At 47.9% G+C, this 259,807-nt stretch overlaps 2 protein-coding genes across 7 annotated transcripts; both read left to right on the plus strand.

The window, feature by feature from the left end:
• Positions 1 to 15,459: 15,459 nt before the first annotated feature.
• mlphb (melanophilin b) lies at positions 15,460 to 222,210 on the plus strand. Of its 6 annotated transcripts, none has more exons than XM_038788445.1 (18): positions 15,460 to 15,605; positions 16,963 to 16,993; positions 41,439 to 41,609; positions 71,082 to 71,303; positions 88,744 to 88,880; positions 99,901 to 99,954; positions 109,173 to 109,258; positions 115,085 to 115,213; positions 128,766 to 128,976; positions 141,782 to 142,026; positions 143,159 to 143,242; positions 178,278 to 178,514; positions 194,582 to 194,785; positions 195,443 to 195,613; positions 200,185 to 200,277; positions 204,058 to 204,124; positions 213,847 to 213,944; positions 216,832 to 222,210. In XM_038788445.1, the coding sequence occupies exons 3-18, from the start codon at positions 41,500 to 41,502 to the stop codon at positions 216,856 to 216,858; spliced, it is 2,175 nt and encodes a 724-aa protein (XP_038644373.1). In that variant the 5' UTR covers positions 15,460 to 15,605; positions 16,963 to 16,993; positions 41,439 to 41,499; the 3' UTR covers positions 216,859 to 222,210. The 6 variants fall into 6 exon arrangements, with proteins under 6 accessions (XP_038644373.1, XP_038644397.1, XP_038644392.1 ...); XM_038788450.1 differs by having other exon boundaries at positions 15,498 to 15,623; XM_038788469.1 differs by lacking the exon at positions 200,185 to 200,277.
• Positions 222,211 to 248,789: 26,579 nt separating this feature from the next.
• On the plus strand, positions 248,790 to 255,782 carry prlh (prolactin releasing hormone). The gene is made up of 3 exons (XM_038788477.1): positions 248,790 to 248,965; positions 249,224 to 249,380; positions 254,348 to 255,782. The coding sequence occupies exons 2-3, from the start codon at positions 249,287 to 249,289 to the stop codon at positions 254,509 to 254,511; spliced, it is 258 nt and encodes an 85-aa protein (XP_038644405.1). The 5' UTR covers positions 248,790 to 248,965; positions 249,224 to 249,286; the 3' UTR covers positions 254,512 to 255,782.
• The last annotated feature ends 4,025 nt before the right edge of the window (positions 255,783 to 259,807 follow it).

Below are 259,807 nucleotides of genomic sequence, written 5' to 3' on the forward strand. Positions count from 1 at the left end.
AGAGTTACCACATTTTAAAATTAAATTTCCACAACTTTTACACAAGGCAACATTGTGGTTTGCTTGCTCCATGATGCAACAAGATTAAAGATTCCCAGGAGATGCAGTACTGCTTTTTAATAAAGTATTAGGGGCTTATTTTAAACCAGTTACACAAGGATACTAAAGCAAAAAAGTGCCGATGCTGAAGTCAGAAATCAAAACCAAGATGCTGGAAATGCAATGCAGATCTGACAGTGCGTATGGGGAGGTAAACTTGACTTAACGTTACAGGCTGATGACCCTGAGATGCAATCGTTTTGAAACAAGGTAGGGAAAGGAGAGAGGGGAGGTTGGAAGGTGGGATAGATTAAACGACAATGTTGTTGCAGGGCAAAAGGCGATGGTAATGGAGTAAGATGCAATTAAAGATTTGTAGTGATTGTCCCTTTAAGGGCAACACAGCAAGATGAGGATCACCTGGCCTGCGGGATCAATTGGGGCTCAGAGTGGGTAATCACCCCAGGGGTGGAGTCCTATCAGGCAAGAGATATGCAAGGAATAAGCTGCAGCCATGCGGCTGTTGAACAATTGTTAGTAGTAAATCCTTTTTGCATTCATTAATGAAGCCTGTGAAAGTGCTTCATTACAAGATTGTATGAATGTGAAAGCAGAATTATCGGACAACAATTGTTCAAAAACAAAATGAATACAAATAAAAAGAAGAGAAAAATCAATGAGACAGAGGTTATGATCTGAAATTGTTGAAATCAATGTCAAGCCTGAAGGATTAAATGCCTAATCAAAAGATGTGGTGCTGTTCCTCAAGCTTTCATTGAGCTTCATTAAAACAATATAGGAGGCCGTGTATAGAGAAGAGTGGTAGGGAGAATTAAAATGACAGATGGCAGGAAACTCAGTTATGAATTTTTTAAATTATTCATTCTTGGGATGTGGGCTTTGTGGGCTAGGCCAGCATTTATTGTCCATCCCTAATTGTGGTGTGAGCTGCTGTCTTGAACCGCTGCAGTCCATGTGGGATAGGTACTAGGTACACCCACTGTGTTGTTATGAAGGGAGTTCCATGATTTTGTCCCAGCAACAGTGAAGGAACGGCAATTTATTCCCAAGTCAGGATGATGAGGTTTGGAGGAGAACGTCCAGATAGTGATGTTCCCAGGTGTATGCAGCTCTTGTCTTTCTCGATGGTAGCAGTCATGACTTTGGAGGTGCTGCCGAAGGAACTTTGGTGAGTTTCTGCAGTGTATCTTGTAGATGGTACACACTGTGGCCACTGTGCATCAGTGATGGAGGGAGTGCAAGTTTTTGTATAAGGTGCCAATCAAGCGGACTACTTTATCCTGGATGGTGTCAAGCTTCTTGAGTGTTTTTGGAGCTCTAAACTTGTGCCATTCAGCTAGTGGACAGGCTTTGGGGAGTCAGGAGTTGAGTTACTTACTGCACAATCCCCAGCCTCCATCCTGCTCTTATAGCCATGCTATTTATAATGCGAGGCCAGTTCAATTTCTGGTCAAAAACCCCAGGATGTTCAAAGTGGGGGATTTAGCAATTGTACTGCCATTGAATGTTAAGAGGCAATGGTTAGATTCTCTCTTGTTGGAAATGGTCATTGCCTGGCACTTGTGTGACACGGATGTTACTTGCCACTTGTCAGCCCAAGCCTGGATATTGTCCATGGCTTCCTACATTTGGACATGGACTGCTTCAGTATCAGACAAGTCGCAAATGGAACTTTGAACATTGTGCAGTCATCTGCGAACATTCCCACTTCTGACCTTATGATAGAAGGGAGGTAATTGATGAAGGAGTTGAAGATAGTTGGGCCTAGGACACTATCCTGAGGAACTCCGACAGTGATGTCCTGGAGCTGAGATCATTGGCCTCCAAACACCACAACCATCTTCCTTTGCGCTGGAATATGACTCCAACTATTGGAGAGTTTCCCCCCCCTGATTCCCATTGACTCCAGTTTTGAGAAGGCTCCTTGATGCCATATTCGATCAAATTCTGCCTTGATATCAAGGGCAGTCACTCTCCCCTCATCTCTGGCATTCAGATCTTTTGTCCATGTTTGAACCAAAGCTGTAAGGAGATCCGAAGCTGAGTGACACTGGTGGAATCCAAACTGAGAGTCAGTGAGCAGAATATTGCAAACCAAGTGGCACTTGATTGCACTGTTGATGACACCTTCCATCACTTTACTAATCAAAGGGTGGTATTTGGCCCTCTTTATTGAAGCAAGGTGTCATGTGAGAGTACCTTTAGAAAATGGGTGTTTAAGAAGTGTACCTTTAGGAAATGGGTGTTTATCAGTAATGACAGAGTGTGGGTGGACCTGGGCTGTCTGTCAGCTTTTTACTTTTGTTTTAGGATGTTTGCTGCAGGGTGTGTTTCAGTTTCATTTTCAGTGTTGGAGCTGAAGCCAGACAAAACAGGTGTACTGCTGTTCTCTCTGCCATGAAAAGACTATCTCTAGATCATTTAGTGAATTCAGAATTATAAATGTTCTCCGTAGTGAATGTAAACCTAATGTGCTTCTGTTAAAAGGTGTTTCTTTTGTCTTCTGGATGTTGTTGGGAAGTTATTAAGGATTACTTAGTGTTGTATTCTTTGGGGGTTGTATTTGAATTGATGGTTGCTAAGATGTTCACTGTATGTTTTAAAAAGGTTAACTTGAGTTCATAGAATAAACATTGTTTTGCTTTAAAACATACTTTTCCATTTCTGCTGTACCACACCTGTAGAGTGGGCTGTGTGCTCCCCATACCACAAACTATTAAGAGTTGTGAGTTAGGTGAACTCCATGATACATTTTGGGGTTCTCTAAACCCTGGTCTATAACAAATTGGGGGTTCATCCACGATAAAAGTCTATTGGATTGGCTTAGTGAACTTCAAGACAGTGAGGGGTGAGCATATTGTCGTTGCTTATCAGGTGTGGTATTCTAGTTTAAGTAGGGAGTGTGTTGTGGACAATGGCTCTTTCAGAGGCTCTGAAGATTTTGGGAGTGGAGACGGTCACACGCAGTACCTTATGGACAGAGATTAAAAGCAGGCTGTTAGATTTGGCAAAAACATTGCAACTAACATTACCTCACAAAACGCAAAAAGATGAGGTAATTATGGTGGTGGCTAAGCATTTAAAGTTGCCTGAGATACAGTTTGACTAATTGGAAATGACAAAAATTCAGTTACAAATTAAACAAATGGAACATGAGAAAGAGTTAAAGCACCTTGAATACAAAAGAGAGGAAAAAGAGAGAGCAGCAAAAGAGAAAGGGAAATGAAAAAGAGAGAGAGAGAAACAAGAAAAGGAGAGAGAAGAAAGGAGAAAAGAAAGAATAGCCCTAGCAGAACAAAAAGAAAGAGAAAGGGAGATACAGATCAGAGAAAATAATAAAGAGAGAGAGTTTGAACTTCAGAAAATGGCCATGAAACATGACAGTCAGTTAAAATTGGCAGACGTAAAGGGAAACGTACAGTTGGATGATAGAGGTGAGGATAGTGAGAAAGAGGTCAAAGTCGAAGGCTTGGTGGGAATCTATTTAAATATGACCAAGCATTGCCAAGGTTTGATGAGAAGGAGGTAGAAGCCTTTTTCATTTCATTTGAGAAGGTAGCTAGACAAATGAAATGGCCACAGGACATGTGGGTATTACTGATTAAAACAAAGCTGGTAGGTAGGGCGAGTGAAGTGTTTGCATCACTACCGGAGGAGGTATTTGGGACATATGAGGAGGTGAAAAAAATGCATCTTAGGTGCATATGAATGAGTGCCTGAAGCCTACAGACAAAGGTTTAGAAATTTAAGGAAAGAATTTAGTCAAACATACATGGAGTTTGAAAGGCTCAAACAGAGTAATTTTGATCGGTGGATAAGGGCTTTGAAAATAGACCAAATGTATGAAGCTCTCAGAGAAATTATAATTTTGGAGGAGTTTAAAAATTCAATTCCTGATGTAGTGAGAACTCATGTGGAAGAGCAGAGGATTAGAACTGCGAGGTGAGCAACAGAAATGGCAGATGATTTTGAATTAGTTCATAAATCAAAGCTTGGTTTCCAACATCAGTTTCAGCCTGTGAGGGATAATAACTGGGGACATGAGAAATACTCAAGTGGTAAAGGTAAAGCTGATCTGATGGGAGACAATATGGTGAGTGTACCTCAATTTAAAACAGAAATCCAGGAGGGTGGAAGAGACATGAAAAGTTTCAAATGTTTCAGTGCAATAAACTAGGCCATGTAAAGTCACAGTGTTGGTGGTTGAAGAAAAGCACTGGGAAGGCTGATGTGGTAAAATAGGATAAGACAGTGGGGTTTGTGAAAGTGGGAAAGGAAAGCCCAAGTGAAGCGAAGGAGGTGCAAAAGATTGTGCAGCCTGATCAAGAGATGATTGATAAGAAGGTGCCAGATCTCTTTAAAGAATTTACTTGTGTGGGTAAAGTTTACTCATGTGTACCAGGAGGAGCAGGTAAAGAATTCACAATTTTAAGAGATACGACTGCTCGTCAATCTTTAATGGTAAGAGATTAGGAGTTGTGTAGTTTGTGAAGAATGTTGCCGGATAAAGTGGTAATATGTGGAATTCAGGGTGAGAGGAGTAGTGTTCCATTATATAAGGTAAGGTTGGAAAGTCCAGTGAAGAGTGGTGAAGTGGTAGTAGGAGTAATAGCGAAACTATCTTGTCCAGGAATACAGTTTATCTTGGGTTATAATATAGCTGGATTGCAGGTGGGAGTGATGCCTACTGTGTGAGCCAGTGCAGCACGGTAGCACAAGTGGATAGCAGTGTGACTTCACAGCGCCAGGGTCCCAGGTTTGATTCCCCGCTGGGTCACTGTCTGTGCAGAGTCTGCATGTTCTTCCCGTGTCTGTGTGAGTTTCCTCCAGGTTCTCCGGTTTCCTCCCACAGTCCAAAGACGGGCAGGTTAGGTGGATTGGCTATGATAAATTGTCCTTAGTGACCAAAAAAAAGGTTAGGAGAGGTTAGTGGGTTACGGGGATAGGGTGGAAGTGAGGACTTAGATGGGTCGATGCAGACTCGATGGGCCGAATTGCCGCCTTCTGCACTGTATGTTCTATGTTCTAAAATCAGACAACTGAAGTGTTGAAGGACGAATATCCTGGGATTTTTCTGGATTGTGTCGTCATAAGGTTGCAAAGTCACAGGTTAAGACAAGAGGAGAAATCAAAGAGTGAAGATGAAGTTGAAGTGCAATTATCAGAAACGATTTTTGATCAGATGGTTGAAAAAGAACAAGAATATGTGGAGGATGAGGCGGATATTTTTAGTTCAGGAAAATTGGCAGAGTTACAACACAAAGATATAGAAATAAAACGGATGCATCAGAAAGCATATACGGAAGAGGAATTAGAGTGTATACCAGACTGTTATTACCGTAAAAGTGATTTCTTGATGAGAAAATGGGGACCTTTACATATGCAGGTGGATAAAAGTGAGCAGAAGTTCATCAAGTAGTATTGCCAGTAGGGTATAGAAAGGAGGTGTTGCAAGTTGCACATGAGGTACCAGTGGGAGGTCATTTGGGAATAAGGAAAACTCAAGCTAAAATCCAGAAACATTTTTATTGGCCTGGACAACATAAAGATGTAGTTAAATTGTGTCAATCATGTCAAGTAATGGGGAAATATCAAGCAGTGATAAAACCAGCGCCCTTAATACCCATTCCAGCATTTGAGGAGCCTTTTACAAGGATTGTGTAGGACGGCTTCCTAAAACAAAAAGTGGAAATGATTATCTTTTGACTATAATGCATGTGTCTACTAGGTTTCCAGAGGCCATTCTAGTACGTAATATTACAGCTAAAAAGATTGTCATAGAATCATAGAATTTACAGTGCAGAAGGAGGCCATTCGGCCCATCGAGTCTGCACCGGCTCTTGGAAAGAGCATCCTACCCAAGGTCCACACTTCCATCGTATCTCCATAACCCAGTAACCCCACCCAACAATAAGGGCAATTTTGGACACTAAGGGCAATTTAGCATGGCCAATCCACCTAACCTGCACATCTTTGGACTGTGGGACGAAACCGGAGCACCTGGAGGAAACCCACGCACACACAGGGAGAATGTGAAGACTCCGCACAGACAGTGACCCAAGCCGTAAATCAAACTTGGGACCCTGGAGCTGTGAAGCAATTGTGCTATCCACAATGCTACTGTGCTGCCCTGTGGAGGAGTTATTTAAATTCTTTACTAGATATGGACTACCCACAGAAATACAATCGGATCAAGGATAAAATTTTACCTCAAGGTTATTCAAAGAAGTTATGGACAGCTTTGGAATAAAACAATTTAAATCAACTGCGTACCATCCAGAATCACGGGGAGCGTTAGAAAGGTGGCATCAGACATTAAAGACAATGTTGAGGGCTTATTGTCACGATTATCCAGAGGATTGGGATAATGGAATTCCATTCATATTGTTTGCAATTAGGGATGCACCTAATGAGTCAACCAAATTCAGTCCTTTTGAACTAATTTTTGGTCATGAGGTAAGAGGACCACTTAAATTGATTGAGGGGAAAATTGGTGAGTGAGAAATCAGAACTTTCATTACATGTCAAATTTTAGGGAACGATTAAATAGAGCAGGTGAATTGGCTAGACAACATTTAAAAGTTGCACAAAATATGATGAAAGGGTAGTGGACAGGAAATCCAAAGTTCGTAGTTTTGCCAGTGGAGATAAAGTTTTAGTACTGTTGCCAGTGGTAGGTGAACCTTTAAAAGCTAGGTTTTGTGGACCTTATCAGATTGAAAGGACATTAAATGAGGTGAATTATGTGGTAAAAACACCAGATTGAAGGAAAACTTACCAAGTGTGTCATGTGAATATGCTTAAAAGGTACTTTGAAAGGGAAGGAGAGAAAAAGGATGTTTTAATGATTCGAACTAAAAGTGACGAACCAAATCCAGATGACTGAATTTGTCTCAAATTAAATTGGACCACGAGGATGTTCTTAAAAATTGGGATAAATTGTTGAGTTAACTTCCAGAGGATAAACGGACTGACCTGAAAGAGTTATTGATATCACGTGGGCCAGTTTGTAGAGATAAATTGGGAAGTACTGAAATGGCTATACATGATGTAGATGTGGGAAATACTGTTCCAATCAAACAACATCCATATAGACTTAACCCTTTAAAATTGGCACAGGTTGACAAAGAGATTGAGAGTATGCTTAAAAATGACATAATTGAAATGGGTTGCAGCCAATGGAGCTCACCCATAGTGATGGTACCAAAGCCAGACGGTACCCAACGGTTGTGTGTGGACTATAGAAAGGTTAATGTAGTTACAAGAAAGGACTCTTATCCTATCCCACGTTTGGAGGATTGCATTGAGAAAGTGGGACAATCAGTTTTTATTTCCAAACTGGATTTACTTAAAGGTTACTGTCAGGTACCTTTATCCGAAAAGGCGAAGGAGATTTCAGCTTTTGTAACTCCAGATGGTATATACCAATTCAAAGTTATGCCATTTAGCATGAAAAATGCACCAACCACATTTCAACGGTTAACTAACAAAGTTGTTTCAGGATTACCCAATCGACAATCTGATAATTTTCAGCCAGACATGGACAGAACATTTGAAAGATCTGATGGAGTTATTCGATCAACTTCAGGAAGTGGGTTTGGTGATAAACCTAGCTAAAAGTAAATTTGGAAAGGCCCAAGTCACTTTCCTTGGCCATACAATCAGACAGGGTTCAATGGTCACACGGGATGTGAAACTAACATTATTGAGTAGTTTTCGATACCCTCAAGAATAAGGGAAATAATGCGATTTCTTGGCATGAGTGGATCTAATCGAATATTTGTGCAAAAGTTTTGTCGCGTGATTGCTCCACTGATGGACTTGCTGAAGAAACATCGAAAATTTCACTGGACAGCGGAGTTTCAATAGGCATTTGACTGCCTGAAAGCTGTGATAACCAATGCTCCTCTGTTGGAGAATTGCAAGGGACTCTGTGATCAGATTGAACTAAAGTATCTGACTTTAAAGAGACATGCCAAGGCGTAGATAAATGGATGGATCGTGCAGGAACCTTCTTGTTCAATGAGACTGTCAATCGAGAAGAATTTCAAGTTGGAGGAAGACGAACGAAAAACAAAATGGACTACATTATTATACCTGATTGTGTGTGTTGTTTTTTGAAACAAAAAAGTATATTTACTGTGTGCATTTCTTAAATGATAGTGAAAAGGTGAAAAAGAAATAATCTCGAAATTGATAGGTTTTTTTGTTGGGGAGAGGTTGCATGTGAGAGTACCTTTAGGAAATGGGTGTTTAAGAAGTGTACCTATAAGAAATCGGTGTTTATCAGTGATGTCAGAGTGTGGGTGGACCTGGGCTGTCTGTCAGCTTTTTACTTTAGTTTTAGGTTGTTTGCTGCAGGATGTGTTTTGGTTTTGTTTTCAGTGTTGGAGCTGAAACTAGACAAAGCAGGTGTCCTGCTGTTCTCTCTGCCATTACAATACTATGTCTTGATCATTTGGTGAATTCAGAATTATAAATGTTCTCCGTAGTGAATGTAAACCTAATGTGCTTCTATTAAAAGGTGTTTCTTTTGTCTTCTGGATTTTGTTTGGAAAGTTATTAAAGATTATTTAGTGTTGTATTCTTTGGGGGTTGTATTTGAATTGATGGTTGTTAAGATGTTCACTGTATGTTTTAAAAAGGTTAACTTGAGTTCATAGAATAAACATTGTTTTGCTTTAAAAATACTTTTCCATTTCTGCTGTACCACACCTGAGCCGTGTGCTCCCCATACCACAAACTATTAAAAGTTGTGGGTCAGGTGAACTCCATAATACACTTTGGGGTTCTCTAAACCCTGGCCCATAACAAATGTCAATTTCTTGGTTTGGATTTATCTTATTTTGTGTTCAGAACATACCAGGGCAATTTTTTATCTTGCTAGGGAGATACCAGTGTTGTAGCTGTACTGGAACAGCTTGGCTAAGGGCGCAACAAGTTCTGGAACACAAGTCTTCAATACAATTGCCGGAATATTCTCAGGGCCCATAGCCTTTGCAGTATCCAGTGTCTTCAGCTGTTTCTTGATATCATGTGAAGTGAATAGAATTGGCTAAAGACTGGCATCTATGGTGCTGGGAATCTTCAGAGGAGAGCGAGATGATCATGCATTCGACACCTCTAGTTGAAGATTGTTGCAAGTGCTTCACCCTTATTTTTTGTACTGGTGTTCTGGGCTCTTCCATCATTGAGGATGGAGATATTTGTGGAGCCGCCTCCTCCAGTGAGTTACTAATTGTCTACCACTGTTCACAACTGGATGTGACACGACTGCAGGGGTTAGATCTGGTTCACTAGTTGTGGAATTTATTAGCTCTGTCAATCACTTGCTGCTTATGCTGTTTGGCATGCAACAAGTCCTGTGTTGTAGCTTCACCACGTTGATGCCCCATATTAAGTCTGGGTGCTGCTCCTGTCATGCCCTCCTGCACTCTTTATCAATTTCTTGGTTTGGTGGCAATGGTAAAGTGGGGAGATATCCCAGGCCATAAGGTTACAGATTGTGGTTGAGTACAATTCTACTGTTGCTGATGGCCCACAGCATCTAATCTTTGCCTAGTCCTGAGTTTAAAATCTATCCCATTTAGCATGGTGGTAATGCCACACAACACAATGGAGGGAATCCTCAATGTGAAGACGAGACTTCATCTACACAAGGTTTTGTGTGGTGGTCACTTCTGTCATGGACAGATGCATCTGCAGCAGGCAGGTTGGTGAGGATGAGGTCAAGTATCTTTTTCCCTCTTATTGGTTTCCTCACCACCTACTGTAGTCCCAGTCTAGCAGCTATGTCCTTTAGGACTCGGCCAGCTCAGTACCGAGTCATTCTTGCCCTTGGACATTGAATTCCCCACTCAGGATACATTCTGCACTCTAGGCACCCTCAGTGCTTCCTCCAAAAAGCGTCCAACATGGAGCAGTACTGAATCAGCTGATGGTGGACAGTATGTGGTAATCACCAGGCGGTCTCCTTGACCATGTTTGACTTTATGCCATGAGACTTGGGCCAGCACGGTAGCACAGTGGTTAACACAGTTGCTTCACAGCTCCAGGGTCTCAGATTCAAGACCCGGCTTGGATCAATGTCTATGTGGAGTCTGCACGTTTCCCCGTGCCTGCATGGGTTTCCTCCGGTGCTCCGGTTTCCTCCCTCAGTCCAAAGATGTGCAGGTTAAGTGGATTGGCCATGCTAAATTGCCCTTAGTGTCCAAAAAGTTTGGGTGGGGTTATTGGGTTACGGGGATAGGGTGGAAGTGTGGGTTTGTGTAGGGTGCTCTTTCCAAGGGCCGGTGTGGACTCAATGGGCCAAATGGCCTCCTTCTGCAATGTACATTCTATGGTTCTATGATTCTATTACTTCATAGAGTCCAGAGTTGATGTTGAGAATTCTGAGGAGAACTCCCTCATGACTGTATATCACTGTGCCGCCACTTCTGCCGGGTCTATCCTGCTGGTGAGATGGGCATACTCAGGAATGCTGGTAGTGGTGTCTGCGACAGTGTCTGTAAGGTATGATTCCGTGATTATGACTGTGTCAGGCTGCTGCTTGATTAGTCTGTGAGACAGCTCTGCCAATTCTGGCATAAGCCCCCAGATTTTAATAAGGACGACTTTGTAGGTTCGGCAGGATTGAATTTGCCATTGCCGTTTCCAGTGCCTCCATCGATATTGGGTGGTTTGTCTGCTTTCATTCCTTTGATTTTTTTTAATGGTTTGAAGCAACTGAGTGGCTTGCTAGACCATTTCAGAGGGTGTGGAAGAGTCAGCCAAATTGCTGTTGGTCTGGAGCAAAATGTCAGCCAGACCAGGTAAAGACGGCAGATTTCCTTCCCTGAAGGATATTAGTGAGCCAGATAGGGTTTTATGACAATGGATAATGATTTCATGGTCACCATTAGACATTTAATTCCATTTTTTTTTGTAAATTAATAGAGGTGTTCCAGAAAGCAGTCATCTAATCTACATTTGATCTCTCCAATGTAATGGACACACCCTCCTGAGCAGCGAACACAGTATGCTAAAATACATGAAATACATACAAATCGCTGTTCTATCTGGAATGGTTGTTAGGGCCTTGGACAGTGAGGAGAGAAAAGGTGAAAGGGCAGGTGTAGCATCTTCTGTGATTTCGCAGGGAGGCATCATGGGAAGCGGACAGATTCCTGGTGTGATTGAAGAGTGGGTCAGCATGTCACAGAGGGAATGGGTCGAAGGAGGGGTGAAGCTATCTAGTGAAGGAAGACACCCTGTCTGGAACATTGAGAAAGGTAGTGAGGGAATGCAAGGATGCAGGGACGTGGGATGAAGGGAAAGGTCTTTCTTCTTGGGTCTGAGGGTCCTGTGGTTGGGTGGGGGAGGACTTATCTGAACAGGGATGGTGGGAGAAAGATAATCTTAGAGGGTGGGGACCGTTGATGCCTCATTTTAAGCCTGGTGCTGTTCGGGTCCTAGAGGTAGAATTGAGGATTCTAGGCAGTGGAGGAAATCAGTGAGCAGGGGGAGTAGGACGTAGGGTGGCATGTCCAAGGTGATAGTCAGGTGACTGAAGGTTTCATGAGGAATCACTGAAATGGATTGAACAGCAGCTCGGAATACGGGAGTGGTCAGGGTGGGTATCGGGAAGGTAACGAGTGTAGGTTCAGAGGGGAAACAATTGTTTATACAGACCATAATCCATTAAAGTTTTGAATGAAGTTTAAAGATTAAAATGCAAGACTGTTTAGATGGAGTTTATTTCTACAACCATGTAACTTAATTATACATGTAGCAGGAAGGTAAAAACATAATTGCAGATGCTTTATCATGACTTTGAGTTCTGAGAAGAATGGAACATTTAAAGACGGGAAAAAAAGACTAAAATGAACTATACATGCATGAATATGATGAGATATGTATCTTATAGTGTAATAATAGTGTTTAATAATAAAGTTAATAAAGTTGAAAAGGCTTTGGAAAACAAAGCCAACTTTTCATGTTTTTTAAGGGGGTGGTGTGATGAATGTAAGAAATTGTCCTATTTCATGTTTTATACATTTTTGCAAAAATGTTATTTAAACCTGGGTTAAGATACAGACAGACAAGTATGACTGCTAGAGCTGTGGTTAAGGTGCCATAAAAGTGGGGTCATCATTTATTTACAGATGAAGGATTCTGCTAATAGGTATTCTGCTTAGAACTGTTTACCCCTGTTTACAGATAGCTAGCGAATGGAATATTGTTTATGTTTGAAGGGACCCCTGGTGGTAGTTAATTTATGAAGTCATTGGATTGGATTGGATTGGATTTGTTTATTGTCACGTGTACCGAGGTACAGTGAAAAGTATTTTTCTGCAAGCAGCTCAACAGATCATTCAGTACATGGGGAGAAAAGGGAATTAAACAGAATTCAAGAAAATACATGAGAATGCATAATAGGGCAACACAATATATACAATGTAACTACATAAGCATTGGCATCAGATGAAGCATACATGGGTGTAGTGTTAATGAGGTCAGTCCATAAGAGGGTCATTTAGGAGTCTGGTGACAGTGGGGAAGAAGCTGTTTTTGAGTCTGTTCGTGCGTGTTCTCAGACTTCTGAATCGCCTGCCCGATGGAAGAAGTTGGAAAAGTGAGTAAGCCGGGTGGGAGGGATCCTTGATTATGCTGCCTGCTTTCCCCCGGCAGCGGAAAGTGTAGATGGAATCAATGGATGGGAGGCAGGTTCGTGTGATGGACTGGGTGGTATTCACGACTCTCTGAAGTTCCTTGCGGTCCTGGGCCAAGCAGTTGCCATACCAGGCTGTGATGCAGCCCGATAGGATGCTCTCTATAGTGCATCTGTAAAAGTTGGTAAGGGTTAATGTGGACATGCTGAATTTCCTTAGTTTCCTGAGGATGTATAGGCGCTGTTGTGCTTTCTTGGTGATAGCGTCGACGTGAGTGGACCAGGATAGATTTTTGGTGGTGTGCACCCCTAGGAATTTGAAATTGCTCACCATCTCTACCTCGGCCCCGTTGATGCTGATAGGGGTGTGTACAGTACTTTGCTTCCTGAAGTCGATGACCAGCTCTTTAGTTTTGCTGGCATTGAGGGAGAGATTGTTGTTGTTACACCACTCCGCTAGGTTCTCTATCTCCCTCCTGTATTCGGACTCATCGTTATTCGAGATCCGGCCCACTATGGTCGTATCGTCAGCAAACTTGTAGATGGAGTTGGAACCAAGTTTTGCCATGCAGTCGTGTGTGTACAGGGAGTAGAGTAGGGGGCTAAGTACCCAGCCTTGCGGGGCACCGGTATTGAGGACTATTGTGGAGGAGGTGTTGGTGTTCATTCTTACTGACTGTGGTCTGCTGGTCAGAAAGTCAAGGATCCAGTTGCAGAGTGGAGAGCCAAGTCCTAGGTTTTGGAGCTTTGATATGAGCTTGGTTGGGATTATGGTGTTGAAGGCGGAGCTGTAGTCAATAAATAGGAGTCTGATGTAGGAGTCCTTGTTTTCGAGATGCTCTAGGGATGAGTGTAGGGCCAGGGAAATGGCGTCTGATGTGGACCGGTTGCGACAGTATGCGAATTGAAGTGGGTCAAGGCGTTCCGGGAGTATGGAGGTGATGCGCTTCATGATCAGCCTCTCGAAGCACTTCATTACAACTGACGTCAGGGCCACCGGGCAGTAGTCATTGAGGCACGTTGCCTGGTTCTTCTTTGGTACCGGTATGATGGTGGTCTTCTTGAAGCAGGTGGGGACCTCGGAGTGGAGTAGGGATAGGTTAAAGATGTCTGTGAATACCTCTGCCAGCTGGTATGCGCATTGCATTTTGTGTTGACTAAACACGTTAAGGGACATCTTGTAAGAAGAGAGAAAGGAATGCCTTATGCTTTGTGTACAGATAATGTAATTAATAGAAGGAGCCAGGTCTGCCTGAAAAGGTAGTTTGTCCTTGAATTCTCAACTGGACAGAAGTGTTTTTGGTCCCTCCAAAGATTCTACACAGAGAAAAGAAAGTAGAAATCTGGTTGTTAACTTTATTCATGAGTGATATTTGAAATATATTGGTTTGCTTGATTGGAATCAAGTAACAGTTTTGGGAAGTAGGTTAAGGTTTTTCTCTTTTTCTCGAGAACTGTTATAACTTTTAACTGTAAAGCTGCTAAAGTGCTTCATTTGGTGCTTAAATTAAGATTTGTTTTACTGAAAAGATGCCTATTGGTCAGTGTTATCACTCCTGTCGTGCACCAACATTTCCTCACAGTTTTACAAATTACAAATAATTGCGTTCACATCCAGGATCCTAACAGTGCCCCATGTAAATCAATCTCCCAGCTCCAGGTTCCCATGTAAACTTCAAAACCCAGCTCCGAGCACTCCAGTGTATGTCATTCTTGAACCTTTGAGTTCTCCAGCTTTTACCAGCTCTCACAGCTGAGTTCCCCTGTCAACATCAAACACCCAGCTGAGTTCCCTGTGTACATCAGACACCCAGCTGAATAATCCTGCATACATTAAACTCCCAGCTGAATTCTCCTGTGTGCAATCATCTCACGACAGTGCTGAGTTCCCCTGTCAACATCAAACTCCCAGCTGAGTTCCCCTTTGTACAATCATCTCACGACAGTGCTGAGTTCCCCTTTGTACATCAAACTCCCAGCTGAATTCCCCTGCACAAATCAAAATCCCAGCTGAGTTCCCCTGTGTACAATCATCTCACGGCAGTGCTGAGTTCCCCTGTGTACATCAAACTCCCAGCTGAGTTCCCTTTTGTACATTGAACTCCCAGCTGAGTTGCCCTGTATACATCAAGCTCCCAGCAGAGTTCCCCTTGTGCAAATCAAACTCCCAGTTGAGTTCCTCTGTGTAGGTCAACTCCCAGCTCTTGAGTACTTCACACATCAAGATCTGAGTAACTCTGTGTACGTTCACTTCCAATTTGAGTACCTCTGTGTACGTCACACATCCTGCTCTGAGTTCCCCTGTGTATTTCAATCTCCCAGCTCTGAGTTCCCATGTGTTCATTTAACTCCCATCTGAGTTCCCCTGTGTACATCAAACTTCCAGCTGAGTTCCCTTGTGTACATCAAACTCCCAGCTGAGTTCCCCTGTCTACATCAATTTCCCTGCTGTGTTCCCCTGTGTAGATCAATCTCCCAGCTGAGTTCCCCTGTGTACATCAAACTCCCAGGTGAGTTCCCGTGTACATCAAACTCCCAGCTGAGTTCCCTTGTGTACATTAAACTCCCAGCTCTGTTGGACGTTGCACCAGAGGCTGTTTCTGTTCATTCCTTTGTTCAGGACTGGTCTGTTGCGTCAACATCATGTGGTTAGAAAATCATTTGAAACATTCCTGCGGCTGCATGTGATATTTTCTTGCCGGCGAGTGTATAGGCTGTGACCCTGTGGCTCAAGATCTGAGCCGTGACATGTGATCATGTGGTGCAGGGACACAGAGCTCTGTAACTGTACACACTGAACACTGACTGAACAGTGATACTGCAGGAGTTCGGGAACGTAGTTCACCAATGATACTGAGTCCTCATGAGCAATTTTTATTGAAATTCATCCTTTTCGGTCAGTTAATTGCACCTGGTGAGACTTTCTCTAAAAGTGGTAATGTATAGAATTCAAAATAAAATCCGGAAAGTTACTAGCAAGCTTATTGCTCCAAGACATTATTAAGATTTAATGTGTCAATGCCTGGTATAAAATTGTTATAAAAATGAGAATTCATTAAAATAGTGTTATTAAAATATAAAATCCTCAAAATGTAGTGTTATTAATGCATAATCTTAATGCTGTGGTATAATGTATTGTGTTTTAACCAGTGACATTAATTAATAAGAGAACAGTGAGGTCTTATCTTTCATAATGAACATTTTGTGGGAATAATTGAGTTATATATGTGTCTTGTGGCAACAAATATTTGGATAAATTTTCTTCTACTTGCTATTTCGAAAATAACAGATACAACTACACCAGAAGCATCAGAGTAAATCTTCACACATGCCCATACAATGTCTTAGAGAACTTAGCGTATAATAGAAATCTAGTGAGGAGTAAGTCAGGAATGGGTTACAGTTTTTTTTTTACTCCTATTGAATGTAAAGTAAACCCTTTTTTTTAAAGAAATCACATGAATTGTAAAGGGTTTACTGAGTGTTTCTTTATATGTTGCTGTTTAAAATGATTCTTTCATGGAATTTGAACATCTCTGACCAGGACAGCATTTATTGCCTATCCCTAACTTCCTTTGATAAGGTGGTGCTGATCGCCTTCTTGAACTGCTACAGTTCATTCAGTGTTTCCTCTGCTGAAGTCTCTCTGGACACCGCCTCTGTCACTTGAAATCTTGCCTCAGTGGCTGGTGTGTTCTGGGTGTGTCTGTCTGTGACAGCTATTGTTTCCATGCCCAGTACTTTGCATTTTTAATGTCTCTTCCTTCGTTAGTTATAAGTTTTAATGGATTTCTGAACTCTTCACCCTCCCTTCAGGGTGATTTGTTGGTTTCTCATCTTCACCTTGGAATGTGGCCTTGCACTTTTAAGCAATTTTCTCTGTCTCAGTTCAAATTACAAAATTTCCAGTCAGTTGAAAGTTGAACAATCACATTGTCAAAAATATAAAAAGATAGCCTTGTGACAGATGTTAAACTGAAGCTCCATTTGCATTCATAGGTCCAGATCACTTTCCAATGTAAAGCAGGGTTTTATTTCTCATTATCCCAGCCAATATTTTTCCATCAACCAATATCACTTGACGTTATCTGGTAATCTACTCATTGGCATTTGTGGGACCTTGCTGTATCCAACTTCTGTGTTTCCTATTATTACAACAGTGTTTACAGTTCAAAAGTAGTTAATTGGTAGTTAAAAACTGCAACTGGAGCTTTACATAGCTATTCATACCTTATGTTTTTGGTCTTTTTTAGGTTCGGCAGCAACTTCTAGCTCATTTTCCAGGTTGGTGACATTCTGTGGACTGCTTATGTCAAACTATTGCTATATTTGCCCCTAATTTCTTATTTCAGGATGTTCCCCTTTGAAAAACCTATTCTCATGTTTCTACATTGCATGGATGGTTAACTCTTTACAGTTAATGACAGTGTGAGAGGTGACCTAGTTAATGACAGTACGAGAGGTGACCTATCTTTCATGTATACAAGATGGAGAAAATGTGATTGCTGACATTGGTGAGGGTATGCAGTGGTTTTGAGGCCAGTATGAGGGGCATTACAATATATTCTATGATGAATCTGACAAAGGAGCAATGTTGGAAAGTTGGATCCTGTTGACTCATGCTTATGTATGAATGTGTCTAATCTATCGTCAAGCCACTCCTAAGGGGTGGCTTATGTTTATTTATTAAATTCCAACCATTTACAGCTAATAAGTTTTTGGCATACCAAATAGTATTTTCTGATTATACTTACAAAGCATTGTTGACACATAGTAAGGTGGGCCACTTGTTTCATATGTGAAACTGAATCTTTGTAATTGAATTGATTTTGCTCAACCTTGGGAAATGGCGATGTATTGGTAATATCATTGGATTAGCAATGCAGAGACCGAAGCTAATACTCTGGAGACACCGGTTCACATCCCACTGTGTAGAATTTAAATTCAATTAATTGATGGGTATGGAATTAAAAGTCAGTCTCAGAAATTGTGAACATGAAACTAATAATAATAATCTTACGGAGTTGGTTTAGCACAGTGGGCTAAACAGCTGGCTTGTAATGAAGAACAATGCCAGCAGCGCGGATATCAGCCTCTCCGAACAGGCGCCGGAATGTGGTGACTAGGGGCTTTTCACAGTAACTTAATTGAAGCCTACTTGTGACAATAAGTGATTATTATATTATTATTATTAGGATTACAGCGACTCTGCAATGAAGTTACTGTGAAAATCCCCTTGTCACACTCTGGCGTCTGTTCGGGTACACTGAGGGAGAATTTAGAATGTCCAATTCACCTAACAAGCACGTCTTTCAGGACTTGTGGGAGGAAACCGGAGCACCCGGAGAAAACCCACACAGACACGGGGAGAACGTGCAGACTCCTCACAGACAGTGACCCAAGCCAGGAAACAAACCTGGGTCCCTGGCGCTGTGAAGCAACAATGCTATCCACTGTGCTACCATGCTGCTATCATCCACTATTGCATCAGCTTGACGTCAGTGATAGTGAAATTGTTGGAAAAGATTCTCAGAGATAGGATCTATGCACATTTGGAACTGAATGGTCTTATTAGTGACAGACAGCATGGTTTTGAACGAGGGAGGTCATGTCTCACTAAATTTTTTTTTTAATTTAGAGTACCCAATTCATTTTGTTTTCCAATTAAGGGGCAATTTAGCGTGGCCAATCCATCTAGCCTGCACATCTTTTGGGTTGTGGGCGCGAAACCCACGCAAACATGGGGAGAATGTGCAAACTCCACACGGACAGTGACCCAGAGCCGGAATTGAACCTGGGACCTCGCGCCGGGAGGCCGCAGTGCTAAACCATTACGCCACCGTGCTGCCCTATGTCTCATTAATTTGATTGAATTTTTTGAGGAGGTGACAAAAATGATTGACAAGGGAAAGGCTGTGGATGTTGTCGACATGGTCTTCAGTAAGGCATTTAATAAAGTCTCTCATGGCAGGCTGGTGAAAAAGATTAGACCACATGGGTTAAGGGGTGAACTAGCTGGATGGATCCAGAACTGGCTTGGCCATAGAAGACAGAGGGTAGCAGTAGAAGGGTTTTTTTCTGAATGGAGGTCTGTAACTAGTGGTGTTCCGCAGGGATCGGTACTGGGACCTCTGCTCTTTGTAATATTTATAAATATTTAGAAGAAAAAGTAGCGGGTCTGATTAGCAAGTTTGCAGGTTATACTAAGATTGCAGGAGTTGTGGATAGTGATGAAGATTGTCAGAGAATACAACAGGATATAGATAGACTGCAAAATTGGGTAGCGAAATGGCAGATGGAATTTAACCCGGACAAATGCAAGGTGATGCATTTTGGTAGATCCAATTCAGGTGGGAGCCATATAATAAATGGCAGAGCCATCAGGAGCATAGAGACACAAGAGACCTGGGCATGCAGGTCCACAGATCCTTAAAAGTGGCAGCACAGGTGGAAATGGTGGTAAAGAAAGCATATGGCATGCTTGCCTTCACAGGACGGGGTATCGAGTATAAAAGCTTGAAAATTATGTTACAATTATATAGAACGTTGGTTAGGCCACATTTGGAATACTGTGTCCAATTCTGGTCACCACACTGCCAGAAGGACGTAGAGGCTTTGGAGAGAGTACAGAAACGTTTTACCAGGATGTTGCCTGGTATGGAGGGTATTAGCTATGAGGAGAGATTTCATAAACTGGGATTGTTCTTCCGAGAGAGATGGAGGCTGAGGGGCGACCTGATAGAAGTTTATAAAATTATGAGGGGTATAGATAGGGTGAACAGTTGGAGGCTTTTTCCCAGGGCGGAAATTACATTTACAAGGGGGCACAAGTTCAAGCTGAGGGGGGAAAGGTTCAGTGGAGATGTGCGGGGGATGTTTTTTATACAGAGGGTGGTGGTGGCCTGGAATGCACTGCCAAGTGAAGTGGTTGAGGCAGATACGCTAGCGACCTTTCAGACTTATCTGGATAGAGATATGAACAGACGGTGTATAGAAGGATACAGGCAGTTGGTCTAGCTGGGACAAGTGATGAACGCAGGCTTGGAGGGACGAAGGCCTCTTCCTATTCTGTATCATTCTTTGTTCTTATTGTATAAACCTTGGTTCACTAATGCCCTTTAGGGACGATAATCTGCTGTTATTATCTGGTCAGGCCTACATGTGACTCCATACACACAGCAATGCAGTTGACTCTAAAATGGCCTAGCAAGCCATGCAATTATACCAAATGCTACAAAGTCAAAAAGAAATGAACCCAGACAGCCCACCCAGTGTCAGCCCTGCAAAATCCTTCTTACTAACATCTAGGGGATTGTATCAGCATTGGGAGAGTTTGCTAACAGACTAGAGTCAAGCCACAGCCTGACATAATCATACTCACTGATCATACTGTAATAACCCTCACGAGACACATGGGGACCCCAATTGGTCTCCCCATAGGGCTCATGGAATACAAGCTCACCCACTACTGGCAGAGACCCAACAGCTGGAGCTTGTAGAAAATGACTTCTAAAAGCCAGCCCAGAATGCGACCGGAGCTGTAAATCGCATTGTGGCCCTTACTTTTGTTGCTGAATCAAACCTCTTTTGGATTTACCTTCTCTGGCCTCCTGAGCTATTATACATTCGTTACAGACAATGGGCGGGATTCTTTGGCTGCGCCCGCCCGGCAATCTGAAATTTCCTCCCGAGGTCAATGGATCTTTACGTGGTCTGAGTCCCGCACATGGCGATCCTGCAGTGGGTGGGCCGGAAGAAACCAGCACAATGTCCCAGACACCACCATTACCATCCTCCATATGTCTGTCCCACCAGCATAGCAGGTCCACCTGAGGTGGCAGCACAGTGAGAGACAGTCAGGAGGGACATGCCTTGGGAGTCTTCAACACTAACTCTGGACTCCAAGAAATCTCATGGCATCAGGTCAAACATGGACAAGGAAAACCCCTGCTGATTATCACCTACTTCCCCACCTCAGTTGATGAATCAATACTCCTCCATGTACTGAACATAACTTGGAAGAAGCACTGGGGGTGGCATGGGTGCAGAATGTCCACTGTGTAGAGGACTTCAATGTTTACCAGCAGGAGCAGCTCAGTAAAACCACTACTGACAGAGTCCTAGAGGCCATAGCTGCAAGACTGTGGCACGTGGGAGGGAACCGAAAAGAGCAAAAACCTACTTGGCCTTGTCCTCTCAATTCTTTAAAGAAGTAACTAATAGAGTTGACCAGGGAGAACCTGGTTCTGTTGACCAGGGAGTGGGCGGCACGGTAGCACAGTGGTTAGCACTGTGGCTTCACAGCTCCAGGATCCCAGGTTTGATTCCCAGCTTGGGTCACTGCCTGTGCGGAGTCTGCACGTTCTCCCCGTGTCTGCGTGGGTTTTCTCCGGGTGCTCCGGTTTCCTCCCACAGTCCAAAGGTGTGCAGGTTAGGTGGATTGGCCATGCTAAATTTCCCCCAGTGTCGAAAAAGGATAGGAGGGGTTACTGGGTTACAGGCAAAGGGTGGAAGTGTTGGTTTCAATGGGGTTGGCTTTCCAAGGGATGGTGCAGCCTCAATAGGCCAATTGGCCTCCTTCTGCACTGTAAATTCTATGTTCTATGTTCTCACTGGTGGATGTGGTTTATTTAGACTTTCAGAAGGCTTTTTACAAGGCCTCCCATAGCAGATTACTGTGTTAAGTTAAAGCGTAAGGGACTCTGGGTAGTGCCTTGAGATGGACAGAATGCTGGTTAGCAGACAGAAAGCAAAGAGTTGGAATAAATGGGTCTTTTTCCGATTGGCAGGCAATGACTAATGGGGTACCGCAGGGATCTGTGGTAGGACTCCAACGTTTTGCATCATATATTAATGATTTGGATAAGGGAACCAAATCAGAGCTGTGAGGAGGATACAGAGATGTTCAGCGTGATTTGAACAGGTTGAATGAGTGGACATATGCATGGCAGATGCAGTATAATGTGGATCAATATGAGGTTATCCACTTCGGTAGCAAAAATAGGAAGGCAGATTATTATTTCAATGGGTGTAAATTGGGAGAATGGGATACTCAGCGAGACCTTGGTTTTCTCATGCACCTGTCGCTGAAAGTAAGTGCGCAGGTGCAGCAATCAGGAAAGAAGGCAAATGGTATGTTGGGCCTTCATAGCGATAGTATGAGTAGATAAATAGGGATGTTTTATTGCAATTGTATAGGGTATTGTTGAGGCCACACCTCTATTATTGTGTGCAGTTTTGGTGTCCTTTTATGAGGAAGGATGTTCTTGCTATGTATGGAGGGAGTGCAGCGAGTGTTTACGAGGCTGATTCCTGGGATGGTGGGACTGTCATATGAGGAAAGACTAAATAGGTTAGGATTATATTCATTGTAGTTTAGAAGAGTGAGAGGGGATCTCATAGAAAATTACAAGATTCTAACAGGATTAACTAGGATAGATTCAAGAAAGAATGCTCCCGATGGTGGGGGAGTCCAGAACTAGTGGTTATAGTTTAAGGATAAGGGGAAACCATTTTAGAACTGAGGTAAGGAGAAATGTCTTCACCCAGAAAGTTGGGAATCTGTGGAATTCACTACCACAGAAAGTAGTTGAGGGCAAAATGTTGTGTAATTTCAAGAAAGAACTAGGTATAACTCTTGGGGCTAAAGGGATCAAGGGATATGGGGTAAGATCAGGGTATTGAACTTGATGATCAGCCATGATCATAATGAATGGCGGAGCAGACTCGAAGGACGGAATGCCTCCTCCTGCTTCTATTTTCTATGTATGTTTCTATGTAAATGCTACTAATATCTGGGGGATTGAACCAGCATTGGGAGAGTTTTCTGACAGACTCGAAATGTTAGCTCTGGTTTTTTCTCCACAGACACAGTCAGAACTGCTGAGATTGTCCAGCAGTGTCTGTTTTTGTTTCATATTCCAGCATTGGCAGTAATTTACTTATATCTGAATGTACAAGACAAGCCTGAAGCATTTGTAAACATCTTCAGCCAGAAATGCCGAGTGGATTATCCTTCTCAACTTCCTCCAGAGGTCCCCAGTATCTCAGGTACCAGTCTTCAGCCAAATGGCTGAAGGGACTGAATACTGCAATGTCCATAAGTTTGACAACATGCTGGCAATAGTACTGAATACTAGTGCTTCAGAACAAACTGTGTGTCTAGCTCCTAGCCAATACAGCTACAACACTGGCATTTACTTGATAATGTAGAAACTTGCCCAGATATGTCCTGTAAACAAAAAGCTTGTCAAATCCAATGCGGCATATTCCCACACTTGCTGTGTTTTATCGTCTGCCCACCAGCATTGCGTGAGTTAACGTTTTTGGCTTATTGTTGCCACTTCATCAATCCACTTGCAATCACAACAAAGTGACAGAATTAAAAATGCTATAAGTGACATTTACACAGTAAAGATGGGAGAGTCTGCCCTTGACATCAAGGTAGCATTTGACCGAGTGTGGCATCAAGGAGCTCCAGCAAAACGGGAATTCGGGAGAAAACGCTTCATTTTTTTTTGTATTTTGAATCATCCCCCTCACAGGATCATGTGGCCCTGCTCACCCGAACCATCCTCCTCACAGCATCATGAGGCCCTGCTTGCCGAGAACATCCCCCTCATTGGATTATGAGGCCCTAATCTCCATGAACATCCCCTCACTGGATCCTGAGGCCCTACTTACATAGATGCATAGAAGATAGGAGCAGGGGCAGGCCTTTTGGCCCTTCGAGCCTGCTCCGCCATTCATCACGATCATGGCTGATCATCCAACTCAATAGCCGAATCCAGCTTTGATCAAAGGCTATGGGGCTATGGGATTGAAGGTGGATAAATCCCCAGGGCCTGAGAATCTGCATCCCAGAGTGCTTAAGGAGGTGGCTCTGGAAATAGTGGATGCATTGGTGGTCATCTTCCGGGATTCTCTAGACTCTGGAACTGTCCCTGCAGATTGGAGGGTAGCTCATGTCACTCCGATATTCAAAAAGGGAGGGAGAGAGAAAGCAGGGAATTATAGACCAGTAAGCCTAACATCGATAGTGGGGAAAATGCTTGAATCCATTATCAAGGACTTTATAGCGGAACATTTAAAAAGCAGTGGCAGGGTCAGTCAGAGTCAGCATGGATTTATGAAGGGAAAATAATGCTTGACAAATCTGTTGGAGTTCTTTGAAGAGGTGACCAGTACAGTCGACAAGGGGGAGCTAGTCGATGTGGTATATTTGGACTTTCAGAAGGCGTTTGACAAAAATCCCGCATAAGAGATTATTCTGTAAAATTAAAGTGAATGGGATTGGGGGAAAAGTATTGAGATGGTTAGGAAACTGGTTGGCAGAGAGGAAACAAAGAGTAGGGATTAATGGGTCCTTTTCAAATTTGCAGTAACTAGTGGGGTACCACAGGGATCGGTGCTGGGACCCCAGCTATTCACAATATATATTAATGATTTGGATGAGGGAACAAAATGTAACATCTCAAAGTTTGCAGATGATACCAAATTAGCTGGGAGGGTGAACTTTGACAAGGATGCAGGGACCCTATAGCAAGATCTGGACAGGTTGGACGAGTAGGCAAATTAATGGCAGATGCAGTATAATTTGGATAAGTGTGAGGTTATTCACTTTGGAAGCAAAATCAGGAAGGCAGATTACTACCTGAATGGTTATAAATTGGGAGAGGGGAGTGTGCAGCGGAACCTGGGTATCCTTGTGCATGATACGCTGAAGGTAAACATGCAGATGCAGCAGGCGGTAAAGAAGGCTAATAAAATGTTGGAAGAAGCAGGGATGTGTTGCTGCAATTGTACAGTGCCTTGATGAGGCCACACCTGGAGTATTGTGTTCAGTTTTGGTCTCCTCGGAGAAAGGATGTTCTTGCTCTCGAGGGAGTGCAGCGAAGATTTACCAGACTGATTCCAGGGATGGCAGGATTGTTGTATGAGGAGAGATTGACTACGCTGGGATTGTTCTCGCTGGAGTTCAGAAGAATGAGGGGGATTTCATGGAGACTTATAAAATTCTAACAGGACTAGACAGGGTAGATGCAGGGAGGATGTTACCAATGATGGGTGTGTCCAGAACCAGGGGTCACAGTCTGAGGATTCAGGGTAAACCATTTCGGACAGAGATAAGGAGACATTTCTTCACTCAGAATGGTGAGCCTGTGGAATTCGTTACCAGAGGAAGTAGTTGATGTAAAACTTTGAATATTTTCAAGAGGCGGCTGGATATAGCACTTGGAGAGAATGGGATCAAAGGCTATGGGGAGAAACCGGATTAGGCTATTGAGTTGAATCATCAGCCATGATTGTGATGAATGGCGGAGCAGGCTCAAAGGGCCAAAAGGCCTCCTCATGCTCCTATCGTCTATGTATCTATGTATGTGAAAAATTCCACAAAATTAGTTAGGCACGACCTGCCCTTAATGAACCCACGCTGCATCTGTCCAATGGGCCAATTTCCAACCAGATGCCTCGCTATTTCTTCTTTGATGATAGATTCCAGCATCTTCCCTACTACCAAAGTTAAGCTAACAGGCCTATAATTACCCACTTTCTGCCTACCTCCTTTTTTAAACATTGGTGTCACGTTTGCTAATTCCCAATCCGCCATGACCACCCCAGAGTTTAGTGGTAAATTATCACTAGTGCATTTTCAATTTCCCTTGCATCTGTTTTAGCACTCTGGGATGCATTCCATCAGGGCCAGGAGACTTGTCTACCTGTAGCCCCATTAGCTTGTCCATCACTACCTCCTTAGTGATAACAATCGTCTCAAGGTCCTCACCTGTCATAGCCTCATTTCCATCAGTCACTGGCATGTTATTTGTGTCTTCCAATGTGAAGACCGACCCAAAAAATCTGTTCAGTCTCTCAGCCATTTCCTCATCTCCCATTATTAAATCTCCCTTCTCATCCTCTAAAGGACCAATATTTACCTTAGCCACTCTTTTTTGTTTTTTATATTTGTAGAAACTTTTACTATCTGTTTTTATATTCTGAGCAAGTTTACTCTCATACTCTATCTTACTCTTCTTTATAGCTTTTTTAGTAGCTTTCTGTTGCCTCCTAAAGATTTCCCAATCCTCTAGTCTCCGACTAATCTTTGCCACTTTGTATGCTTTTTCCTTCAATTTAATACTCTCTCTTATTTCCTTAGATATCCACGGTCGATTTTCCCTCTTTCTACCGTCCTTCCTTTTTGTTGGTATAAACTTTTGCTGAGAACTGTGAAAAATCGCTTGGAAGGTGCTCCACTGTTCCTCAACTGTTTCATCATAAAGTCTTTGCTCCCAGTCTACCTTAGCCAGTTCTTCTCTCATCCCATTGTGATCTCCTTTGTTTAAGCACAAAACACTGGTGTTTGATTTTACCTTCTCACCCTCCATCTGTATTTTAAATTCTACCATATTGTGATTGCTGCTTCCGAGAGGATCCCTAACTATGAGATAATTAATCAATCCTGTCTCATTACTCAGGACAGATCTAGGAAAGCTTGTTCCCTCATAGGTTCCATTACATACTGTTCGAGGAAACTATTGCGGATACATTCTATAAACTCCTCCTCAAGGCTGTCTTGACCGACCTGGTTAAACCAATCGACATGAAACATAAACTGAAATTTTGCCATGATGCAGGGAGTCCAGCTGTTTATCCTTTCCAGATATGTATATCCACAAATTTCTGATATCATCCTTGTAAATCTTCTCTGCACTCTCCCTAATGTCTCTATTTCCTCTTTATATTAGAGCAAACTGGACCCAAACAGTACTTTATTGTGTGATTTGGCCCAGGTCTGATACAAGTTTAGAATAACTTCCCAACTTTCCACTTCTCTTTCAAAATAAAGGCCAATGCTTGGTTTACTTTTTCTTATGGTCATGCAATGACCATCGACCTTTGGTGATTGATTGATTTGTACTCTTAGAGTTCCCTTTTTCCTAACCCTACACTTGCATCTTCCAAATAATAAGTGAATTCCTTATCGTCTGATCAAGAGAAGCTAGAGAAGCCGAATGAGGCAAGTGAGACTGAGTAATGTTGTCAAATGCTATTTTATACCAAAACAATTACTTGGTTTATTGAGTGGGCTGAAACTGCAGATTAAGCTTTGAAAGGTTGCAAAGTCACCTCAACAGCATGTCTGAACAAACAATTCCATAATTACACCTGACAATTTACAAAGCTCTCAGGGCTGTCTCGGGAATAGACACTCATTGAGAACAGTAAGCGCAAAGGAGTGTGAACTGCCATTTCCTGAATCACTCATAAAGCATTCAGACATAATCATAATCAGCTGGATGAGGAATGGGCCCCTGCTGAAGACCAACAATGTTAATTTGATTATTTTAAACAATGGACTTGAAATGAGCTAATTCTGACTATGTTTAGCAACTGGTCAGTTTGTAAAGGCAGGTCATGTGACAGCATGCTAGCCCTTTTTTAAAGTAGATTTCTAGAATTGCTGAGCAACACAACCAAGGGTGGAATTGTCCCAGAATTAGTGAGTATGGAAATTGGTGCTTTTCCCACTGGCCGCAATGGTGGGTTTTCGCTCCATACCGTCCCCGTCCTGCCACATAAATTATGTAGCCACGTGAAACTTGCTGGATCACGGGCGGGTGGCCTCTGGTTCACTAGCCCGAGGTGATGACCTCACCACTTCCTCAATCTGGACGCCATATTTAAACAGGCACACAGCACACAATTCTCGGAAAGCAGGGCCTCATGATCTAGTGAGGGGATGTTCTCGGCAAGAAGGATGTCATGATCCAGTGAGGGGAGTGATTCGGGTGAGCAGGGCCTCATGATCCAGTGAGGGGGATGGTTCAGGTGAACAGGGCCTCATGATCCAGTGACGGGAATGTTCTCAGCAGGCAGGGCCTCAAGATCCCGTGAGGGATGTTCTGGGAGAGTAGGGCCTCATGATCCAATGAGGGGGAGTTCTCGGAAAGCAGGGCCTCATGATTCTGTGAGGGGAATGATTCTGGTGAGCAGGGCCTCAGGATCCAGTGAGGGGGGTGGTTTGGGTGAGCAGGGTCTCATGGTCCAGTGAGAGGGATGTCCTCAGCAAGCAGGGCCTCATGATCCTGTGAGGGGAATGATTCGGGTGAGCAGGGCCTCAGGATCCAGTGAGGGGGGTGGTTTGGGTGAGCAGGGCCTCATGATCCAGTGAGGGGGATGGTCTCAGCAAGCAGGGCCTCATGATCCAGTGAGGGGAATGTTCTCGGAAAGCAGGGCCTCATGATCGAGTGAGGTGGATGATTCGGGTGAGCAGGATCTCAGGATCGAGTGAGGGGGATGATTCGGGTGAGCAGGGCCTCATGATCGAGTGAGGGGGATGATTTGGGTGAGCAGGAACTCATGATCCAGTGAGGGGGATGGTCTCAGCAAGCAGGGCCTCGTGATCCAGTGAGGGGGATGTTCATGGAGAGTATTACCATTGATGACATTACCAGTGCAGTAGACAACAGGGATGTTGTATATCTGAATTTCCAGAAAGCTTTTGACAAGGTGCCAATCCAAAGGTTGCTGCATAAGATAAAGAAGCACGGCATTAAAGGTAAAGTAGTAGCATGGATAGAGGATTGGTTAATTAATAGAAAGCAATGAGTGGGGATTAATGGGTGTTTCTCTGGTTGGCCATCAGTAGCTAGTGGTGTCCCTCAGGGATCAGTGTTGGGCCCACAATTGTTCACAATTTACATAGATGATTTGGAGTTGGGGACCAAGGGCAATGTGTCCAAGTTCGCAGATGACACTAAGATGAGTGGTAAAGCAAAAAGTACAGAGGATACTGGAAGTCTGCAGAGGGATTTGGATAGGTTAAGTGAATGGGCTAGGGTCTGGAAGATGGAATACAATGTTGACAAATGTGAGGTTATGCATTTTGCTAGGAATTAAAGAAAAAGGGATTATTATTTAAATGATAAAATATTAAAACATGCTGCCAGGGAGCGGGACCTGGGTGTCCTCGTGCATGAGTCGCAAAAGGTTGGTTTGCAGGTGCAATAGGTGATTAAGAAGGCAAATGCAGTTTTGCCCTTCATTGCTAGAGGGATGGAGTTTAAGACTAGGGAGGTTATGCTTCAACTGTACAAGGTGTTAGTGAGACCACACCTGGGGCGAAATTCTCCGCGGACCGACGTGACGCCCATTTCCGGCGGTAAAAAGCGGTGTGCATGACTCCGGCGTCCGGGCCTTCTTTTCTGGCAATCTCCGTTCCCGGAGGGGCCAGCAGCTGACTGACGCGATATGCGTCAGTTTCACCAGCTGCGGAAGTGGTGAGACCCGGCGTTTTTTGGAGGAGGAGGAGAGAGACAAACCCGGCATTTGGGGGGGGGGGTTCCGGCATTTGGGGGGGGGGGGGTTCCGGCATTTGGGGGGGGGGGTTGCGGCATGTGGGGGGGGGGGGGGGGGTTGCGGCATGCGGGGGGGGGGGGGTTGCGGCATGCGGGGGGGGGTTGCGGCATGCGGGGGGGGGGGTTGCGGCATACGGTGGGGGGTTCCGGCATGCGGGGGGGGGGGGTTGCGGCATGCGGGGGGGGGGGATTCCGGCATTTGGGGGGGGGGGGGGGTTGCGGGCATGCGGGGAGGGGGGGTTGCGGCATGCCGGGGGGGGGGGGGGGTTGCGGCATGCGGGGCGGGGGGGGGGTTGCGGCATGCGGGGGGGGGGTTGCGGCATGCGGGGGGGGGGTTGCGGCATACGGTGGGGGGTTCCGGCATGCGGGGGGGGGGGGGTTGCGGCATGCGGGGGGGGGGGATTCCGGCATTCTTGGGGGGGGGGGTTGCGGCATGCGGGGAGGGGGGGTTGCGGCATGCGGGGGGGGGGGGAGGTTCCGGCATCGGGGGGGGGTTGCGGCATGCGGGGGGGGGAGGGGTTGCGGCATGCGGGGGGGGGGTCCGGCATTGCGGGGGGGGGGGGTTTGCGGCATGCGGCGGGGGGAGGGGTTTGCGGCATGCGGGGGGGGGGGGTCCGGCATTGCGGGGGGGGGGGTTCCGGCATTGGGGGGGGGGTTCCGGCATTGGGGAGGGGGGGTACGGCATTTGGGGGGGGGGGGGTTTGCAGGCAGCGGCGTGCAGAGAGGGGGGGCGACGGATGCCCGGGGCCAACGCACCATCGCCCCCCCCTCTGTACGCCGCTGCCCCCCTACCCCAACCCCCCCCCCTCACCACCCCTACCTCCCTCCCCACCCCTACCTCCCTCCCCACCACTCCTACCCCCCTCCAACGCCGCCCCCCATCTCTCGCAACGCCGCAACCCCCCCCCTCAATGCCGGTACCCCCCCCCCAACGCCGGTACCCCCCCCCCCCACGCCGGTACCCACACCCCCCCCTCCCTCTGAAGGCCGGTACCCACACCACCCCCCCCTCTCTCCTCCTCCCCCCCTTCCTTCCTCCCCCCCCCTTCCTTCCTCCCCCCCCCCACTTCCTTCCTCCCCCCCTTCCTTCCTCCGTTAGTGGGGGGGGGGGTGCGGCGTTAGTGGGGGGTGGGGGGGTGCGGCGTTGGAGGGGGGTAGGGGTGGTGAAGGGGGTAGGGGTGGTGAGGGGGGGTTGGGGTAGGGGCAGCGGCATGCAGAGGAGGGGGGCGACTGATGCCCGGGGCCAACGCACCGTCGCCCCCCCTCTGCACGCAGCTGCCCCTACCCCAACCCCCTCCCCTCACCACCCCCACCCCCTTCACCACCCCTACCCCCCTCCAACGCCGTACCCCCCCACCCCCCACCCCCCACCCCCACTAACGCCGCACCCCCCCCCCCCCCCACTAACGGAGGAAGGAAGGGGGGAGGAGGAAGGAGGGGGGGGAGGAAGGGGGGGAGGAGGAAGGAAGGGGGAGGAGGAAGGAAGGGGGGAGGAGGAAGGAAGGGGGGAGGAGGAAGGAGGGGGGAGGAGGAAGGAGGGGGGGAGGAGGAAGGAGGGGGGAGGAGGAAGGAGGGGGACGGAGGAAGGGGGGGGAGGAGGAAGGAAGGGGGGAGGAGGAAGGAAGGGGGGAGGAGGAAGGAAGGGGGGAGGAGGAAGGAGGGGGGAGGAGGAAGGAGGGGGGAGGAGGAAGGAGGGGGGAGGAGGAAGGAAGGGGGGGAGGAGGAAGGAAGGGGGGAGGAGGAAGAAGGGGGGGAGGAGGAAGGAGGGGGGGAGGAGGAAGGAAGGGGGGGAGGAGGAAGGAGGGGGGGAGGAGGAAGGAAGGGGGGGAGGAGGAGGGGAGGAGGGGGGGAGGAGGAAGGAAGGGGGGGAGGATGAAGAGGGGGGGGTGTGTGGGTACCGGCCTTCAGAGGGAGGGGGACGGGGTTGTGGGTACCGGCGTTGAGAGGGGGGGGGGGGGTTGCGGCGTTGAGGGTGGGGGGTTGCGGCGTTGCGAGAGATGGGGGGCGGCGTTGGAGGGGGGGTAGGGGTGGTGGGGAGGGTGGTAGGGGTGGTGGGGAGGGGGGTAGGGGCGTTGGAGGGAGGGTAGGGGTGGTGGGGAGGGGGGGTAGGGGTGGTGGGGAGGGGGGTAGGGGCGTTGGAGGGAGGTAGGGATGGTGAGGGGGGGGTGGTTGGGGTAGGGGGCAGCGGCGTACAGGGGGGGGCGACGGTGCGTTGGCCCAGGGCATCCGTAGCCCCCCCTCTCTGCACGCCGCTGCCCCCAAAAACCCCCCCCGATGCCCCCCCGATGCCGCAACCCCCCCCCCCCGATGCCCCCCCCAATGCCGCAACCCCCCCCCCGATGCCGCAACCCCCCCCCCCCCGATGCCCCCCCCCCCAGATGCCGCAACCCCCCGGATGCGGCAACCCACCCCCCGATGCCGCAACCCACCCCCCGGATGCCGCAACCCACACCCCCCCATGCCGCAACCCCCCCCAATGCCGCAACCCCCCCCCCGCTGCCGCAACCCCACCCCCCCCCCCGATGCCGCAACCCACCCCCCGAAACTGAACGGCGTCAACCATCATCAATGGTTGACGCCGTTTTAAAGCAACTGTGATTTTCGCCGACGTGACCCATGGCCACGTCGGCGGGACTTCGGCCCATCCGGGCCGGAGATTTGTGGACACTAAAAAAAAAATGAAATCCCGCCGGCGCCAGCTGTTTTCAGAGGCTGCCGGCAGGATTTGCACAACGCCGGTTTTTGGCCGGTGGGAGATTTAAAAACCCTGCGGGAGCGGAAATAACGCCGCTGCCCGCCGATTCTCCGACCCTGCGTGGGGTCGGAGAATCCCGCCCCTGGAGTATTGTGTTCAGTTTTGGTCTCCTTACCTGAGAAAGGATGTACTGGAGCTAGAGGGTGTGCAGAGGAGATTCACGAGGTTAATCCCAGAGTTGAGGGGGTTGGATTACGAGGAGAGGTTGAGTAGACTGGGACTGTACTCGTTGGAATTTAGAAGGATGCAGGGAGCATGTCATAGAAACATATAAAATTATGAAGGGAATAGATAGGATAGATGCGGGCAGCTTGTTTCCACTGGCAGGTGAAAGCAGAACTAGGGGGCATAGCCTCAAAACACGGGGAAGTAGATTTAGGACTGAGGTTAGGAGGAACTTCTTCACCCAAAGGGTTGTGGATCTATGGAATTCCCTGTCCAGTGAAGCAGTTGAGGCTCCTTCATTAAATGTTTAAGAGATAAAGATAGATCGTTTTATGAAGAATAAAGGGTATGATGTTTGGGCAGGGAAGTGGAGCTGAGTCCACAGAAGATCAGCCATGATCTCATTGATTGACGGAGCAGGCTCGAAGGGCCAGATGGCCTACTCCTGCTCTTAGTTCATTCTTATTTAGGTCTCATTATGGGCAAAATTGCCAATTCTTCTCCAAAGGTTGAACATGGGTTTGTAGGCTAAAATTAGAATGTTTAGCTCACCGTATATACTGCTAATTTCATGCTTTTTTTAATGTGAACGCAGCTGGGAATGAGAAGATCTATACCAACGTGAATTCAGGCATTCAGTTCAGTTTCCATCATAAAGTCCTTTTCATGTTTCACTGAAATTATCTTCTCAAAATAAATTTTAGTTGCTGTGCTGTACAGAGTTATTCAAAGTTGTTGGAGGGAAGGTAGTTTGTAAACACTGCTTCTGAGATGTTGGATGGAAAGTGATTAGGCGTGGGTCTGTTAGATGACCCTGTCCCTTAATCACAACTCATTAATTACTCATAGGTGAAGAAAGCCAATCAGCGAAGTCATGGGTGATTGTTGTCATCCAGGTATTCCAGCATGAGTCACACCTTTGGCATAAAAGAGAAAGGTTAAATAAATGTATGAGATCTACTATGAGTTATAAGTAAAGTATGTGGGTGGATCTACCACAGACTGCCATTTTGCAACAAACCTTTTGTTGAGAAACCTGAAGACTGACGCCCATAGTGCAGAACACACCCACTCTTGAAAAAGGAAGGAGAGAAGACTAATTTAAAATAAACCCTGTGCCCATCATATGATCCAGCTTGGGTCCAACTGTGGGCAAGTACACACCACTTTTTAAAGCTATGTCAGTATCCATCATGTTTTAAGCTGGGTCTCATTTGTGTGCCCTTCTTCTCAACCTATATCAAAGTCTCTGGGCGAAATTCTCCGCCCCCCACGACGGGTGGGAGAATAGCGGGAGGGCCTTCCCGACTTTTTTGACGCCCTCCCGCTATTCCCCCCCCCCCCCGCCGAAATCCCGACAAGAATCGCTGCCGCCGTTTTTTTACGGCCGGCAGCGATTCTCAGCTGTTAGAAGGGCCGAAGTCCCAGCCCTTTACGACCTTTTTACGAACGGCAAACACACCTGGTCCTGCCGTTCGTAAAAACGTCGTGACAAACTCGCAAAAAATAACCATGGCACCGATTGGCACGGCAGTACCACGGCCGTGCCAAGGGTGCCATGGGCCCGCGATCGGTGGGCACCGATCGCGGGCAGCGGGCCCGATGCCCGCGCACTATTTGTCCTTCCGCCGCCCCGCAGTATCAATACGCGGGGCGGCAGAGGGGCAACCCGGCCCGCGCATGCGCGGGTTTCGCGCAAAAACGCGATGACGTCACCCGCGCATGCGCGGGTGGAGTCTTCCCACCTGCGCATGCGCGGCTGACGTCATATGACGCGTCAGCCGGCGCTCACTCCGGCAAGCGGGTTTAACGATTTTCGTTAAGCCCGACTTGTCGGAGCCTCCGACGTCGGGCTGCTAGCCCCGACGGGGGACCAGAATCGGTCCCCCGTCGGGAAGGGGCGCGCTGCCGTAAAACCCGCCCAGGTTTTACGGCAGTTTTACGATTTCTCCCGTTTTGGGAGAATTTCGCCCTCTGTATTACCTACCATGTGAGGGGAGGAAAACGAGTGCAGTAGTGAAGCCTAATCACAGTCTCATACAAGAATTATATTGAGTCATTCGGGCAATACAACCTCATACCCTACTTGTTTGGTTATTACTTTATAGCATTGCTTGTGAACCTTAGGTAAATGATTTGCTACAATACTGAGATCTTTTACCTTGACAATACAGGATTAATGCTCTGGAGAGGTTTTCAAGAATGTTGCCGGCGCTAGAAAAGCGTAGCTACAAGGAGAGATTGAATAGGTTGGGGTTATTTTCTGTGGAACAAACAAAGAACAAAGAAAGCTGAGGGATGACTTAATTTTTAAAAACATTTTAAAAAGAAATTTAGAGTACCCAATTATTATTTTCTTTCCAATTAAGGGGCAATTTAGCATGACCAATCCACCTAACCTGCACATCTTTGGGTTGTGGGGGTGAAACCCATGCAGACACGGGGAGAATGTGCAAACTCCACACGGACAGTGACCCAGAGCCAGGACTCGAACCTGGATCCGCAGCGCTGCAGGCAGCAATGGTAACCATGTGCCGCCCTAGGGATGACTTAATTGAGGTGTACAGAATTATGGGGGGGCAAGAGATAGAGTGGTCAGGATAAAATTGTTTCCCCTGGTGGAGAATTCTAGAATTCGAGAACCAAGGGACAAAGATTCAAGGTAAGTAGCAGAGGGCGTAGAGGGGACATGAGGAAGAACCTTTTTATGCAGAGGGTAGTGGGAGTCTCGAATTCGTGGCCCAAGTTGGTGGTGGAGGCACAAAACTCTAAACTCTTTTAAAATCTACAGCTTAAGTGCTATAATATACAAGGCTATGGACCGGCTGCAGGAAGGTGGGATGAGAAAGGGCAACTTGGTGTCCTCCGGCTGGCATGAACAAGATGGGCTGAATGGCCTCCTTCTGTGCTGTAACTTTTCTATGGATTCTAATAGACTTCAGTTCTATGCCCGGCAGGATGCATATATACTCACTGTTAGTCCACCTACCTATGTCTTATGGTTTTATGGTCTACATAACCTTACATTTATTTAGGTTAAATGTCATTTTGTAGATGGAGGCATATCGCCATCTCATTAAGATTTGCATACAGCAGTCTATTTTTGTTTACACTCTTATCACTTGCACAGATCATCATATCATCCTCAACCTTTATAGATAATTCCCCTTTGTTTACGGAGAAAATAAATGGAAATCACCCTAAGACTGATCCCTATGAGATATAACTATGTAGAGTCTGCAGGCAGATCCATAACTATTAAAAACAATTTTTAACAATAAGAATTTAGTCAATTATTCATCCATTAAAGAACTTTCCATTGATTCAAAATGATTCTATCTTGTGGAGTAAGCTTTCTGAAAATCTAGGTAGAGAACATCGATCAATTTATCTTCATCCATCAACATTGTAACTTCTTCAGAAAAAAATTCATCAAATTAGAAAGCCAAAACTTTCTCTAGAAGCCAAGTTAAATAACTGTTTTCTGAAATAGTGATATCACATTGTGAGCTATGATTAGCAAAACTTGGACAAGGAGGATGATACATGAACAGAGAGAATGTTATAACATTTTTGGGTATAAGATGGTTGAGGAAAAAATGGATGGATATAAATTGACTGGGTATGAAATGGCCGTGTATAAATTGACAGCTATGAAATGCCTAGACCACGCTGAGAACTCGATTGCCATCAGTAAAACCTCCAGCTATTAATTCTGACTGGTTTCTCTAATCATGGAACTTGAACAGAGCAGCGTATGTATTATCATACACTCAAGCTCAGATCTTGACTAAACAATTTGTGTTTAATGTTTTTTCAAACTTTCAATAATTTGTTTCAGGTGGATTTTACTGCTCCTCTGTTTGGCTGGCGTAACAGTTTAAAATAAGAATAATCGGTTTAATTATCCTAAATAGCAGTATGTTGAACATTTTTATACATTTCAAAATGATGATTTGTAACAGATGGCTTATTTTTTAAAAAGCTTAAAATGATAATGGGAAGGATTTCTGTAAGTTCGAGACGATTTGCAGCAGATAATGAACACAAAGTTCCTTTAATTCAAATCTGTCACATGCTGGACTCATGATGCTTTTCCCCACTGTGCTGGACTTGATCAGTAAATGTTACTTGCATTTGTACCGCGTCTTCCACATCAAAAAGCATCAAAATATTTTATAAAATGGATTAATGTGCAGCAAAACTATAGGCCATCAGTGTAAGAAAGCAACAAGCGATTAGGGATGGGCAATAATCTCTGGTGATGCCAGCAATGCCAGCATGCCATGTGTAGTATTTTGGAAACAGTGGCGTCCATCAATTCTAATACTGCTATCCATGACTCTGACTCCAGTTTACTGACTGGCAAGGAAAACCCCCAATTAGCCCCTTGATTTGCGTGTTCCGCCCAATTGGCTAAATGGGTCACTTGACCCTATGAAAACTCGCCCCTTAAAGGGACACGCTACCACATCCCTCCCTCTTTCTTCTTGGGCAATCCCTCAGTGTCGTGGATGAGGTGATTGGCGCCTTTGCTGATACTTCTTCTCCAGCTTGTGTGTTCTAAGGCAAGCGATTCCCACATATCAATGGGATGTTGCATTGATTTAGGGAGGCTTTCAGAGTGTCCTTGCAGTGTTTCCTCTGCTTTCCTAGTGATCACTTGCAATTGCGGAGCCCTGAATAGAACACTTGTTTCCAGAGTCTTGTGTCAGGAATGTGGACAATGTGGCCCACCAATCACAGTTGGTCGAGCGTGAGCAGTAGCTCGATACTGGAGATATTGGCCTGGCAGTAGACACTCCTGTTGGTACGCATATCCTGACAGTGGATTTGCAGGATTTTGTGGAGGCAACGTTGGTGATATCTCTGCAAGGATTTGAGTTGTCTGCTGCATATTGTACATGTTTCTGATGCATATAAGAGGATGGGGCCACAGTTGCTCTGTAGTCCATGAGCTTGGTGCTGGATTTGAGGTCTCGGTCTTCTTCAGGCATCCGAAGACTGAACTGGCACATTTGAGTCAATGCTGGATTTCATTGTCAATGTCTGCTCACATTGAGAGGAGGCTCCCGAGGTATGGGAAATGTTCCACATTGTCCCGGCGCTCACCATGGATCTTGATAGTATGGGGACAGTTTTGTGTGGCAGGAGCAGGCTAGCGGAGAACCTTTGTTTTCTGTTGGCAGAGAACCTTTGTTTAGCATGCAGCCCATTCTCCCATATGTGTCGGTGAATGTGTTGACGATGGTTTGTAGTTCAATCTCTGAGGGCTTCGTAGGCTTTGTCTGCATACTGCACCTCAACAACAGAAGTTGGGGTGGTCTTGGTTCTGGCCTGGAGGCATTAGAGGTTGAACAATTTCCTTCCTGTCAGATACTTTAGCAGGGACCTTCAGGGTAATGGGATGGAGTGTTGTTGCAAAGAAGATGGAGAGGAGCTGTGTTATGACACAGCCCTGTTTAACCCAGTTCGCAGAAGTATTGGGTCTATGGTGGTTCCATTGGTGAAGATCATGGCTTGTATGTCATCGTGGAGAAGGTGGAGAATGGTGACGAACTTCTCCGGGCAGCCGAATTTGAGGAGGCTGCACCACAATCCCTCACGGTTGACAGAGTCAGAATCCTTTGCGAGATCAAAGAAAGCCATGCACAGAGGCTCCTTCCTGCACTTTTCCAGGATTTGGCGTGTGCTGAAGATTGTGTCCATTGAGCCTCGTGGTGGGCAGAAGCCGCACTGCGACTCAAGGAGGAGCTCTTCAGCCACTGGGAGGAGGCGGCTGAGGAGGATTCTTACGATGACCTTTCCCATGGCAGAGAATAGGGAAACCCCTCCGTAATTTCCACAGTCGGACATGTCCCCTTTCTTGAAGATGGTCACAATTAAGGCATCTCTGAGAGCACCCAGCATGCTCTCTTCCTTCCTGATAAGGCTGATGAGGTAGTGGATCCTTGTCAAGAGTGCATCTCCGCCATATTTTAATACTTCTGCAGGGATTTCATCTGCGCCAGATACTTTGTTGTTTTTCGGCTGTTGATGGCTTTTTCGACCTCAAGGTGAGCTGGGGTTGCACTGAGATGGTAGTGGGTAGGTTGTTGCGAGATGGTGTTGAGGGAACTTGTGTCAAAGGCCATTTTTGGTTGAGGAAGTTATCAATGTTCCCTCTCCAGCGGGCGTTGACTGTCTCTGTCTCTGCTGAGCATCTCTGTCTCTGGTGAGCGCCTCCTCATTTTTGGGTCTCAGTGGGGTGGGACCCTGGGTACTCAGACCGCAGATGGTTTTGATTGTGCTGAAGAAGCCGTGCACATCATGGTTGTCAGTGAGTTGCTGAGTCTCCTGTGCTCTTTCCACCCACTCATAACAAGGAACTATTTATAATATTATACAATAAATGGATCCCAACTCAGTACATTATAAGGTAAGTTGGTCCGGGGACTTCCTGTTCCTTTGGGAGCATCGTAATTCATTAGCAGGCACTCCTGATGTAGAAGTAACTTCAGTTTGAACCTCAATGGGTTGACTCCTGACTTTCGAAGGTGCATCAGTGGATATAACTTCTGCATTCCCACTGGAACATTACTTAGTTCTTCCTTGGGTAGCTTTCTGCAGCATTACTTTCATCTGTAGCAATATCACCGACAAGTATAATAGGGGCGGGCTGTCCCACTGGTTCTGTGTACGGTTCCCCTCCTCAAATGGTCCAGGTGTTTCTTCACCTTCTTAATCGGGCCATCTAATTAATATAACACTGGACCGCTCCTGTAAAAACTTTCCCCCCCAGAATGAAATTACTGCCCCCACACTCCCAGCGGAGAGCAACACCCATCAAGGGTTAGAGCATTGGCTGCAGTGTCATGGGCCTATCCCAATATCCCTTTGAAGGAAATTTCCTCACTCCACCTCTGCAGCAACCCACGGAGTACAGAATCAGTGAATTTGCTTTTACCTTGTATGTTTGATGCAATGAAATCCTGAACATTGATGTGTTATTTGACATGCAGTCGCCACAGTGTGTTGCCACTGATCGGTTAGAAGACCGATTGGAAGACCGTCCTGCTGACCCTCCGGTCTAGAAAACTCCAAGTCTCCCAATGGCAAGAAGTCCTCCCAGACACGCTCCACGCAATTAGATCCCTCCTCTGTACAGCTACAAATCAAACCCCTCATGAGCAAATCTTCATTTTTCCTAGGAGCACTACCACGGGAGTCTCACTTCCGGCATGGCTGAGGACACCAGGCCCAATCCTCCTGAGGAAGCACGTCAGGGGGCACAAAACTGACCCCCTTGTTGAAAAGGTGCGCCTCCTCCATTCCAACCCCCAGTATGCATTCGTGGAGTTCCCGGACGGTCGCCAGGACACAGTATCCCTTCGGGACCTGGCACCCACTGGATCCAGCCCCCCCCCCCACCCCCACTGAGGAACCCCTTACCCCGTTCCCTATGCTGCCGCCCCCTCGCGCCCCCGATCCCGCAAGCTCACCCCACCTGTTCCACGCGCCAGCACCAGCCCGCCCCCAGCGCCCCCAGTCTCCGGTCGAGCCAGAGGTGTATAAAGTTCGGACGAGACCCGCCCCGGAGTCTGCCATCGTACCCCAGCTCTCAACACCCACACAGCCACCGCAAGAGGCTGCAACCCCGGTGCTCCGCAGATCGAAAAGAACAATTCGTCCACCGGACAGACTAACTCTGTGAGCCACCACCCCCGCTGGACTTGATTTCTTTCACAGGGGGTGAATGTGGTGAATGTGATTCACACCGGATTATAACCTGTATGTACATGTGTCTATATTGTAAGTACAGTTTCACTATCTGACCTCCAGGGGGAGTAGCTCTGGGAATGCTTGAGAGTTGTACGTGGCTTCTCCCTTGGCTCCGCCCAGGACTCCTTCCCCGGGAGCTGCTGTATAAAGATTAGTGCCACAGGGTCAGCCGGCCAGTTCACCGAAAGTTCAACGGCTAACAGGCTGGCTCTGTTGTAAGTATATTAAAACCGCTATTCTAATCCTACAAGCACGTGTCCGTAGAATTGTTGGTTCCAACAGTCAGCAAAAGAAATGTCTGAAGCTCTCTGATAATCTACCCAGGTTTTTTAATCCCAAATACGTGGTGCTGAATTCTCCGCACCCCGACACCAGAATCGCTTCCATCGCAGGGGTGGACGATTCAGTTCCACGCATGGAATTGGGACTGGCGCCAGTACCTCGATTCTCTGGCCCCCGAAAAGCACCGTACTCGAGGAGTATGCCACGCTAGGTATCCCCCACCTGCGACCATTGCAAGAGGCCCACCCTGCTGTTCTCCGCCCACCTCCCACCCCCCCCGACCGGCCGAATTCCCGATGGTGTGGACCACTCATGGTCCTACCCAATACTCAGGGGGGGGCCAATCAGAGGGCAGGCGGGGCCTCATACGGGACCAGGGTATTTTTGATCTGGTGGTCCGGGTCAGGCAGGTGGCAATCGGGGGTCATGGACCACGGCGCGGCCGCTGGAGGCTGCCACCGTGCGCATGCGCGGCCTCTGACCTGGAAGTGTGGGGGCTCATATCTGCAGCTGAAGCTGCGAGCATCACCACGGCTCCTTGCTAACCCCCTGCAGGGCTGTGAATATGAGGCCTTTTGACGCTAGTTTTTCTGGCGTAAAAGACCACATTTTTCATGATGGCATGAGGACATAGTCTCTGAAACGGTGAATCCAGCCCATGTTTTCTGCAGGGAAACTGCGCGAATTACCAATCAAGAAATTGTGAGACACTCTTCAAAATCCTCCATCTGTTAATTTTAATGATGTGTTCTTGCAGCAGGTGAGGTTGTCTGCTGTAAACTGTACTTGTGAAATGTGCCTTCATGGTATCTGCTCTCGACATGTACTGTTATTTAAAAGGACTCCTAAAACATTATAAGCTATCAAAAAGTCATCATACTTACTCTGTCTCTGGCCTGCTAATGAATAGAAGTGCATTATTCGGCTTGGGAAGATACAGGGACAAGTTACAAAGACAGTTCTGCTAATCAGGAATTTAAAATTTGATAAAACTTTAAAATGTTGACTTGTTTTCCTTCGAAAGAGGAAGACTTTATCCAAAATGACCTAATTTCAGGATTATAAAGAGAATTTGGAGCGCTAATCTAGAAAACAATATTAATTCTGGTGACGAATGGAAATATGAAGTGACAAATCTGAAATGCAGGGGTTAGGAAAGAAAATGCCAACTTCTTCCATCCTAAAGTTAGTCCAGTTTTGAAATAGCCCACCTGGGCAGAATTTGAACCAGAGAGGAGAAATAAATACATCTTTGAAGAGATAAAGGGAGAATATGAGAAAGTGAGGTTGAATGATATTGTTATTTACTGATTCTAAATGTTCTTATCTGTGCAATGATTTAAAACAGTGTAACCAGGATGGATCTTGATACAATTTATGAAAAGATTTGAAATATGTTTTTACACAGATTTCTTCACTTTGTCCACTGGCATACGTGTGAGTATTAAAGCCAAGAAAATACTGAGAATATGGCAAGGAAGCTGGATCTATCAAAACTAACAGAAGACGAGGCCCAACATGTCTTGCAGGTTGTTCAAAGGGATCTGGATCTGCGCAAGCAAGAAGAAGACAGACTTGGGTAAGTAGAGCTAAGTAAATGAAAAGAGAGAAATCCAGGCGGTGCACCACAACACGAGACATAATGATGGTTGAGGAGAGCAGGAGGGAAATTGAACCTTTTGGTGGCAGAAAGCTGAGATTCTTAAATTCTGCACTTGTAAGAAGATGGAAAGACTGAGGCAGAGAAGGCGTTCCACGGATTTGATGTCCAATGATAAGATATTAAAGTAAAGGGGTGAAATTTTGTAAGAGACAGTGGGATGGGATGGAGGGACCTTGAGAACCGTGCATTGTGAGTGAAATAAGACTAGTTCTAAAATATCAAGTTTTAATGATTCCCTTGTGGTGCTCCGGTATCATCACAGCATTGCCACAAGTTGGGAGCCGCCTGTTCTGCTATTCATAATACCTATACAATTCAGGTATTCAGTGGGCACATAGTCCAGTACAACGTGTATCTCATTTGCAGATTCAGATGTTCACAGCACCCAAAACCCAAAGTTTTCTCATTCCTGATTACTCGTGAGGTTGGGATTAGCCTGAGTTCTCAACATTGTCTTGTTTAGATTCACACACAAAAATCTAGTTATTTAAGTGAAACACTGAAGGTGAAGCTCTAGATCCATACCCACCAGAAGGAGAGAAAAAGAAATTAGGGGAACAAAATAAATTACAGCAGCTGTGTCAGTAAATCAAAAGAAACCTTGGGAGCGATTCAACTAAAAGGGAACAAAGACCCTTAGCAAGCGCGTTCAGTCGCTTGTTTTCCGGCGTGTGCAACCCTGGGAAACACATGGCTATACAACGCCACATCAGCCTATCACCAGCAGATCATGCAAAATACAACACAAGATGCATGATTAGACCGTGGGATGGGTGGGGGTGGGGTGGAAGGGATTGTGTTGGGGAGGGGTGCGTTTGGGAGGGGGGAGTAGGGGTGGTGGTGGTGGAGTGGGGGAGTGGGAATAGTGTGGGTGTGGGGGTGGTTTCAGAGTGTTGTGGGGGTGAGGGGGTGGTGTGGGGATGAGGGTGTTGTCGGGGTCAGAGGGTGGTGTGGGTGTGAGGGTGGTGTGGGGGTGAGAATGGGGTGGTTAGGGGGTGGTGTGGGGGTGGTGTTGGGGGTGAGTGACACAGGTGTCATGAGGAACCGCAATTAAGTGGGGTCTCACTTCCTCGCCCGACATCGACCTCCACCCCGACGACTTCCTTTTTCTCAGGCCCACCGACCACTGCTGGTCCCACTGCTCTACCGCAGTGAGGGGCCACAGGTCCGGCAGTCCCCCTCCTGGCTTTTCCCGCTCCTGGCGATTATGGGCAGCCTTCACTTGCCTGGGGAAACAGAAAAAGCAGAGTGTTAGACAGTCTGACGCATGTAGCCCAGGGGGTGGGTAGCTGGTGGCTTCAGTGGCCATGGAACTTGGACATGGCTGCCGGTATGGGTGTTGGCATGTGGTGCAGGGTGGGGGTTCGGCTGGGCGGGTAGGTTGGGTAGCGTTACGGGTGTGTGGGAAGGAGATTGGAGCCAGGAGCACAGTGCTGCCTACTCACTCTGGCCACCCTGAGGAGGTTGTGCAGTTTCTTTCAGCATCGCTGGCCGGTCCGGGAGGTATTGCTCACATGGGGTGCTGGGCAGGCTAATCTGGAAGTGGCTGAACGTGCTGCACTTAGCATTCTCAGGACCTCTGGCTTCTGATTTCCTCAGAGCCAAACTTTCGCCCACTAACTGAATAGAAACACAGTAAGTGGATAAAAATATTTGCTAGTGCTTGTTTCTGCTGGATTTCTTGCAGAAGTTATGAAAGGAGACCAAAAAAACATCGAATCATCAAACAACGCATTTATACATGTGGACTCCTGGCAATAACCTACCTTAGTGCTGGAAGAATGCTGCCAGAATTTCCAGTGTTCTTTTTAATCCACTGAGTTTTCCCAGAATTTCGCAGCATGATTTAATAATGCAGCATTTTCTCAGCCATGCCCTCAGAAATGAGGTTGCTGAAACTCATTTGATGTCACACCCTTGGAGCCAGAAGACAGAGAAGACTTTTGTTTGTTGCAGGCTGATATTTGGAATTGCACTTAAGCAACTCTGCTTGCTTTGGGCATGTATTGATTCAGCGATAAGGGCAACGTAATGTTTACGAAAAATTTTATGATATTGACTGACTGTCCAAGGACCCAAACCACCCAGTGAGTAAACAAAATCCTTCCTTGTATTCTTGGAAGAGGCATGAGTTGTTCCTGTGACTAACTTAAATCAAAAGAAAGTTTTTGCCTTCTTGTTCTTTAAACTTCAAAAGGACACGTGGATGTTTAACAGGCCTGCCTAAAGCTCTCTAATTTCATTTTGGTCTAGCAGTAAATTTAGTTTTGAGTTCTTGTTTTACCAATTCCCATTGCTTAGCCAAAGTACTTAGAAGAGGGAAACATTTAACCTTTAGCTGAGAAAGCAGCCATTTCTTATCAGCTTGGCTCAGTTAGTGTATTGTGTATGAGTCGGAGGATGTTTGGTGTTCAAGTGGACATGGGTGGGGACAGAAAACATTCAGAGACCCTGGGCGCGATTCTCCGCACCCGCGGAAAATCGCGAAGTTGGCCGTGAAAACGGCCGACTTTTGCGACGGCCCGACATGGCCCATTTCCCGAGGTATTCACGTCCGGGAAATGGGCTAGGATCGGGGCCGCGTCAATCACGTGCACGATGACGCCGGAACGCGGCGACGCTACGAACACGCCCACGTGATGCCGCCCGACGCTGTAAAAGGGCGGGGGCGAGCACAGAAACTAGGCCAGGATGTCGAAGCTCAGGAGAGCAGCCCCGCGATTCGTTGAGGCTGACGTGGAGACGCTGCTCGAATCAATCAAGCAGAGGAGGGTTATCATCTGCCCGCGTAGAGGGCATCGCCACCCTGCCAGCGCGGTGCGCCAGAACTGGCGTGAGGTGGCTGCTGCCGTCAGTGCTGTGGGGAAGACCCCTCGCTCTGCAGAGCAATGTCGGAAGAAGATGCACAACCTCACCAGGGCTGCCAGGGTAAGTGCCAAGAGGGTGCCCCCGGGTGACAACCATCCCTCCCCCCTTAACTTAATCACCCACCTCCCCCCCCCCCCCCCAACCCGGCACGGGGGGTGGTGGGGGATTGGGGCAGAGTGAGTTGAGGGTGGTTCACAAAGTAGTCACAGACCCAGCGCTCTGGCCCCCATGGAGAGATGCAATGGTCTCATTACAACTTGACCCCCAAACTGTGCCAGTATCTGAACGGCCTGCTGATACCTGCCGTATTGTAATGATCTACCTATGCCCCCTCCCCCAACAGGACAAGACCGCTCACAACACCCATGAGCGGAACAAGACTGGAGGGGGTTCGCCCATCCTGCACCCCCTCACCACGTTTGAGCAGAGGGCACTGGACCTTGTTGGGGGATCTGCCACCCGGGAGATCGCGCAATGCGAGGTTGGCGGAGCTGCAACAAGTAAGACAACGCTGCATGACAAACAACCCCCCCCCCCCCATCCTCTGTCCCTTCACACACCCTGCCCACTTGGAAACCTCCCCCATCCTCTGTCCCTTCACACACCCTGCCCACTTGGACACCTCCCCCATCCTCTGTCCCTTCACACACCCTGCCCACTTGGACACCTCCCCCATCATCTGTCCCTTCACACACCCTGCCCACTTGGACACCTCCCCCATCCTCTGTCCCTTCACACACCCGACACCTTCCCCATCCTCTGTCCCTTCACACACCCTGCCCACTGGAACACCTCTCCCATCCTCTGTCCCTTCACACACCCTGCCCACTGGAACACCTCCCCCATCCTCTGTACCTTCACACACCCTGCCCACTTGGACACCTCCCCCATCCTCTGTCCATTCACACTCTGCCCACTTGGACACCTCCCCCATCCTCTGTTCCTTCACACACCCTGCCCACTTGGACACCTCCCCCATCCTCTGCCCCTTCACACACCCTGCCCACTTGGACACCTCCCCCATCCTCTATCCCTTCACACCCTGCCCACTGGGACCGTCCAGCGCACGGCCGAGCGAATCTAAATAACCCATTTCATTCTCTTCCCTAGGACGTGATGCCGAACGACCAGGGCCGTCTGCCTCCAGGCAGACACAGGCATCTGCCCCCACCTCACCCAGGGCCGCACAAGAGAGGGTGCCCAATCAGCGGGGAGTCCCATCCTCCCCAAACAAATCTGTGGAGCAGGACGCCCAGAGGGCGGCGACAGAGCAAGAGAGAGAAATGGCCCGCGAACGCCCTGCGGCCTCTCAGCGGGCCGATGACATAGAGGAGGCGTCAACCCAAGACGACCTCGAGCATGCGGCACAGCTATCTCCCACACCATCCACCATCCCAGAGACACTCACCCCGGCGGCCCTATTTAGTGATGAGGCTCCTGGGTCACAATCTGGGTCGCACATCACAGCTGAGCAGGTACAGCAGGTGGAGGTCGGAGCAACCGAGGGCCCGGACTCGCAGAGGCCAGACCAGGCCCAGCATGCAGCTGGCTCCCAGACGTTTTCCGAGTTCCTGGACTTTCTCAACCCACCCGCACAGCCGATGCATCAAGAAACCCACGGAAACAATGACGGGATGAGGGCTGTCTTCCAGACTCTGCAGACACTGTTAGAGGAGTCGAACCGCGTCCACGAGCAGGGAGTGGTGCCGCTCATGGCAGCAACCCAGGCCAACACCGCACGGGTGGCATCCGCGGTGGAGGCAATGGGTCAGGTTATGCAAGGCGTTGGGCGTCAACCTCGGCCCTGGACAGGGTTGCTCTCTCACAGGCAGCAATGCGCCAGAGCCAACACGACATTGCCGGTGCGCTGCGGGCCTTGGCCGAGTCTCAGCAGGTCATGGCCCAGTTGCAGCACGCCATGGCACAGTCACAGCAGTCGATGGCACAGTCCCAGAAGTCGATGGCACAGTCCCAGCAGTCAGTCGCGGAGAGGATCAACCGCCTGACACATGTGCTGGATGGTGTCGTGCACTCACAGGTTGAGATCGCACAGTCCCTGGCGGGAATGCCTAACTCCCTGGACTCCGTCTCTGCAAACCTTCGGATCCTGGTGGATACCGTTGCAGGTCTCCAGGACTGGCAGCGCCAGGTGTCGGTGGCGTGACAGGGCACCTCCCCGCTCGCACCTCTGTCCCAAAGTGAGGCCCGGGGGCTACCGGGCTCCCCGAGGGAGGAGGAGGTTTCGGGGCCCGTCCCATTAACTCCAACACGGGCCGTCCCGGAATTCTCGGCCTCCCCCCGTCCTATCCCTGGTGCATCGGGTGGGCAGCAGGCAGAGCAGGGTGGCACAACGTCACCCGAGACGCCCGCAGAGCAGCCTGGCCCATCAAGGCCGGGTCGCCCCAGGAAACGCTTGCCGAAGGAGAAACAAGTCGAAGGGGGCGATTCGCAGCAGTCCTCCTCCACTCCTGCTGTATCATCTGGGGAATCACTTAGACGTAGTGGTAGGGCCCGTAAGGCAACAAAGCGAGACACTGAGTAAGTTGCCATGGGTGAAGGGCACAGTTTAGTTGTAGGGGCTAGGGCACCTGTACATTTTTGTTCACATTAAACGCACTGTTCCACCTTACTTGTAATACCGTGTGATTGTTCCACAGCCACAGGAATCGTGATGGTGACCGGGTGTCGCTGGGGTTGACGAGCGATGAAACTTCGGTGCTGGGTGTGCAGTCCCTTCCCCCCCACCCCCTCCCACAGCTAGCCCACGCGGGATGGAGTGTCCATGACGAACTCAGCGGCCACCAAGGTGGATGGTTCAGCTATTGCCATGGGTCAGACTCTCTCTAACGATTCTGAGCTCACAGCTCTTCGCAGAGCGGCTTGTCATCATTCCACATGGCACTGATCACACCCGCTGACACAGCCATCAATGTTGTGCCATACCGTCTGGACCCAGTGGTAAGGGTGATGTCGAAGTAGAGCAGTGTACACTGAGAGGGGGTGGGAGGGAATTTGTGGTGGTGGCAGTTATGTGTTGACCCTCTGCATGACTAGCGATGCAGGTGGTGGTTTGGTGTTCAGCGGGGACGTCGCATACGACGCGTGAACCGTGCTGCCACCGTGCCCGCCGTCCTCGCCGGGTCCGTCGTTCCGCCTCCTGGACATCACCAGCACCAGGGTCGTGTCTGCGTGCTGCGCCCGCCACTCCGCCAGCCTCCTCCTCCTCCTCCTCCCTCTCCTCCTCCTCCGCCTCTTCCTCCTCTGTGTTGGCACCACTGCCACTTGCTTCTCCCTCCGCCTCCTGCAGCAGGTCATCTCCCCTCTGCATCGCGATGTTGTGCAGCGCACAGCAGACCACAACAATGCGAGCGACCCTGTCGGGTTGGTACTGCAGGGCACCTCCGGAGCAGTCCAGGCACCTGAATCTCATCTTCAGGAGGCCAAGGCAGCGCTCCACCACACCCCTGGTTGCTGCATGGGCTTCGTTGTATCGGGTTTCCGCATTGGTCTGAGGCCGCTGTATAGGCGTCATCAGCCAAGACCTCAGCGGATAACCCCTGTCGCCTAGCAACCAGCCCCTCAGCCGGGGGGGACGTCCCTCAAACATCGCAGGGATGAACGACTGCGCCAGTATGTAGGAGTCATGCACACTCCCTGGGAACCTTGCACAGACGTTCATGATCCTCATGTGGGGGTCGCATACCACCTGGATATTCATGGAGTATGTCCCCCTCCTGTTTGTGAACACGTCCCTGTCCCCTGCAGGCGGGCGCATGGGGACGTGAACACCATCGGTATCCCGGCCACGCTGGCAAATCCACGAGCTCGTGAGTTTTGACTTGCTCGGTCCTCGGGAAAGGTGATGTAGCGATCGGCGATGGCATAGAGGGCGTCGGTCACATCCCGGATACACCTGTGCACTGATGACTGGGAGATCCCGGAGAGGTCCCCGCTCGGGGACTGGAAGGAGCCGGTCGCATAGAAGTTAAGAGCGACCGTCACCTTGATGGCTACCGGGATCGCGTGTCCTCCCCCCGTTCCACGTGGGGCGAGGTGCGACAGGAGTTCTCAGATATGTATCACCGTCTGCCTACTCAGCCGGAGTCTCCTCCTGCAGATGATGTCCGTCATTGTTAGGAAAGAGACCCGGACACGGTACACCCTCGGCTTTGGTCGTCGCCTCTGGCGCCGTGGCTGCACCCTCACTCTCTCCTCCTCCCCCTCCTCCTCCTCCTCCCCCCCATGCTGCTCGACGACTGGCAACTCCTCGGCCCTTCCCTCTGCTGCTGCAGCTGGCCCTGCAGCCACTGCGGGTTGTGGCTGTGGATGCTGCTGCATCGCCAAATGCAGTACAGCGGCCCCAACCACTGCGCAGAACACAGCCGTTCTGTTCGCAGACATTGTGCTAACCTACAGAAGGGTGGTGGGGGGCAGAGAAACGGGACATGTTGGACGGAGGTTAGTCGACCCCGCGGCCGTGTCCTCGTGACCGGCACGCCATGGCATGGTGGCAGACATTTTGTAACCGGGGTTGGATGGGTCACTCGCTCACTCTCTCCCTACCCCCCCCCCACTCCCACTCCCCCCCGTCTCCCCCACTCCCCCATCAGTCTCCCCCATTCCCCCCTCCATCTCTCCCACTCCCCCCTCCGTCTCCCCACTCCCCCTCAGTCTCCCCCACTCCCCCTCCGTCTCCCCCACTTCCCCCTCAGTCTCCCCACTCCCCCCTCCATCTCTCCCACTCCCCCCTCAGTCTCCCCCACTCCCCCCTCCGTCTCCCCCACTCCCCCCTCCATCTCCCCCACTCCCCCCTCAGTCTCCCCCACTCCCCCCTCAGTCTCCCCCACTCCCCCTCCGTCTCCCCCACTCCCCCCTCAGTCTCCTCCACTCCCCCCTCAGTCTCCTCCACTCCCCCCTCAGTCACCCCCACTCCCCCCTCCGTCTCTCCCACTCCCCCCTCAGTCTCCCCCACTCCCCCCTCCATCTCCCCCACTCCCCCCTCCATCTCCCCCACTCCCCCCTCCGTCTCCCCCACTCCCCCCTCAGTCTCCTCCACTCCCACCTCCATCTCCCCCACTCTCCCCTCAGTCTCCCCCACTCCCCCCCTCCGTCTCCCCCACTCCCCACTCCCCCTCCATCTCCCCCACTCCTCCCTCCATCTCCCCCACTCTCCCCTCAGTCTCCCCCACTCCCCCCTCAGTCTCCCCCACTCCCCCTCCGTCTCCCCCACTCCCCCCTCCGTCTCCCCCACTCTCCCCTCAGTCTCCCCCACTCCCCCCCTCCGTCTCCCCCACTCCCCCCCTCCGTCTCCCCCACTCCCCCCCTCCGTCTCCCCCCACTCCCCCCTCAGTCTCCCCCACTCCCCCCTCCGTCTCCCCCACTCCCCACTCCGTCTCCCCACTCCCCCCTCAGTCTCCCCCACTCCCCCCTCAGTCTCTCCCACTCCCCCCCTCTGTCTCCCCCACTCCCCCCTCCATCTCCCCCACTCTCCCCTCAGTCTCCCCCACTCTCCCCTCAGTCTCCCCCACTCTCCCCTCAGTCTCCCCCACTCCCCCCTCCGTCTCCTCCACTCCCCCCCTCCGTCTCCCCCACTCCCCCCTCAGTTTCCCCCACTCCCCCTCCGTCTCCCCCACTCCCCCCTCCATCTCCCCCACTCTCCCCTCAGTCTCCCCCACTCCCCCCTCCGTCTCCCCCACTCCCCCCCCTCAGTCTCCCCCACTCCCCCCTCAGTCTCCCCCACTCCCCCCCTCCATCTCCCCCACTCCCCCCTCCGTCTCCCACACTCCCCCCGCTCTGGACCCCCTCCCGTTCTCGGGAATGCCTTCCCCGTTGTGGCCAGACTCCAGCAGTGCGCTCACCTAATCGAAGCTCTCGTCAGCCAGCACGACTGGTTGACGAACTTGAAAAGCAGGTGTGTTGGCCGGCGTGAAAACAGTGCATGATGACGTCGGGACTTCGGCCCATCCGGGCCGGAGAATAGCAGGGGGCCAATAAGTAGCGATTCTGGTCGTGCCGGGGGCGCGTTCGAGGCCTTTGCCGGGAATGCCGATGTGTAGTTTGTGCGGGGTTCGGAGAATAGCGGGAGGGCGTCGGACCTGCGTCGCCGTGAAAATTTGCGCGGCACGCTATTCTCCGAACCGGCGTGTGTGTGGAGAATCGCGCCCCCTATTTACCAATTTCCGTACAACACATCCTTTTGAGGTTAGTGGAACTAAATATGGGGCAGTGGATTGAACAAGCAACCAATGTAATACCTTCTTTTGCAATTCCCCCGCGACCCTGCCACCATTTGCAGTTCCACCTCCCATGTGTTCAAACTTCACTTCAGGATTAAAGCTGGTGATTGTTTGAAGTTTTGAATAAGAAACTAAATTGAATGGCCCTACACTCAAACTTCCTTCATGGCTTTTCAGGTGTCTGCACCTCCCTGCTTCTGAACAGGGTGTGGTCTTGTCAATTTCATGCAAATGATTGTGAAAGAACTTACTCACAGATTGCCAACAATAGTTTAGGGGAAAACTAACAACATAAAAACCTGGTCATATTAATTGCTCAGTTGCTAACTGAAATTATATCAGCCTTGAGGAACATGTTGATCTTGTGAAGAAAGGCTTTTGTTTTAGATATTTTTGAATAAAAAGTAGTTTTGTGACTTCAATGCTAGCTGCAGAATTCTCTTAGTATTTCAGTAATGGAATCATGCTCAGTATGGTGTGACTGCCCTCAAGCCTCTTTTGAAACAGAACTTTTGTTGAGCTAAACAAGGTAAGGGAAACAAGAGGGGCGCGATTCTCTGAAACCTGGAGAAATCGTGAGGCTGGCGTCAAATCCGGGCGGGTTTGACGCCAGCCTCCCCCCTCCCGACCGGGAACCGATTCTGGTCCCCGGTCGGGGCTAGCATGCCGCGGCCGTGAACTCCGGCATCGCGGGCTTAACGAATTTCGTTAAGCCCGCTTGCCAGAGTTTGCGACGGCTGACGCGTCACATGACGTCAGCCGCGCGGATTGGAAGACTCCAACCCGCGCATGCGCGGATGACGTCATCGCGCATTTGCACGACACCCGCACTTGCGCGGGCCGGGATGCCCCTCAGCCGCCCCACGAATGGATACGGCGGAAGGACAAAGAGTGCGCGGGTATCGGACCCGTTGCCCGCGATCGGTACCCACCGATTGCGGGCCCATGGCACCCTTGGCACAGCCATGGTACGGTGCCATGGTTCCCAAGATCCCAACTTTACGGCCGTTTTTACGAACGGTCAGACCAGGTGTGTTTGACGTTCCTAAAAACGGTCGTAAAGGGCTTGGACTTCGGCCCATCGGCCAGCTGAGAATCGCTGCTCGCCGTAAAAAAATGGCGAGCAGCGATTCATGTCGGGAGGCGGGCGTGGGGGGGGGGGAGAATAGCGGGAGGGCGTCAGACTAGCGTGGCCGTAAAAATTTACGAACCCCGCTATTCTCCGCACCGTCGTGAGTGCGGAGAATCGCCCCCGAGGTTTTTTCAGCTGCTAATTCTGTAATTTTCGACCTCCCCAATCTACTTTTTCCTATTTGCTCTCTGATGGAGTGGTGTAATCCTATATTTTTCTCATTATTGAGTCCATTGCGATCTGTTGATCTGCTTGCAGAAAAATACTTTTCACTGTACTCGGTACGCGTGACAATAAACAAATCCAATTCCAATCCAATCCATTGTTAGACTGAGGGACACAGGGGTAGTGTCCCTGTCTCTGAACCAGAAGCTCTGGGGTCAAGTCCCATGTCAGGACTTGATGGTCACAGAAGGTACCTTCGTAAGGTTTCCAAACAGCCTGTAAATCTTTCCAATATGCCTGATGGAAGGCTGTAGGAGCAGGACAGTTTCCGGTTGGTATGGAGCAGCCTCTCATCTGCAAGTGTTCTCCGCAGGCATCCCACTGCCCGGACATCCTGGTGGGCTTGGTCCACATTGAAATGGATTCATTGTGCCAACTGGATGTGACGGCACGGGATGCACCTGTGTACCGAGCTCTGTGAGATCCCGTCAGGTCCCCACTCACCGCCTGGAAGGAGCCTCTGGCGTAAAAGTTCAGGGCAAATGTCACCTTGACGTTCACCGGGAGTGGGTGTCCTCCCACATTCCCACGAGGAGTCAGGTGCTCCATGATCTGGCACATATGTCCCCCTACTCAGCCGGAGTCTTCGATGGCATCCCCGGTCCAGTAGGTCCTTGAATGATTGGCGCTGCTGGTACATGCAAGGTCTCATGCGCCATCTCCTTTGCACCTCCTCCTCTTCGGCCTGTTGGCTGGCCTGATCTCCAACCTGGGTGGCTGCCTCCAGTTCCCCTGGGGCAGGCTCCGCTGCTGCATGCTCTCCTACTGCAATTTCCTCCTTCTCGAGCAGCTCCAGCCCATTCAGTCAGAGGGAATCTCCCTGGGCTATGACGGCTGGCAGGAAGGCCACCATTGTCTGCAAGGAGTGAAAGGCCAACATGTTAGCACCGTGCGTACCCTGCGTTCAACCAGGTCCAGTGGGCTACACAGTGCCCCAGTTGGCACTCTAGATTTTGCCCCCGTATGCACTCCACCCACCAGTCCCGCATCACTGTCCCTGTTGCTACCCAGAAGCATGGGGACTCTGGTCCTGGTGCCCATGTCTGCTGCCAGGGGTACCACCAGCTGATGCTGCCCTTGCCAGCGGTACACTCCGTGGCCCCTGCTCGGCCCCCCTGTAAGGGCTCCGGTGGGCATTGCCCTGGGCGGGCTGCCTGATGTCGTGCTTGTTGATGGTAGCCGGTGGATGCTGGAGGGTGTGGCAGAGGGTGTGGCATGGGGGTGGGGAGGTTGGGGGCACCCATAAGGCCACTCTGCAGAACTAGGAGCGAAGGTGGGTGGTCAGTGGGGCGCACACCAAGATGGCTGCCTTGGAGATCGTGGTAATGACGGTCCGTGCCTGATACTGTCCGAGTCCCGAGGGGGTCACCTGGCCACACGGCCTGTTTCCCCCATCACCACCGCCCCGCCCGCCCCACCCCCAGCGAACCGGGCCCATGTCCGGCCAGGCAGCCCACAGTCGCACCTCTCTGTGTCCTACTTGCTCTATTTCACTTATCAGCCATACGCCGGTTTCACAAATTTTAAAAGCAGAAGTAAACCTCACCATCGGGAATCTGATCCATCAGAGGCGGAGAATCAGGGAGGCCCCGGAGAATACTGTCTGATTTGGCATCAAATCGGCACCCGTTGGAATCAAAACCAATTCTCCGCCCAGTCACGTTTCCCAATTGTGGCGTCAGCCGACGGAGAATCCCGGCCCATATACTTTGGGCGTGATTCTCCGCAAATGCGGCGAGTCGTAAAGGCTGCCGTGAAACTAGCCGTGTCTCACAGCAGTCTCCACGCCCCCTCCCAGGACCCGATTCTCCCCCGCGGGCGGGGCTAGCAGCGCGGCCCCGTGAAGCACGGCATCGCGGGCTTAGCAACCGTCGCTAAGTCCGCGCGCCAAGTGTCACGGCGGCTGACGTGCACGATGACGTCATCACGCAGACGCGTCAAACCCGCGCATGCGCGGGCCGTCATGCTCCTCAGCCGCCCTGCGGACTGATCCTGCGGGGCGGCGGAAGAACAAATAGTGCGTGGGTATCGGACCCGCTGCCCGCGATCGGTGCCCACCGATCGCAGGCCCATGCCACCCTTAGCACGGCCGTGGTGCGGCCGTGCCAATCGGTGCCATGGTTGTCCAGGATGGCACTTTGCGGCCGTTTTCACGAACGGTGAGAGCAGGTGTGATTGTGTTCATGAAAATGGCCGTAAAGGCCTGGGAACTCGGCCCATCGGCCTGGGGAGAATCGCTGTTCGCCGTAAAAAACGGCGAGCAGCGATTCGTGTCGTGGGGCGGCAGTGGGGGGGGGGGAGAATAGCGGGAGGGCGGGAAAATTGTCGGGAAGGCCCTCCCGCTATTCTCCGACCCGTCATGGGCAGCGGAGAATTGCGCCCTTTGACTCTCTCAATATGTCCTTCAATCATTTGTGCCAGGACCTCCCAGGTTTCCTCTGTCCCTGCACAATATTTAGCACTGTGCTATTCATTATATATTGCTTCCCGTACTCCTTAAATCAAAATGCATAATCTCACACTTCTCTGGACTAAATTCCATTTGCCATATTCTGTTAGCCTACCTATATCCTGTTGCAGTCAAGTTGTATCATCCTTATTTTTGCCACATTGTGCAATCATCAAATTTCAACATCCAAGTTATTTATATATATATCAAAAAACACCGGTCCACAGGATGTTTGTCAGACGTGGAATATTGAGCACAATACATCTTCTCTTCATTACCCTAGATCTAACGGCCTAGCTGAATAAATGATTTACATGGTGAAATCCCTAATCCTCAAATGTAGACAGACCAGCAAGATCAACACGTTGTAGTGCAACAATTCCAATACTGCAGAAATTATATTTGACTGTGCACTAATTTACCTACTCTACCAATTCTACCTTATAATAGTGATATATTTCCAAGTCAGGATAGTGAGTGACTTAGGGGAACTTCCAGGTGGTGATGTTCCCAGGTATCTGCTGCCCTTGTCCTCCTAGATGGTAGTGGTTGTGGGTTCGGAAAGTGCTGCCTAAGGAGCCTTGGTGAGTTCCTGCAGTGCATCATGTAGATGGTAGAAACTGCTGCTCCTCTGCATTACTGGTGGAGGGAGTGAATGTTGGTGAATGGGGTGCAAATTAAGTGGGCTGCTTTGTTCTGGATGGTGTAGAGTTTCTTGAGTGTTGTTGGAGTTGTACTCACCCAGGAAAGTGGAGCTTAGTCCATTACACTCCTGACTTGCACCTTGTAGGTGGTGGACAGGCGTTGGGGAGTGGGCAGGTGAGTGATTCGCCACAGGAGTCGTAGCCTCTGACCTGCTTTTCAACCCACAGTATTTATATGGCTAGTCCAGTTCAGTTTGTGGTCAATGGTAATCCCCAGGATGTTGATGGTGGAGGATTCAATGATGGTAATGCCATTGAATGTCAAGGGACTATGGTTAAATTCTCACTTATTGGAGAAAGTAATTGCCTGGCACTTGTGTGGCATGAATGTTACTTGCATTTGTCAACCCAAGCCTGGATATTGTCTAGGTCTTACTCCATTTGTATGAGGACGGCTTCAGTGTTTGAGGAGTCGCAGGTGGTGCTGAACATTGTGCACTCATCAGAGAACGTCCCCACATCTGACCTTATGTTGGAAGGAAGATTACTGATGGAGCAGCTGAAGGTGGTTGGGCCTAGGACACAACCCTGAGGAACTCCTGCAGTAATGTCCAGGGACTGAGAAGACTGACCTCCAACAACCACAACTATAGAACATAGAACATAGAACAGTACAGCACAGAACAGGCCCTTCGGCCCTCAATGTTCTGCCGAGCCATGATCACCCTACTCAAACCCACATATCCACCCTATACCCGTAACCCAAGAAACCCCCAACCTTACTTTTATTAGGACAATACGGGCAATTTAGCATGGCCAATCCACCTAACCCGCACATCTTTGGACTGTGGGAGGAAACCGGAGCACCCGGAGGAAACCCACGCACACAGGGGGAGGACGTGCAGACTCCACACAGACAGTGACCCAGCCGGGAATCGAACCTGGGACCCTGGAGCTGTGAAGCATTTATGCTAACCATCATGCTACCCTGCTGCCCTATCTTCCTTTGCACTGAGTATGGGTGGCATGGTGGCACTGCGGTTAACACTGCTGCCTCACAGCGCCAGGGACCCGGGTTCAATTCCAGCCGTGGGTGACTGTCTGTGTTGAGTTTGTACATTCTCCCCGTGATTGCATAGGTTTCCTTCAGGTGTTTCTTCCCACAGTCCAAAGATATGCGGGTTAGGTGGATTAGCCATGCTGAATTATTGTCTAAAGATGTGAAGGTTAACTTGGGTATGGGGTTATGGGGGCAAGGTGGGGGGGGGGGGGGGGGGGGGGGAGGGGGTAGCCTTGGTAGGGTGCTCTTCCAGAGGGTTGGTGCAGGCTCGATAGGCAGAATGTCCTCCTTTGGCACTGTAGAGATTCTATGACTCCTATGACTCCAATCATTGGAGAACTTTACCCCTGATTTCCAATTAATTCAGTTTAGCTAGGGCTCCTTGATGCTGTCTTTATGCCAAGGGCAGTCAATCTCACCTCACCTCTGGAGTTCAGCTGTTTTGTCCATGTTTGAACCAAGGCTGTAATCCGGTCAGGAGCTGAGTGATCCTGATGAAACCCAAACTGACGTCCGTGAGCAGGGTATTGCTGAGTAAGTGCTGTCTGAATGTACTGTTGATGATCCTTTCCCCTTATGATAGGGTAATTGGCTGGGTTGGATTTGTCCTGCTTTTTTGTGTACATAACATACCTGGAAAATGTTCCACATTGCCGGGTAGATTCCAGTGTTGTCGTTATACTGGAATAGCTTGGCTAGAAGTGCGGCAAGTTCTGGAGCGCAAGTCTTCAGTACTATTTGCCAGAATATTGTCAGTGCCCATAACCTTTGCAGTATCCAATGCCTTAAACCATTTCTTGATATCACATGGGCTGAATCGAATTGGTTGAAGACTGGCATCTGTGATGCTGGGGACCTCTGGAGGAGACTGAGATGGATCATCCACTCTGCACTTCTGACTGAACGTTATTGTGAATGTTTCAGCCTTGCCCTTTACACTGATGTGTTGTAATATGCCTTTAAGGGATGGCAGCATGACATCATTAGAAGTGAATGTACCTTGTGATCCGGTCTTCAATTCACTATTACTTTGAGCAGAGCACACAGCTCTGTTGTCTTCAAGATTTATACCTAAGTCTAACTGTTGACATGTGCTGAGTCTTAACAAATGAATCTACAACATGTTTACCCAACCCCTTATGAGCAATTGGGTATTATGTTATTATAATAACATGACAGTGGTGAATCTATGTGGTGGTGGGGCTGTAATTGGTCAGATTATATTTGTCCTGTCCTTTTGTGGATAAGACATATCTGGTCAGTTGTTCACATGTATGCCGTGTTGTGGCTGCAGTAGAAAGCTTGACTAAGGGGCATGGCTAGTTCTGGAGCACAATCTTAATTCAGTACGACAACTATGATGGTGTCAGGCCCCATATCCAGTATCTTCTGCAATTCCTTGACAACGCATGGAGTGAATCAAATTATCCGAAGACTGGCATCCATATTGAAGTGGACCTCAGCATGAGGCTGAAATGAATCATCCATTTTCAAAGTTTCAGTCTTGTCTTTTCACTGATGCGCTGGGCTCTGCTATTATTGAGGATAGGAATGTTTTTGGAGTATCCTTCTGTTAGTTGTTTATTGGCCACCTTGATTCATGACTGGACTTGTGCTTTCAGAGCTTTGACCTGATCCATTGGCTGTGAGATTGGTTAACTCTGGGCAAAATTCTCCCCCCCCCCACGACGGGTGGGAGAATAGCGGGAGGGCCTTCCCGACTTTTTTGACGCCCTCCCGCTATTCTCCCCCCCCCCCCCGCCGAAATCCCGACACGAATCGCTGCCGCCGTTTTTTTACGGCCGGCAGCGATTCTCAGCTGTTAGAAGGGCCGAAGTCCCAGCCCTTTACGACCTTTTTACGAACGGCAAACACACCTGGTCCTGCCGTTCGTAAAAACGTCGTGACCACCTGGAAAAAATTAACCATGGCACCGATTGGCACGGCAGTACCACGGCCGTGCCAAGGGTGCCATGGGCCCGCGATCGGTGCCCACCGATCGCGGGCAGCGGGCCCGATGCCCGCGCACTATTTGTCCTTCCGCCGCCCCGCAGTATCAATACGCGGGGCGGCTGAGGGGCAACCCGGACCGCGCATGCGCGGGTTTCGTGCAAAAACGCGATGACGTCACACGCGCATGCGCGGGTGGAGTCTTCCCACCTGCGAATGCGCGGCTGACGTCATATGACGCGTCAGCCGGCGCTAAGTCCGACAAGCGGGCTTAACGATTTTCGTTAAGCCCGACTTGTCGGAGCCTCCGACGTCGGGCTGCTAGCCCCGACAGGGGACCAGAATCGGTCCCCGGTCGGGAAGGGGCGCGCTGCCGTAAAACCCGCCCGGGTTTTACGGCAGTTTGACGATTTCTCCCGTTTTGGGAGAATTTCGCCCAATGTCTATCATTTGTTGCCTCCCCTGCTGAGCATCCTGTGTTATAACTTCACCACTGCTTCTTCTCATTTTTAGTATGCCAGGTGCTGGTTCTGACATCTCCCATATTCATCATCGACCCAGGGTTTGTACCCTGGTTCCATTGTAATGGTAGAATGAGGGATGTGTCCGACTAGAAGTTACAGATTGTATTTGAATGTAATTCTACTCTGCTTCTGACTGCGAAGGACGGGAAGCTGGCCAGGGAACTATTGGAATAGTCATACCTGGATGTAACAATGGTGTGAATAAGGGTTTTAGCCACAGATGAGCTGAGTCAGGTGATATTATGGAAGTGGAAGCAGGTGTCTTAGTGACGGAGCAGATAAGTAATTGGGAGCTCTTCTCATACAGATGGATTGCATTGTGTCTGGGCCAGGAATTGATAGAATTAACCAATTAGTCCCAGTTTCCACATAGATATTTCCCCTCCTTGTATTTCCGTCAAATATATCTCCAGGTAAGCAATATACTTCCACCACCAAACTCTACTTAAATGTGCTTTTCCTCCTTTTCATAGGTTGCATTGAAGCATTCAGGATCAGCGTCGCTCTGCCCTGTGCTGTAACCTTTATTCTCCCCTGGTGTTACAGCACAATCCTCATATGTGATAGAGTTATGTATGGAAATGTAAGACATTAAAGAATAAGGTTAGGTGAGGTTACTAGGTTACAGGGTTATGGGGATGGGGTGGAGATGTGGGCTTGGGTGGAGTGCTCTTTCCAAGGACCGCTGCAGACTCGATGGGCCGAATGACTTCCTTCTGCACTGTAAATTCTATGAATAAGGAAAGATGATTAGGGTTATCCGATCCCTTCCATGTATTTGGATCATGATGAGGATTAGTTGCTCTCCTAGACCATGGGCACTGAGGCTAAATTTAGACCAAGTATCTTTACTACAAAGCTTAGATTCTATTGCTGTATATTCTGTAAAATTACTGGTGTTATTTCCTGAATTTATTTTTAGCTGCACGAAGATTGAGAGTTTGGATGCGAAGTTTAGCTGGAAAATCATTTATTAAAGATATAAGTCATAGGGAGCAGTAAACATCACATGTCAATGCTGAGCTGTGGTTTCTTCACTCATGATTTTCCCGCTTTATCGGAACAGAAAGTGCTTTATTCATTCAGTCCACAAAGCTAATCCGTGCCTTTTGATAGTTTATAGAACACAAGGTCAGCTTCAGTATCAGTAATGTAGGGCTGAATTTTCAGGAGACGTGAAGTCAGGAACATGGGTACTTGGGGGTGGTGGGGGGGGGGGGGGGGGGGGGGGCGCAGGTGGTGCAGGAAGAAAAGGGAGTTGGAAAGACTGGAAATGGCCAGCACATCAGCTTTTTAAAATTCTTTCATGGGATGTGGGTTCACTGACTAGGCCAAAATGTGTTGCCCATCCCTAATTGCCCTTGATCTGAGTGGTTTGCTAGACCCAGAGCGAGCAATTAAAAGTCAACCACATGACTATAGGTCTAGAGTTACATGTAGGCCGGACCAGTTAAGGGGAGAAAATTTCCTTCTCAAAAGGATATTTGTGAACCAGATGGGTTTTTAAATCAATGTTTACCATGGACTAAATCTCAATTCCAGGTTTTTATTGATTGAATATAAATTCCACCAGCTGCCATGGTGAAACTTGACTCCATGTTCCCAGAGTATTAGCTTGGGCCTCTGCATTACCCCTCTGACCTTACCACTATGCCACTGCCACCCGTACAGGAAGCCATTACAACTGGAGTGTAGAATTTTGAAGGGGGCACACCTGTTTCACAGGCTGTCTGCTTGAGATTAGCTGATGGGGTGTGGATGAAGAGTGGGGTTCCAACAATAATTTCCCCAGGAATTTCCCTCCCCACTCCCGGCTTAATAAGAGAGTCAGCAGGACAAGAGAGTATATTGCATTTGGTAAGGGGGGTTGACCTTGACGCTGCATTTGGTGGCTGTGGAAAGTGTGCACTCAGTGCTGGGGCATCGAACAGGCTTGATAAGCCATTGGCATCGTGGAGCCAGAAGAGCAGAAAGCAAGTCAACCAACCACGGTGTGGGAGTAGCACTTGATTGGTCCCGGCATCAAAATGTTGAGAAACCGATGGCCTGCTGTCCAAAAGCAGTTGGCAGTGAGGATACAACTGTCTGATTTTGGGCCCAATGGCGATGATTGGCAGCTCCATCCACAAGAAGGGTGACACTCCAAGCAGAAGGAGAGCAGGGGAGAGGAAAATGAGGCAGAAAAGCAATAGAGGCTAAACCCTCAACACAGCATTGCATGCCAAATTTGGAGCTACCTGGAGATGATTTGGATCCGGTGCTGCAGGCGACTACCACTCTTGAGGTAGATGGTCACAAGCATCTGTGCGCTCTTCACTGAAGACCTCACAACTTGCAATACTGAGCATAATGCTCAGGCAGTGGCTGTCAAAGTCACTGAAGCTTGAACTTCTTTATTCTGGCTCTTTCTAACGATCAGCTGCACACTTTGGTGGCATCTCGCAAATGGAAGTACACTACTTCATTCCGAAAGTCACGATGCCTTTTCCTCCAGATTTGGACAGAACATTCCTTTAACGGCAGACATGGCCTCACAGGGCCAAAGGGTTTTGACGCTATCTCTACATTCCCCCACATGCATGGCATCATCGGTTACACTCATGTGGCTATCAGGGAACCCAGCAACCCATCAGTCAGGTTAATAAACAGGGCAGACTTCCACTCCATCAATCTCCACCTGGCCTGCAACCATAGCAAGAGCTTCCTTGCACGTGTGTGCTCGCTTTCCTAGCAGCTGCAATGACTCCTTTATGCTCTGGCAGTCCACGCTGCCTCAGATCTACACTCTCGTCTCCAAAGTGTGTGGATCAATCCTCAAGAGGCATGGAATGTCCCTTCCAGAGATGGATACTGGCCTCTTGACAGCAACCTAAGACAGAGATAAAAAGGCGATAAAACCAACACCATCTTCTTACTAATGTTATAGGCCAGCGTTTAGAAAACCCCAAAGTGGATCATGGAGTTCACCTGACCCACGACTTTTACTAGATTGTGGTATGGGGACCACACGGCCCACTCTACAGGTATGGTGCAGCATAAATAGAAAAGTAATTTTTAAAGCAAAACAATTTTTATTCTATGAACTCAGTTAACCTTTTTAAAACATACAGTGAACATCTTAGCAACCATCAATTCAAATACACCCCCCAAAGAATACAGCACTATAAGTAATCCTTAAACTTTCCTTTTACCATCCATAAGACAAAAATCCTTTTTACAGAAGCACAACAGGTTTAAATTCTCTACTGAGAGCAGCTAACACTCTGAATTCACCAAATGATCTAGAGATAGTCTTTAGATGGCAGAGAGATCAAAATTATATCTTCTTTGCCTGGCTTCAGCTCCAACACTAAAACGAAGCCAAAGAACACAGACACACCCAAGCTTTTTCTCAAAGCGAAACTAAAAAGCAGAGCCAGAGACGTCACGACGGCTGATGGCTCAAACCCGCGCATGCGCGGTGGCCGTCTTCCCCTTCGCTGCCCCGCAAGACGTGGCGGCTTGATCTTGCGGGGCGACGGAGGGAAAAGAGTGCGTCGCTTTGAGACACCGGCCCGACAATCGGTGGGCACCGATCGCGGGCCAGTCCCCTCCCGAGCACGTCCGTGGTAGCGACCAGGTGTGGTTGCCGCCGTCGTGAACCGGTCGCGAACGGCAGGCCGCTCGGCCCATCCAGGCCGGAGAATCGCCGGTCACTGTAAAAAACGGCGAGCGCCGATTCTTCCGAGCGGGGGGTGGGAGAATTGCGGGGGGCGCCAGGGGGGCGTGAAATGAGTCTCCCGGCCCTCCCGCGATTCTCCCACCCGGCGTGCAACTCTCCAATACCCTCATTTTGGTCATTGTGGTGGTATGCTGCATCAGCCGTAGAAAGTAAGTGCGGAGGTACAGCAGGCAATAAAGAAGGCAAATGGTATATTTCCCTTCATAGCAAGAGGATTTGAATATCGGAATAGGGATGTTTTATTAACATTGTGTCGGACAAAAGTGAGGCCACACCTGGAGTATTGTGTGCAGTTTTGGTGCCCTTGTCTGAGGAGGGATGTTCTTGCTATGGAGGGAGTATAGTGAAGGTTTACCAGGCTAATTCCTGGTGTGGCAAGACTGTCGGATGAGGAGAAACTAAATCAGTTAGAATTATATGCATTGGAATTTGGAAGAGTGAGGGAATCTCATTGAAACTTATAAAATTCGAACCGGATTATACAGGGTAGATTCAGAAACAATGTTCCCGATAGTGGTGGAGTCCAGAACTAGGTGTCATAGTTTGAGGGTAAAGGGTCAACCTTTTAGGACTGAGGTGAGGAGACATTTCTTCACCCAGAGAGTGGTGATATCTGTGGAATGCACTACCACTAAAAATAGTTGAGGTGAAAACGTTGTGTGATTTCAAGAAGAAATAAGATATAGCTCTTGGAGCTAAAGGGATCAAGGGATTTGGGGGGGATATTAAGGGATAGCGAGTCAGGGTATTGAAATTGATGAACATGTTTGTTTCTATGTATGTTTCTACATGGTATGGCTCTTTAGAGAAGTATGGATCTTGATGAAGGTGAGAACCTGAAAGGGGACAAACTGTCTGGGGAAGAAGAGCAGACAGTAAGAGAGGAAGAGAAGGTAGAGATGAAGGGTGATGACTTTGAAGAGAGAGGTGGCTCTGCTGCACCATCAGATGGAAAGGCCTGACTTGGAGCACAAAGGTGATAATGCTGAGAATATCAAGATCCCCCGATTCAATGAACTCTCAACTAGGCCCCTCTATGGCTTGGCATTGAAGAGAGTCCAAAATATCTGTGCTAATACACTGTAAGGATCCTTTGTTAATCACTGTCTGCTCCTTGTTTTTTTCCTTTTAGTTTCCGTTGTTCTGCTATTTCCATTTTTGTACCTGGACAATTAAGGGGCCTATGCCTTTTAGATGGACTTCACCTTTAAAGTACAAAAGGACACTCCAGCAGGTTGTACTGTTTGGTCTAACATCAGTGATGACACCTCTTGATGGGCTTGGCTGGTGACCAATGAGCTGTTTCAGATTACCGGGGTTTAGTTGATAATCTATGCTGGTTAATGCTGACCATTCTGGAATTCTCTGCAAAGGCAGGAAGGCTTCATTTTGCTTTAAATTTCATTTTGATCAGAAGCTGAAGGGTCACAGCTCAGATTTTTCTCTCTCTCATCTGATGGATTTGGTCTATAGATCCAGAGTAAAGACCTTTCTCTTTGCACAGCCAGATTGAACTGCAGGGAATACCCAGTCCAGCAGCAACTGAAGGCAGGGTCAGTTGTTTAAAACCCCTTTTAAAAATGTTGTGTGGGCAACTCTGTGCTTATCTCAAAACGGCTGTTAGTCATTCCGGTGGAGATGGAAACAAGTCAGAATTACACAAGCCTGAGGCTTTTCTGTTGGAGCGAATTCAATAAAAATCTGGAATTAAAAATCGAAAGGTGACCATGAAACTGATATTTGATTGTCATTAAAAACCCATCTGGTTCATTCATGTATTTTAGGGAAGGAAATCTGTTATTCTGACCTGGTCTGGCCTACATGTGACTCTCAAATGTTCTCAGGAATGGGCAATAAATGCTGGCCCAGCCAGCGATGTCCACATTCCATGAATGAATTTTTAAAAAAAATTTAAACGGGAAAGGGCCAAGACGGGGGATGGAGTCCCAGAGATCAGAGTCGTCACCCAGTATGAGGAACAGGGCCCTGGAGATCGCAGGGTTGACCAAGGAGTGAGCAGTCACCAACAGCTAAGTTGTGCCACAAAGGTGAGGATCCATGGCTCTTTCACACAGATGTCCTGTCTGAATTGAGTAGTTCATGTCAGACAAAATGATGCTTCCCTCTCATTGAGCACACGTCAATTGTCCCACAGGATCTCCATCTGATGAGGCCGGGCCATCTAGAGTAGTTACCCCCCCTGCCACCCAAGGAATATCTTGGAGGAGAGCTCCGAGGAGACCACCATCGAGATGTCACATCTATCACCCCTACCTTCCACCAGCGCAGAGACATGCATCTTGGGAGCGACATTAGTGGACAGACTCCTGGGACTATCTGATGAGCACACTGACTTGCTGATGCACATCAGGTGGAGGCAGGAAACCCCAGGGGAGACAGCAGTTGGAGGTCTGCTGGATCCCAGGTCCCAGCTGGGTTCCAGCCTGATGCTGAGCCTGTGGACAAGGTTCTCCCAGGGCTGATGCAGATGGTAGGCCACAGCTGTGACATTCAGGAGGGGATATCAAGTACATTCCAGTGACAGCACAGCTGCTTGGAAGAGACCCAAAGGTTTCTGTCGCAGTGGCACTGAGGCCAACACTGCTAGGTTGGTGAGCACAGTGAAAAACCTGGAGCACAATGTCCAAGCCTTGAGTGATAGTGGCCAATGTACGACTCAGTCTGTGACGACCATGGCTGAGGGCCTCGAAATTATGCCTCAGTCAATGAGGGACATGTCCCAGACACAGGTGGACATTGCCTAGGCATTGCAGAGATTCACCCAGTTACTGAAGAGCACTGCTGAGGGCATCAACAACATGGCGCAGACAATGGGGACCCTCCAGGACTGGCAGAGTCAGATGACTCAGAGGCCTCTGGAATCCTCTCCAGTCCTCTGGTGCCCCCTCTACCCCAATCCCATGGAGTCACCCAGGGCCCCACGGGCACCATCAAGGAGTGCTGAAGGCCAACCCAGGGTTTTCCACCAAGGAGATGACGGCAGTCTCCTGTTCTTCCGAATTCCCCCCTCCTGACACCGGCATATCTCAAGGGCAGCGGGCAGAACAGGGTGGCACGGTGGCACCTGTGACACAAGTAGGTTGGCCAGGGCCCTCTGGCTCAGGCCCTCTAGAGGACGTCCGCCAAGAGCATCAAAAGCCACAGGGCGCAGAAAGCAGCGGGCTGCCTCCACCTCTGATGTGCATCTTAGAGACACGTCTAGACGTAGAAGTAGTACAGTTGTAGAGGACCAAGAAGAGTGAGGAGCACTGAGTGGGCACTGCGAGGAGGGGGAACGGGGCATAATCTGTAGGGGGGAATGAAAAGGTCAAACATTCACAATTAAAACATATCGCACTTCACACATGTGAAGCCTCTGTCACGTTAATCTTCACAGCTGCCTGCCTGCACCCCCACCCCCTGTTGCCCTACACTCCCCCTGTGCACAGTGGTCCAAGATCAAACACCCCGATGCAGACCCCGTTCAGAGGATGGGTGTGAGCGCGCTGTCAGCAGAAAGACAGGAGTCAGATTCTGGCATAAACTGAGGAGCACCAGAGCTTTCCTCACAGTGAGTTATCATAACTCCCCTGCCTTGTATATTGACCCAATAACAGTGCCAACATCAGGGCAGCATGGTGACGTAGTGGGTTAGCACTGCTGCCTCACGGCTCCGAGGTCCCGGTTCGATCCCGGCTCTGGGTCACTGTCCATGTGGTTTACACATTCTCCCCGTGTTTGCGTGGGTTTCACCCCCACAACCCAAAGATGTGCAGGGTAGATGCTTTGAACATGCTAAATTGCCCCTTAATTGGAAAATAATTAATTAGGACAGTGCCAACATCACCTTGGGCTGATGTTGCACAGACCCTTCGAGGGTGGAACAACAGGGTGGTCAGTGGGATGATGCGGGGGTGGGGGGAGGGGGGGCAGGGAATGGGGGGGAGAGAGATGAGGGAAATAAGAAGGAGGCAAGGGGAGATTTGGGGGGAAGGAGGTGTATCCGGGTGTTAGTGGGAAAGAGGGATTGATGGTGGTCCGCTGATGGTCATAGCCTCAACCTATGAGAATTTGGTGAGGATGAGGGCCTCCATTCTCTGACCCCTTCTTCGGCTCCTCCAGGAGCTCGTCCTCCAGATCCTCCTGGTCTGCATCATCTTCCTCCTCAGATGAGGCCATATGTCCCTCCTCCTCCTCCAGCATGCCGCTCCATTACTGTTCCAGGTTATGGAAGGCACAGCAGACCATCACAAAGTGGGAGACCCTCTGGAGGGTGTACAGCAGGGCGCCACCAGAGCGGTCTAGGCATCAGAACTGCATTTTCAGCAATCTATGGATTGCTCACTGACAGCACGGGTGATAATGTGGGCCTCATTATAACGGGTATCCGCACTGGCATCATGAGCCAGGACCTCAGCTCTATCCCTTGTTCCCCAAGAGTCAACTGACCATCCTGGGGTGGTCCTTGAAGACGCTGGGGATCTCCGAATGCCCCAGGATGCAGCTGTCATACACGCTCTCTGGGTAGTGGGCACACACATGCATGATCCAGAGGTGGTTGTCGCACACTATCTGGACATTCAGATGGTGGAACTCTTTCCTGTTAATAAAGGGCACATGGGTGCTGGAGAATCCTGCAGCTTTGGCATCTTGGTGGGCCTGGTTCAGGTTAAAGGTGATAAAGTCTGATGCCAAGCATACAGAGTATCTGTGACCTTACGGATGTGCCTATCGGCTGTAGATTCTGAAATGCTGCACAGATCCCCGCTCGAGCCCTGAAATGAACCATTGGCATGGAAATTGACTTCCGCGGTGACATTCACGTCCACCGGGGGCATGTGTTCTCCTCCTCCACGGGGTGCCATGTTTGCAAGGACATGGCACAGATGCCGCACTATCTCTTTGTTAAGACGCAGTCTTCTGCGGCACATGCTTTCCATCATCTCATTGAATGACCTTAGCTCATCACTGACAACCCGCCCGGTGTTCGTCCTCGGCCTGTCGGGCTGCCGGGTCTTCAGGGTGTATGGCAGCCCACTGCTCATGAGGTGCCGCCTCCAGCCTGTGTCAATGCTGCTGCCTCCTCCAGTTTCTGGCTGCCTGGGCTGCCACCAGCAATGTGAGGGAGACTGCAGAGAGATCAGCGCCATTTTGATATCTGTAAGGAATTGGAGAAAGAGCGAGACAAGTGGCAGGAAGACAGAATCCCGTGTCCAGCAAATGGCGCGCTGCCCAGAATCACACGGCTGGAGAAACCGGAGTAACCCGCCCATAATATGGGGAGAAAGGTTCGACGAGAAAGAAAGAAATGAAGGTAGAGGGCAAATGGGGAAATGTGCAGTGGAAATATATGCTGCTTAAAGAAAGAAAATAATGGAATATTTGGTGATAAACATGAACTTAAATGAAGTGCGGAATTCTCCAGCTGTCAGGGTTCACTTTTCCTGCTGGCAGCGCACCCTGTCCATGGGTTTCCGTCAGCATGGGGTGACATCAATGGGAAATCCCATTGACAGGCAGTGGGAGTATTGAATCCCGCCGCCAGTGCGCCATCAAGAAACACGGGGCTGGGGGAACAAAGAATCCCCACCCGTAATTTTAGAATTTATGTCATGTCAATGTACATCTCAGTATTGACACAAACGGTAGAAGAAGCAATTAGCTACCTTTCTGCAGAGCGACTATGCCATTGGACATACGCTGAGAGGCGACCATGCTGTTAAAAATCTGTGTGTTCTTAGCAATAATGCTCATGGTTCCTCGTTAAGATCATATATGATTAGGATTAAACCTTGATCTGCAGAATTCTGAACTTTTCATTGATCTACATGTCATATAATCGTAGATTCCCTACAGTGCAGAAGGAAGCTATTTAGCCCATCAAGACTACATTGACCCTCTGAAAGACCACCCTAACCTTGGCCCACTCCCCCGCCCTATCCCCATAACTGCACCTATATCTAAGGGGCAATTTATCATGGCCAATCCACCTAACGTGTACAACTTTGGACTGTGGGAGGAAACCCAGGAAGAAAGTCTAAACTCCACACACACCCAAGGCTGGTATTGAACCCGGGTCCATGCTGCCTTGTCAATGGTCTTATACATTTTGTGGATAGAAATACATAGGCGGGATTCTCCGACCCCACCGCCAGGTCGGAGAATCGCCGGGGAGCGGCGTGAATCTCACCCCGACGCCGGCTGCCGGATTCTCCGGAGCCGGTTTTTCAGCGGAGGAGGGAATCGCGTCGTACCGGTCGGGGCAGTTGGCAGTGCCCCCCCCCCCGGCGATTCCCCGCTCTGCGATGGGCCGAGTGGCCGCCCTTTTTTGGCCAGTCCCACCGGCGTAAATCAAACAAGATCCTTACCGGCCGGACCTGGCTCGGCGGGCGGCCTGCGGAGTCCTCGGGGGGGCGCGGAGGGATCTGGCCCGGGGGGGGAGGGGGGGGGGGGGGCACGGTGGCCTGGCAAACGATCAGGGCCCACCGATCTGCAGGCGGGCCTGTGCCGTGGGGACACTCTTTCCCTGCGCGCCGGCTGCTGTAATGCTCCGCCATGGCCGGCGCGGAGATGAACCCCACTGCCCATGTGCTGGGATCACGCCAGAACACTCTGGCACTCCTGTGCATGCGCCAACTCATGCCGGCCGGCGGAGGCCCTTTGGTGCTGGTTGGCGCGGCGCCAACCCCGCCGGCCTAGCCTCTGAAGGTGCAGAGGATTCCGCGCTAAGAATTGCCGTGAACCACTCTGGCGTCGGGCTGCCTAGAAGGTGCGGAGGACTCTGCACCTTCTGGGCGGCCCGACCCCAGCGTGGTTCACGCCAATCCTTAGCGCCGGTACAGCCCGCCCCGCCAGATAGCAGGTCGGAGAATTGCAGGGGGGCGGCGTGAAACCCGCCCCCGCCGGCTGCCAAATTCTCCGGCGCCTGGGATTTGGCGGGGGCAAGAATCGTGCTGTGCCGGTCGGCGGCCGCTAACAGCGGCCACCCCGGCGAGTCTCCGGCCCACGATGGGCTAAGTTGTCGCCCGTTTTCGGCCAGTCGCACTGGCGTATATTACACCAGGTATTTGCTGGTGGGACCCGGCTGCGTGGGCGGCCTCCAGGGTCCTCGGGGGGCACGGGGTCATCTGTCCCCAGGAGATTCCCCCACGGTGGCCTGGTCCACGATCGGGGCACACCGATCCGCAGGCGCACCTGTGCTGTGGGGGCACTCTATTCTTCCGCGCGACCGCTGCGGTCCTTAGCGATGGCCGACGCGGAGAACCCCCCCGTGCATGCACTGGGATGACGCCAGCACATGCTGGCGCTCCCGCACATGCGCCAACTCGTGCCGGCCGGCGGAGGTCCTTCGGCGCCGGTTGCTGAGACGCCAAGCCCCTTCCCCACCGGCCGGCGCAGCGCAAACCACTCCGGCTCCGACCTAGCCCCTGAAGGTGCGGAGGATTCCGCACCTTTGGGGCGGCACGACGCCGGAGTGGTTCACGCCCCTCCTTCGCGCCGGAGTTGCCCGCCCCGCAGAATCCCGCCCCATATGTCTGATGACATAGTTGTCCATATTCTCCAGTGCTGCAGACTTTAGCATTAGGAAGTTTAGTTGTTGGGTTGGATAACAGAATGGGTTACCCTACCTGGTGCAGGGATGTTGGTGGGTTGGATTGTTATTTTTGGAGCTGTATTTCTGTTTTACACTTGAGTTACTCACAAAGATATGCTGTAACATTTATAGGTAGTTGTTATGGGGAAGTCTGATTCTTTAGGCTGAATTTTATGTGGGGCGCCGAGGGCGGCAGGGTCGCACCTTTGGTGTAAAAAACAATGGCGGGCCCAACTGAATTGTCCTTTTCACCCACAGCTTCAGGACTTTCATTGATGTTGGGTGGGGCTTCCACCCCAAGCAGAAAGGAAGGCCTGCCTCTCACAGCTGTTAGCCAATAAAATGGCTAGAAGTTCTCAGATCCCAGTAGCACCGTCCGAACAGGAGGCATTCCCCCCCCGAAACCCCGGCCTGACCACAAGGTCACCAGGTGACTCCTGACATGGGTTTCGCTTGCCTCAGGAAAGACCCCAGCAGTGACAGGAGGCCCCTATGTCCCCATTAATTGTCCACTTAAGGATCTCAGTTGGCCCAGGGGACATGAGGTGGCCATCTGACATCTGGCCTGGCACAGAAAAAATACCTGCAATGGCTGATGGGGTCGATCAGGGGATGGACATGGACAATGTGGGCATTGCATTTTCAGACATACGGATGGATTTTAATCATTTTCACTAAGCTTGTATACAGGGTACTAGCTCGGAATATCATAGGAATTTCCAACCAAATTATTCAATCCAATCTATGTACATATTTGCAAATGTTATCCACTAGTTATTATAATGCTTAAATTTATGGAAGTAAATTATAATCCGTAACCAACTATAATATTATTATTGTTGTGGCAACCTTCAGAATGTGAATTGTATATTGGCAGGAACTTATAAGCCAGAGTTTACAGAAGACATCTTTGTTTTGCTTTAATTCACTCATCTTTTTTCCTGTATTTCCTCCTGTTCCTTCTATCTTGCTTCCTGCTGTCCAGGGAATTAAGGACTAAGATTGAGGAAGAAACGGCTAAGAGGAAGTTTCTTACGAAGCAAGCCAAGTTTAATGAAGGTCATTGCATTCACTGCCTGGAACCTTTTCAGTTCTTGGTGAACAGCAAACGGCGATGTCTGGATTGTTGTCTGTATACCTGCAAAAGCTGCAGCAAATTCAACAAAAAGGAGTACGGCTGGGTGTGTGATTCCTGCCGGGTTGCCAGGTGAGGCAATGCATGGAACCAGTCTCCCATAAGCATGGACATCCTGTTTATTCCCCATCCGTCTTCCTTCTGCATGCCTCAACTAATTTATTTCCACATCCATGGAATCTCGCTTCCTACTGTTTGCGCCTTCCATTATTTATTTCCCCTGCCAGTCTCTCTTCCGAAAGTGCTGACTCCTGCTAGAGTTTCCATAGCCGCCAGCAACCCCCTTTGCTGTTACACATTAATGTATTTAGACTGCATTTCCAGAAGCAAGATAGAGCAATTCAATGTTAAACACGATCCAGATCTGAGCCAGTACTATACAAATACACTTTCCATTGCAATCAGGAGTGAAGCACACAGACTGATTAGCTCAGACACAGTGAGGACAACCATAGACCCACAGCTTCCAGTGATCTCAACATAGCTTGGGAATATAACCTTCCTGGACTGTGTTGTTCAATACAGCACCGGACGGCGAATTTAAACTTTTTAAAAAGTGTGCCTTAAGGACAATACACAAGTAGGGCAAGAAATTCAATTGCAGAGTGCTATTTCTATTGGTTTTACACAGATGTACACAATCGTAAAAGCTTGGAAAATGACACCAACCCTCCCCTTGGTGCACTTGAAGAGATTGGAAGGGTGAGATCATGACATCACAGACACCAACAGGGTGATGCAATTTACTAATGCTGAAGTTGGTTAACCAATGTGCACGGAACACATAAAACAACAAGTGTTACAAAGCAAATTAGAACCTATTCTGGGGTTCTTTGAAGGGCCAATTAACAAGTTGCAGCTGAGGTGCTTTTGATTGACTTACGTTCAGTCACATTGGTCAAAGCACTGTGGTGTGTTGCCTGGAGGAGTTTAAAGGTTTCTACTGAGCACAGAAAGGCTAAGAGAATTGCATTGCCTCGTGTAAGAGGTGTTGAGGTGCCACTTGCTGTGCAGAATGAGCAGAACAGACATTGGAGGAAGAAGAGAAGGGAACCTATCCAAGGAAGGAAGATAAGGAGGTTTCCTTTAAAAGACTCTACCCCAAACACGCCTCCTATATTGGGATGAGTCAGGAAGAATGTCTCACCAAACTTTGCTTCACCAAGGAGCTAGCGACAAAGTTGTGCCACCTCCTTGACAATGGCCTGGGGCCTCATACCAGGATGAGGTCAGGTGTCCTCTGTGGCTAGGACGATCACTGCCTTCCTTTAATTCCTGGCAACTGGTTCTTTCCAGCTGGAAACATCTGCAAAGTGTTGCAAATCACCATCTATACAAATATTTGGAAGGTAATCAAGGCTTTCTATAGGAGTCGGGGAGGTTTCATTCTCTACTACCTAAGGAGGAAAAACTAGGAAGATATGGCACGTGGATTTGCTAGAATAGCATGCTTCTCAAGGATGTGGCACTGGGTTCGCTCATATCAATGTGGAGTGATACCACAATCACTCAGTAAAATGTGTTTTCATATGTCAACACACCAAGAAATTCAACTCAGTGATTTCTCACTAACCTGGCAGCACTGACAATACTATCCTCCTTCAACAGCCTGCTCACACAGTCTGTCCACAATAGAATAGCTGCTTGATAGCTAACCTCTCCACCCCTGGCTCATGACCCTATTCCATTATCCCATCACACAAAGTTAGCAGACCTTAAACAAGAGCCATGGAGCTACATTTATGGATCTACAAGTGGAATTTTACTGCTTAGATCACTCAGGTGTCCTCTGCAGTCCATGCCCAAGAGGGTCCTCCATGTTTGTATTAGTGTCCTCCATAACCTGACAGTTATGAGGGCCCAGCCACCTGTTCTTGCAATCTGCAGGGCACCTCAGGAGGAGGTGGAGGAGGAAAGGAGGAGACCACACGTCACAGCTGCAATTGGACAGACCGAGAGGGACTGCATATTGAGGTTTCACTTTGGTTAAAGCTTCCTCACCACCAACCCATCTCAGTGCAGCCATTTCATAAAGGTCAACAACAAAAACGTCCACACAACAGTATTAGCCAGCAATACATCAATAATGCAAAAAGAAATCCCAGAACTAATCATTTTTGTGCATTTTTTAATGCTTGGCTTGTGCATGCCCTTACCTGGCCTAGTGTACTTACATACTGATCCCCAGTGACCTGAGCATTGTTATATTACTTGGAGTAATATTTGTTACTCATTTGTTTATGCCGAGTCGAACTTTGCTGATGAATACTCAAAGTCGTCCAGTGATAACAAATAATTTATTGAGCAACTAATCAATTAACTTGTGAGTTCGATTTTTCAATACTTTTACTAATAGTCAAATTAAACAGGATATAATTAGATCAACTATGAATATTATACATTGCACTCTGAGCTTACTATACTTCTGTTCTCTAGCCACACCACACCCAAAGAGAGTGGGAAAACAGATTGAGCTTTTATTTATACTCCCTGTTAGTGTTGCCCCCTAGTGATCATCTGACTCTATTGACTACACAATAACCCTTCATGTATATACATATACAGAGATCACTACAAGCATAACTTTCACTTGGGCAGGCTACAGGTGATGTTGGAGGATGCTGTTGAGAAGCTCTGGGTATTGAGAGCCTGGATTTAGACCTTGATCTGGGTGACAGCAGCCTCGGCTAGTTAGCTGAACGACGAGAGTAAATTCACTGATGGAGTAGAAGTGGTGGGAGCACCAGTGCTGTCCTCCTGAGAGTATTTGTGCATCACAGTGCTTTGCTGCTCTCATGGGGAAGCCATCAACAATCCTTGCAAGCACCAGCAGCACAGATTGCTGGGGAGAGGGGGTGCACTGGGGAGAGGGGGAGCACTGAAATTTGCACCCACATTGGCAGCAGTCCTAAATTTGTTGGCGGCAGTCTGAACCTGCATGCCAACAGCCATGAATCTTATGACCTCTGTCTGCTTCCAGTGCAGCACGAGACATCAGGAAGCCTCTCGCTGAGCTGGAGACAGCAGCTGACAGATGCTCCATCATGGCTGTGTCCACAAATGCTGCTCTGGTGGTGCCGAAAAATCACTGGTTTTTAAAGCAGACCAAGTAGTCCAGCAGCACGGTTCAATTCCCGTACCAGCCTCCCCGAACAGGCACCGGAATGTGGCGACTAGGGGCTTTTCACAGTAACTTCATTGAAGCCTACTCGTGACAATAAGCGATTTTCACTTTTTCACTTTCACAGTGAAAAGGATAGGTTCTAACCTCAGCGCAGTGGTCTGTGCCACAGTGGAGTCAAACTCCTCAAACCTCCTAGTCAGTGACGGTTGACTATCTAGTGGGATAGCCAGTGCGCCAAGGATCTCAGTGTGCATGGTCATCACTGTTTTCCTATCATCCACTCCAACAAGGTCCTGACCTGAGTTCCCTGCAGCAGAGCTGGTGTGCAACCTCACCGTCCAGTAGATTCTGACATGAGCTATCCTGGTTGCAGACCACTCATGTCTGGTGATACACAATGTGCAGGTCCCATTTCTAAACTAGCCTCGAACATTCACAGAGCCATGATCCAAGCTGGTGGCTCTAAGTGTCAGATCGAGTGACGGTATGTATTCTTTAAAGCTCTTTCCCTCCTCTCACCCTCCCAATTTCTATGTAGGGTTGAATAGCCACTTATCCTTGGCAATCTAAAATTGTAGGCAAAGGGGAAGGATGAGGGAAGAGGGCCCATGATGGAGGAGAAATCAGGAGGCCCACAGTCACTCCATATGCAGTTTCCATATTGTGACGCCTTTCACGATGAGGAGTGAGTCGGGCAGATGGGTAAGGCAGCAACTTTACTTCATCCAGGATAATAACAATCGCTTATTGTCACAAGTAGGCTTCAATGAAGTTACTGTGAAAAGCTCCTAGTCACCACATTCTGCCGCCTGTTCGGGGAGGCTGATATGGGAATTGAACCCGCGCTGCTGGCATTTAGATTTAGATTTAGAACAGTACAGCACAGAACAGGCCCTTCGGCCCTCAATGTTGTGCCGAGCCATGATCACCCTACTCAAACCCACATATCCACCCTATACCCGTAACCCAACAACCCCCCCCCCCCTTAACCTTACATTTATTAGGACACTACGGGCAATTTAGCATGGCCAATCCACCTAACCCGCACATCTTTGGACTGTGGGAGGAAACCGGAGCACCCGGAGGAAACCCACGCACACAGGGGGAGGACGTGCAGACTCCACACAGACAGTGACCCAGCCGGGAATCGAACCTGGGACCCTGGAGCTGCGAAGCATTGTTCTGCATTGATGGTCTCTGCTGATCTAGGTACTAGTGGCGCTGTAGCACTGCTACCCATTATCTAAAGAACCATCTCCTCCAGAGTGCTGAAGAGATGTATTCTTCCTGGCCCTTCTCTGATTTTCCTGCTTGCTATGCATAACCTTCTCCTGTAGGGAAGAGGAAAGACGATCATTGACTGTCAGAAAATATTTGAATGATGCTTGCCATAGCTGAATAAAAGCAGCAGTGAAAGGTGTTTGTGCGGTTAATGTGTTTCAAAGATGTATGTAGGGATGAGGTGTAGGATAAGGATGTGAAGGTAAGACCTGAGTGTCAGGCTGTGGTGGTGGGGATCTGGCGCATTGATCAGTGTAAGAGACGTGTGCATTGGGGGATTTGCGAAATGTGATGTGCTGAAGCATTCAATCACCCAAACCTCTCCAGCCAAGTCATTAAACCCATTTGGTGCTGCAGCTATGTTTTGGGCACTCCGTCTCTTTGTGCTTCCACTCCCTTCTCAGGCTCTCAAGAAACATTTTGCAGCCCCCCCCCCCACCCCCGGCCTTCCACAAGAAACACAATCTCCTTCCTCTCTGCAGAGTATGTTCATCCTTGCTGATATGGTTTTTCTATCAGTAATTATCCAGGAGCCTGCAATTAGTTGCTGCAACCTCCCTTCTGCAGGGGCTGCAGCTTTCGGTAGAATGAGCTTTGTCCAGAACATTACCGAACACGCTGGAGTATAGAAAGGATTGCTCAACCAAAATGGACAACAGGGATGGATGAAGGTTGCACTTTTTCATGCAACAATCATGGAAGGAAATTGGGTCGACCAATTTCCTGCCTTGTCCACCCCATTCCTGACAGTCATGGGCACGCCACAAACTCAAAATTGGGGTGATTGCATTTTTTGCACTTTATTCTATAGGAACGTAGACTGAAATGCAATAGTAATAATTTTGTTCCAAATTCACACCACCCCAATTCCACGCTAAAGATCATAAGGGTAGATGAAGTGAAATACCTTGGCATACAAGTACACAGGTTCCTAAAGGCAGCAGTTCAAATGGACAAGGTTGTAAAGAAATCAGACGGAATGTTCTTCTTTGTTGTATCTGTAAATTCTCAGATACTTCGACCAGTATTTTAATCAAAGGTTTTACCCAGATGTCTTGATGACCCAGAGGACACAAAAGATGCACTTGTTAGGTGAAGTGGATATTCTGAATTTTCCCCCAGTATACTCAAACAGGCGACAGAGTGTGGCAACGAAGGTATTTTCACAGTAACTTCATTTCAGTGTAAGCCTTCTTGTAACACTAATAAAGATTATTATTATTATTAGTGAGGAGAACAAAGGACACATAAGTATAAAATCAAACCAATTTTATTTAACAACAATAATATTAACCCTTAACTTAACCCAAAACATATTCTAAAAGTCCCCAAGATTTGTTATACTTCCCGTAGAGTGGCTTTGGTTGAGCCGTGAGTCCTATTCTCTGAGTCTCTCAGGTCCGTCGTTGTGAAGGTGGGTCTCGCTGGCAGCTTCCTTCCATCTCTGGTCCTTCTTGCAGATGGTCAAGGTCACCTTCCACGTCGAGTCTTCTCTGGGGTGTCTTGGGTGTCTACCTTCACCCCCCTCCCTTGGCGCCTTTCCAGAAATATCTCCGGCTTTCCGCTAATGAGGCCTTGGGGGGGGGAGCCCTGCACCCAATGGATGAGATGATGACCACTTGACAGAACACTGGGCCCACCCTAAGGGGTCCATCTCCGATGGTGTTGTTTGCATGTAACCTGTTGCCGTATAAGGTAATGGTGGGAATTCTGGGTGGCTGAAAGTCTGGTGTGATATGGGCAACTCAAAACAAATCAGTGCATATCGATAGAATTGATAATCTTCTGATGCATGATTGACGGGGCAGGTTTGGGCGTGTCTGGCAGTTTGTCTGGGGGTTGTGTATTTGACTTTGGTCAAGTCTGAATTCCCATCAGCCTGCCTGAGGTTTGAAGCCACAACTGAAATATTTTGTGCAATCCTGGTCACCACATTACAGGAAGGATGTAATTTCTCTGGAGAGAATGCCGAGGTTTACAAGAATGTTGGATTGGATTGGATTTGTTTATTGTCACGTGTACCGAGGTACAGTGAAAAGTATTTTTCTGCAAGCAGCTCAACAGATCATTCAGTACATGGGAAGAAAAAGGAATTAAACAGAATTCAAGAAAATACATGAGAATACATAATAGGGCAACACAATATATACAATGTAACTACATAAGCATTGGCATCGGATGAAGCATACAGGGTGTAGTGTTAATGAGGTCAGTCAATAAGAGGGTCATTTAGGAGTCTGGTGACAGTGGGGAAGAAGCTGTTTTTGAGTCTGTTCGTGCGTGTTCTCAGAATGTTGCCACAGTTAGGAAAGTGCAGCTACGAGGAGAGATTGGATAGGTTGGGGTTATTTTCTTTGGAACAAAGAAGACCGAGGGGTGACTTGATTAAAGTGTACAAAATTATTAGGGGAAGATAGAGTGGACAGGTTAAATTGCTTCCCTTGGAAGAGAATTCTAGAAACAGGGTCATTGATTCAAGATAAGTGGCAGAAGGTATTGAAGGGACAAAAGGAAGAACTTTTTTATGCTGAGGGTAGTGGGAGTCTGGAATTCACTGCACGAGTGGAGGCAGAGGTCCTAAACCCTTTGCGTAAGTATCTGGATCTGCACCTTAACTGCTGTAAGCTACAGGGTTGTGGGCCAGGTGCAGGAAGGGATATTAGAAAGGGCACCTGGGTGTTCTCAGACTGGATGGACTGAATAGCCTTATTCGGTGCTATAACCTTTATATGGTTCTATCATAAGATATAGGGCTTGCGGTAAGCAATTCAGCCTTTCAAGTATGCTTCACCAGTTCAAATCATGGCTGATCTCATTGTGGCCTTAACTCAATTTTTCTGCCCATCCTCCATAAGCCTTAACTCCGATATCGATCAAAAATCTGTTAAATTCTCAAATTCACTATTCAATCACACCTTCCATTGCTTTTTGGAAAGAGCGACTGCTGCAGTGAATGGGAGATTTAGTTGAGCACAACATTTTCCATCCTCGTTAGCAGCAGAAGTGGAACAGATTTTCAACTGAGAATCCCAGCCTCTATGTTTCAATGAGATCACTTCTCATTCTTCAAAACTCCAAGTATGGGCATAACCTGCTAAACCCTTCCTCATAAGACAAACCCTCTCATCCCATGAATCAGCCGAGTGAATCTTCTCTATACTGCGCCCAGCACATCTCTCTTTAAATAAGGAGACCAAAACTACACACAGTACTCCAGGTGCCGACTTGCCTTTGCTGCCCCAAATTCATCTGTGGTGGCATTTGTGATTTCATGTTGCTGTCCAACTGAAGGAAGCCCAGTTAGGTGGTAACTTGTATTGTTCTGACACATCATCCCCGATACATGACAACAATGCTTCCTGAAGAGCAGAAAGACCTTCCCCCAGAACGGCCCATCAATATTCCATTAGCTCATTACCAATTGCACAGAATGCACCTGAATGTTTTGTAGGATTAAATGTAATGGGCAGAATTATATCCACCCAGGAGTCAATTAAAGTGTATTGTGATGAATGAGATAGTTTAAGACTCTCTTCATTATTTAAAGTAATTCCAGTGCAGTTTCTTAATCATCTGTCTGGAAACCCCAGATGAAGGACCAGTTCCCAACATACAACATATCATTGTGATTTAAAAGGGTCGGCAAAAAGCGAAGGTAAATCTAAAGGTGACAGTTAAACCAAGTGGAGTATTCTACTGATACATTCACAATCTTTGATGAAAGCTTCTTGTATGTCCTTTATTCACATAATCTTGTTGAAACTCTTGGCAGCTTCCATTGACTGTAATTTACAATGAATCTGTCCAATAGAACTTCCTCAGCTGATAGAACTCTGCACAGTTTATGTAGTAGGGATGTTTCCCATTGTTTGGATCCAGATGTAAATGTGATGATTATTGCAATGTCTAAAGTGATTGTAACATTGGATGGAATTTATTATGCATGCACAATCAGGATGTTGCACCCATTTTCATGCACAGGTTTTACTGATGTCTGTTATACACCCAAATGTCTGACATAATGGCCTAAAATATCGGTGGAGTGGCAATCAGAGTCAGAAATATTTACCTGAACATGAAGCTGCACATTTCCCCCTGAACTCAGTGGATGGGGGTTGGGTTGAGTGGTTAGTGGGGGTGTGGTGAGTGGGGGGTAGAGTTAGTTAGTCAGGAGGGTAGTGAGTCGGGATGGGGGTAGTCAGAGGAGGGTAGTTGGGATGGGGATGATTGTTGAGGGATTGTCATTGGGCAACACGGTGGCACAGTGGTTAGCATTCTGCCTCATACTACCAGGGATCCGGGTTCAATACTAGCCTTATGTGACCATGTGGAGTTTGTACATTCTCCCCATGTCTGCGTGGGTTTCCTCCGGGTGCTCCGGTTGCCTCTCACAGTCCAAAGATATGCAGGTTAGGTGGATTGGCCATGCTAAATTGCCCCTCAGTGTCGAGGGATGTGCAAGTTGAAATTAAAAATGAAAATCGCTTATTGTCACGAGTAGGCTTCAATTAAGTTACTGTGAAAAGCCCCTAGTCGCCGCATTCCGGCGCCTGTCCGGGGAGGCTGGTACGGGAATCGAACCGTGCTGCTGGCCTGCTTGGTCTGCTTTAAAAGCCAGCGATTTAGCTCAGTGAGCTAAACCAGCCCCAGCTAAACCAATCCCAGTTCGGTGGGATTGTGGTGATAGGGCAGGGCAGTGGGTTTAGGCAGGGTGCAATTTCAGAGGGTCGTGCTGACTCAATGGGCCAAATGGCCTCCTTCTGTACTGTACAGATTCTGTGTCATGCAGGGGGAGGGGGGGGTACGTGCAGTCAGTGGGTGGGGGGTGTAGTCAGGGTTGTGTCACGTTTACTAGATCTTTTATATTCAAACATTTGTTGATGCTCTGATTGCAAGTTGTCCTTGGTTACAAATACATCGAAGATTCCACCCAACGGTGAGTATTCCTCAGTGGGAAAGAAAACAGTAATGTATAATTTTGTCATATAATGCTAATATTTTGTGTAGTGTAGCATATCTTGAATCACATTATGCAATGTTTTGTATGAATGGGCAGCATTATTAATCTTACCAGTAAAAATGTGTGTATAGGAATTACCTGCACCCGGAGCAATTGAAAATGGGGCTGAAGAATTTACTGGCAATGTGGAATCACACACATTTCCCGTTGAGTGTATGTTGATGACAATGTTAAACATTCATACTACTTGATCACCATCTTGTGGTGAGATGGAAGTATTTGACTGTTGTTTCTATAAGTGAAACAACATGCTGATTTCAATTTCTAAACAATACATGTTTTTGCAAGACTGAGATCATTCCGCAATATTTTCATTATTATCTTTGTTTGCAAATGATTGTTTGGTGCGTCCAGTTGAATGACTGAAGCTAATCTTCGTGCGCCTACACATTCTCGCTTGTCCCTCCTCAGCTCCAAATACTTTGCCTTATATATTCTTTCTTTTTCCTGTTTAACTCTCTGTGTGTCCTGATCCAACTTTTTTTGATTCCTTCATGGGATGTGGGCATTGCTAGCTGAGTCAGCATTTGTTTCCAATGCCCCATTAACCTTGAACTGAGTGGCTTGCTAGATCATTTCAGAGGGCAGTTAAGTGTCAACCACATTGCTGTGGCTCTGGAATCACATGTAGGCTAGATCAGGTAAGGATGACCGATTTCCTTCCCTGAATGGTGTTAGTGAACCAGATGAGTTTTTACAACAAGTGATGATAGTTTCATGCTTACCATTACTGAGACTAGAGACTGGATTCTCCAGTCCCTCAACCGCATGTTTCTCGGTGTCACGCCATTTTCTGGCAGCAAGATTCTGTCTTCCCGCCGCTTGTTAATGGGATTTCCCGTTGAAGCTCCCCCATGCCGCTGGGAAACCCTTAGGCAGGCGTGCACTGCCAGTGGGAAGAGAATCCCAAAGGCCAGGGAATTCCAATTCAGCTTTCAATACTGGTTTTAGTTTACTTAAATTAATATAAGTTCATGGTAGGATTTAACCCTAGATCCTGGGCTTCTGGATTACTAGTCCAGTGACATCATCACCACAATGGCATCCCGATTATTGCCTAGGGCAAAACAATGTGAAGGCCTGCTGCAATGTTCCAGTGAAGCTGAACACAAACTGGAAGAACAACATCTAATCTTCAGGTTAGGCCTTCCGGTCTCAACATCGAATTCAACAACTTCAGATGATTAGCTCGACCCACCTCAACCCATTTGTTTTCATCCCATTTCATTTTAACTGTCTTTTACCATTTCTTGGCCGGGTTTCACCCCTACCCGGCGGGGCGGGGGGTCCCGGCGTGTTGGAGTGGCGTGCACCACTCCGGCGTCGGGACGCCCCAAAGGTGCGGATGTCTCCGCACCTTTAGGGGCCAAGCCCTCACATTGAGGGGCTAGGCCCGTGCCGGAGTGGTTGGCGCTCTGCCGGCTGGCGTGAACGGCCTTTGGCGACACGCCAGCCGGGGCCGAAAGGACTTCACCGGCCGACCATGGCGAAGGCGGAAGAAAAAGAGTGCCCCCACGGCACAGGCCCGCCCGCCGATCGGTGGGCCCCGATCACGGGCCAGGCCATCGTGGGGGCACCCCCCAGGGTCAGATCGCCCTGCGGCACCCCCCCCCCCCATGGCCCTGGCGCCCGCCCCGCCGCCAATCCCACCGGTCAGGTAGGTGTTTTGATTTGCGCCGACGGGAGAGGCTTGTCAGCGGCGGAACTTCGGCCCATCGCGGGCCGGAGAATCGCCGCGGGGGGCCCACCGACTGGCACGGCGTGATTCCCGCCCCTGCCGAATCCCGGGTGGCGGAGAATTCGGGACGCGGCGGGGGCAGGATTGATGCCGGCCCCGGGCGATTCTCCGACCCGGCGGGGAGTCGGAGAATCTCGCCTCTTGTCTTTCTTAATATATATTTAAACCCCACCCATCCCATCCACTTTTCCTTACCCTTTCTCCTCTTTGCATCCCTGTTCCCCTCCCCCCACATCTACAGTTCACCCTCTGATGTTAGTTTCTCTGCTGTTTGGCCTTTCACATCTTTTGTCCTATCTGGGGACTGCCATTAGAACTCTTTCCCCTTGGTTTCTGAGGTCATTAGCACCCGGTTTCCCTGGGTTTCTGTGGCTATGACTCATCTTTCATTCTCACTCCACAGTATAAATATTTCCCACTTTCTCTGTCTGTTAGCTTTGACAAAGAGTCATCGGACTCAAAACTTTAGCTCTTTTCTCCACCTACAGATGCTGACAGACTTGCTGAGATTTTCCAGCATTTTCTATTTCGTTTCATATTCCAGTATCCGCAGTAATTTGCTTTCATCCAATGTGAAGATCCTTATCTCCCTCCTCCTACAAGGCCCACCATGCAGTTACCCAATCACTATTCCTTGATTCATTTTGTTTCACTCCTGTCATTTTCAACTTTGGTGATGACCTGTAATGGACAAGGTGATCTTATGCTATAAAATTCACAGCATATTGGATAGGTTGTCCAGTTTTCTACCATGCCTGTGGAGATCAAGGATAAGTTACAAATATCTTAAAAGATCAATTTATGTCAATTCTCCAGAGATTCTGTTGATCTCCAACTGAAGTTACACAGGGAGGCCACAGAGGTCAGAGGTTATATATTTTAAATTAAACCGTTAACTTGGCCAATGCCTGGATTATTTTTTAATGGACTTCAGCCAGTGAATGGACTTCAGCTGGGTTTCGTTGTTGTTTTTGTAGCTTGAAATATGACGTTGAGTTGTCTGGTTTGTAGCCCAGTTGGCATGTGAACAATAGTTCATAAAACCTTGGATCCTTTTGAGAACAGTGCAGATGTTATTCTGTAAAGGGTATCAAGTATCAAAGATTCAGCATCAAGCCACGTGTCAGAAACCAGTCGCTCATTCTCTGTTTGCTTGGAAAATATATATACTTCATTTAAAACTTTGTTTAACTGTTTATTGAGAAAGAATTTGGAACTCCTTAAAATAAGTTTCTTAATGATGGAAATAATCATTTGTCTTCAGCAAGCTGCCTGGAATAGTTAAACATATGTATCCATTAGTCTATAGCTGAAATGATCAGAATATGGCTATTTGAACATGGCTGCAGAGCACAAGATGCCAGAAATCTGTAGCCGATTTGATCAATGCTGTTCAGGACATTCTATATTATCACCCAATACTCTGTGAGGTTTCATTATTACCTATGCATAAGAACATAAGAAATAGAAGCAGGAATCGGCCATTTGGGCCTCTAATCCTGCTCTGCCATCCAGCAAGATCATGGTTGATCTGATAATGGCTTTAATTCCACTTTACCGCCTGTCTCCTTAACACCTTTGCTGAATATACTCAATGATCAATATTCAATGCTAAAACTGTGAATATATTCAAGAGGCGGCTGGATATGGCACTTGGGGAGAATGGGATCAAAGGCTATGGGGAGAAAGCAGTATTAGGCTATGGAGTTGGATGATCAGCCATGATCATGATGAACGGCGGAGCAGGCTCGAAGGGCCAAAAGGCCTCCTCCTGCTCCTATCTTCTATGTATCTATGTATCCAATGCCAATGCCTGCTAAGGATATAATTTTCTTAACTCTCAAGATACAGACTTCAGTTAATGTGCAATTTCTTGAAACTAACTTTAAAAAGTGGTCAAAATGATGCCAAGATGTAGCAGAGGGTCAGATGATGTTTTGTGATTTCCAGACAGACAAAGGATTAATTCATATCAAAACATGAGTCAGGATCATGAGGTGGGTGGACAGGGTAGATAGGGAAAAAGTGTTTCTACTCTTAAAGGATCAAGAATGAGAGGGCACAGATTTAAATTGATTTGCGAAATAAACAAATGTGACGTGAGGAAAACCTTTTCACACAGTGAAAGGTTCGTGTGGGCACAGCACTGCTTGGAGGTTTGTTGGAGGCAGGTTCAATCGGGGCAATAAAGAGGACATCAGGTCATTAGTTGAATAGAAACGATGTGCAGGGATACGGGGAAAAGGCAGGGAATGGCACTAAGCCATGATGTTCGTTTGGAGAGCCGGTATGGATACGATGAGCCATATGGCTTCCTTCTGCACTGTACCAATTCTGTGATTCAGAACATGCTTCTGAAAATGTTCTTAAAATGTGAATGACTATGGGTGAAATGCCCTCCCTTGAATGGAAGTCAAAATCCAGTGATGGCATTTGCACCATCAGAGTGGTCCACCCGAGTGAACTTATCCAAAATTCAAAATCAGTCACCTTTCTGACACAGGGGTGAATAATCCAGCCCCACCTGCCACGGGAACCATCGGGGGGACGGACAATGTGACAGACGATATGAAGATCCATTGACATTGGGTGGAAATTTTTAGTCTTGAGACGGACTTGACCGGAAAACCCTGCCCACTGTCTCTGAGGTCAATACTGAACGAAAGAGATCTGCACAGCCAGTTAATTATAAGTAGGTGCGAATAATTCAATCAGTTCCTTAACTGTAGCAATGGCTTTGGACTTGCAAACAATTCTGGGTGGACAATAGTTACATTGATCCTATGATCAAAACGGCCTTCACATAACATGGGCAGGGTTCTCCATTTCTGAGATTAGGTGTTGACGCTGGCACAGAATTCGTGGGGTTCCACGGCAGCAAAATTGACACCGCAGCTGGACTGATTCTGCTACTGTTGTGAGGCTAGCACTGGCACCATGTGTCAATTCCAATGAGAAACGGTGCAGGATTGGCTGGTTTCGCAGCCGCATTTATACTTCACTCCTCATACACAGCAAGACGCGCTGCCCCACGCTTCATGGATGCCGAGCTGGAGACCGTCCTGGACGCGATGGAGGACAGATGGATGTCCTTGTATTTTAGCCTGGGAAGCAGGCTGCCAGCCCCTGCAGTTTGCCGTGCCTGGGGACAGGTGGCAGAGGCAGTGAGCCGTGGGGAATACCGTCCAGATTGACCAGCAGTGCCTGAAAAAACAGCATTATCTCCTCAGGGTGGTCAAGGTGAGAGGCAACACTGTGGCCTTGGCATCAATCCCCGTCCCGCACACCCGTAACCCTAGCCCCCCCTCAATCCGAAGGGCCACAGAACCCCCCACCCTGCACCACATGCGGCACTCATACCAGTCCCCTGGTCACTGAGGCCACAAACCACCCACCCCCTGGGCTGCCTGCGTGGACTGTCTAACACTGTTGTTTTCTGTTTGCCACACCCCCCCACCCGCACCCCCCCCGGTGGGAGTGGAAGAAGACTGGAGGGGGACGGCCAGACCTGCGGCCCCTAACCATGGCAGAACAGAGGGGCCTGAATATGTCGGCGACCCGGAGGAAAGGGAGGTCGCCGGGGTGGAATTCAGTCACAGGCGAGGAAGTGAGACCCTGCTTAGTTGCAGTTCCCCGTGACACATGCGTGAACCCCCCCCCCCCCCCAACACCACCCGCACCCCACCCTCACACCACCTGCACTCCACTCCGGCCCGCGGTCTAATCCTGCATCTTGTCTGGTGTCTTGCAGGACCTGCTGGAGATGGAGCGGATCCATCTGGCGACCTCACCCCCAGCCATTGCTGCAGCCGGAGCCCCCGTAAGCCGAGCACCAACGTTGAGAGTAGCTTGGACCACAGCCCTCCACCCGAGACGCTGGACACCACAGAGCTCAAGTTTGAGGATGACACTGATTTGCCGTCACAGCTGACTGCAACACCCTCCACCATCCCAGAATACTAAGCTCGGTTGGCACTTTACTGAAGAGGCACTTGGGACACTATCTGGTGCTCACCACCCAGTTGATCCGATACAGCAGGTAGAAGTAGGAACACCCGAGGGGTCAGATGGTCAGAGGGCGGGCCGACACCAGGAATCAGCTACCGTCCAGATGAGCTTCGGGCTTCTGGAATGGAGAGCCCCATCGACTGTGGTGATGCAGTTGCAGAGCCAGGGACTACATGGGGGGTTGTCGGCGAGCATCCAACACCTGCAGGTTCAGTTGGAGGAGTCCAACTGCGTGCAGGAGCAGGAGGTGTTGCCGACAATGCGTGCCACCCAGGCCAACACTGCACGGGTGGTGTCTGCGGTGGAGGCATTGGGGCAACGGTAGTGACTGTGGATCAGCATTTCCAAGGCCTGGGGCATTCTGTGCAGGCGCTGGCTGAGGCCCAGGACAGGGCTGCCATCTCACAGCCAGCCATGTGCCAGAGCCACCTGGAAATCACAGCGATACTCCTGAGCCTGGCCCAGTCACAACAAGCCGTGGCTGGGAAAGTCGGCGGCATTGCCCAGGCGCCGGCCGACGTGGTGGCCCAGTTCCAGAGGGAGATGGCGCAGCCACTGGCTGATATGACACAAACCCAGAAAGAGGTGATACAATCAATGGTTGATATGGCGCAGTCTCGGCATAGATGGTCCACTCCCTGTGCTCCATTGCCGCCAGCGTACAGATCCTGGTCGAGACCAGAGCGGCCTCCAGGATGGCAGCGCCCCGTGGTGGGAGTGCCTCACAGGATAGCTCCCTTCGCACCGCCATCCCACGGAGTACCCGGAGGTCATCGGGCACCCCGAGGGAGGAGGAGGTGATGGGTCCCTTGTCTGTGACCCCTCTAGTGGAGGTGCTGGAACACCGCAGAACCTTGGACTCCCCTCACCACCTCCTGTCCCTGGTGCATTTGGTGGGCAGCAGGCAGAACAGGGTGGCACCACGTCTCCTTTGACGCCTGAGTAGCAAGCCAAGCTCATCTAGTCCCGGTAGCCCCAGAAGATGGCCACCAACGGGGACCCCGGTTGCAGGCTGAAATCACAGCAGGCCGTCTGCACTCCTCCTGTACCATCTGGGGACCAATCAAGGTGTAGCATTGGGGCCCATAAGGCCAGAAAGTTAGACACTAATTAAGTTGCCATGGGTGCAGGGCAAAGTTTAGTTATAGGGAATAGGGCACAAATCTGTATATATGTTGTCACATTAAACACCTGTTCACACTGTTACAGGTGTGGGGAGTGGGCGGGTTGAGGTGGGTAGGGGTGGGATCCGGGGTCCATACTCCTAGCCACTTCGTCCCCACCCCCAGTCACTGAACCTGGAGGCGATCAGAGCATTCTGAGCATGTGGGCCCTGGCGCACACGTTGTGTAGCCTCCCATGCCTACCTGGGCTTCATGTCCTGCCCATAATAATAATCTTTATTGTCACAAATAGGTTTACATTAACACTGCAATGAAGTTAGTGTGAAAAGCCCCTCATTGCCATATTCCGCCACCTGTTCGTGTACACTGAGAGAGAATTCAGAACGTCCAACTCATTATTCAGAATTCAGAACGTCTTTCGGGCCTTGTGGGAGGAAACCTGAGCACCCGGAGGAAGCCCACGCACACATGGGGAGAACATGCAGACTCTGCACAGACAGTGACTCGAGCCGGCAATCGAATCTGGGATCCTGGCGCGACCGCTGCAGGTCATCGCCATGCGCATGCGCGGTCACCGACCTGGCAATTCTCTGGCCGTTTCTGTCGGGAACGCCGGGGGTTTTACGTGGCGTGGCTGCCAGCATCAGTGCAGGTGCGGCACTGACTTTTCCATCGTAAGACTAGACACATTCTCCTGACATAGCCCCAAAATGGGAGAATCCAGCTCCTAGTCTCAAGAATGGAGAATCCTGCCAGTGACGTTTAGGTGGATTGGTCATGCTAAATTGCCCCTTCATGTCCAGGGATGTGAGGTTCGGTTATATGGATAGGACAGGGTGAGCGAGGGAGTGGACCTGGGTGGAGTGCTCCTTCAGAGAGTCGGTGCAGACTCGATGGGTCGAATGGTCTCCTTCTGCACCATAGGGACTCTATGAAAGGAGTAAGAAATTCCAATGGGAGGAAAATTGGATGAAGAGCTGAGGAGTTAAACAGCGAGTGGGGGGATAAAGGATAAGATAAAGTGCAAGAGAGTGCATTGAGGTGTTGGTAGAAGAAGCAGATAAATTAAAATAAGAGATTTAAAATAAAACATCTGGCACTTGTAAGGAATTAAAATCAGTGAGAGGAGGCAGTGGTAGTACCCGATCTGAGTAACTGAGTAAACGTGGTTTTCTGCTAAGACATAGGTTTTAACTATATTCCTGTATTTTTTTCAGGGTTGTAAATACTGGGTCATTGGACTGGTTTTACAACCATGTGAGGTCTCGTTTCAAAAACTTTGGAAGTGCAAAGGTGATGCACTCTTTACACAAAAGACTTCAACCTGGAGAAAAACGTCTCCTCCGACATTTAGGTATGCTATTTATTCTCCCTAGTTATGTTATCAATGGCTTTTTATCCAGGTTACACTTTAAGTGCTCAAAAATATAGATTCAATTTGTCATTAAGAGAACTAGGTGATTTACTGAATGCCTTCAAGTACGAACCACTCAATGTTAAATAAGAGTAGCAAAAAATGTAACATATCAACTCTTCGGGAGAATATGATGCAAAGGCTGAAGGTAAATGATCATAAGTTACCAGCAATTTCTTTTGGAATATAGGAACAGGAGTAGGCCATTGAGCCACTCAAGCTCGTTCTGGTGCTTATTTGGTCATGACTGATCTGCGACCTAACTCCATATCTTTAGTGAATACAATCTATTGATATTAGATCAAAGATGTGGCACCATTGTCATTGATAGTAGAGTTCCAAACCTCTACCACTCTGAAGTGGTGCTGAAGTGTTTCCAAAATACACTCCTGACAGGTCCAGCTCGAATTTGTAGACTATGACCCATACTCATCATCTCCCCATTTAGTGGAAATATTTCCCTCGACTTCCTCTCTATTTATTTCCTTTAATGTCTTAAAGACTCCAATTGAATCACCCCTTAGTCTTGTAAATTGCAGAGAACATAATCCATTGTTGTTTTATCGTTCCATGTAATTTTACTCTTTGAGTATTCTGTTACTCTCGTAAATATCTGCCATACTCCCTCCAAGGCTGGGATAGCCTTCCTAAAGTGTGGTGCCCCAAACTGCTCAAATATTACAAGTCTGATTTAACCATGGCATTGTATAACTTCAAACTCCTTGTATTCTAGTGTTCTAGATGTAAATCACAGCACCCCATTAGCCTTGTTAATTATTTTCTATATCTGTTCATGATATTTTAATAATTTCTGTACCTACCCCTAAGTCCTTCACTGTTTACAACTTTCCACCATTTACAAAGTACTCTGTTCTATCCTTTTACGGTCAAGTGGATGGCTACATATTCGCCTGCATTAAAATCCTTTTGCAATGATTTTCCCAAACACTTGTGTTCTCATCTTTTTGTAATTTTATGCTTTCAAGTGTGCTGCTTACGATGCCAGCTGTTGTTGTGTCATTACCAAATGGATCTGTGACTTTCTATTACTTTAAGAAATTTTGGCACAGAGGGTTTGGGGAAGGGAGGGACGTGGCAGAGGCAGTTGACTAAATGGTTCAATCAGAGTGACAAAAGAGACGGCGAGTTCCTCATAATAGTTCTGGGAGGTGAGGGTGAGAGGGGGGTGCAGGGAAGCAGAGTTAAGAAAAATGGTTGGAGCAGCAAAAGAAAGCTGAGGATTGTTATTACATTCCAGAATGGTCCTGGAATAATGAGTAGTTTTGGCAGAAGAGAACAGTACCTAATTGTGCTTCATATGGTCCAATCTGCCACAAATGTGCAAGTCTGCATCTTGGACTTAAGGGTGGAAGATGAGGGTCATACCAGGCAGTGCGAGAGAGTAATGGTTTAAATGCAGCTAGGGATTGAAGGTGGAGGTGAGGATGAGGAGATCGGTGGCTGCAGAACTGCCGTGGTGAATGGAGGGTCAAAGGCTGGGGGAGTTGGAATTTGAAAGTGCAGTTGTAGGTGAATTGGGAAAGAGATTTTCCAGAGGCAGACAATGAAGTGGGTAGGTTTGGGAGGGAGAATGGTTAAGCGGGGGAGAGCAGTACAAGGAAGATATATGTATGACCTTACCTATGATTGGCGCAAAGCCTTATGAGCTGGAAAGGTGAAAAGGTTTACTATATATATAGGCTGGAAAGTTTTTAATGGAAGGAGAGGAACAATAGGAGAGCAGTGACTTCAGGAGAGGGAACACAGTGAAATATGGAGTTTAAAATGGCTAAAGATGATAATTCACAGAGGCTAAAGCAGGAAAACAGCAAAGATAATTTGATGAGAAAATGTTACGGTTCTTTAGTGGTCAGTGGAGAACCAGGATTTCAAATGAGTTGCGAGAGTTGGAATAAGGTGAGATGCTCAAACGTAACGGAGGTGCCAGAGGAATCAGGTCAGGGTGTGATTTGGTGATCTGAGCAACAATCGTGGCAGAGCAAATGGTGGAAGGTATAGCCAAGCTAGTATACTCCCCCTTCAGCCAAGTTTCCAACAAGATCATAATATCAATGCAACTAACCATAATGTATTCACAGATGGCAAGGGCCTTGCTCACAGGTGAAGGAACACCCTGGTGGGAGATGCAGAAAGGAGCAGCAACACTTGATTCAGTGGCAGAGTTCACAATGTCAGCAATAAACATAAAAACATAGAAACATGGAAGATAGGAGGAGGCTATTTGGCCCTTCAAGCCTGCTCCACCATTAAATGTGATTGTGACTGATTATACAACTGAATAGCTTAATCCTGTTTTCCCTCCACATTCTTTGATCTCATTCTCCCAAAATGCTACCTCTAACTGCTTCTTGAAAACATATACACTGCGGGATCCTCAGTCGGCCGACGCCGGAATCGGGAACACGATTGGGCACAGAATCAGTTCCGATCCCAAAATCGTGGTGGGCACCGATTTCACGCCAAATTGCAATTCGCAGTCGCCTCGATAGTGGTGTCAATGCGTTGCAGAACAAATTTAAATTAACTACCGCTTATATATCACTAGCGGGCCCGACCCAGTACTACAAAGAACAAAGAAAAATACAGCGCAGGAAAAGGCCCTTCGGCCCTCCAAGCCTGCGCCGACCATGCTGCCCATCTAAACTAAAATCTTCTACACTTCCGGGGACAATATCCCTCTATTCCCATCCTATTCATGTGTTTGTCAAGATGCCACTAAAACGTCACTTTCGTCCCTGCTTCCACCACCTCCTCCCACAGCAAGTTCCAGGCACCCACTACATTCTGTGTAAAAAACTTGCCTCGTACATCTCCTCTAAACCTTGCCCCTCGCACCTTAAACCTATGCCTGCTAGTAATTGACCCCTCTACACTGGAAAAATGTCTCTAACTATCCACTCTGTCTATGCCCCTCATAATTTTATAGACCTCTATCAGCTCGCCCCTCAACCTCCGTCATTCCAGTGAGAACACACTGAGTTTATTCAACCTCTCCTCATAGCTAATGCCCTCTATCATAGAATTTACAGTGCAATAGGCAACATCCTGATAAATCTCTTCTGCATCCTCTCTAAAGCCTCTACATCCTTCTAGTAGTGTGGCGACCAGAATTGAACACTAGACTCCAAGTGTGGCCTAACTAAGGTCTCTTTAGCTGCAACATGACTTGCCAATTTTTATACTCAATGCCCCAGCCAATGAAGGCAAGCATGCCGTATGCCTTCTTGACTACCTTCTCCACCTGTGTTGCCCATTTCAGTGATCTGTGGACCTGTACACCTAAATCTCTCTGACTGTCAATACTATAGAGGGTTCTACCATTCACTGTATATTCCCTACCTGTATTAGACCTTCCAAAATGCATTACCTCACATTTGTTCTCCGGGGCCTCCACGAATTTCCGCCTCCGATGGGCCGAATTTCTGACAGCGAGGTTCACTTGTGGTTTTAATAATCATGAAACTGGCGTTGTGGCTGATGAGGGAGAGAGAGTAGGTAGGACACGAAATAGCATGACCATGGGCTGCCGAGCCAGACTGGCTGGGATGACGGGTGCCCCTGTCAGTGCCAGGCAGGAGAGAGGTGATGGGGAACTGGCCGTGTGGCCAGTGTGACCCCCACAGGACTGGGGTGGTGTCCAGGTACGGACCGCCATTGCCGCAGCCTGCAAAGCAGCCATCTTGTGGAGCAGCCCACTGACCACCGGCCTTGGCCTTGGTTCTGCAGATTTACACTGGCCGTATGGGTGCCCCACTACCAACCCCCCCCCCCCCCCCCCCACCACAAACCCCAGCCCCGCACACCACTCTTCGCCATACCACCCCCTCCATCCACCACCCACCAGCGGGGCATCAGGCAGCCCACCCGAGCCGAGGACAACACCCACTGTAGCCCCTTCGGGGGCACCGGACGGGGGGGCTGCAGAGCATATTGCTAGCAAGGGCAGCATCAGCCAGTGGCAGAGTGCTCGCCAGGGCCAGAGGCCCCCAAAGTGCTTGGCACCAATGGGGCCCGGGGTGCGGGGAGAAGTAGGGGTCGGGGGATATGCAAGGCAGAGTCCACAGTGCCAGCCGGGGCCACCATGTAGTCCGCTGGACCTGGTTGGGCACAGGAGTACACCCCGTACTGACATGTCAGCCTTTCACCCCCTATAGATGCAAGAGCCCCCAGGGATGCCCTGAAGCTGTATGAACTGGAGCTGCTGAAGGAGGAGGAAGCTGCAGCAGTGCCACAGCAGAGCATGCAGCAGCGGAGCATGCAACAGCGGAGCGTGCAGCAGCGGACAGGAAACAGCTGCTCAGGATGGAGAGCTGGCCACCCAACAGGCCAAGGAGGAGGAGGTGCAAAGGAGGTGCTGGATGAGGTCTCGCATGTACCAGCTGCACCTGTCATTCGAGGACCTGCCAGACCGGCATGCCGCAGAAGACTTTGGCTGAGCAGGGAGACAGTGCGACATATCTGCCAGATCATGGCACACCTGGCACCGCGGGGGAATGGGCGAGGACACCCACTCCCAGTGGCCGTCAAGGTGACAGTCGCCCTCACTTTTATGCCATGGGCTCCCTACCGGTGCTGAGTGGAGAACTGTCCAGGATCTCACAGAGCTTTGTGCACAGGTGCATCCGTGTCATCATGGAGGCCATGTATGCCCTGGCAGCACAATACATCAATTTCAATGTGGACCAAGTCCACGAGGATGCCCGGGCAGCGGGGTTCCCTGCCATTGCCAAGATGCCCTGGCTCCAGGGGGTGATTGATGGGATCCATGTCGCTCTATGAGCACCTGCATATGACAGACCTCTCTCCACAAACCAAAAGTGGTTCCATTCATTGTGACCATCAGCTGCACAATCTGCACGTCTGTGCCCGATACCCGGGCAGTGTACATGATGCCTTCTTCCTGGCATACTTGACGATTCCCGGCATCTTCTAAAAGCCCCCCTCCCGACTGGGGTAGTTGACTCCTGGTCAACAGACGTTATCCACTGCGGTCGTGAATGATGGCACCTATCCGAAGGCCACAGGCCGAAGCGAAGGCCTGCTACAATGACGCCCATGCATCGACCAAGGGTGTGATCGACTGGTGTTTTGGCATCCTAGTTCAGGTGCCTGGACCATCGTGGAGGGACCCTATAGTCTTGCGCTGAGAGGGTTGTCCGCATCATGACGGTCTACAGCATTCTCCACAACATTGCACAGCAGAGGGGCGATGTACTGGTGGAGGAGGATGAATGCCAGACCTCGCCCGATGAGGAGGATGTGGGTGCGGCCAGGATGAGCAGGACATGGGGCCCAGGCAGGCACTGGAAGCCGCAAGACATGTGCGCCAGGACCAACGTGCATGGGATGCTCTGATCACCTCCAGCTACACCGACTGGGAAGGGGGGGGGAAACTGGCCAGGAGCACAGACATCGCACCCCCCGCTCAGCCTGCAACCCACTTTGTAATACATACCTGCCACACCACGGGAATTTGGGATGCGGGTCCTGGGTTGGCAGTAACAGCGGGTCTGGTGGGAATGGAGGATGATGACAACCCACTCTGCGATGAGCTCTGGTGCTCCACATCATTTGACAATGTCTGACCCCTGCCCAAGTGCACTTTCCACAGTTCAACTGGGTGATCACTGCATGCGAACTGGCCATTCCATCACACAGTGCCACCGAATCGGTATCGCCCAGGCACAGCAAATGGCGGCAGCTGGCAGCACCCTTCCCAGGCCGGGCTAGGGTACAGGGTGTCCTGCCTCTCCTCCACTGTGTCTAGGAGGGTCTCAAGCTTGGCGTCAGTGAAGCATGGTGCAGTGCATCTTGCTGCCATCTTGTTGACTAGTATGGTGTGTATGGGGAGTGGAGTGTGTATATGCAGCTGCAGCTTGTCAGCCTCCGGAGTGTCACTTGCAAATCTGACGCAATTTCTCATTGGAATCGATTGTGTTCCACGTGGCGCCGGTGCTCGCGCCTTAATAGTTGCCAGCTATGGCGTGAGTTTTGCTGCAGTGGAAGTCCACGAATCCTCCCGAAATGTCAACACTTAGACAATATTTTGGCCTCAACTACTTCCTGTGGTAATTCCACAGGCTCACCACTCTTTGGGGGAAGAAATCTTTCCTCATCTCTGTCCTAAATTATTTACCCCACTGATGCAACCATCAATTCAACCAGAGACACGAGTTGGAGTAAACTGTGGCTTTAATCGGCTTACAACTGAGCCTGCCTGCGACTATGCTGAACTGAAGGCGGACTCGTAGGACGGCAGCACTTATACTTCCTGAAGGGGTGGAGCCGAGGGGGGAGCCCTGTACATGCTCCTCATCTCCCCCTGTGGGCAGAGCTGCGCAACGGCTCACAGATGGAGCCCACAGGGACACAGTAATATACAGTGTTAATTATAGTTGTTACACATTCACCACACCCACATCCTCAGACTGTGATACCTGGTTCTGGGCACCCCCACCATCAGGAACATCCTTCCTGCATCTACCCTGTCTCGTCCTGTTGAAATTTTATAGCTTTCTATGAGATCCCTTCCTCATTCTTTTGAACTCCAGCGAATACAATCGTAACCGACTCAATCTTTCCTCATACGTCAGTCTCGCTACCCCAGGAATCAGTCTGGTAAACCTTCACTGCACTTTCTCTCTCGCAAGAACATTATTCCTCAGATAAGGAGACCAAAACTGTACACAATGTCCGCAATTTACTGGCCTCGCACAGCAATAGCAGCGTGCATTGGCCATTAGATCCCAGGTGAAGCCTCCCGCGGGACACCCGGCAGCATGACGCCTCATGGGATCTACCCAAGCCTTGCAAGGCACTGGTATCAAGAACCCACCCACAATGGGCAGGACCAAGCCATACTCGTGTAAGTAGGCCTTAAACGTGCTTATGGCATACTTACTCCATATCTAACGGACTCCTGGGATAGTAGCCAGGCGCTGTTCAGTACTGGTCACACAAAAGTGGACCAGGCAGTGGTCTCCCAGGTTATCGGAGGTCCCTGGCTGGCCAGGGATAATGCAGGCTGGTCCCCTGGCCTTCCCCTGGAACACGGTCACCTTGGCACTGCCACCCTGGCACTGTCAAGGTGCCTGGGTAATACTGCCAAGCCACAGGGGCACTGCCATGGTGGCAGTGCAAGGGTTCCTGAGTGCCAGGATCAAGGCCTAAGTTGGCCATGCCCATGAAAGGAGGGTGGGCGCTTGTATAAAGTGTGATGGAGGAGGGCAGGTAAGCAGGAGCCTCTGGGAGGGTGGGGGGTGGGGTTGGATGTCCTGCCAAGGGGGCCTGTAATTCGATGTGGGGTGACCCCCAGGTACCCCATCGTGGGGTATCCCACTTGGGAAGGGTATGGGGCGATGCCCATGTATGTGGAGGTGAGATTGTCCATGGGTGGAGTGGCTGACCCACGACCTCTGTTAGAGATCAGTGCACCATTTCAAAATGGTGGCCTGAACTCTGAGTTCAGCTCCCCAGAGACATGGTGCAACATGGTCAACAGAAGCCGGGAGACCCCGGTCCCGGAATCTACACGGTTTGCAACCCCTCACAGGATCAAACGCGAACTTGTTAGCTGTTGCGATGTAAATCCTGCCCATTGTGGGAGGAATCACTTTTTGGCAAACCTGCATTTTGGAGTGAGATAGCTAGACTCACTCTAATATGCAGTTTACCAAGGCACCTGAAGCATTGGGATCAATCTCTTTTGCCTTGGAAGCCTTGGGTGAGTGCCATTCAGTGCTGGTTCCCACAAACTAGAACCAGACAGAACTGCTCTCGTGGGGGTCTCCCAGGGGAATTGGAGGACAAAAGGTGCATGCCCTTAGGGCAAATTGGTACCCTGGCACTGCTGATGCAACCCTAGCCCCCTGGCCCTGCCAGCCTGGCAGTGCCGGCTGGGTGCCGGAGTGGCATATTCAAGGTGCATAGGTGGCTTTTTTTTTGCATGGCGGCGATTGGACTGGGAATGTCCTGCACGAGTGTTGGCTGGATGTGGGAGTCCGGGTACCCCTCAGTGACTTGGGGCTTTGGGGGAGTCGGGGATCGCATACGGGGATCTCGTCAGTGCAGAAAATAGGGCTATTTGCGGGCTCGACCTGGAGTTCCCCACTGAGACCCCCTATGTACCCCGAATGACATTTAATAGCATTGCGTTTCTCGGCTCTGCGAGCGCCAGTATCACGCAGCTAAATACGGTCGCTATGGAACTTTGTTCCCATTTAGTTAAATCGCGCACTCTAAGTGTGGGCTAAATCAGTGAGAAAGTACCCAGGGCCCAAAAAAGTGACTAAGTATCATTCGTTAGCGGTGAGGAACTCCCAGCAAAACCCGCCACAAATAACACTTTGAAAATTTTCCATTAAGTCGTGCACAATATTTCAGGTGTGGCCTCACCAAGCCCTGTATAATTACAGCAAGACATCCCTGCTCCTGTACTCAAATCCTCTCGCAATGAAGGCCAGCATACCATTGGCCTTCACTACCACCTGCTATACCTGCATGCTTACCTTCAGTGACTGGTGTACAAGGACACCCAAGTCTCATTGTACGTTCCCCTCTCCTAATTTATGGCCATTCAGGTAATATTTTGCCTTCTCATTTTTGCTACCAAAGTGGTAACCTCGCATTTATCCAAATTATACTGCATCTGCCATTCATTTGCCCACTCACTCAACTTATCCAAATCACACTGAAGGATTTCTGCATCCTCCTCACAACTCACCCTCCCACCCAATTTGGTGTCAAATGCAAAATAGATGATTGGGGTAAAGGAGGTGGGAAGAATGAGCCTGCACCAGTTGTTTGGGTGGGAAAGCCAGCGAGGGAGGAAGACAGAGCCATTGGGATTGCTCCTCAAAGAAGGCTGTACGAAATGCTGTGAAGCGCCATCTGGAAGATGTCAAGATTTTCACAGAGGGAAACTGTAGACTTATCTAAGAAGGAGTCAAACCTGGGACGGTGGCAGGAGAGTAGGAAAATTGGGGAGTACTGAAAGATTAGCCATGATTTAGGAGGACCTATGAAAGGAGACATGGAGAGGGTGGTTTCGGAGGGAAAAAAAGAATGATATAGCAATTTTTCATAACCATCAGACCTCAAAGTGCTTACAGCCAAAAAGGTTTTCAAGTGTAGTTATTGTTGCAATGTAGGGAATGTGGCAGCCAAATTAGCTTACTGCAAGCTGTCATAAATGGCAATGTTACAAAATAAATAAAGAGAAAAGAAGAAAAAAGTGGAGTGGAAAAAAGTAGTAATAAAGGGCCTATAATAGGCTTGGGCCTAGAGTGGCTGACAAATGCACACATGAATGGGCACAGGGAAAACTCAAGTTACAGAGGCCTGAAGGTGTAGAAAGATTCAAATACATGTATCATGGTGATAAATGGAGAATATGGAAGAGACAATCACCACACTACAAGGGTTGATCTCTGACTGCAAACAATATTATCTGTGCTAATATAGACCACTTAGTCTTAAGCAGAATGTCGTGACCCTTGGACTGAGTGATTGAGAGACAGGTTATGGTTCTTGTAGCATTCCAAATTGCTGTGTAAATTAGTTGGACGGGAGTGTATGAAATGAAATGAAAATGAAAATTGCTTATTGTCACGAGTAGACTTCAATGAAGTTACTGTGAAAAGCCCCTAGTCGCCACATTCCGGCGCCTGTTCGGGGAGGCTGTTACGGGAATCGAACCGTGCTGCTGGCTTGTTTGGTCTGCTTTCAAAGCCAGCGATTTAGCCCAGTGTGCTAAACAGCCCCTATGGAAGAAGTGTGCTCCCTCAGAGTTGGCTTTCTACATTTTGTAGCACACGGAGGATGGCGTGTTTCTCATTCCCTTTCTCATCCGTCCCAGCAGCTGAGATCTTATTACCCAATCCCTTTCAGGCTTTTAATGCTACCCAGCATGGTGATGCTGCTGTAGAAGGTGGACAAAAATCTGCTGGACTTGCCGAGATTGTGGAAGTAAAGCTCCCCATTGGGTTCCTGGAGTGCCACTGGCTTCTCATGGGATCAGAATAGTTTGGCTAATGTGAGGTAGAATTCATCAACCAGTTATTACATAGAAACATACTTAGAAAATAGGAGCAGGGGTAGGTCATTCGGCCCATTGAACCTGCTTTGTCATTTGTTATGATAGTCCAACTCAATAGCCTATTCCCGTCTTCCCCTCAAATCCTTTGATCCCTTTAGACCCAAGAGCTATACCTAACTCCTTCTTGAAAACATGTTTTGGCCTCAACTTTGGCCCCTGTAGTAATAAATTGGAACGAATTGTACAAGCCGGCCATTCTCTGGGTGAAGAAATTTCTCCTCATCTCAGTCCTGAGAGATTTAACCCATATCCTTGGACTACACCCTTGGTTCCGGACACCCCCTCCACCGGGAACATCCTTCCTGCATCTATCCTGTCTAGTCCTGTTAGAATTATATAGGTTTCTATTAGATCCTCCCTCATTCTTCTGAACTCCAGTGAATATAATCCTAACCGACTCACTCCTTTCTCATACATCAGTACCGCCATCTCAGGGATCAGTCTGGCAAACCTTTGTGGCACTCCCTCCAAAGCAAGAATATCCTTCTTCAAAAAAGAAGACCAAAACTTCATATCATATTCCAGATGTGGCCTCACCATGGCGTTGTATAATTGCAGCAAGACATCCCTGCTCCTGTACTTGAAACCTCTGGCTATGAAGGTCAACGTACCATTTGTCTTCTTCACTGCCTACTTACTGAAAGGTTATGTGTACCAATTGGAAAAGAATGGTCTACATGTTCAGGAGAGATTGAAAGCTGAGTTTTTCATGTCGAAGGGTAGCTTCAGTGATTTGCAAGCCTTCTTCCAGGCTAATGAACTTAGTGGTATTATGTGATGCATTCAAGTCCCTGCTGCATTCAGTTTATACTTTATTTTTAATGCATTTATTACCTCTTGTAGATGCACAGTATGAACGAGATGGATTTGACTCTGTTTCAGATAGTTTCTTGCATGGTGAGTAAACACCAGAATACTTCATTTGTTTTCATTATGTTACCGTAAACCCTGTTACGATCTGACACGTGAGGGTAGACTGTCTCCCCTCTTCCTTATTCAACTGAAACAGGGTTTTTGTGAAAAGGATATATTTGCGTATTGCCAAGAAAATACATTTTGTGAAAGCTTTTTTGCCCTGCACTCATCAGATGAGAAGCTTCAACAAAATATCTTTTTTCAGCCATACTCAAGTTCTGGACTCCAAATGACTGAAAGGATGAATTTGCCAATTCAATAAATGTTTAACGGTTTATACACTGTGATCATTAAAAAAAGAGAAAACAAAGCAAGAGGTTAGCTCTTTCATACTTTACCCAGTTTAATTAAAATACTAAAACACTCTCCAACTTTCACACACACACACATACACACACTCAAACTTTATACATAAATAGATCATGGAGTGGGGAAGGATAAATCAATGAAATTAGAGTCTAGGGAACTAAAAGAGGGATGTGGTTTGAGGAGTTGGTTGATTTTTTGTTTTTGGGATTAATTTGCTGGTCTCACAATTTCCCTTATAGTTGTGATTTGAAGATGTTAATTTGGCTGCACTTTTGGAGACAGTAGTGTGGTGTTCATTTCCTTCAAAAAGTCTCTATCCACAGCAGGGACATCCCTAGGTGGCATGGTCAGCAAACAGGATTCAAAAGCTTGTACGTTGGGTTGGAGCAAAGGAGAATGGAATGAAAGGAAATACATCACTTGGGTCTGCTCTTATCAGTGTCTCAGCTGTTTTTCCTCTGACTGCAGGAAAAGCAGAAGCTATTTTTAAAATTTAGAGTACGCGATTTTTTTTTTCCAATTAAGGGCAATTTAGCTTGGCCAATTCACCTACCCTGCACATTTTTTTTAGGGCGTTGTGGAGGTGAGACCCACGCAGATATGGGGAGAATGTGCAAACTACACACTGACAGCGACCGGGGGCTGGGTTCGAACCCAGGTCCTCAGCACCGTTAGGCAGCAGTGCTAACCACTGCGCCACCATGCTGCCCCCGAGAAAGTAGAAGCTTAATCACTCAAAGAGTTGGCCTGTCACATGACTATCACCCAGTGATTAAAACATGGTCATTACTAATGTATTCCCTCATGTAACTTAATCAGTTCATGTCTGGGAATCCTCTCTCTGTCGGTGTCCCATTGTTCAAGTGATTGAGTTTAAAGTGTATTCCCGTTGTAGCTTGATGAGTTTGTATCTTGAAACCTTCTGTTGAATATCCCAGGTGATTACTTTAATGCCTTGCTAATGGGGACGGGATATGTGGCTCACTCATATTGTCGGGCTATCGTTGTCCTCAATGAGTTATTGCTGATGTGGTGACATCTCGGTGGAGTGGACGTCCAGAAATGAAAATTGGATAGCCACCTTTCATTCCAAGTTCGAGTTATACTTAATCTCTGTTTTTATTCTAAGTCTCTGTTTTTAAAGTTCATTTCGGGTTTGCAGCATTGAATCAAAAACATTATTATTTGACTTGAAGCATGTTTTTGTGACAATCTATTGACGCCATTTTCTAGTTCCCATGTTTATTCAGTGATAGTAATAAAGTATCCATGATGTGGAGATGCCGGCGTTGGACTGGGGTGAGCACAGTAAGAAGTCTTACAACACCAGGTTAAAGTCCAACAGGTTTGTTTCAAACACGAGCTTTCGGAGCACGGCTCCTTCTTCAGGTGAAGAAGGAGCCGTGCTCCGAAAGCTCGTGTTTGAAACAAACCTGTTGGACTTTAACCTGGTGTTGTAAGACTTCTTACAGTAATAAAGTAGCAATGGCTGCTTGTCCACCCATGACCCTCGACAAACTAGGTGATCCACCTGCTCATTGAGGTGGAGAGCACATAGTCCAGAGTGGGTAACTGTTTGAGTAGTCCTGCTTGGTACTATTCAACAGGGCAGCATGTCACCCGAGTCCTGAGTGTGGTTTTCAAATGAGACATTGATTGGGTTTTTGTCTGTGGCAAAGCGTTAATGAATAACATGGGCTACAAACTTGAGGAGAAGCTGAAATGCCTGTGACAGCTAGATACCGTATGACATTGTGTTGAAGATGAAAGGGTTCTAATCATCTTGATGTAATTTCCTCCAGAAGGTTCTGAGACACATTCTTTGTGCAATAGTGTGAAATAGTTTCTGACTCATTATCAACTGTTTTTTATGACCATACAATGCCAAGATCTATCCTTTTGCTTTGGACAGCTGGACTGGGAATAGATGGCTACAATGGTAGATTTTGATGAGAAAAGATGGGTGGAAGCTCAAGTGGAGCATTAACCCCGGCATGGACTGGATGGACCAAATTTAGCCTTGTATGAAAACTCTGGAACTAATTTTGAACCAGATTTTCTTTCAGTTAGAATTTGAATTTTTCTATCTCCATGTATCAAGGTAGAATGAAATGTTCTAATTCTAATAAAATTAAACTGAATAATGCACTTGGCTTTTGGAAAATGAAAGCTTTGAAAAAAATTAATATTTTCCAATTAAGGAGCAATTTAACATGGCCAACCGACCTACCCTGCACATCTTTGGGTTGTGCGGGTGAGACCCACCAGATACTGGGAGAATGTTGATACTCCACATGGACAGTGACGCGGGGCCGGGATCGAACCTGGGTCCTCGGCCCTGTGAGGCGGAAGTGTTAACCACTGCACCACCGTGCTGCCTCCTTGAAATTGTTTTTAACTGAATTCATGGAGTCATGGAATCCCTACAATGCAGAAGGAGGCCATTCAGCCCATCGTGTCTGCACCAATCCTTCGAATGAGCTCTCTACACATGTCCACCCCACCCTATCCCCGTAACCCATAACCTAACCTGCATATCCCTGGACACTAAGGGGAATTTTATTATGGCCAATCCACCTAACCTGCACATCTTTGGGCTGTGGAAGGAAACAGAAGCACTCAGAGGAAACCCACGCAGACATGGGGAGAAAGAGAAAATTCCACACAGACAGTGACCCAAGGTTGGAATCAAACCAGGGTCCCTAGTGCTGGAAGGCAGCAGTGCAAGCCACTGTGCCATCGTGCCATCCGTATCATACTGTGCTCGTCTGGTCTACTGTAATCTAATGACTCTGGCACATCACACTGTGATAGTCTGGTCTGCTCTACCCAATCACTCTGGCACATCACACTGTGATAGTCTGGTTTGCTCTACCCAATCACTCTGGCACATCACACTGTGATAGTCTGGTCTGCTCTACCCAATCACTCTGGCACATCACACTGTGATAGTCTGGTTTGCTCTACCCAATCACTCTGGCACATCACACTGTGATAGTCTGGTCTGCTCTACCCAATCACTCTGGCACATCACACTGTGATAGTCTGGTCTGCTCTACCCAATCACTCTGGCACATCGCACTGTGATAGTCTGGTCTGCTCTACCCAATCACTCTGGCACATCACACTGTAATAGTCTGGTCTGCTCTACCCAATCACTCTGGCACATCACACTGTTGTAGTCAGGTCTGCTCTACCCAATCACTCTGGCACATCACACTCTGATAGTCTGGTTTGCTCTACCCAATCACTCTGGCACATCACACTGTGATAGTCTGGTTTGCTCTACCCAATCACTCTGGCACATCACACTGTGATAGTCTGGTCTGCTCTACCCAATCACTCTGGCACATCACACTGTGATAGTCTGGTCTGCTCTACCCAATCATTTTAGGACATCACACTGTTGTAGTCAGGTCTGCTCTACACAATAATTCTGAGAAATAGAACCATAGAAAAATTACAACACAGAAAGAGGCCATTCAGCCCATATTGTTCATGCCATCCCGAGGACACCCAGATGCCTTTCTAATTCCACCTTCCTACACCCGGTCTATAGCCCTCTAGATTACAACACTTAAGGTGCAGATCCATGTACTTTTTAAAAGAGTTTAGGGTCTTCAGAAGAAACTTTATTAACAAAGCGAAGCACAGACATTGGAGGTGCCAACACTCCTGTGGGGGGGGGGGGGGGAGGAAGCAACTGGCAACCCCAGTGAGAAGCGACGGCTTCCAACCGCCCTCACCTTGCGGCCGAGCCTCTGCCCCCAAGGCAGGCAACGTTAAATTGAAGCATTGGCGATCCTTGGGATTTTCCTAACTTCAGCTACCCTTGCTGTCAGGGAAACAAGCTGAAGTGCAAATGGTAGCAGTGGATATGAATCTGGAACCCACCTCTCCATTCACCTGAGGAAGAAGCTGCGCTCCTAAAGCCAGTGATTTGAAACAAACCTGTTGGACTTTAACCTGGTGTTGTACGACTTCTTACTGTGCTCACCCCAGTCCAACGCCGGCATCTCCACCTCATTATAACTTAGAGCAGCTCCGGGCCTTGAGGTTCTGACTTCAGGTTGTGCCACCTCAGTATGAGTGACAGCAGTCTGGACAGGTTTGCTGAGTGACAATAGCAAGCCTTTCTAGGGGTTACACAATGCTTAGCACTGCTGCCTCACAGCACCCGGGACCAGTATCAATTCCGGCCTCGGGTGACTGCCTATGTGGAGTTTGCACATTCTCCCTGTGTTTGCATGGATTTCCTCCGGGTGCTCCGATTTCCACCCACAGTCTAAAGATGTGCAGTTAGGTGGATTGGCCATGCTAAATTGCCACTTAGTGTTCAAAGATGTGCAGGTTAGATGGGGCCACTGGAATAGGGAAGGGAGTGGGCCTACGTAGGGGGCTTTTTCGGTGAATCAGTGCAGACTCAATAGGCCAAATGACCCCCTTCTATGAACACTGGCAGAATGGCAGTGGTGGAAGCAGCACAAATGCTGTTAATGAGATGAGAGCAGGTGTATGCTCCACTGTCATTCAGGGCAATCCCTCAGCAATCTGCAAATCTGTTAAGAAGGGAGATTTCTGGATTACAGTTACAGGGCAGCCTGCACAGAGATGAACATGAATCTCTTAGCCTCAGTCAGAGCTTTCACTGAAGCACTGAGACACTGGGTGGCTTCTCCCTGTGCTGAAGCTGAGATAGCAGTTACCAGACGCTCCATCACAGACCGATCTGCAAGGGCTGTCAGGCAGTTTTCCCCCATTTCTGTGGTGAAAAAAAGGAGATACGTGCTCCGGGGATGGTGCATCCCTTCTCCCACATTGAAGCCGGTCTCCTCCGTGCTCCTTGACAATGATAATAATCTTTATTGTCACAAGTAGGCTTACATTAACACTGCAATAAAGTTACTGTGAAAAGTTCCTAATCGCCACATTCCAGCGCCTGTTCGGGTACACAGAGGGAGAATTCAGAATGTCCAAATTACCTCACAGCACGTCTTTCAGGACATGTGGGAGAAAACCGCAGCACCTGGAGGAAACCCACACAGATACGGAGAGAACTTGCAGATTCCACACAGACAGTGACCCAAGCCGGAATCGAACCTGGAACCCTGGAGCTGTGAAACTGGCAAGCGCGGTGTCGGCGAATTGGCTGGTGGGCCTTCATTTGTGGCGAGCAGCCCATGAGGCCTCGGGCCAAGTGCCAGGAAGCTCAGGGTAATTCTCACTCACTCCCACACTTAGAATTTCTTCCAGAGAATTGCACCCTCTGTCATTAATATAGATCAAGAGTCTTAATAGCGACACTTTGGAAAACCCACTGAATACCTTCCTCCAGCCTGAAAAAATATATTTACCACTCTCAGCTTTCTCTCACTCAGCCAGCTTCTCACCCACTGACATTGTCCCTTTTATTCAATCGCCTTCATACCTTTCTGGCAAGATTATTATTTGGCACCTTATCAAATGTCTTTTCAATGATCATCCACACCACATCAACCGCATTAGCACGGTAGCATTGTGGATAGCACAACTGCTTCACAGCTCCAGGGTCCTAGGTTCGATTCCAGCTTGGGTCACTGTCTGTGCGGAGTCTGCACATCCTCCCCGTGTGTCCGTGGGTTTCCTCCGGGTGCTCCGGTTTCCTCCCACAGTCCAAAAATGTGCAGGTTAGGTGGACTGGCCATGCTAAATTGCCCTTAGTGTCCAAAATTGCCCTTAGTGTTGGATGGGGTTACTGGGTTATGGGGATAGATGGAGGTGTTGATCTTGGGTAGGGTGCTCTTTCCAAGAGCCGGTGCAGGCTCGATGGGCCGAATGGCCTCCTTCTGCACTGTAAATTCTATGGTAAATTCTATGATTACCCTCATAAACCTGGACTATATTATAAAATGTCAGTCAAGTTAGTAAAGCATAATTTGCCCATTACAAATTCATACTGTCTTACTTCAATTAACTGACATTTTCCCAAGTGATTATTCATTTTCTCCCAGGTTATCATTTCCAAGAACTTCCCAACACCGAGGTTGATCTGATTTGGCTGTAGTGGCTGGGTTTATCCTTACAAAGTTTTGTTTTAACATGGGTGTAACATTTGCAATTCTCCAGTCCTAAGGCACCACTCCTCGATCTCAGGAGGATAAGGGGTATAAGGGAACAAAGAGCAGGAGTAGGCCATTCAGCCCCTCGAGCCTGGTCCACCATTTCATAAGATCCCTGCTGATCTGATAGTAGCCTCAAATCTGCTTCCCGCCTGCCACTGATAACCGTTCAACCTCTTGCATACCAAGAATCTATTCATCGATTTCTTTACAATATTCAAAGACTCTGCTTCCACCACCTTTTCAGGAAAAGAGTTCCAAAGACGCACGACTCTCGAAAAAAAAATGCTTCAGTTCGCTTTAAATAGGCAACTCTTTAGTTTTAAACAGTGACTCCTGGTTCCATATTCTGCCAGAAGAGTAAACATCCTCTCCACCCTGTCAAAGATCCTCTGGATTTTATAGTAAGAAGTCTTACAACACCAGGTTAAAGTCCAACAGGTAACCTGGTGTTGTAAGACTTCTTACTGTGCTCACCCCAGTCCAACGCCAGCACCTCCACATCCTGGATTTTATAGGCAGTAACAAGCTTTCTTGTGAATGCTTTGGGGGACTCCAGATGCACGAGTTGTGTCGCAGTACCATCTCCTCTGTCAACCTCAAGTAATGAAAGTTTCCTCATCCCCCACCCAATTGGATGTGCTCCCTTTGATTGTCCTGCAAGAGAGAGGGTTGTTTATGCCAAAGATTGTGTTGAATTGTGTTTGGTTGATATGCCTGCCGTGGCTGAGTGGCTGGAAGCTTATCGAAGCAGCGAGCGGTGGGCATCAGGCTGTTCATCTTTGGAAGACGTGTCAGGGTGAGTTGAATCATGTGAATGTCAAGCCTGAATCCTGAGTGTTCGGAGTTGCTGATGGTTGAATAATGGGCCTCCTCAGCCCAAAGAGGCTGCACAAGGTTTGTGCTGCTTGTCTCAGTGAGAGTGGGCAGAGGCAGATCACAAATTGCGACTTCTTTGCCCAAAAACAGGCCTGATTGCATTTTTAGCCAAAACTGTTTGTTGATTTAAAATTTTGGTTTTGATTTTTCAAAATGTTGGAGATATATAAAGTTATATGATAAGACTTTTCTCAAGTAAAGTGAAGTGAGCTGATATTTTTAAACAAGATTCCTCTTCATGTCTTGCATTACACAGTTTGAAGAAGTGTAATTATTCTGGATCTGTGTTTGATCAGCCTTTCTGTTTGGAAGGTTGAACAGCCCGTGAGCCAGTGAGCACCTCATGAGACTGATCCAATGGCACATTTGGTCATTGACTATACAGACTAGGAACGACTGAATCCCTATTCCACACTAATTTAGTTGCTCACAAACAGGGCATGTGCTGCCTATGTATTTCTGGAACGGACCTGTCATAAAACAATAAATACCTGCCCAAGTGTCCCACCTGACTGGCATACTGCAATCCTTCCCAAAGGAGTTACATGATGACAGGATTGGGGTCAGTAGTGATGACTCTTGCAGTGGAATAGCCCACCAGCATTGACGGTCACACATGAATGACCTCATTTGGTGAGGTTCCCGGGACTGCATGACATCTGTGAAGTCATCTTCTGTCATGGAGTTAATAGCTTCAAAAAAGATAAATCTGTCTTTTTTTTAAGGGGTTAATTGATACGGTGTATTTTTGTAAAGATGCTAAGTGAAATAAATTGTGAGCAGTCTTGACCTAGTTTTTGTGCATTTAGAACTATAGCATAAACTGCCCACAGGTTCCGCAACTGAACATCTCAAACAGGTCACAGGGATGCTGGTTAAATGCCAAGGCTGGGGTGATATGGAGGGTAGAATACTGCTTTTGTTTCATAGGGAAAAGCAAAGGAAGATTTACAGTTGATTAAAGAGAGATGCACACTGCAGCTGAACTTGGTAGTACCTGACCTAGATGCTGATGATGGGTGGGGAAAGTGCTATGTCCATCATCACCAATGGCCATCAACTTGATAGATTCAAAGGGCAGCATGGTGGCGCAGTGGGTTAGCCCTGTAGCCTCACGGCGCCGAGGTCCCAGGTTCGATCCCGGCTCTGGGTCACTGTCCGTGTGGAGTTTGCACATTCTCCCCGTGTTTGTGGGTTTCACCCCCACAACCCAAAGATGTGCAGGCTAGGTGGATTGGCCACGCTAAATTGCCCCTCAATTGGAAAAAAATTAATTGGGTACACTATACTACTTCACTTTTCTAAATCTTTTACCCCTATAATAAAATAGTCAAGTAATTATTGTTTTCTATGTGTTTTCTATTATGGACTTCCTCCTTCTTCCTCCAACAGGGGAGAAAAAAGAAAAGTTCATGGATACTTTTTTGTTCATCAAACAAACTATTCCTTCAAACTGGATAAGACCTGCTGCTATACTTCCTGCCAGCTTCCACAGTCTATTATCCAATCTGTGGTTAACTTCATTTGTTAAGTGGGAGAGATTTGTTTGACCAAGTAGCTCCTAAATTCAAAAGACACCCCGCTGTCAACAACAAGAGCACAAATTGCCTTAATTGCTTAAATTGCCCTAATTCCTCGCACTCACTAATTAAGCATGGAGTTGATTAATACCAGTTGGTGTTGAGCAGTCACATTTGCTTCCTGTGTCTTGGTCCAAGCGTATGCTTTCTGATTTGATGTGCGTGCCAGGGGAAGGTTAACGTGGCATTAAACCATGAGCAAAATTGATGTTTTCTACCCACCTCCTGAAGTGCACGACATTGTGTGATCTCAGAACACACAGCTTTGTGGGGTGTTAGGCACCATGCGCACTGTTAACAATGTGCTTTTCTCTTCTGTTCTCTATTCCTGTAGGTGAATACAATCCTCAAATGATGACGGGAGTTATTGAAAAGGATGAAGCTACTTTAGATCACGCAGAGGCTCGCCGCTATAGTGCAGTAATGTCCCTTTTAGGTGTTTTATTTGGAAAATATCAATCATTTGCGGAGTAAGGTTTTGCTTTAAACATTGTTTTCAAACATCTGTTTGCAAAAGACTTCCTTAAGCATAGGTAATTTATTAATTTGCATTTATTGTTTGAGGTGTCTGCTGACATCCACTATGTACAAGGGTATATATATATATATATATATATGTTATATACAGTGGTAAATCAGGTGAACTGCTGGAGATGGAACTTAATTGAGGCTAAATGTAAATTTCAAAATATATTTACACAAAGGACAGATTGTGGCGGAAATGGACTGCAGTTTGAAGTTTAATTATCATTGGCTTTAACTAAACACCCAGGGCTGAATTCTCCACTTTCCTCCACCGGCAGTGAGAATTGCGGTCGGGCGGAGATAGAGCGCAAGTGAAAAATCGCAATTCGTGACAGCACCGAGCAATTTTTTAATAGTCCAGTTCCCCACTGGCGACATAGCAAACTTTGCGCCCTATGCCGACGGACCCATACAAAACCGTTATTTGCATGATTTAAATCTCATTAATGGATTGAACGCTTCATGCTCCACGCCGCTCAGGCGGACATCACGCGGGCATGAATTGGTGGAAGTATTTGCAAAGGGGAGCGAGAGGCTAAAGAAACTCTCAAAAATTGTCAGGCTTGCTGGGGAGTGACTGCCTGGGGTAGGGAGAGTAGCAGGGAACGACTTGGTGCCAAGTCCGTGGACTTGGTGTTCCCCTCAGGATCAGGGTGGCCTGGCTCAAACCGCCATTGCTGTAGTATGTGATTTCAACATACCCATAGAAGAAAGTCCATAGAACCATAGAATTCCTACAGGGCAGAAGTCTGCACCAGCCCTCTTAAAGAACACCCTATCCAGGTCCCAACCCTATCACTATAACTCCATAACCCCACCTAACCTGCACAACTTTGGACACTAAGGGGAATTTAGCATGGTTAATCTGTCAAACCTGCACATCTTTGGACTGTGGGAGGAAAGCGGAACACTCAGAAGAAACCCATGCAGACACTGGGAGAAAGTGCAAACTCCACATGGTCACCCAGGGCCGGAATTGAACCCAGGTCCCTTGTGCTGTGAGGCAGTAGCGCTAACAACTGTGTCCCCATGCCGCACCTCTGGTGCTACTTACAGGCTCCTGGTGGCTCTCACTGCTGGCAGACCACTGTATCTTGTGAATGTTCAAAGTGCCTCTGGTCATCTGGAAGCCTACCCAGACCGCTTCCTCTGGAAACCCCCAGACCCCAGTTGCATCAGCAAGGACATGGGCAATGCTCAGCTCAATCGTTGGCTCACCAGGTGTTGCCACTGCTAAGTGCACTCAACTGAGCCCAATTGCAGAGGAAGCAGGAGATTAGCAGAGCTCACTCCAAATGAAGGAAACCTGCATCGTGGCCTTTGGAACCCTTCCTAGCTCACTGCCCCTCGGGCAGAATCCTCACCAGTGATCTCCAGCCCTCTGGATTACGAGTTGCCTCTTCCTGGTGAGGCTGGCCGCACTGATTGCCTGTCACTACCTCCCAGGTGCTGTTCAGGAGGGCAGGCTTGAGTCTGCGGCCCTCCCTGGGGAAGAGGGTGCCCCTCCTCTCCTCATTGGCTTTGAGCAGTGGGTCCACTTCAGACTACCAAAATCGGAGGAGGCGTCATGGAGGGGGGCAGGTTTTCGCTGAGCCATGTTCATGGCTAGAATGAGTGTGTGGTGAGCCAAGCACTTAAAGGCAGCTCCAGCTTGTCAGGCTCTTCAGCGCTAATTCTGTCCAGCAGTTACATCGCTTGATGGGCTACGAATTGCTTCCAATTCACAGCAGCAACAGAGTGCTGGACCATTTCCATGTCCTGAATCGTGGAACGAGTAGTACCTCCAACAGAAATGCTAATCGCCCACTATTCTGATCGGGCGGGAACACTTGGGGCTCGATCTAGCGGCCAGGCGCGAAGCGGTTGGCAAATCCTGTGAGAGGATCATCTCACAAGATTTACCTGGCTCACCAAGCCTCATAAGGTCTAATAGGATCTCATGAGACGTCACAATCTGGATCCCATCCACAATGGGCAGGATCAAGTGCTGACTAATCTGCATATTAAAATACTGCAGTAAGCAGCACTTTGATATGTACGTGCCGGAGTTACCCAAGGCGTGGGATCTAACCCCTGCACTTCGTTGATCCTGAGCGAGAGCCAGTTAGCACTAGTCTCCAGAAATGGGTACCAGGTGTATCGACAATTGAAGGGGAGGGAGACTCCCGGGGTGTCTCCCAGGGTGGCACTGCCGATGCAACCTGGTCACCCTGTTACTGCCAGCCTGGCACCCTGTCAGTTCCACCTGGCATTGCCAGGGTGACTGCGTGGCATCGGTGAGAGGGTGAGAGTGTGGGGGTGGTGTACGAGTGAGGGTGGTGTTTGGGAGGGGTTTACACACTTGTCATGGGGAATGCAACCCAGCAGGGTCTCACTTCCTAGCACAATGTCGACCTCCATCCTGGTGACTGACTTTTCCTCTGGCCCGCCGACCACGTCAAATGCCCTCTGCTCTGCTGCGGTGATGGGTCGCAGTACCGGTGGTCCCCCTCCAGTCTTTTCCCACTCCCAGTGGTTATGGGCAGCATTCGTCTGGGGGTGGGGGAGAAACAGAACACACACAGTATTAGACAGTCCGACAGATGCAGCTGAGGATGTGGGCATGGCACTGGCTGTGGCACCCGCCCGTGGCGGCCTGTATGGGTGCTAGCATGTGGTGCAGGGGTGATGGTTCGGACGCCCTCCTGGCTGGTAGGGTTACAGGTGTGTGAGGTGGGGGTTGGTGCCAGGGTCACAATGCTGCCTACCCACCCAGGCCACCTGAGGAGGTCATGCCATTTCTTACGGGGCTGCTAGCCAATCCAGACGATGTTGCACATGTCGCCCAGGCACAGCAAACTGCAGGGCTGGAAGTCTTAGACCCACCCCAGGGTACATGGTCACCCACCTCTCATCCATGGTGTCCAACAGGTCTCAGCGTCTATAAAACGGGGTGCCGTTCTCCTCACTGTCATGTTGTTGGCTGGGATGGTGTGTGACTTCTAGAATCATTTACAATGCAGAAGGAGGCCATTCAGCCCATCGAGTCTGCACCAGTTCTTGGAAAGAGCACCCTACTTAAGCCCACACCTGCATCCCATCCTCGTAACCCAATAACCTCACCTAATCTTTGAACACTAAAGAGCAATTTGGCACAGCCAATCCACCTAACCTGCACATCTTTTGACTGTGGGAGGAAACTGGAGCACCCGGAGGAAACCCACAGATACGGGGTGAACGTGCAGAATCTGCACCGACAGAGACCCAAGCCAGAATGGAACCTGGGACCCTGAAGCTGTGAATCAACAATGCTAACCACTGTGCTACCGTGCCTCCCCCCGTGTCGGGAGTGCAATGTGTATATGCGGCTGCATCTTGTCAGCCTCCTGAGGGTCAATCATGAATCCATCGAATTCTGCATCATTTCTCATTGGAATCGATTGTGTTCCATGTGGCACCGGTGCTAGCCCCTGAATGGTTACTGAATTGGTCTAAGTGCGGTGCCAGATTTGCTGTTGTAAAACTCCGTGAATCCTGCCCACCCGATGTCAACACTTGGGACTGGATTTTTTGGCCACGCCCTCTGCAAGATCAGCAGGGGTGGGACGCATAACATTTAAAGGCCCATTAACCTCGGGAGGGAATTTCCAGTCATCGAGCAGGCGCGGCCGGAGAATCCCACCCTTAGTCTCAGGAACAGGGAATTCCGCCGCTAATCTCTGAAGTTGCTAATATCAGGTACTTTGTATAAGATTACATTCAATTCTGATTAATATGCAGACAGGATCTACAGGCATTTAGGGAGGCAAGGACTGATTAGAGACAGTCAGCATGGCTTTGTAAGGGGAAAATCATGTCACATGAATTTGATTGAGTTTTTTGAAGGGGTAACCAAGAAGGTAGATGAGGGCAGTGCAGTCGACGTTGTTTACATGGACTTTAGCAAGGCCTTTGACAAGGTACCGCATGCTAGTTTGTTGCATAAGGTTAAATCTCACGGGATTCAAGATGAGGTAGCCAATTGGATACAAAATTGGCTTGATGACAGAAGACAAAGTGTGGTTGTAGAGGGCGGTTTTTCAAACTGGAGCCTATGACCAGCGGTGTGCCTCAGGGATCAGTGCTGGGTCCACTGTTATTTGTTAGCTATATCAATGATTTGGAGGAGAATGTAGGAGGCATGGTTAGTAAGCTTGCAAATGACACCAAGATTGGTGGCATTGTGGACAGTGAAGAAGGTTATCTAGGATTGCAACGGGATCTTGATCAATTGGGCCAGTGGGCTGATGAATGGCAGATGGAATTTAATTTAGATAAATGTGAGGTGATGCATTTTGATAGATTCAATCGGGGCAAGACCTACTCAGTAAATGGGAGGGTGTTGGGGAGAGTTATAGTACAAAGAGATCTAGGTATACAGCAGGTTCATAGCTCCTTGAAAGTGGAGTCACAGGTGGACAGGGTGGTAAAGAAGACAGGGTGGTATGCTTGGTTTCATTGGTCAGAACAATGAATACAGGAATTGTTACATCAGGGGCTGGATTCTCCATCGGTGGGATGTTCCATTTTGCTGGCAGCCTGGGTGTTTCCCCATGGCATGGGGCTGCCCCACAATGGGAAACCCCATTGACCAGCTGGCATAATGGAGCATCCCGCCGGCGGGATAAACCTGAAATGTGGCGTGGCGGGGCGGAAAATCCAGTCCCTTGTTGAAGTTGTGCAAGGCATTAGTATGGCCACACTTGGAATACAGTGTACAGTTTTGGTAACCCTATTATAGAAAGGATATTATTAAACTCGAATAATATTAAACAGAAAGATTAACTAGGATGCTGCCGGGACATGATGGTTTGAGTTATAAGGAGAGGCTGGATAGACTGGGACTTTTTTCCCTGGAGAGTAGGAGGCTTAGCGGTAATCTTATAGAGGTCTATAAAAGAATGAGGGGCATAGATAAAGTAGATAGTCAACATCTTTTCCCAAAGGTAGGGGAGTCTAAAACTAGAGAGCAGAGGTTTAAGGGGAGAGGGGAAAGATTAAAAGGGTCCAGAGGGACAATATTTTCACACAGAGGGTGGTGAGTGTCTGGAATGAGCTGCCAGAGGTTGTAGAGAGGCGGGTACAATTTTGTCTTTTATAAAGCATTTAGACAGTTATATGGATAAGATGGGTTTAGAGGGTTATGGCCAAATGTGGGCAATTGGGACTAGCTTAATGGTAAAAACTGGGCAGCATGGACACCTTGGGCTGAAGGGCCTGTTTTTGTGCTGTAAACTGCTTGACCCTAATATGCAGTAAACTCCTCAAGATTAAGCATTTATATGGACATTACCTGTGCCTTTTCTGGTAACCCTAAGCAGAGTGGGGAACTTGTACCTGCCTAGCTGTTAGCTTGTCAATTTTGGTTGACCACACTTTTAGCTCCCTCTTTATAACTGCATTATCTCCCAGCAGCTTACTCTGAAATAGAGAAGACCAATTGCCAGTGTAAACTCGGTTGATGGTTTAATGGTGTGATCCATCAGAAAATGTAATAAATACCTGAAAGTCATGGAATCAAACAGTTCAGAACAAGGCCATTTGGCCCATCGTCTTTGTGCCAGCTCTCAGTAAAAGCTATCCGATTTGCCTACTCTTTCCACATAGTTCTGTTTAAAAATATTCTTCCTTTTTCAAAAGATTGAACAAATGCAGCAGTATTTTTAATTGGAAAGTATTTAACACTTTGTCTGTATTCTTCAGTTACGCAGAAACAAGCGCCTGCTCTCTGTACATCCCATTGACTTTGATATGGACTCGGAGTACTCTGCACAGTCTCGTCGCCAATCTCTCCAGCTTCCTTCCCCACATTATGATGGGAGTGGGCTACAGGTAACCCCCGCAATTCCCTAGCTATATTAGAACAATTTAGAGTGTGAATCATTGAATGGTTTCAAGAAGGAGAAAGATATATTTCAGGTTTTAAAAACGGGTTAAAGGGATATGGGGAGCAAGCAGGGAAGTGGATTTGGGAAAAGATCAGCCATGATCTAATTGAATGGCGCAGCGGGCTCAAAATGGCTGAATTGCCTATTTCTGCTCCAAATACCTATGTACCTAACATTATTTGTCCCATTTCAAGACTGCGGCAACAAATACATGCGCTGTTCAGAAGGCTGTTGTCCTCTGTACCCCAGGTACTGAATTAATTAACTTTGAGAGGTGATGATTGTAAGGAGCTGTAAAATAAGCCTTGGTTACCCTGGCATAGAATCATAAAATCTTGCAGCACAAAGCGAGACCATTCAGCCCATTCTGCCATTGCCAGCTCTGTGAAAGTGTTGTCTAATTGGTTCCACCTCCCTGATTTCCCCCAGCATGTGTTTTGTTTCCCTTTTTTGGGTATGTAGCTAATTACCTTTTGGAAGCCACCATTGAATCTGCTTCCACCACCTTTCCAAGCAGTGAATTTAAAATCATAACGGCATTAAACAAAATTCAACATTAATTTTGTTCTCTTGCAAAATCATCTTAAATCTTTGCCCTCTGGTTATTGACCCTCCTGTTAGTGACAGGAGAGAAGAAAATGAAACCAGGTTCCTGATTTTGTCATCCATTCATTCCAGCTGTAATTTTTTATTAAGTTAGGGCACAGTTGAACCTCAGTTGTGATTCCAATCAGCCGCCTTCTATCTGGCTATTGACCTGAACAATGACCCTTTCGGCAAACGTTCCAGAAAGTGGCTGAAACCTGTACCTCTGGACCCCAGCGTAAATTACTACCTTTGGATTAGGAGCAGAAAATGGGGAAATAAAAACAAATTGGCCTCTTGTCTCATTATCATACTGTCTAATATGTTTCCATATTACACCCTGGGTACAAAAGGCAACTTATTACCTAAATGGAGAGAAAAGCTCAGAGCGCTTCGGTGCAGAGGGATCTGGGTGTCCTCGGGCATGAATCGAGGAAAACTAGTATGCAGGTGCAGCAGGTAATAAGAAAGGCAAATCGAATTTTTGCATTTATTGCGAAAGGGATAGAGTATAAAAGTAGGGAAGTGTTGCTGCAACTGTACAGGGCATTGGTGAGACTGCACTTGGAGTACTGTGTACACTTTTGGTCCCCTTACTTGAGGAGGGAGGTAGTTGCATTAGAGGCAATTCAGAGTAGGTTGATTAGATTGATTCCAGAAATGAGGGGTTTCTCTTATGAAAAGAGAATGTGCAGTTCAGGCCTATACTCTCGAATTTAGAAGAATGAGAGGAGGTCTAATTGAGGTAGATAAGATGAAAAAGGGGATTGACAAACTGGACATAGAAAGAATGTTTCCTCTTCTGGGGAAATCTAGAACAAGAGGTCATAATTTAGGATCAGTGGTAGCAGATTTAAAACAGATGAGGAGAAATTACTTCTCTCACAGAGTGGTGAATCTGTGGAATTCACTACCCCAGAGTGCGGTGGATGCAGGGACATTGAATAAATTCAATGAGGAGATAGACACATTTTTAATTAGTAAAGGGTTGAAGGGTTATGGAGAACGGGCAAGAAAGTGGAGTTGAGGCCAAGATTAGATTAACCATGATCTAATTGATTGGCGGAGTGGGCTCAAGGAACCGAATTGCCAACTCTTGCTCCTAGTTCCTATGTTCTTATGTACATGACCTTCATCTTGAAATTTCAGAATGAATCATAAAATTTACCGGGCAGAAGAAGGCCCTTTGGCCCATCGAGTCTGCACCGGCCTTTGGAAAGAGCACCCTATTTAAACCCACGCCCCCACCCTATCCCCGTAACCCAGTAACATCACCTAACTGTTTGGACACTAAGGGGCAATTTAGCATGGCCCCAACCTACACCACTTTGGATTGTGGGAGGAAACCTGAGCACCCGGAGGAAACCCATGCAGACACGGGGAGAAAGTGCTAACTCCACACAGACAGTCACCCGAGACCGGAATTGAATCTAGGACCCTGGAGCTGTGAGGCAGCAGTGCTAACCACTGTGCCGCCGTGCCACCTGTTGTTTTATATTTTTGTGCTGGCGCAGCATAGTATCATCATTTTCCAAAGATATAAATGAGGGCTGCAGTCGATGAGTGTGTTGGTGGAGTAACTGAGGAAAATTTACTTTCCTTTTAAAATGCATGAAAACAGTAGACCAAAAGACGACAGTAATAAAGATGTTCCAAAGTACATATCATTGATTTTCAAAACATTGTAAACTCTCCACGCATGACTGCACCTATGTTTTCAAGCTGGTACATCGACAGGCCAATTTTTCTAATGTTTTTTTTTCCTGTGGAGAATTTTATGCTTATAAATGTCATGCACAAAATTACTGGGGATTGAGACATTTTCCCATTTTAGGCATCTGGTACCAGCACCGAGCAATCCCAGCTAATTAGAAGCAGCCGAGCACCTTCTACTCTAAGTCAACAAGATGTTTTGCAACATGTAAAGACCATTCTTGCTAAACCAAATGTGGAACTGTTCCACCCTTCACACCTGAAATATGTTGTTAGGTCCTGGAGGCCCATCTTGTGGTCACATTCTTGGCTTTCAAAAAAGTGCCTCCCTTCAATTTGCTCTGGTCCTTTCACTCCTGGCTGCATTTACTCAAGTTGTGATATGGTTCCATGTACACTGACTGCCCTCCAATACTTTGCCCACCTGGCAGTTTTTCATTTGGTGGCTTGCAGTAGCTGGTTACAGTTTATTTTCATGAAGGACAGTGTACCAAAAGATGATCCTTAGGCAACATTGACATGTATACACTTTCCAGTGTGAATCGCTGGATAGATTTCAATAGCAAGGAACCTGCCTGATTTTTCCATTTTCCAGTTCACTATTCCTGATGAAAGCTATAGCATTTTACTGGGCGTGGCCGGTAAATCACCAGAGTCTCAAGATAGAGATTTTCCCTGGTCTGTCTAGCTCAATTTAACACTTAACAGGACCTTTGCTAATAGTGACAGCCGGACATTTACTGTGGAAAAAGATACAGGGTAGAATTCTCCGTTTTGAGAGATTAAGTGCTGACAACAGGATTGACTGCCGGCTATTCCACAGTCCTGATGGGTGTGCGACTACTGGAGCCATTCAGGACATGCTATTGGGCCAGCATTCGCGCCACATGGAACTAGCGCGATTCCAACGCAGCGTGTGATTCACTGGGGTCAGGAATGGCACTCGAGAGCCTGACAAGCTGGAGCTGTGTATAAGCACTCCACTCACAATGCAATCTCATTCCAGCCAAGAAGATGCCACCCCCGAGAACGGCCCCGAGATCTTGAGATTCTGCTGGATGCCATGGAAGAAAGTCGGGACACCCTGTTCGTCGGTATGGGAAGGAAGCTGCCACCTGCCGATGTCAACTGGGCCTGGGCAGAGGTGGGCGAGATCGTGTGCTCCATGGGCCCCTCGGTGAAGACAGCCCGCATGAGTCACCAGCTCTGTGCCGCTGGCACCACCCCTGTCCCACACTACCACACTCCTCCCCCCCTCCTCCCCACTCAGATGCGGCCCACACCAGCAGGCAGTGCTGGGTGAGGATGGACAACCTTCCAGCCAAGATGAGGCAAGGCACTATCACAGGGGTGGGCAAACTTTTCCGTGCAAGGGCCACATTCAGAAATTCACAATTCACAAAGGGCCGCATAGTATATTAAGTAAAATAATTACTTCACCCGGTTATGATTCTGGGCGCCTCATATAGAACATAGAACAGTACAGCACAGAACAGGCCCTTCAGCCCTCGACGTTGTGTCGAGCAATGATCACCCTACTCAAGTCAACGTATCCACCCTATACCAGTAAGTAACCCAACAGCCCCCCCCCCCCCCCCCCATTAACTTTAAAAAAAAATTTATTTTTAATGACTTGGTGGGCCGCAGAAATACCTTTGGCGGGCCGCATGCGGCCCGCGGGCCGTAGTTTGCCCACCCCTGCACTATCACCATGCCCCTGGCACCACCCCATCGCACATTCCCGTAACCCACACATCCGTCCATGAGGACAATTGAAACTCACCCGCCGGTAGTCCATGCGGAGACCAACCCACGCTAAGTGCCAACACACATTCTGCCAACCATGGCCAGATGCCCTACACACACATGCCAATAGCTGCGGATCCCGTGCTGCCCGCATCCGAGTGTCTCACACTGCATTATCTGTCCCTCCAGGAGATCCACGATCTCATCATGCATCCTGTGTTGTTTCTTGGTCCCTCGCCCCAGCCACCATCTACAACACCCCGGAATACATGTCCGTGGGCAACACCGACTTCTCGTCACTGTGGTCACCAACACCCTCCACCATCCCAGAGACACTCACCTTGATGGGTCATTTTAGTGAAGAGGCTCCTGGGACACAAATCAGATAGAGGTAGGAGCCCCCAAGGGAGCAGATCTGTCGGAGGGCGGCCTGACCCCAGGGGCTAGTTGGCATCCAGATGGATCTCGCGTTTCTGGAAAGGGTGGTTCCATCAATGTTGTAGATGCAATGTTAGGGACTACATGAGGGGGTGTCAGCAACCATCCGGTTTCTGCAAGTGCAGTTGGAGAAGTCCAACTGCATTCAGAAGCAGGAGGCGCTGCTGACAATGCCTGCAACCCAGGCCAGCACTACATGGGTGGCATGCACTGTGAAGGCCTTGGGTGCGAGGGTCACGGCGGGAGGTCAGGATATCCAAGACCTGGGACACAGTGCATGGGCGGTGGCTGAGATGCGTGACAGGGCAACCATGCCACAGGCAGGCATGTACCCGAGCCACATGGACATTGCAGCAGCGCCCCAGAACGTGGCCCAGTCACAACAGGCCATGGTTGCGGGCGGTGTGAGCATTAATGTGGCACTGGTTGACCTGAACCGCTCACAGAGGGACCTGAGCCAGTCACTGATTGACATGAAAATTAAAATTGCTTATTGTCACAAGTAGGCTTCAATTAAGTTACTGTGAAAAGCCCCTAGTCGCCACATTCCGGCGCCTGTTCAGGGAGGCTGGTACGGGAATTGAACCGTGCTGCTGGCCTGCCTTGGTCTGCTTTAAAAGCCAGCTATTCAGCCCAGTGCATGCCACAGTCCCAGAGGGACGTGGCACAGTCCTTGTACTTCATGTCTGTGTAAGGGGGGCCTCCAGGACTGGCAACGTTAGGTGACGGTAGTGCTTGCTCCGACTACGCCCCCATCCTAAGGAGTAGCCTGGGTGCCATTAGGCACCCAGAGGGAGGAGGACGTGATGAGGCTTGTGCTGGTGACTCCTGCCAGGAAGGTGCTGGGACACCGCAGCGCCACTGAATCTCCTCCACCTGCCCTTGGCGCATCCGATGGGCAACGGGCAGAACAGCGTGGCACCTTGCCACCTGTGACACCAGGAAGACTGCTAGGTCCAGTCGCTCCAGAGGGCAGCCACCATAGGGGACCCAGGCCACAGGGCGGAATACGTAACAGACTGCCTCCACATCTGATAAACCACTTGGGGAACCACCTGGATGAAGCATTAGGACAAGTAAGATTAGAAAGGTGGACACCATTTAAGTTGTCATGGGTGCAGTGTTAGGGTCTGGGGAACATACATTGTACATAGCTGTGTTACCAATAAACACCTGTTCACCAACGTTCCGAGCTGCTTCGGCCATCTATCTGAGAGTGTGAGGGACGGGCTGGGCTGGGTGCAAAGATTGTGCTGGGTGGGGTGGGGTTGGGGCGGGGAGGTAGGAGGGGTGTGTAGGAGGCGAGGCCAGTGGTATTGGAGGACGGCACTGGTCTGGGTCCCCAGGACAGTTGTGGATCCGCCCTGGGGCCACCCTCTCGGAGGCAGCAGGGGACTGGGCCAGAGATGTTGGGGTGCCATGTGGGAGGGCCTACCCGATGAGTGACCCATCACTGTTCACCATGCCCAGAACCAACCTCTCCACCCCTCCCCAGAGCTCATCCCTGCCGCTCTGAAGATCTGTGTAGCCGTGTGATGGACAGACCAGCACGCATGCAGGGGGTCAACCAGGCGGACAGTGGAATGTGACACGCGGAATGAGTCAGACTCCGTCAAGTGATGCAGAGCACCAGAGATCATCACACTGCAGACCGTCATCATTCTCCATCCCATGGACCGGACCTGCTGATACTGCCGACACAGGGCCAACACCTGGCAGTTAAGCTGGTGGGAAGCTCAGAAGGGGTTCTGGGGGATAGAGTGCAGGAATGGGAGACAGAGGAGGGAGTGGGTGGTCATGGTGGGGGGGGGGGGGGGGGGGGCGGGTGTGGGACGGCTGGTCTGCTGGTGGCAAAGCCGCCTAGTCAGCGAGCCTGGAGGCATTAGGATGTCCCATACGGCGGCCTGGCGCCGTGCGGCCTCCTGTGCCTGCCCAGGCCCCATGCCCTGTCATCCTGGACCTCCTTTGCACCTCCTCATTGGATGAGGCTTGACATTCATCCTGCTCCTCTTCCAGCATGTCGCTCTTCTGCTGCGCGAAGTTGTGGAGGATACAGCAGGCCACCATGATGTGGAAGACCCTCCTGGAGCTATATTGGAGGGCCCACCAGTGCAGCCCAGGGACATGAACAGCAGCTTCAGGACATCGATGCAGCACTCAATGATGCCTCTAGTTGCTGTAAGGGCGTCGTTGTGGCGGTTTGCCATGTTGGTCTGTAGCCTTCGGACAGCACAATCCCACAGCATGAACAACCTGATGGGCTTGATCCACATTGAAGTTCATATAGTGTGTTGTCCGGCATACAGGTCATACCTGACAGCATGGATGCACCTATGTATGGACGCAGGTCCCACTTGCTGCCTGGAAAGACCCCGTGACACAAATGTTCAGGGCGACCGTGGGTGTCCTCCTCCACACACGCGAGGTTCCAGGTGCGCCATCATCCAGCAGAGATGTCGCACAGTCTATCTGCTCAGCCCGTAGTCATTAGCGACACGCTCAGTCTGGCAGCTCCTTGAAGAAAAGGCTCTGCCGTTGTACAGGGCACTTAAATCCCACCTCCGTCTCGACCTGTTGGACGGCCAGCTCTCCATCTTCACTACTGATCTCTGCTCATCTGGAACAGGCTCTAGTTTTGCTGCATCCTTGTTTGTGGAGCCTCAGTGCATCTTCAAGGGTTGCTGCAGCCAGGTACGTTCCAACTGTTCCTGGCTGGACTTCTCAATCCATTATCTGCAGGGGGTAAAAGGAAAACATGTTAGCATGGTGATTAGTCCTGTGACTACCCAGGTCTAATGGGCTATATTGTGGCCCTGCTTGCACTGCAGCCCCTACCCCCACATGTCATCCCCCCCTCCCCCACACTCCCATCACCACCCTATGTCATTCCCCCCGACGCTCTGCCTTCTGCACTGCACCCCTGGCCCCATCGTTGCCTAGCAGCGGGGGGAGCGGGGAGGGGGGGGGGGTGTCTCTAACCCTGTCAACCGTCCAGGCTGGCAGGGATATCAATGGCTGGCACTACCCATGTGATGAAGACTCTAGAAATACATTTAGTCACAGTTGTCAACCCGACCTTGATGCCTCCGGAAAGCCTTGAGGGGAGGAGTTGCCTGGGGGTTGCTCTTCTATTTGGCCCCTCATTTAGCACCTGCTGTGGAGAATGCTGGGAGTGCAGCTTGAAGAAGAGTATATTGTGGAAGGACGCTGCCTTCCCAACCAGGTAAGTGGGATCTGGGGGACCTGCACCTGTCGGGCAAGCCACCAAAAGGTGGGGTGGTGAAGGCTGGTAACATTGTTCTGCAGGGGCAACCATTGCAATTGAGGGGTCTCTATGTGGCCTGAAAAAAGCCACTAAAGAGGCAGGATTTTGATCACTTGAAATTGTGCAATGTCCAGTTAATTAAATATTCCTCCTTGAAGGGTCACCGATTTTCGAGGTGGGAACCGGAGGGAAGTAGGTGTCCCCTCCATTATCTCATAAAGTCAAAGGTCTGGGAACCATATCTAGAGGGGACCTGAATACTTTGCTTTATTCCTCCCCCGGACACCCTGCGCTATCCCTCCCCGGACACCCAGCCCCTCCCCGGACACCCTGCCCCTTCCCGGACACCCTGCCCCTCCCCGGACACCCTGCCCCTCCCCGGACACCCTGCCCCTCCCCGGACACCCAGCCCCTCCCCGGACACCCTGCCCCTCCCCGGACACCCTGCACTATCCCTCCCCGGACACCCTCCCCCTCCCCGGACACCCTGCACTATCCCTCCCCAGACACCCTGCCCCTCTCCGGACACCCTGCCCCTCCCCGGACACCCTGCACTATCCCTCCCCGGACACCCTGCACTTTCCGTCCCCGGACACCCTGCCCCTCCCCGGACACCCTGCCCCTCCCCGGACACCCTGCCCCTCCCCGGACACCCTGCACTATCCCTCCCCGGACACCCTGCCACTCCCCGGACACCCTGTACTATACCTCCCCGGACACACTGCCCCTCCCCGGACACCCTGCCCCTCCCCGGACACCCTGCCCATCCCCGGACACCCTGCCCATCCCCGGACACCCTGCCCATCCCCGGACACCCTACCCCTCCCCGGACACCCTGCCCCTCCCCGGACACCCTGCACTGTACCTCCCTGGACACCCTGCCCCTCCCCGGACACCCTGCCCCTCCCCGGACACCCTGCCCCTCCCCGGACACCCTGCCCCTCCCCGGACACCCTGCCCCTCCCCGGACATCCTGCTCCTCCCCGGACACCCTGACCCTCCCTCCCCGGACACCCTGCCCCTCCCCGGACATCCTGCCCCTCCCCGGACACCCTGCCCCTCCCCGGACACCCTGCCCCTCCCCGGACACCCTGCCCCTCCCTGGACACCCTGCCCCTCCCCGGACACCCTGCCCCTCCCCGGACACCCTGCCCCTCGCCGGGCACCCTGCCCCTCCCCGGACACCCTTCCCCTTCCCCTCCCCGGACACCCTTCCCCTCCCCGGACACCCTTCCCCTCCCCGGGCACCCTGCACTATCTCTCCCCGGACACCCTGCCCCTCCCTCCCCGGACACCCTGCTCCTCCCCGGGCACCCTGCCCCTCCCCGGGCACCCTGTCCCTCCCCGGGCACCCTGCCCCTCCCCGGGCACCCTGCACTATCTATCCTCGGACACCCTGCCCCTCCCCGGGCACCCTGCCCCTCCCCGGGCACCCTGCCCCTCCCCGGACACCCTGACCCTCCCCGGGCACCCTGCCCCTCCCCGGGCACCCTGCACTATCAATCCTCGGACACCCTGCCCCTCCCCGGACACCCTGCCCCTCCCCGGACACCCTGCCCCTCCCCGGACACCCTGCCCCTCCCCGGACACCCTGCACTATCCCTCCCCGGACACCCTCCCCCTCCCCGGACACCCTGCACTATCCCTCCCCAGACACCCTGCCCCTCTCCGGACACCCTGCCCCTCCCCGGACACCCTGCACTATCCCTCCCCGGACACCCTGCACTTTCCGTCCCCGGACACCCTGCCCCTCCCCGGACACCCTGCCCCTTCCCGGACACCCTGCCCCTCCCCGGACACCCTGCACTATCCCTCCCCCGACACCCTGCCACTCCCCGGACACCCTGTACTATACCTCCCCGGACACCCTGCCCCTCCCCGGACACCCTGCACTATCCCTCCCCGGACACCCTGCACTTTCCGTCCCCGGACACCCTGCCCCTCCCCGGACACCCTGCCCCTCCCCGGACACCCTGCCCCTCCCCGGACACCCTGCACTATCCCTCCCCGGACACCCTGCCACTCCCCGGACACCCTGTACTATACCTCCCCGGACACCCTGCCCCTCCCCGGACACCCTGCCCCTCCCCGGACACCCTGCCCATCCCCGGACACCCTGCCCATCCCCGGACACCCTGCCCATCCCCGGACACCCTGCCCATCCCCGGACACCCTGCCCCTCCCCGGACACCCTGCCCCTCCCCGGACACCCTGCACTGTACCTCCCTGGACACCCTGCCCCTCCCCGGACACCCTGCCCCTCCCCGGACACCCTGCCCCTCCCCGGACACCCTGCCCCTCCCCGGACACCCTGCCCCTCCCCGGACATCCTGCTCCTCCCCGGACACCCTGACCCTCCCTCCCCGGACACCCTGCCCCTCCCCGGACATCCTGCCCCTCCCCGGACACCCTGCCCCTCCCCGGACACCCTGCCCCTCCCTGGACACCCTGCCCCTCCCCGGACACCCTGCCCCTCGCCGGACACCCTGCCCCTCGACGGGCACCCTGCCCCTCGCCGGGTACCCTGCCCCTCCCCGGACACTCTGCCCCTCCCCGGACACCCTGCCCCTCCCCGGACACTCTGCCCCTCCCCGGACACCCTGCCCCTCCCCGGACACCCTTCCCCTCCCCGGACACCCTTCCCCTTCCCCTCCCCGGACACCCTTCCCCTCCCCGGACACCCTTCCCCTCCCCGGGCACCCTGCACTATCTCTCCCCGGACACCCTGCCCCTCCCTCCCCGGACACCCTGCTCCTCCCCGGGCACCTTGCCCCTCCCCGGGCACCCTGTCCCTCCCCGGGCACCCTGCCCCTCCCCGGGCACCCTGCACTATCTATCCTCGGACACCCTGCCCCTCCCCGGGCACCCTGCCCCTCCCCGGGCACCCTGCCCCTCCTCGGACACCCTGTCCCTCCCCGGGCACCCTGCCCCTCCCCGGGCACCCTGCACTATCTATCCTCGGACACCCTCCCCCTCCCCGGACACCCTGCCCCTCCCCGGACACCCTGCCCCTCCCCGGACACCCTGCCCCTCCCCGGACACCCTGCCCCTCCCCGGACACCCTGCCCCTCCCCGGACACCCTGCCCCTCCCCGGGCACCCTGCCCCTCCCCGGACACCCTGCCCCTCCCCGGACACCCTGCCCCTCCCCGGACACCCTGCCCCTCCCCGGACACCCTGCCCCTCCCCGGGCACCCTGCCCCTCCCCGGGCACCCTGCGCTATCCCTCCCCGGACACCCTGCCCCTCCCGGACACCCTGCCCCTCCCCGGACACCCTGCGCTATCCCTCCCCGGACACCCTGCGCTATCCCTCCCCGGACACCCTGCCCCTCCCCGGACACCCTGCCCCTCCCCGGACACCCTGCCCCGCCCCTCCCCGGACACCCTGCCCCGCCCCTCCCCGGACACCCTGCCCCGCCCCTCCCCGGACACCCTGCCCCGCCCCTCCCCGGGCACCATGCACCGCCCCTCCCCGGGCACCATGCACCGCCCCTCCCCGGGCACCCTGCCCCTCCCCGGGCACCCTGCCCCTCCCCGGGCACCCTGCACTATCCCTCCCCGGACACCCTGCCCCTCCCCGGACACCCTGCCCCTCCCCGGACACCCTGCACTATCCCTCCCCGGACACCCTGCCCCTCCCCGGACACCCTGCACTATCCCTCCCCGGACACCCTGCCCCTCCCCGGACACCCTGCACTATCCCTCCCCGGACACCCTGGCCCTCCCCGGACACCCTGCCCCTCCCCGGACACCCTGCACTACCTCTTGCAGTGATATTCAGATATCGATATACATGATCAATGTATGTGAATGTAGTACAGTCATTTCAACACTAGGTGAGGCTCACAGCCAGATACTATAAGAACTGATTTCCTGCCTTTTCTAAGTCAGATGATTCAGATGATATCAGAACAGTTAACAAGCAAGACATAGAATAGCTAGAGTGACAGATGTTAGAACTAGTTTGTTCTAACAGTGTATAGTTATATAGTTATCTGTATTGTACTTTAATTCTTTATTGTTAGTTTAGTATTGAGTAAAAGGTCTCACAGTTTATCATTTTATTACTCATTAAATAGTTCATCTTTGAACAAGAAGACTATTGGTAATTTTATCATTCTGGTGGATTCAAGAGTAATATATGCATACTTAAAGAAGTAATTATTTAAAATATAACACCTCTCCCCGGATATCTTGCACTATCCCTCCCCGGAAGCCTGCACTTTCCCTTCCACCCTGCTCCACCCTTCTCTGCTAATCCTTCCTTCTGACCTTGGTCTTCCTCTACACAACTGGCACTGCCACCACGCAGTCTCCAGCATAGGCTGGCAGTTACAGGCACTCCTCAAAGATAAAGTTGGTATGGCAATGCTCCATTAATCACTGAAGAAGTCAACTATGGCAGGTACATGCCGCTCATTTGTCTAATTACTTCCTGACAGGGAACTTAATTCCGCTGTTTTTTTCATAAGCACCCATGACATGCTAATTGATGCAAAAGGGCTTCCCAAAATTGTTTCTTCAGAAACATTTTTTGAAATCTTTTTATTGGCATTTTCAAACATTATAAACAATTATGTACATTGCTGGCTGTGTTCATTCACTGTACTATATAGAATGGCTTGTCTTTTCCTTCCCTTAAGTTAGCCTATATACAGTCTGCTGCCATCTGGCTCGTGTGTGGTCCCTCCCGCCCACCCCCCACACCCCACCCGGAGCCTACCCCTCACTGCCCTCTCCCACCCCTTGCATCTCTCCTGGTTCGTTTGAAGGAGTGTCTCCCCCCCCCCCCCCTTCGTCTCCCATTCCCCCCACTTTCTTTTCTTCCCTCCGTCAGCTTCGGTCATGTTTCCCCTGTGGCTGGGGGGCGGTTCCCTCCCGCGGCTCCCTCCTGCGGCTCCCTCCCGCGTTGTCCCCTTTATGTCTCTCCAGCCCTTCCTCCTCTTTCCCCCCCTCCTTCACCCGGGTTGCAGGTTCCTATGGTTCCCCCCTGTCTTTTTTGTCTTATTCCTCTCCCTTTTCTTTCTGACTTTCACGTTTCCCCATCTATTCATCGTTGTTGGCCTCGAACAGGTTCTGGAATAGACCAACGAACTGCCCCCATGCATTTAGGAAGCCTTCCTCCGACCCTTGGATGGCATACTTCATCTTCTCCAGGTGGAGAAATTCTGAGTGGCCAGCAAGCCAGTCTGCAGCTGTGGATGGTGCTGCTGATTGCCAGCCAAGCAGGATTTTTCGGCGTGCAACTAGGGTAGCGAAAGCTAGGGCATCGGCCCTCTTCCCCATTGCTTTAACCCACTGTTGAAACCCTGAGTACTTAATTGCCAAAGTACAACTCATTGTCTGGAAGCTGAGACGGGGAGTTTATGGGCCTCCCCTGGCAGGGTGACCCACCAAGGGGGATGTGGGGGGATCCATTAAACTTAGGTGGGACCATGCGATCCCGGCGGTGGGCAAGGTCTGGAAAACACGCAGTTCTGACTTCACACCACTATGTCTCTATGTTTCTAAGTTAAGTTTCCGCATCCACCAAGCTACCTGGTGTTTGCGGGACTGGGAGGTTATACCCGTTAACGCCGTTTATAGATGCTGAGTATTTTCTCTTTTCGTTTCCAATTTCCGACATCTGCGGCATTTTGCTTTTTGGCAGTCTTGTGTTTGTCCTTATTGGCATATTGAAGACTAAACATGTTTGTTTGACAGAGTTTGACATGCTTCATTATTCTTCTTCAATTTTTTTTTCAATCAGTCATTTTCAGAGTTTCCGTTCTCTGGCAATGGTGTAGCAGAGGAAGGCTCCAGAAGGGGCTCTTTTATTGGAGAAGCAGAGCTGGCCTCAGTATTTCGGAACATCCTGCATGAGAAAGGACAGAACTTATTGCCAGAGTCTGAGTTTAGCACTGAAGTCCGATTGGAGATCAACAAAAGAAGGAAAAGTTTGGACAAATCTTCCAGATCCGGTATGAAACCTCTTTCCTTGACTTCAAACATCTTGTATATGATTCCAATTGCATAAAAGTATGTAGTGTATCAAAATTGATCTGAAGTGAAGAACTGAACTAATCATTGCACTTTTGGGATCTATATCTAACCTTCACATGGAATATCAGAGTGAGAGTATTTTATGTATTAATTTTCCAGATATAGGCATCACCAGAAACACCAACCCCTAGTTGCACTCTTGTCTTAGTTGCTCTTGAAAAGATACTGATGGACCATCTTCTTGAGTCGCTGGAGCTTGTGACTCGTTGATGGTCCCACAGTGCCTTTAGGTCTGGAATTCTAGTATTGTCATCCAGGAATGCCAATATCTATCCCAAGTTGGAATGGCGTGGTGGAAACCTTGAAGGTGAAGAGGTTCCCTGCAGCCCTCATCCTTTCCCTGTATCTGCGAGCTATAACCATGCATGAAATGAATCATTTTGACAACACTTCTTTGCCAAGAAACTTAAAAAAGAACATGTTGAAAATATTTAGCACGTCTGACTGCATCTAAAGAACAAAGAAAAGTACAGCACCAGAACAGGTCCTTCGGCCCTCCAAGCCTGCGCCGACCATGCTCCTGTCTAAACTAAAATCTTCTACACTTCCGGAAAGAACAAAAACTTCCGGAAAGAACATCTGTCGAGAAAAAAACAAAATTAACATTTCAGGTCGATAATCTGATGAAATAGTTCCAACATTTTATGTTTTTATTTCAGATTTCCAACATCTGCAATATTTAGCTTTTGTATTAGTTGCTTGGTGTACAGGGAGTCCCTTCTCCAGCACACAATTACACATTATTCTAGTACATTGGAAGTAAGGGACAAATTTTATAAGACTGTAAGATGTAGGAGCAGAAGTAAGCCATTCAGCCATTTGAGTCTGCTCCACCATTCAATCAGATCATGAATAATGTGGAATGATTCGCCCTAACTGCACTTTCCCGCCTTACCCCCATAACCTAGATTCCTTTACTGGTTAAAAACCTATCTCAGCCTTGAACATACCCAACCTCCACAACCCTCTATGGTAAAGGTTTCCAGAGATTCACTACCTGATGACTATAGCGCTCTCCATGCAAAACAGCAATGAGAAATTGCCGGTCAGGCACATTTGCATTCCAAGTGATTTTCCATCTGTTCATTCCAAAAGGTGGCAAACTCCTTTTTAAACTCAGACTACTAACTCATAAAACATTCCGCTAAATTAGCATCCTCACTCAGAGCACAACATTTGTGAGTGCAGGTTCCTTCACGCACGTTTTTTATGAACCTGCTGAACTGTGGCAGGAACTATTTGTCCACACTTTTTAAAAAAATATGTTTTAATCTCCTTTTTCACATTTTCTCCCAAATTTACACCCAACAATAATCAGTAACGAATTGGACAGCACGGTAACACAAGTGGCTAGCACTGTAGCTTCACAGCGCCAGGGTCCCAGGGTCAATTCCCCGCTGGGTCACTGTCTGTGCAGAGTCTGCATGTTCTCCCCGTGTCTGCGTGGGTTTCCTCCCACAGTCCAAAGACGTGCTGTTAGGTGGATTGGCCATGATAATTTGCACTTAGTGACCAAAAAAAAAGGTTAGGAGGGGTTATTGGGTTACGGGGATAAGGTGGAAGTGAGGGCTTAAGTGGGCCGGTGCAGACTCGATGGACCGAATGGCGTCCTTCTGCACTGTATGTTCTATGAATCTAATGTCAATCCCCATATCAATAACAACGATCCCATCCTCCCAGTAAACCCCAAACATTGGCCCGCATGTTAACCTAAACAAATGACAAAAAGGAATCAGGAATCACCCATAATCACCATTAACACCTACAGTCCCCCTCCCCCCAACCCTCCCAGCCCCCAACCCCCCTAATGTTTGATGTGATCCAATTCTCGAAAGTGCATAATGAATAACGGCCATGAATTGTAGGACCCTTCCATCCTTCCCCTCAGTTCAAATTTGACGTTTTCAAGTGTTAAGAATTCCAGCAGGTCCCCCTGCCACGCCAGGGCACAGGGTGGAAATTGATCTCCACCCTAACAGGATCCACCTTCGGGCAATCAATTAGGCGAAGGCTACAACATCTGCCCCCGCACCCATTTCCAACCCCGGCTGGTCCAACAGCCCGAATATGGCCTCTCGCGGGCCCAGGCCCACTTTCACGTGCACCACTTTAGAGATTACCCTGAACACCTACTTCCAGTAATCCTCCAGCTTTGGACAGGACCAAAATATATGAACGTGGTTTGCTGCCCCCCCCCCCCCCCCCCACCCCCGCTTTCCTCAATGTTCACTCATATAGCACAAGGCTGAAGAGCTGGCTTTTAAAGCAGACCAAGGCTGGCCAGCAGCGTGGGTTCAATTCCCGTACCAGCCTCCCCGAACAGGCGCCGAAATGTGGCGACTAGGGGCTTTTCACAGTAACTTCATTTGAAGCCTACTTGTGACAATAAGCGATTTTCATTTCATCTTCTACCCCCTCAAAGAGCCAGCTCATCCTCGCCTTTGTGAGGTGCGCTCTATACACCACCTACAGCTGTATCAGCCCCAACCTCGCACACGAAGTGGAGGCATTCACCCTCCGGAGCACCTCACACCAGAACCCCTCCTCCATATCCTCTCCCAACTCCTCCTCCCACTTTGCGTTGATCCCTTCTAGAGGCGCCTTATCTCCCTCTAAAAGAGCCCCATAAACCGCCGACACTACCCCCTATTCCAGTCCCCCTGTTGTCCCACCTCCTCCAGCAATGTGGAAGCCGGCTCTCCTGGGAAGCTCTGTATCTCCTTTCTGGTAAAGTCTCGAACCTGTATGTATCTAAATATTTCCCCGTGCACCAGCCCATACTTCGCTCCCAGCTCCCGCAAAACGACCCCCAAGAAATAAATCATTTAGTGTCCTAATTTCTTTCTTCTCTCATCACTGAAAATTTCCATCCCACTTCCCTGGCTCAAATCTATGGTTCCCCCGAATCGGCATTTCCCTTGACTCTGCCCCCAACCCGAAGTGCTGTCAAAACTGTCTCCAAATTCTCAACGAAGCTATTACTACCAGATTCCCTGAGTATCTTCCCAGGGCTGTCGGGAGCGGCGCTCTTGCTAGCGCCTTCAATCCCGACCCCCTACCCCAACTCTCATCCATTCTGACCCATTGACCCAAAATATTCACTCTTGTCTCGATTTAATTTGTACCCTTAGAAAGACCCAAACACCCGAAGCACCTCCAGTATTCCCCTTATTGACACACTTGGTTCCAATATGTGTAATAACAAGTCATCGGCATATAAGGATACCGTCCGCTCTATCCCCCCCCCCCCCACCCCCCCCCCCCCCCCATCCCTTTCCATACCCCCAAACTTCTTAACGCGATGGCCAATTGCTCAATCGCGAGTGCAAACAGCAGGGGGGGACATAGGACATCCCTGCCTAGTCCCACGGTGGAGAGGAAAGCATTCTGAGCTGATGTTATTTGTGCGGACACTGGCCCTCGTTTCCTTATATAATAGCTTACCCAGTTCCCAAATTTGTGTCCAATTCCAAACCGCTCCATAACTGCCATCAAGTACCCCCATTCTACCTGGTCAAATGCTTTCTCAGTGAGCATTGCAACAACCACTTCTGTTTCCTTCCCCTCTGCCGGTGCCATACCAAGTTCAATACCCTCCTAATGTTCGGCAAGAGCAGCCTCCCTCTCACAAAACCCGTCTGATCTTCACCTATCACTTTTGGGAAGCACTCCTCTAGCCGACCAGCCAGTACCTTTGCCAATATCTCTGCGTCCATGTTTAAAAGTGATATGGGCCTATATGACCCACACTCCATCGGATTCTTATCTTTCATAAGTAACAGGGAAATTGATGCCTGCCCCAAAGTTTGTGCTAACATCCCCTTCCCTATCGCCTCCTCAAACATCCCCAACATCAGCGGTACCAGCTTATTTTTGAATTTTTTATAATATTCCACCGGAAACCCATCCGGCCCTGCCACCTTCCCCAGCTGCATCCTCCCATTCGCATCTTTTATCTCCTGCTCCATTATCGCCCCCTCTAATGTAGCCCTGTCCCCCTCCCCTAACCTTGGGTACTCCAGCCCATCTAGAAATTCCTGCATCTCACGGTCTCCACCAGGTGGCTCTGACCTGTAGAACCTCTCATAGAATTCCTTAAAGACCTTGTTAATCTGATCTGGAGCTACGGCCAACTTCCCTGCCCTGTCCTTCACCTGGACAATTTCCCTTGCCGCAGCTTCCCTGCGGAGCTGACCCGCCAACATATGGCCCGCCTTCTCTCCATGCTCGTAAACTGCCCCCTTGTTCACCTCAATTGGCGTACCGCCTTCCTGGTAGATAGTCGGTCAAAACTCGCCTGGAGTTCTTTCCTCTTTTCCAACTGCGTTGGGTCCCTATCTTCTGCACATCTGTCTCCCTCCAGCATTTCATCTATTACCCTCTGACATTCCAACCTCTCCTCTTTCTCTAGCCTAGCCTTGAACGAGATCCCCTCACCACCGCCTTTAAAACCGTCTTTGACACCTCACACATACAGTCAAAACCTACATATCCCTCGTTTACTTTTTCAATTTTGTCACAGAACCCACGGTCCCCCAACAGTCCCGCATGTAACTTCCACCTTGGTCTCCAGTACCATGTCCACCCTATGGGGAGCATGATCTGATATTGCAATTGCCAAGTACTCCGACCATTTAACCCCAACCAGCAGCGCCTTCCCCACCATGAAAAAGTCAATCCGCGAATACACCTTATGGACCGCTGAGAAAAATGAGTACTCTTGCTCCCTCGGTGCAGAAACCTCCAAGGGTCCACTCCTCCCATTTCCACCAGTAGCCCAGCCAGTGCCTTTGCCCCCGCTGACGGGACCAGCGAGCGCGGCCGTGACCTGTCCAATTTTGGCTCCTGCACCAAGTTCCAGTCCCCCCCCCTCACTATCAGTTTGTGTGAGTCCAAGTCGGGGATGGCCCCAAACACCTTCTTCGCGAATCCCACATCGTCCCAATTGGGACCATATACACCTACCATCGCCACTAACCTCCCCTCCAGCACCCCTGTCACAATCAAATACCCACCCCCCTGATCTGCAACCATCTTCTCCATCTGGAACCGTACTCTTTTGCTGACCATTACCGCTACCCCTCGAACTCTTCCGTCAGAATCTGAATGAAACACCTGACGAACCCAGCTCTTTTTAAGTCTCACTTGGTCCTTCACCCTCAGATGAGTCTCCTGTAGCATTGCTACATTGGGCTTTAAACTTTTAAGATGTACAAGCACCCTTGACCTCTTGACTGGGCCTCCCAGCCCACTCACATTCCACATGACTATCCTAACTGGGGTCTCTCACCACCCCCCCCCCCTTCTTATCCACCATCATCATACCACCGGGCCCTGCCCCATGAGCCTGACCCGTCCCTTTCTATTGTTAACATCGAACCCGCTCCCCCACCTCCCAGAATCCCTCCCTGCACTCCTCTCTGTCCACACTTAACAAGTCTTGGAGTGGCATTTAAATTCAGAGTTTTTGGCTCAGCGGTGGAGAGTGGCACCACCTGCTGAGCCACAAGACCTCCCATTTCATTCAGATGCTTCTCTTCTGAGTTTGAAATCAGCAAGTACATTTTTGTGCAGAATAGCAGGATGTTATTTGGCAAGTATTGAAGTTGTGCTCTACCTGATCTGTGGGTGTTTGATGCTGACTAGGAAAAAATATATTCTTCCCTGGCTTTTTTTCTCCCTATCCCTATGACTTCCTCCATCCATAGCATCACTACAGTGCAGAAAGAGACCATTCAGCCCATTCAGTTTGCACCGACCCTCTGAAAGAACACTGTACCTTGGCCCAGTACCCTGCCTAATCCCCGTAACCCCGCGCATTGATCATTGCCAATCCAACTAACCTGAACATCTTTGGACTGCTACATGGTAGCACAGTGGTTAGCACTGTTGCTTCACAGCTGCAGGGTCCTAGGTTCAATTCCCGGCTTAGGTCAATATCTGTGTGAGGTTCTCCCCGTGTCTGCGTGGGTTTCCTCTGGGAACTCCGGTTTCCTCCGACAGTCCAAAGATGTGCAGGTTAGGTGGATTGGCCATGATAAATTGCCCTCAGTGTCCAAAAAAAGTTTGGGTGTGCTTTCTAGGTTGCAGGGATGGGGCGGAGGTGTGGGCTTAAGTGGGGTGCTCTTTCCGGGGCCTATGCATGGTCAATGGGCTAAATGGCCTCCTCCTGCGCTGTAAATGCTACGATTCTATGAAACTGGAGCACCCAGGGGAAATTTGGAAAGTTAGCTGAGCAGTAGGAATCTGGAGTGCAGTCTGGGAAGATAAGTGGCATAAAAACGTAGCTCAGGGATCTGCTGACTTTACATCGGGAGGGGAGCTGAGCGGGAAAAATCCGGAGTGCAGTCTGAAAATGTAAGTGCTATAAAAACATAGCTCAGGGATCTGCAGCGTTCACATCAGGAGTGGAGCAGGTCGGGAAAAATTGGGACTGCAGTCTGAGTGGGTAAGTGTTTTCAAATTGTGGGGGGGAGAAAAATGAGAAGTGACATCACTGCAAAGTTGTGACCTGATCGGCTGATAGGGAATCTGTGTTTGATTTGAAAAAATCATTGAAAAAACTAATTAATTAACTAGGTAGAGGAGTAACTAATCCTGAGGGAGAAGATTACTATTTATCACTTAATTGTACAGTAGAAATCTAGCGCCAGGGGTCATACAGTTAATTGTAACTTAATCTGATAACAATTTCAAAAGTATTTATTTTGAATTAATTAACTTACGCTTAAATGTCACTCAGTGGGGTGCTGTGCTCTAACTGTGAGATGTGGGAAATCCATGACGCTTCCAGCATTCCAGTCGACTACGTCTGCAGAAAGTGTAACCAATGGCAGTTACTCACAGACCACGTGGTTCGGTTGGAGCAGCAGTTGGATGCACTTAGGAGCATGCAGGTGGCGGAAAGTGTCATAGATAGGAGTTATAGAGACGTGGTCGCACCCAAGGCAGACAGATGGGTGACAACTAGAAAGGGCAGGCAGTCAGTGCAGGAATCCCCTGTGGCTTTCATCTTCTCTAACAAGAGTAACATTTTGGATACTGTTGGGGGGATAGCCTATCAGGGGAAAACAACAGCAGCCAGAACAGTGGCAACACAGCTGGCTCTGTTACTCAGCAGAGGCCAAATTGCAGGAGAATGATAGGTGTAGGTGACTCTGTAGTAAAAGGACACAGATAAGCGCTTCTATGGAGGCAAGTAACATCAAATTTACAGTGCAGAAGGAGGCCATTCGGCCCATCGAGTCTGCATCTGCACCTGCACCCGGATGTGAAAGAGACTCCAGGGTAGCATGGTGGTTAGCATCAATGCTTCACAGCTCCAGGGTCCCAGGTTCGATTCCCGGCTGGGTCACTGTCTGTGTGGAGTCTGCACGTCCTCCCCCTGTGTGCGTGGGTTTCCTCCGGGTGCTCCGGTTTCCTCCCACAGTCCAAAGATGTGCGGGTTAGGTGGATTGGCCATGCTAAATTGCCCGTAGTGTCCTAAAAAGTAAGGTTAAGGGGGGGTTGTTGGGTTAAGGGTATAGGGTGGATACGTGGGTTTGAGTAGGGTGATCATGGCTCGGCACAACATTGAGGGCCGAAGGGCCTGTTCTGTGCTGTACTGTTCTATGTTCTATGGTATGTTGCCTCCCTGGTGCCAGGGTCAAGGATGTCTCTGAATAAACACAGACCATCCTGAACGGGAAGGGTAAACAGCCAGAGGTTATCGTACACGTAGGTACTAACGACAAGAGCGATGAGGTCCTGCAGAAGAAGTTCAGGGGGTTAGGCAGTAAGCTAAAATGCAGGACCTCTAAGGTTGTAACTTCAGGATTACTCCCTGTGCCATTTGCCAGTGAGGCTCGAAATAGGAGGATAGTGGAGCTAAATACGTGGCTAAACTGGTGGTGTAGGAGGGAGGGTTTCAGATTTCTGGACCATTAGGATCTCTTCCGGGGCAGGTGGGATCTGTACAAGAAGGATGGGTTACATCTAAACTGGAGGGGCACCGATATCCTGGCTGGGTGGTTTGCTAGAGTCACTCATAAGGATTTAAACTAGTATGGCAGAGAGGTGGGAACCAAAGCATTAGCTTAGAAGGTGTAATAACTAAAGGGGAAATAGAGAACCAAAATACGAGAAGAACATCATCCTGTCTACTCAAACACAGTGGTCCGAAGTGTATTTGTTTCAACGCTAGAAATATAGCAGGTCAACCAGATGAACTTAGAGCACTGATTAGTATTTGGAACTATGATGTTGTGGCAATCACAGAAGCATGGTTAACGAAAGGGCAGAATTGGCTGCTGAATGTTGGAGGATATAGATGCTTCAGGAGACATAGAGAGGGATATAAAAGGGGTGGGGGAGTAGCATTACTGGTTAAGGAAAATATTATAACTGTACTGCGGGAGGACACACTGGAGGGCTCATACAATGAGCCAATCTGGGTAGAGCTCAGGAACAGGAAGGGGGCAATCACAATGTTGGGGTTTATTACAGGGCCCCTAACTGCCAGCAACAGATTGAGGAGCAGATAGGTAGAGAGAAATTTTGATAGGTGCAAAAGCAACAGAGTTGTTGAGATAGGGGATTTTGACTTCTCCTATATTGGCTGGGGCTCTATTAATGCTAGTGGTTTGGATGGGCAGAGTTTGTAAGGTGTATCCAAGAAGACTTCTTGATGCAAAATGTAAATAGTCCAACGAGGGAAGGGACAGTACTGGACCTGGTATTGGGGAATGAGCCTGGACAGGTGGTTGAGTTTTCAGTAGGGGAACACTTTGGGAGTAATGACCACAATTCCGTATGTTTTAGGGTACTTTTGGATAGGGATTAGGGTAAGGTGCTAAACTGGGGAAAGGCAAATTACGATAACATTAGACAGGAATTGAGGAATTTGGAGTGGGTGTGGTCGTTGGAGGGTAAATCAACTTCGGACACGTGGGAGTCTTTCAAGCGACAGTTGATTAGGATTCAGGAAATTCACGTTCCTGAGAGTACGAAGGATAAGTATGGGAAGTTTGGGGAGCCTTGGATAACGAGGAGTATTGTGAACCTCGTCAAAAAGAAAAAGGAAGCTTTTGTACGCTCGAGAAGGCTGGGGTCAGTTGAAACCCTTGAGGAGTATAAAGAAAGTAGGAAGATACTTAAGTAAGAAATTAGGGGGGCTAGGAGGGTCATGAAAAGTCCTTGGCAAGTAGGATTAAGGTGAATCCCAAAGCTTTTTATTCATATGAAAAAAGCAAGAGGGTGGCCAGGGAAAGGACTGGACCACTTAAGTACAGTGGGGGAATCTAAGTGTTGAGCCAGAGGAAATAGGTGAGGTACTAAATGAGTACTTTGCATCAGTGTTCACCGAAGGAAAGGACTTTATGGGAGATGATTCTTGGGTAGGGTGTGTGGATAGTCTGGGTCATGTTAACATCAAAAAGGAGGAGGTATTGGGTGTTTTAAAAGGCATTAAGGTAGACATGTCTCCTGGGCTTGATGGGATTTACCCCAGAATACTGAGGGAAGCAAGGGAAGAAATTACTGGGGCCTTGACTGACATCTTTGTATCTTCATTGGCTACAGGTGAGATCCCAGAGGACTGGAGAATAGCTAATGTGGCACCACTGTTTACGAAAGGCAGCAGGGATAATACAGGAAACTATAGGCCGGTGAGGCTCACATCAGTAGTAGGTAAATTAATGGAGAGAATTCTCAGGGACAGGATTTATACCCATTTGGAAATAAATGGACTCATTAGCAATAGACAGCATGGTTTTGTGAAGGGGAGGCCGTGCCTCACCAGCTTGATCGACGTTTTTGAGGAGGTGACAAAGATGATTGATGATGGGAGGGCAGTGGATGTTGTTTACATGGACTTCAGTAAAGCCTTTGACAAGGTCCCTCATGGCAGACTGGTACAAAAGGTGAGTCCCACGGAATCAGTGGTGAGGTAGCAAGATGCATACAGAAGTGGCTCGGTCACAGAAGGCAGGGGGCAGCAGTAGAAGGGTGTTTTTCTGAATAGAAGGTTGTGACGCATGGTGTTCCAGAGAGATTGGTGCTGAGGCCTCTGTTGTTTGTAGTATACATAAACAATTTGGAGGAAAATGTAGCTGGTCTGATTAGTAAGTTTGTGGATGACACCAAGTTTGGTGGAATGGCAGATAGTGTTGAGGGTTATCAGAAGCTACAGAAGGACATAGGTTGGAGACTATGACAGAGAAATGGCAAATGGAGTTTAATGTATTCTGGTGGGTCTAACATAGAGAGGAAATAGACCGTAAATGGCAAAATTCTTAGGAATATAGAAAGCCAGAGAGATATAGGCATACAAATCTACAGATCTTTGAAAGTGGCAACACAAGTGGATAAGTTAGTCAAGAAAACATACGGAATGCTTACCTTCATTGGATGGGGCATTGAGTATAAAAACTAGCAAGTCATGCTATAGTTGTATAGAACCTTGGTAAGGCCGCATTTGGAATATTGCATACAATTCTAGTCACCACACTACCAGAAGGATTGGGAGGCTTTGGAGAGGGTTCAGAGGAGGTTTACTAGGATGTTGCCTGATCTGGGAGGTGTTAGCTATGCGAAGAGGCTGAATAGACTCGGACTGTTTTCATTAGAACAAGGGAGGTTGAGGTGCGACCTGATCGAGGTCTACCAGATTATGACTAGCATGGAGAGAGTATATGGGCAGGAACTTTTTCCCATGGTGGAGAGGCCAGTCACTAGGGGGCATAGGTTTAAGGTCTGTGGGTCAAAGTTTAGAGGAGATGTGCGAAGCAGGCTTTTTACACAGTGGGTGATGAGTGCCTGGAAAGATGCCAGGGGAAGTTGTGGAACCTGATACATTAAAGGCGTTCAAAAGGCATCTTGATAAATACATGGATAGAATGGGTATAGAGGGGTACGACACTGGGAAGTGCTGAGGGTTTCGGCCAAGGGTGGAATCATGACCATTACAGGCTTGGAGGGCTGAAGAGCCTGTTCCTGGACTGTATTGTTCTTTGTTCTTTGAAACCCAAGCAGACGAGGGGGGAATGTGCAAACTTCATATAGACAGTCACCCAAGACCAGATTCGAGCTTGGGTCCCTGCTGCTGTGAGGCAGCAGTACTAACCACTGTTCCACCGTGCAGCCCTCTGATTTTCTCTACATCTGTGTTCTTATCCATGACTTGGATGGTGGCTATGCCTTCAGCAGTCTTAGTTGTGACCTGTGGAATTCCCTCCCTGATCCTTTCTGCCTCTCCAGCTCAGTCCACATTTCAGAACCGTTTTAAAGCCATGCTTTTGGTTGCCTATCCTAACATCTAGTTATTTGCCTCAGAGTCATTTTTTTTATTTAACTCCGCTCCTATGAAATGCCTTGGGATGTTTTACTCCATTAAAGGCATTATACAATTGCACATTGTTGTCATGGTAATATGTTCTGTTCCAGACTAGACCACTAAATTTCACTACATTTTACTGCATCATTTCAGAACTTTTAACTGTAAATTACTGCTGACTTGTTTAAAATTCTGTACTAATTATTATGATGTTTTCGAAGCTCCAGCAAAATGATTGATTAGTCCGTCGGATAACAATTGTCAGATCAAAATGCTGGAATTTCCAACCTAATCCTTCTGTGGAAACACAATTGCAAGAAAGTTGGTGTCTATGTGGAAGATTCACCCCTGCCTTCTCAGGGCAATGAGAGATGTGTGATAAAAGCAGCCCCTATTCCGAGTAGTTACATTGTGAGCTTATTTTTTTGAAATTTAATAGGAAATGTTGTAGGTCCATTCATGTCGTTGAACAAGAAGACCAGAAGCAGAAAATATGATGGGGTGATGGTGGATAATCATCTGCTGAAAATAGCCAAAACAACAACTATGGCAACATTTCCAGTGTCACCTTTACTAAAAGTGTTTGTGCACCTACATGATGGAGTTTGCTGTCATGTGCCTTCTGATTCTTACATTAAAATTACCAAAAGAAGAATTTCAATCCAAAGTTGGCCATTTTTTAGTAATTGAGGAGATGAAATTAGGTGCAAAACATCAGCATCTGTCGGGTCCAATTGATTTTAAAAAACTTCAGAAAACTGACTCAATGATTATGAATATAGAAAGGCAACACCATTCTAATTTATTGAACAGGAAAATCACAGACGTTGTGACTGGTAATGGTATGAGAGAAATAATTTGTACTTTTTCGCTCATTTTTCTCCACTGTTCTTTTGACTCATGTCTAGCGTGGCAGCACTTTGACATCCCACCCAAGAATCCACTGTTCTGAGCATTAATGTTTAATAACCATGGACCAATAACACCAAACTGAGTGAATGTTACTGCCCATGGCCCTAGTTTACTTCACCCTAGACCAGGAAAGAAACATGGGACTTTTCTCCTCTGTGTGCCTCAGTATCTTTCCCTGTTGTGTATTTGGCACCCATGAATATGCCAAGCAAATTTTTTCTCTGTTTTCTTTGATATTCTTGCTGTCTAACAATCACTGCAAGGCTATTCACTTCCAGCGTTTTACACAGGATTACATGGGTTTTAAGGCACATTTGATCGAAAGTTTTCTAATCCTGGAGCATCCATTCCTGCAACTAAGTCAAACTCTTATAACGTGCACTGTACCAATGCTGCAGATATATGCACATGTATCACAATAGAAGATGGCTCCGCTAAATTCATGTTAACATCTCCTTTTATTTTTCTTTGTCATTCACTTACATGTTAATTGAATTCAGACGAGGTGCTGCATCGTGAACACAGACTTCCCCGCACTCGCTCAGTTCCCGGAATATGGACCTCCCCTGGGGAAGCAGAGCTTCACCATTCACTGCCTTATCAAAAGCATGGGGCCCCGTATTACGCTGACATGGAGAGCTCTGACAACGATGAGGCCCCTGAGCATCCAGTGTACCAGCGGCACTTTGTGCGTCACAGGAATAAAAGTTCCTCACAGGAAAACTCAGGCTCTGGAGGAAGTCAGGTATATATTCAAAGAATACGAGCAATTTGGATTCTGCCAATGTACACAATTATGTATTGAACACCACTTTATTTCTAATTAATTTGGCATGTATATTATAGCCTTTAGAGCTCGCGAACATTATGACAAGAGTGCTGTGTGGATGAAGGGATTGACCAGGTGACTGGCAGAGTCTTTTAATTCTATAAATTGGTATGAATTAAATGTAAATGCACTGCCAAAGGAAAACTTGAGTGTGTCTGGGATTTCGCTGAATGTTGAAAGGCATTTTTTTTTTATCACTACATGCATTTTGAACCTTCCCCAGTTAAAATTCCAAACTGTGATTTTTGTTCCCTCTGTGGATTGATTGGAGACCCAAAAACAGTCCCATTTCCTGGTTCCTGTCCTCAAATTGAAAATCAATCTTATTAATGTGTCAACAGCCTGGTGTAAGGGTGAGTTTCAGCTAAACTCCGATTACCTAACCTCGGAAACACCAACTGCAGAAGTAAATATTGCCCTGGAATAAAAGCAAAATACTGAGAGCGGATACTGCAAATCGGAAACATAAACAGAAAATACAGGAAAAACCCAGCCAGTCTGGCAGCATCTGTGGCGAGAGAAACAGAGTTAATGAGTCGAGTCCAACCAGGCCGGATCTGATGAGTTTCCAGAATTTTCTTTTTGTGTTAAATATTGCCCTGATTTCAAGGATATAAAAATCAAGATGCAGGCTTAACAATCATTTAATTGGTGATTTACCCAATTATAACTTTCCGAAAATGTTGCAGATATTATCCCAGTCTCTTTATTTTTCTTCAATTCCATAGAATAAATTCCCTCAGCCTAGTTAATTTCTACGTCTCATTTTCACACTTGCTACATTTTGATCATCTTCTATGACATGCTTTGCTTGTAACTCTGACAGTAGATCTTTAGTGTCTGAGGAAGTGTGAGGAATGGTGCATAACAATCCTTTGGACCGTGGTAAATACGATTTATGGTTTACATTTAGCTGACCGCCAAATCTTTGGATTCAGTATACCCATTTTCTCTGACACTGAAGATCCTCTTTCAACAGTTGAGTTGCATAATCTATTCAGGTGGTGGTGTTGAGCTGGTGATGGTTTGAAACTCTCCTGCCCTACAGCTTTCAGATCTGTCGAAGCGCATGTCTTCTATTGAGCGAATGCTATGCAGACTGGAGGAGAAGATGACTCCCAGCTCTGAAGAGGTAATCAATTGCAATTGCAAAATTACATTGATTAATAGTTGCCTTCACAGGAAACAAATGAAAAATAAAAAAATTGTTATATTTATTAATAAATATGAAACGTGTTTGTCCAGAGACAGCTCAAGAAAGTAACTCTCGCGGTAAGTTGAAAGAGAACTTTAGTTTGTAAGTGACAATATCGTGAATGTATGAGATGGAGTTATCGCCTGAGGCACTTCAACCCATAATGATTAGGTAGAATTAATGGGAGATTCTAACTGTTTTATCCTCAATGGATTGCATTATCAAGCAGGGATTTTCCAGAAGACAAGTGGACAAGATATTGAAATCATTAGCAACTGTTTTTAGGTTCTATTATTACTCCAATGGCTTCAAAATGGCAGCACCAAACACCTTATTGGTGAGAATGTGAGTGGAAGTCCATATATACCACATCAACCACCTTCCCCTGATCAACCATCTGGTACCTCATCAAAAAATTCAATCTTATTAGTTAAGCGTGATTTTTCATTACCGAATCCATGCAGGTTTTCCTTAATTAACCTACATTTTTCAAAGTTACTTTTAATTTTGTCCCGGATCAATACTTCTACTAGAGACGTTACACTGAATGTTGTAGCTTGGTTTATTTTTACACCCTTTTTTGTACATGAGTGCAACATTTACAATTCTTAGTCCTCTGGCACCATGTCCATATCTATTGAAGATTGGAATCTTTTGGTCAGTACTTCTGTACACTTACTTCCCTCTGATGAGACCATCAATTCACGCGACACGTGGTTAGAAGCAAACAGTGGTTTTAATCATCTTACAACAGAGCCTCCCAGTGATGAGGTGAACTCGAGATGAACTGGTAGGCAGGCTCACAACAGCAACCTTTATACTTCCGGTTAGGGGGAGGAGCCATGGGCGGCGCCAAGGGTGGTGCCCAGTACAAGCTCCTCATCTCCCCCTATGGGTAGAGCCACGCAACTACACATGATCTAGTGCAAGGTACAGGCTCAACACATGTTGTACAATACAGTGTGGATTATTAGTGTTTATAATTCACCACACCCTCAGCATCCTCAGAGACAACCCATCCGATCCGGGTGACTCATAAATTTTAAGTACAACTAGATTTTCCAACATCTCCTTTTTTGTATCAATTTTAGCCCATCCAGTATCTCAGTTATCATCACTTTCTCTTCTTCCTTGGCCAGGAGAGATGCAAGTTTCTCATTTCATATCTCAGTCATGCCCCTGCCTCCAAGTGTAAATCCCCTTTTTGGTCCCAAATCAGCCCCGCATCTGCACTGTTAACATTCATGTACCATAGAAAATGTACCTTGACCTTGACTGTACCTACATAATCATATCTTTAAAGGCAGTCCATTATTCCACCACAGTTTGCCTGCCAATCTTTCATTCCATTCTACTCAGGACAAGTCTGTTCTCAACCCACTGAATATAGGCCACCTCCAGTTAAGTACTTTTATCTTAGGTTGCTTGTCGTCAATCTCCATAGCTAATATAAACCTTATGATACAATGATGATTGTTTCCTAAACGTTCCCCCACTGACACAATCTACTTGACCGACCTCTTTCCCCTGATCCAGGCCCGTCAATGCTTCCTTTCTCATTAGGTCAGAAGCATACTGATCAACAAAATTCTCTCTTTTTTTAAAAAAATATTTTTATTCTCCTTTTTCACATTTTCTCCCAAATTTACACCCAACAATAAACAATAATCAGTGACAAATGCAATGTCAATCCCCATATCAATAACAACGATCCCATCCTCCCACCAAACCCCCAAACATTAGCCCGCATGTTAACATAAACAAATGACAAAGAGGAATCAGGAATCACCCATAGCCACCATTAACATGTAGAGTCCCTCTCCCCTCCAACCCTCCCATCCCCCCACCCCCCTAATGTTCGATGTTATCCAATTCTCAAAAGTACATAATGAATAACGCCCATGAATTGTAGAACCCCTCCATCCTTCCCCTCAGTTCAAATTTGACCTTTACAAGAATCGGCAGGCACTGAAAAATAAACAGAAATCACGATAGCACATTCATTTTAACTGCCTGTGCCCAACCCACCAGTGACAGTGGGATACCATCCCACCTTCCCAGATCAGCTTTCACCCTCCCCACCAAACTAGAAATGTTGTACCTGCAGAGCCCGCCCCAATCCCGAGCAACCTGCATCCCCAGGTATCTAAAGTGAGTTCCTGCCTTACGGAATGGCAGCCCCCCCACCCCTGGCCGAGACACCACAAATAATTCACTCGTCTAGATTTAATTTGTACCCCGAGAAAGGCCTAAACACCCGAAGCAGCTCCAGTATTTCCCCTTTTGACTCGGTTCCGACATGTGTAATAACAAGTTATCGGCATATAAGGACACCCTATGCTCTATCCCCACCCTCCCACCACTATCCCTTTCCATATCCCCGACCTTCTTAACGTGATGGCCAATGGCTCAATCACGAGTGCAAACGGCAGGAGGGACATGGGGCCGGGATTCTCCGCGAATGGGCGGGGCAGGTGAGAAGTATCTCCTGACTTCTACAGCAGGCCACTCCAGCGTCGAGGAATGGCATGAACCACTCTGGCGTCGGGCCGCCCCGAAGGTGCAGAATCCTCCAGACCTTCAGGGGCTAGGCCGACGCCCGAGTGTTTGGTGCCACGTCAGGTGGCGTGGAAGGGCTTGGCGCCATGCCAACAGGTGCCGAATAGCCTCCGCCAGCCGGTGTGAGTTGATGCATGCGTGGGAGCACCGGCGTGTGCTGGTGTCATTCCAGCGCATGCTCAGGGGGGGTTCTTCTCCGTGTCGCCATGGCGGAGGTTGACAGCGGCCGGTGCGGAGGGAAAGAGTTCCTCCACGGCACAGGCCCGCCCGCAGATCGGTGGGCCCCAATCGCAGGCCATTCCACCATGGGGGCAGCCCCCGGGCCAGATCCCCCTGTGCCCCCCCGAGGACTCTGCAGGCCACCCGCGGAGCTAGCACCCGCCGGTAAGGCCCTGTTGTGATTTATGCCGGCGGGAAACGCCGAAAACCGGCAGCCACTAGGCTCATTGCCGTGCAGAGAATCGCTGGAAGGGCAGCTGCCAGCAGCCGCTGACCGGCGCGCTGCAATTCCCGTCCCCGTCAAAACCCCGGCGCCGGAGAATTCCCGCCCAGGGTATCTCTGCCTAGTCCCACGGTGGAGAGAAAATTATTCCGAGCTGATTTTATTTGTGCGGACACTCTCCCTCGACTCCTTATATAATAGCTTTACCCAGTCCACAAATCTGGGTCCAATCCAAAACCGCTCCAGAACTGCCATCAAGGACATCCATTCTACCCGGTCAGATGCTTTCGTGGTGGCCAATGCCACAACCACTTCTGTTTCCTTCCGCTCCGCCGGTGCCATAACCACGTTCAATACCCTCCTAATGTTCAAAAAAAACTGCCTCCCTCTCACAAACGCCGTCTGATTTTCACCCATCACCTTCGGGAGGCACTCCTCTAGCCGACCAGCCAGTACCTTTGCCAATATCTTTGCGTCCACGTTTAAAAGTGATATGGGCCTATATGACCCACACTCCATCGGATCCTTATCTTTCTTAAGTAACAGGGAAATCAATGCCTGCCCCAAAGTTTGTGGTAACATCCCCTTCCCTATTGCCTCCTCAAACATCCCCATCTTCAGCGGTACCAGCTTATTTTTGAAGTTTTTATAAATATTCCACCGGAAACCCATCCGGCCCTGCCACCTTCCCCAACTGCATCCTCCCAATCGCATCTTTTATCTTCTCCTCCACTATCGCCCCCCCTCTAATGTAGCCCTGTCCCCTTCCCCTAACCTTGGGTACTCCAGCTCATCTAGAAATTCCTGCATCTCCCGGCCTCCCCCAGGGTGGTTCTGACCTGTACAACCTCTCATAGAATTCCTTAAAGACCTTGTTAATCTGATCTGGAGCTACCACCAACTTCCCTTCCTTTCCAGCACCTGGACAATTTCCCATGCCGCAGCCTGCCTCTGGAGCTGACACACCAACAGCCTTCTATCCATGCTCATAAACTGCCCCCCTTACTCGCCTCAGTTGGTGCACCGCCTTCCTGGTAGATAGCCGGTCAAAGCTCGCCTGGAGTTCCTTCCTCTTTTCCACCTTCACTGGGTCCCTATCTTCTGCATAACTCCTGTCTACCTCCAGCATCTCATCTATTACCCTCTGACATTCCAACCTCTCCTTTTTGTCTAGCCTAGCCTTGAACGAGATCACCTCACCCCTCACCACCGCCTTAAAAGCCTCCCAGACAACTGCCTTCGACACCTCACCCGTACAGTTAAAACCTACATATTCCTCGATTACTTTTTCAATTTTGTCACAAAACCATTGGTCCCCCAACACTCCCCATCTAACGCAACAAAACTCTCTTGATTACACTTCATAAATTCTTCTCCCTCTTTGCCCTGTCTATCTTAGGGTCATTTAGGTCCCTTGAATTTACACTCCTCCTCAGGGTTTGAAGGTGGTGTGTAAAATCCAGCAGGCTGCCTGTCTGCTTTATACATGCCTGCTCTGTACCCCCACTTCAACTTTTATCAGCAGTGGGAGGTGGCATTGGTGGCTCGCTCACTTACAAAATAGCGAGCCAGTGCACCTTGCCTCCTCAGCACGGCAGCACAGTGGTTAGCACAGTTGCTTCACAGCCCCAGGGTCCTAGGTTCGATTCCCGGCTTGGGTCACTGTCTGTGTGGAGTCTGCACATTCTCCCTGTGTCTGCGTGGGTTTTCTCCGGGTGCTCCGGTTTCCTCCCAAAGTCCAAAGATGTGCAGGTTAGGTGGATTGGCTATGCTGAATTGCTATTCATGTCCAAAAGAGGTAAGGTGGGGTTACGGGGATAGCATGGAGGTGTGGGGATAGGGTGGAGGTTTGGGCCTATGTAAGGTGCTCTTTCCAAGGTCCGGTGCAGACTCGAAGGGCCGGATTCTTTGGTTCTGTGATTCTCAAGCCTCAAGTGTGGTACCAGCAGTGGTCACTGTGTGGAGCTGCTTGGACTGGAGAACTGCCAGCTAAGAGATGGGACCTCCACACCCTGAGGCTCAAACGTCTCACCTCCAGTCAACTAATGGCTAATTAGACATTAAATGACTGAAAGGCAAGCATTCCTTCCCTGACAGACTGCAATGATTTTTAGCCATGGGGGACTCAGACAGGGACCACAGCACCCCATAAACTGCTACCCATCATCATTACTCCACAGTTTTTGCATCTTTGTAATTTTCTTAAAAATGTATTTCTCTGTATCGTTCTCATTAGCTGGTGGGCATAGAATATACCAAGAGTATAATGATATCTCTATTATTTCTTAACTCTAACTAAATTGATTCTGTTTGAGTGAAAAGGCTGCCATGATGGAATAGCCAACTGTGTGCAACCTGAAAGATGTGGGTTTGAAGTGTGCAGCTGTGCTATGTGTCTGAGAGTGCAGTGCAGCTTATGAATATTAGGTATGGGTCCTGATTGATGGATAAGTGACAAGGTATAATGAATTGAGCATTGCATGAGGCTGCTGGTGCACTTCATAGAGTAAGGCATTTGAAGATACATTCACTGGCCTTGGCCATTTGTGTGAGATGAGATCATTGAATTTCTTGTACCATTGCATCCAGGTGCATCAGGTATGACTCCTGGCATTGACCTCCAAGGCTAACTGCTCCCACTGCCTCCTGAGGGGAACTAACAGGGTGGGTTCTCCCCTTTGGCAGATACTAGAATTAGGGGACACAGTTTAAACATAAGGGAGCCCTCATTCAAGGTGGAGATGAGGAGAAATTATTTGTTTCAGAGGGTCGTTAGTCTGTGGAATTCTCTTCCCCAGAGAGAAGTAGAAGCTGGATCATTGAATATTTTTATGGTTGAATTAGTTACATTCTTGATTGGTAAGGGTATCAAAGGATACAGGCGGTGGACAACAAAGTTCAGTTGAGGCCACAGTCAGATCAACAATGATCTTTATCAAATGACGGAGCAGGCTCTCGAGGCTAAATGGCCTACTCCTGCTCCTAATTCATATGTTCAGATGAGCATATGACTGGAGACCCTACTTGCCCCTTGTCAATCCAGGACACCTCTCCTATGCTGCACAAAAGTATTGTAACAGTCAAAATTACTGCAAAGCGAACACCAGGGAAGACATAATGATGGATATGGCACAAGAGCATTCTGGGGGTATCAGGCGGCTTTCACGGAAAAACCACAGATAGAAGAGGGAATAGAACAGCAAGGTTAATTCTTGGATCTGGACCCAAGAACCTGGCAGTAGCGTCACAAGAAGTCTATTGATATCAAATGGGTGGTCTTGGACAGTGAATGTAGCTTTACATGACTTCTCCTACTCACTACAATATTGACCTCTCAAGTTGGTCAATACAGCATACACTATCTCAACTTGGAAATATATCGCCGTTCCTTCACTGTGGCTGGGTCAGCTGCTGGAACACATAACAGCTCTGTGGGTGAACCTGTACCACATGGGCTCTAACAGTTCACCATCAACGTCTTAGGAGCAACAAGCGATGGTCAACAAATTCTGACCTGACCAGTGATGTCAGTATTCCATGAACACATTTGAAAAATGCACTGTAGCAGTATCACTAACCCGGCATCAGTCCCTGGCACGCAGAACTTATGCACAACATTCACATACTCCGCTTTAGGTTAACACACCTACCTCTCACTTACTCCATATATATCCAGCCAAGGCTGGCACATCCATCTAAACACCGTGCAACAAAGTTGCTCCCCTTCTGTTCTCTCTCTTGTGGGAACGTTGGCACACAATCAGAGGAAGCAGAGCAGTATTGGCATGGGATAAGTAGCCTCTCCTGAGCCCAACACAGGAGATGGGTGTCTACATCGTGGGTCTGGCTACGACAGGGGCCATATCTTACTCACTGAGAACATGAAGGATGATGGCCTGTTCTCGCCCTCTATCCCTTCTCAGCTGCCAACATAACCAAATCTTTTTATTTGGAAAGCTGTTGATGCAGCAACCATGCATTTTTGCTTGTCACCCCAGGGCATCATGGTAGCACAGTGGTTAGAACAGTTGCTTCACAGCTCCAGGGTCCTAGGTTTCCTCCCTCAGTCCAAAGATGTGCAGGTTAGGTGGATTGGCTATTCTAAATTGCCTTAGTGGGGTTAACTGGGGTTACTGGGTTACAGGGATAGGACGGAGGCATGGGTTAACTGGGGTGCTCTTTCCAAGGGTTGTTTCAGACTCGATGGGCTGAATGGCCTCCTTCTGCACTGTAAATCCTACGATTTACCTATGATTTACCTACCCATCCTCCCTCACACTAACTTTTCCTGTCTAAGTTCCTACTTTCAAACACCCGAGACCTGTCACTTGGCCAGCAATGGGAACCCCAGGAGGAAGCAAGAGAGGAATAGCACAGCTCCCAGCTCAGATACTCACAAGTCATGGAGCTTGGAGGCAAAACTAGATTTGGGAACAACACATGGGGAGTTGTTTGGGCACAAGTAGCCTGCAACCTGGCCAGGGGTAAGGAGTAGTCCATGTGCCAGCTGAACAGAAAGAAAGGTTGTGCTTGAGTATTCTGCACTGGACTCAGATGAGGAATTTTATGGGGTAACATACAGCAGAATGCTAAATGGGCACACACACCAAGATGCTGGGTGGATTGGTTTGCCAACTTGACAGCTTCCTGTCACTCACAATTAGCAAAAATGATTCTGGCAATAACCTGGTAGAGTATAACATGGAGCTTGCCCTTGCAGGAACCTATATTCCATCTCCCTGTCATGCTGAATTCCCAGAGGCACTGCCAATGCTGTGCCCTAGCTGTTTCACCCCTGTGTTGTCAGGCCAGCTCTTTCTATACCCCATTGAGGATATAGCAGCACTTCCTGAAAAATCCAGGAACTCACCACGACACCTTCGAAAACACTCCAGAGTATTTCCAGACACTTTGCAAAAGTACCACAAAATTGCTAGACCTTTTAAGAGGTGGGACATGGTGCCGCTGTCGCTGGCAGGGAGGGTGCAGTCAGTTAAAATGACGGTCCTCCCGAGGTTCTTGTTTTTGTTCCAGTGTCTGCCCATCTTCCTCCCCAGGGCCTTTTTCAAGAAGGTAACGAGTAGTATCATGGGGTATGTGTGGGCACATGGCACCCCGAGAGTTAGAAGGGTCTTTTTGGAGCGGAGTAGGGATAGTGGAGGGCTGGCGTTACCCAACCTTTCGGGATATTACTGGGCGGCAAATACATCGATGGTACGAAAGTGGATGATGGAAGGGGAGGGGGCAGCCTGGAAGCGCATGGAGAGGGCGTCCTGCGGCAACATAAGCTTAGGGGCACTGGTAACGGCACCATGGCCGCTCCCTCCCACGAGGTATACCACGAGCCCGGTGGTGGCGGCCACCCTCAAGATCTGGGGGCAGTGGAGGCGACACAGGGGGGAAGTGGGAGGTCTGATAGGGGCACCACTAAGAGGGAACCACAGATTTGCGCCGGGAAACACAGGAGGGGGATTCCAGAGCTGGCAGAGGGCGGGTATTAGACAACTGAGGGACTTGTTTATAGAGGGGAGGTTTGCGAGCCTGGGAGAGCTGGAGGAGAAATTTGGGCTCCCCCCGGGGAACACGTTCAGGTACCTCCAAGTGAAGGCATTTGCCAGACGACAGGTAGCGGGGTTCCCCGCGCTCCCCGACAGGGGGGGTGAGTGATAGGGTGCTATCAGGGGTCTGGGTCGGGGAGGGGAAGATCTCGGACATCTATAAGATTATGCAGGAGGTGGAGGAGGTACCAGTAGAGGAGCTGAAAGATAAGTGGGAGTTAGAGCTGGGGGAACAGATAGAGGACGGGACATGGGCAGACGCCCTGGAGAGGGTCAACTCGTCGTCGTCATGTGCGAGACTAAGTCTCATTCAATTTAAGGTACTGCATAGAGCCCACATGACGGGGACAAGGATGAGTCGGTTTTTCGGGGGTGAAGACAGGTGTATTAGATGTTCGGGAAGCCCTGCGAATCATGCACATATGTTTTGGGCATGTCCGGCACTGGAGGAGTTCTGGAAGGGGGTGGCAGGGACGGTGTCGAGAGTGGTGGGGTCCAGGGTCAAGCCAGGATGGGGACTTGCGATCTTCGGGGTTGGGGTGGAACCGGGGGTACAGGAGGCGAGGGAGGCTGGAATATTAGCCTTTGCGTCCTTGGTGGCTCGGAGGAGGATCCTGATTCAGTGGAGGGACGAAAGGCCTCCGAGTGTTAACACCTGGTTAAACGACATGGCAAACTTCATCCAATTGGAAAGGATCAAATTCGCCCTGAGAGGGTCGGTGCAGGGGTTTTTCAGGCGATGGCAACCCTTCCTAGACCTCTTGGATCAGAGATAGAAACTGAGGCCGTGACAGCAGCAACCCGGGAGGGGAGGGGAGGGCGGGAGGGAGGGGGGGGGGAGGGGGGGGGGGAGGGGGGACAAAGACGAAGGAAGTACGGTAGCGGTGGTGGCACGGGCAAGGCCTGCCCGAGGACGCTGCTAGAAATGATAAGTTGGTCTGACTGTCGGTTCGCCGGCGGGGGGGGGGGGGGGGGGGGGGGGGGGGGGGGGGTGGGGGGGACGCGCGAGTAGGGGGGGGGGGGGGACTTTTCTCTTTTTTTTTGTTAAGTAGGGGGGTTTGACTTTGTTTTGTTATAATTTAAATGTAAATGTAGGGGGGGTTAAAATGTTTGTATTTTGAAAAATTTCTTCAATAAAAATTATTTAAAAAAAAAAAAAAAATTGCTAGACCTGTAATTAGAGTGCCGGGCGTGTTCGATAAGGGCCAACAATCAGCTTCTTGCTAGTTTTTTATGGAGTGAATAATGATTTTTTTGCCCGCAGGCACATTGCTCCGATGTTGGCCTCCTGGCACCATATCATCCATTTGGACTGTGTGATGTCAGGCTAGCACTAAAAATATCTCCCACACACACTGGACACAACTGTGTGAGCCATTATCCTCAAAGAACACCTCATGGGTCATGCAGGAAATGATCGGCAATGCAAACTGCACTTGAAAAACAGTGCAGTCTCCAATATAAGGCAACTCCGCACCCCACATGTGTTTTTGTAAGCTGCTTCGCTAAAAGGAAGGTGATGTACACTTCCTTATCAAATTAATTAGCTGTATCCTCTACACACACTTCCAAAATAAAGCTAGCAACTGATCAGGGAAAGGTTGAGTCAGTTGTTGTGGAATTCTTTCTCCTTACAAGGCTGAATCATTTTCTCGCGGAACATTTTAATGCTGAAAATGTTGCGAGGCATTGATTACTTCCATTAAGACATTTGAATAAAAATGCTTTTAAAAGAAAATGAAGAGTAAACGTAATTGGAAAGCTTTTCTGTAGGTTTATTAGAAACCTCCCTTTGGGCTAATGTACACAAGAGTGTTGACCGAGAGAAACAGTTTGTTCCTTATTTTTATTTCTGTGGCATTTACTGCTGTTTTAGAAAGCTTCAGTAATAAGGTTGTGAATAGGAAGCTGGCGGGGTGGAACTAATTGAATTACTCTTTCAAAGAACTCACATAAGCATCATGGGCCGAATGGCCAATTATTCTCAGTAACACTTAACAGATCATGTTTGACTAATTTTATTGATTTTTTTGATGAAGTAGTGGTCGGAATTCTCCATTTGGGAGACCTCTCTGGTACCTCTCTCTCACCTGGGATGAATCGCCACTGTTCTGCGCTCACACTGGGAGCACAAATCCAGAGTGATTCCCTATTCCTTGCAATGCAAATTTATGCATGGTAGGGGTTGCAAGAGATTCTGTCGCAAATCCCGCTATCAGGCTGCCATTCTGAGCGGGCGGACTGATAACAAGGTCTGGCATCTGAGCTGCCTCCCCCATCCCCCCCTCTCACAACAAAGTTTTGCACCCCCCCCCCCCCCACCTCCACCACCACTGGGATTTCTAGGTCACCCACCCCCACAGCACAAAGGGGAACCAATCCCTACCCTCAGCCCCCCACCAGAAACCTCCATTACAGAGAGCCCTACCAGAGACCCCCATTAAAGAGACACCCACCAACCCCCCCCCCCCCGCCCCATTATAGAGATCCCCACTAGAGACCCCCATAATAGAAATCCCCACCATAGACCCACCCCAGAACAGTGACCCCTGCCTTGAAGCCTCCCAATTGTTTGCTGCAGCTTTATAAAACTCTAGTTAGACCACTTGGAATATTGTGTCCAGTTCTGGTCGTCTCATTGTAGGAAGGATGTGGATGCTTTGGAGAGGGTACAGAGGAGATTTACCAGGATGCTGCCTGGAACGGAGGGCATGTCTTATGAAGAAAAGTTGAGGGAGCTAGGGCTTTTCTCACTGGAGCGAAGAAGGCAGAGAGGCGACTTGATAGAGGTGCACAAGGTGATGAGAGAGGCATGGATAGAGTGGATAGCCAGAGACTTTTCCCCATGTTGGAAATGTCTGTCACGAGTGGACATAATTTTAAGGTGATTGGAGGAAGGTATAGGGAAGATGTCAGAGGTAGTAGGTTCTTTACACAGACAGTGGTGGAATGCACTGCCAGCAGAGGTGGTGGAGTCAGAGTCATAAAGGACATGTAAGCGACTCTTAGACAGGCACATGGACAGCAGTAAATTGAAGGGGTGTAGGTTAGGTTGATCTTAGATTAGGATAAATGGTCGGCGCAACATCGTGCGCTGAAGGGCCTGTACTGTGCTGTACTATTCTATGTTCTATGTTCCATTATAAAGACCCCGGCTGGAGACCCCCCGATTACAGAAACCCCTACCTGGAAGTCAGAGAACAGTCCAGATGGAGACAGTGAGAAACAATTCACTGCTTTAAAACTCACCCGTGCAATACACCTGCTGACTCAGGCAAAGAAAGGCACAATCTGTAAATTCCTAGAAAGCGGCCACATCAGCTGGGTTTAAACCCCACAAATATTTGATCTACAACGCTTTCATTCATTTCAATGTGAAATTGATTTTACTAAACTCTGATTGACAGCTTCCACACACAGCCAGCTGACTGGATTATAATAGAATCATAGAATTTGCACTGCAGAAGGAGGTCATTTGGCCATTCGTGTCTGCGCCGGCCCCTGGAAAGAGAACCCTAGTTAAGCCCATACCTCCACCCTATCTCCGTAACCCAGTAACCCCACCTAACCGTTTTGGACATGAAGGGGAAGTTTAGCATGACCAATCCACCTAACCTCCACATCTTTGAAACCGGAGCACCTGGAGGAAACCCAGATACGGAGAGAAAGTTCAAACTCCACACAGTCACCCGAGGCAGGAATTGAACCCAGGACCCTGAAGCTGTGAGGCAGCAATGCTAACCACTGTGCCACCACTGTGTTTAATCTCAACTTCCTTCACCCTTGAGTGGATTTCAAACAGTGAGCTGTGAAACTAACCCTAATGTTGATAAACATCTGGCTGTAATTGACAGTTCTTGGACCACATTAAAGAAAATTAAGTGCCTTCACTTCCTCTTTTTCTTTGCAGAAAGCACTTAACTGTCTTTGATGTAATCCAAGAGCTGTCAGTTATAGCTAGATGTTTTGTAATATTGGAGTTTCACAACTGACTACTTGAAATCTACTCAAGCATGAGACTGACTGCATTGTTCGACACAGACCCAACGGGTCTCTTTCATAAAAACTTTTTAAAATGGGAGAAGGAGTAGACGATGTGGTCCCTGAAGACTGCTTCACCGATTTTGGAAAACCACAGCTAGTGCATTCACTATTTCTGCCACTACCACTTTTGGAATCCTAGGGCGTAGACCATCAGGTCCTGACAATTTGTTGCATTTTAGTGCCTTGAGTTTCTCTAATACGTTTTCCCTGTTGATGCAATTACCTTAAGTTCTTCACTATTATTAGCTCTGTGGTTGCTCTCTATTTCTGGTATGTATCTTTGATTCTACTGACAAGACAGGCACATAATATTTGTTCAATGTCTCTGTCATATTCTCATTCCACATGGTAATTTCTTGTATCTCGGCTGTTAAAGTGTCAGCATTTACTTATGTTACGGGAGCGGCGTTTTCAGAACCCCATAATGTATCATGGAGTTCAACCATCCTCTCCCTTTAAAGTATTGTTGCTTTTGAAGCACACAGCTTGGACTCCAGGTGTGGTATTACAATTATGGACACATGGGTTTTTAAACACAAAACAATGTTTATTCCATGAATTCAACTTAACCTTTTTACATAAACATTGGATCCCTTAACACCCCTTAGTTCAAAGATAACCCCGAAAATAATACAATACTAAATAATCCCTCAAAATGTTCCTTCAAACCTACAAAAGACTGAACACCTCTAAACAGAAACACATCAGGTTAAAGACTTACTATTATGAGTTTAAATCACCCAAATGATTCAGAGATAGTCTTTTCTGGGAGAGATCACCGCAGATCCAGCTCACTGCAAACACAGACACACCCAAGCTCTTTTTCTTCATGCAGCTCTTGGCAAAACAGCCAGGCACTTTTCAGCTGTTCTCTCAAACTGAAATTAAAAGCAGAAGTGAGCTCAACTCAGCTACCCCCACCCTCTGACATCACTTCAGTAATATGAGCTGCTACATTTCTTAAAGGTACATTGCTTAAACATCCATTTCTTAAAGGTACTCTCACATGACACTTAAGCTACGTTTTTTTTAATATACTTGTAACAGCTCAGTGCAATAATGACTCTAAAATATGGAATTTAAAACTTACACTGTGTTACCAAATATTTATGGAGGCCTGTTAGCTCAGGTGACTAGCGTGTTCTTCAAGAAATTGGTTCTTTACAGTTTTGCCTGCCAATCGTTGATTCCAGATTAACTGGATTATATCTGGTCTCACTTCTAATCCTCCATTTCAACGCCATACGCAGACACTCTCCTCAAACCCTTTGACACCTTTCTGTAGTGATATGTATATGTGAAAGGTTAATGACTCATCATAGTGCAAGACAACCACTAGATGACAGCACTAGATTCACGTGTGTATATATATGTGGGGCTGGATTCACCGCAATCGGTGAATTGGCCTCACGCCGGCGCCAAGAACGGCGCGAACCACTCCGGCATTGGGCCAACCAGGAAGTTGCGGAATTCTCCGCACTTCCGGGGGCCAGGTCGGCGCCGGAGGGGTTGGCGCCGTGCCAACCGGCGGTGAAGGGACCACGCGAGTTAGTGCATGCGCAGAACCGCCAGAGTGGTTGAGCGCATGTGCAGACTGGCCGGTGTATTCTGGCGCATGCGCAGGGTGGTGGCTTCTCCGCTCCGGCCATGTCGGAGCCCTACAGTGGTCGGCGCGGAAGGAACAAGTGCCCCCATGGCACAGGCCCGCCTGCAGATCGGTGGGCGTGGGCGCCGATCGTGGGCCAGGCCACCGTGGGCCCCCCCCGGGGCCGGATCCCCCCGTGCCCCCCGAGGACCGCACCAGACAGCCTACCAGCCAGGTCCCACAGTGTGGGACCATGTTCAAGCCATACTGGCGGGATTGGCCAGAAACCGACGGCCGCTCAGCACATTGGTGCCCGGAGAATTGCCGGGGGGGGTAGGCGCTGCCAATGGCCCCGACCGTCGTGGAGTGATCCCCGCACTCGCCCAAAAACCGGCGGCGGAGAATACGGCAGACGGTGTCAGAGCGGCAGGGAGGGATTCACGCCACACCCCCCCCCCCCCTCCCCCCACCCCGGGGTTTCTCCGTCCCGGCCGGGGGTTGGAGAATCCTGCCTCCGGACTCAAAGGATTTTGGGTCTCTTCGAAGCAGGAGTGACTGGACAGCAGAGTATGAGATAGATAATAGTATAATTAGCACGTGTAGTTACATATAGTTAATACTTATTCTGAATTACTTTATCACCAGTTAAAGTTCTGTAAGAGTGAACAAACCCAACTCAACATTATTTAATTTGTTATTCAATTAAACCTATTTGCTTTAAATTGAAGATTAGTAGTTTCTTTTGAATCTAACCATCAGACCATTCTGGAATTGTAAAGCAAAAAGTAATGACATATTATTAAGGGGCAGCACGGTAGCATTGCGGATAGCACAATGGCTTCACAGCTCCAGGGTCCCAGGTTCAATTCCTGCTTGGGTCACTGCCTGTGCGGAGTCTGCCCATCCTCCCCGTGTGTGCATGGGTTTCCTCCGGGTGCTCCGGATTCTTCCCACAGTCCAAAGATGTGCAGGTTAGGTGGATTGGCCATGATAAATTGCCCTTAGTGTCCAAACTTGCCCTTAGTGTTGGGTGGGGTTACTGGGTTGTGGGGATAGGGTGGAGGTGTTGACCTTGGGTAGGGTGCTCTTTCTAAGAGCCGGTGCAGACTCGATAGGCCGAATGGCCTCCTTCTGCACTGTAAATTCTATGATTATAAACAAGTAATATAACACTTTTGAGTCTAAAAATGTATCCATTTCCTTCTTAAATATATTCAGCGACTTGGCCTCCACAGCCTTCTGTCGTAGAGAATTGCACAGATTTATCACCCTCTGAGTGAAGAAGTTTCTCCTCATCTCAGTCCTGAATGGCATTCCCCGTATCCAGTGGCTGTGACCTCTTGTCCTCGATCCTCCAGCCAGAGGAATAAAAATCCCTGCATTCAGTTAGTCCAGCCCTGTCAGAATCAAATACATTTCAACTAGATCCCCTCACATTCTTCTAAATTCGAGTGAATGCAGGACCCAGTCGATGACAATCCTGCCACCCAAGATCAATGTGGTGAACCTTTGCTGCACTCCCTCTATGGTAAGTATATATTTTCTTAGATAAGGAGACCAAAACTACACACCATACTCTAGGTGTGGTCTCAGCAAGGCCTTGTACAGCTATAGTAAGACATCTTTGTTCCTATACTCAAATCCTCTTACGATGAAGGCCAAATACAATTTGCCTTCCTAATTGCTTGCTGTACCTGCATGCTTAATTTCAGTAACTGGTGCACAAGGACACCCTTGTCTCTTTGTATATCAATATTTCCTAATCTGTCACCATTTAAATAATACTCTGCCATTTTGTTTCTCTGTCCAAAGTGGAGACCTTCACATATATTCATGTTAAATTACATCTGCCATGTATTTTCCCACTCACTCAACTTGACTAAATCACCTTGAAGCCATTTAATGTCCTCCTACTCACTCATTCCCACCAGGTTTTGTGCCACCAGCAAACTTGGAAACATTAAATTTGGTTCCCTCATCCAAACGATTGATGTATATTGGGCAGGATTCTCTGATCTCATCCGCGGCAGGAATCGCTGCGAGCGAGAAAGGAAAATTTGCTGTTCCAGTCAAAACTCCATTCACTTTAAGCACCATTGAAACATCCCAGCCTTGAACAAAGACGGTGAATTTCAGCCATTGTGAATATCTGGGGCAAAATTCTCCCCTAGCTGGCGGGGCAGGGGGTCCCGTCGTAGCGGAGTGGCGCCAACCACTCCGGCGTCGGGCCTCCCCAAAAGTGCGGAATTCTCCCCACCTTTAGGGGCCAGGCCCGCGCTGGAGTGGCTCCCGCTCTGCCGATGGCGGAGAACTGGCGGCAACGGCCTTTGGCGCTACGCCACCCGGCGTCGGGCCTTCGCCGGTCCGCGCATGCGCAGGAGCGTTAGCGGCCGCGTAAGTCACCACCGGAGCATGCGCAGTGGAGGGGGTCTCTTCCGCCTCCGTCATGGTGGAGGCCGTGGTGGCAGCGGAAGAAAAAGAGTGCCCCCACGGCAGTGGCCTGCTCGCCGATCCGGGGCTCCGATCGCGGGCCAGGCCACCCTGGGGGCACCCCCTGGGATCTGATCGCCCCAAGCCCCCCCAGGACCCTGGGGGCCCGCTCACGCTGCCAATCCCGCGGGCACAGAGGTGGTTTAAACCACGTCGGCGGGATTGGCCTGTCAGCGGCGGGACTTCGGCCCATCGCGGGCCGGAGAATCGCCGCGGGGGGCACGACAATTGGCGGGGCGTGATTCCCGTTTGCGCCGATTCCCAGGTGGCGGGGAATTCCAGCCACGGTGGGGGCGGGATTTACGCCGGCCCCGGGCGATTCCCCGACCCTGCGGGGGTCGGAGAACTCCGCCCTTGGAGTCCAAGCATTGATCCCTGAGGGATCCCTAGGAGCCACTGCCTGTCCCTTTGAAAAAGACCCATTTATTCCTACTCTCTGTTTCCTGCTGGCTAACCAATTCTCAATCAATGCCAATATATTACCCCCAATCCTATGAGCTTTAATTTTGTACGCTAACTTATTCTGTGGGACATTATCAAAAGCTTTCTGAAAATCCAAATTAACAACATCCACTAGTTCACCCTTATCTATTCTAGTAGTTACACCCTCAAAAAAGTCCAGGAGGTTTGTCAAACATGGTTTCCTATTCATATATCCATGTTACCTTTGTCTAATCCTGTCAATTTTTTTTCAAAGTGACCTGCTATCGCATACTTTATGAAAGACTCTAATATTTTCCCCACTACTGATGTTAGACTTCCTGATCTACACATTATATTGCGACACTGGAGAATGTACAGAAATTAATTATGAGAATAATACCAGAACTGAAAGGATAGATATCAAATTATCAGGAAATACTGAACATTGTTGGGATCTTCTCATGGAAAAGAGACGACTGTGGGTGGCCTGATAGAGGTCTTTAAGATTATGAAAGGATTTGATAGTACAGCTGAGATCAGGAAGATGGCATTGTGATGGAAGATCAGCCATGATCTAGTTAAGTAATGGAGCAAGTTCAAAGAGCCAAATAGCTTACTATTGCTCCTATGTTCCTATAATTGTTCACAATACTCCAATTGTGGTTTAACTAAGGTTCTATATGCATTTGGAAACCACTCCGAGAGAGAGGGTGAACTGTCAAAGGTCGTGGCCCATATTGGTACCAATGGCATAGACAGAAATAGGGATGAAATTACGGAGACAGACTTAAGTGACCTAAAAAGACTTGCTGCATTTGGTTCTGGGCAATTAGATGCATCAAATGGATCAAGTGTCAAGAGGGCAACATTGAGGACACAGTAATCTTGGTATGATAAAGTTGATGTTCACAATGGAAAAGCACAAGGGCAATCCAGAGTAGAGATACCTAATTGGAGGAAGGCCAGTTACAGTGAAGTGAGGACAAATGCAATCCAGTTGACTTGGAATCAACGATTCACAGGCAAAACTGTAAACGGTTAATTTCTTCATGCGTTTACGGGATGTGGATATCACTGGCTAGCCCAGCAAATATTGCCCATCCCTAATTGCCCTTCAGGAGGTGGTGGTGGGCCTTGTTGAATCGCTGGATTCCAAGTGGTGTAGTTGGGGCTGGTTAAGCACAGTGGGCTAAATTGCTGGCTTTTAATACAGAACAATGCCAGCAGCGTGGGTTCAATCCCGTACCAGCCTCCCCGAATAGGCAGCGGAATGTGACGACTAGGGGCTTTTCACAGTAACTTCATCGAAGCCTCCTTGTGACAATAAGCGATTATTATTATTATTACACCCATAGTGCTATTAGGGAGAGAGTTCCAGGATTCTGACCCAGTGACAGTGAAGGAACGGCAATATATATCCAAGTCAGTATAGTCAGTGTCTTGGTCACGTTCAAGTGGCAGTGTTCCCATGTGTCCGCTGGACTGCCTTCAATGAGGCGATGATTTGGATACAGTTGAGGATGGATTGGAAAAGCAGGGAAGAGAAGGCGAAGTGGAGCTTTCATACAGGTGTTTCAGCGAAGTACACAGAGTGAAATTGTTCCCATTGACTGAATGATCAAGAAGCAGGAAACATCGATTTAATGTGATTGCCCAAAGAATCAATGGCAACATGAGGAAAATAGGAGGCAGGCACAAAAGTGGAGTTAAGGTCATGGTCAGCCATGAATTTACCGAATGGCGAAGCAGACTCAAGGGGCAAATGATCTGCTCCTGCTCCTATTTCTTCTGTTTTCTCATGTTCTAAAATCTTTTTTCATGCAGTGAGTAGTTAGGATCTGCAATTCACTGTTTGGCAGTCTGGTGGAGGCAGAATCAACTGAGGCCTTTAAAAAGGGAATTGTATAAACACCTGAGGAGAAAAGTTTTTTACAGGGCTATGGAGCAAGGAGTGGTGATTGGGGCGAGCAGAAAGCTAATATGGACGTGACAGTTGAATGGTGTCTTTCTGTGCTGTAAATATTCTATGATTCTAGCACTTTAGAAATGCATTTTATGATAGTATTAGCCTCCACTTCCATTTCGAATGTTTTACAAACATATGAACATACGAAATAGGAGCAGAAGTTGGTTACTCGGCCCTCTAACCTGCTCCACCATTTGATAAGATCATGGCTGGTCTGTTTGCGCTTCAAGTTCTAGATTCCCAACTACCATCAATAACCTTTGATTTCTTTGCTGAAAAGATTTTATCAACCTCCAGGTTTAAAATATTCAGTGACGCTGCCTCCACTGCCTTCTGAGGCAGCGAGTTCTAAAGTCTCACAACGCTCTGATAGAAAATACTTTCTCCTCATCACTGTCCTCAAAAGGTGACCCTTAATTTTAAAACAGTAGTTCTGGACTCATCCACGAGAGGACACATCCTTTCCACGTCCACCTTGCCAAGACCATTCAGGATCTTATAGGTAAGGTAAACACACCACAGTCCCAGATAACCATAGGCTGCTTTTCCCTTTGAGGGGGAGAGCTGAATGTGATGTGGGTGAGACATAGACGAAGCACCCAGTGTGCAAGAGGGTTCACAGAGCATGGCGCCATCAAATCGCAGCATGGAGGATTTGCGTGGGTGAAAAAAGTGATATTTAGTTGAATTGCTATATTACAATGAGGAATTCTCTACAAGTGCCTAGGTCCACCTGTGCCCACTAGGTGCCGACAGTTTCTTACTCTTCCTCACCCTCGCGCTACATCTAGGTGCTTCCCCAGTATCCAGAGCTGAGGTTGAGGCAACTTCCATGCCCTGTTGCCTGAGATGACCTTAGCAGGTGTCTTCTGGGGGCCTAGACCTTGAGGGTTCAGCCCTACTTCCAGGCTGCATGTGTGTTGCTGTATTGCTTGCAATGTTCTTTTATTATGCTCACCTTGGATCTTGATGTGGTAGTGTTAACAAAGAAAATTAGACTTTGTTTTACAACAAAACTTTATTGCTAACACTCTTCTAAAGGATTACTATAATGTCTAAGATTAATGCAATTAGAAATAATGGTCTAACACTAACTTACACTAAGATAATACAGAGCTACTCTAATAAGCGACTGCTATCAACTCCTCACTAACACCTTCTCCTGGAGCACATAGTGCCTCCGGGTCACATGCCGGCATACTCACACCACCTGGCAGATGCTGGAACTTCAACAATGAAAAATATAAATTATAATACACATGCAGATGATGATGATCCACTTATACTATTCACAGATGTAGACTATCATCACATCCTCCTTTCTTTCAAAATTATTTTGAATCATAATCATGTACATTGAAACTATAAGCATGTACATTGATTTTGGTCATGTAAAACTGCATGCATGCAAACGTGACTGTACATCAGTTCAGTCAATCAGGCTGGCGATGGTCATAAATTATCAGGTTGTTTTCGAGCCCTGGTGGACCGTTGCTGTGCTTGAGGTGAGGGCAAGGTAGTCTGGTCATTTTCCAGTAAACTAACTTGCTCATTGGTTACGTCAACCTCTGGTGTTTCTCCAACCGTGTGCATAGTCTCAGGCATGTGAGGAGGGGCAACCCCTTCATCCAGTCTTGATTGAAGAGTAAATGGTTCATTCGCCTTGAGCTTTAGCAACGCTCTGTGATTTCATCTCAATATTGAGCCTTGATCCGTGAAAACGATAAAGGATGGAACCTGCCTGTCTTGTGACTTTGGCAGTCATGGACCATCCTTCTGGTGTCCCAACCCTGACGGTATCATCTGGCATAGGTGCATGTCTGAGCAGCGGCCAGGCCCATCCAGGCCAGTGGCCCAGGAGATGTGTGCCAATGGGGGACCCATGTTGCAAGGCAGGAGTCACAGCATGCTGCCTCCGCGCCAGCTGTACCATCTGGGGAACCACCTAGGCGTAGTGTTATGGCCCGTAAGGCCAGAACATTAGACACCAGTTAGGTTGGCACGGGTGCAGGGCATAGTTCAGTCATAGGGGTTAGGGCACAGACTGTATATATGTCTCCACAATAAACACCTGTCAACGCCATTGAAACTGGCCTCAGTGCTCTGTCTGATGGGTGTGAGGGTGGGCTGATCAGTGACGGCTGGGGGGGAGGGAGTGGGTGGTGGGGGACCAGTACAGGCCCTGTGGGTGCACCCTCACCCTGGCGATGACGTTGCCTGCCCGGGTCCCATATCCCGTTCATCGTCCACCTGCCCCACATCCTCCTCGTCGGACGAGGCCTACCCTTCATCCTCATCCTCCTCCTCCAGTACATCACCTCTCTGCTGTGCTATATTGTGGAGGATGCAGCAGGCCACCACCATGAGGGTGACCCTCTCAGCCTCATACTGAAGGGCCCCTCCAAAACGTACCAGGCACCTAAGCTCATCTTGAGGAGGCTGAAGCACACTTGACCACACCCCTCGTCGCTGTAAGGGCGTCATTGTATCAGGTCTCTGCGTCGGTCTGGGGCCTTCCGGAAATTCGTCACCAGTCACAACTGCAACTGTCACCCAGCAGCCAACCCCGCAGCCGGGAGTTGCCCCTCGAATATGTCATGGATCACCTAGTGTGCCACGATGAATGAGTTGTGCACGCTGCCCGGGTATTGGGTGGAGATGCGCATGATGCGCATCTGTTGATCGCAGACCAGCTGTATGTTCATGGAGTGAAATCTCTTTCTGTTGGTGTACAGCGACCTGTTATCCACCGGTGACATGCAACCCGTCGATCACCCCTTGGACCCGGGGCATCCCGGCAATTGCAGCGAACCTAGCTGCCCGGACATCCTAGTGGGCTCAGTCCACATGGAACTGTATGTTCTGGGCCACATGTGCATACAGGGCCTTACTGATGGTGCGGATGCACCTATGCACGGATGTCTGCGAAATCCCGGACAGGTCCCTACTTGCCGACTGGAAGGACCCAATCGCATCGAAGTTGAGAGCGACAGTCACTAGGAGTGGGTGTCCTCCCCCATATCCCCATGGTGCCAGGTGTGCCATCACAAGCAGATGTGTCTCACAGTTCCTCTGCTCATCCACAGTCTCCATCTGCATACCCGGTCCAGCTAGTCCTCAAATGACATGCCATTCCGGTACAGGCGGGGCCTCATGCGGTGCCTCTTTAGCACCTCCTCCTCGGCCTGTTGGGCAGCGTCCCCTCCAGCTCGTGCGGCCGCCACCTGCCCCTCTGCAGCCCGTTCCTCTGCCGGTATCCAGCCCTGTCGATGCCCCAGTCCTGCGGCCATCCCTACTGTCAGGGGCTCCATTGTCTCGCACTGCCTGCACTGGGGGGCTGCCATGAATATGGTCCTGGGTGGGGTGTTCGGGACCGGGGGGGAGGCGCGGTTTAGTGGGGAGATGCACCCATACGGCTGGTGTCACTGTATACAACCAGAGGATGAGATGGGTGGTCAGTGTATGTTCAGCAAGATGGCGGTCAGTGCCTGGGCACTGCCCCAGTCCCATGGGGGGAGCACCCCAGCCCCCCCCCCACACACACACACACTCTCCCATCCCATTCCCGCACCTCTATCATCCCCCTCTCCACTCCCGGCTCTGTCAGCACCCCCCCCCCCCCCCCCCCCCCCCCCCCCCCCACCACAACCGGCACGGCCGGTGTCCAGGCCGGCAGCCCGCAGTCACCCCATGCCATTTCCTACCTCTCTCTCGCTTAGCAGCCAGTTTCACAATTTCCATAACCACAAGTGAACCACACCGTAGGGATATCGGCCCATCGGAGGCAGTGAATCGCGGAGGCCGCGGAGCATAGGGGACTGGATTCTCCGATTGTGAGTCTATGTCTTCACACCGGCATGGGAACGGTGTGTGGGACGGGGGTTGGTGCCAAGGCCACAGTGCTGCCTACTCACCCTTGCCACCTTGAGGAGGTTGTGCTGTTTTTTTCAGCACTGCAGGCTGGTCCAGGCAGTGTTACTTGGTGGCACATGCGACCAGGCACGGCGAACGACGGCGGTTGGCCCGCCTCTCCTCCACAGCATCCAAGATGGTCTCCACTTCGGCATCTGTGAAATGGTGTCTTGCTGCCATCTTGTTGATTGGGATGGGGTGTGTGGGGAGTGGAGTGTGTATATGCGGTTACAGCCTGTGAGCCTCCTGAGTGTCAATCGCGAACCTGGTGTCAAGTGCGTCCCACATGGCGCCACTGTTAGCTCCTTTACAGTCACTGAATCGGTCCAGGTGTGAAGCCACTTTTGCTGTCGTGGAAGTCCTCGAATTCTGCCCAGGCGTCAACAGTCTTAGGAACGGAGAATCAAGCCGAAGATTTCTGTTTAAGCCATTTTAAAGTTGGAATTTTGCACAGCTGTTGTCCATTCTGTTGCCTTCCAAGAGTTTAGACCTGACACTTCATGCAATTTCCTAACAGGAATGCTCTGTTCCTGCATTGCAATCGTCATTGCTTCAGTTTTGCTACTCTGTCCTTTCTAGATGTTGTGCTGGATCATCTGTGTACAGCTCATAAAACCTCCAGTCTCAGTTTCTGTATATTTGTTAACGTCCAACTCCCAACATCATGCAAAGTTGCTGAATGATTAAAGCCTCATACAAGCAAAAAGATTTGCTGGAAATCCGTGGCAGATCCAGTAAACATCCTTAAAAAGAAAAGAGAGGTCAATATTTCATCAGAAATTTTACACTCAAAAGGTTAAATAATTGTCATCTTTCTGGCCACTGCAGACTTGCTGTGTATCAAAGACCCTGAGCGCAATTCTCCGATGCCGCGCGGCACCGGGAAGGCCGTCGTGGAACTCGGCCGAGTTCCACGACGGCGCGAAACGGCCCCGTTCTCAATCGATTCTGGCCCCGGAAATGGGCTAGGAGTGGGGCCGCGGGAAACACATGGGGGATGACGACTGAACCCCGCGACGCCCGAATGACGCCCGAATGACGTCGCTCCGCATCGTAAAAGGGCGCGAGCGACGACAACAGGGGAGGGGGTGAAAATGTCAGAGGCACGGAGGGCCACACCGAGGTTCGGTGAGAGTGACCTCGAGACCCTCCTCGATGAGGTGGAGCAGCGGAGGGCCACCCTTCCAGCACCGTGCGACGGGCCTGGCGTGAGGTGGGCACTGCAGTGAGTGCTGTGGGGCAGACCCCTTGGTCTGGGGAGCAGTGCCGCAAGAAGCTCCACGACCTCACCAGGGCTGCCAGGGTAAGTGCCAAGCGGGTGCCCCCGGGTCACAGCCATCCCCCTCCCCCCCCCATGTCCCTCATCACCCACCTCGCCCCCGGGCATGAGGGAGAGGGTGAGGGGGGGGCGAGAGTGAGAGGAGGGTGGTTAACAAAGTTGTCACAGACCCACATGAGCGCTGCGACCCCTTGGAGAGATGCCATGGTTTTGCTGCAACTTTCCCCCACAACTGTGCCAATATCTGAACGCCCTGATGTTCCCTGCCGAATTGTGATGTTCTATCTATGCCCCCCCCCCCCCCCCCCCCCCCCCCCCCTCAACAGGACAAGACTGCTCACAACAGCCGGGAGCGCAACAGGACCGGAGGGGGTTCACCTATTCTGCACCCCCTGACAGTCTTTGAACAGAGGGCACTGGACCTTGCCGGGGGATCTGCCACCCGGGAGGTCGCGCAATGCGAAGTTGGAGGTGCAGAACCAAGTGAGACAATCCTGCATGACAACTCTCTGCCCCCCCAGCCCATCCTCTGTCCCCTCACACTCTACCCACTGGACCCCCCATCCTCTGTCCCCTCACACTCTACCCACTGGACCCCCCAACCTCTGTCCCCTCACACTCTACCCACTGGACCCCCCATCCTCTGTCCCCTCACACTTTACCCACTGGACCCCCCATCCTCTGTCCCCTCACACTCTACCCACTGGACCACCCATCCTCTGTCCCCTCACACTCTACCCACTGGACCATCCTACGCCCGGCCGAGTGTGTCTAACTAACCCCGTATTATTCTGTTCCCTAGGGCGTGCTGACGAATGTCCAGGGCCGTCTGCTGCCACACACAGGCGCCCATCAGCCACGACCACCGCACCCAGGGCCGCACGCCAGAGGGTGGCAGGAGGTCAGCCAGGAGTGTCATCCTCCCAACCCGGGACTGTCTAGAAGGATGCACAGAGGACGTCGACGTAGTCAATAGACTCACCTGACGCACAACCAGACATGGGCCACGTGCGCCCTGCGCTCGGATATGACTGGGACGAGGACATTGCTGGTTTTATGACAGACGAGGACCTAGAGCTTGCGGCACTGCTGTCTCCCACACCATCCACCATCCTAGAGACACTCGCCTCGGTTGGCCAATTAAGTGATGAGGCTCCTGGGTCACGGTCTGGTGTGCACCACACAGCTGAGCTGGTACAGCAGGTGGAGGTCGGAGCAGCCGAGGGGCTGGACGGTCGGATGGCAGCCCAGGCCCAGCATTCAGCTGGCTCCCAGACGTTTCCCAGGTTCCTGGATTTCCTCGACCCACGTGGACAACCGATGCATTTTGAAACCCAGGAACACAATGACGGGATGAGGGCCGTCTTCCAGCAGCTGCAGACGCAGTTAGAGGAGTCAAACCGCATCCAGGAGCAGGGAGTGGTGCCGCTCATGGCAGCTACCCAGGCCGACACTGCACGGGTGGCGTCCGCAGTCGAGGCAATGGGTGAAACGGTTTCGGCCATGGGTCAGGTTCTGCAAGGCGTTGGGCTTAATGTGCATGCGTCATCCTCAGCCCTGGAGAGGGTGACCCTCTAACAGGCAGCAATGCGCCAGAGACAAAACGACATTGCCGACGTGCTACGGGCCATGGCCTGGTGCGACTCGGCCAGGGCCCGTAGCGCGCCGGCAATGTCGTTTTGTCTCTGGTTTTATGACGGATGAGGACCTAGAGCTTGCGGCACTGCTGTCTCCCACACCATCCTCGCCAGGGCCGAGTCTCACCAGGCCATGGCCCAGTCCCAGCACGCCATGGCACAGTCCCAGCAGGCCATGGCACAATCCCAGCAGTCAGTCGCGGAGAGCATCGACCACCTGATGCACATGCTGGATGGCGTTGCGCACTCACAGGTTGAGGTCGCACAGTCCCTGGCAGGAATGTCTCACTCCATGGACTCCGTCTCAGCCAACCTTCGGACCCTGGTCGATACGGTTGCAGGCCTCCAGGACTGGCAGCACCAGGTGTCGGTGGGGTGACAGGGCACCTCCCCGCTCGCACCTCCATCCCACAGTGAGGCCCGGGGACCACCGGGCTCCCCGAGGGAGGAGGTGGTTCTGGAGCCCGTCCCATTAACTCCATCACGGGACGTCCCTGAACGCTCGGCGTCCCCCCCGTCCCATCCCTCGTGCATCGGCTGGGCAGCGGGCAGAGCAGGGTGGCACCACATCATCCGAAACGCCCGCGGAGCAGTCTGGCCCATCAAGGCCGGGTCGCCCCAGGAAACGAGTGCCGACGGGGAGACATGTCGCAGGCCGTGATTCTCAGCAGTCCGCCTCCACTCCTGCTGTATCATCTGGGGATTCACTTAGACGTAGTGGTAGAGTCCGTAAGGCAATGAAGAGGGACACATAGTAAGTTGGCACAGGTGAAGGGCACAGTTTAATTGTAGGGGCTAGGGCATCTGTACATAATATTCACCATTAAACTCACTGTTGCACCTAACTTGTAAGACTGTGATTTTTCCGTTGCCACGGGGATCGTGATGGTGACCGAGTGTTGCTGGGGTTGACGAGCGGTGAAACTTCGGCCCCCTCCCACAGCTACCCCACGCGGGCACGTGATGGAGTGTCCCTGACGAACTTAGCGACCACCGAAATGGATGGTTCAGCTATTGCCATGGGTCAGACTTTGTCTAACGATTCTGAGCTCACAGCTCATCGCAGAGCGGCCTGTCATCATTCAACACGGCACTGATCACACCCGCTGACACAGCCATCAATGTTGTGCCATACCGTTGTGCCGCAGCGGTAAGGGTGATCTCGAAGTGGAGCAGTGTACGCAGAGCAGGGGTGCGGGGGTGGGGGGGGGGGGGGGGGGGGGGTTGGGGGGGGCGGTGGTGGGAGTTGTGTGCTGACCGTCTGCACGACTGGCGATGCAGGTGGTAGTGGTAGTGTTCAGTGATGCCGTTGCACGAGGCGCGTGAACCGTGCTGCCACCAAGGCGTCGCGTGCCCGCTGTCCTCGCCGGTGCCGTCGTGCAGCCTCCTGGATATTACCAGCACCCGGGTCGTATCTGCGTGCTGCGCCTGACGCACCACCAACATTCGCCACCTCCTCCTCCTCCACCTCCTCCTCCTCCTCCTCCGTCTTCGTGTTGGCACCACTGCCAGTGGCTTCTCCCTCCAACTCCTCCAGGGCATCTCCCCTCTGCATCACAATGTTGTGCAGCGCACAGCAGACCACGACAATGCAAGCGACCCTCTCAGGCTGGTACTGCAGGGCCCGTCCGGAGCGGTCCAGGCACCTGATCGCATTTTCAACAGGCCGAAGCAGCGCTCCACCACACCCCTGGTTGCTGCATGGGCCTCATTGTAAAGGGTCTCCGCGTTGGTCTGAGGCCTCCATATGGGAGTCATCAGCCAAGACCTCAGCGGATAACCCCTGTCGCCCAGCAGCCAGCCCCTCAGCCGGGGGGGCCGTCCCTCAAACATAACAGGGATGAATGACTGTGCAAGAATGTACGCATCATGCACACTCCCAGGGAACCTTGCGCACACGTGCATAATCTTCATGTGGGGGTCGCATACCACCTGGATATTCATGGAGTATGTCCCCCTCCTGTTTGTGAACACTTCCTTGTTGCCTGCAGGCGGGCGCATGGGGATGTGAACACACTCGCTTGCCCCCTGCACCCTCGGTATCCCGGCCACGCTGGCAAATCCACGGCTCGTGCTTCTTGATTTGCTCTGTCCTCGGGAAAGGTGATGTAGCGATCGGCGATGGCATACAGGGCTCCGGTCACATCCCGGATGCACCTGAGCCCCGATGACTGTGAGATCCTGGATAGGTCCCCGCTCGGAGACTGGAAGAAGCCGGTAGCATAAAAGTTAAGTGCCACCGTCACCTTGACGGTAACCGGGATCACGTGTCCTCCCGTTCCACGTGGGGCGAGATGCGCTGCGAGGTGACAGATATGTGTCACCGTCTCTCTGCTCAAGCGGACTCTCCTCCTGCAGGTGATGTCCGGCATTGTCTCGAAAGAGATCCGGCCACGGTACACCCTAGGCCTCGCTCGTCGCCTCTGGCGCCCTGGCTCCACCATCAATGCCTCCTCCTCCTCCTCCTCCTCCTCCCCTCCATGCTGCTCGACGATGGGCCACTCCGCGGCCATTCCCTCTGCTGCTGCAGCTGGCCCTGCATTCACTGTGGGATGTGGCTGTGGACGCTGCTGGATGTCCAACTGCAGTGCTGCGGCCCCAACCCCTGCGCTGAACATAGCTGTTCAGTTAGAATACATTCTGGTCACCTACAGAAGGATGGTGGGGGGGCAGAGATATGACATGTTAGACGGAGGTTAGTCGACACCTCGGCAGCCGCCTAAGTCTCCAAGCCAGCGGGAAAGCCGGCACCAACCACTCCGGCGTCAATAGCCCCTGAAAGTAAGGAATTCTCTGAACTTTCGGGGGTTAGGTGGACAGCGGAGGGGTTGGTGCCGATCCAGCTGCCACCAAAGGGATGGCGCGATTGTGCGCATGCGTGGAACGGCCGGCGTGACCTTGCGCATGTGCCAACCGGCCGGCGTATTTCCACGCATGCGCAGACCAGCCGGCATTTTCTGTGCATGAGCAGGGGGTTCTCTTCTCTGCGCCAGCCCCCGATCAATCTGGTGGAACCCTACAGGGACCCGGCACGGAGGAAAGACAGAACAAGCCCGTCCGCAGATTGATGGGCCCCAATCGCGGGCCAGGCCACTGTGGGGGCCCCCCCCTTGGGGTCGGATTCTCCCATGCCCCACAGAGGACCGTTCCCGAATATCCACCTGCCAGGTCCCGCCGTGCGTGAGGTGAGTAATTCGCACCGACGGAACTGACCAAAACTGGACAACCGCATGGCCTAGCAGGGCCCAGAGAATCACCAGGGGAGCCGCTGTCAACCGGTGCCAGCCGGTGTGGCAGGAATCCCGTCGCCATCCGAATAACGGGGTTGGGGCAGAGGGTAGCCGGCGTTGGGGCGGCGGGACGGGATTCACGCCTCCCCCCAGGGATTCTTGGATGCGGCAGGGGGTCGGAGAATCCCAGCCTCTATGTCATATCGTGAGCAATGCTATTCTCCAGTCCCATGTTAGCCCTTGCTCTGCTGAGCATCTATTCGTTACAATGGCATGTGGGCATGTAATACAACACTCTGAGAGAAGGAATTCCTCTATATCTTTTCATAATTGGATGATCTAATTATTGGGAAAGTGTGGGCCCTGAATAAGATCCTCATGAGGGCAAACATCCTCTCATCAATTGTTAACCAACCCCCCCACCCCGATTCTGGCCGGGATTCTACCTTCTGGGGACGAGGTCCCCACGCGAGCGGGAATTCCGGCGCCAACCACTCTGGCATCAACAGTCCATGAAAGTAAGGAATTCTCTGAACTTTCGGTGACTATGTGGAATGCTGGAGGGGTTGCCATGGAGGCTTCCTCGGAATCGGATCCCCCCCCGCACAACCCCCCCCCCCCCCCCCCCCCCCCCGAGGACCGCCCCCGCATACTCACCTGCCAGGTCCTGCCATGCGTGAGGTGAGTAATTCATGCCGGCAGGACTGGCCAAATCTGGACGGCCGCTTGGCCCATCGGGGCCCAGAGAATCATGGGGTGGGGGATTGCTAAAAACGGCCACCGACCGCCGCCCGATAAACGGCGCCAGAGAATAGGGCAGCCGGCATCGGGGCAGCGGGGCAGGATTCAGACCTCCCCCCGGGATTCTTCGACCTGGCGGGTGGTTGGATAATCCCAGCCTCTTTGTTTCAATAATTAATCTCTTATTCTTTTAAACTCCAAAGAGTATAAGCTCAACCACATAAAGCAAGCCCTTCATCCGAGGAGATAACCAAGTGAACTTTCTCTAAACTGCTTCTGATCCAAATATAGTTCTCCTTAATTAAGGAGGCCAAAACTGATTGGACAAGAGGGAGCTGTTTGGGAACCCTACCATCTTCCCTCCTCGGCTCGATTAAGTGCAGGGAACGAAGGCCCCTGGATCTGGTTCTGATCCCACCCACAGTATTTTCAGGTTCCGCCTGCCTTCATTCCCATTCCTCCAAGCAGGACCTGAAAACCAAGCCCTTTGCATGCTCTGCATAGCTTGCCTTCCCACGACCTTTGTACCCTAATTAAATTTGATTACAATACACTCAATCTCTTTATCCACACCATAGATCATAAATAGTTGAGGATCCAGCACTGATCCCTTTGACATGCCAACAGTAGTTTCCCAACCTGAAAATGACCCATTTAACACCACTCTCTGTTTTCTGTTAGTGAGCCACTCTTCTATCCATGCTGGCATGCTATCCCCAACATCATGAGCTCTTGTCTTGTGCAATAACCTTTAATATGGTATTTTATCAAATGTCTTTTGGAAATTCAAATACAGTACATCCACGGTCCCTCTTTGCACTAATTCTGCTGGTCCTCCTTGATCCACCCTGCTTGCCAGATCCCAGATGTCAGTCTTCAGCCAATACGATTCACTATACGTGATATCAAGAAACAGCTGAAGATACTGGATACTGCAAAGGTTATGGGTCCTGATAATATTCCAGCAATAGTACTGAAGACTTGTGCTACAGAACGTGCTGCACCCCGAGTCAAGCAAATGCCTCAGCAGTGCATCTACACCACTGGTATCTACCCGGCAATGTGGAAAATTTCCCAGCCGTGTCCTGTACACAAGAAACAGGACAAATCTGACCCAGCCAATCACCACCCTATCAGTCTACTCTATCATCAGCAAAGTGATGGAAGGAGTCATCAACAGTGCTATCAAGCGACACTTACTCGGCAATAACCTGCTCACGGACGCGCACTTTGGGTTCCGCCAGAGTCACTCAGCTCCTAACCTCATTACAGCCTTGGTTCATACATGGGCAAAAGGGCTGAATGCCAGAGGTGAGGTGAGAGTGACTGCCCTTGACATCAAGGCAGCATTTGACCAAGTATAGCATCAAGGAGCCCGAGCTAAACTGGAGTCAATGGGAATCAGGGGGGAAACTCTCCGCTGGTCGGAGTCATACCTGGCACAAAGGAGGATGGTTGTGGTGGTTGGCGGTCAATCATCTCAGCTCCAGGACATCACTGCGTGAGTTCCCCAGTGTAGTGTCCTTGGCCTAACCATCATCAGCTGCTTCATCAATGACCTCCCTTCCATTATAAGGTCAGAAGTGGGGAGGTTTGCAGATGACTGCTCAATGTTCAGCGACATTCATGACTCCTCAGCTAATGAAGCTGTCCATGTCCAAATGCAGCAAGACCTGGACAATATCCAGGATTGGGTTGACAAGTGGCAAGTTACATTCGTGCCACACAACTGCCAGGCAATTACCATCTCCTACAAAAGAGGATCTAACCATCACCCCTTGACATTCAATGGCATTACAATCACTGAATCCCCCACAATTTACATCCTGTGGGTTACTATTGATCAGAAACTGAACTGGACTAGCTACATTAATACTGTGGCTACCAGGACAGGGTAAAGTCTAGGAATCCTATGGCGGGTAACTCACCTCCTGACCCCCAAAGCCTGTCAACCATCTACAAGATACAAGTCAGGAGTGTAATGGAATACTCTCCACTTGCCTGGATGAGTGCAGCTCCAACAATATAAGAAGCTCGACACCATCCAGGACAAAGTCGCTCGCTTGATTGCTCCTCCTTCCACAAACATTCAAACCCTCCACCGCCGATGAACAGTGGCAGCCATGTGTACCATCTATAAAAAGCACTGCAGTAATTCACCAAGGTTCCTTAGACAGCACCTTCCAAACCCACAACCGCTACCATCTAGAAGGACAAGAGCAGCAGATACCTGGGAACCACACCACCTGGACGTCCCTCTCCAAGTCACTCACCACCCTGACTTGGAAATATATTACCGTTCCTTCACCATCGCAGGGACAAAATCCTGGAATTCCACCCCTAACAGCACAGTGGGTGTACCTACACCTGAAGGACTACAGTGGTTCAAGAAATCAACTCACCACTACCTTCTGAAGGGCAACTAGGGATGGGCAATAAATGCTGGCCTAACCAGCGACGTCCACATCCCGTAAATGAATTTTTAAAAATGTTTTCATTTTTTTAACTGAACTATAGTTTCCCGCTTTCTTTTTTCCTCCTCCCTTGAATAGAGGTGTTTTTCTGGTTTTACAATCTGCTGGTATCTTTGAAGATTGCAATCAGTGCATCCATTACAGTATGTCTTCTGTTAATGTTAACTGACTTAACCTTATTTAATTTTAACTTTGTTAATTAAGTAGTGTCAATATACCCATTCAACATTGCCATTTTCACTTTAATGACATTTTCTATAGACTTCTTCTTTTGGGGCCTGTCTGCTCACATGCCTTTTCCTACAGTGCTTTCACCCTTGCTGATTCCCAGCCTTACCAGCATCTCCCTTGTCGACCCCCATCCTTGCTGCTCCTGACCTTGCCTCTCCCAACCTTGCTGATTCCCAGCCTTACTACCTCCCAGTCTTGATTCTCCCACCCTTGCCAATTGCAGCACGTCCCTCCCATCCCTGCTATTCTCCCCCCTTGCCAACTCCCCCCTGCCCCGCCCTTGCCAAATCCATTCCCCCCACCCCCTTGCCAACTCATCCCTTGCCAACTCATCCCTCGCCCTTGTCAACTCTACCCTTTTCACCCAGCCTCTGTTTTTACGCGCATCTTTGGCATCTGCTCTTCAGTGGTTACTTCTCCTGGTTTCATTTCTGAACTCTTGGGCTTCATCTAGTTGTAGAAGCTGGTCAGTGCACATAGCTGCTGCCTGTACTGAGCAACTTCTGCCACTAATCGAGCCTGGTCAATCTAAAAGTATTGTGAGGTTCGTACTGTTATCCTTTTAAATGACATAATTTGTAAATTGTATTTCTTTCTTATTTCCCTAGAACAACAAGATGATGGTTTAAGAATCAGCCCACCATTCAGAGTATGGTAGATGATGTAGAAAAACCTAAAACTGGGAGTAGCAAAAAAAAATGCATATCCAAATATAGCCTGTACCCTAGGAGTCAATTAAACACATTTTCTCAGACAAATAGTTTTATCTGGGTGACATCAGAACTATGGGAGAAAACTTGAAAAGATAAAACTGTTGGGTGACCTGATAATCTTCAGTTCCAAATCCAAAGACAAATCTGACCCATGACCCATAGTGCGGCAATCTCCACCACAGTCAGGACAAAAAGGCAAGTCTCAAATCCACCCCAGTTGAAACAGGGATTAAACCCTTGCTGACAGCACTAATCTCAATCACACTGGCCATCCAGCCAAGCAGACCATCAAATCTTGGAGTGGGAACTGAACCCAGAGCTTTTAAGCTGAGAGGCAGAGATGTTACCATTGCACTACAAGACCTCCAGGAGTGACCTTCTTTCAAATTATGAAAGAGTCGACTCAGAGGGCACTGTCCAATGGCCACACTACACCCAAAAAGCAGCTCACTGTGGCACAGTGTGGCCAAATAAAGCCGGGAGAATCTCCTCCCGGGATCTACCTGGCTTGCAACACTTCGCAAGATCCATCATGATCTTGCGAGATATTGCAATGTGAATCCTGTCTATTGTGGGCGAGATCACTTTTTGACAAATCTGCATATTAGAGTGAGACAGCGAGTCTCACTCTAATATTTCCGAGGTACCTGAGACTTTGGGGTTCATCCCGTTCGCCTTGGAGTCCTCGGGTGAGCGCCATTCAGCACTAGTCCCCACGAACGGGACTAAACGGGATGGCACTCATGGAGTCTGGAGGCCATCAGCTGCATGCCCTTTGAGCAGGGTGGTGCCTTCGCACTGTTGGTGCCACCTGGGCACCCTGGCAGTGCCATCTTGGTGCCAGCCTGGCACTGCCAAGGTGCCCAGGTGACATTTTGTGTGCGTGCGTGATTGGGCCGGGGGTGGGCTGCATGGGTGTTGGGGGGGGGGGGGGGGGGGGTCCTGGGAGCCTCCCATAGTGCGTTCAGGCTGGGAGGGTTGAGGATTGTTTCGGGGCCTCGGAGCTCCCTCGTATACAAAACGGAGCTATGTGCGGCCTCAGCTGCACACTCCCCGCTGAGAAACACATGGCTATACGCACTCGTTATGGGGCTTTGTTCCCATTTAGTTGAATCGAGTGCAGACAGTGCGTTTCCATTAGTGGGAGAGAGCAAAATGAGGGGTCATCAACATAAGATAGTCACCCAGCATTCAAATAGGGAATTCCAAAGAAACCTCTTTGCCCAGAGAATGATGCAAACGTGTAAATCACAACCACAAAGAATAGGATAGATGTGATTCAAGGGATGTGCTTAAAGGAAGCTAGATGGACATAAGAGGGAGAAGAGAATAGGGTGTTATTTTGACAGAATTGGATGAGGAAGGATGTGCTTCCATCCTTGCAGGATGCTTTACCCGAAACCCGTGTCTAGGTATTTACATTGTGTACATTATTGCCCTATTATGTATTTTCTTTTCTTTTCATGTACTAAATGATCTGTTTGAGCTGCTCGCAGAAAAATACTTTTCACTGTACCTCGGTACACGTGACAATAAACAAATCCAATCCAATCCAGGATGAGGAAGGCTTCAGGGGAGCATAAACCAGCACAGGTTGCTTGTGCCAAATGACCAATTTCTGTGCAGTATATTCTATGTAATTCTAAATAAATAACCTTAATTTTAAAAAAATTGCATTGATTTTGCAGACACCGGCCAACACAGGTAAACTTCCAATGTTGCCTCCAGTTGATTCTGAAGCCTCAGGTCTTGATTTGACGGATGCCGACATAGAAGAAGAAAAGCTAAAGAAGAAATTGGGTGAGTTAGCCAGCAATATCAGTGACAAAGGCCCTTCATCTGACGAAGACGAGGTAAAAAGGAAAACTGAAAGAACACGAGAAATGACTTCATCCAGTGAAGACCTGCAGAGTGAGGCTCTAAAGGTATGACGCTCTTTGAGGTGAGGCTCGGTTTGTACCCTTTAGACTGCAAGAAGTATTCAATAAAGCACACCAGGTAAAATCTGCTGTCAGCTGCTGAGTATAATGTTAATGTTCAATGGTTTTATCTCCTGTCTCTTCAACGGGCACTGTGGTGGTGGTGGAGTAGCCGTGTTGTCCCATTACAGTTTCAGACCTACTGCACACCTCTAAACAGGTTCCCAGTTTTGTAGCTTTTTTCAGAGGAAGGCATCATCCAAAGGATGGACAATATCCCATTGGTTGAGAAAGCATATTAGATTATGAATCCCACCCTGAAACCCATACTCATGGTTAATTTGATAGCACCATTGGAAGAAGCATGGAAATCTAACTTTGCCTGACTTTGAGTCGTGAAATGGTGAAATGGGGTAAAAGGTAAGTGGAGAAAACAAGAACTTAAATATTGAAATCTGAGTTGTTGAACATCAACAAAAACTGTACCAAAGCAAAACCTGAGCAAGACGTTGAATGTAACCTAATTGGAAAATGGGATGAAGTAAATGCACAGGTGAATCATATGGGTAGCGTGAGAGCAACTGAGCAGATAAACGATGCAAGTATCATTTTTTAAACTTTTCCCAATGGCTCATTCGATGTGGTACTGAACTATACTGTTCCAGAAGGTTCCAGTCACTGATCTTCATTGGGTGAGGTGTTATCAGCCAATTTTGCATTGGGGTGTCAGAGTTGGCTTCAGCATTTCAGTTATTAAGTAAAAAGGGGTAAATCAGATGATCCTGCTTACAATTCAGTGACCATGCTGGAGAAAGTGTTACATGAGATTAGGTTAGGGGCGCAATTTAACGGTGGTGAACAGGAACTTTTTTTTCTTTCTTCGTGGGCGTCGAAGACTGAAAATATATATATTTCCAATTAAGGGGCAATTTAGCATGGCCAATCCACCTGGGAATGAAACCCACGCAGAGAAGAGGAGAATATGCAAACTCCACCTGGACACGGGACCAGGATCGAACTGTGCCACCCCATCTAATTGGCTTTGAAGGGGCAGTTAAGTGTCAACCAGTTGCTGTGGATTTGGAATTACAAGTAGGCCAGACCAAGTAAGGACAGCAGATTTCCTTCCCTAAAGGACATTAGAACTGCCGGGAGCTTCCCGAAGTTCAGCCCGGCGAGTCCATCACTGCTATAAAATGTTACTTAACGAGGCCCCACGGGCTTTACTCCGCACATAACTGCCCCGCCAGATGATTCACCAGGACCGCGCTCGTCAGCCCTCTGCTAAGAAAGGAGAGCAGCAGTTAAACTGATCCTGTAGAGCAAACCCCACAGAGCGTGCAGCCATGCCACCAAGGACAACAATCCCATGATTTGGGAATGCTGACCTGGGCAGACTGTTGGATGCAGTCAAAATCAGATGGGATGCCCTGTTTCCCCAAATATCTCGGAGGGTCAGCCACAGGGCAGCCATAAACCTATAACTAAATAAAACAGGAAAATAAGATTTACCACTTCTTTAATCATCACACTGCCCCAATTGCCAAATTTCAATCCCACTCTAGCAAAAGAAAGTGACATTTAAAAAAAATTAATTTAGAGTATCTAATTCTTTTTTTTTTCCAATTAAGAGTCAATTTGGCATGGTCAATCCACCTGTGCTGCAAATCTTTTGGGTTGTGAGGGTAAGACCCACATAGACACGGGGAGAATGTGCAAACTCCTTCTGGACAGTGACCAGGGGCCAGGATCGAACCCAGGTCCTCAGCGCTGTGGGGCAGCAGTGCTAACCACTGTGCCACAACGTCGCCCTAGAACAAAGTGAAATTTGACTGACTATGATAATCATACTTGGCACATTGCAACAAGGCTAATGTTGCCACCACTTCAGCCTCTCTTTGCTGCAGAGTGTCTTTCCTAACCCATGCATAAGCTGGATGAGAGGGAGCTGCACGGTGGCACAGTGGTTAGTGCTGCTGCCTCATGGTGCCAAGATCCCAGGTTCAATCCCGGCTCTGGGTCACTGTCCGTGTGGAGTTTGCACATTCTCCCCGTGGGTTTCGCCCCCACAACTCTGTGATAGGTGTGTGAAGGATAGGTGAATTGGCCACGCTAAATTGCCCCTTAATTGGAACAAATAAATTGGATACTCTAAATTAAGAAAAAAAGCTTGTTGAGGTCGTGCACTGCTCAAATTCTGGTGGGTCTGAAGTGAGTAAGCATGCAATTTCCAAAAATTCAAAATTTAAATGTGTAAAGGGCAGTTCTTGTCTCATGTTTCAAATCACACATATTTAATGGAGTTGGTGATAAGGCAGGGTTGGTTGCAATTCCAAAATGTAAATGAGTAAACTCATTATACCATAAAATGTGGCAGAACAACTCTGCAGAGCTGAAGTTTGCTTCCAGAAATATGCTATAGTTATCTTGCCAGAATAAACCTGAAAGTAAATTAATATCTTCCTCAATAGACACATCCTTTAATGTTAGCACCTTCTATTGTAGTGCTTTAAATCTAAAATAATACTCCAATAAGATTTTGACTGGGATTTTCTGGTCCCGTTGTGGTGGGTTTCCCTGTGGCGGATGCAATGAGCCAATCCAATATCCGTTAACTTCGGCGGGACTTCAAAATCACGCTGGTGGGAGACCCTTCATTCCCGCATGAAAAATGGGAATGTAATAATCCGGTTCACAATTGAAGGCTATATCTTCCACCATTTGCTTTGCACACACCAAAGCACCTATCACCAAAGCACACCTTGTATCCTTCCTTCTTTACCATTTTCTCCTCCTTTAAGCATCTCACCTTTTTCCCTGACCCTCATGTCATTTGAAATCCTTATTTTCTACTGTCAATCCAAGAACCATACCAATTTTCTCAGAGGTTCTGCACTGAGAGACTTCTCAACCTTGGTGATTTCACCTTCCATTGGATCTCATCATGCTCACTCTCGTCTGAGCTGACTGTCCTGCCGGAATTTCTTCCTTCACATAAATTTCCTAATCTATATATATATGGTCACCCCTTTGCCTTCCCATCTCATATGACCTCACTACTCCCATAGGATCAATCACAGATAAGATCATCTCTGATCACTTCCTTGTGTCACTTTCCACTTCCTCCTTCCTTCATGCAATCATATCCCCTTCCGTGTCTGTCCCTGGAAAATGTTCTTTCCCAGTTCAATTACAAATGTACAGCCAAAATGACAACTGTCTAGATTTGGCTCTCCAGTAACCAACCCACTTAATTGCACGCTTACCTCCAACTTTGATGCCATTGACCTCATTAAAAACATAACTGTCTCACCCTCACTATTCCACTGGTATAACCCTCAGTTCCACTTCCCTCGTTCCAAGTGACACAAATATGTCAGACAACTGGCTTAGTCATTTACCACCGGATCTGCATGGACCACATAAAGTATTGTTAAGTCCTGCTCACTACTCCAGGATCAAAGGAATATACAACAAATGGTAGGACTCTAGGAAGTCCAGAGGATCAGGCGGACCTTGGTGTGCATGTCCATAGACCCGTGAAGACAGCAGGAAAGGTAGATAAGGTGGTTAAGAATGTAAATGAAATGAAATGAAAATCGCTTATTGTCACAAGTAGGCTTCAAATAAAGTTACTGTGAAAAGCCTCTAGTGGCCACATTCCGGCGCCTGTTCGGGGAGGCTGTTACGGGAATTAAACCGTGCTGCTGGCCTGCTTTGGTCTGCTTTCAAAGCCAGTGATTTAGCCCTGTGCTAAACAGCCTCCAGGCTGTAAATACGGCGCTTGTCTTTATTAGCCAAGGCATAGAATATAAGAGCAGGGAAGATGGATCTGTACAAAATGCTGGTTAGGCCACAGCTGGAGTACTGTGTACAGTTCTGGTTGCCACACCACAGAAAGGAAGTGATAGCATGAAAAAGAGTGCAGCGCAGATTCACCAGGTTGTTCCCTGGGCTGGAGCGTTTCAGTTATCAAGACAGACTGGATAGGCTGGGGTTATTTTCCCTGGAACAGAGAAGGCTGAGGGGGATCTGGTTAAGGTGTATAAAATTATGAGGGGCAGGGATAGGATGGATAGGAAGGTACTTTCCTCCCTTAGTGGAGGGGGTCAATAATAAGGGGGCATTGATTTAAGGTAATGGGCAGGAGGTTTAGAGATGAGGGGAAAAACCTTTTCACCCAGAGGATGTTTGGAATTTGGAACTCGCTGCCTGAAAGGGTGGTAGAGGCTGGAACCCTCACAACATTTAAGAAGTATTTAGATGAGCACTTGAAATGCCATTGCATACAAGGCTATGGACCAAGTGCTGGAAAATAGGAATAGAATAGATCGGTGTTTGATGGCCAGCGTGGACTTGATGGGCCAAAGGGCCTCGTTCTATGCTGTAAAAAATCTATGGCTTTATCTTAAAATGCTACAGCATCCCCAACTTTGTTCCTCGACTGCAAACAATCTTTCCTTATTCCCTGTCTCCTCCACCCTTACCCCCAATAAGAAATGGGAGAAGCTAATTCATGGACTTCTTTGTCATCAAGATTGAGACCATCCAATCTGCTACTGGGATTACCTCCCTTGCTTGCCCTAGCCCAACAGACCAAACATCCTCTCTGGTTTCATCCTGCACTAGTTCAAACTTGGATCTTTCTTTCGTATTTCTCCGAACTCTCCGTTTATGCCTTCACCAGGTTTGTCTTGTCGATGAGACCCACCTTCCACTCTCTTGACTCTATTCTCACTAAACCACTGACCACCCAACTTCCTTTCTTGGCTCGCATATTAGTCAATATAGCTAATGATTCTCACTTCTCTGATTCTGCCCCTCCTTCAAAAGCTGTCAGCATCACCTCTCGCCTCAGAAAACCACGTCCTGACCCCATCGTCTGTTATGTTCTGGTGCTTGGCCAGTAGGAATGATGCACAATAGAACGTCTAGTTCCTGATTAGTTAAAGTGTTTTATTATGAACTAAATGCGTGGTTAAGATAACTATCAGAAATATATTACAAACTACTAATAATAAATTATGCTAGAGCTACTGCAAGTATGACTATCCACTAACACGACCATCTCCAGACTCCTCAAGGTACAGAGTCACGTGGGTAGACTTATACTGCTACCTGCTGGTTGGAAGTCATTTATATCATTATATACATGATTGTTTATGCATATCATCACACCGTCTGTGCAAACTACCACCGTATCTCTAACCTCCCTTTCCGCTCCAAAGTCCTTGACAGTGCTGTTGTCTCCCAAATGTATTTATTTATTTCATGGAACTTCATGCTTAAATCCCTCCAATCAGGTTTTCACCATGCTACTGTACTGAAACCATTCTTATCAAAGTTATAATGACATCCTATGTGACTGTGACAAAGTCAAACCATCCCTCCTCATCCTTTTTGACCTGCCTGCAGCCTATGGTGCACCATCCTCCTCTAACACTTCTCCATTCTTGACCACGTGTGGGATTGCACTTGTCTGGTTTCATTCTTATGTACCTAAGTTGTAGCTAGAGAACCACCTGCAATCTGCAATGGCTTATTTGTTCCCACATAGTTACCGCTCATGTCCCCCAAGGATCTAACCTTGTCCCTCATCATCCAAGACCACAATATCAGTATCCACATGTACACTGATAATACTATGCTCTACCTTATCACAACCTCTGCTGACCTGTCCATCGTCTCTAAATCATCAGGCTGCTTGCCTGACATCCAGTACTGGATGAGCACAATTTTCATCTTGACCAACATTTTTCCCTCAATGAGCACCTTTACAAAACAGATTATATGATCATTCCGACATTGTGACACTGTGCATAAAGTGGCTACCATATTTGTCTACAAAGCAGGGGTTTCACCTTCAAAGATATTAATTGACTGTAATTCTCGTAGCAACATCCTGCTGAGGTGCATGTCATTGCGGCTAAGTCCGGAAGGAAGTCCTTCTGAACTGACCACCAGAAAATCTAAGAGATTGAACCACTCTTTGCCTGCTTCCCTCCCCTTTATGTCAGGACTTATTACCATTTTGTTTATTGTGTGTTATCAACCATACCAATATGGTTGACATCAACAAAGCAGCATCAATAAGTAAGGAACATCTTTCCCACACCAGTGAAGTTAACTTCATATGTGCTGAACGGGAAATATTTATTTTTCTGGAATCAGTTTAAACATAAGGCTGTTGCTGTCGCCAAGTAAGATGATGGGCCTTTAATGTAGAAAGGTAACGTTGTTTGTTCTCAGCTCATTGATGCGATAGTCCATGCGACCCGTATCTTAATGAAAGGAAGCTTTTCTGGTTTTCCATTAGCTTATCATTAAAAGGAAGAAGGAGTTACCTCTTTGCCCCATTAACCTGAAAGGCAACTCTGTGTAATTTGGTTTTCTAATGGTTCTTTTGTCTAATTTCCATTTTGGTCTTAAGCAGCTAAAGAGAATGTCTGACTGGATGAATGTAGTGCGTTGTTTTTTGTTTTGATATTAAGTAATATAAATGAAAGACATAAACATTTTCAGATCTTATTCTGATGTCGGGAGCACTAGAGAACCTATTAACAGAATCAGCAATAAGCAACATCTTACTTAATATTGACCTTTCCCCTCCTATAGCTCATATCAATGGACCATCGTGTTGATTTGAAAACACAGCAAAAATATGGCCTTTTCATTCAAGTATAAGCATTAACTGGAGTTGAGGGGGTGGGGGTTAACAGTGCAGAAACATACAGAGAAGGAAGTACAGTAGGATCCGAATGATTTTTAACCATCTAGACCAGAATTAACTCAGTCTTTGCTGTCAGCTAGTGCAGCAGAAGGGGTACTACTGTCCTTCTCAATCCTGGGTGGGCAAGTGAAAATAATTCATCATAATATCTACTCCTTACCACTAACCAGTAACCTCTGGGTAATTATATGTCAATATTAGTTGAGTGGGAACAAGACTGGACTTGGCTGTGTTATCCTATGTGACTGTAGTCTGTTGACATTATCCATGAGACACAACAGCATAGCTAGACCCGGAATCACAGAATTGCTACAGTGCAGAAAGAGGCCTTCGCCCTGTAGCCTCACACATTTTTCCTTTTTAGATAACAGTCCTTTCTGATTGCCTCGATTGAATCAGCTTCCACCACACTCTCAGACAGTGCATTCCAAATTCTAACCATTTTCTGCGTAAAAAGTCACCATTGTTTTTATTTGCCAATTACCTTAAATCTATCCCACTTTATTATCAATCTTTCCATAATGGGAACAGTTCATTTCTTATCTACTTTGTCCTCATGGTTTTGAATGCATTTATCAAGCCTCCTCTTAACCTTCTCCGCCAAGGAAAACAGCCCCAACTTCTCCAATCCATCTACGTAACCTATGTTCTCCATCCTTGGGACCACTCTCATTAATCTTTTCTGCACACTCTCGAATGACTTTACACCTTTCCTAAAGTATGGTTCCCAGAACTGCACACAATACTCCAGCTGAGACTGATTCTGTGTTCTATATGAGTTTAGCATAACGTCCTTGCTTTTATACCCAATGCCCCTACTAATAAGTTTAGGATGCCGTAAGTGTCATTAACGGGCCTCTAAACCTGTCCTGCCACTTTCAAAGATTTATACACATATACACCAAGGCCTTTCTGCTCCTGCACCTCTTTAAAATTGCACCATTTATTTTATATTATCTCTTTGTACCAAAATGAATTACTTTCCACTTCCCTGCATTAAATATTAGATGCCACTTGTTCAACTATTCTACAAATTTATCTATGCCCTTTGAAGTTCAATACTCCTGCCAGTTCACAACACTTTCAAATTTCGTATCATCCACAAATTTTGAAAATGTACCCTGTACACCACTCTCTAGGTCATTAATATATATCAGGAAGAGCAGGGGTCAAAACACAAACCCATGGGGAGCTCAACTACAAACCTCCCTCCATTCTGAAATACATCCATTCACCACTACTCTCTGTTTCCTGTCACTCAGCCAATTCTCTGTCCGTGTTACTGCTATCCCTTTTATTACAGGAGCTATAACTTTGCCCACATCTGTTGTGCTTCTGGAATTCCATGTATAAATATGAACAGCATTATCCTCATCAGCCTTCTCTATTATGTCATCAAAATCCAATAATAATAATCTTTTTTAGTGTCACAAGTAGGCTTACATTAACACTGCAATGAAGTTACTGTGAAAATCCCCTAGTCGCCACATTCAGGCGTCTGTTTGGGTACACTGAGGGAGAATTCAGAATGTCCAATTCACCTAACAAGCACGTCTTTTGGGACTTGTGGGAGGAAACCAGAGCACCCGGAGGAAACCCATGCAGACATGGGGAGAACGTGTAGATTCCACGCAAACAGTGACCCAAGTTGGGAATCGAACCCAGGTCCCTGGCGCTGTGAAGCAACACCACTAAGCACTGTGCTACTGTGCCGACCGGTGAAAGGCACCATAAATCATCAGGACCCCAATAGCAACGAAGGATACTGCTTAACTCTGATGCCTTAGACCATTTGGCCATCCTGACATCTTCCATCCTGTCAACTCGAACAAGTTAGTTAAACACTATTTTCTCTGAACAAATCCATCTTGGCCTTCTTTAATTACCCACATTTACCCAGGTAACGATTCATTTTGTCCCAAAGTATTATCTCTGGAAGCTTCCCCACAAGTTAACTTAAGCTTACTGGCCTGGGCTTATCTTTATACCCTTTTCTGAACAAGGGTGTAAACATTTGCAATTCTCCAGTCCCTTGGCACCAGGCCTGAGTCTAAGGGGTTTGGAAAATTATGGACAGTGCTTTCGTAATTTCCATTCTCGTTTTCCTCAGTATCCTTGGATACATCCCATCCAATCCTTATCAACTGTAAGTACAAACTCCTCACCAATACCTCATCCTTATCAATTTCAAACCATTTAACTGTCTGAATTACCTCCTCTTTCACCATGATCTGCACAGCATCATGTTCCTTGGTAAAGGGAGATGCAAAATATTCATTTAATACTTCAATTATGTCCTAACCTCTGTGTATTAATCCTGTTTTGATCCCTAACTGGCCCTTGTATGAGTTAATGCAATGAAGAGGGAAAAAGTCAACAAAATGGAGAAGTAGACGTACCTGGGTAACAGGAGGAGAAGCTCCACTGCCTGCTTTGTTAGGTGTGAAGCAGTGGATGGAGGGAAGGGCAGAGAATACTGAGCTACAAGAGGCCGCCCCTGTGCAGCTTCTAGTGACCAGGAATAATCGGCAAGATTCTCTGGCCTCCCCGGGACGAGTTTCTCGGTGGCAAGAAGCAACCCTCCATTGGGCAGTGGTGGGATCTACTGGTCACACCTCTGTCAATGGGATTTCCCACTGGATCCACCCCACACCACTGGTAAACCCAGAAGATCCCACCACGTGAATAGCCGTAAGATCCCACCCAACATCTTTTGTCTGGTTAGCTATGTGACCTCAAGTGTAGAAAGGTAAAAGAAAGTTCTTCTGGGAATAAAACTAACTTTAACAAGGGCGAATAAACATGACTTGTCAAAAAGTAAATGATGATAAATTTCATCAAAGGCCTATAATTTCATGATTTTTACCATAATACTGTTTCTTTTGTTTGTTTTAGTGTGAGGGGGGTGCTGGTAAATGTGAAAAGCATCAGGGGCAGTATTCTCCGTCCCGCCGCACCAGGTTTCTGGTGGGGCGCGCCCCCATCGGCAGCTGGATCCATCATCCTGTCAGCTGGCCAATGGGGTTTCCCATTGTGGGCACCCTCACGCCATCAGGAAATCCGTGGGCATCAGTGCACTGCCAGCAAAATGGAGGATCCTGCCAATGGAGAATCCAGCCCCTGATCTATGTAGAAACACCTTTTACAGAATTGTCAGCAGCCAGTATTCATTAGTCAGGTAGATTATGAAGAAGCTTTCACAGCTATCGCCCAGCAAGAATTCCTAGTTCAGCAATTATATAGGTCAAATACAAAATACAAATCCCTGTACTCAGTCAGCATTGTGCCTTAATCGCAACTTCAGGAGAGTTTGTCTCTGCTACATCACTGTGATTATATTTTCATTTCACAGACTTGCTGCATTATTGCATTGTCAAAATTATATTGCTCATTTATAATAATAATCTTTATTAGTGTCACAAGTAGGCTTACATTAACACTGCAATAGTCGCCACACTCCTGTGCCTGTTCGAGTACACTGAGGGAGAATTCAGAATGTCCAATTCACCTAACAAGCACATCTTTCGGGACTTATGGGAGGAAATCGGAGTACCCGGAGGAAACCCACGCAGATACAGGGAGAACGCGCAGATTCCGCACAGTGACCCAAGCCGGGAATCAAATCCGGGTCCCAGCCATTAGGAATCAATCATGTTAATCACTGTGCTACCATGTATCACATTGTGATCAGTTCTGTAATGTGAGCCCATGACGATTTTGTTTGGAAATTTCACATAGATTCTTGCAGCAGACAGAAGAAGCTGTGAATTTTATTAGTCTCCAGTGATAAATTGACCTTATATTGACCCATTTATCACCGAAGCACCAATAAATTATTAGACTTCGCAAAAAAGGCAATGCAATATGTTGGACCAATCATATGAGCAAAGGTGGTCTGGGACATGAGCTTGCCTTGTAGAAAGGCCAGTTTCCTGGAGCAATATGTTGTGGAATCAACTAAAGATCAAACTATTTTTGATCTATTATTGTACAATGATGCAGGGTTAATTATTAATGCCAGAGTAAATGATCCACTTGGAAACAGTGATCATAATATAATAGAATTGCATGTTACCATTGAAAAAAAATCATTCTTCAATCACACACAAGAATCTTAAACTTAAGTAAAGCCAATTACCTAGGTATGAGGAAAGAGGTGGCTAACGCTGATTGGTTAAGTAAGCTAAAAGGTATGCTGGTAATTAAATAGTGGGAAGCATTTAAAAAAACAAATAAAAATGTTAAAAATAATGTATTCCATTGAAAAACAAAAACACAGTGAGAAAAATCTATTCATAGCTTACTAAGGAGGGTGGAAGATGATATTAGATTAAAACAAGAGGTTTGTAATGTTAAAAGTCACAGCAAGTTGAGAATTAGTGGTTGTTCAAAGTCTGCTAGAGGCCACCAAAATGTTGATAAAAAAGGAATAATACAACATGAGCAAACTAGCCAGGAATAAAAAGAACATTGTGAGAGCATTTACAAATAATAAAAAGGAAGAGAGTAGCTAAAAAGTAAACATTGGTCCTTTAGAAGCAGAGACAGTAGAAATTATCATGGAGGATGAGGAAAAGACAAATGACAAATATTTAGGGCGCGATTAGCCAGGTGCTTCTCAGCGCTTGGAGCACTGAGAAACACCCCACTATCTGATGTCCATCCGGGTAGATCGGGGAACATCAATGGGGAACGCATGGCCTAGGTCGCAGTTAGCCCCATTTCCTGCATTGAGGAACTCTGCAAGTCGGAACTCCTCAGTGCAGACAGAGAAAATGGAGTCCCAATCTCCCAAGCTCCTGACACGTTCCCCGAACCCCCCCCCCCCCCCCCCCCCCCCCCCCCACCAGCACCTATTCACTATAAGGGAGTCCTTGGGCACTGCCAGGGTGCCTCCGATCCTCTGGGAGATCCCCACAAGTGCCATTCCGGACAAGCACTGAACAGCACTCGCCTGAGTTCTCAGAGGCAATATCAGGGCTATATCCCTGTCTCACTCTAACATGCAGATTTGCCAGGAAGTGATCTCACCCACAATGGCCGGGATTAACATTGCGACATCTCGCAAGACCACTTTAGATCTCGCAAGGTATGGTGAGCCGGGTAGATCCCGGAAGAAGGATCACCTGGCATCTATGGGCCGCATCGCTTTTCGGGCACAATGTGACCAGTAGATCGCGTCCTTTGTGTTCATTTTCACAATAAAAGACACAAGTTACATGCCAGAAATAGAGGGTAACCTGGAGTTAATAACTGTGACATAATGCATATCCATAGAGAAAATGTACTAGAAAAACCTAAGTGGTTAAAATCTGACAAATCCCCTCATGGCCTAGGGTTCTAAATCTGAAAGCTGCAGAAAAAGTGAATGTGCTGGCTGTGATATTCAAAACTTCCCTTGATTCTGGCTTAGTTCCATCAGATTGAGAGCTAGTCAATATAACACTGTCAAGAAAGGAGGGAAAGAGAAAACAAAGTGCCCTGGCACTGCTGGTGCTGCCTCGGTCCCTAGTAGTGCCATCTCGGCACCTTGGTGGTTCCAGCCTGGGTGCCAGCCTGGCACTGCACTGCCAGGTTGGCAATGCCAAGGTGCCAAGCTGGCAATTGTTGCGTGTGTGCAATCGGGCCGGGGCTGCTTGGTATGGGTGTTTGGAAGGGGGAGTTGAGGGGGGGGGGGGGTTCCCATAGTACGGTTGGCATGGGAGGTAAGGCCAGGAATTGTTTCGGGGGCCTCCCAGCCTCTTGGTTCATTGGAAAGTTCCAGCGAGCGGAGCTCACCACAGTACAAAACAATGCTATATGCGGCCTCGGCCATACGTTCCTCATTCAGGCCCCTTATTCGACACGAATTGTGTTGAATACCCAATTAGTTTCATGGCACTATGAGTGATGGGAAACACATTGCTAAACATCCTCCCGAGGGTATTTTGCTCCCTTTTGGGAGAATCGCACCTATAGGTTTTAAGGAGTGCTTTGAAGGAAGAAAACAAGGTATAGAGGCAGAGAGGTGTCGGGAGGATATTCCAGAACTTGGGACCTGGGCATTTGAAGGCACAGCCACCAATGATGAAGAATTAAAATTGGAATGCACAAGAGCCTAGAATTATAGAAGGGAAGAAACCTGAAATGAAAAAATGAATGAAAATGAAATGAAAATCGCTTATTGTCACGAGTAGGCTTCAATGAAGTTACTGTGAAAAGCCCCTAGTCGCCACATTCCGGCCCCTGTCTGGGGAGGCTGGTACGGGAATCAAACCGTGCTGCTGGCCTGCTTGGTCTGCTTTAAAAGCCAGCGATTTAGCCTGGTGAGCTAAACCAGCCCCTACCTTGGAGAGTTGTGGGGTTTGGAGGAAATTACAAAGATAGAGGTGAGGTAATTGAGGGATTTGCAAACAGAGATGAGAATTTTATATCAGGATGTTGTTTGCCCAGGAACCAATGTAGTTCAGTGAGCACAGGAGTGATAGAGGAACGTGACTTGTTGCGAGCTAAAATATGGGCAGCACCACACATTTATCAAATGAGATAAGATCCAAGGTGCTATTTTTGACAGAGGGTAGGATTTGTTGTTTGGGAAACAATGTTCTCCTGCAGAGTGTAAGTGCACCTGACCCAAGAAGTGATTCTCAGTCCTTAGCCAAGCAACTTTTTGCATGGCGAGGATTGTGAGGGATTCTCTAAGGAATCCCACTATCTGGCCGCCATTTTAAGCAAGCAACCCGATAACGAGGTCCCCCCCCCCCCCCCCCCCCCAACCCTCACAACATAATTCAACTCCCTACTCCTGCGATTTTCTGGGCCATCTCCCCTCCCCCTAGTGTGGCAGTGACCCAACACCCCCACCCCACCAGAGGCCCGCTAAATAAAGAGACCCCCCAAAGACTCCCTAAGTAAAGAGACACCCACACAGACCCCCTAAATAAAGAGACCCCCACAGAGATCTCTTAAATTAAGAGACCCCCCACCGACACCCCCCCACAGAGACCCCATAATTAAGTGACCTCCAAAGAGAACCCCCGAAATAAAGAGACCTTCTAGAGACCCCTTAAATAAAGGGAGCCCCCAGTTGAGTAACTTTGAAGTAGTCAGCTGTGAAACTAACTTCAATGTTTATAAACATCAAGCTCCTGAACCACTTCCAGCAGAGTTAAGTGCTGTTAGTTTCATAGAAGGCCACTTCAAAGTCATTCAACTAATAAGGGAGATGAATGGAAAGCACTTAATTCAGTTTGAAGTGAGGTGGGCTTCCTAACAAGGATCCCTCTTCTGGGAGACTTCCTGACAGAGATCTCTTTTCTCGGGGGCTTCCTGACAGGCGTCTCTCTTCTGTGAGGTCTCTGGGGGGTCTCTTTATTTAGGAGGTCTATGGGAGTCTCTTCAATTAGGATGGGGGCAGTGGGGGGGGGGGGGGGTCTGGTGGGTGTGGGGTGGACAGGTCTTGCATTGTGGGAGGGAGGGTGGCCCTCCGATAGACTTTGGGGGCAACTTCCTTAAAGAGTTACCCCCTCAGTCCACCGTGAGGTCCACAGCATCAAATCATCCATGTGATTCTCGGCCCAGAGGACCGGAGAATCACACGAGCCCAGTGGTGGCCTGGTAATTGGATGCAAATGGGTCTTAATGACCCATATGTGCCCTTCCCCTGACATGGGGTGTGACTCTCTATCCTGACGCCAGCAGGGGGCCAGTACGGCAATCCCATTTTCTCCCAGATGCCGAGTTCACGATGCGACGGAGAATCCAGCCCATAATCTCAGCACTTCGGCCGGGATTCTCTGTTGCGAGTCTGCCTCGCTATCGCTGCTATCGAGAATAGAGTGTTTGGCACTCAGCGCTCATTAACTACAGCGGGACCAGAGAATCCCTCTGGCTGGAAGGAGCAGAGAGTCCTACCCTTCATATATTACAACCTTGACTGCAAGACATAAATGGCAAACTGGCACTGATTGTAGAAAGAGGGGAAAGGATTGAAGAGGCTGGGGAATTGAGCAGGGCACAGCCATTATATAAAGCATGGAAACATATTAAGGAAGCGGGTGAAGTGTAAGCTTAGCAGACATAATTAAAGCATGTCGTTGTTGAGCCCTACTGACTTACACTTAATCAATAGCAAAAACTCTTAACTAGATAGATGTGCATTACAGATGCAGTAGCATGTTTACTAATCGCAAAGTGCGTTTGAGAAATCCTCCATGCTCTTGCTAATGACTAATTACAAGCTTCACCTTTTAAATTCACGTACCTCTCACAGCATTTATCTATAACTATACATATGTGCTCATTGAGAAGACGATCTTAAAAAAATGAAAATAATGAACATTTTCCTTTTCAAGCAACCTGTGTCAGAAACAACCACTCTCATGGCAGTTTTTCTATTTAACACTGTTAGATGCAGATTAAAACCACTACTCAGGTTCAACCATGTTTTTCAGTCCTACCCTTAGCACCCTAAACTGTGATTAATGTGAGCATCTTTCCATTTCTATCACCAGTTACCCCATCATTCCTCTGGATGAAACTGTCTATTCAAGAATAGATACTACAAATCTGTTTGAAACAGGTTAAAGCCTCCACAAAGAGAAAGAGATGAAAATCCACATTGAATGTTCGCATTAAATATTTGTTCAGTAACATGGTAATTTCCATCCTATCGCACAGAATAAGAAGCGGGTTTTGTGCTGTGAATCCAGGTTCACTAATACCTGAAACAAAACAGGAATCCTCGTTTCATATTAAACCTTCACAGTTAACCCACCAAGCTTCCCTCAGCTGGGGTGAAGTTCCGACATCTTTACATTCATACTTTATTTTGAACTTCCTGTCGATTCTGTTGTGTTATGCTTCTTCATGTAGTATAAGCTGCTTCCTTGATGTACGCTCTGACAAAGGAAGGTTCAGACTTGGAGATAGGTTTAACACATTTATTGAACAGTTAACAATTCTCTGACTTGAGTTTGACTTTCCTGCTAATCTTGCTATAGTAACTCAGTCTAATAAACCAGTCTGCTCTAATCCATCCGGTGGGTGTGATGCTTCTGATCTGCCCTTGTCCTTCTCTCTGAGTGTCGTCTGTGGAAAGAGAAAGAGCATGTGTGCCCTGTCCTTTTATATGCGTTGCTCCCTTGTGGTAGTGTCACCTCTGGGTGTCTTGACTGCCCATTGGTCATGTCCTATTCTATGTGTTCATTAGCTATATGTCTGCATGTCATTATGTCTCTGGTGCTCCCTCTAGTGCTTACTTAGTCTTAGTGTATTTACATTAACCCCTTGTGTATTTGCAGTGATGCACATCACCACAGATTCTACTAATTTTGTTTTCTACTTATGTATGTGGCATTCACAGCGCTCATCAGCAGTGGCTCTTTGTGACATCACAACGAAAGCTTTAAGGATCATTAACGCAACTGAAAAAGCATTGCATGACTTTGCAGAAGTAGATGGCACAGTTAATGAACCTCTCACAAATCCCAGTTTTCATCTAAAGTCCAGTGAAAAAGACCTAAATGTGAGCGAGGCTGATGAAGCATACAGAAAACTTGAGGAAAATGTAAGAACGGTCTACCTCACAGAAGAAATATATTTTAATATTAGTATCTATTAGATAGCTTTGCATTTCTTGACTTTTTTTTATATTTAATAAATATAAAAAGATATGGATTGATCTACACCTTTATGGATGTGTAATGTACTTAGTTGACTGCATCTCTTGGGATGGGACTAAATTATGGAAAAGTTCATGTTGCACGCATCTTTTGCTGAGTTAGCTGATCTCAGAGAAGGAAGGAATTGGGAGCACATCCATTGGTTTCAGCACCTCTTGGCTAGATAGCTTTCCAGTGGTTTCTGCTGGAAAGTTAACATATGTGGACATTAGATCAAGCTGCCTTCTGTGCTGGAACAACCTGACAGCACATTGTCTAGATTGATGCATGGAGAAGGCTGCTCGGAAGCTAATACCCAATAAGGGGAAGAAAATTAGGCCTATTTGAGCCTTTTGTTTTCTAATTGAAAACCAAACTAAAGGAAGTTAGTCATTTGATGCACTTTAGTCTCGGCATGTGGGAAACAACTCAGCAATGTTCCCAGCTGACCCAGTCAATATCCCTGCCTGATATTTTGCCAGTCTCTCGACATGTGCCTCTAGTATATGAGGTACTGTCATAGACAGAAAGAGGGAGTAATTTGGCACATTATCTTCCTGTAGGTGTATATGGCAGCCAGTACAAATCACGGCCTGGAAATCCAGCTGAAGGACCTGGAGGAGCGAGCACGAAGCAGACAAAGTCACACCACCACAACAACAGACTCTGAGCTCTCAGAACTGGAAGATAAGGTGGCTTCAGCTGTTGCTAAGGTTCAATACACTGAAAGTGAGGTACAGTGTAAAGCACTACAGATTTGAAAGATAGTTTGCAGCTGCATGTTGAACCTTAGGAGGGATGGCTCTCTAACCCTAATGGCTCTGTTGGTCAAAACATTACCCTGTGCATACAGAATAGAAAGGTTGCCAGGTTTGATCTTTGATCTGTGCTGATGTAATGGTCTCAGCTGGTAAGGTAGAAAAGAAACTGGGATTAGATTCAGTTTCCCCTGGTTTATTGGAGGGGGGTAAAAAGGAAATCAGACTAGATTCTCAAAATTGATTGCTATGCAATGGTTTCTGTTGGAAGTACACTATCGATGTCATTGGATGAGGACAGATCAGGCTTGGCTGTAGTGCTCAGCTTTTTCAAATAGACCACTAATTTAATTGTCTCAACAGGGTTTACTCAGTACCTTTTGTTGCGAACCAAATTCACGATCAATTTCTTGCTCAAAGACAACTGTTGCACCACTCATGATGGGATGGGTACTGAGTGTATTTCCCCACACAGTGAACTTCTGATTCCAAACACCTCACTGTGGGGAGCTGCAAAATGGAGCCTGAACACTTTCCCAGAGAAAGAGAGAAAACACTACAAATGAGCAAGCATTTTCTATCTGTAAATCCGAAAACCAAACACATCCAAAAACAGTACTTCCTTTGAACCTCATTGACCTTTAGCATGGGAGGCCTGTGATCTGAGCCGACCTGACCTGAGTTGACATGAACCTCACCGACTACACCTTTTATTTGTTACTCAATATTCTTACTACTCTTACTTTCCCAGCCATCTTATTTACTTTAGACAATAGAGCCCAAGGCTTTGGCCATAATAATGTAAGTAGGCCAATGCCTATATCCATTCAATTCTCTTCCTACACCTGGGGGTGTACATTTCTTTCCATTGCTACTAATTCCCAGAACAGGTCGCTAGTCTGTCACCAAAGGGTTATAGCTTGAAGAGCACCACTCCACATCAAGCATGGCTGACCTGGGGTCTCTCCCGCTTTTGCCGCCAGCCATTGGCATGTTGGAAGAATTGCCACGCTCAACCTGTTTGACCGCATTATAAACGCACCATCCTTGGTCACCAAGTTCTGTCGTGGGAGGAATGCTACCCACTACACCACAAGACCTCTCTAGGCCTATATGCAGTATCCAAAAACATAAATTATCTGCAGTGTGAAACACAATCGGCCCGAAGGGCTTCAGCTGACGGATACTCAACCCATATTGTCCAATCTATCAGTAGTGATTGTGACTTAAAGAGATTGCGTTTCTCTGTCCACCAGTGATATTATCAATGCCTGTCCATTTTTGCCATGTAGTGTCCACGTTCAATGCCTCATCCATTCAAGATCATAAATGCTTTTTCATTCACATGGCTTACAACATTCCTTAATATAAGTCACCTCTTCACCCTCTGAACCAATCATTGAAATTTCTTACACAGTTTGCATCTGACCAACCAACAGCTTCTCATTGCAAGATTACCGTGCAGAACAAAACCACTCCAAACTCTTTCTATAAACCTATGACCCAGTCTTTACCTCAAACCCTAAATATGAGAAACTCAGTGGCTCAATTGTGTCCAAAATTAAGCCCATTGGCACTGCTGCTTCCACTCAATGCTCTAGGATTTATCTATTTTCCTGTTTTCAACCCAACCAAATTATCAACCATCCTGTTCTCTGCTGTCTGTTCCTACTCTCATTCCTCAACACATTCATCTTATCTAGTGAATCTTCAGTCGCCCTGAAGATTCTATGCCATTCCAACTTCTATCCATCTTTGCCCTATGAATGCAGATTTGATGAAACTGTATTGCTATCTTTGAAGATTTATGTCTACCACCCTAATCTTCAAGAACTCTATCCTTCACTCCCTCCATCCTTTTCAACTACAGTAAAACGCCTGGCATATATTGTTGTCTCATAACTGCACGTTCCATTTCATAATTGACTCCCTCCAAACTGGCTTCTGCTTGAACCAAGCACCAAATCCACATTGTCTAAGGCACAAATGATATTTTGACTTGCTCTAACAATGGTTTTCTGTCAATTATCTTCCTCATCATTAGTTATTCCATCTTTGGCACTGTTAATCACTCTGTTCTCCTGCAACATGTTTTCTCTGCAGTCCACCTCTCTCCATCTCAATGGCTGCTAAACCAAAGCTTGTTTTTCCGATCCTAATTACACCATCTGACTCCCTCAACCTCCCGTCTAGCCAGGAACCTCAGTTAACAAATTATAATTTCAGGTTGATTACTTTCCATCCAAGTTATGAACAGTCAGGTCTGATGAAAGGTCATTAAGGCAGCTCAGTGTCACAGTGGTCAGCACTGTTTCCCCATGGTGCCGAGGACCCGGGTTCGATCCCGACCCGGGTCACTGCCCATGTGGAGTTTGCACATTCTTTTGTGTCTCTGTGGAGGTCTCACCCCCACAACCCAAAGATGTGCATGGTAGGTAGATTGGCCGCACTAAAATTGCCCCTTAATTGTAAAAAAAATTTTAAAGAGGCCATCTACCTGAAATGTTATCTGTGCTATTCTCTCTCACAGCCGCTGTTGTGTATTTCCAAAGTTTTCATTACCTACCACTTGATATTTTCTTTCTTTTTCCTCTATAATTTTCAAATCACAATCCAGCACGCAATGATTTCTTAAATAAAAACAGAAAATGCTGAAAATATTCAGCAGGTCTGGCAGCATTGATGAAGAGAGAAAGAAATGTTACAGTTTAGGTCTGTGACCTTCATCAAAATGGAATAAGTTTTTGTTCTCCATGTAACAAGTGCGAGCCAGGAACTTGCCCAACTCCTCATTATTCATAACTGAGCCCTAACAGGCAAGTACAGCAGCATCTAATAATGTTCTCAACTGTGTACTTACAACGAGACCACTGGATAATGATCAAAACCCTGTCATACATTCCCCTTCTGGGAGTAAATATAGTGCCCCTACGGGCACCACAACTATCAACAGTATCGTGGAAGGATCAAAGCTAGGATTTTGTTGAGATGTTTTGGTTGACATTTTTCTGGTCAGCAAAAAATCAGTATGTTGGCTATCCAAAGCTCAGAAAGGTCCATTCAAACCATTGTTTGAAGAACATTCCTGAGGCCACTAAAAAGAGCCACAGTTTCTATCTCTTTGGATAGTGTGCCCTGGAACTGACTATGCATTCGCAATTGTCATCAACAGACATCTATTGATTGGACTTAGTCTCATATATGATGGGTTGTTTTCTACTTGGCTATTCCATAATGGGAATGAAGGCAATAGCAGAGCTACCAATTGGCCAAGGAAGGCTCTGAGCATAGATTGGTTGCATCTCGTGACAAATTTGCAAGCCTATCTTGTTGGTCAAATAATGATATATAAGGGTGGGGTGAACATAGCGCGAAGAAAAAAGGAAAGGGTGCACCGGGTGAGAGGAGGAGGGGGTACAATTCTTTCAATTAGCACAACATCAAGTGCCGCTTGCAGACTACAATGCTTCTTTGGGCCAGACAGCGCTGTGGGCCACTATCTGTGTGATACATTCCTCATTGATGCACGCTTGGATCACCTGAGGAGCAGTGATCATTATTAGACTGCTTCTGTGTCTGGGAATTTCCTCAACCTGACACTGCTTCTCATTTCTACGGGGGTCTTCAGAACCCAGCTGTGGCAGAAATACAGAGTGTGTGTCCCCTGGGGAACTCCATCTGGGGAAAGACAAGACATGCGCCCTATTTCCCACACTACCTGCCATCTGGTAAGTTTGAATGTCTAGTCTTAATATTAGTGAATGAATGTTAGTGAATGGATGAGTGAGGAATTGGTAGCTGGGTGAGGTGGGAGGGGCAGCTTGTGTAGGTGCTTGAGGTGGGCAAATGGGTAGAAATAGTTTGTGAGGTGGTAAGCGGGTAAGGATAAGTGAGTGAGTGGTAGTTAGGTTGAAGGGTAAATTAGTTAGATTTGGGAGGGTAGTCAAGTTGGGTGAAGGGTAATCAGGAGTGTAGTTGGTTGGGGGAGAGGGGGGGGGGGATCATGGAGTGTAGCCAGATGGTCAGGAGACTAGTCAGGTGGGTAGTCAGAGGAGGATTTGGGAGGGTAGTTAGGTGGTTTAGGGAGTGGTCGAATCATAGTCAGGAAGTCTGTGTGAATGATTGGGGACCCTGTTCAGTAGATACCTAGGAGTTAGATGAGGTTTTTTTGTGTAATCATTTCCTGGGTAAGTGCTCAGTTAAGTACTATGGAACTGCTCCAAGTTTCCAACTCTAACTTGGAGTTGGATACATTCATGGACGGTCCCAGGGTGCATGGGAATTACCCATCAGAAGTTAAATCTTCCTCGGAATTTCCCACGGAGGTATGCACGTCAGGACTTCCTCAGGCTCCCGACGTACATCTGTCGTATGCAGCCTCTGACGATCTGGAAACCGGGTGATTTAGCACGTAATGTTGGCTCTTGAAGAAGCGACACAGTCTGCAAGCAGCACTATGCAAATACATTTTTCCCCAGTAAGTATCTTTACACAAGAAAAGTCAATGTATTAGCTATTTGAAATGTCAGTGCGGTTTTGTACTCCAGGTTTCTGACATAGAAAACCGGATTGCAGCTCTGAGTGCAGCTGGGATGAGTGTTTCAACTAAGGAAAAGCCCAGAAGGAAGCAGGATGGACAGGTGTGTGTGTGGTGTGTGTGTGTTAACGTGTTATCATCAGTGATGCTGAAAAAAGAGTGGATACCAGAGTCCTAATCCATGAATTGAAAATATCTGTACAATATATATATTATATACATAAAAGAAAGTGCTGGCAAGCTTCCTAATGCTTCAGTTACTAAAGACATTGCCGTAAAGATGCGAATGTAAAGGTTCAATCCTTGTTTTACTAGGTTAAGATGATCTTAGGTTCCCACTTCATGATACTGCCCAGTTGCATTACATATGTGTGCACATATCATCTGAGAAAAGGATGCAGTTCTGTGATAACTTTACTGTTAAATAACTTGCTCACTGGAACTCTCTTGCTTAAGTTCAAACTTGAAACATAGTCACTTGGAAGAGATACTGGATGGGAGACAGTGTTTGGAGCTGCTCTTCAGGCAATGATAATAAGAAGTCAATAATATTAATAATAATCTTTATTAGTGCCACAGGTAGGCTTACATTAACACTGCAGTGAAGTTACTGTGAAAAGCCCCTAGTCGCCACACTCCGGTGCCTGTTCGTGTACACAGAGGGAGAATTCAGAATGTCCAATTCACCTAACAAGCACATCTTTCGGGACTTATGGGAGGAAATCAGAGTACCCGGAGGAAACCCACGCAGACACAGGGAGAACGCGCAGATTCCGCATAGACGGTGACCCAAGCCGGGAATCAAATCCAGGTCCCAGGCATTAGGAATCAATGGTGCTAATCACTGTGCTACCATGTACCATTTTGTGATCAGTTCTGTAATGTGAGTCCATGATGATTTTGTTTGCAAATTTCACATAGATTCTTGCAGCAGACAGAAGGTGCTTGAAATTTTATTAGTCTCCAGTGATAAATTGACCTTATATTGACCCATTTGTCACCAAAGCACCAATAAATTATTAGTCTTCGCAAAAAAGGCAATGCAATAGGTTGGACCAATTATATTAACAAAGGTGGTCTGGGACATGAGCTTGTAGGCTTACATTAACACTGCAATGAAGTTACTGTGAAAATCCCCTAGTCGCCACATTCCGCCGCCTGTTTGGGTACACAGAGGGAGAATTCAGAATGTCCAATACACCTAACAAGCACGTCTTTCCGGACTTGTGGGAGGAACTGGAACACCCAGAGGAAACCTCCGCAGACACGGGGAGAGTGTGCAGACTCCGCTCACACATAGAACTCGGGTCCCTGGCACTGTGAAGCAACAGCGCGAACCACTGTGCTAGCTTGCCGTAAAAATTGTTCCTATCCAAGATCCCCATCAACCAACAGAATTTTATGTGACTGGTGGGGAAAACAGGGAAGGACTTTTTAATTGGTTGTTTGGAATAGTGATCTTTCACAGTGGTTAGCACTGCTGCCTCACAGTGCCAGGGACCCGGTTTGATTCCGACCTTGGGTCACAGTCTGTGTGCAGTCTACACATTGTGTCTGCGTGGGTTTCGGCCGGGTGCTCTGGTTTCCTCCCACAATCCAAAGATGTACGTTTAGGTGGTTTGGCCATGCTACATTTTCCGTTAGTATCCAAAAGATTAGGTGGGTTTATGGGGATAGGGTGGGGTGCACCTAGGTGGGGTGCTCTTTCAGAGGGTTAGTGCAGACTTGGTAGGCGTTCTGCAGTGTAGGGATTCTATGGATTCTACGATTCTCGTTTCTACCTATAATGCATTTGTTGAACATCACATATTCCTTTGTTTATCTTTTCATATAAATAAACATTTGTGAGTAGTTTGGTAAATTGTTTTAACAAGAAACATGATACCCCATGACAAATAAATCCATCTCTTGTCTCAGAATTTAGTGTTTTTTGTAGTCGCCACCCGCCTGCTAAAGCACCCAAGTTCAGTGTCTGGTTTCTACACTAATTTAGATTCTCTTTATCCAATTTTATAACTTCCAATTGCCTGAAGAATTGTGACATATATCTTACTGGTTCCCAGGATGGGATGTCAAGCAATTATTGTGACATTTATCCTTCAATCGTAGAAATGTTATTGCTGTTTAGACGAACAACATTGTGGTAAACATTAAGTGGATGGTCCCCTACAAAAGTATATGAATGCTTTTCATTTCACCACTTTGAAGATGAAACCAAGGAATTTGAAAAGTTCTTCAACAGTCTTCTGTGTCACGAGCTGATGGCTTATGCCACTGCTTCTGTGCCTACTGTGGCTTAGGAACCCCTCTCTGGCTTGGCAGTCTCTGCCATACTTGCTGCAGAGGAAAACTGCGCTGAAGTTCAGCTGGTGAGCAGATTAGATGAAGGCTAAATGTGGCTTAAAAAGTCTCACGGTTCATGTTCACATGGCCAGTAAACATTTCATTGTGGGCCGAGCCAACAGATAAGGAAACTTTCAGTTTTGATCCTCGGTGTATTCCACATTGACATAGGCTGTGGATGAAATGCTTCAATTATCTTGGTGCCTCAGTTCTAAGGATGGGGTGAATCAGCTGGAGTCTCTTTTCCTGATGACGAGACTGTAATTTTTTTCTGGAAAGTGACAGCTGTAGTACCTTCCAGAGAAGCATCCAGGGGGATGTCATAATATACACATCAGAATATAATGGTGCAGACACACACTGACTGACACACTGCAAGACCAATCAACACACACAACACAGCAGCCAATCACCAGTTAGGGCACAGTCACTATAAAGCCATGGGCACTAGATTTCCCGCTCATTCGGGATGCAGCCTCTGAGAAGGACAGAGCTCACAGCTTGTTGCACAGATCTTCACCATGTGCTAACAATCTAGACTGGTCAGGATAACCATAGGTCTTCAGTTTAATCTAACATAGTGTCGACCCACAGTGAAAGTATGTTCAACAGTTCCGAGCTTAATAAAATAGTGTTGTACTATTTCAAGTGTTGGTAGCCTGTATATGTCACTGCTAAGGTAAACGCAGTCTCCACAGATCCAGAGTACCCAACACATCAGGAGACTCACTGATAGCTTGGGCAAGGCACCATAAAAATATTCAGGCGAGTAGGGGAGAAAGCTGATGGCTGGACTGAGATTTTTAAAAATGTGGTCCAAATTGAAGTATAAAGTTGCTTTGTATGGAATTATTTTATTCTATCTGTATTCTCAGTAGCCAATATCTCCCTGACTAATTGAGCGCTGAGGCCAACTCTAATCCTGAGATATATGTACCTCAGAGAGCGCAGAGTTTGTGTTGGTGTGAGTAAGCATCTATTCTTATTGAAGTGAGGCCTGCTTCCCACAAAGAAACTGGAAGCCTGAAATAAACGCTCGTAGTTCAGTGCCATTTGCAAAAGCAAATGCAAGAAAGGACCATGAAAATTTTAAAAACTGGTCTTGGGGCTCATCCAATTTGTCTGCTGCCAACATGTTAGTCCTAAACAGTCACTTCCACCAACTTCACAGCAGCACCCCCACCAACCCCCCCCCCCCCCCTCCCCCGGATCCTTTCACCCTGAAGTGACAGCAGGAATTCCCACCCTGATGCATTTTGTTGATCTCTGAGAACATTCTTCACAACACATTGAGGGCAATATTTAAATATTGCAATGCATCTTTTGCTGAGGACCTAGGTCAGCTAATTGATGCACAGGTGCATAGAGTGCCTCTGATAAACATTGATCATTTTTATCAAGCCCATATTCCCCTAGTTCTTGAGAATTAGGTTATACATGGAGGATATTTTTGTGCGGAGATAAGTGAGCCATGTGATTTGTATGGATGATGATTCTTTTCACAACCGATTTGTTTGACAAATGTGCATCTCTTTTACAGGCAATGATGGTGCAACAGTATCCTCGCCGAAAATGGTCAAATCCAACTGGAAATAAGGAATCAAAAAGTCAGTTGAAATAGTAGTGGTTTGATTTGAACATATTTTGAATAGAATGCTTAGTGTAATTTTTATTTGATTATGGCTTGGGTGGTCTTAGATTGTAAAACAATGAGACATCTCTTCAATGTCTCACAAAGACGTGCCAAGCTATTTGCAGCCTTCTTTATCAAACTTACATCCCTTTCCCCTGTTCTATTTAATCTGTCCTTGATGCGCTATCAATCGTACTAAAGACTCGAATGGGTACAATAGAGGCTTTATTACAGTTAGATGTTTATCCTCCGACTGCATCTGGTAGAATGGCTGCTCAGGAGAAGTCATGCATATTTATACGGCTCCTTGTGGGCAGAGCTAGCCGGCAGGGGTTACCGGCGAACCTGTAGTATAGGTACTACTGTACATCCCCTAATATAAGCACACACACAATTACACAGTGGATCACCACATTCACCCCCTGTTAAAAATGTGTCCGGCGGGGGTGGCGTGGAACTATATACAGAATTGTGAATTATTTACAGAGTGGAGGGAAAAAATATACGTGTCCATCTTGTAACCCGGTGCCCGTCAGAGGTTAAGTCTGTCCGGTAGTCTGATGGTTCGCTGGGAGCGACGTAGCAGTGGTGGCGATGTCTGTACAGGCGGTGTCGGTGTCGGTTCTGGCGGTGTTGGTGCTGGTGGTGTTGGTGCTGGCGGTGTTTGTGCTGGCCAGTAGCTGGATGACTCCGGGAGCGTGCCAAAATCGTCCTCGTCCTCTAGCGTGGGCAGGGGAAGGAGGGATGGACCTGGTGGGGCTGGTGCTGGGAGGCGCACTGGGTGGCGCGTCGGTGGGGAGATGTGTGGGAGTGGCACCCGAGGGAGCCAGGTCCCTGAGCGAGTCTGTATCCTGGTGGCCGTCGGGGAACTCCACGTAGGCATACTGGGGGTTTGCGTGGAGCAGGCGTACCCTGTCCACCAAGGGGTCCGCCTTGTGGAGTCGGACATGCCTACGCAGTAGAACCGGTCCTGGAGCTGCGAGCCAAGTCGGGAGCGACACCCCGGATGTGGACTTCCTAGGGAAGGTAAAAACAGGTTCATGGGGTGTGTTATTCGTGGCAGTGCACAGCAGCGACCGGATGGAGTGCAGTGCATCTGGGAGGACCTGCTGCCAGTGAGCGGCTGGGAGTTTCTGGACCGTAGGGCCAACTGGACGGCTCTCCATACCGTCCCGTTCTCCCTCTCTACCTGCCCTTTTCCCCGGGGTTGGTCGTTCTGCTGGAGCGATACCCCTGCTGAGCAGGAACTGACGCAGCTCATCGCTCATGAATGAGGATCCTCTGTCACTGTGGATATAGTCGGGGAAATCGAACAGAGCGAATATGGAGTTGAGGGCCTTGATGACGGCGGCAGACGTCATATCCGGGCATGGGATGGCGAATGGGAGCCTGGAAAATTCATCGACCACACTAAGGATATATGTGTTGCGGTCGGTGGAGGGGAGGGGCCCTTTGAAATCAATGCTGTAGTGTTCAAAGGGAGGCACGGAGCTGGTTTACTTGTGCGCTGGCACATGTACCTCGGGAGAGGGCTTCTGGGGGCTCGTTGAGCTTGCGATACAAGATCTCGTAATTATAGGTGGAGAGCTCGATTCTCCACCTCAAGATTTTATCATTTTTGATCTTGCCCCGCTGCGTGTTGTTGAACATGAAAGCTACCGACCGCTGGTCAGTGAGGAGAGTGAATCTCCTGCCGGCCAGGTAATGCCTCCAGTGCCGCACCGCTTCAACGATTGCCTGGGCCTCCTTTTCAACTGACGAATGTCGAATTTCGGAGGCATGGAGGGTGCGGGAAAAGAATGCCACGGGTCTGCCTGCCTGGTTTAGAGTGGCAGCAAGGGTGACATCCAAAGCGTCGCTCTCTAATTGAAAGGGCAGTGTCTCGTCTACTGCATGCATCCCGGCCTTGGCTATGTCTCCTCTAATACGGGCTAAGGCATGTTGTGCCTCGGCCGTGAGGGGAAATTGAGTGGACTGTATAAATGGGCAGGCCTTGTCCGCGTATTGTGGGACCCACTGGGCGTAATAAGAAAAGAACCCAAGGCAGCGTTTGAGGGTCTTGGGGCAGTGGAGAAGAGGGAGCTCCATGAGGGGGTGCATGCAGTCGGGGTCGGGGCCCAGTAGTCCGTTTTGGACTACGTAGCCGAGGATGGCCAGGCGGTTAGTGCTGAACACGCACTTCTCCTTGTTGTAAGTGAGGTTGAGGAGAGATGCGGTGTGAGAAATTTGGCAAGGTTGGCGTCGTGGTCCTGCTGGTCATGGCCGCAGATTGTGACGTTGTCCAGGTACGGAAACGTGGCCCGCAGTCCGTACCGGTCAACCATTCGGTCCATTTCTCTTTGGAATACCGAGACCACGTTAGTGACGCCGAAGGGAACCCTAAGAAATTGATAGAGGTGACCGTCCGCCTCAAAGGCAGTGTATGGACGGTCCGATTTGCGAATGGGGAGCTGGTGGTATGCGGATTTAAGGTCAATCGTTGAGAAGACCCGGTACTGTGCAATCTGATTGACCATATCAGATATGCGAGGGAGGGGATACGCATCGAGCTGCGTGTACCGATTGATAGTCTGGCTGTAGTCCACGACCATCCTGTGTTTCTCCGCAGTTTTAACCACTACCACTTGGGCTCTCCAAGGGGTATTGCTGGCCTCGATAATACCCTCCCGAAGCAGCCGCTGGACCTCGGACCTGATGAAGGCCTTGTCCTGGGCACTGTACCGTCTGCTCCTGATGGCGACGGGCTTGCAATCCACAGTCAGATTGGCAAAGAGGGAGGGAGGGTCAACCTTGAGGGTCGTGAGGCCACAAACGGTGAGTGGGGGTTACATTGAAAGTTCAGGCCCAGTAATAGTGTAGCACAGAGATTGGGAAGAATGTACAGGCGGAAACCGCTGAATTCAATGCCTTGCACGGTGAGGTTGACCACACAGAAACCTCGGATCGGGACAGAGTGGGATCCACAGGCCAGGGAGATCCACTGGTTGGCGGCATGGACCGCGAGGGAGCAGCGCCTTACCCTGTCCGGGTGGATAAAGCTATCAGTGCTCCCGGAGTCCAGTAGGCAGGAGGTCGCGTGGCCGTTGATCAGCACCGTTGTCGAAGCGGTGGGCAGGTTGTGAGGACGGGACTGGTCCAGCATCACGGAGGCTAGCAGCGGGTGGTCGTCCGAGGAGTCAGATGAGGAGTGACAGCGACCCAGGTCCAGTGGTTCAGTACCGAGGGGGAGACAAAATGGCGGCGTTGGCGACGTCCGAGGAACCTGTGGGGGAGAAAATAGCGGCGCCCGTGCAGCGCACGTTGCGGCGCGGGGCAAGATGGCGGTGCCCATGGTGCTCACATTGTGGGGGCGGGGCCAGATGCCGTGCCCACAGGCCGCATGTGGACCTGGGGGGAGAAGATGGCGGCGCCCATGGTGCGCATGTTGTGGGGGCGGCGCAAGATCGCAGCGCCCACAGGATGCACGTAGACCTGGGGGAGAAGATGGCGGCGCCCACTGGTCACACGTGGCCCCGGGAGCAGAGGATGGCGGCGCCCATTGTGCGATCGGCTGGGGGAAGGGAGCGAAATCGGGCGCGATAGCGGCAACTGCGCGGGCCTGGCACACCGCCGCAAAGTGGCCCTTCTTGCCACAGGATTTGCAGGTGGCGGCACGGGCTGGGCAGCGCTGGCAGGGGTGCTTCTGTTGGCTGCAGAAGTAGCAGCACAGACCCCCAGAGTGCGCGGTGTGGCGAGCAGCGCAGGCATATTGAGCAGGAGTGACCCAAGTCGGGGGGGTCGATTGCGGGGTCCACGAGGGGTAGGATGGGTGGGCCGCGCGGCTAGCGGGGTAGGACTGGACATTACGAGAAGCGACTGTCATGGAGAGCGCTAAGCTTTCGTCTCCGCTAGGTCGAGCGCGGCCTCTTCCAGCAGTCGTTGCCGGATGGGGTCCGATGCAATCCCTGTCACGAATGCATCACGCATGAGGAGATTGGAATGTTCCGTGGCCGTGATGGCCTGGCAGTCGCAATCCCGTACGAGAGGGATAAGGGCCCGCCAGAAGTCTTCAATCGACTCACCAGGTGGTTGTACGCGACTGGCGAGTACATGCCTTGCGAATAGAGCGTTTGTCTTCTGGACGTAGTTTTCTTTAAGGAGGTCCATGGCGTCTGTGTAATTCGGCGCATCCTGTATCAGCGAGAACACGCTGGAGCTCAACCTGGAGTAGAGAACCTGGATTTTCTGAGCTTCCGTCGGCGCGGGTGTCGCTGAGTTGATATAGGCCTCAAAGCAAGCCAGCGAGTGATTAAAGTCCTTTCTGGTGTTTGGCGAGTGTGGATCCAGCTGCAAGCGATCTGGTTTGATCCTGATGTCCATGATGCGGAAAATCTAACTGTAATAAACTGAAGCGCTATCAATCGTACTAAAGACTCGAATGGGTACAATAGAGGCTTTATTACAGTTAGATGTTTATCCTCCGACTGCAGCTGGTAGAATGGCTGCTCAGGAGAAGTCATGCATATTTATACGGCTCCTTGTGGTCGGAGCTAGCCGGCAGGGGCTACCGGCGAACCTATAGTATAGGTACTACTGTACATCTCCTAATATAGGCACACACACAATTACACAGTGGATCACCACATTCCTGTAATGATGAACAAAGTCTCTGGTGCTTCATTTAATCTTTCCTCCTCTCTCCCACCCTTTCAGTGCTTAAGTGTTAACCAATTTCTGTACCCTTACCCCATTCATTTCTCATGGTCCTCAACCATCTTGCATGTTCTTCTTCCTCTTTTCATCCTCACACCAAGTTTGCGACTCTAACTCATTTTCTTCTTCCCAGCATCTCAAAACAATGGATCTTCTTATTCTCCAGTCTCCCTTGCTTCCTCCAATGTTTGGTATTGAAATGTAATGGAACGGATATCTTGAGCAGTAGCAACTCCTACCAGATTGCTGTCCTCCAGTCCTACTTAACCTCAATATTATTTTAACAGTTGCATTCCATTTAATTTGTTATCAATATGGCTTAACGGGGAAGGAATTTGTAGGAAACAACAACTGTGTCATCTCATCTCCACCCCCCCCCCCCCCCCCCACCCCAATGATTTTTAGCATTAGTCTTAATGCCTTTAATAAAAATAAATTCTAGGTATTTGCTATCAAATACATATTTTTAATATTGTATTAATGTAGATAATAGTCCCAGGTTTGACTATTTAACTTGGAAAAGTAATGTTGATGAAATTTAGTTGAGGGATATGAGTTGGATTATTTTCTATTTAGTGCAACAACCACATGCTGATAATCAGTTTTCAAAGCATTGAGAAAGATGGTGGAACACCTCATTGCCAGTCCCATTATAGCACATCAGAAGATACCTTTACAATAGATATTATCACAGTATAATTATCACAGATATTATACAGTAAAATCATAATACAAGGAACTTGCTCCTAATGCTAAGGTTTTGTAGAGTATTTAGAATTGTTTATTTAAAGACAGAAAGGGTAATCATAAATCATTTGTTTGAAAGTAATTGTTTCATTGTTTAAGGGCCTCACGGTAGCATGGTGGTTAGCATCAATGCTTCACAGCTCCAGGGTCCCAGGTTCGATTCCCGGCTGGGTCACTGTCTGTGTGGAGTCTGCACGTCCTCCCCGTGTGTGCGTGGGTTTCCTCCGGGTGCTCCGGTTTCCTCCCACAGTCCAAAGATGTGCGGGTTAGGTGGATTGGCCATGCTAAATTGCCCGTAGTGTAAGGTTAATGGGGGGATTGTTGGGTTACGGGTATACGGGTTACGTGGGTTTGAGTGGGGTGATCATTGCTCGGCACGGCGTCGAGGGCCGAGGGGCCTGTTCTGTGCTGTATTGTTCTATCTACTTCCCTTTTTCAATGTCAAGGGCTAATGAATGACTTTGTCCAGACCCTTTCTGAAACAATCACCATTGAGTGTGGAGAAACAACATATTGTTTGTAAGAAATTATCAATATTTTACTGTTAAGATGGACAATTCTTTTGGAAGAAAAGGCTTACAGAGTCAAAGTCAATTAGGATGGATTATAATGCACTTCCAGATTATCACATGGACAAAATGAAACAGTACTTTTTAACCAGGTTGGAAAAGAATCGTCTAACAGACCAGCAGAGGGGTTTATTTGTACTTTTTGATTTCCTCATGATGTTTGTGGATTTCAGTGGCCAGTATGCTGGTTTATCCATTTTTAAGACTCCTTTCCAATTCTTGTTACCACAGTGTTTATTTTGTCTGCATGGAACACAGAATTTCCATAAGCATACAGCCTACCCCACATTAAACAGACGTGGTTTACAGATTCCTGTGGCTTCAGTGTCCTGTATAATTAAACTGAGCATTACAAGCACATGTTCAATCCTCAGTCTGTGCTGAGTTAGTTGGTGTCAACTGAAGCAGTGGTAAGGGGTAGTGCTTTAGGTCTCCGGGCATTTTTATATGTTAACTCATTTGGGAATAACTAGCAAGACCAGCATTTATTGCTTCAGCCTTGGTTGCTATTAAAAATGTAGTGGTCAGCAGCATTTTTGAGCCTCAAGATTGTCTGCAATGCTGTTAAGTAGAGATTGCAGGACTCTGTGGCTCTTCAGACTCAGGGAAATGTGGTTGACTTTTAGTTGCCCTCTGAAATGGCCTAACAAGCCATTCAGTTGTGCCAAGCCACTGTAGGAAAGTCGAAAAGAAATAAAACAGGACTAAAACTGGGGAGCTCCCCTACAGACTAGTCAAACATCAACCTGACATAGTGATGCCCCAGACTCCTCCATCGCCATCCCTGTGTATACCTATCCCAACAGCCTGGCATACCCCACCAGAGATGGTGGCACTGTGGTATACAGTTGTCAGTTCCCCTGGAGTCCTTAACATTGAAGTACAATGTTCAATGTTGGCATCCTGCTGATGACCATCCACAACCTGCTCCCTCCACCCCCCCCCCCCCCCCCAACCACCTCCCTGCCACACCTACTCCTTCACCTGAAGAATCGGTAAGAAGCACGGAGAAGCATGAGAACAGAATGTACTCTGGGTGGGAGTCTTCAATGGTATAAACAACAATGGCTCAGTATCAGCATTATTGACTGAGCTGGCCGAGTCCTGGAAGATATATCTGCTAGAGTGATAGGTAGTGAGGGAACCAACAAGAGAGAAAAACCTACAGATCTCATCCTCATCAATTAAACCATCGCCGATGCATCTATCCATGACAGTATAGGTACACAGTCCTTGAGGAGACAAAGGCCCATCTTTACACTGAGTGTACATTCCATTGTGTTGTGTGGCACTACCAGCATCTGGAATGGCAGAGCAGATCTATCAGATCAAAACTAAGCATCCTTGAGACGCTGTGGGCCAACAGCAGAAGAAGTATATCTAATCACAACCTGTAACTCATGGCCCAGCATGTCCCTTACTGTACCATTACCATTGAGTCATGGTTCAATGAGAATTGCAGGAAAGAATGCAGGAGTGTCAGGCACACCTAAAAATGATGTATCAACCTGGTGAAGCTACAACACAGGACTATATTCAAGCTAAACATGGGGAGCAGCATGCAAAAGTCAGAGCTAAGCGATCCTCGACCCAACAGATCATATCAAAGCTCTGAAGTCATGTCACATCCAATTGTGAATGGTGGTGGGGAGTTAAATGACCAACAACTGAGAGTCTAACCATCAAACTTGAAATTCATCAGCAGTACCATCACTAAATCTCCCCACCATTAACATCCTGGGGGTTACCATTGACCAGAAATGTAACTGAACTAGCCATAAAAATACTATTAACTACAAGAGCAGGTCAGAGTCTCAGAATCCTGTGGTGAGTAACTCATCTCCTGACTCCCCAAAGCTTGTCCATCATCTACAAGGTACAAGTCAGGAATGTGACGCGAATGCTCCCCTCTTGAGAATGCAACTCCCAGGCAACACTTGTGAAGCTCAACACCATCCAGGACAAAGCAGCCCACCTCTTTCACCAACCCAAACATTTACTCCCACGACCACCGATACACAGTTTCAGGACAGTGTCCCACATGGAGATACATACCAGGTGGAGTTGAGACCACAACCTACCAACCAGGATGTCACAAATGGTTTGAGGGCCCAAGTTGCCTGTTCCAGCCCCTAGGTCCTATGTTCCCATTTTCCTATACACAAGTTGCGCTGCGGCAACTCACATAGCCTTCTTCAACAGTGCCTTCCAAACCTGCGACCTCTGCTACTTAGACAAACAAGGACAGCAATCCTTGAGAATACCCTGACCTGCACATTTCCCTCCAAGTGAGATGCAATCCTGCCTTAGAACTCTATTACCATTCTTTTACTGTCACTGGGTCACTTTTTGAATCTCTCTCCCTAATAGCACTGTGGGTGCACCTACACCAAGTTGACTTCAGTGGTTTAAGAAAGCAGTTCATCACCTCCTTCTCGAGGGTAATTAGGGATGGGCCAGCAAAGCACACATCCCATAAAATAATTTTTAAAAATTGATCCAGTGACAGTAAAAAGGGACCGCAATATATGTCCGAGTTAGGATAGTATGTGACTTGGAGAAGGAACTTCAAGGGGTTGCACTTGACTTAGTTCAGATCACTGCCTTAGGAGTTCATAGAGCTCTACAGTGCATGGTTTTGAGTTGGTAAAATAATCAAGGGAAAAGAATAAGTGCAGAATCAGACAATTCGCCATCTGAGGGAAATTTAATAAATGGGGGTGTGAGAAAATAGAGGGGTCCACATACTACTGCCCTGCAAGTAAAAAATAAACATCAAGATTGCCATATTTGTCCAGGCTGTGATGTCATTCAGATTCCCTTTTAAAAGTTAAGGTTAAAAGGTATTGTAACTGCAATACACATCTATGTGTTGCAGAAACAATTACACAGAATGTATGGCACACAAAGGCAGCACGGTAGCATTGTGGTTAGCACAATTGCTTCACAGCTCCAGGGTCCCAGGTTCGATTCCCGGCTTGGGTCACTGTCTGTGCGGAGTATGCACATTCTCCCCGTGTCTGCATGGGTTTCCTCCGGGTGCTCCAGTTTCCTCTCACAGTCCAAAGATGTGCAGGTTAGGTGGATTGGCCATGCTAAATTGCCCTTAGTGTCCAAAATTGCCCTTAGTGTTGGGTGGGGTTGCTGGGTTATGGGGATAGGGTGGAGGTGTGGGCTTGGGTGGGGTGCTTTTTTCGGGGACCGGTGTGGACTCGATGGGCGAGTGGCCTCCTTCTGCACTGTAAATTCTATGATTCAATCCAGTGCTGGTGTTATGCTCCACATAAGCTTCCTTCATCTCTCTGTGACTTTGCATATCCTTGTATTCCTTGCTCCATTATGTAGCTATCCACCTGCCTCTTACGTTGATTTATATTATTTGCCTTTAGTACTTCATATTGTTCAGGAAGTTCCAATTTTTCACCACACCACACAGGTAAAGAAGTTTTCCCTGAGTTGCTTATTGAACTTATTAGTGCTTACCCGATATTGATGATCCTTGTTTTGGACCCTGCCACAAGTGGGAACACTTTCTCTAAATTCATCCCTTCAAACCTCTAATTTAGTGATCTGTTCTAGCCTTAGCCTTCTCTTTAATGGAGAAATCAGCCTACATGGTTTTTCATTATTTTTAAAGCTATGAAAAATATAAATATGTATTTTAATAATTAATATTCCTTTTCTACAGCTATCAAGAATGATACAGTTGATCGAAATTCACAGAATAGAGGATCACTTACCCAACGGAATCCAAGTAAAAGGGGACGGGTCGACCGTGTTTTTGGGGTACGCTAAGGCTTCATCTTTTGGGATGGTCCTGGTGCAATGAAACACAATACTACTTAGAATAAAACCTGGAACCTTTGTGGCTTGCTTCCCCTTTACCTAGCCATCAATAGAATGCAGCGTTGTATGTTTCCAAGCCTCCATCTGGAGCCTGTTCAGCTCACAGATGTTACCACAGCTCGAATTCAGGTCTCTCAGATGTCGCGATCTGGATCTCATCCTTGCTGTGAGAGATCCAGATTAACATACTTAATGGATCATTTAAATATGTCTGCGCCCGATTCTCCTGAAGACCACGAACTACCACCCACAACTGGGGGACCTCGCTATTGTGCCATTTTGCACTGGTCCACACAAATGTGGACTAAACATAATGGCACTTTGTGGGGGGCATGGGGGGCACTCCCAAGCAATGTAAGGTACCCGGTGGTCGTGCTCTGGGCAGGGTAGTATCCTGGCACTCCAGCTGGTGCCCAGGGATCTTGGCAGTGCCAGTCTGGCATTTTGGTAGTGCCACGTTGGCACTGACAGACTAGCAGGGACACTGCCAGGCTGGCAGTACCAAGGTGCCCAGGTGCTAGATTGCCCGTGCTAGGGATCGGGCCCCGGGTGCCCTGCGGTTTAGAGGTTAGGTGAAGGCAGCACAGTGGCACAGTGATTAGCACTGGGACTACGGAGTTGAGGACCCGGGTTCGAATCCTGGCCCTGGGTCACTATCCGTGTGGAGTTTGCACATTCTCACCGTGTCTGTAAGGGTTTCACCCCCACAACCTAAAGATGTGCAGAGTAAGTGGATTGGCCAGACTAAATTGCCCCTTAATTGGGAAAAAAATAATTGGGTACTCTAAATTTTTTTTAAAAGGTTAGGTGAGGGGGGGGCTTGAGGACCTCCTCGGAGGTAAGTTGGGACATTGGGGGCGGGGGGGTCCGGAGGCCATGGTGGGGTGTTCAAGGGGGGCTGAGAAATTGGTGCTTGTCAGTACAGGAAATGAGGTATGTGCAGCCTTAGCGGGATGTTCCTCGCCGAGGCCACAAAATAATGATAAAGTCTCGTTTGATAGCCAGGGTCGTTCTTGGCGCTGCAGGTGCCAAGAAAGACCCCGCTATACACGGCATAACAGGAATCTTATTGTGCATTAAATCGAGCCCACTGTCTTTTAATTCTGAACCCGGTTTGTGGGGAGCCTGCCAAGCCTCATTTAGTATGCCACTGTTCTTATTTACTTACTGACCTATGCCTCTGCTTTCCTGGAGGCTGAAGCAAATCTGGAAAATGGAAACTCCTGCAGTGGGAGGGAGACTGCCTCTATGTATCAGATGGGGACAATGGTAAGAGGTGTCCATCTGCCTGTGCACATATGTGGGGTGAAAGGGAAATGAATCCAACTGTACACTTTGGATGGAGGTCATCTATTTCTGAGAGAGAAAGAGAGAGGGCGATAGTTTGTTTCTCAAGCTAGAAAGGTAAAACCTTAAAAAGTAACTTGAAGCTGTTTGTGAGTTATATATAGTAGAGCTATTGATAAAACATCTGTGGGCATAATTTTGGTGAAAATTTAATAGTTGAGGAACAACACACATTTTTTAATTTTCTTCTAAAAGCTCTTACATTTTTAAATAGTACATTGAACTCTTTTATATATTTGCTATTTGGCACAATAATTTGAGGAAGCATTAATAGGTTTCATGGCCAAATCTGCAGCCCTCTCTAATTCGTAAACTTCCACATATCTCTGTTCCAGCTAAGGCAGGGGTGGGCAAACTTTTCCGTGCAAGGGCCACATTCAGAAATTCACAATTTTAAAGGGCCGCATAGTATATTAAGTAAAATAATTAATATTTAAAATAGCCAAAATAAAAGGTTTTTAAAGAAAAAAAAGCAATTAATTTTTATTAATTAATATTTTAAAGTAGAAACTTCACATGAAACACATGTTGTGCAGAGCAATGGTCACCCTACTCAAGTCAACGTATCCACCCTATACCAGTAACCCAACAGCCCCCCCATTAACCTTAAAATTAAAAACATGCGGCCCGCGGGCCATAGTTTGCCCACCCCTGAGCTAAGGTATCAGAGTCTTTTAAAAACATTATCCATATCCGATATTGTTATTGCATCCCTGAGATCATGCACACAGTTCTTATCAATCTATATGCAGGTTATGGGAAGGTACTCACTTCCCTCAGTCGGGGCAAAGATTCAGCCATCGGCCTGGCCCTTCAAATGGTGGCCTGACAAAGGAGTTGGTGAAAGTTTGGGAGAATTATGTCATCTGAAATCAGCTGTCCTGTTATTTGTACTTTTGGAGCAGCATGGTAGCATAGTGGTTAGCACAACTGCTTCACAGCTCCAGGGTCCCAGGTTCAATTCCCGGCTTGGGTCGCTGTCTGTGCGCAGTCTGCACGTTCTCCCCGTGTGTGCGTGGGTTTCCTCCGGGTGCTCCAGTTTCCTCCCACAGTCCAAAGATGTGCAGTACTGTGAAAAGCCACTAGTCGCCACATTCCGGCACCTGTTCAGGGAGGCCGGTACGGGAATTGAACCCGTGCTGCTGGCCTTATTCTGCTTTACAAGCCAGTTGTTTAGCCCACTGTGGTAAACCAGCCCCTTAAAGAGAAATTCCTTACAGCTCAGTTTCTTAGTGGGCGGTACATGGTGGATTGGCCATGCTAAATTGCCCTTAGTGTCCAAAATTGCCCTTAGTGTTGGTTGGGATTACTGGGTTCTGGGGATAGAGTGGAGGTGTGGGCTTGGGTAGGGTGCTCTTTCCAAGAGCTGGTGCAGACTCGATGGGCCGAATGGCCTCCTTCTGCACTGTAAATTCTATGAAATCTATTACTGTTCTCCCTGATTGTTCACATTTTACTTGTTTGTTTGTTTGCTAAACAGAAACCAGTCATGTCTATGCGACCTTAAAGAGAAAAGTCATCAACTGGAGCTATGTGCTGCCGCATTAGAAAAGCCTGCGTTACCCAGAATCGGAATAAAAAAATCTACATTTCAAAGAGCAATCAACTTGTTAAATGATACATCATACAAAACAGTGTGTGTGTTAAATGTTTATTTTATGCAGAGTTATGTACAATCGATCCTGTGTAGTAATGGATTTATGCAGAGTTACGTACAATTGATCCTTTGAGTAATGGATGTCCCCTGCATTGAAATATATGCTTGCGCATTCTACCATATTGCATCAACTCTAATGCTTTTTACATTTGTGATATTTTGATACAGCAATGTTTTGCATGTTACCGCTTTTTAATAGTTTTGTGACAAATTAGGTGGCAAGTCCAAATCCCTCCAGAACTCAGTTGCTAAATGTACTGTCCATAGAAACTGAGCTGTAAGGAATTTCTCTTTAAGGGGCTGGTTTAGCACAGTGGGCTAAACAACTGGCCTGTAAAGCAGAATAAGGCCAGCAGCACGGGTTCAATTCCTGTACCGGCCTCCCTGAACAGGTGCCGGAATGTGGCGACTAGCGGCTTTTCACAGTAACTTCATTGAAGCTTACTTGTGACAATAAGCGATTTTCATTTTCATTTTTCATTTCATTCTCAGGCTCATTCCTGGTTTACATGAAATAAATGATGGTTGGGGGTACAATGATACTTTTGCCATCATTAACTTGGCTATTGCAGAAGAAAATAAGTCAGGATTTTCAATCAGTCACCAGTTCTGTTACTTTAGATTGGAAAATTGGGCATGTTACTCTGTTATTTAAGAAAGGTGACAGTGGGATATCAGGGAATTTTAGAGCAGTTCACTGAACATACCCCCATCCTGCTTCTCTCACCCCAACTTCCTGATTTTCCTGCTTCCTGATAATCAGGAAATGCAGCCGGCCCAGCCAAAGCACACCACTGATAAAGAAGCTCTATCACTTGAGTTGACAATTGCACCCACCAGCTCAGGTACTGGCACTGCGTGAACTTTAGAGGCTAGGAGAAAGACAGGACTTGCACACAGTAAGTTCTGGGCATGAGGAAGCTGTAGCAAGGCCAGAGGGACGCATAGCTTGTGCAGCAGCTCACTATAACGTTAGGTCGCAGACAGGTTCTACTTCAGGGGACTCAGATAGGAAATCTGATGGGGCAGCACACAGAAAAATGCCGATGAACATGTGCAATGAGATGCCTGGTGCACTGGCAGGCCTATTAGACAGCCTCCATGTACTGTCAAAAAGCAGTTAGGTTTAAAGGAGGAGCTTAGTTTGAAAAATGGTAGAGGACATGGCATAGAGCTTGGAACACGTTCTTCCAGTCCTGAAATGGTAAACAACTTCAAAACAACACTTGCTGACTCAGCCATGATACAGTGTCTGGTGGTAACTGACTCAACTTCCACTGCATCAGTAGAACCCACCCAATGTCTCAGTGTTGCAGTGGAAGCCCAGATGGAGGATAGGAACTTGCTGCCATGCAGGCTCGGACTGCTGCCATCATGGCTGTGGATCTCAGTGCTTAAAAGGACACACAGGCGCTAGTGGCAGTCCATGAATCTGCACTGCGACAGATTACTGTACAGCCATGTCTGTCTAGCCAATAGCTTTTGAACTGGTAAATCTATGTGCCCTTTCATTCTTTTTCTCTCTTAGAGCCTTCTTAGAGCCTTCAGCACCTTCCTGGTGCAATGATGGACAGTATGCTAGAAGATGTTTGCTATTTCACCCACTACCACTTGGAATGATCCAGTCATGTAGAAGTTTAATGCGGGAGTAACCTTTTCATCACTAGCAGTGCTGCCGTTCTCCTTACCTGAGCCTGCAAGTCATCTTAAAGAAAGTGGAAGTTCTGCCACATCTTCTTGTAGAATCTGAGTCCGCTCACACAATGCTCCTGAGTGAAATGGAGATAGGAGAAGTGTTCTTTGAAAACCTGCGGTGGGTAGGACTTCCTGTGTAGAGGTGTCTTCCTCCCTCTTTGCAGAGCTTATCCTCTCTGCAGCCTCTATTCTATTTGTTGGTGGTGTGGCTGATCCAGCCTCCATACCTCTTGCAAACTTGGGGCGGATTTTAATTCAGCCAGTTGGAGGTGGAAATACAGTGGCTAGGCTGACTGAATTATCGGGAAAGAACACAGGTCAGTTTGGTTCTGTGAGCAATACCTCTGATGAGTCGGAGATGGAAAATGCGCATCTCAACCACTTGAAGCGGAATATCAAGTGGGTTCATTAATGAGCGACTTAATACCAATCATCCTTGAGGCCACCGGAATGTAGCGATGAAATGGGAATTGCATGGCTGTCCCATCCCTCCCGAAGGCTGCACAGCCTAAATTTTATCACATTTGCCAGGAGCCGACCAGGGCAGGAACCTCCTTATCTGAAATTCTGTGCCTGATTAAGGGGCCTGGCAATGTGATGGGCCAAGGCCAATGAAAGCCGTCTCCCTACCATGCCTCTGACCCCCTTTCCCAACAATGGCTTCCCCAGGACCTCTTTACTGCTCTTTACACATCCTTGTTCAGGGCAACAATGATGTAGAACACAACTGACAGCAGTCACTGCTTTTGGCTGCCCTCTGATTAGCTGGCAGTTCCTGGGGGCAGAAATTCTGCCTCTGGGGTCCTAAATTCCAGAAAAGGCATGACACTGGTCAATGACGCGCCTGATGGGCACTTGATTTCATCAGGCCTCCCCCACAACAGGAGTCCTTGGTATTCACAGGTAGCCAAATCATCTAATGGTTTCACCAACCCACTAACAGGCTTCCAAAACAAATCACAGCATGTCTAAAATCTTTGCCAGGGAGAAATAAATACCTGCAAGTTGAAGATCTGGCCCTCTAAGTAGTATTAGTGGAGCGGCAGGGTGGGGGGATGACCCTCATGCAGCTGAACTCATTTTGAGTTGAGAATGATTCACATGCATGTTCCCTGGACTAGCATGGAAGAAGTTTCAGAAATGGTTGAGTGCCATTTTGATCTGACCACTCCTGACCAAACATAATATGGCCAAGCTAGCACCCTTCCCATCAGGGAGCATGCCTGAAACAGCTTGAAGCATGGCAGCAATACAGAATCAAATTTCACAGTCTGCAATCATAGATTCATTTAATACCCACAGTGCAGAAGGAGGCCATTCAGCCCATCGAGTCGGCACCGACCCTCTGAAAGAACATTCTACTTAGACCCACTATCCCCATATACTTGCAACACCATCTAACGCTTGGACATTGAGGGGCAATTTAACATGGTCAATCCACCTAACCTACACATCTTTGGATTGTGGGAGGAAATTGGAGCACCCGAGGAAACCCACGTGGACACGGGGAGAACGTGCAAACTCCATACAGATAGTCACCCAAGGTCAGAATCCAACCTGGGTCCCTGGCGCTGTCAGGCAGCTGTGCGAACAACTGTGCCACCCATGGATAGTGTCCGAATATCATGAAATATTCAGCTAATTCAAGAGCACTGAAATAAATTTGTAAAAGTTAGCTCATGGCTGACAAGCTAATTAAATATTTTGATGATGCGATGAGTGGACAGGGGAAGATCAACGTGATGTTATGACTTCCTGAAGTTATATGATAAAGTCCTTCATAAGTGATGGTTAGTTAAAGCTGGACTTGAAGACAAATTATTGACCTGGTTTGGAAATTGGCTCAGCAGCACTGCACTAATAGGCAGGATGTGACTAATGGCGTCCAGCAAGGAGTTTGGCCTCAACTTTTCATTGTATTTATTAACAACTTAGGTAATGTGATAGAAATCCACATGTCCACATCTGCTTGATTCCTCTGTAGTGGGGGAAGTGAGTTGAAATGTCCCTGAATATTTCAGTTACAGAAAGCTTTAGATGCAGAGCCAAAGTGGTCAATGAAAATATTAAAGTGTACATTTTAATTTCGAACAATTGCCTGCTGTTGGGCTGAGGAACGCTTTCCAATTGTAGAACTTGTAGTTAAACTTGAGCCTGTGATCCCTTAGAGGAAAAAGCATATTGCTCATCAAATCCAACCTCCTCCCTCCGCAGCCCAGTAAACAGTGCAATCTTGCAGACCTTTCCTCACTCTTTTATTGTATTATCTCCTGGAAGAAGCCAAAAACACTCCAGTTAATTTGGGGAAAGCACCGAAAATTCATCTCTGTTCCCCAGGACAATCAAGGGAACCCCAAAGAGACCATGTTGCTCCTGACTCCTAAATATAACTAACTAGTAAGTCACCATCACTAGAAATGACTTCTTCTCTAAGATACATGCCAGGTTCTTGTCACAAGTTTGTAACAGCTCTAGCTCAACAACTCGTGACAGTTAATTTCAGAGAGTGATAATTCTCCAGTTAATTTCAGAAAGTGATAATTCTCCATAAAAGGAATATTTCCTGGCATCCAACCGAATGTAGAACCTGTAGATTTTATAGTCCGGAGATGTTTCAAATATTCATTCAAACTGGCTACATAACAAGTAAATTTTCAATGTGGAACTAATTCCAAAGTTATGATCTGCTGGATGTTGCAGCTTGGGCAAGGAATAAAATTTCGAACTGGACTGTCCCGACTCTTTACCTTTTTAAAGTTTCAGTCATGTTCCCTCTGGGTGTATGTTTCTCCTAAGTAAGTAATTCTCCCAGCTTGTCTTCCTAACTCAAAGCTTTTCATTTTGGACTCTTGTTCTTGATTCCCTATCAAGAGAGCCTAATATTTTATTTGCTTTTCCTATAACTAATTAATACAGTTTATACAGCTTTAACGAGTGAGCAACTATTATTCTAGGATTCCTTATTACCACAACATGATATGAAAGCTCCTAACTATGATATCCACCACCCGCTGGCCCAATTACCTCATTTATTCAATGTATTTAAGAATCACTAAGTCCTGTGCACAATCTTGTACTATCCTTGAATTTAAGAATGGTTCCTCTATCTCATTAATGAAATCATGGGGAATAGTTAACCCAGGAGTGAGCACTGCAGAATTTATTCATAAGTAATATCCTTACTCTGCTTCTTTAAGCACTCCCACATTTAATATAATCAGAGATGCAGAGTAAAGTTGCCCCTTCTCTATCCAATACTATGTTTTAATCTCAAATTCAGAAATCCATACCCTGCTGTGATGCTTTGACTTGCTATGGCATAAGTCATCCTTGTAACTTATCTGAGTACGGTTTTCAATTGCTGTTGAATTAATGGCATAGAAAAGTCAAATAAATATGCGAAGGTGATTGGATATTTTGTTCAGATGTAGTCATTATATGCACTGGAATGACTACCAACATGTTTTATTAATTACATTGATTAAATTCCACACATATTGTTACTGAAGCAGATCTATGACAATTAGTATGTGCTATCACGTATCACGTCATCAGAGATCATTCAGCTGAAAAAGAAACCTCCACCTGAAGAGGTTTATTGTCATGATGGTAAAATGTATTCTTTCACCGTCACTCAGATTCTGTCTCTCACTGGCTCACTCTGTCATCACTCACTGTATCCACATTGCTGACGCGCTTTCACTCTCTCTCTCTCTCACTCATTAACATTCACATCTTTCTTGCATTTGTATGATTGTTCAGTAACACCCTCTCCCTCATTCATTATTCTGCACATGGCTCACAGGGACTGCAGCCTGTTCTGCCATTCACAGACATGCCAACTCTTGTCAATTCAACACGCCTTCTGAGCCCCAATCATAATATCACACTGGGACTTTCAAATCTCAAGGTATTTTGTAAGCAGAGCCAACATTGTGTGAGAAGAGCAATGACAGGCAGATGGATGAAAGTGTGATCGGCAGGCAGGGATGGAGGGAGTGTAAGACTGTGGGGAGGAGCCAGGAATCACGGTCAGCAAGATGCTGTGAAAAGTGGCCAGATTGTTCAGGCGGAAGGCCCGTACCAGCCTCCCCGAACAGGCACTGGAATGTGGCGACTATGGGCTTTTCACTGTAACTTAATTTGAAGCCTACTTGTGACAATAAGCAGTTTTTTTTTTTCTGTTTCATCAAAATAATGGAAAGTAGCAAAATCATTCTCCCTCACCAGAGCCACCACACATCCCTGGACATAAGCAAGGTTGTGGCAGCCTAGACCCCAGGGCTCTTCACAGATATTGTTTACAGAAGATTATAGATTAAGTCACCCCCCCCCCACCCCCCCACCCCCCCCACCCCCCCCACCCCACCCCCCCCACCCCCCCCCACCCCCCCCCACCCACCCACCCCCCCACCCCTCCACCCCCACCCCCCCCCCCATATAACCCAATGAGCCTGGTCCACCAATCAGTACAATCTTGCTGACCATCGGCTTCAACTCCACTTTCCTGCCTACTCCCATATACATTCATTTCCAGAGAGATTAGGGCCGGGATTCTCCAAAATCCCGGCCAGGTGTTGTCGCTGGTGTAAACGCCAGAGTGTTTCACGGCGGCGTCAACGGACCTCTTAGCCCAGTTATTCAGTGGGCCACAGGGGGCCAGCATGGCACCGGAGTGCTACGCGTTGCTCTGGCGCTGGAGTGCTGCACACTGCTCTGGCGCCGATAGGCCACCCTACACTGTCGGTGCGGGTCCGCGCATGCATGTGGTGGCATTTTCTGCGCCAGCGCCGCGCAACATGGTGGAGCCACACAGCGGGCCGCATGGAAGGAGGTAGGCCCCCTTCAGATCGCGCACGCATGCCGATTGGTAGCCCCTGATCGCGGGTCTGGCCGTCGTAGAAGCCCCCCCCCCCAGGAGTCTGATTCTCTCCCCCCCCCCCCCCCCACACCAGGACGGCCAACGCGACCGTGGGTCCGAGCTCCCACTGGGTGGTACCAGGTTGGAACCACGCCAGTGGAACATGGCAGGAACTCGGCCGGTAGATCGCGGAGAATAGCCACGAGGGCCGTTTTCAACAGCCTCCGACCGGCGCCCTTTCGACCGCGCACGCACGACTGCCACCGATTCTCCAGTCGCCGGAGAATTGAGTCCCGGCATTAGAGCGGTGTGGCGGGAATTTCCGGCGTGACTGCCAATTCTCCGACCAGGCGTCAGCTCGGAGAATCCCGGCCCAGAATCTGTCTATCTCACCCTTAAATATATTCAACAATTCAAAGCCCTCTGGGGTAAGGAATTCCTTCTCATTTCAGTTCTAAATAATTGGCTCCTAATCCTGAGATTGTGCCACCATGTTTTAGATTTGCTGCGCAGCAGGAACAATCCCTCAGCATCTACCCTATCAAGCCCCTCCAAATTATTTTATATTTCATATGAACATACAAATTAGGAGCAGGAGTAAGCCATTATAATAAATGTCTTTTTATTGGGTTTTTGAACAAAGTATATTATGTAAATATACAGAATATATATAGAAGACAAAAAAAACAATAAAAAAAAAGACTGGTATGATATTGTGCACTAGCTCAACAACAACAACTCTGTACAGTTAGCATTATTATTTTTAACAAATAGGTAGACACCTGTTTGTGGCGGGGGGGGGGGGAGTGGTGGTGGGGGGGGGGGGGGGACTGGGAGGTACATAAACATTTGGGTGCCGGAGAAACAATTACATTAGTTATGTCCAATACAGAGAGGGCAATACTACGATGGATCTGGTGTTGCTGCTGTTACTTGCTAAGGCAACTTGACCCTGCGAGATTGCTTAGCTGTTTCGTAAGATCATGGCATATCTGACTGTGACACCAACTTCACATTCATGCCTACCCCTTGCTTATCTAGAATCTCTCTAGCTCTGCCTTAAAAATATCCAAAGACTTGTCTTCCACTGCTTTTTGAAGAAGAGAGTTCCAGAGACTCATGATCCTCTGAGAGAAATAAGTTCTCCTCATCTCTGTCTTAAATGGGCAACCCTTAATTTTAATCAGAGACTCCTAGGGCACCATTTACTGGCCTCGCTGCACCCGAAAAGCAGCGTGCCGCAGCGCATCATGGCTGATAGAAGCTAGGAGACCCCATTCCAGGGATCTACCTGATGAGTGGAGCTCCTCAGTGCAGAAAATGGGGCTATGAGCACGGTCTCTACTGAGGCCCTCTATCTAATGCGAGTTACGTGCATTGTGTTTCTCGCGAAACGTGTGGCATACCAACTCATTACACATTGCCAACCAGTAAAATTACCCATTTTGGCATGAGTTTTTTAATTTCTACAATAACCTTCAGATGTGAGACATTATACCTTCTGGAATTCTAAGTACAGTACATCCACTAATTCCCCTTTATCCACAGATCATCTAACTTCTTCAGAGAACTCCAATAAATTGGTTAAACACGTTTTCCCTTTCCCAAAACCATGTTGACTCTGACTGCGTACACAGAATTTATCCAAGTGTCATGTTAAAAATAGCTTCTAACATTTTCCCGATGACAGATGTTAAGTTAAGTGGCTCATAGTTTCCTGCTTTCTGTCTCCCTTCCTTTTTCAATAAAGCAATTATATTTTCACTATTTTGCAATCAACTGGAACCATCCCCAAACCTAGTGAATTTTAGAAAATTAAAACCAACGCATCAACTGTTTCACCAGCCACTTATTTTGATGATCCTAGGATGAAATTCATCAGGACCCAGGGAATTGTCAACCCGCCATTCCAAAAATTTTCTAAATACTACTTCCCTGATGATTGCAATTTTCTTCAGTTTGTCCCTCCCTTCCCATCCTTGATTTACAGCATTTTCAATGAGATCACAGTTTCATGTGTAAGGGCAACAATCTTTATCAGTGCCTTGTCTGAGTGACAGTCTTTGTTCAATAGGTTAGAAATGGTAGCCAAGGGCAGCACGTGTCACAGTGGTTAGCACTGCTGCCTACAGCGCTGATGACTCGGGTTTGAATCCTGGCCCTGGGTCACTATCCGTGTGGAGTTTGCATATTCTCCCGATGTCTGCGTGGGTTTCCAAAACCCTTTTCATATTGAACAAAAGGTACAAACATCCCCTTTTCCGAGCGAACAAAAGACACATTTGCATGCACGGTCCTGTGTGATGGTGCATTAGCAACTGTACTCCCACTGTTCCCATACCTTAACAATTGTTTGTGCGACTAGTCAGTCTCTGCACATGGTTTACACACACGTAGGCCAGAATTTTACGCACCTCACGCCGCAGGTTCTGAGGTGGAGGGAGGTGTCATTCCCATGGCCCTTGTTGCCTTGATGACTTGTTGTACCACTCTCTAGACAAGGAGCCTTACCTAAATGTGCAACCAGTGTCAATGTGCACACAAGATTTGCATGTTTTAAAGCCCTATGGCCAGAAGTTTAAGTGGTCACTTAAGGGCCTTAATAGGGCAAGGGTGAACTTGCAGACCTCTGGTATTGATGATAGTTCTGTAATCAGTATAACTGGTGAGATCTCTCTGACTGGCTGATTGCTGTGAAAGAACAGTTTTGCTAGTTGTTCAGATATGCCTGCGGTTGTGCTGGTATATTTGGTCATTCAGTTCCAATGCCCAAAATCGAGATGGCAATATCTCTCCGCATATCCATACTAATGTCCTCTGGTTTGTAATGCAGAACAAGGCCAGCAGCGCAGGTCTTAGCCGAACAGGCGCCGGAATGTGGCTACTAGGGGCTTTTCACAGTAACTTCATACTTGTGACGATAAAAGAATATTATTATAATTATTATTAAAATCTTCCATCCTTATCTGGTCTGGCCTACATGTGACTCCAGACTCACAGCAACTGCCCTCTGCAATGGCCTGGCAAGCCACTGAGTTCAAGGGCAGTTAAGGTTAGGCAACAAATGCTGACCTTGCCAGTGACGCCCACATCCCAATAAAGAATAATAAATGTGCCAAGTGTCCACATGGGCTGACAGCTGTTGAGAGCATTGAAGGTTAGCACCCTAGCTGGTTCTCTAATGCTGAGTTCTGGTAATGGTTGGCAGGTGTTGTCAAAATGAAATTTTCTCTGCTGAGCAGCTCAAAACAACTAGTGATCGCAATCGCCTTACTTATCATGGAAGCCCGTCTACCCACCTCTTTATAGGCATAGACCCAATAAACGGAGCCTTCGGAACCCAAAACTGATATCGGAGTGTTACTCCACTCCACTCATTTGGGCTATTTTGTATTTAAATAACCCCTAAGAGTTTCCTCCCATTCGGCGCAGGTGGCAATGCCTAGCTCTCTCACTCTCTCAAGGGTTTGTCACGGATGTGTAGGGATCAACCTAGGTAGGGGTACAGATATCACTGAATTTCCTCCCACAGAGCTTACCCAATTCCCTTGCCCATCCTATTTCTAACTACTCAATTTGTTCACCTCGTGTTACAGACACCTGGTTAATGTCCCAGTTTACTTTTCGGATACCTGTACTCTCGTCACCCATTTGAATCCTGGCCATCATGTGGGACAACTGCTCTTTTAATTCAGGCTCAGGCTGGATGTTAGCGAATACAAGGTTGGTGGTTTTGAATTCGGAGTAAGTGGATCACTTCTTATCGAATCCCATCCAGGGATGGCAGCGTTGTCCATAAAACCTCAGTAACTTCAACCAGTTTTATCCAGGTGCACTTATTTGCAAGATGAACAAAGGACAAATACAAGTTTATTATTCAAACAAATTTATTATCAACCACGGTAAAACAGCGACCCCTCCCCGCCCCCTTAAATGATCCCACCTACAATAATCCCAAGATTCTTAATACTACCCATGTTGATGAACTCCGTCGAGCTACGGGTCCAATTCTCTGAGTCTCCATTGTCTCAAGACCTCCATTCGTCCTCTTGTCTGTCTTCACTGGGGGTACCTTGGGTGGTCAATCTTTATCCCCCTCTTCGGGCCTTTCCAGAAAGTTCTCTGCCCTCAGTCAATGAGGCTTCAGTACAGGGGTCACAACATCCAATAGGGTTGCTGATTGCAACTCTGCAGGATACCAGGAACCCACTCCTGAGGGGTCCAGTTTCAGGTTTATTGTTTGCATGTAATCTTACTCCATATATGGTAACAACAGGAAAACTGGGTGCCAGAAAGTCTAGCTTCATCTGGGCAATCCACAACAATCGAACCATTTGAATCGGACCGATTATCTCCTGATGTCTTGTTGACAGGGCAGGCCCAGACTTGTCCCGACTGTTTGTCTCTATTCAGTGTCTTCGAACTTGGCTGTTCAAAGGTCTGTCTGTGGGCTGGTTGTGGTTTAATTTAAAATGCCTAATTCTTAATTTAAAGTGTCCAAATATATATCAGGCCTAAAATTCAGGCCGCTGTATATTTTACCACATTATTATGTTGCATCACACACCAGTGTCAACCTGATGGAAGCAGATACGATAGTGGTGTTTAACAGGCATCTTGATGAGTACACGAATAGGAGTGGGAATAGAGAGATACAGAAGGTTTTAGTGTAAGTTATGATTATCGGTTTCTCGCTACGCTACTGTGGAATCCTGATTTCACCAACAGTAGCGGGCCAGTTAGATCGGGGCCCGGCGCGGTTCTCGATTTTGATCTCTCCCTCAATCTAACATCTGCGATGTGCTCTGGCTCAAGCGCATCGTGGCCGTACAATTGCATCCCATATCCCTATTTCTTTGGGAAATCACTCCTAGAGGGAGGTATCCTTTATTCACAGTCTTACAAAATGAAAATAAAATATTGAGGTGACTGTGCAGTATCCTTTTTTTTTTAATTTAGAGTACCCAATTCATTTGTTCCAATTAAGGGGAAATTTAGCATGGCCAATCCACCTATCTGCACATCTTTGGGTTGTGGGGTGAGATCCATGCAAACACGGGGAGAATGTACAAACTCCACACGGACAGAGCCGGGATCGAACCTGAGACCTCTGTGCCGTGAGGCAGTAGTACTAACCACTGTGCCACGTGCTGCCCGAATTTCCAGTATCCTAGCCACTGTTGGGGTCTGTTCTGGGATCATAATATATTAACTAACTTTTCCTACTCACTTAACCAGGCTATGTCTCTTTGCAACCTCTCTGTATCCTTCCCAAAGTTTACCTTTCTAGCTTGGTATCAACACCAAACTTAAATATGTTATGCTCTGTCTCTTCATCTAAGTCATTAATATCGACTGTCAATGGCTGAAGCTGCAGCAGTCCACTATTCACAGCCGGTCAACCTGAAAAAGCTCCCACTGAGCCCACTCTTTGCATTTTCTTTGTAGCTGGGTTCAATTCCTGGCCTGGGTCACTGCCGGTTCGGAGTCTGCACATTCTCCCTGTGTCTACGTGGCTTTCCACCGGGTGCTACATTTCCTCCCACAAGCCCTGAAAGATATACTTGCTCGGTGAATTGGACATTCTAAATTCTCCCTCTGTGTACCTGAACAGGCGCTGGAATGTGGCGACTAGCGGCTTTTCGCTGTAACTACATTTCACTGTTAATGTAAGCTTACTTCTGACACTAATAAAGATTATAATAATCAAACCTTTATTAATGCTGATCTATTACTCCTAACTCCATGAGTCCTTATCTTGCTGTAATTAATCAAACTGTATATTTTAAGTGCATTGTTAAGACTTGCTTAATTATAGGCATAATTAATCCAGCATTTTCCTAATAACTGATGTTAGGATAACTAGCCTGGAGTTTTCTGCTTTGTCTCTCGCCTTTCCTGCAAAGCAGTTTATTTTGTTTACTTCCAATGTGACGGGACCATTTCGAAATCTAAGACATTTTGGGAAATCACAGCTAGTGCATCCACTATCTCTGCAGCTACTTCTTTGAGAATCCTAGGATTCTTACTCAGTCTGCGTTGCACTGAGTCAAAAGTTCCATTCCGTCTATCCACTTCCCCACTTTTTTTCCATGGCAGTGGTTTCTTTTACATCAAATTTCTTGATTTTGGGGGATTTGTTTCTTGATTTATGAGATGATGGGATTGCCAATGAAATTATATCTGATCTGTGACCAACTCTGTATACCTACCTTTGCTCCATATCCCTTAAAACTGGTTAATAAAAATCTATCATCTCCAATTTAAAGTTAACAAATGGCCCAGCATTTGTGGAAGGGGATGACAAACATCTCCGACCCTTTGTGAGAAGTGTTTCCCAGCTATATTCCGAAAAGTTCAGTTTCTAATCTTCGGGTTATGTTCCCTCATCTCAACCAGCAGAAATTGCTTTTCTCTATCGGGCGTATCAATTACCTTGACTATCTTTAAAGAATTCATCAACCACTTCTTTGTTGTGTTCTTTGTATTGTTCTTCAGGATGGTGAATGTTGTATTGTTGACAAAGAACAGCAAGCAGTGTTTAACAAACAAAGCTAATTTATTATACTATATTAAATTTGAACATTTACTAAGGAATTAGATAAGTAAAGAATACACTACACTTCTACAATACTAAACTATGCTATCAGCTAAACTATCTCACATGTACTCAGTCTGATTACCTTCCGCTCTCTCCTATGTCTCCTGTCTCTCTCCAGTCTCTCTCAGAAGTCAAGGAGGCATGTGATATTTACATGGTTGCACTATAGCACCATCTAGTGAGTAGAGTAGGAACATTATATTCACCCTTTATGTTCCTGACAATATCCACATATTGTGATATTCTCAACCTTCTCAATTCCATGGAATACACCACCTAGTTTGTATAGTTTAATCTTGTAGTACAACCCTATGAGTTCAGGGCCGGGATTCTCCGAGCCCCCGCCGGGTCAGAGAATCGGCGGGGGACGCGTGAATCTCACCACGCTGCTCCGAGAGTGGCAGTGCATCCCATTGGCTCCGGAATGCAATTACAATTTATTGGGAGCATGTCTGGGGGGGGGGGGGGGGGGGGGGGGGGACATCGAAATCAGGAACCTGCCATGTTGCCTCTTAATTGTGCCTGTTAAGTTATTTGTGGAGCCAATGAAAAGGCCTCACTAGGCTGGTCACCGGAGAATCGGCGGCAATTATGCCCACGTGGTCACCGTGGCGCCGGTCGGGGGCCATTTAAAGCGGCCTCCGTGATGATTCTCCGCGCTCGACGGGCCAAGTGTCCACCAAGTTTCGCTAAAGCCGGCGTGGTTTGCATATGGTCCCATCTGGCGGGACCTCGGCTTTCTGGCTGCGGGGGCCGTCCTGGTGGGGGGGCTGGGGGATCCGACTCCGGGGGGGTGGGGCCTCCACGGTGGCCAGGCCCGCGATCGGGGGCTACAGATCGGCGGCCGCGCACATTCCGGGGGAGCCAATGTTCCTCAGCGCCGGGCCCCTGTTGGGCTCCGCCTTGTTGCCCAGGGGCCAGCGCGGAGACGGCCATGTCGCGCATGCGCAGACCCGCGCCAGCCATGGCATGCATGCGCAGTCGCCGCCAGCCGTATAGGGCCAGCTTTTGGCGCCGGAGCAGCACAAGCACTCCGCCGCCATTCTAGCCCCCAAAGAAGGGGGAATAACTGGGCCTGGAGGCCCATTGACGCCGGCGACACTTGCACCAGTTTTGATGCCGGCATCAACACTTGGCCGGGTTTTTGGAGAATCGCAGCCCAGATATTGTTCCAATAAACCTTTCCAAGGCCAACATCTCCTTCCAAAGGTGAGGTGCCCGGAACTGAACATAGTACTTCATGTGCGATTTCACCTGGCTTGTTCATCAGGACTATGCAATCAAAAAGTTACAGTGTATCTCTGAGACCCTGGGCTGGATTTTAATTTGCTGATGGGGGTGAGAATGTGTGTGTGGGAGCAATTTGAAAATCATGATCCTGGAGAGTGGCAGTGCATCCCACTTGCTCCGGAATGCAATTAAATTTTTATTGGGAGCATGTCTGGGGGGGTGGGATAGCATCAAAATCAGGAACCCGCCACGTTGCCTATTAATTGTACCTGCTAAGTTATTTGTGGAGCCAACGAGAAGGCCTCACTAGGCCGATATGTGATTTTCAATTAGCAGATATGAGGAACACACATGTTCTGAATGAAAATAACCCCGACTTTAACCTTGAACTACCGAGATGTGTGTCTGCACAAGTGGAAGTTGTGGGTGAGCAGTTTGATTGTTCTTAGTGAGCTCCCTTGTCCTCGCACATGCTTTGGAGACTTGGGCAGCTGCTGAACTGACTGGATGATTGCAATCTACTGGTTCCTGCAAAACAAAATAAAGGCTTATTTGATGGGGTTAAGCTGTACCAGAGTACATATGACTCACTGTGGTTGTTAGGATTTGATGAAGTGATGGAGCTGTGATCCATACTAGTTGTTGGGAGAGGCTAATCTCCCCTTCGCCACAGTTCATCCAGAACTGCACTGACCTGCTTTTCCTACAAAATGCCGGATATCTTCGCTCCACCCCGTAATGGCAAGATCTAATGCCAAGTTGAAATCAAATTAACTCCGCAGGGTAGCACAGTGCACAGTGGTTAGCACAGTTGCTTCACAGCTCCAGTGTCTCTCAGGCTCGATTCCTGGCTTGGGTCACTGTCTGTGTGGAGTCTACACATTCTCCCAGTGTCTGCGTGGGTTTTTTCCGGGTGCTCCGGTTTCCTCCCACAGTCCAAAGATGTGCAGGTTAGGGTATTTGGCCATGCTAAATTGCCCTTCGTGTCCAAAAAAGGTTAGGTGGGGTTACTGGGTTATGGGGATAGGGTGGAAGTGTGGGCTTAAGTAGGGTGCTCTTTCCAAGGACTGCTGCGGACTTGATGGGCCGAATGGCCTCCTTCCGCACTGTAAATTCTATGATTCTATGAATCCCCTTAATCAAAACACAATTCCAATAGCCCACGCTTTTTATGATGGTTTAATTGCATCGCTGGCTCCCAAACTTTCAAACTCGGTTTCTTTTAACTCATTACTACAGCAGGTAAACACATTCTAATCTAGGCTTTTCACCCTTACTGCACTAAATTCCTATCACACAATACATCTGAAATTCCTACATTCATCAAATCCACCGCTTACAAAATGAACTAGCTGTATAAACAGATGTCTTTTTCAAAATATTTCTTAATGGATACTCTATAAGATACATATCATATTACAGTTCAATCATGCAAACTTAAACATGAGTATAGTCCATTTCCGTCTTTCTTTTCCACCTTTGAATGTTCCAGTCTTCTCACACTTCAAAGTTGTGATAAAGCATCAAGAATCACATTTTCTGTTCCCGCTTCATGTAGGATTTGTGAGTTAAATGATTGTAACAATAAACTCCACTTGAACAGTCTTGCATTTTGATCCTTAAACTTTTCCAAAAACTTCAATGGATTACGGTGCATACATATAATTGTCTCCGATGAATTGTTAGTAATATAAATGTCAAAATGTTGTACTGCCAACACCAAACTCAATGTCTCCTTCTCGATGGTCAAATATTAATTTTGATGAATATTTAATTTCCAAGCTAAATAACCAAAACGCCTTTTGATTGTTTTGTCATCTTCCTGCAACACTACAGTACCAACACCCACATCACTCACATCAATTGCCACCTTAAATGGCAAGACCTGAAAGACGTGCTGTTAGGGGTGTCATAATATCCACTCATGTATATCATGAGATGCAGTCAGGCAGTGATTGACACACAGGATAACCAATGAACACACACGACACAGAACAACCAATCACCAGACAGGACACCACCACTATAAAGCCCACAGAGCATTAAGGCTCTCCCTCTCTCACAGGATGCGGCCAGGGAGATAGTCACATTGCACAGGCCAATGAATATCATCATCATGTGATAGAGAGCTAGTCTGGTCAAGCCATAGGAGGTTATCAGTTAGGTTAATTGAGTGTCAACCCACAGCAGATTATGTTCAGCAATCAACAGGTTCAATAAAACAGTGTTGGACCATCTCCTGTGTCGGAAGCCTATTTCTCGTTTTATTGCATCGAGTTGCAGTCGATGTTAGACCAACACAGATAACACATCAAGGGGAATTGGACATTGTGAATTCTCCCTCTGTGTACCCGAAAAGGTGCCGGCACGTGGCAACTTGGGGTTTTTCACAGTAACTTCATTTTAATGTTAATGCAAGCCTATTTGTGACAATAAAGATTTTTTTTAAATTCTGATGATTCAGGCTGTGTCTCTGGCAAACTTAAATGTTGAGCTATTGTTTTTATTATCTCTACCTTCCTTACCCTTTCAGATAAGGTTAACTGCAGCTTTTCCGCCAAAGCTAAAAGTTTTGATTAGTCATCCTTTGTAACCCATCCCGAGTAAGATCTTCCACATCCAGGAAAACCTTTGCAACTGAAAGAGTTATCTTTCTTAGTGTCTCAGGTAGGCTTACATTAACACTACGATGAAGTTACTGTGAAAACCCCTTAGTTTTCACACTACGGCACCTGTTTGGGTACACTTAGGGAGAATTAAGACTGTCCAATTCACCGAACAAACATGTCTTTCGGGACTTGTGGGAGGAATCTGGGGCACCCGGATGAAACCCACGCAGACACAGGGAAAACGTGCAGACTCTGTACAGACAGTGACCCAAGCCCGGAATCGAACCTGGGTCCCTGATGCTGTGAAGCAACAGTGCTAACCACTGAGCTAGCGTGCCACCCTATCCCAGTCTCTCTCTGTTTAAACTTCAAAACCTTAAAGAAAGCAATTGTTCCACACAAGTTCACTATCTTAAAATTCAATAATTCCAAGGCAAACAAGGAATTATACTTTAAAATCCCAGAAAAGTTTATTACATTCCCTGACCAGACCCTAACAGAGGCTCGGACACTGGACAGAAACCCCAATACTTTATTTTAATTTTGTAAGGCTGTGAGGAAAGAATACCTCACTCCAGGAGCAATTACACAGAGAAAAATGTATATGGGGCGTGATTCTCCGAACCCGGGAGAAATCGTGAGGCTGGCGTCAAAAACGGGCGGGTTTGACGCCAGCCTCCGTCCCCCCGACCGGGAACCGATTCTGGTCCCCGGTCGGGGCTAGCATCCCACAGCCGTGAACTCGGGCATCACGGGCTTAATGAATTTCGTTAAGCCCGCTAGCCAGAGTTTGCGACGGCTGACGCGTCACATGACGTCAGCCGCGCATGCGCGGATTGGACAACTCCAACCCGCGTAAGCGCGGATGACGTCATCACGCATTTGCGTGAAACCCGCGCATGCGCGGGCCGGTATGCCCCTCAGCCGCCCCGCGAATGGATACAGCGGGGCGGCGGAAGGATAAAGAGTGCGCGGGGTAAGTACCCGCTGCCCGCGATCGGTGCCCACCGATCGCGGGCACATGGCACCCTTGGCATGGCCGTGGTACTGCCGTGCCAATCGGTGCCATGGTTCCCCAGATTGGGACTTTACGGCCGTTTTTACGAACGGTCAGACCAGGTGTGTTTGACGTTCATAAAAACGGTCGTAAAGGCCTTGGAATTCGGCCCATCGGCCAGCTGAGAATCGCTGCTCGCCGTAAAAAAACGGCGGGCAGCGATTCGTGTCGGGAGGCGGGCGTGGGGGGGGAGAATAGCGGGAGGGCGTCAGACCAGCGTGGCCGTAAAAATTTACGTCGCCCGCTATTCTCCGCACTGTCGTGAGTGCGGAGAATTGCGCCCATGGTATATCAAAACAAACTTTAATACTAACACAATATTACAATCTTTAATATCACACCAGAAAATAACTTACAGAACTGGCTAGGTCATGGAAGGCAAAGCGTAGCAATGGAAGGGTGCTTTTCTCATTGGAGGGCTGTGACTAGTGGTGTTACGCAGGGATCAGTGCTGGGACTTTTGCTGTTCGTAGTATATATAAATGATCAACCAGCCCATTCAACCCCCTCACATTCCACATGACCAGCCTGGTCGGGGGGCTCCCAGCCCCCTTCCCCTGCCGATAAGCCATATCCCTTTTTGGGCCAGACCCCGACCAGTGTCACGCGACTCTCCAGGCCTATCCCCGGATGTCCAGCACCATCGATCATTTCCCAACTGCTCCACACCCAGGTCAGCAACCCTCCCTACCCAACCCTCCCCTCCCACTCTCAAACAATAAACCAAACCCTGCCCCCCATGCCTTCCTCCTGGCAACCTCCCAATTCATTCTCACTAACTAGCATGCCCAGTGATGCACAATCAATTGCACAAAGACTAAGGATGGGTCCAACTGTGGCTTTATTGCAGTCAGATGCGTGGCCGCCTGCTGCAGCTGGCAAAATGGGAGATTAATGGAGGACACGCATAGTTATACAGCTCCTACTGGGCTGAGCCAGCCGGCAGGGGCTACCGGTGAACCTGTAATACAGGTCCTACCTTACATCCCCTAATACAGGTGTACAGTGGTTCACCACACCCAGCTAGCATGATGCCCCCACCCAGGGCCTCAACCACCCCGCCCCCTCCAGTTCCCCTCCCAACCCCGACAATCTCAACCGTCGACCCCATCAGTCTTGCGGCAGACACGGTGGGATTCATCAGGCGAATGAGTCTCCGGGAGTACTTCCACAGACCACAAGAGGCCGGCAGCGAACTCAATGAGACAACCAATGAACCAGATCAGCAAACCGAGACATCTGCGGTGCGGAAACTGCTCACAAGACCAACCACAACATCATCGTCAAACCAGCAGACAAAGGAGGGACCACGGTCATACTGAACAGAACGGGCTACTGCAAAGAAGTACAATTCAACAACCAGGAACACTACAGACAATTACCCGCAGATCTGACCAAGGAACACACCCGCCAACTCAACAGACTGATCAAGACCTTGGATCCAGACCTTCAGAGCACCCTGCGTGCTCTCATCCCACGTACGCCCTGCGTTGGGGATCTCTACTGCCTCCCGAAAATACACAAGGCCAACACAGCAGGCCGGCCTATTGTATCAGGCAATGGGACCCTGTGTGAGAACCTATCTGGCTATGTCGAGGGCATCTTGAAACCCATCGTACAAGGAACGTCCAGCTTCTGTCGCGACACGACAGACTTCTTACAGAAACTCAGCACCCATGGACCAGTTGAAGCAGGAATATTCCTCGTCACAATGGATGTCTCAGCACTCACCACCAGCATCCCCCATGATGACGGCATTGCTGCAACAGCCTCAGTCCTCAACACCGGCAACTGCCAATCTCCAGATGCAATTCTGCAACTCAGCCGCTTCATTCTGCATCACAATGTCTTCACCTTCGACAACAAGTTCTTCATCCAGACACACAGAACAGCCGTGGGGATATGCCAACATCTTCATGCACAAATTTAAACACGACCTCCTCACCGCTCAGGACCTTCAACCAACGTTACACACCAGATACATAGAACATAGAACAGTACAGCACAGAACAGGCCCTTCGGCCCTCGATGTTGTGCCGAGCAATGATCACCCTACTCAAACCCACGTATCCACCCTATACCCGTAACCCAACAACCCCCCCCACCCTTAACCTTACTTTTAAGGACACTACGGGCAATTTAGCATGGCCAATCCACCTAACCCGCACATCTTTGGACTGTGGGAGGAAACCGGAGCGCCCGGAGGAAACCCACGCACACACGGGGAGGACGTGCAGACTCCGCACAGACAGTGACCCAGCCGGGAACCGAACCTGGGACCCTGGAGCTGTGAAGCATTTATGCTAACCACCATGCTACCGTGCTACACCGATGACTTTTTTTTCCTTTGGTCCCATGGCAAAGAATCACTGAAACGGCTACACGATGACACCATCCCACCATCAGACTCGCCATGGACTACTCTCCAAAATCGGTTGCATTCTTAGACACACTCATCTCCATCAAGGACTGTCACCTCGGCACTTCGCTTTATCGAAAGCCCACAGACAACCTCACGATGCTCCACTTCTCCAGCTTCCACCCTAAACACATTAAAGAAGCCATCCCCTATGGACAAGCACTCCATATACACAGGATCTGCTCAGACGAGGGGAGCGTAACAGACAGCTACAGACGCTGTAAGATGCCCTCGTATGAACGGGGTATGGCGCTTGACTCATCAATCGACAGTTCCAATGCAATGCGCCACAGCACAAAACTGCACTGACCTCCTCAGAAGACAAACACGGGACAGAACCGACAGAGTACCCTTCGTCGTCCAGTATTTCCCCGGAGCGGAGAAACTACGACATCTTCTTCGCAGACTTCAAGACGTCATCAATGAAGACGAACATCTTGCCAAGTTTATCTCCACACCCCCACTACTTGCCTTCAAACAACCGCGCAACCTTAAACAAACCGTTGTTTGCAGCAAACTACCCAGCCTTCAGAACAGCGACCCCGACACCACACAACCCTGCCAGGGCAATCTCTGCAAGACGTGCCAGATCATCGACATGGGTACCAGCATTACACGTGAGAATACCACCCACCAGTTACGCGGTACACTCTCGTGTGACTCGGCCAACGTTGTCTACCTCATACGATGCAGGAAAGGATGTCCCAAAGCGTGGTACATTGGCAAGACCATGCAGGCGCTGCGACAACGGATGAACGGACATTGTGCGGCAATCGCCAGGCAGGAATGTTCCCTTCCAGTTGGGGAACACTTCAGCAGTCAAGGGCATTCAGCCTCTGATCTCTGGGTAAGCGTTCTCCAAGGTGGCCTTCAGGACACGCGACAAAGCAGAATCGCCGAACAGAAACTGATAGCCAAGTTCCACACACATGAGTAGGTCCTCAACCGGGACCTTGGATTCATGTTGCATAACATTCACCTCCCACCATCTGGCCTGGGCTTGCGAAATCCTACCAACTATCCTGACTTGAGACAATTCACAACTCTTTAACCTGGGGTTACCCCTATCTCTGGATCTGTAAAGACTTAATTACCTGCAAATGCTTGCATTCTAAGCATTGTCTTGTAACTTTGACTTTGTCCATATATATGTTTCTGGAACCCACCTCTTCATTCACCTGAGGAAGGAGCAGTGCTCCAAAAGCTAGTGATTTGAAACAGACCTGTTGGACTTTAACCTGGTGTTGTAAGACTTCTCACAACACTCTCAATGACTTGGGACTCAACGGGTCCAAGCTCGGACCTATGACCATATTAAAATCCACCCCCCCCTCCCCCCCCACATAATCAACCAACGTGAGTCCCAAGTCCGAGATCTTCCCTAACACCCACCTCATAAAATCCACGTCATCCCAATTAGGACATAAACGTTTACCAGAACCACCGACATCCCCTCCAACTTCCCACTAACCAAAACATAACCCTGTGATCTCCCACAATACTCCCTATCTCAAATGCAACCCATTTATTAACCAGCACTGCCACCCCCTTATCTTCACATCCAACCCCGAGTGAAATACCTGCCCCACCCACCCCTTTCTCAGCCTTGTCTGGTCGCCTAGCTTCAGGTATATCTCCTGCAAAATGCGACGTCTGCCTTCAGACTCCTCAGATACATGACCATATGCGACCTTTTAACCGGCCCATTCAACCCCCTCACATTCCACATGACCAGCCTGGTCGGGAGGCTCCCAGCCCCCTTCCCCTGCCAAGAAGCCATGTCCCTTTTTGGGCCAGACCCCGGCCAGTTTCATGCTGCTCTCCAGACCTATCCACAGATGTCTAGTACCATCGATCAATTCCCATCTGCTCCACCCTCCCTGGTCAGCAACCCTCCCTACACAAACCTCCCCTCCCACCCTCAAACAAAAAACCAAACCCAGTCCCCACCCATGCCTTACTCCTGGCAAACGCCCAATTCATTCTCATTAACTAGCATGCCCAGCTAGCATGATGGCCCCCACCCAAGGCCTCAACCACCCCTACCCCCTCCATTTCCCCTCCCTCCCGACCATCCCAACCGTCGACCCCTAAAGAGCAACAAGAGGCCTACATACCATCGCTGCTCCCCTACAAAGACCTGTCCCAAAGAACCAACCACCAAACGCGTTAAAAAAACATGTAAAACACCCCAAAGTTCAATGTTCCTGCACTCTTCCCAGTCCATTGTCCCTCGTAAATATCATCGCCTCATCTGGCGCACCTCAATAAAGCTCTCAATTCTGGAAAGTCACTCACAGGTGGGCCAGGTGTAATACCCCAAACATCCCCCCTTTTCAAAGAGGGTGGCCTTCATCCAATTGAACTCGGCCCTCCTTTTCGCCAGCTCTGCGCCCAGGTTTTGGTACACCCGTAACTCACTCCCTTCCCAAGTACACTTCTTGATCTGCCTCGCCCATCAAAGGATCTTCTCCTTGTCCACAAAGTAGTGCGACCACACCGCCATCGCCCACGACAGCTGGCCCACCTCCGGTCTCCTCCTCAGTGGTCTATGCATTCAGTCCACCTCCAGAGGCCGATCAAAGGCCCCCTCCCCCATCAATTCTCCAACATCCTTGCCACATACACAGTGGCCTCCGCACCTTCAATGCCTTCAGTCATCCTGACAATTCTTAAATTTTGCCTCCTGGAGCGATTCTCCAGATCCTCCACCTTCTCCCTCAGCCTCTTCTGGCTCACGCATCACTACCACCTCCACCACCAATCAGGCGAACGGCTTTTCCTGCTCCCCCATGCTTCTTCCACTTTCTGGATTGCCTGGCCCTGGGACCCCAGCCTCCTCAACTCGCTCAATCCCAAATCTCAGCAGTTCTACCACCTTGGCAGGTCTTCCAGGACTTCTTTCCTCTGTTCCAGGAACTTATTGTTTGAAAACAGCTCCATCGACCACTGGGTGTACAGCGCACCCCCCCCCCCCCCTCCCCCCCTTGTCGTCCACCAACTTTACCTGTGATGCACCACGAAGGTGTATCATTTGTAATCCTACAATCCTCTGGCTAAGAATCCATGGAAGATTACGGTCAGAAACTTTGGAATTCCCAACCTTACTTCTCTCAATAATCCAGAATTTCTTAGAATTTACAGTGCTGAAGGAGGCCATTCAGCCCATTGAGTCTGCACTGGCTCCTGGAAAGAGCACCCTACCCAAGGTTAACACCTCCACCCTATCCCCATAACCCAGTAACCCCACCCAACACTAAGGGCAATTTTGGACACTAAGGGCAATTTATCATGGCCAACCCACATAACCTGCACATCTTTGGACTAGAATGTATGCTATCTGACCAGGTGACATGCCTACTTTGAAGGCAGACAAACTTTGAACACATGGTCCTTATCTATTTTTATCCTATCCAATATTGCTACTCACTCTTCTTCTAGTCATGCTCTCTGCCTCCACAAAAGGTGTCCTTTTAGGTCCATGGTTGACATACCCAACCTTTGACTATCTTTTTACTATTCACATGTTCATAAATTAGTTTGGTATCCATTTCATGTTTGCCATAATCCATTTTCATTTGCACCTTTTTGGATCTCTGTTGTGCTTTATATTAGTTTCTGTACGATGAACATTGTCATAAGTCTCCTTACTGCCATCTTGTAACTTTTATTATTTTATTCATCCAGGGAGCTCTAGCTTTGGATGTCCTTCCTTTCTCCCTCATAACGGTATATCCAGTCTGTACTCGAACCATCTCCCCTTGTTCATTTACTGTTTTGCCTCCAACCCACCCATGCTGTATTCTTTTCAACTGATGGAAGTTAAATATTTTTACACTTGATTGTTACTTGTCTTTTTCTATAGCTATGCTGAACCTGATCATTGTTCTCTAAATGTTTTCCAACTGAAAGATGCGCTGCTTGCCTCACTTCATTCTCCAGAAGTAGGTCCAGCTGTTTCTACATCTGGAATCAGCAAAGGCTTCAATTTCCATTATGGAGCAGACCATTCTTTTTGACTCCTGTGTCAATGGGCGAGTAATGCACTGATCAAAAAAAATCTCTTGTGCACATTTCAGGATTTCCAGGTCCTTATTCCCCGGAACACCGTTACTATTTCTGTCTATATTGGGATAACTTACATTCACCATTACCACCGCTCTGTAATTATACTTGGTGTTCTATCTCCTTTCCAGTACTTGATGGCCTGTAGAATATACCAAGCAGCATATTGGTTCCTTAACCCTAACCAAATACACTCTAACCCTGAACTACATCATCCCTCACCAGTGTTATAATTGCAGTAAGAAGTCTTACAACACCAGGTTAAAGTCCAACGGGTTTGATTCAAACACGAGCTTTCGGAGCGCAGCTCCTTCCTCAGCTGCGCTCCGAAAGCTCGTGTTTGAATCAAACCTGTTGGACTTTAACCTGGTGTTGTAAGACTTCTTACTGTGCTCACCCCAGTCCAACGCCGGCATCTCCACATCAGTGTTATAATTGTTCAATCAATGTTACCATCCTCCTTTTTTTATCCTTTCCTGAAAATCTTGTGGGCAGAAATATTAAATTCCCAATCCTCTCCTTTGAGACAGATCTCTGTTATTTCCACCATATCATAGTTCCATGTGGTAACTTGTGCTTGCAGCTCATCAAACATAGTTACTATACCCTTCTGTTCCATTTCTGCAGCCAACAATAACCTGCTTTATCATACTTTTGCAACACTCACTCTTGCATGGCATTGGGAGTAATGTAGAGATTACTAACTTTGATGGCCTAAACTTCCTCCCGAACGCTTTAAAACCTGGCTGTCAAAGTCCAACCCTTTTCTTTCTAATGTCATTGGTTCACTCAATGACTTAGAGTCATAGAGTCATACAGCATTAAAAAAAAAATCATTCGGCCCATCAGGTCTGCGCAGGTCAAAAACACCCACCTAACTATTCTAATCCCATTTCCCAGCACTTGGTCCACAGCCATATATGGCTTGGGATCGCAAGTGTACATCTAAATCCTTCTTTAATGTTCTGAGGGTCTCTGCCTCCACCACCCTTTCAGGCAGCGAATTCCAAACTCCCTGGGTAAAAAATGTTCTTTCTCACACCCCCCTCTAAATCTCCTGCCCCTTATCTTAAATCTATGCCCCCTGGTCATTGATCCCTTCGCCAAGGGGAAAGGTTTGCTCCTGTCTATCTATGCCCCTCATGATTTTATACATCTCAGTCATGTCTGCCCTCAGTCTCCTCTACTCTAAGGAAAACAATCCAAGTCTATCCAATCTCTCTTCATACCTAAAACTCTCAAGCCCAAGCAACATCCTGGTAAATCTCCTCTGCCCCCTTTCCAGTGCTATCACACCCTTTCTATAATGTTGATTCCGGAACTGCACACAATACTCCAGCTGTGGCCTAACCAACGTTTTATACAGTTCCAGCATAATCTTCCTGTTCTTAAGCTCTATGCCTCGGCTAATAAAGGCAAGTATACCATATGCCTTCTTAACCACTGTATCCACCTGTTACCTTAAGGAACTGGTGTACATGCACACCAAGATCCCTCTGATCCTCGATGTTTCCCAGGGGCCTGCCACTCATCGTGTATTCCCTTGCTTTGTTTGTCCTGCCGAAGTGCATTACCACACTTATCTGGATTGAATTCCATTTGCCACTGATCAACCCATTGCTAAAGGTTAAAGTCCAACTGATCAAACTTTTGCTAACATTGTTGGGGAAGTTTTAAACTAATGTGGCAGGGGGATGGGAACCAGATTAGGAAGTTGGAGGTCAGTAAAAAGGCAGCAACTAAAGCCAGTAAGGTACTAGATAATAAACTCAATGTGACTAAGGGGAAGAGTAGACAGGGAAGAGATGATGATCGCAAAGGGACAGGTGGTCTGAGGTGCATTTGTTTTAATGCGAGAAGTGTAGCAGGTAAGGCAGATGAATTTAGGGCTTGGATTAGTACCTGGGAATATGATGTTATTGGTATTACTGAGACTTGGTTGAGGGATGGGCAAGACTGGCAACTAAATATCCCAGGGTATAGATGCTTCAGGAGGGATAAAGAGGGAGGTAAAAGGGGTGGAGGAGTTGCATCACTGGTCAGAGATGATATCACAGCTGTGATTAAGGAGGGCACGATGGAGGATTCGAGCACTGAGGCAATATGGACAGAGCTAAGAAATAGGAAGGGTGCAGTAACATTGTTGGAACTTTACAATAGGCCTCCCAAAAGTGAGCGTGAAGTAGAGATACAAATATGTAGACAGATTATAGAACAATGTAGGAGCAATAGGGTGGTTGTGATGGGAGATTTTAACTTCCCCAACATTGAATGGGACTCATGTAGTGTTGGAGGCGTAAATGGAGCAGAATTTGTAAGGAGCATCCAGGGAAGGGGCCATACTGGACCTGGTATTGGGGAATGATCCTGGCCAGGTGGTTGAAGTTTCAGTCGGTGATTACTTTGGGAATAGCGATCACAATTCCGTAAGTTTTAGAATACTCATGAACAAAGACGAGAGTGGTCCTAAAGGAAGAGTGCTAAATTGGGGAAAGGCCAAGTATAATAAAATTCGGCAGGAGCTCGGGAATGTGGATTGGGAGCAGCTGTTTAAGGGTAAATCCACATTTGAAATGTGGGAGTCTTTTAAGGAAAGGTTGATTAGCGTGCAGGACAGACATGTCCCTGTGAAAATGAGAAATAGAAATGGCAAGATTAGGGAACCATGGATGACGGGCGGAATTTTGAGACTAGCTAAAATGAAAAAGGGAGCATACATAAGATTGAGGCGACTCAAAACTGATGAAACTTTGGAGGAATATCAGGAAAGTAGGACAAATCTCAAACGCGCAATAAAGAGGGCTAAAAGGGGTCATGAAATATCTTTGGCAAACAGGGTTAAGGAAAATCCCAAAGCCTTTTATACATATATAAGGAGCAAGAGGGTAACGAGAGAAATGATTGGCCCACTCAAAGACAAAAGAGGGAATTTATGTGTGGAGTCAGAGGAAATGGGTGAGATTCTTAATGAGTACTTTGCATCGGTATTCACCAAGGAGAGGGACATGACGGATGTTGAGGCTAGGGATGGATGTTTAAATACTCTAGGTCATGTCAGCATAAGGAAGGGGGAGGTTTTGGGTATTCTAAAAGGCATTAACTTGGAAAAGTCCCCAGGATCGGATGGGATCTATCCCAGGTTACTGAGGGAAGCGAGGGCCGAAATAGCTGGGGCCTTAACAGATATCTTTGCAGCATCCTTGAGCACGGGTGAGGTCCCGGAGGACTGGAGAATTGCTAATGTTGTCCCTTTGTTTAAGAAGGGTAGCAGGGATCCAGGGAATTATAGACCTGTGAGCTTGACGTCAGTGGTAGGCAAACTGTTGGAGAAGATACTGAGGGGTAGGATCTATTCACATTTGGAAGAAAATAGACTTATCAGTGATAAGCAGCATGGTTTTGTGCAGGGAAGGTCATGTCTTACAAACCTAATAGAATTCTTTGAGGAAGTGACAAAGTTAATTGATGAGGGAAGGGCTGTAGATGTCATATACATGGACTTCAGTAAAGCATTTGATAAAGTTTCCCATGGCAGGTTGATGGAAAAAGTGAAGTCGTATGGGGTTCAGGGTGTACTAGCTAGATGGATAAAGAACTGGCTGGGCAACAGGAGACAGAGAGTAGTGAAAGGGAGTGTCTCAAAATGGAGAAAGGTGACTAGTGGTGTTCCACAGGGATCCGTGCGTGGACCACTGTACATAATTTATATACATAAATTATCTGGACGAAGGTATAAGTGGTCTGATGAGCAAGTTTGCAGATGATACTAAGATTGGTGGAGTTGCAGATAGCGAGGAGGACTGTCAGAGAGTATAGCAAAATATAGATATATAAGGGGCTGTTTAGCACAGGGCTAAATCACTGGGCTTTGAAAGCAGGCCAGCAGCACGGTTCGATTCCCGTAACAGCCTCCCTGAACAGGCACCGGAATGTGGCGACTAGGGGCTTTTCACAGTAACTTCATTTGTAGCCTACTCGTGACAATAAGCAATTTTCTTTTCATTTCAGATAGATTGGAGAGTTGGGCAGAAAAATGGCAGATGGAGTTCAATCCAGGCAAATGCGAGGTGATGCATTTTGGAAGATCTAACTCAAGAGCAGACTATGTGGTCAATGGAAGAGTCCTGGGGAAAATTGATGTACAGAGAGATCTGGGAGTTCAGGTCCTGAAGGTGGCAACGCAGGTCGATAGAGTGGTCAAGCAGGCATACAGCATGCTTGCCTTCATCGAACGGGGTATTGAGTACAAGAGTCGGCAGGTCATGTTACAGTTGTATAGGACTTTGGTTAGGCCACATTTGGAATTCTTTGCAGTTCTGGTCGCCACATTACCAGAAGGATGTGGATGCTTTAGAGAGGGTGCAGAGGAGGTTCACCAGGATGTTGCCTGGTATGGAGGGTGCTAGCTATGAAGAAATGTTGAGTAGATTAGGATTGTTTTTGTTGGAAAGACGGAGGTTGAGGGGGGACTGATTGAGGTCTGCAAAATTATGAGAGGTATGGACAGGGTGGATAGCAACAAGCTTTTTCCAAGAGTGGGGGTGTCAATTACAAGGGGTCACGATTTCAAGGTGAGAGGGGGAAAGTTTAAGGGAGATGTGCATGGAAATTGTTTTACGCATGGTGGGTGCCTGGAACGCTTTGCCAGCGGAGGTGGTAGAGGCGTGCACAGTAGCATCATTTAAGGTGCATCTGGACAGATATATGAACGGGCGGGGAACAGAGAGAAGTAGATCCTTGGAAAATAGGCAACATGTTTAGATAAAGGATCTGGATCGGTGCAGGCTGGGAGGGTCGAAGGGCCTGTTCCTGTGCTGTAATTTTCTTTGTATCTTTGTACCAGCGATCTATATAATCCTGCAATCGATGGCTATCCTCCTCACTATTTACCACCACACCAAATTTCGTATCATCTGAAAACTTATTGATCATGCCTTCTACATTCCTATCAAAATCAATTATTTAAACTTCTGGTGCTTCCTTTCCTCCTTCAAAATGTTGTGCACCTTCTCAGTGATGTCCTTTACCCTGGCACCAGGGAGACAGAGCTGCTTTGGCAGCACCTTCCAAAACCAGCCATAACCAACTAGAAGGACAAGGGCAGCAGATGCATGGGAACACCACCACTTCCAAGATCTCCTCCAAACACCATCCTGACTTGGAACAATATTGACATTCCTCACTGCCTTTGAAACAAAATCCTGGAACTCCAGGCCTAAATGCACTGTGAGTTTACCTCCACCTAAAGGACTACAGTGATTCAAGAAGGCATCACACCACCATCAGCTGTCTTCCTAATGATGCCTATATCCCATGAAAGAACAGAAAAATATATGCCCCATATAGGATTCTTATTGGTAGTTGCAGAAACACAGCTATTCATTGACTATTGAAGCCACTGTGACAACTTCATTTCTGCACCTTGTGTCACCTTGTGTAGTCATTTACCCCACAATTCTATGGACATGTTCTAGACTCTCCAGCCCTCACTGCATAGTGGCACAGTGGTTAGCACTGCTGCCTCACAGCGCCAGGAACCCGGGTTAGATTCTGACCTCAGGTGACTGTGTGTGTGCAGTTTGCACGTTCCTCCAGTGTCTGCACGGGTTTCCTCCGGGTGCTCCAGTTTTGTCCCACAGTCCAACAATGTGCAGGTTAGGTGGATTGGCCATGCTAAATTTTCTCGAGGTGGATTATTGGGACAGGCTGGGTGTTTGGCCTCGGTAAGCTGCTCTTTCAAAGGCTCTGCACACTCGATGGGCCAAATGGACTGCACTGTAGGGATTCTATGGCTCTGTGATACTCAGTACAGGAAACTGATTTGAGATTATCACACTCCTGTAATGCCTGCCTTTTCTACACTGCCAAGTGGCCACCTGTTTAATGTTTTCTTGAACTCAGTATGGGGGAAGAGGAGGGGGGAGGTTGGTTTCCTGGAACCTGCACCGCAGGAACTGACCAGCGCATCCAATATGCCCTGCAGTCGTCCAAGCTACTGTTCAAACTTGAAAACCCTGAACTTGATTTCAACCAATTGAAGTAGTTGAAATGGTTTCTCATTGACGTCCTCAAAGTTTTTACCTTGGGAGTATATCTTCCATTTAGTGGTCAATAATCAAAGTTAAACAACCACACCACCTACCAACCATTTACAATGGGGAGGGGGTGAGAACTTTCAGTCATTGATTCCACCGCCACTCCTGGGTGATCCTAGTTTTCAAGGGAGCAATCTGATCACTCACTAGGGCTGCTGATGTGGGTCTCAGCTCTACCTCCTCTGGCTGGTCGGTGCTGCCAATATGAAATTCGTCACTTTCTTGGCCAAATATCTCCTGCTTGAGGTCAAATTATTTGGTCATCCAGTATTTGAAAACCATATTCTAATTTTCACTCACTGGAGATTTAGAGACTGGGGCTCAAATCCCTCAGTTGCTGATTCAGAGATGGAAATGTTGCCACTGAAGCCAATTTTTAGGTATAAGAACCAGCAAATGGCTACAATATAAAAGGGCAGATACGACGGATATGGCTTCAGCACAGACACCGTTAATCTCATTGCGGACCGGACCAACTGAAGAAGTATTGCAGTAGCTTTAGACGGCTTCTTTATCAAAAACAACTGTTAAGAAATGAGACTACCACTCATCAATAATTGATCAACACTCCCTCACATATCCAGAATTCAAGTCAGCATTTATATTCCGTCTATTGAACAGTTATTACTGCTGTTATATCAATTTCAATTATTGAGAAGTTGTATGATCGAAGAGCTCCGGGGTTGGATTGCAATTTGAAAACATTTCAGCTTTTTATATTTTAAACGAGAGAAAATAAGAAGCTGGAGAATGGAGAATGACGGAGAAAAACACATTGTGAACAGAGGCGGAAGCAAAAAGCGGGAAAGGAGGAGAGAGAGGGAGGTAGACCAAGACTTATAGTTAAACACCAAGAACGACACTAGTACATGAGGCTAGACGTTCTGGGTTGACCGTATTAGCCGATGAATGCCTTTTAATAGTTGGGCTATTTAAATACTGAGAAATGCCAGACAAATGGTGCTTGTTCACCGTTATTGCCAATATTAATTTATGGGTTTAGATCATGGAAGAGATAATCGAGGTAGAGATACACAGACAGACCCAGGGGACTCCCCATGAAGTACGGAAGTGCTTAACGAGCAGGGCAGAGGAACTTGAGGAGATGCAAGTTAAGAGTCGGCCATCCTTGGGAAAGGTGCCGATCATACTGACGCCAGTGTCATTAGCAAGCTACCCTCTAATGAGTGACGCTTATAAAGTGGAGCTGGGCAAAGCGAATTCAGTCAGTCACTGACGTAATCGCGCGCTAACTAACGGAATAAAAAGCGGATCCCAGTGAATTGGATCAGCAGCTTCACCAACCGACTGTTGGGTACCGAGCGGTGAGTAGACCTGGGGCGGGAGACAACAATTCTTCTTTTGAGTCTGCCTGGATCAGATTTACGATTATTGCAATGTTTTACTTCATGCAAACTTGCATTGCAACTTTTCTTTCGCATTTCAGGAGTATTCAGAGGTTTTTTTTAACAAAAGGTTTCCTTTAATTTGGCATTTAATAAAAAAAAGCTGTGCTATAATGTTGTAATGTAATTGTTGTCGATGTACTGTATGAACTCACGGGGCTCGCTCATTCTCCGCAGCTATTGGCTCTGCTCCGTACACCCCCATCAGAACAGAACTTGTCCGCCGCACCTTGTCGAGGAATGAAGCTGCTTGCGGTTTGCTGTGTCTTTTGCCTGCTGGTGTGCATCGCTGATGCGGGTTCTCAGGTCCAAGGCTCCTCGGTGGAGATCAGGAGTAAGTGATCGCTTCACCCAGTTGGTGATGGGAGGATTGATTTGTGTGTACGAAATGATGTGGAATCGGGCGATTCCTGCAACTCATCCCAACCAACTTGTATATGATTGCAATAGGAAATAAATAAAAGGCGGGAGAATGAAAGGTGTTGTAATGTGCTACAAATATACTTTTTTAGTTGGGGGGGGGGGGGATCCTCACGTGCTACAAATGAGCAGAAAGCAAAATTGGTCAGGAAGCTACTTAATGTGCCATTAGATTAGATGGTAAGGACCATGGTCAAAGAGGCAGGTTTTGAGGGGCTAAAGGAAAGCGGAGCGGAGAGGTTTAACGAGAATTCCAGAGTTTAGGGCCTTTCGGGATACGACGGGTATTCTACTCTGAATCTTCCCTGTTGATGGAGAGGAAAGAGTGCCCAGTATAGCCCGATGTGCATGCCAAGCAGGGGAGGTTGTATGCCAATAGAGAAACGGTGCCCTATACCATCAGCTCTGTCGCTTTGCAGTCAGGGAACGTCAATGTTCTTATGTGGAAATACTAACATTTGCACGTGTTGCTCCTAACTTTGAGGGAAAGTTAGAAGTTTGAATAACAGGAAACTTCATGCTTTGCTTTACTCTAGTTGCATTTATGCTGTCGCCGGTAAAATGTAGGTGCTGTCATGTTACATTGGAGACGAAGATCTACATTGCTTCTCCAAATATAATCCAAGAACCTTCACACCTGAATAGACTAGTGTGTGAATGTAACGTGTTTTTAGTACTACCACACTGCTTTGGAAACCTTAATAATGTATTCTCCAGTGTTTTAGAAAATAAAAACTGTAGTTTCTTAATAAAGAGGTTACTTTATTAAGTCATGTGTGAAATTTAAAAAGTTTAAAGTGATATAAGAGGGTTTTTTGCTGTTAGGTAATAGAGAAATGTGTCCTTTTTATCCTGATGATATGTCCCTGCAATTATGGGATGTTTGTCAGTAACGTGTGGGTTTTCAAAAAAGGTTAACCAAACACTTCCATTGAGTAGGTAGGTTTGGCTGCAATATTGATTATATATTACATTAGACAATTTAAAATGTCAACAAAAGTAATAGGCTTACTTTGTTGAAGATGTGCTTATGCACAATATGATACAGTGCCTTTCTACCGCAGACTCTGGAAATATAATTCTACCTGAAATAATCACTGCCAGTTGCAACAGACCCAAAGAAAATTGATTTGCATGGCATTGGCTATGTGCATAGCACTAAATGTCCCTTGCAGATCTGCACTACGACAGCTCTGAACTGTTACTCCCACTCATAATTTCTCTAATGAGAAATGTTGCAGCTGGAGATCCTCCTCTTCAATTTGGGGGGAAAGAATAATAAAGGAGCTAGAGTAAAAGGAACTGTGTTGCACCCAATTTGGGAGCATGTGGTTGGGAAAAATAGAGGGAACTTTGTCGTGCTTTAGCTTTAGACACCTGGGAGAACTTTGAACGATGTAAGGAGAACTTAATGCTGTATTTTATCCATCCTCACCTAACCTAGCATACTTGAAAAAGGAGAATAGAGACAATTTATATTGCATCTTGTCTGTGATGTACCTGACTTGAAAGTGCTCAATGCTGATAGTGTTTCACAAGTACAGGGCTCTGTTTCTCAATTGATCACGGCTAAATTTGCAAAGAAAATCTTAAAAATAGGAAGAAAATTTTTATTTCAAATTACGACTCACAGTGCAATTTTTCTCTGGTCTCTTTCTCTTCACCATAAATGGTTATATACTAATGTCAGTTTTGAACAAAATGTTCCACAAGCAACCAGAACAGAAGTGAGGGTTGAGATTTAGTTTTTAGAAAAACTACAAAAATTAAAGAGGAAAATACAATCACCATCTGTAAATAGAAAATGTAGCTAATGGGGCAAAATATATTGACATCATACTTCTTTCAGCCTCATTCCATTACAGCACTACTGAAAATTTGGCACCAGAAGCAATGCCCCGCTTTCAAACAGTGTAAGTTAAGTCTATTTTTTTTTACATTTTCTAAGTGCGAGTTATAAAGGAGAACCAGTGGACGTGATCTACTTAGATTTCCAGAAGGCTTTTAACATGGTGCCGTACAGGAGGTTGCTAAATAAGATAAGTCCCATGGTGCTAGGCGCAAGGTATTGGCATGGATAGAGGATTGGCTAACTGGCAGAAGGCAGAGAGTGTTAATAAAGGGTCTTTTTCAGAATGGCAGCCGGTGACTTGTCAGAGGTCTAGGAAGGAATAAATTCAGGGATTCCTGTATCTGAGATCACTGCCAGAAAGAGAACATGGATATGATCTGTGTGAGCTCAAAGTCAGGCTCAATTGTGTTTTCCCTCTGAGTTAACTAGCTTTCCGGTGCTTATTATGCATGTTTATAGGGAAAATGGCTTTTAGCTAGGGAAACTGCACTGTGTCTTGACTTGAGTCAAATAATTGAGGAGAAAACGGTAAGAAAATTGACATTGGAAAAGAGTGAAAGAAAAGATAAAACAAATGAGGAAGTACAGGCAGTACCAAGTCTGAGTTTTCGAAGTCGACATTGTAGGGGGAAAATTAATGATTATAAGACAATCGAGAAAAAATAACTTTTGCATCGACCAACTCAGGATCTATTTGATCTTGAAATATTTTACAATAAAATTAAACACAGGGTCCACTCTAAAGCCTGGAGTGCTGATAGACCCCGATAACTTAAAGCACGGTTTGCAAAGTGGATCTTGGATGCAAAGCAATCTTACCCTCCAGGGTTGGTTGAACTGGTATTCTTTAGTTTGTGAAGAGGAATTGTTTATTGTGTGAAATGCAGAATAATACAATTGGTATCTTCAGCACCTATTTTACAATCAGTTAAAGTTGTTAATAAAATTACAAAGGATACATTGACAGCTAACTGAACCTGTAGTTCATAATTGTTTTGTGCCTTTATTCAGAGTATTCCAGCTGAATTGCTTGTACATTACAAGGTACGTAATCATAGGAAGATTATTGTCCTTAAGTGCAGATGATAGGGCTCGATGAATAATGACAATAATTCTGAGTATTAAGAATGTAATTGAACAGGTTAAAGAAGTTGGGTTTACTTCTGTTGGAAATGGCATTAGGTTATAAATTGGTATGTATTGCATGCATATTTCAGGTACAAAGCACACCAATTTAATAATGTAGCATCTTGTGCCAACCTACACAAGCATAGATCCCACCATTAAATCTGAGACCTTTTTTTTCAGTCTCCTTGAATATGCAAATGAGGAACTTATCCCTACTATGACCCCTTTTAGAAATTTGTCTTTGATAAAGGGAGGGAGCAGTGTTGGGACATGCTCTGCTCAGGAATCTTCAACGTTCCCAAGCCAAAGGTAGGTTGCAAACTATCTTGTGGGGCTGCCGTGCTCTCCTGACTCTGTAGCCCACTCAAAACCTTGCTTTCAGGGTTTAGCTGACATGGCAGGCAATCACAAATTAAGTTTTCAATTGGATGAGCAGCCTGTGGAAGTGTGGTGGGCATGTGATAAGTATGCTGATGAGATCCAAGGATCAATTATTGTTGAATCCAGTGCCTATTGCTGAAAGATAGGTGCAGGTCAATTTCCCCTTTGAACTAACTGAAGTATTCAACTTTGCAAAGAGAATTGTCAAGGTTCATCAAAGTAAATGGTTAGCTGTGTTGAAGGAAAATAATGTTAAAAAGTAGGATGTTGGGAGTAAGAGATATCTTAGCTGAAGGGATAAATCAGAGAAAGGCCATTAAACATAGATAGTAAAAAAAGTTTAAAGAGTTGTTATTTTCTAGAGAGGAAGGATTGAGGTGATTAATAAAAAGCTGAGTAACTAGAATTGAGATCCATTGAAAAGGTAATGGCTTGATGAGCTCAACAGCTTTTTCTTATACCTTAAAATTCTTGAATTCTTATTTTCAAATTAGTGCTGGATTAGGAACTTCGCTGAAGCTCCATTTCCTTTTCATAAATATAACCATTCTCCAAATTAAAGAAAGAAAATTATCCTTTTTATGCCTTTTTCTCTGGGTGACACGGTGGCACAGTGGTTAGCACTGCTGCCTCACAGCTCCAGGGTCCCGGGTTCAATTGCTGTCTTGGGTGACTGACTATGTGGAGTTTGCAGTTTCTCCCCGTGTCTGCTTGGGCATCCTCCGGGTGCTCCGGTTTCCTCCCACAGTCCAAAGATGTGCAGGTTAGGTGGATTAGTCATGCTACATTATTCCTTAGTGTCCAAAACGTTAGCTCGGGTTAGGGGATAGGGTGGAGGCATGGGTTTAGCTGCCAAGACCCTCGGGACACACCGGCTCAGAGTCACCAGTTGGTGCTGCGTGTGTCCAATGGGGGGTATACAAGGACGGATGGCCTCCTTCTGTACTAATTCTATGATTCTACAATTTTGATTTTTATCTGTATCTGGTTGGCTCCTCTCTGTACTTGAAAGGACAGGTGGGTCGGTATCTGTTGCCAGGTCTCCGATAGTCACTGAAACCAGACATCTGGAGGTGTACAAAATAATCTAGGTACTCTTTTTTTTTTACTCTCCTACCTCTCTCTTTTGTGCGGCGATGTCTGGCCAATGTCTCAGGCACCCACCTATTATGAGTTGAGGTCAGGAGCTAACCCTTTGCAACATTCGCTTAATATTAATTTTTTTAAAATCCTTCCTCCGCTTTTAAATGAACAGTTTTCTGCCATTCATTATCAGGTTCTAAACCTGTAATTGAAGGATGGAAACTGGAGAAAAATACACAAGAACAAGGTATGAAAGGTCTCCAAGCCCCTTAGATCCATACCTGGTAAGGGTTACTGCCCTCAATGTAAGAGGTGAGATTATTATGAAGCAAATGAAAGAAGTTCTGATGTAAATAGATTTTGTTTTCTTGCATTATGTGAGCCAATAAAAGGATGCAAGGTGCTGATCGTATAAATCCTCATGCCTTGTTTTGCAGATGCGGATATTGATTCCTCTTGGTATACTGGACGCGGAATAAGGCCTGTGGGCCGTTTTGGGAGGAGAGGACTAACCTTGGAAAATATCAGAAAGTATGAATTAGGCACTCGTCGTGTCTGCATCCCAATCCAGGAAAGTGAAGACTACAACCCGAATGAATAAAAGTCCTGCCTGTAACTCCACACTTACAAAGCCAACTTTATAAATTCTCAATTTACCATCTGTAATTGTGTAATGAAAACAAATTATCAAGCATGAACAATATTAAAAAAACTGATGTCCAACTTCTATAGAATGTGAAAACTTTAATGTTGACTGTTTGAACCCCAAGGAAAATGGATTTTTAGAGTTTCAACTCAATTAATAGTCAATGTGCATCCACAGTTCAATCCTGCCATTGCCATTTATTGTTTGGCAGGACTATAGGGATATGTTTAGGTAATAGTACAGATATGTCAGGGACCGTAGTCCTGTTCTTCCTTAAATGTATAGCTTTTCCTCACGCCTTAGATCTCCAGTTGCTCTTTTCTACTCAATTTGTTATTTTTCTCTTTTGCTTATTCTCCTGTTCCCTTTGTCTATATAATGTCAGATTTTGTTTGGTGATTTTTTTCCTTTTTTTTCCAATTGTTTCACTTTGAAAATGCTCTTTAAACTTTGCTCAAATTCAGTACCAAACTATTATTTTCATCTAAATGAATTTAGAACTTATCCTTATCCTTGTAAAACAAGCAGCGTGTTTGAGCCCTGCAAGTGTCTGTAACAAGCAAAGTGTTCTCTAACATTAATTTTTTCCTCAAAAACTTTCACCAGTTCTTGGCCAGAGTGTTGTGTATCTGCAGATCATTGTCTCTGACTGTTGCACTACCCTAAACAAACACAACAACTTGATGATGACAGTATGTTTCCCACAAACTGGGTAAGGGGTTTAGATTGGGCTAAATTGAAGATTTGTGTTGGAATAAATTGATCTGAACTCCATTAATGCTTCTTTACAGCAACCTTTCTTTACCTTTTATTTCCAGTAGCTTATTAACCCAGCCAATTTTCATCAATTAAATAGCCAGCGGCTCTTTAAAGTCCTCCTCCCTTCACCAGTAGCCTCATGCTGCTTTATTTGTTTCTGAGCCTTGGGATGTTGAGAATGAAGATTCAATGTAATTCCCAATTGCTCCCCTAAGATCACCTCAATATAATTATTGATCCTTTTCTCATGGAGAGGTACCTGACTTCCATTCATGGTCCAGGGTGAGTAACAAACTCAGCCTAATCTGCTGGTTACGATATACCATGACTCCTGTCAAAAAGTTAAAACTGTGGATGTTGAGAGAAGGCAGGTTTGATCATAGATGTAATAACCTTCAGAAAGGTACTGTATGCTGACATTCATCACCTTGCTGTGTGCAGTGTGAAAAACATATATTGAATAAAGGCCACATGTTAAATACTGAAAATTGAATGTTATGTTATATACTATAGGCAGTTTGATCTTAGTAAGATAAATTAGTCTGGGAACTTCTTTTGTCTAAACTCTCTGAAATTCAGCAGTTCCATTTCCCTGTTCACAAATTGTACTAATTCTGCATTTGATGAGTCCATGGCACGTATGTGTATTCAGGTGAAGCATGTATTGTGCAGGAAAATTACATGTTAGTTGAAAAAAAAATTTAAAGGATCATCAACCATAAGTGCCTATTTCGGGGATCAGACTGCAACTAACTTTTTTCCCCATTCTTTGTCATTTATTTTTATCTAATACCTGTGCTGACACACTCATTGGGGAACTGGTTTGAAGAGGTTACTGAGCTGACACTTGATAGAAACAGGTTTAAACATACACACATAACCAAAGCAACACCCCTCAGTTTCTCACTGTATCCCTTTATTCACCCTACTCCTCTGATTGAAGTTTGGGTGCCTTGTGTTCTCTGGAATGAGTTTGTCCATTCCGTCACATCATCTAACAGCAACTTTCTTTGCCTTCCTCTTAATCTATTGTTATCAATTGTTCTCAGTGCCAACTTTAAAATCTATCACATAATGTGCCCATGGTCAGGATGATTTAATTATTTGTTGCTCGCAATGGGCAGTGCTAGATTGCAGAATTACTTATAGTATGATGCCTACTTACCCTCACCACTTTTGTCTTCTCATACTCATTCAAGAGTTCTTCCATTAATCACTGTTCAATTATGCTAGTAGCACAATAACTGAAAAACCTCCAGTCTTCAGTGACACAGTTAACCACATAACACTTAAATATTACATATTATTACCAGTCTGATTTTGAAGTTGGACAGTAACGGTTTCAGGTTATGAAAGAACATTTCTGCAATTGCCTTGTTTTACTTGTCCATCTGTTACTGTTCACCTATGAAACTAAACATTTTTATCTACTTTCTCTATTTCGATAATTAATCTCTTGCAGATTTGCTTGCATTGAAACTACTATTGATTTTTGTATTTTTTTCACTTTCAATTCTAGATGTCTGCCCCCTTGGGTATTTGGTCTTGCTAATCTGTAAACCAACTCATAATTAATTCTATGCCTTCCTATGCTCCTGCCATTGCAAGTTTCAATCCCTCCCTTGGCATTCTGTAAAGGACACATCAAAGCACCCATCACTAATTCTTTATGAGTTGCAGCCAAACTGGCCTATCATTTTTAATTGACCAGCACACTTGCTGAGAGTTCATCTTGCTAACGTCATTCTCTTTTGCTTGCTTCCTCCCCTCCACTATCCTTTTGGGCTCTGCCGGCAGGCCAACTCTCAATGACCTCCCCACCCTTCCCCCCGACCCTCCCATTTGATTGTTCACTCATGAACAATACTCTTGTATCTTGTACTGTGGATGAATCATAGTCATTTACAGCACAGAAGGAGGCCCTTTGGCAAATCATGTTCACACCAGTATACAAGTAGCCGAGCAGCCTAATCCCACTTTCCCGCTCATGATTTGTAGCCTTATAGCTTCAAGTGCATATCAAACTATACTTTAAATGTTAGGAGGGTTTCTGCCTTAAACACCCTGTCGGGCAGTGAATTCCAGCTCCCCACCACCTACTTGAAAAAAATTCCTGTTGATGCCCTTCTAAACCCCATGGGCGCGATTCTCCGCAAAGGCGGAGAGTTGTGAAGGCTGCCACGAAACCGGCCGTGTTTCACGGCAGCCTCCGTGCCCCCTCCCGGGACTCGATTCTGCTCCCCGGTCGGGGCTAGCATCGCGGCCCCGTGAACTCCGGCATCGCGGGCTTAACGAATTTTGCTAAGCCCGCGCGCCAAAGTTTGCGACGGCTGACACATATGATGACGTCAGCCACGCATGCGCGGATTGGACGGCTCCAACCCGCGCATGCATGGATGACGTCATCCGCGCATATGCGTCAGACCCGCGCATGCGCGGTCCGTAATGCCCTTTAGCTGCCCCGCGGACTTATCCTGCGGGGCGGCAGAGGGAGAAAGATGTGCGCGGGAATTGGACCCGCTGCCCGCGATCGGTGGGCACCGATCGCGGGCCCATGCCACACGGCCGTGCCAATCGGTGGCATGGTTGTGCAGAATGGCACTTTGCGGCCGTTTTCACGAACTGGTATAGCAGGTGTATTAAAAATCGTGAAAACGGCCGTAAAGGCCTTGGAAATCGGCCCATCGGCCAGGGGAGAATCGCTGCTCGCCGTAAAAAAACGGCGAGCAGCAATTCGTGTCGGGGGGGGCGGGCGTGGGGGGGGGGGGGGAGAATAGCGGGAGGGCGTCGGACCAGCGTCGCCGTAAAAATTTGCTCCGCCCACTATTCTCCGCCCCGTCGTGAGTGCGGAGAATCGCGCCCCAAATCTCTTATCCTAAATCAATGCTCCCTGGTCATGGATCCCTCAACCAAGGCCTTCATGTCCATCCTATTCAGACATTTCAGAATTTTATACACGTCCAATTCAATCTGCCTTCAGCTTCCTCTGTTCCAAAGAAAACTGAACCTATCAAATCACCCCCCGATACCTAAAATTCTCCTATCCAGGAAACATTCTCGTAAATCTCCTCTGTACACTCTCTATTAGTCACATCTTTATTATAGTGCAGTGACCAGAACTGCAAGCAGTGCTCCTGCTATGGGCTGGTTTAGCTCACTCAGCTAAATCGCTGGCTTTTAAAGCAGACCAAGCAGGCCAGCAGCACGGTTCAATTCCCGTACCAGCCTCCCCGGACAGGTGCCGGAATGTGGCGACTAGGGGCTTTTCACAGTAACTTCATTGAAGCCTACTCGTGACAATAAGCGATTTTCATTTTTCATACTGTTTATACGGTTTCAACATAACTTCCCTGTGCTTATATTCAATGCCTCAGCTAATAAAGGCAAGTATCCCATATACTTTCTTAAGCACCTGATCTACCTGTCCAGCCACCTTTAGGGTTCTGTAGATATGCACTCCAAAGTCCCTCTGTTCCTCAACACTTCTCAGTATCTTACCATTTATTGTGTATTCCCTTGCCCTGTTCACCTTCCCCAAATACTTCTCTGGATTTCACCCATTTACCACTGTTCCACCCACTGGACTGGTCCATTGGCAGCTTTCTACAGTCTACAGCTTTCTTCTTCATTTGCAACCACATTGACAATTTTTGTGTCACCTGCAAACTTCTTAATCATTCCTCCGACATACAAGTTCAATCATCAGTATACACCATGAAGGAAAATAACTTACTTAGCACTGATTGAATTGACATATAGACTTTGACTGAAAGGTGACCCCCATATCCTTTAATAAAGTCTTTTGACCAGCCCAGCTGGAAGGACTGAGCATTTATATTGGTGAATGGGGTGCTGATCAAGCAGGCAATTGTGCCCTGGATGGTGTACAGCTTCTCACGTGTTGTTGATACTCCTGCTCATCCAGGCCAATTAGATTATTCCATCACACTCCTGACATCTACCTTATAGCTGGCGGACAGGCTTTTGGGAGTCAGCTGAGTTACTCTCCTCAGAATTCCCAGCTTCTGACTTACTCTTCTAGCCACAGTATTTATATGGATGGTCCAGTTCAGTTTCTGGTCAATCGTAACCCCCATGATGATGATTATGGTGAAGTCCAGCGATGGTAATGCAATTAAATGTCATGGGGAGATGGTAGATACTCTCATGTTGGTTATGGTCATTGCCTGCCGAAAGTCAATTGCCACTTACCAGCCCAAGTCTGAATATTGTCCAGGTTTTGCTGCATATGGACACAGACTGCATCTGAGGAGTAGCGAAAGATACTGAACATTGTACAATCATCAATGAACATCCCCTCTTCTGACCTTATGTTGGAAGGAAGGCCATTGATCAAGAAGCTGGAAATGGTCAGGTTTAAGACACTACCTGAGAAATTTCTGCTGTGATGTCCTGGGATTGACCTTTAGTAACCACAAATATCTTAATTTGTTAAAACCAGTGACTTTAACCAGTGGAGAATTTTCCCCGA

This window comes from Scyliorhinus canicula, chromosome 2 (genome assembly GCF_902713615.1).
Source record: "Scyliorhinus canicula chromosome 2, sScyCan1.1, whole genome shotgun sequence".
In the NCBI taxonomy this organism is placed as follows: domain Eukaryota; kingdom Metazoa; phylum Chordata; class Chondrichthyes; order Carcharhiniformes; family Scyliorhinidae; genus Scyliorhinus; species Scyliorhinus canicula.

Bases quoted from the DNA above. Each gene is read 5' to 3' on its own strand.
- mlphb (XM_038788445.1), top strand. From the start codon at position 41,500: ATGGCAAGGAAGCTGGATCTATCAAAACTAACAGAAGACGAGGCCCAA. The intron at 71,304-88,743 runs GTGAGGCAATGC...TATTTTTTTCAG, and splicing joins GATTCCTGCCGGGTTGCCAG to GGTTGTAAATACTGGGTCAT. The intron at 195,614-200,184 runs GTACAGTGTAAA...TTTGTACTCCAG, and splicing joins TTCAATACACTGAAAGTGAG to GTTTCTGACATAGAAAACCG.
- prlh (XM_038788477.1), top strand. From the start codon at position 249,287: ATGAAGCTGCTTGCGGTTTGCTGTGTCTTTTGCCTGCTGGTGTGCATC. The intron at 249,381-254,347 runs GTAAGTGATCGC...CTTGTTTTGCAG, and splicing joins CTCCTCGGTGGAGATCAGGA to ATGCGGATATTGATTCCTCT.